The sequence below is a fragment of the Lithobates pipiens genome, unplaced genomic scaffold (genome assembly GCF_037356315.1).
Source record: "Lithobates pipiens isolate NorthernLeopardFrog02 unplaced genomic scaffold, aLitPip1_a1.2 Scaffold_22, whole genome shotgun sequence".
Classification (NCBI taxonomy): Eukaryota; Metazoa; Chordata; class Amphibia; order Anura; family Ranidae; genus Lithobates; species Lithobates pipiens.
This window is the reverse complement of record NW_027507784.1, coordinates 125,258,692-125,547,049: the sequence shown is the minus strand read 5'-3', so window position 1 is coordinate 125,547,049 and position 288,358 is coordinate 125,258,692. Positions and strand designations below refer to the sequence as shown.

The following is a 288,358-nucleotide window of genomic DNA, read 5'->3' as shown; positions in this document are numbered from 1 at the left end:
ATGCGTTTCCTCACCCCAAAAAATAGGATCCTGAGAAACAGTTTTGTGTTTGCGTTCATCTCTTCTTCCTCAAAGACCCCAAGAAGACATCTTAGAGGAGAACAAATGTTAGGCAAATCAAAATGATCTCAAATAAATTAAATCACCTGAGACCATAATGGTCTCACTTTTTCGCATTCCCAGACCATATGTAAGAAAGTGCCTTCAGCCCCCTTGCATTTATGGCAATCAGCTGATTCCTTCCGTTGCATTCGGTAAAGTCTAGCTGGCATATAATATTGTTGGTGCAGGTAGTGGAACTGTATCATTTTGTCTGTGGAGGAAACAACAGACACCAAATACGCGTTGAGTATCTCCTGCCACAATTCCTCCGTCAGCTTCGGGACAATCGCCAGCCATCGCGCCATAGATCCAGAAGTTGTAACCGTCACTCCCGGCCCACTGCCCCATAGTATCTGGAGATTCAATTAGTTGGATCCAGATCAATTAGAACCTTCCCCAGATCCGTATTCCGTACCATGGTTTCCCATGGTGTTTTGCCCATCTGGTAATTTAAGATTAATTCCCCTAGGGTTCCATTACACCACATGGGACTATTAGAGGACAACCACAGGGGATTGTCTTTCCTCCATTGAGAGCATAGGTGAAACACTTTCCCAGGAAGTGCCATAACCGATACCTGCCTTCCTCCCCAGGATCCCTTTCCTATATAACATGTTTTGTAGGGTTTCCTGTGAGGTGGCAACTGCTGCCTCCAGCAGGGTAGTGCCATTGGGTGTTTGTGGGAAAAGTCACCAATGCAAAAAAGTTAGCTGCGAGGCCATGAAATAAGACCGTAAATCAGGAAGGGCCATTCAACCCATCCTGATTGGCAGCTTCAAAGCCGCCAATACCCTGGGTGCCCTGGAACCCCACAGAAAGCTCACAATGATGGAATCAATTTGTTTGAAGATTCGTAGTGTCACAAAAACTGGTGAGTTTGAGAGAATGTACAGAAACTTGGGAAGAAAAATCATCTTAAACAGATTTATCCGTCCCAACAGGGTGATCGGTAAATTCTGCCATCTCTGCACCTTCTCTCGAAAGTTCACTGTTACTGGCGTAAAGTTTGTCTCTATGAATTTAGAAATGGAGAGCCGACCCTCTATCCCCAAGTAACTGAAAGAAGTGGACAATGGGATGGGGCATTCTGACGGGACCATCACTGCCTTATCAATAGGGAAGAGGGAGGATTTATTCATATTAATTCGGAATCCAGAGTAGTCCCCAATCTCCTGAATCAATTGGAAAGCTTCCGAGAGCGGAGGCCCCGGATCGTGCAGATATGAGAGCATATTGTGTGCATATAACGATACTTGTTCCTCAAATTCTCCAAGTCACAGTCCTGTCAGTTTTGGAGTAGCCCTCAGCTTAACAGCTAGAGGTTCTATAGCCAGGGAAAACAGGAGGGGTGAAAGTGGACACCCTTGCCTGGTGCCCCGAAATATAGAAAATGAATCTGAAATAATGCCGTTAACCCTTAGTCTTACCAGTGGATCTGTATACAGGAGCAGTACCCAGATAATAGAAACAGGGCCGAAACCATAAGACTCTAGGAGGTGGAACAAAAATGGCCACTCCACTGAGTCAAAGGCCTTTTTTGTATCTAGGGAGGCCACTATTCTAGTCCCGGAGTTGTCATGGGTAGTCTGAAGATTCACAAAAAGTCTCCTAGTGTTCATCTGAGCACATCTTCCCTGAATAAACCCAGTTTGAATAGCATCTACTAGTTTTAGAATGACTGATTGCAACCTTCTTGCCAATATTTTGGGCAGAATTTTTGTTTCGACATTCATCAGCGAGATCGGATGATAGAAGTCACATTCTCGAGGGTCCTTTCCCCCTTTAGGAATCAGGACAACCAAAGCTTCTCTCATTGAGGGCGGTAGTCGAACATCTAATCTGGCCGCATTGAATACTTTCAGCAGACGAGGGGCAAAACCAAATCTTAAAGTGTTGTACCATTCCGAGGGGAGGCCATATAATCCAGGGGATTTCCTAGGAGGAAAAGAGGCAATCGCCTCCTCCACCGTAATACCTGTTTCCAAAGCTGTACTGTCCTCCTCTGACAACTTAGGTAAGTCTATATGTGCCATGTAAGTATCCAATTCTTCCATCCCCATGGGAGTACAAGACTTATATATTTCCTCATAGAATTGAGAAAACACTTTCAGGATATCAGCTGAATCACATACTTCAATTCTGGAGTTGTGAATGAATGAATGAATGAAATACTTGTATAGCGCACAATGCGAACTGAATCGCCTCTAGGCGCTGTGGCGAGCTTTGATCATCTGCTAAAAGAGGAAGGTCTTTAGTTTTTTCCTAAAAGCCAGGTGATTTTCTTCCAGGCGGATGTTGATTGGTAGAGCATTCCATAGCCGAGGCCCTTGGACAGCGAATCTCCGATCCCCCTTGGATTTATACCGGGCTTTGGGCACGAGGAGGAGGTTTTTGTTGGCTGATCGAAGACTGGGGTTTGGTGTGTAATGATTCATTTTCTCCATTAGGTATTGCGGAGCTTCTCTATGCATGCATTTGTGGGTGAGACAAAGGGTCTTGAACGTGATCCGATTTTTTACGATTAGCCAATGTAAGCTCCTCAGCGAAGGAGAGATGGATTCCCAGGGTTTTTTTCCTGTTATCAGCCTTGCCGCCGTGTTTTGGATCAGTTGTAATCACGCAAGTTGATATTGTGGTAATCCTATGTAAAGCGAGTTTGCATAGTCCAGTCGTGAATTAATGATTGTTCCAACTACCACTGCTTTGTCATTCTTTGGGATAAAAGGGATGAGTCTGCGAAGCATGCGCAGCAGGTGGTGAGATCCACTGACTACTGCACCTATTTGCGCATCCATTGACATTTGTGCGTCTAAAATAACCCCAAGACTCTTCGCTTTGGTCTTTGGGGAGATAGTCTGCCCAAAGACGGTTGGTTGAGACCAGGAGGTTTTGGTTGTGGTCTTATGATTTGGGTGTAAGATAAGAAGCTCTGTCTTTGATTCGTTCAGCTGGAGGGAGTTAGTGGTCATCCAGTCCTCTATTGATTTGAGGCAGTTTTCAAGTTGTTGTTGGTGATCTTTTTTTCCATTGATCCGGAAATAAAGTTGCGTGTCGTCAGCGTAAGAGTGGAAGCAGAGATCTGAGCATCTGATGATTTGAAGGAGTGGGCGAATGTAAATGTTGAAGAGAACGGGTGACAAAGGAGAGCCTTGAGGGACTCCGCAGGTTACTGCCCGAGTTTCGGAAAGGAATTTTCCTAGTTTCACTGTCTGTGACCGATTTCCTAGGAAGGACGCGAACCATTGGAGATCTATGTCTTGGACTCCGGCTACTTCTGTGAGGCGGACGAGTAGAGTATTGTGATCTACTGTATCAAACGCTGCACAGTACGAGGAGATACGGCTCTCCGTCATCTGTTGCTTCGAGGGCGTCATCCCAAATCTTGAGGAGAGCTGTTTCTGTTCCATGACCTGGGCGGAAGCCTGATTGAAGCGGGTCCAGGAGTTTGTGAGTATCCAGGTGAAGTTGTAGCTGATGTACTACAGCTTTCTCCATGATCTTAGAAATGGTGTTGAGGCTTGTAACTGGCCTACGGTTGTTTGGATCCTGAGGGTCCAGGTTTGGTTTCTTGAGTAGAGGTTTGACGATGCCTTGTTTGAGGATGCTGGGAACAATCCCTTCATGGAATGATCTGTTTATGAGGTGGGTTATGGTTGGAGCCACGATGTTGGAGCATTCTTTCAGTAGTTTTGTGGGGATGATGTCAATAGGTGAGGTAATGTCACGCAGTTTATTAATGATGTTTTTTGCGGTGTCTACGGTAATTGGGGATAGTGAGAATTTCGGCGGTTGCGGTATGTTGGTGCAGACATCCTCTTGTCATATATTGATTTAATATAGACTGGTACATATTCCAGCTGCGCCAAATATGCTAAGAGCTTGCCATTCTTGTCGCCAAATTCAAATATACGCCTACGTTGCTCAAGGTCGAGTTTTGTGGTACGATCCATTAGAACTGTCTTGTACTCCCTGGTTCTGGTCTGTAGAGTCAGTAACTTTTCCCTGTTGGGTCCCTAACATATTCTGCCTCCGCCAGCATCACCTCCATCTCCTTAAGCTGTACTGTGGAAGCTAATTGTTTTTTAAAACCCTGCACTTCAGCTATAAACACTCCTCTCAACATGGCCTTGAAGGCCTCCCACTGGAGAAGAGAGGAATCAGAATTATAATTTTCAGCCCAAAAATGTTTGATAACCTCTGTACCTTAATCTTTATATACTCCTCCTATAGCCAACTGGCCTCCATCCACCAAATTCGTAGACCTGGTTTCAGACCCAGACCAAGTTCCAGCAGCATAGGGGAATGATCAGAAAGGGCTCTAGGCAAATAGGAAACCCCCTTGACCAATGCCATACCATTACCCTCGGTCAAGATAGTCTCTATTCTGGAGAGTGTCTTATGCATTTCCGAATAACAGGAGTACTCCTTTGTATCAGGATAATGAAAACACGAGGCATCTCTAAAACCATGAGCAGACAACCAGCCTGCCAGGGGGGCCGATGTGTCAGAGGCCGCTCCCAATCTATCCAAAGCTGGATCTGACACAGAGTTAAAATCACCCATTATAAAGATCCTCCCTTCCGCCACCTCGTGGATAGGCTGAAGCATGTCATGCCAGAAGAGCTAGCGAAAAAGGAGGAGGCACATACAAATTTACAGTAGTTAGAAATCTGTTCATCACCTGCACCACCAATACAACAAACCTCCCTTTAGTGTCAGTCCGAACTGCATGTATCAATATGGGCATAGTCTTGGTGACCAGAGTGGATACCCCCCCAGTGTACGATGAATAGGTGACATGATAGGCCCCAGCAATATGTGCCCGCTTTAAGAACTCTGGAGCCCTGGAGATGTGTCTCCTGAAATAATATTATATGAGGTTTATGTTTTTTGATATAATCAAAAATCAATGAGCGCTTCAATTTTGAATTGAGGCCCCTAACATTTCAGGCCAAAATCTTAAGAGAAACCTCCATGACAGAGAATTGTAAAGTGGGAAGTTCCCTTACCCCTTTGAGATATAGCTAGCACAAAAAATGGGCTCCAAAGTTCCCCCCTGAAGGGTCTGGTATGGATATTTAAGGGGACCCCCACGTCAGTTTTAAAAAAAATTGACACGGGATTCCCCTTAATATCCATACCAGACCTAAAGGGCCTGGTAATTGAATTTAGGGGAACCCCCACGCTTTTTTTTTTTTTATCAATGAATGAATTGTCGGCTAATACAGAGAACACTCATTGAGTGTTCTCTGTATTACGGGAGCCGACAATGGAAAGTGATTTTAAAAGACTTTTTTTCCTTGCGAAATGACACTTTGTGCAGGGACAGTTCTAAGCACGGGAAACATGCGCCCCTTCACAGGCATACTATAGACACTCCACAGGTACGAAATTTAACCACTTGACCACTGGGCACTTAAACACCCTTAATAACCAGACCAATTTTCAGCTTTCGGTGCTCTCGCATTTTGAATGACAATTACTCAGTCATGCAACACTGGACCTCTATGAAATTTTTGTCCTTTTTTTCACACAAATAGAGCTTTCTTTTGGTGGTATTTAATCACCGCTGGGATTTTTATTTTTTGTGCTATAAAAGAAAAAATACCGAAAATTCTGTAAAAAAAAGAATTTTTCTTTGTTTCTGTTAGAAAATTTAGCAGATTAGTAATTTTTTCTTCATAAATTTTGGCCAAAATTTATACCACTACATATCTTTGGTAAAAATAAGTACAAATTGGTGGATATTATTTGGTCTTTGTGAAAGTTATAGAGTCCACAAGCTATGGTGCCAATATCTGAAAATTGATCACACCTGAAGTACTGACGGCCTATTTCAATTCTTGAGACCCTAACATGCCAGAAAAGTACAAATACCCCCCAAATGACCCCTTTTTGGAAAGAAGACATTCCAAGGTATTTAGTAAGAGGCATGATGAGTTTTTTGAAGTTGTCATTTTTTCCCACAATTCTTTGCAAAATCAAGATTCTTTTTACTTTTTTTTTTTTTTTTCACACAATTGTCATATTATCAGGTTATTTCTCACACACAGCAAATGCATACCACAAATTACACCCCAAAACACATTCTGCTATTACTCCCGAGTATGGCGATACCACATGTGTGAGACTTTTACACAGTGTGGCCACATACAGAGGCCCAACATGCATGGAGCGCCATCAGGCGTTCTGGAGCACCCAGGAAAATTCTGACATTTCTCTCCTACATGTAAAAATCATCATTTATTTGCTAGAAAATTACATAGAACTCCAAAACATTATATATGTTTTTTTAGCAAACACCCTGGAGAATACAATGGTGGTCTTTGCAACTTTTTATCTCACACGGTATTTGCGCAGTAATTTTTCGAATGCTTTTTTTTGGAAAAAAAACAGTTTTGTGCTTAAAAAAAAAAAAAAAACACAGTAAAGTTAGCCCAATTTTTGCATAATGTGAAAGATGAAGTTACGCTGAGTAAATAGATACCTAATATGTCACTCTTCAAAATTGCACACGCTCGTGGAATGGCGCCAAACGTCGCTACTTAAAAATCCCCATAGGCGACGATTTAATTTTTTTTTACTGGTTATATGTTTTGAGTTACAGAGGAGGTCTAGGGCTAGAATTATTGCTCTCGCTCTAACGTTCGCAGCGATACCTCACATGTGTGGCTTGAACACCGTTTTCATATGTGGGCGGGACTTACGTATGCGTTCGCTTCTGCATGCGAGCACATGGGGACAGGGGCGCTTTAAAAAAAAAAAACATTTTTTTTTATTGTTCATTTTACTTTATTTATTTTAGTTTGACATTTTTTTCCCCAAAAATAATTTTTTTGATCACTTTTATTCCTATTACAAGGAATGTAAACATCCCTTGTAATAGGAATATGGCATGACAGGTCCTCTTTACAGTGAGATGTGGGGTCAATAAGACCCACATCTCACCTCTAAGCTGGGAAGCCTGAAAAAAAAAAAAAAAGATTCTGGCTTTGATCTTATTAGCGATTCGGTAGAAGCACCGGAGGGCGGAGGGCGGCGGGAGGGGGGGGGGGGATGTCTATGGCTGGGTATTGCAGGGTATCACCGACTATGGCTGGGTATCTCAGAGTATGGCTGGGTATCTCAGAGTATGGCGTTGCAGAGTACTGCGTTGCAGAGCATTGCAGGGTATTGGCGGGTGTTGCAGAGCATTGCAGAGTGTTGCAGGGTATTGGAGGGTGTTGCAGAGCATTGCAGAGTGTTGCAGGGTATTGGCGGGTGTTGCAGGGTGTTGCAGAGTGTTGCAGGGTGTTGCAGAGTGTTGCAGAGTGTTGCAGGGTGTTGCAGAGTGTTGCAGGGTGTTGCAGAGTGTTGCAGGGTGTTGCAGAGTGTTGCAAGGTGTTGCAGAGTGTTGCAAGGTGTTGCAGAGTGTTGCAAGGTGTTGCAGAGTGTTGCAAGGTGTTGCAGAGTGTTGCAGAGTGTTGCAGAGTGTTGCAGAGTGTTGCAGAGTGTTGCAGGGCGTTGCAGGGCGTTGCAGGGCGTTGCAGGGCGTTGCAGGGTGTTGCAGGGCGTTGCAGAGTGTTGCAGGGCATTGCGGAGTGTTGCAGGGCATTGCGGAGTGTTGCAGGGCATGTCAGGGTAATGCAGAGTAATGGCAGGGTATTGCAGAGTAATGCAGGGAATCGAGGGGTTAATTTTCGGTGAGCAGCGATGTGGGCACTGCAGATGCAGCCCACATCGCTGCTGACACCGATCTCTTCCCCCTCCGCTGTACCGATCGGTACAGAGAGGGGGAGGGAGGAACCCTCATGTTATTATCATGTTTCATGTTATGACGCCGGCTTGTTTACAAGTGATCACTCCGTCATTTGACGGAGCGATCACGTGGTAAACGGCCGCGATGAGCGGCCGTTTACCGTGATTCGTGATGCGCCGGGTCCACTGGACCCAGCGGTCACGGATGCTCTCATGTGCGTGCCCCAGGGGGCGCGCGAGAGCAGAATTCTGGGAGGCCGTTAATTAACGGCCTCTCAGAGTTAAACAACCGCCCTGAAGCCGTTAATCGGCAATGGGCGGTTGTTAAGTGGTTAAAGGAATATTATACTTTTATTGTTTCACTTTAATCATTATTAAAATCACTGCTCCTGAAAAAACGTCCGTTTTTAAAACTTTTTTTTGCATTGATCCATGTCCCCTGGGGCAGGACCCGGGTCCCCAAACACTTTTTAGGACAGTAACTTGCATATTAGCCTTTAAAATTAGCACTTTAGATTTCTCCCATAGACTTGTACAGCGTGTTCCGGCTTTTCGAATTTGCCGCGAACAACCCAAATTTTTCACTGTTCGCTGAACAGGCGAACAGGCAATGTTCGAGTCGAACATGAGTTTGACTCAAACTCGAAGCTCATCCCTACTGTTTATTGCATTTTGATGGACAGGCACGATCCAATCTCCCCTCTGGCAGCCCAACAGGGATCTGACTCCTAGTGGGAACTGGGTGTGGTTATCTGCGTCACCTGTGATGTGGTGGAGCAATCAGAGGCTCATATGGTTATTAATTATTTTAAGGACCAGGTAGGCATAATAATTAATATGTATAAAAACAAATGATCATGTTTATACCCAATGTGACCACAATGAAGTTTAATCGTGATGATGTATCAACCAATGTATTTTATTATACTAATGATATGTTTATTCTATGTAATATAGATGAAATCTGTGGTATATGCAAAACCTCGAAGAAGCAATTATGCGAAACATGTTGGTTCTGCTTATCAACGCATCAGATTATGATTATCAAGTATTGTCTCATGGTCCATCAAATATGCTATGAATATGTATTTTTATATGTTTTTGATACGATTAATACATTTATATATTTTTTTAAAAATTGGTGTTTTCTGTGCCTACCCTATCAATAGGCCTTGTCTCAATTAAAATCCAATTATTCTTTAAAGAGACTTTTCTCTTTTCTCCCCCCTCTCTTTTAGCATACCCAGAGATGTCAGCGCTATCCTTGCTTTCATACTCCCTCTTCATGCTTCCTTCACACAGCTTGATCAGGACAGCTGGGGAGAGGCCCTGTTTCTCTGGCAGTCTCGGGTGTCCAGCCATTCCAAAGCTTCAGCAGGGTTAGTGAAAAAGTATGCTTTCCCATTTTCCACTACACCCAGCTTTGCAGGGTAGAGCATACTGTAGACCAGGGAAAGATCTCTCAGTCTCTTTTTTATGGGATCAAAAGAAGCCCTCTGCTTCTCGGTGGTAGCAGAAAAATCAGGATAGATCAATATGCGACATCCCTCGATCGTTAATTCGCCCCTATCAGGATGTTTTCCCGGTCCTGGAAATGTAGAACTTTCGCTATCATGGACCTAAGGGGGGGCTCCTTTTGGAGGTGGCCAACCTGGAATACGGTGTGCCCTTTTAATGTCAAACAGGATTGTGACAGTGTCAGTGTGTTTAATCAGCCATTTTTCTAGGAATTCCTCTGGGTGTATGCCTTCCACCCCCTCCAGGAACCCCACTATCCTGATATTGTTCCTTCTCATATGATCTTCCATGTCAGCCATTTTTAAAGGGTGCTCAGACAGGTTCTTTTTTGTCACCTGCGCAGAAATGTCTAAAGGCCTGACAGTGTCCTCCAGAGAAGCAATGCAGCGGTCTGTAGCCTGTGCCTTCTCCCTCAGCTTCCTGGGGGGTCCCTGCACACATCCCCAGCAAGCTTAGGCGAAATGTAGTTACCGTTTGCCCAGGATTACAGCAGGATCCACTGTCTACAGACGGAGCTCCGGTCCTGTGCTCCTCACATGTCGGGCGCTGGCTCCGCCCCCCTTAGCTGTCCTCTTCAGGCCCTTAGTGCAGCAAATGCTGAGGCCCAAATGTGGTTTCTAGTCTAAGGCCGCGTACACACGGGCGGACTGTTCGCCCAACTTAGTTTGTCAAACAATCCGACAAACAGTCCGCTCAAAATTTGCATGAGCGGACTTGACCACACACGATGAACGAACAGTCCGCTGAAAGAGTGCGCGATGACGTGAACGGCACGTACGACGGGACTCGAAAAACGACGTCCTATACACTGCAATGCAACCTTCGCCGTGTAAATTCTTTCTGAGCATGCGCGAGACTTAGTTTGTTGAACAAGCCTACACACGAGCGGACTGTCCGCTCAAACCAAGTTTCAGCGGACAGTCTTACGGAAATTCCGAAAAACTTTGTTCGTCAGACTGTCCGCTGAAACTGTCCGCTGAAGCCCACACACGAGCGGACTGTCCGCTGAAACACTGTTCAGCGGACAAAGTTGGGCGAACAGTCCGCCCGTGTGTACGCGGCCTTAGTGATCCTTCTCCTATGGGTAGCAGCTCCAGGAATGCCAGAACCCTCCCTGATGAGGAAAGAAAAGTCTGCTCAGGGATTCTGCACATTTATCACCACCCCAGCCATCTTTTGGATGCCTCCTTACAGGGATTAGCTATGTCATGATAAATATTCAGCTGATCATTTAAATGCTCTAGAGGCTTCTTCAAGAGGTAGAGGGAAGGAATCAAACTCTCAGCATATGAATCCTGAGCAGACCAAAACAATTAACTACCACTCCACTGACTACAAAGTGGAGCAGCAATAAATGCATTTTTTAAAGTAGATTTGAAATGATTTGCATGCGTATTCCACTTCTTATGACTTGTTATCATATGTTTTAAGTGATGGTAAATTTCCCTAATGGGGTCACAGCCAGCAATAAAAAAACAGACAGAGGCTCGGACCCTTACCCACGCTGTCTAAAACTTTAAAAAAGTTTTGTCTGAGTTCTGCTAATTTCCAAATTGGCCTACCTTCATCTTTGAAAAGTTCTAACCCTACACCTCCCCCTATAAAAAAAAATGGGGCTGGAGTTGAGCTTGTACTAGTTTTTGTAAATTATCCAAATAGATTTTCAGTGGTGACATGCATGTGGCATCCCTGAGAGGAGCAAGCTTGCATGGTGGGCACCAAATGTCCCTTGCCTCCCATAGAATGAGGGTGCATCTGCAGTATTATTGTCGATAACGCATTAGGTTATTAAAGAGCTGGCTTTGATCTCTGGCTTGTGTTCTCCTCGGCTTTTATCTGTACCCAGTGGAAAGCTTCAGTGAGGTGTATTCCTCCGGGAGATCTTCCGCTGGTCTGAATTCAAACCGTGGAGATTCCTGTTTCCTGTGTCTGACTCAGTATTGTGGCTTTATGTCTAGAACAGAATACACAACGTACCTGCCAATCATACCAACAAGAATGCAAATTCAAGGTCATGCAAAAATAGTCCATAAAACATCCATCCTATTCTGAACAGTCAGCATGTAATCTGCAGATTTCTATAGACAGGATCTTCCACGTCTATTGTATGTCATTTTATTTTTGTATATTATTTTATTTTTGTAGTTATATATATATATATATATATATATATATATATATATATATATATATATATATATATATACATATATACATACATATATATATATATATACATACATACATATATACTGACACTGAATCTTCTTTTGGGTTATTTATTTGAAGTAGAAACAGAATCTCTCAGTTTAGGGTATTAGGGTAGAGGGTTAGGAGGAAGTTCAGGTACTTTGGACTGTCAAAAATAGAAAGTCTTTATAGAAGAAATCCAGTGAATAACCGTTTCACAGCTGGATTTTCACAACCCCCGGATAGACCTCCTCTCACTAGGCCTAGCAGCCAGTAAGGTGTTAAGTAAAGTAAAATCTCTGCCACTGACTTCAGCTTAGAATACCGTATTTATCGGGGTATAACACGCACCGGCGTATAACACGCACCCCAAGTTTAGGAGGGCATTTTAAGGAAAAAAGTTTTAGGAGGGAAGTTTAAGGGAAAAAAAAACTTACATTTAAATGCCAGTCAATGCAGCCTTATCAGTGTGCATCTGCAGCCTTGTCCATCATTGCAGAATGATCAGTGTCATTTGCAGATTGCCCCACGCTGTTTGCAACTTTGCAGTATCATTTGCAGCTTTGCAGTGTCATTTGCAGCTTGGCCATGTTTAAATTTCCCGCCGCCGAGACAGGCCGAGCGAGCGCCGCCGAAAAAGACCGAGCCGATTTGCTCGGCTCCGCTCGTAGTCTCGCCTCCCTGCTGTTTCTCTAGCGAGCGCTGCCGAAAAAGACCGAGCCGTCTGTACTGTGTATTCGGCTGGGCTCCGCTCGCAGTCCCGCCCAGTATGGACGGGACTGCAAGCCGAGCCGAGCCGAGTACACAGTACAGTCGGCTCGGTCTTTTTCGGCAGCGCTCGCTAGAGAAACAGCAGGGAGGCGGGACTACGAGCGGAGCCGAGCAATCGGGTCGGTATTTTTCGGCGGCGCTCTGTATTTTTCGGCGGCGCTTGGTATTTTTCGGCGGCGCTTGGTATTTTTCGGCGGCGCTCGCTATTTTTGACTCGCAGACAGTGGGGATCGGCGTATAACATGCACCCACGACTTTCCCCCGATTTTAAGGGGGAAAAAGTGCGTGTTATACGCCGATAAATACGGTACTTGAGAAAAAGTCTCTGCCACAGACTTGAGCGTAACTGAGGGACATAGACAAATCTATAGAGCTATCATATGGTACCAGTATCTCTCAGCCAGTCCGGCGATACCATATGAGTGTAGATCCATGAAGTGTCCTTCAACTGAGCCTCCAGGCTCCTTCAGAGAAACCAGACTTTCACATGGCCTTCTTCTGAAAAGTCCTCCACTGGATGCTTCTCCAGTTGCTGGGCCTCTCCTTAGATGAGACGACACCGGACCACTCTTGAATCACCAGGCCCCGACATCCACTCAGTCCCTGCAGTTGCTTCACCTCGGGCTATCCAGCCACGAGACTTGGAAATGCATATATCCGCATCCCAGGCCAGGAGGGCCATGGGGTTGGTCAGGAGGACCAGAACCAAACAGACAGAAAACCCTCCTGGAACAGAACCCCGTAGCACGTGATGTCAGTACCTTAAATACCACCTCCCAGAATGCACAGCAGGAGAACACTCCCACTGGGCTGGTTCAGAGAAAATATGGCACTCAATACACCCAGCTAAACGGCATTCTCACACTTGCCAGCGGTGACAGCAAGACCTGCGGCCAAGGAGAACCCTGTGCAACCCAGCTGGACTGGCACTGAAATCATAATTTAATAAAATTATCCCTAAAACCCAACTGTGGTTTCAGGAATCGTAACTTTCAAAAACATATAGCATGCTCATCAGGAGCCAGCACTAATATATATATATATATATATATATATATATATATATATATATATATATATATATATATATATATATATATATATATATATATACACACATATACATATATATACAGTGCTCAGCATAATAGAGTACACCCTAAAAGATTTGTCAGAAAACCTTTACTTTTCTTTCAGAATTTTCTATGGGACACTATACTAAAAAATATTACTGATTGCAACCAAATTGTGTACACATAAAAAAAAAAATTCCTAACAAATTCATTCAAGACAATGTTGAAAAAATAAATACACACTAATGAAAGTCTTAGGAGCAAAGCTCAATTTAAGACAAAAAGATCCTAATTACCAAGAATTCAACTAAAAGTGAGTCTGATTATTCATTAAACAGGTGTCAAGCAAACAGTTGATTATAAAAGGGAGTTACTTAACAAAGAAAACCCCTTCCCATTTCATGTTGTCAGCAATGACCCCACATGGAACAGATATATCACAAGGCCTGGGAAAGAAAATATTTTCTTTACACAAGAAAGGTGAAGGCTACAAGCAGTTCAGCACAGCTTTACTTATCAGTCAGAATACTGTAACAAAAGTGATACAAAAATTTAAAGCGGGGTTCCACCACCGTTTTTTTTTTTTTTCATCCTAATTGCAATAATTATGTTTTCTAATTATGTCACTTACTTTTTTTTTTCCAAAAGTGTCTTGCTGCCATTTTTCTGTCTTAGAAAGCATTTATAAAAACGTCTCCTGATGTTTTCCATTTTGCCTGTGGGCATGTGAAGCCCACAGGCATTGTCTTCCGGGACACTGTGCTGCTAATGTCCCAGCATGCACCGCCCGTATAATCTCGGATCTCCTGGGCGCCGCACAGACTCCTGGGAAATTGAAAAAACGATCCCAGGAGCCCGTGCGGCCGCAGGAAGAGCTGACCTGTCGCTGAAGCCCCGCCCATATCCACAGCAGCACCGCCCCTTTCCCGAATCTCCAGGAGAAGGAGATTTAAAATAAGAAAAAAAGAGAACAAGACAGCAGCAAGGTAAGGGGGATATCCAGCGATTAGGGAACCAGATCATCACATAGGCATAGGAGTAGGAATTTGGGTGGAGCTCCGCTTTAACAAAGATTGAACCGTCACGATCTTACGGAGACATCCAGGCCATCCACGGAACTTAACACCTCGACAGGCGCGTCTTCTGATGAGAAGGGTTTAAAAAATAGCAATGCAAGTTCACTGCAGTTAGCTAAAGAAGTAGAAAGCCAAACTGGGGTGATTGTTTCCCATGACACAATACTGGGTGTCGTCCACGAAGGAAGCCTCCGCTAAAGCTCATTCACAAAAAAGCCTGCCCAGAATTTGCCAGGGCCCACAATGAAAAAGAAAAAGACTACTGGGACTCTGTACTCTGGAGTGATGAGACCAAGATAAATGTTTTTGGAACTGATGGCTTCAAAACTGTATGGTGCCACAAAGGTAAGGAATACAAAGAAAAATGCATGTAAAACATGGGCGTGGCAGTGTCCTTCTGCGGGGCTGCATAAGTGCTTCTGGTGTTGGGGAGCTGCATCATTAATTCACTGCTCTATATTGAAAGACGATGTAGCACCCTGATGGTTAGGCAGGGTTGCTAATAAATTTACCTGCCAGGTATAGTTGCTTTGGCCAATTGATAGGAAATCAATTGATTCCACCCTAGTTCTGGAATTGCTGCACTTCTTTCTTCTGTCACTAGATGGTTGGGTATCTGGTGACATTAGATAAGACAAGGGCATTGCAAGGACAGATTAGGAATAGATGGGGTATCTCTGCCAATGGGCAGGAATCTTCTTGGGTCCCTTGGCCTGCTGGGAGAGCCTATTTATTTGAGTGAGGTCAGGTGATCGGGGTGCTGTCTGGGTGGACATGTGTTGTGCTGCCCCAGGCTGCTAGGCCAGAGCCTGAGGCCTATCCTGGGGACATCTGGCTGCTAGGCTGTCTGAGAGCCTATCTAGAAGCAGGAGAGCAGCATAGAATTGGTACTGCGGCTTGCAGTCCAACCATAAGTGACTAAACTCAATTTAGTCAAAATTTTGGAAATTGTTCTTGTGTTCATTGAGATATTGATTCAAATCTTATTTTTCAATTTGATGTGTATGCAGGAGGTGAGCACTATCGCTTTAATACTTCATATTCCCATCGCACACATTCCTGGATGAGCTCTAGAGTTTGGGTGCTGTAGCAACAACCAGCTGGATACTGGTTCGAGTCACAGTGAAGATATTTGTCAGCACACCATGGAATGACTTAGATAGCGTCCAAAGGAGTGATTTATTGCATGATCACAACACAAGGTTAGTGCAATGTCACATGCCTGACAAAGGGGTCCTGCGTGGCCCCGAAACGTTGCACTATCCTTGTGTTGTGATCATGCAATACATCACTCATTTGGACGCTATCTTTGTCGTTCCATGGTGTGCTGACCACTATCTCTTTAAATCCCTCTATAAGACATTGTATGCGCGGGTTGGTAGATGATTTGGCCCCTACTATGACTATATTGTCCTTGCTCACTTTATTATTTTTTCATGCTAGGAAACGCATAGTTTTGTCTTGAAAGAGCACTATGCCCCCAGTCTGTAGAGTCCTGGAAGGCTTTCATGAATAATGCCGCGTACACACCAGCGAACTTTTCATCGGACTGAACGACGAAGGACTTTGACGGATTTCCGACAGAGTTCTGCCGAAACGAACTTGCCTACACACGATCACACCAAAGTCCAACCATCTAGAACGCGATGACACATGACGGGACTAGAATAAGGAAGTTCAATAGCCAGTAGCCAATAGCTGCCCTTGCGTCAATTTTGGTGCGTCGTAATAGCATACAGACAAATGGTTTTCTCAATAGGAACTGGTTCCGGCGGAAAGATTTGAAACATGTTCTATTTTTAGGTCCGTCTGAATTTTGGGAAAAAAAAAAAGTCAGATGAAGCTCACACACGATGGGCTATATACGTGTATACGTGGTATTAGACTCTGCCCTTTTACAAAGCCAGATATATTTGAACATGGGGACACTTCTAAAATTTGGGGGATGGAGGGCTTCACCTCTCACTGTAACAGATTCATTTTCACCCTTGTTTAACCAGTTCCCGACCAGTGCACGCTGATGTAAGTCGGCAGAATGGCACGGACAGGCATATTGGCGTACAGGTACGTCCAATCTCTAATGCCGCCCGGCTGCGCGCTCGCGTGCTGGTCGGGACCCCCGTGAGTCCGGCCACGGGTCCCGCGGGCTCGATCGCCGCGGGCATACCCACGATCGTCTCACGAGGCGGCTGAACGGAGAGATGCCGTTGTAAACAGCATCTCCCCGTTATGCCTAGCAACTAGTGACGCTGATCTCTGCTCCATGTGATTGGAGCAGAGATCAGTGTTCACTAAATGAAAGCCCAGCCCCCAACAGTTAGTAACACACCCCAGGAACACTTAACCCCTACACTGCCACCCACTGGTTAACCCCTTCACTGCCAGTGTCATTTACACAGGAATCACTGCATTTATATAGCAGTGATTGCTGTATAAATGACAATGGTCCCAAAAATGTCCGATGTGTCCGCCATAATGTCGCAGTCACAAAAAAAAAAAAAAAAAAAAACGCTGATCGCTGCCATTACTAGTAAAAAATAATATTAATAAAACGATCCCCTATTTTGTAAACGCTATAACTTTTGCGCAAACCAATCAATAATCGCTTATTATGATTTTTTTAACCAAAAATATGTAGAAGAATACGTATCTGCCTAAACTGAGGGAAAAAAATGTTTTTATATATTTTTGGGGGATATTTATTATAACAAAAAGTTAAAAATAATGCGTTTTTTCAAAATTGTCGCTCTATTTTTGTTTATAGCGCAAAAAATAAAAACCGCAGGGGTGATCAAATACCACCAAAAGAAGGCTCTATTTGTGGGAAAAAAAAAGGATGCCAATTTTGTTTGGGAGCCACGTCGCTCGGCCGCGCAATTGTCAGTTAAAGTAACGCAGTGCCGAATCGCAAAAAGTGGTCTGGTCTTTGGCCAGCAAAATGGTACGGGGCTGAAGTGGTTAAAGTATTTTTTTCTACCATATGAATGAATGAAATACTTGTATAGCGCACAATGCGAACTGAATTGCCTCTAGGCTGAGCTTTAATGATCTGCACCTCATTGCCGTTGAAGGTGAAATATGTAATGGGGGGTTGAGGGAGTGGTGTGGGTTGGGTTGACAAGCTTCATAGGCAATGCTCATACTTATGTCTTAATGTAATGCCCTTTTTCTTTTTGTGTATCACTTCTTTTCTTTATTTTTTGGGACGGCTTATCGTATTGTGGTAGACCGTCCTTACTGTTGGTTTGTATGCTATATGTGTTTTTAAAAACAATAAAAATAGTTTTCCAAAAAATAAATAAAAAATATTACTTTTCAAAAGGTGTGTACTCATTTATGCTGAGCACTGTCATATATATATATATATATATATATATATATATATATATATATATATATATAGTCAAATGTATTGGGACGCCTTCCTTTACACGCATATGAACTTTAATGGCATCCCAGTCTTAGTCTGTAGGGGTTCAATTCAGTTGACCCAGTGTTTGCAGCTATAACAGCTTCAAAGATTCTGGGAAGGTTGTTCACAAGGTTTAGGAGTGTGTCTATGGGAATGTTTGATCATTCTTTCCGAAGCGCATTTGTGAGGTCAGGCACTGATGTTAGACGCAAAGGACTGGCTCGCAGTCTCCACTTTAATTCATCCTAAAGGTACTAATGATCTTTAACCACTTCAATACAGGACTATAGTAATATGACGTCCGCAGAAGGGATCTACCATCCTGGGCGGGCGTCATATAACGTCCTCGACCTCCAGCCAGCATAGGGGGCACGCACACGCTGCTGGATCCGTACGCACACCCGCAGCATCACAGAGGAGCTACGATCTCCCCACAGAGACCATGATATCCCCCGGGCACCTGCGATCACTCGTGACAGAGAAGGAACGTAGATCTGTGTGTGTAAACACACAGATGCATGTCCTGTCAGGGGAGAGAAGACAGATCGTGTGTTCCTAGTATACAGGAAAACTGATTGGTCTCCTCCCCAGTCAGGCCCCTCCCCGCATAGTTAGAAGCACTCCCTAGGTAACACATTTAACCCCTTTATCACCCTCTAGTGTTAACACCATCCCTGCCAGTGACATTTAAGCCCCGTACACATTATCAGATTGTCTGCTGAGTTTTTCCTTCAGATTTACCAAAACCATGTAGTAGAAGGGCCTGCCTGATTGCGTACACATTGAAACTCCTAAGGTTTGACCTCATATTATATGGTTTTGGTAAATCTGAAGGAAAAACTCAGCAGACAATCTGATAGTGTGTACAGGGCTTTATACAGTAATCGGCAAAGTGGTATAGTGGTTAGTACTCTCACCTAGCAGTAAAAATGGTCGCTGGTTCAAATCCCAACCAAGACACTACCTGCCTGGAGTTTGCATGTTCTCCCTGTGCCTACGTGGGTTTCCTCCGGGTACTCCGGTTTCCTCCCACACTCCAAAGACATGCAGGTAGGTTAATTGGCTTCTGTAAAAAATTGGCCCTAGTATATGAATGGGGACCTTGGATTGTGGGCTCCTTGAGGGTAGGGACCAATGTGAGTGTGCGATGTACAATGTACAGGGATAGGTACTGTAATGTTCGGGGGACCAGGTAGATCGCAGGACACAGGCTTTGCTCACAACAAAGGGTTTATTAAACTTAAATCGCTTTACAGCAGCCAAAAAACACAAAGGAAAAAGGTTTTTAGTCTCACCGACTTGCACAGTTCAGAATAGCTGTCTCTACCCAAACAGAGACAGCTGCCAGGAGCCTTCCAAACAGGACACTGCTGTCCACTTCAGTTGCTGTAACCCAGAACAAACACCATCCACCATGTGTTCTCCACTCCTCCACACCCATCTACAACTTCCTGTCTTGCTTTTTAAAGACACTGCCTTAACAGGTGGGTTAATCAATTTTATTCCCTTAAAGAGAGCACAACCCAAACAGAGGGGAAATATAGCGTCCTTCCAGGACCCAGCCACGGCGTCCATTACATATCCCCCCCCTGTGTTTCGATCCGGAGGGAGGAACACCAGCACCCATCATGATGGTTGGGACACCTCTGTGCTGGCTGTCAGCCACGTAGGCCCAACCCTTTTTTCGGGTGCGCTTCCAGGAACATTCCCCCCTGGATCTTAACAGGTTCCTATATTGTCCTATACTCAGCCTTCCTCTTCTTTTGGGGTCCCTGGGCTTATTCACTTTTCTTGGGGGAACTCTGCCTTCCTTGAGCCCTCCTTTCAACTTACAAATACCCATTTTACCCTTCACCATCGGTATTTCAGGTTCAAAACAGTTTTTCTTGGTACCCACTGCAACCAAATCATTGTTTACAGAACGAACTCTTAACAGATCACAGCTTTCCATATCATCAGTGCTTTCCAATTCAGTGTTTGTTAGAAGAAGACCTGAGGAGGGACTACGTCCGACGGAACCATAGCACAGCTCCACCTCACCCGTTGTCCAACACTCCATGGGTACCTGTTCTAACAAACTACCCTGACCTAAGCATAAACCATTTTTTCCAGGTGTACACATTACATTGTTACGGCAACCAACATTAAACACTTTCTCCCATAGTGTCTCCGGGCACCTTAACTTGTACCCCTGGGCCAGTGACAGAAAGCATCTCTGCTACTGCTGAGTCCATTCTGGGCCCTTCCTTCTCATGAGGCCTAGCGGGTAAGGCAGTATCTGCGCCCTCTACTGACCACTGCTCCGCCGCACCTCGGACCACACCAGCAGAGATTTTTCTAGTCACCGCCCCAGACGGAGAGACCTCTGATATCTCAAGCAGTTCTCTCGCGTGCCTTCCATACCAATCAATAACTAGAAGTACGCTCACAGAGAATCTGGAGATCCTGTGCCAAATGGTTAACCATTGGTCCCACCAATTCCACTGTTGGTCATGGTTTCCCAGCACTGCCTGTACCACCTGGCTCCACCCATTGGTGCTACGCAGCACCACCTGGTCCAACTGCGGTGGAGATACCCAAGTATACAGCAAGTTCATTTTTACCAACTCTAGCATTTCCAGTAAGGTTTCGGCCAGCTCTAAACATCCCATGTTTAAACACCAGAACTTTCTAGGGTCTTCTACCCTGTCCAAGACATGGAGGGGCTCAGCGACTGCAGGTTGAGAGGGTGAGACATTTGAAGAGACCTCATCCTCCTTGGAGGTACTCATCACAGACTGTTTCTCCCCTGGAGAGCTGTCAGACACCTGTCTCACACTTATCCCTTCTGCACCAGTGTTGGTGAGCCTCTGCAGGTCATTACAAGTCACACTATCACTTTGATACTCAATATCATTTAGCTGTGGAGCTGTGGACAACACATCTGCGATGCCAGTGCCCTGAACTGTTTCTTCAGAGGGGAGGACAGCAACCTTTGCAGGGACCAGGACGCCCTCAACCACCAGCAGCTCTGCGATCCCCCTGTCTGGCATAGCAGTTGTGTCCACACCCTTGTTATTTAAGCTAGCCTTACCCAGCATGGCTAGCAATTGTTTGGCCCAGCTGTCCCAGTCCATTGTGGTTCCACCATGGGTGTTCCACAACGTTGCATCACCTGCTGTAGAAAGCCGCACAGAAACCTGGGATTCATTAGCTTTAACTGCACATTCCTCACTTCTATATACATCATTTTGTAACACCACACTTTTATCAACGTTGCATTGGGGTGATGCTTCACCTAAAGCTTGGTGCAGCACACCATTTTGAACACCTTTTTCTGGTGGCACTACAGACACATTCAGCTTTGTACCCTCAACTTTTGCAGGCTGAATTAACCCCTTGCCCACTGGGCTACACGTAGGGTTGTGGGGCTGCGCCCACACTCTCTCACTATGTGGCTCAGTCGTAACATTACAGGAAACACATTTTTCAGCATTATAATCACCAATCACATCACATTGGCCAACACTATTGTCAGCATGACCATCAATATTCTCATTATGTGTTGACATAGCTACTGCTTTTGTGGGTTGTCTATGAGCCACCATAACCTCTGAGCAACTCTTCACAGCACCCGCTCTCGGTAAAGGGGCACTTTTGCCTATTTGGGCAGCTCCATAGCTGACCTGGGAAACTCTCTGCTCCAACACTGCAAGCTCCTTGGAAGTTTCCCTGGGCAACCCTGCAGCAGCTGTCACTAGGGAACATGGTACCAGCACTGTTTTGGTCACCCCTAGCTCAATTTTCCCAGCCATCTGCTGGATCATAGCAGGCATATGCAGAGTCCCCATGTCCTTTTCAGTCTTTAGCCCTGCGTCTAGTTGGGCTTTACGCTGCGCCTCCCCACTGCTCTGGGTAGCACAATGCAGAAAGTCTATGTCCATTTGTACTGCGGATCTCCCCACTGGACATACTCCCACTTCACTGGGTTCAGCATCATAAACTGAAACAGTCTTACCAGTTCCTGCAGCTGATGTCATAGCCTTCACTTGAGTGCGTTGTTCCACTGGTGTGGTGTCTCCATAGGCTGACTCCCCCATGTGGCCATGGAGCAAAACTGCAGCCTTTCTGGACCCACTGACGCCCCCTGGAGGTAACACAAGATCCTTGTTGCTAGGGGTAACTGCAGACTTGCGCTCCAAAGCTGGTTGGTAATACCTCATGCAGGATTCAAGCTGATGTACTCTCCTTTCGGGACTGACCCCTTTGCCTAAGCGGCCATGACAGAAAACGTTACGTTTCTCTGGATTTCCAAATCCTAGGTCTTCCGGCGACACTTCTCCCATCCTGGAGCATTGCTGGCGGCCCATGATACGATGGAACTCTCCTCTAAGAAGGATTTCCTCTTTAAACTTGCTGTAGTCATCCTGGTCCCCATCCATCAAATGGTAAACCGACCGGAACTCCATCCGCAATAAGGTTTGCAGCAGTTTTGGCCACCGGTTCCTAGGCCATTTTCTCTTTACAGCAACTTTTTCAAATCTTACAAGGAAGTCTCCCACCTCCTCTGTAGGCAGCATGGGTTGCACATAGTCAGAGGCCAAGATCTCAGCCCCTTGCAGTGCACCCCACTCTTTGCGATTCCGCTTGAACCATTCATTCACTGTCTCACAAATCACTGGCCCCTTTTGACTGGCCCTACAAGGTGGAGACATCTTCTTAGGCCATGCTGAGCTCACTTCCTCTTTAACTTGATTAAACATGAACTTCTTGCTTTTTGACTGCCTCATCCTTGCAATCACATGCACACAGCAGCTTGTAACAGTTCTCAGCAGAGAAAGAAAAAAAAAAATCTGATGTTTGATTCTTCCTTCACAGGTACACAACCCGCATGCAACACAGTCCATCAAATAAACGTATACGCAATGCTGTTCGCCTGGCTGCCACACACAGCTAGCAGTAGTTCCTGATGCGACTCACCATGGAGCAAGGACCCGGATTCCACCGTCTACATGCCCGCATTCGAGCACCACTTGTAATGTTCGGGGGACCAGGTAGATCGCAGGACACAGGCTTTGCTCACAACAAAGGGTTTATTAAACTTAAATCGCTTTACAGCAGCCAAAAAACACAAAGGAAAAAGGTTTTTAGTCTCACCGACTTGCACAGTTCAGAATAGCTGTCTCTATCCAAACAGAGACAGCTGCCAGGAGCCTTCCAAACAGGACACTGCTGTCCACTTCAGTTGCTGTAACCCAGAACAAACACCATCCACCATGTGTTCTCCACTCCTCCACACCCATCTACAACTTCCTGTCTTGCTTTTTAAAGACACTGCCTTAACAGGTGGGTTAATCAATTTTATTCCCTTAAAGAGAGCACAACCCAAACAGAGGGGAAATATAGCGTCCTTCCAGGACCCAGCCACGGCGTCCATTACAGTACAATTGTAGACACCTCATTGAACTGGATGGACTGGTGTCTTTTCAACCTTACTAACTATGTAACTATGTAATCAAGGACCACTGATTGCTGTATAAATGTCAATGATCTCAAAATGGTTTCAAAAGTGTCTAATCTGTCCACCACAATGTCGCACTCCTGATAAAAATTGCAGATCAGCGCCATTACTAGTAAAAAAAGAAAAAACAAAGCCATAAATCAATAACCTAATTTGTAGGCGCTATAACTTTTGCGCAAATCAATCAATATACGCTTATTGCAATTTTTTTTACCAAAAATATGTAGACAAATACATATCAGCCTAAACTGAGGAATTTTTTTTTTCTTAACCACTTCCCACCCGGCCAATGCATATATACGGCCGGGTGGGAGCCGTCTACTCCTGATAGGCCGTTCAGGAACGTCCTTCAGGAGTAGCGGGATCGCGCGCGCGCGCGCTCGCGCAGCGGCACGATCCCGATGTGCTCGTGTCACCCGGACACGGCACATCTCAGATCGGCAGGAGGGCTCTGTGATTGGCCCTCCTGATCACATGACGGCCATGTCCAATCACGGCCGTTATGTGATGTAAACAAACAGCCGGTTGCTAGGCAATCGGCTCTCCTCTCCTCACACGGAAGTCACCGCTGAGGAGAGGAGAGCAGAACGCTGCAGCCGGCTGATGATCAGTGAGTATGGGCTGCTTTTTACAGCTTTTTACTCACTGATCATCAGTGTAGTGTAAACACACAACACACCACACAGTACAAACACAGTCCCCACATATGTCCCCAAAACACACATGTCCCCAAAACATACATGTCCCCAAATAATAAAAACACATGTCCCTAATAATAAAAACATGTCCCCCACATATGTCCCACTAAAATCACATGTCCCAATGATTATCTACACACATATGTACGTGATCACCTGCACACATATGTACATGATCATTTGCGTACATATGTCCGTGATCACACAAACCAATTATTATACACTTAACGGAATTTTTTTTACCAAAAACATGTAGCAGAATACATTTTGGCTTAAATTTATGACAAAATTTGATTTTATTGGATTTCTTTTCAAATAGAAAAAAGAAAATATTGTTTTTTTCCAAATTTCCGCTATTTTTGCGCTTATATCGCAAAAAAAAAAACGGAGTCGTGAATAAATAACACCAAAATAAAGCTCTATTTGTGCGAACAAAATGATAACAATTTCATTTGGGTACAGTGTAGCATGACCGCGCAATTGTCACTGAAAGCGCTAGAGCGCTGAAAGCTGAAAATTGGGCTGGGAAGGAAGGGGGTGAAAGTGCCCTGTATTGTAGTGGTTAAAACAAATTTGGGATATTTAATATAGCAAAAAATAAAAAATATTGTGCTTTTTTTGTTGTTGTTTTTAGCGCTAAAAATAAAAACAGCAGAGGTGATCAAATACCACCAAAAGAAAGCTCTATTTGTGTGAAAAAATTATCAAAATATAATTTGGGTACAGTGTTGAATGACTGCACAGTTGTCATTCAAAGCGATGAAAGCTGAAAATTGGCCCGGGCAGAAAGGGGGTGAAAGTGCCCGGTATTGAAGTGGTTAATTTTATATATATGTTGAAACATAGTCTGAAACATAATAACTAAAACAGCTGTGTAAGAGGCTTTAAACTGGGTGAGGAACAACCAAACTCTGCTACCAAGTCGAGGTTGTGGAAGCAAGGTCACTCCCAGGCAAAGATTTCAAAGCAGACTGGGGTTACAAGATGTGCTGTTCAATCTCTTTTGAAGAAGCACAAAGAAACGAGCAACGTTGAGGACCGTAGACACAGTGGTTAGCCAAGGTAACTTAATGCAGCATAAGAAATACACATCATGATTGCTTCCCTTTGACATCAGAAGAAGTCCAGCAGTGCCATCAGCACAGAGCTAGCAGAAACCAGTGAAACCCAGGTACACTTATCTACTGCCCAGAGAAGTCTGTCCAGAAGTGGTCTTCATGGAAGAATTGTGCCCAAAAAGCCATACCTCTGACATGGAAACAAGGCTAAGCGACTCAACTATGCACAAAACATAGGAACTGGGCTGCAGAAAAATGGCAACAGGTGCTCTGGACTAATGAGTCAAAATTTGAAGTATTTGGCATTAGCAGGAGGCAGTTTGATCATCAAAGGGCTGGAGAGCAGTACAATAATGAGTGTCTGCAGGCAACAGTGAAGCATGGTGGAGGTTAATTCAAATGGAGTTGGAGATTCGGTCAGGATTAATGGTGTCCTCAATGGTGAAAAATACAGGCAGATACTTATCCATCATGCCATACCATCAGGGAGGTGTGTGATTGGCCCCAAATGTATTCTGCAGCAGGACAACAACCCCAGATATACAGTCATGGTCATTAAGACCTTTGTTCAGCATAAAGAAGAACAAGGAGTCCTGGAAGTGATTGTATGGCCCCCACAGAGAGAGATCACTGAAGTAGTGTTTTCTACTTTAGTCGTTTTCAGCTTCCAGCGGCATTCCCCACATATGTCTTATACATAGTTACATTGGTGCAAGCTGAACCAATGTAACTATGTAAAAATATATCATGCCTGTGTAGGGATGTAGTGATTTCCTAAATTCTTTTTGCTGTGTATTGTGATCTGTTAGTGTAGTGCTGGCTGTGCACTCTAATGCCGTGTACACACGGTCGGATTTTCCCATGGGAAATGTTCGATGTGAGCTTGTTGTCGGTAAGTCCGACCGTGTGTATGCTCCATTGAACATTTGCTGTTGGAATTTCCGCCAACAAATGTTTGATAGCAGGTTCTCAAATTTTCCGTCAATAAAACTTGTTGTCGGAAAAAAAGATTGTGTGTACATAAGTCTGTCACACAAAAGTTCACGCATGTTCCTGAAATGGATATTTAATTGATAGGCAACTCCTATCCTCATATTGATTAGTGGTTCCAAATTAATAACTACTGCAGTAGGGAACAGACACAAAAGATACGCTCAGCATCTTTCCAAATAACCGTTCTCCTTTATTATGACGCATGTGAAGGTTTTTATACACATGATTACGTAGGTATCACATTAATATTACAATTGTACGTTTATGGTAACAAGGGGCGTTACATAGGCAGGCTAATTCTAATCAGAACTCGAAAGAATGCAAAACGTACTGAAAACATTATTAATGCCGTGTGCACAGTGAGGGCATTGTGCAATACATATAAAATAGAATACAATTATATACAGAACCTACAAATTTCCATTACAGTCTCCTCTTTTTTGATCAATATTTTGATCACTAACCATACCTGCTATCACCTTTAACCTGGAACCTCCACACGCTTAGGTGGAAGTAGTCCTGGCCAAAGAGGCAAAAACTCCATTGTGGAGAAAATAATAGCTCAGCAGCTTTTTTCATTACAAAATGACTTTTCATTGTGAAAAACAAAGACATATTTATAGAGTACTGGCTGTACTCTCCTGTGGCCAGAATGGCCTTCTAGCTTAATTGCTGGTATGCTGACTTATCAGCATATGTAAACACAGACGATTCTACATAAAATGGAAGAGGTACAAAAGACAAATATGACTTCAACATGGCTAAACTACTTTTCAAATATATATATCCCCTAAAATTAAAGTAATTGAATCAAAAAGTACCCTAGACTGTGATCGCAAGAGGGAAACAAATCAAACACAGAGATTTCTTTCATTTAGTCATATTTGCAGTGTCTGGTGTGGATCCAAGTGACTTTTCCTTCAAGTTTTGCAAAACTGTACATGAAATAGATGCTGTATTGAGTCTCCAAACATTTCCTTATATATATATATATATATATATATATATATATATATATATATATAAATGTCTCTTAACAATCCACAAGTCACCTGGCTTTAGTTTTAGATCCTTCCAAACTTTTAGTATCTGGAATTGGGGAGAAAACACATAAATAAGTTTGTCAAAAATCTTAAAAGATCCGCAACATTCTCTGTGAGATCCAAATGGAGAACTTCAGCTGCTGAGACAAAATACAAGCAAGTGAGTAACACACTCCCAAACCAAATCCCATAGGGAGAGAGTCCAACATCCCCTTACGGGCTTGATAAAATACAATAAAACATTCAGGCAAAAGTTTTCTAGTTTCTTACTCTACTTTGTCCGCTACATTGTAGACAGTAGGGGATGTAAAAATAAAACTCAAAACTTCTAATAAGGACTCTCCTATAAAAATAATTTCCTCTGTTACTCTCTGTAGATTCTGCACTCTGTACTTACAAACTACTTCTGATAGCGCTTTTTTACTGTGGCCTTTGCAGTAGACATGTGCGATTCGTTTCGTACGAATCTCAAATTCGTACGAATTTCTCAAAATTCGTACGTTCGGGAGGACCCGAAATACGAATTGCCGTGCGTCCGAATTCTGTACGGAATACGAACTTTTGTTTACGAATTCCGGATTTCGGATCAGCGTTTTTTGCGGCGTTTTTTACCGCGATTCGCAGCGTTTTTTTACCGCGTTTTTCAGTCATTATGCTTATTATGACTTGCAGAAGACTTCTGTGATAGAAGTCAATGTAAGTTGCCTGAAGACATCAGTGAAGGACTTTCATCCTCTCTGGGCAGGCTGCCAAGAAAAGAACAAAATGATACAATGTTTCTTCTTCAATGGGCTGAACTCCGTGTGTAGAAGTTCTCAGTTTAACCAAAGACTAAATCTTTTTTGACACTTGTTGACACTTGTTGCTTACAAGTAAAAATCCAGTATTAGGCCTCTTTCACACTAACGTCCCGTTCAGGCCCGCCTGTCAGTTTTTCAGGCGGACCTGAACGGGTGCTCCATAGAGCTCTATGGAGCGTCGGATGTCAGCGGTGACATGTCCGCTGACATCCGACCCGCTCCGATCCGAAAAAGTGTAACGGAGGAAAAAGCTATTTTTCCATCCGTCTGCGGATCGGATCGGGTGACGACGGGCACTGCGGTCCGTCGTCATCCGATCTCCCATAGGGGAGAGCGGCGCTGTGACAGGTCCGTCCCTGTGCAGTGTGCAGAGACGGAGCTGTCATCTCCCTGCTCAGCGGGGATCGGCGGAGTGATCCCCGCTGAGCAAACGGACATCCACGTGGCGGATCAGAACTGATCCGCCCCGTGTGAAAGGACCCTTACTATTTTCTGCTAGAAAATCACTCAGAAGCAGAGACCCTAGGGAATAAAATAGCGGTTGCAGGTGTCATTGCTGTATGTCACGCTGCTAATGTCAGTGCTTTCTAGAGGTCGACCGAAAAAAAAAGGGCTAACTTGCGTTTGAAAGACATCTGCGCAAATACCGCGTCACATAAAATATTGCAACAACTGCTATTTTATTCCCTAGGGTCTCTGCTAAAATATATATATATATATATATATATATATATATATATATATATATTTTGGGGGTTCTGAGTGATTTTCTAGCAGAAAATACTGGATTTTTACTTGTAAGCAACAAGTGTCAAAAAAGATTTAGTCTTTAAATGGTTAAACTGAGAACTTCTACACACGGAGTTCAGCCCATTGAAGAAGAAACATTGTATCATTTTGTTCTTTTCTTGGCAGCCTGCCCAGAGAGGATGAAAGTCCTTCACTGATGTCTTCAGGCAACTTACATTGACTTCTATCACAGAAGTCTTCTGCAAGTCATAATAAGCATAATGAGCAACGTTTTTGCCTTTAAATTCATGGTAAAGAACGTTCGTACGAAAATTCGTATTTCGTACGAAACAGAACGGAATTTCGGACACGAAATACGAATTACGAATCGAAACGGAACAGAACGAAGCAAATTTTTTGACGGCGCCCATGTCTACTTTGCGGTAGCATTTGCCACTGGACATCCAGAAAACAAGTCCATACAAACAAAATACATACTCGTAAGATCCTGACTTGGGCATCTGGATATATCTTTTTGTTATCTATGGAAAGGATGTTTAGCTTTTGGTAACACCTTTGGTAACAGGTAAAACAAGAAGTGGTATGTTATAAAAACAACTGTGGTGAACCCTGGCTCTATCCCACGCTCATTTACTAAGGCAGCCATAACTACTTGTGACTGATGACACGGTCCACGTGTCAAGCTGAAGGGAAAAGAGTGTCTGGCAAACATAAATGATCACCTTTTCCAAAGTCTTGTTTCATAAGAAGTTGCCCTCTGTGGACCACTTGTGCTTCTCGTTCTGGGGTCCTTAAAGTTGAATTATTAATTCCAGCTATACTGGGCCAGAACTAGGGTGGAATCTGTGAGTTGCATAGACCCAGCAAGTGTCCGGGGCTGTAAATGCAGCATCCTTAGAGTCTCCTGGTCTGCTTCCATGTGTGAGTTTTACTGTTAGTATGGCTACCTCAGCAAGAACCTGGAAGGCTGAAAACAGCCGATCAAATTAACTTAGCATGCTTGATTGGTTTACCCGCCGAAGTAAATACAAATTTCTGGCCCTTCAAATGGAACCAAAACCTCTCTATATCTTGACTATCTATATAAATATATACTCTTTTTTTTATAGCTCACAGGCTTTTCTAAAACATGGAGCTCTGCTTCTTGAGCTGGGGAAAAAGGATCCAATGACTCTGAATACAGGGTATCCTTCTGGGTGATAAACTTCATCCTTGGCATAAAACCAGGAATAACACTACAAAAAAGTAAATACTCGGGTCTTCAGGGAGTGTGTCCTGCACTGGGCTCACAGCAGCTGATTCCCACACCATCAATTTAACACATGTGCTTTTTCTCCAGCCTCCTCCAATAGAGGCAATAAGGTGGCTGGATTCAAATGTACGCATTTTTCATTGTTAGATTTGTACATAAACACACAAAACAAATTCATATTTTGAACCTTTCATTAGACAAACACTTAGCTATATATTTGCTGTGCAGAATGTCGGACTATTAAAAATTAAATATTCAACCAAAATAATATCTGTAACTTTGTCTAATAGCAACTTTGCATAAAGCTACAGCTCTGATACATCGGAGTGAACCCTTCATTATTGGGTCCAGCTTGCATAAATATAACAATGGCTTGTTTTCTATTATGCTGTTTGTGTAAGAACACCAGTTTCATGTTTCAAAAAGACAACTTTTCCTGGCAATATTATAATAAATGATAAGAATACCCTGCAGTCATGCAGAGATGTCCATAAATCCAAAATATTCTTCTACTTATACCCACTGCACTTACAAGGAAAAGGGGCACATCATTTCCCAATCCACACATTCTGCTTTGGATTTCAAAAATAAAAATACATAAAAACAAAAGGACCAACAATATGTATGACGGACCAGAATGCACCTGGCCATCAAAAACTATAAACCAACTGGCTGCAGGCAGCAGCTATCCTAACAGGGTGTATGGACTTGATGTGATGGGACTGTTATATTTAAATGTTATTATTACTCTCACATCATGGACCGCACATTAAGTTATTATCAGACTTTAAGATTTAATTTCTGTAGAAAAACTTCCTTATGTATCCCATCCATCTTGGCTTTGTTAAACATTATTGCAGCTGTATTCAAATTAACAACCTCATCTTAATCTTTTTTTTTCTTTCCACTCAATAAATGTAAAATTACAAAATTGTTATCTTAATCTAAACTAATTCCATTTTTACCAATTTCCCCATTAACCTTGATTTCATTTCCAACCAAAGGTTGTCTAAACCAGTTTCAATATATCTATATTTATTAATAAAATTGTTAATCACATATTAGAAATTAATACCCATATGATAATTTCAAAATCACACACTAATATATATGCACAGATAAATGTCCTTAAAGGGGGACATATTACTTCATTTTACTCAATTACTCTCTTTTTTTTTAATGCACTGTTTCCACTATCAAAGGATATTCAAATTGTGTAAGGCACAGTTAATTTGTAACTTTCATTTTACCATGTTTGGAAAACAGATTAAAAAATAATTGTGATCACATTGTTTATCATTAGATTCGTTAACCCGGCACATTTTGTTATAAATGTTTTGTCTAAAAAACTGAAATTGGCATGGTGTCCTTCCAGCTTATCACCAAACTCTCATCCCAGTTACATTCTTTCAGGAGAGCACAAAGGAGGGGGTCACATCTGCATACATGACACAAGCGATAGAACTAAAGGTTCCAGCATTCACAAACATACTCAAATATATCTCTAAAATAGCTTACATTATTCCCATTTGTACACAATACATGCATATCATTCTCTCACTTTCTTTTAACGCTTTTTAATACTTCCTTGCTTAAATTTCTGCTTTCTTTGTTTTGTTCTGATATCCTTTGCATCCAATGTATTGTAATACCATACTTCACTTACTCTACCTTCTATGATCAGACGGGCAGCCATAGTGCTCATCCCATCTTCCCTCTCTGACAACATATAAAGCATTCTGTTTTAACTCTCATTACTGTTTCTTGACTTTACTAGTTGTAATGCCTGACCCCAAATTCATCCCACAACTTAACATCAAAAAGTCCCTTTCTGTCTAGTGTTAATGTCACTCTTGATCCATCCTGCTCACATAAATAGCCGTTTCTCTAGCTGTATACTCTGCATGATTCTTTGTCCCTGTGGACTTTGGTGGTAACCCAGTTACCCTTTGTGGATCCCTGTCCACTTTAACCATTAATCTAGGGGCTCAGTATAGGCAGAACCGCACCTTCGGTTCAAATATAGCGCTCCTCTTGTGCTGGGCATTTTTGAGGGTCTCTTACCCGTCATTCCCTTATTTAATTTAATGCCCATAATGACTGGCCAGTCTTCTCTACGTGTGCCTATACCCTCTTGCCTCTAAACTACTTTATCTAGCAGATGTACTACATATACCTGTGAACAGCACTATTCTTCCCTTTCTCTATAACACTTCGATGGACAGTAGACAGTGACAACATAACATATAACCACCAATCAATACAGTTCGATTAAGGGGAGTAAAATAGGTACCCTTTGTCCCAAAAATGCCTTACCGATCAAGGAAGTCTGATAACTCAAATGTAAGCAAAAGGCTTACCTCAGCCGGCTGATTATCAGAAATTCCGGATCGTCTCAAGCTCCTCGTTTCGGATATTCGGGGTCACCTGATAACCCCTTATGGGCTGGCTCGCCACCTGAAATGGATATTTAATTGATAGGCAACTCCTATCCTCATATTGATTAGTGGTTCCAAATTAATAACTACTGCAGTAGGGAACAGACACAAAAGATACGCTCAGCATCATTCCAAATAACCATTCTCCTTTATTATGATGCATGTGAAGATTTTTATACACATGATTACGTAGGTATCACATTAATATTACGATTGTACGTTTATGGTAACAAGGGGCGTTACATAGGCAGGCTAATTCTAATCAGAACTCGAAAGAATGCAAAACATGTACTGAAAACATTATTAATGCCGTGTGCACAGTGAGGGCATTGTGCAATACATATAAAATAGAATACAATTATATACAGAACCTACAAATTTCCATTACATTCCCAATCAAGCAGAAGGAGCCACACTGGCTATTGAACTTCCTTTTTCTCAGCTCGTCGTACATGTTGTTTGTCACCACACTCTCACATTCGGAATTTTTGGCCAACATTTGTGTGACCGTGTGTATGCAAGACAAGTTTGAGCCAACATCCTTCAAAGCAAAAATCCACAGTTTTGTTGTCGGAAAATCCGATTGTGTGTACGTGGCATTAGTGTCCAGTGTCCAGTAATTATTCTCAGTCACATGCTGTGTGAGTGTTGTCCAGCAGGGTGTGCTAGAGATATTACTGCACATTATAGATATTTAATACATAACCAATTAGCAGTTCTGGGGAGCTTGCTGTGCATGCTAGGAGAGCTATTAAATACTCCTTCCTGCTCTCTTTTTTTCCTTCCAGGGACTTTCTCTGAGAGGTCTGTGTGATCCACTTATCTAGGCCTCAGGCCTTAGGGTCTAGAGGTATGGGGTGTTGAGGGATATCCTGTCATGGGAGGTGTCCCTAAGCTGCTGGCTGGGATGAAGTGCTACTGGCCGTTAGGGAGGCAATGCTGCGGTTGTCCTACCACAGGGATGGTGAATGACCGACCGAGCTGGGAAGCACCACATGAACCTTCTCACTGCTGTCCTGCCTTGTACACTAAGACTGAGAATACACAGGAACCTCAGTTGACAAGGAGCCACATTTATAAGATGTATTCCATCCATGTATTCCAGTTCTGTGACAGAAGGATTGATATTAGTGAGAAGACCATGTATGGAACTAGAGATTGTGTAGTGTTTTTCTGAAAAGTAATTTTTATCACAAATGCAACCCCAACAACCAAACCCCCCCCCTCCCTCGTCCCTGTTGTGCAACGTCCCAAAAATTACAGGCAGTTAAACAGTATGCATTACCCTTCCAGCATTTTTACATCAATTAAGGCAGTGTAGACTAATGAAATCTAGAGCAGTGAGCCAGATCACTTGGTCATTTCTAGGCATGCCAGGCTACTCCACCAATGGAGATTCTCTTTATGTATTATTTAAACCCTTCCATTACAGCGTGTCATCTGATGAGAGCCAGCATTGCCATATCTTCTCAAACTTTTTGGGACAACCTCTACTCAAGTACGTGGCTTTATAGAAGGGCAGTGCCTTATTCACCAGGCCACTCCAGTAGGCTAGGGATGGGGCTTCAGGCTTTTTCCAGCATAATACTATAGATTTGCGTGTATAGAATAGAGTCAGGGAAAGCAGTTATCTGCACCCTAGGCGGCGCCATCTCCTCCACCAGACCAAGCAGGCATACTGATATTGTTACAGGGACAGGTAGTGAGATCAGTCCCTGAATGGTTCTCGTAACCCCTGTCCAAAATTCCTGTATTGATTGACAATGCCAGAATATATGGTCGAAATTCACCATGGCGGTAGTACACTGCCAGCAATTAGCATCATCCGAACCACATATGCTGGCTATTCTTGCTGGAGTATAGAATATCCTATGGAGTATTTTAAATTGGATATATCGATCACGAGCCGACACCAGAACCCGAAACGGTTGGTCCCACATATTGGCCCAGACGTCCCCTTGAAAATTGGAGACCAATGAGCTCCATTTATCCCTACACTTTCCAAGTGTCTGGGGCCTGTCTACAAACAGCTCTTTATAGGTTTCTGACAGCATTTTTCACACGGATTCGCCACAAAGTAATTGCTCCAGGGGTGAAGTGTGAAGTTCCCCCGGGCCTGCACCAAACTGTGCGGTGAATGCCTGCCGGACCTGCAGATAACGGAAAAAATATCAGTTTGGGAGGTCATATTTATCTTTTAATTGATCAAATGTAAGCAATCCTCCCCTCCCACTATGTTCTTCAATTGTTTGATGCCTACTCGGGCCCATATTATCGGGTCTGGAATGGCATTAAAATGGGATAATCTGGAAATAAACCATAAAGGAGTGTCAGGAGACCAGCACTCTGATTCAGAGTGCATGAGTACTCTTGCTCTGTCCCACGCGCGAATAGTAACGTGCATGGAACCAGTCAAAGGCGCCGACATCTGTAGTCTCCTGTGTACAAAATAGTAGAGACTCTCATAGGATCCCATAAATTCTGCCTTCAGTACTGTCGCTGCTTCACTATCATCCCTTAGCCAGCTGCGGGCAAACACCATTTGCCCTGAGATAAAATACTTAAACAGATCAGGGAGAGCTAATCCTCCCTGACCATAGGGTTCCTGTAATGTACGGAGACTTAATCTAGGATGACCCGCGCACCACTGGAAAGAGATAAACAGGCTATTTGCGTGCCTAAAGAACGAACATAGGACCCAGATTGAAGAATTGCGCAAAAAATATAAGAAAAATGGTAGTATCTTCATTTTTAAGAAGATTCACCCTACCGATTAAGGAAAGTGGTAAATGTTTCCAGGTGTCCAACTGTGTCTTAACCTTTGTGAGCAATGCCATTAGATTTAGTGATAGGTAGTCACTAAATTTGGGGGTAACACGAACACCCAAATATTTGAATTCAGAAACCCAAGCTATAGGGACCAAGGGTCATGCCTGTGCCCGAGCCCCATCATCAATGGCCATGACATTGGACTTCTCCCAATTAACTCATAAGGATTTTGAATGCTGCTTCCAAAGAAGGACCTGGATCCTCTAAAAAAGGAAGCATGTCATCCGCATACAAGGCAGTGCATTCACGAATGCCTCCTATTTCAAGGGCCTTCACCTCTGTGGATGCTCTTAGAGCAATGGCTATAGGTTCTACGGCCAGGGCAAATAAAGCCGGGAAGAGTGGGCACCCCTGTTGTGTTCCCCTACTCACTGAAAACTGTGTGGAAACTGATGTGCCTATCTTAATGGTCGCCTTGGGTTTGCTATAAAGCAAAGAAATCCAGGTATTGGAACAAGGTCTTAAGTCTTGGCCCAAGAGTCTCTAAGTGTAACCTATACCATTCTATGCAAAATCCATCTGGCCCCATTGACTTGTGCAGTGGAAATGATCTGATAGCAGTTTAAATTTCTTTTTTGGTGATCTCTACCTCTAGGCTATTTTTATCCCCCTCTGATAATTTTGGAATGCGTATGGAAGTGAGCAGGGATTCAAGATCCTGTTTGTCATATACTGGTATAGGTGTCTAGAGTATGCGATAGTAGTCTACAAATATATAATATATATAATATAATTTGGGTCTGACAACAGAGTTCCCTGAGAATTAGTAATACAGGGGAGTTTTCCATTTTTATCTCCTTGCTCGAAGAGGGACTCTTCTCCCAAGAAGTGCGTGCTAGTTTGGTGAAATGTAATGCCAGAAGACGCCAAGCCTCAACCAGTTCAGTGTAAGTGACGACTGACTGATTAGTTGCATGTATCGGCTCACACATCCTCTCTTTTTCCTGCAATACCTGTGACTCAGCATTAAATTGTTTGCATGCCTGCTTGATTGCCGAAATATATTGTCCTCTCATACATGCCTTGAAGGCATCTCAGACCACAGGCAAGGTGGTCGACTGCAGGTTGTCCTCCTAATAATAAGAAAATACTGGTGCCACCTGGGAGGCAACCGATTCTACTTCCAACCACCCTGGACTTAACCGCCACGCACCACCTCTCACCTGTAACGGCAAGCCAACATTCAACCGTAAGGGTGTGTGATCCGACAGGCCCCCCACTAGATAGTTTGCTCCCCTCACCAACTGCAGCATTTGAAGCATTTGCAAACGGCAAATCAATCCTTGAGGATGACTTATGTGTTTTGGATAAGTGTGAAAAACTTTTTGTAGTGGGATTTTTCTGTCTCCATAACTTCGAGAGCAGCCGTCTCAGCCCAGGCTGGCAATTCTACAGAAGCGGCCCTCCTGGTGTTAGATGAATCTAGAGTAGCATTTAAAATAGCATTAAAATCGCCAGCCACAATGAAAGGCAGATGTAGAAAGGGAGCCAACTTACCCAACAGGTCATACAGCACCTGAATCTGAAATGGTGGTGGAATATATACATTTACTAACACCGTCCTATGCATATAGATGTCAGCTGCAACAATTACATACCAGCCCCCTGGATCTGTGATAACTTGTTGAACAGTGCATGGAACTGTTTTACTGATCAGAATAACTACCCCCCAGCATACGTGGAGTATGTAGCATGTACAGCACGTTGGATCCAGGAGCGCCGCATAGTCAACACCCTGTTACCATCTAAATGAGTCTCCTGTAAGAAGACGATGTGCGGTTTAAGAGGTTTTAAGTATTGGTAGGGCACGACGGAATTTATTGTTAAGGTCTCTAATGTTCCAAGACAACAAATCCATTACTGTGCCATGGACATACCTTAAACAAATAATACAAATAATACAAAAAAGACATATCTTTTCTATTAATGCTAGCGACCAGTGACCCCTGAGAGTCTCATCCATTGTATAAATCTCAGCTGGCCAAGGGTGAATTATGGCACATTGCACATTCGAATACAGAAAAATCCCTAATCCCACAAAACTCCCTGCTGCTGAGTAAAACATTTAACCAATACACGCAGCGTAATCCCAAAACTAGATCAAATTACAAGAAGCGTGACCAAGAAAAAGAAAAAGACAAAGTAAAAAACCTACGAAAATAGTTCAAAAATAGGAAGAGAAAAATCTGTTCTTGTGTTGACTCCTGTTCATGCCCCTAACAAGGAGCAATGACCTACTCACAGCCCACATATTGTCAGGAGTGTTGCTATCCATATACACCCGATGTAGGACCACCACTAGCAGGGATATGAAAAGGAAAAACAGGCTTCCTCTAGGGAGTCCTAGCCCTGGCATTATTGTGGTGCCATGGAGTCAATACGAATCAGTACATCAGAATATAAGGGTGTGTACGTGGCCCCCTTGATGCAGGCCACACCCCCCGTTAAATAACTGGACAAAAAAGTCCCCAGAACTGGACAAAAAAATTGGTTTCTTATTTACTGTTTCACAGGGTGTCAATCCACTCATTGGTCTCCTTAGGCGTATCGAAGAATCGGACTGTGCCTTTGTAGGGGATCCTCAGCCGGCTGAGATAGAGCATACCGTATTTGATATTATTTTCTCGGGGATGGCGTCTCACCTCGTTGAAGGATCTGCAGCGTTTCTGGACCTCAACCGAAAAGTCTGGGAACAGTATCAACTTGGTGTTTTCATATGGTAGTTCAGGATGCTTTCTTGCCTCTGTCAGGATCATGTCCCTATCTCGGAAGTTCAATCAGAAATCACACCAGGAATGGTCTGAGTGGCGCACCCCCCGGGCGTTTCCCCGTTGGTACTCTGTGTGCCCTCTCAACAACGTACGTGGGTGGCATATCTGGTAGATTCAGCAATTGTTTGAACAGGTTTTCAGCAAACATGGCAGTTTTCTGGCCTTCAGCGCCTTCCGGAAGGCCTACCACGGGGATATTATTTCACCTCTGCCTGTTCTCGTTGTCATCCATTTTATGTACCAGGGAACTCACCAGCGACTGCAGCTCTGCAATTTGTGTGGTGTGCGAGCCTTGCTGATCTTCCACCGTGCCAATCCTGTCCTCTGCTTCAGTGATCCTTCCCCTCATTTTATCTAAATCATGGCATATCAGGGTGCACTCTGATGCCAGGTGATCAATGTGGATCATCATCATGGATTTAAAACCTTCAATAGCATCCATAATTGGTTTAGTAATTGTCTCTGGTGCTGTCTCCAGCGCTGCAGCAGGGAGAGCAGCCTCATGTGCAGCAGAGGGGTATACCGACATGCTTGGGGGAGATGCAGACATTTCTGGGCTCTGCACTGTCCCCAGCCTGCTCAGTACACCGGAAGTGTAAATGGAGGCCGTCATGGTGCCTGGGGAGCTCGCGCCCCCACCCTTCACAGCGTGCTGTGTTTTTGGGTACTTGTGTGGCTTATTTCGGCATTTAGCCGACATGATCGCCGCTGCGGGAGGGTTCTGGATGCCTGTGGGAGCTGCTGTGTGCTTTGTGGGCATGAAGGTGCCCGTAATCAGGCTGTTTGAGTCGGATCGGCACGGAGCTCTGAGTTCCCATGTCCGTCCGATCTCACATCCTGGCCATGCCCCCCAGAAATTGTGTATTGTTAATGGAACCCTCAGGTGTCCTGTGTTCCCTCCACCCCTCTTCCCACTCTTCATGCACGTGCATTATTAACCACTTAACCACTTCAGCCCCGGACCAATTAACAGCCTAAGGACCAGAGGTCTTTTTACAATTTCGCACTGCACTGCTTTAACTGGTAATTGCGCGGTCATGCAATGTTGTACCCAAACGAAATTTGCGTCCTTTTCTTCCCACAAATAGAGCTTTCTTTTGGTGGTATTTGATTGCCTCTGCGATTTTTATTTTTTGCGATATAAATGGAAAAAGACCGAAAATTTTGAGAAAAAAATATATTTTCTACTTTTTGTTATAAGAAAAATCGAATAAACTAAATTTTAGTCATACATTTAGGGCAAAATGTATTCAGCCACATGTCTTTAGTAAAAAAATGTCAATAAGCGTATATTTTTTGGTTTGCGTAAAAGTTATAGCGTCTACAAACTAGAGTACATTTTCTGGAATTTACACAGCTTTTAATTTATGACTGCCTATCTCATTTCTTGAGGTGCTAAAATGGCAGGGCAGTACAAACCCCCCCCCCCCAAATTACCCCATTTTGGAAAGTAGACACCCCAAGGAAATTTCTGAGAGGCATGTTGAGCCCATTGAATATTTTTTTTTTGTCCCAAGTGATTGAATAATGACACAAAAAAAAAAAAAAAAGTTTACAAAAAGTTGTCACTAAATGATATATTGCTCACACATGCCATAGTTATATGTGGAATTGCACCCCAAAATATATTCTGCTGCTTCTCCTGAGTACAGGGATACCACATATGTGGGACTTTTTGGGAGTCTAGCCGCATACGGCACCCCGAAAACCAATCACTGCCTTCAGGATTTCTAATGCCGCGTACACACGATCGAACTGTATGACGTACTTAGTCCGTCATACAATCCGACGGACAATCCGGCGTACTTTCCACTGAACGGACTTGACCACACACGGATACACAAACAGTCCGACGAAAGCTTGCGCGATGACGTACAGCACGTACGATGGGACTAGAAATAGGAAGTCCAAGACACAGCAAAGGCCTGTAAAACCTTTCTGGGCATGCGCCATTCTTAGTCCGTCGGACTAGCATACTGACGACCGTATTGTCCGCTGAAACCAAAGTACGACGGAAAGATTTTTGGGCAAACCGAAATTCTTAGTACTCCGGACTGCACGCTGAAAAAGTCCGCTGAAGCCCACACACGAGCGGATTGTCCGTTGAAATGTGTTTCAACGGACTAAGTACGTCATACAGTTCGACCGGGTGTACGCGGCATAAGGGTGCAAAGTTTTGATTTCACTCCTCACTACCTATCACAGTTTCGAAGGCCATAAAATGCCAAAATAACACAAAACCCCCGCAAATGACCCCATTTTGGAAAGTAGACACCCCAAGGAAATTTCTGAGAGGCATGTTGAGCCCATTGAATATTTTTTTTTTGTCCCAAGTGATTGAATAATGACACAAAAAAAAAAAAAAAGTTTACAAAAAGTTGTCACTAAATGATATATTGCTCACACATGCCATAGTTATATGTGGAATTGCACCCCAAAATATATTCTGCTGCTTCTCCTGAGTACAGGGATACCACATATGTGGGACTTTTTGGGAGTCTAGCCGCGTACGGCACCCCGAAAACCAATCACTGCCTTCAGGATTTCTAATGCCGCGTACACACGATCGAACTGTATGACGTACTTAGTCCTTCATACAATCCGACGGACAATCCGGCGTACTTTCCACTGAACGGACTTGACCACACACGGATACACAAACAGTCCGACGAAAGCTTGCGCGATGACGTACAGCACGTACGATGGGACTAGAAATAGGAAGTCCAAGACACAGCAAAGGCCTGTAAAACCTTTCTGGGCATGCGCCATTCTTAGTCCGTCGGACTAGCATACTGACGACCGTATTGTCCGCTGAAACCAAAGTACGACGGAAAGATTTTTGGGCAAACCGAAATTCTTAGTACTCCGGACTGCACGCTGAAAAAGTCCGCTGAAGCCCACACACGAGCGGATTGTCCGTTGAAATGTGTTTCAACGGACTAAGTACGTCATACAGTTCGACCGTGTGTACGCGGCATAAGGGTGCAAAGTTTTGATTTCACTCCTCACTACCTATCACAGTTTCGAAGGCCATAAAATGCCAAAATAACACAAAACCCCCGCAAATGACCCCATTTTGGAAAGTAGACACCCCAAGGAAATTTCTGAGAGGCATGTTGAGCCCATTGAATATTTTATTTGTCCCAAGTGATTGAATAATGACACAAAAAAAAAAAGTTTACAAAAAGTTGTCACTAAATGATATATTGCTCACACATGCCATAGTTATATGTGGAATTGCACCCCAAAATATATTCTTCTGCTTCTCCTGAGTACGGGGATACCACATATGTGGGACTTTTTGGGAGTCTAGCTGCGTACGGCACCCTGAAAACCAATCACTGCCTTCAGGATTTCTAAGGGTGCAAATTTTTGATTTCACTCCTCACTACCTATCACAGTTTTGAAGGCCATAAAATGCCAAAATAACACAAAACCCCCCCAAATGACCCCATTTTGGAAAGTAGACACCCCAAGGAAATTTCTGAGAGGCATGTTGAGCCCATTGAATATTTTTTTTTGTCCCAAGTGATTGAATAATGACACAAAAAAAAAAAATTTACAAAAAGTTGTCACTAAATGATATATTGCTCACACATGCCATAGTTATATGTGGAATTGCACCCCAAAATATATTCTGCTGCTTCTCCTGAGTACAGGGATACCACATATGTGGGACTTTTTGGGAGTCTAGCCGCGTACGGCACCTCGAAAACCAATCACTGCCTTCACGGTTTCTAAGGGTGCAAATTTTTGATTTCACTCCTCACTACCTATCACAGTTTCGAAGGCCATAAAATGCCAAAATAACACAAACCCCCCCCCCAAATGACCCCATTTTGGAAAGTAGACACCCCAAGCTATTTAATGAGATGCATGTTGAGTCCATGAAATATTTTATATTTTCCCACAAGTTGCAGGAATATTAAAAATTTTTATTTTTTTGCACAAAGTTGTCACTAAATGATATATTGCTCACACATGCTATGGGCATGGATTTAAAACCTTCAATAGCATCCATAATTGGTTTAGTAATTGTCTCTGGTGCTGTCTCCAGCGCTGCAGCAGGGAGAGCAGCCTCATGTGCAGCAGAGGGGTATACCGACATGCTTGGGGGAGATGCAGACATTTCTGGGCTCTGCACTGTCCCCAGCCTGCTCAGTACACCGGAAATGGAAGTGGAGGCCGTCATGGTGCCTGGGGAGCTCGCGCCCCCACCCTTCACAGCGTGCTGTGTTTTTGGGTCCTTGTGTGGCTTATTTCGGCATTTAGCCGACATGATCGCCGCTGCGGGAGGGTTCTGGATGTCTGTGGGAGCTGCTGTGTGCTTTGTGGGCATGAAGGTGCCCGTAATCAGGCTGTTTGAGTCGGATCGGCACGGAGCTCTGAGTTCCCATGTCCGTCCGGTCTCACATCCTGGCCATGCCCCCCAGAAATTGTGTATTGTTAATGGAACCCTCAGGTGTCCTGTGTTCCCTCCACCCCTCTTCCCACTCTTCATGCACGTGCATTATTAACCACTTAACCACTTCAGCCCCGGACCAATTAACAGCCTAAGGACCAGAGGTCTTTTTACAATTTCGCACTGCACTGCTTTAACTGGTAATTGCGCGGTCATGCAATGTTGTACCCAAACGAAATTTGCGTCCTTTTCTTCCCACAAATAGAGCTTTCTTTTGGTGGTATTTGATTGCCTCTGCGATTTTTTTTTTTTGCGATATAAATGGAAAAAGACCGAAAATTTTGAGAAAAAAATATATTTTCTACTTTTTGTTATAAGAAAAATCGAATAAACTAAATTTTAGTCATACATTTAGGGCAAAACGTATTCAGCCACATGTCTTTAGTAAAAAAAATGTCAATAAGCGTATATTTTTTGGTTTGCGCAAAAGTTATAGCGTCTACAAACTAGAGTACATTTTCTGGAATTTACACAGCTTTTAATTTATGACTGCCTATCTCATTTCTTGAGGTGCTAAAATGGCAGGGCAGTACAAACCCCCCCCCCCCAAATTACCCCATTTTGGAAAGTAGACACCCCAAGGAAATTTCTGAGAGGCATGTTGAGCCCATTGAATTTTTTTTTTTTTGTCCCAAGTGATTGAATAATGACACACAAAAAAAAAAAGTTTACAAAAAGTTGTCACTAAATGATATATTGCTCATACATGCCATAGTTATATGTGAAATTGCACCCCAAAATATATTCTGCTGCTTCTCCTGAGTACAGGGATACCACATATGTGGGACTTTTTGGGAGTCTAGCCACGTACGGCACCCCGAAAACCAATCACTGCCTTCAGGATTTCTAAGGGTGCAAATTTTTGATTTCACTCCTCACTACCTATCACAGTTTCGAAGGCCATAAAATGCCAAAATAACACAAAACCCCCCCCCAAATGACCCCATTTTGGAAAGTAGACACCCCAAGGAAATTTCTGAGAGGCATGTTGAGCCCATTGAATATTTTTTTTGTCCCAAGTGATTGAATAATGACACAAAAAAAAAAAAGTTTACAAAAAGTTGTCACTAAATGATATATTGCTCACACATGCCATAGTTATATGTGGAATTGCACCCCAAAATATATTCTTCTGCTTCTCCTGAGTACGGGGATACCACATATGTGGGACTTTTTGGGAGTCTAGCTGCGTACGGCACCCTGAAAACCAATCACTGCCTTCAGGATTTCTAAGGGTGCAAATTTTTGATTTCACTCCTCACTACCTATCACAGTTTTGAAGGCCATAAAATGCCAAAATAACACAAAACCCCCCCAAATGACCCCATTTTGGAAAGTAGACACCCCAAGGAAATTTCTGAGAGGCATGTTGAGCCCATTGAATATTTTTTTTTGTCCCAAGTGATTGAATAATGACACAAAAAAAAAAAAGTTTACAAAAAGTTGTCACTAAATGATATATTGCTCACACATACCATAGTTATATGTGGAATTGCACCCCAAAATATATTCTGCTGCTTCTCCTGAGTACGGGGATACCACATATGTGGGACTTTTTGGGAGTCTAGCCGCGTACGGCACCCCGAAAACCAATCACTGCCTTCAGGGTTTCTAAGGGTGCAAATTTTTGATTTCACTCCTCACTACCTATCACAGTTTCGAAGGCCATAAAATGCCAAAATAACACAAAACCCCCCCAAATGACCCCATTTTGAAAAGTAGACACCCCAAGCTATTTACTGAGAGGCATGTTGAGTCCATGAAATATTTTATATTTTGCCACAAGTTGCAGGAATATTACAATTTTTTTTTTTTTGCACAAAGTTGTCACTAAATGATATATTGCTCACACATGCTATGGGCATAAGTCAAATTACACCCTAAAATAAATTCTGCTGCTTCTCCCGAGTACGGGGATACCACATGTGGGGGACTTTTTGGGAGCCTAGCCACGTACTGGACCCCGAAAACCAAGCACTGCCTTCCCGGATTTAAATATAAAACGCTACCAAAAAAACTGTTAGCGATTGCAGGGATCAGGCCTGACTCTGCGAACACTGCAGTTATGTGTTTAGTGTTTTGTAAGTGACAGCGATCGATCGATACTGAACTGCAAAACGCAGGTGCTAGCAGGTATCTGGGCTGATCCCGCTAACAATGCGTTTTTTTGGAACCCTAAACTGCTGGGGACGCTAGTATAGATCTGATCAGATCAGATATTGATCTGTTCAGATTCTATACCACTACGGGAGGTTTATGCTTTGCACGTGGGTGTTAGCGGTACTGGCACTAACCTAGCGCTGCCTGGGGCGACGCAGACCCTGACCCTAAAACCTAATTGATATCACCCGCCGGGTGATCAGGGGGTTAAACCTTTATTGGGTAATAAATGGTGGGTGCCCTGATGCTATAAAAAGCAAACTAACTAACCAGAATCACCCGTAACACTTATACGGTGATCACTGGTGAAAGGGTTAACTAGGGGCAATCAGGGGGTTCAAATTCTTATTAGGTAGTATATGGGGGTCCCTGGCGCTATATAAAAACCTGTGGGGGACCTAAATAACTAACTGGCTAACCAGCGTCACCAGTGACACTTATACTGTGATCGCTGGTGAAAGGGTTAACTAGGGGCAATCAGGGGGTTAAAACCATAATTGGGTAGTATATCGGGGTACCTAGCGCTATAAAAACCTGGCGGTGAACCTAAAAAAATAACTAGCTACCTAGCGACACTAGTGACACTAATGCAGCGATCAGAAAAATGATCGCTTAGTGACACTGGCAAAAGGGGGTGAAAGGGTTAACTAGGGGCAATCAGGGGGTTAAAACCATTATTGGGTAGTATATCGGGGTACCTAGCGCTATAAAAACCTGGCGGTGAACCTAAAAAAATAACTAGCTACCTAGCGACACTAATGCAGCGATCAGAAAAATGATCGCTTAGTGACACTGGCAAAAGGGGATGAAAGGGTTAACTAGGGGCAATCAGGGGGTTAAAACCGTTATTGGGTAGTATATCGGGGTACCTAGCGCTGTAAAAACCTGGCGGTGAACCTAAAAAAATAACTAGCTACCTAGCGACACTAGTGACACTAATGCAGCGATCAGAAAAATGATCGCTTAGTGACACTGGCAAAAGGGGGTGAAAGGGTTAACTCTAAGGGCAATCAGGGGGTTAAATCTTTATTGGGGGTGGTAGGGGGCTACTCTGGACCTAAAACTAACTGCCCTGACAGTTTTTACTTTTACAACTGACACTGAATGCAGTGATCAGTAAATAAATGATCACAGCAATCAGTGACACTGTGACTGGGGGGAGGGGGGGTGGGGGACATTGGGGGGCGATCGTGGGGGGTGATGGGGGGGGGGGGTTTGTGTGCCTATGTGTTATTTAGTGTCAGTGTAGTGTTTGGTGCAGACTCTCCTCAATAAGACCGCCCCGAGTAGAATGACATCACTTCCTCCCTGCCTGTGTATACAATACAATACACAGTGGGAGGAAGCTTCTCATTCGCCAACGGCCATCCTCTCATCCCGGATCGCTCTTGAAGCGAACCGGACCGCTGCATCCAGTGGGAGGGGGTCCGATCGGACCCCCCACCCGCTGGAAGGCAAGCACGTACATGTACGTGCTTGTGCCTGTACATGCCATTGTAATGACGTACAATGGCATGCGGCGGTCGTTAAGTGGTTAAGGACCAAGACTCTTTCTGAGATTTGTTGTTTACAAGTTAAAAACTTTTTTTGCTAGAAAATTACTTAGAACCCCCAAACATTAAACATTTTTTTTAACACCTTAGAGAATAAAATGACAATACTTTCTGTCACACCGTATTTGCGCAGCGGTCTTACAAGTGCACTTTTTTTTGGAAAAAATACACATTTTTAAAATAAAAAATAAGACAACAGTAAAGATAGCCCAATTTTTTTTTATATTGTGAAAGATAATGTTATGCCAAGTAAATTGATATCCAACATGTCACGCTTCAAATTTGCGCCCGCTTGTGGAATGGCGCCAAAAATGTACCCTTAAAAATCGACATAAGCAACATTTAAAAAATTATACAGGTTGCATATTTAGAGTTACAGAGGAGGTCTAGGGCTAGAATTATTGCTCTCGCTTGACCAATCGCAGCGATACCTCACTTGTGTGGTTTGAATGCCGCTTTCATATGCGGGCGCTACTCACATATGCGTTCGCTTCTGCACATGAGCTCGTTGGGACTGGGCACGTTTAAAATTTTAAAAAATTTTTATTATTTATTTTACGTTTTATTTTTTATTTTTACACTGTATTTAAAAAAAAAATTGTCACTTTTATTCCTATTACAAGAAATGTAAACATCCCTTGTAATATAAAAAAGCATGACAGGACCTCTTAAGTATGAGATCTGGGGTTAAATAGACCTCAGATCTCATATTTACACTAAAATGCAATAAAAAAATAAATAAAAAAAATTGGTCTAGGTCTAGGGCTAGAATTATTGCTCTCGCTTGACCAATCACAGTGATACCTCACTTGTGTGGTTTGAACACCGCTTTCAAATGTGGGCGCTACTCACATATGCGTTCACTTCTGCACATGCATAGTAGTCCATTATGCTTTGCCTTTGCAGGGAATGAAAGAGGAAGTAAACCCATCAGGGTTTACTTCCTCTTTAAATTCCTGTTTCTTGTCATTGTATGAGTACTATCTGCAGTTTTTTTAATACAGTATTAAAGCAGAACTTAACTGTATCTGAGCACCACAAACTGAAAACGCTATTTGTTTCTTGTTTTAATATTAAAAAGCAAACACACCCACCCATCTTTGTTACCATGCTTTATTTTGTTGAGAAATAACTTAATAAGGGTGTGCTTAGCTGAGAAAGCCCTTTCTCCCCTGCTCCAGATGAGAGAAAAAAACACACAAAAAGACATATGGGATATATGACATCATTTTGGCCTAGGCCAGAAACCAGAAGTAACTAAAGAGATATAAAACAAGTAAATATAATATACCTTTTTATGTACTAATGCTAGCAGCATGAGGATTAAAAATAGTTAATGTTGATTGAAAATGTTTAGTTCCGCCTCAGATGCAGAAAATATAGCAGATTCTATGTAATGATATCATTAACATTACACGGGGTTAAATGGTAAGTATAATAAATACAGATCCTAAATGGATTCCTGCACCTGCGTAAATGAATCATTTGTAATACAATCAAGTGAATACAAATGTTGAAACCATATAAATTTATGTGACAAATACCATATAACAGACATCCCAACCTGCAAAAGCTAATTTCAGGGAGGTGGAAAACTTATTTCAGGGAAGTAACGCTTCGTGCCGGGGCAGAACCCACCCCCACCCCAATTAAATACAGCCCGATCAGTGCCAATTAAATGCCAATTAAATGCAGCTATACCAGTGCCAATTAAATGCAGCTATACCAGTGCAGACATCGTAAGTCTCCCGCATTTGACAGTGGGCTCAGGGACACCCGCGAGTGTGGCACAATCTCCCGGCTGAGCCTGCCTGCGCTGTCACCCCCTGCCACAGGAGGTGTTTGAACAGCGGCTGCGAACAAAGCTCCAGAGCTCGGCTCTCATTGGTTCATGGACGGTGTCTGCATCAGCGAAAGAAGGGAAGAGGGAGGCAGGCCCGTTCGATATTCCTGTGCGTGCACCACGATTGGTTGCTAGGCTCGGCTAATTTGCCTAGCAATTGAGGGTATTGAGATGGGGCTACGTGATTTTTCTGCGCATGCACAGTACGGAGCCGCAGAACAGCTGAGTTTACGATCAGCTGTTGTCTCGCGTTGCCGAGGCACGTTCATGTAGGTGAGGGGTGGATAGTTACATGATACATAAAGGTTCCATGCTGCCAGTGTGAATGAGGTCTTACCACACATACATAAAGTTTCCATGCTGCCAGTGTGAATGAGGCCTACGTTTTCCGTAGTAAAGATGTAGAAATGTGTGCAGTTGCCAAGAAGTACAAAGCTGTGACTGGGCAAATAAGGACAGGGTTTCCTTGTGCTTCGTTCGCAGCTGCTGCTAAAATGCCTTCTGTGGCAGTGAGTGAGAGTGCAGGCAGGCTCAGCCAGGAGATTGTGTGCACTAGCGGTTGTCCGTGAGCCCGCTGTCAAATGCGGGAGACTGGAGATGTTGGATATAAGTTAAAAATAAAATAAAGGAGCTGCTCATATTATGTGTATTATCGTACCTACAGTATATGTGATAAATAATATTGCAGCGCTTCTAAGTATAATATCATACTTGCCGACAATCCCGATTTTGGGACACTCGTCCCGATCGGAGGTCTATTTCCCCGTATCTTCTGTGGAGAGGGGAGGGGCAGCCAATTGGCTTCTCTCTTCAGTGTACAAGTAGACAATTCTCTTGTACACACTGAAGTGTATTGGCTGCACAGATTGATCGCAGTCCCCTCCCCTCTCCACTGCACACACAAGAAACCCAGGAACTGTAGCTGCTGCTGCTGGGGACAGGCACGTGAAGGAGGGCTTCGATGCACAGCTGGGGACGCTGATGTAAGACGGCCGGCTCCGCTGCTGGGGACACCAGATGTAAGGAGGGGCTCCGCTGCCTGGGACACCAGATGTAAGGAGGGGCTCCACTGCTGGAAACATGAGATGTAAGGAGGGGCTCCGCTGCTGGGGACGCTGATGTAAGGAGGGGTTCCGCTGCTGGGAACACCAGATGTAAGGAGGGGTTCCACTGCCGGGAACACAGATGTAAGGAGGGGCTCCGCTGCTGGGGACACCAGATGTAAGGAGGGGCTCCACTGCCAGGGACACTGATGTAAGGAGAGGCTCCGCTGCTGGGGACACTGATGTAAGGAGGGTCTCCGCTGAGGATACCTGATGTAAGGAGGAACTCCGCTGGGGGGGGCCTGGATCCTGTGTCAACTTCCCTTCTGCATACCACCACCATTAACGAAGAACCTTGTATTTTTTTTTTTTAAAGAATACAAGGCTTTCTCTTATTGGACAAGGCAGGGTGGTGAGATTCCAATCAGAGGAAGCTTTGTGACATAAAAATATTCCTATCCATATGTTAAAGCTTTGTGAATTGAGTCTATGATCATAAAATGTCTTAGTAGTGGGTAGGAGTGGAGGGTCTGAAATACAGGAGAATAAATACAGAGTACAACTCTGCTTATGAACTTCTATATTGTGGAAATAATAAACATGGTTGTGTGGTCCTGAAATAGCGCCATCTCTGATGCTTATGAATACTGGCTACTGGCATGTCACATTTATATCTTTTGAACACGGGACAGGGACATTGCTGCTTCTTTCACGCTAATAGCAGCTGGAAATCAGATATTTGTACATCCCAGGACAATGGAAAATGGACGAGGCAGAAAACAGTGAGAGCATCCGTAAATAATTTATCCAAATTAATGAGCAATAAACGAGACATCTCCTCAGCTAGGAGTATTTACGGGAAGTATTATCAATATTTCATGGGCTGCCTTCCTCCGCCCACTATGCCATTTTTATAGCCTACATATTGCCAGCAGTTATAGGCACGGTGCCATCCTGACTGCAGGCAGGATAGGTTTGTGCTGTCTGTTACTGAATAATACATTCTTTCTAAAGTATATATTTAGCTATGAAACCCTAATGATTAAGTAGTTTGTTTATAAGGTAAGTACATTTATAAAACGTTGCTTCATCAATATATCTACATTGTCAAAATCTTAGACTATGCTTTTTTAATAACACTTCACATCACCTGCTCACATTTAGAAAATGTGTTTTTGGCTGAATAAATTGTCCAAATGTATAGATGAGCTAAGGATTACTGTGTGTTATGGTCACATACAGCAAACCAGACCAGAGGCAGAACAGTCATCTGCCAGGCACTGTTATAAGACAGAAAGCCTAAAACAGATTTAAATGCATTTTTATATGGAAAGAGAAAGGGAGGGTAATAAGCCCTGTCAGTTTGTATAAATTTTTTGCCACATGTGTCCTATTCAGGAGAATTCCATTCATTTCCTGTCCTATAGCCTGAACAGGATGTTAGAGGAAATCCCTCCAAAGTGAGAAAATCCCTTATTGTCATTAAACCAATGGATGATTTCCCCTCTATCCCTGCTCTGGTGATAACCCAGAATTTGGGATTTTCTTTCACTCTCAGAGATAATGGTAAACAGGACAAAAAGTAAAGGTTGAATCTTCATAAGAAACCATACAGATGTTCTAATCCAGAGGTGTCCAAACTTTTTTTTAAGGGGGGTCAGATTTGATGAAGTGAACATGCGTGAGGGGCGACCATTTTTCCTGACATTCTTTGAACCATTAAAATGAAATGCAAATTAACTAATAACAATTCAAATTGTACCGGCGCTCAAACCTATCCTTTTTATTTTAATTTTTTGTAGGTGCGCTGCAATCCCAATCAGGTTCCACCTCTTACAATGTACAATGTATATTGGGGGATTGCGCCTCCTATTCACTAATCCCCCCAAACAATATAAATAATTTAAACTCAAAAAAATATAAAGTAAACACACTCAGTGATCACTATACTACCCCAAAGCAGCCCCCAGATATGCAAAACCATTAATTATTTAATCAAATATATTGTTTGGGGGGATTAGTGATTAGGAGGCGCAATCCCCCAATATACATTGTACAAATTAACTAATACACTGCCCAACAAGAATTCTCTTGCCTTTGTGGTTGTGTGTGGTGAAGTCTAAGGATAAGCTTGGGCATGTTATTTGGATGGATATATATATATATATATATATATATATATTGTACAGGACACCGTGGCTGGGTCCTGGAAGGACGCTATGTTTCCCCTCTGTTTGGATTGTGGTCCCTTTAAGGGAATAAAATTGATTAACCCACCTGTCAGAGGAAGTGGGTTTAAAAACAAGACTGGAAGTGGTAGATGGGTATGGAGGAGTGTAGAGGACATGGTGGATGGTATTTGTGTTTGGGTTGCAGCAACACAAGTGGACAGCAGTGTCCTGCCTGGAAGCCTCCTGGCAGGGGAAGCTACCTGCCATAGAAATCAAGGACTGATTGATTGAGACAGCAATTCTGGACTTTGCAAGTCGGTGAGACTGAAACCTATTGAGATTGTAGGACCCACCTCTCCCCAGACCTACCTATAATACCTTAACTAAAATAAGACCACGAGACCATTATTTAATTTTGGCAAAACTTGGCCGCGGCACCTTTATTGGTTTTCAACAGTGTATTTATCATCACCATTTATTAAATCACGTAACCATAAATTCAACCAAACCGAATTCTATCTGCTCAGTTTTTAGAACTCGAGCAGTAGCACAATTTAAATACCAATAACAGTCCCCCCCAGAATCCGGGGTGACCCAACCACATATAGGTGCTCGCGACTGGGGCAGGAGGGAGGGAGCTCCAATCTTCTTGGTGGTCCACAGTCAAAGAGGAATACCCCTTCACCTGTTAACCTTTTATAACCTCAGGAAAGCTTTCAGCACATTCCCTTAAACCTGATTGGCCCTTCCCTAAACACCTGTTTTCACCTTCTTAAAGGGGCCTCACCCAGCTAAACTAATCTTTACTGTCCAGCTAGCTGCACTCATCTGTAATAGCTGACGGGGGGGGGTTATGGGAAGTCCACAATCTCAAGAAAGTGGACGCATAATGCGTCCCCTTTTTTTCATGAGATTGTAGGACCCACCTCTCCCCAGACCTACCTATAATACCTTAACTAAAATAAGACCACAAGACCATTATTTAATTTTGGCAAAACTTGGCCGCGGCACCTTTATTGGTTTTCAACAGTGTATTTATCATCACCATTTATTAACCCTTTCATGACTAAGCCTATTTTTGGAATTTGGTGTTTACAAGTTAAAATCCATATTTTTTGCTAGAAAATTACTTGGAACCCCCAAACATTATATATATTTTTTTAGCAGAGGCTCTAGAGAATAAAACGGCGATTGTTGCAATATTTTATGTCACACGGTATTTGCGCAGTGGTGTTTTAAACGCAACTTTTTGGGAAAAGGGACACTTTCATGAATAAAAAAAAAACAAAACAGTAAAATTAGCCCAATTTTTTTGCGAAATGTGAAAGATAATGTTACGCCGAGTAAATAGATACCAAACATGTCACACTTTATAATTGCGCGCACTTGTAGATTGACGACAAAGTACGGTACCTAAAAATCTCAATAGGCGACGCTTTAAACATTTTTTACGGTTACCAGGTTAGCGTTACAGAGGAGGTCTACTGCTAGAATTATTGCTCTCGCTCTGACGATCGCGGCGATACCTCACATGTGTGACTTGAACACCGTTTACGTACGCGGGCGCGACTTCCGCATGCGTTTTCTTTGCTTCGCGAGCTCGCGGGGACGGCGGGCGCTTTGAAAATTTTTTTTTTATTTTTTTATTTATTTTATTTATTTTTAAATGACTAAATTGTTTAAAAAAAAAAAAAAAAATTTGATCACTTTTATTGCTGTCACAAGGAATGTAAACATCCCTTGTGACAGTAATAGGTGGTGACAGGTACTCTTTATGGAGGGATCGGGGGTCTAAAAGACCCCCCACCCCTCCTTTACACTTCAGTGTATTCAGATCGCCGAAAACGGCGATTCTGAATACCGGATATTTTTTTAAAACCGGCGCCATTGGCAGCCGAGTAAACGGGAAGTGACGTCATGACGTCGCTTCCGTGTTTACGATGAGGAGACTGGAACGAAGCCGATTACGGCTTCGTTCCAGTTCCTCCCCAGCAGCCAGAGCCGACGGATCTTTAATCGGTGCTCCCGATCGAGCGGGAGCACCGGTAACAGCGGCGAGAGGCGGCGGGAGGGGGGGGCGTCCCCTCCCGCTCCTCCGGCATAACAGCCGAGCGGCTTTTAGCCGCATCGGTTGTTATGCCTGGATAGCCAATTGCCTGCTGTAAAAATCGGTACCGGGATGATGCCTGCAGGTGCGGGCATCATCCCGGTATAACCCCCGGAAGCCGAGTACGCAGATGTGCGTACGCTCGGCGGGAAAGGGTTAAATCACGTAACCATAAATTCAACCAAACCGAATTCTATCTGCTCAGTTTTTAGAACTCGAGCAGTAGCACAATTTAAATATAAATAACAGTCCCCACAAGCCGGCCTTGACCTCAAGGACGGCCCACCCCACCTGCCGCGGCCACGGCCTTCTCTATGCTATATTGCAGGCCTAAATTGAATATATCTAAACCCACCTCTGATAAGTGCACCCCATCAAGTCTATACAGTCCCGGATAGCCACCTTCTAAGTCTACATGCCGATAAGATAGACCCCCAAGCTGGGGCATGAATTTCTCCATTGCCCTATTAACTCTTTTCCTCATCTTTTCCATAACCCTCCTCAGGTCAGAGGAGAGCCAGGAAAGACGAGGGACTATCTCTGAGAAGACTAAAATTGTGCCCGGGAAAATAGTGCTAAAACGAAGGAGGTCCCTCTTGATCATAAAAATCAAATCTAAAGTTCTAAGGTTCCCCAAATCATTACCGCCTAAATGTATTACCAATATAGAGGGCGAGTGCCATATTTGACATAACCTGTTTAACTGAAAATAGAGTTGATACCACTGAAGTCCTCTAATGCCCTTCCAAAATAAGTGAAAAGATTCTGGTTGTAATGACAGATTCGTTGAATAACTGCGTTGAGCCACTCTTTTTTGCGCCCAGTATATAAACGAGTGTCCCAATTCGTGTGTTGTGCACCTGGAAATTAAACAAAGAGATTAGGACGTACATATAACCGAAAACATTGGGACTTCCACCTCCCCATTTCTTTAATGTCCGCATCCGGGAACCCTGACCGGGCTGTTTCAGAAGCTGCACTCAAACCCAGCCGTTCTAAACATTTTTTGAGTACTGCATCAAATTGATATTTTGTCAGAGGCCTCAAATCTGCGTGAATCAGGAAATGCCCCATTCCCGGTGGTCTAATAGCCAAGAATTGTTTAACAGCTGCTACTGGGCACACTAATATATCCCTGAATTCCTGCAAATGGACCCACTTGCCCTTGCCACATTGATCCGTCTTGGAATATTGCAACCAAATGTGTACCCCATAGCTATCCACCACCACCCGTTCATTCCTAATACCTGAAACACCCAGTCTATTTGCAGGCACCAATTCCGAAATGCAGAATGCTCCGAAAAAGGCCAGTGTAAATACTGTCTTGAACAGTAAAACCTCATAAGCCGAGAAACATATGACTTCAGTCATCCTACAAAGGCCACCAAGGATGTCAAGGGAGATCGGTCTTCTATCATCCGCCAAGACTGTTGACCTCCTGTAACCCTTTAGTGCCTGTTTCAAAGAAAAATAAGAAGAACAAGGTTGCAGACCCCTCAGCTTAAAGAAAAAGGAGATACCAGCCAAAGCTTTCGTTATATAACTATATGAGTAGCTTTGCTGCATTAAACTATCCATGAAGGCTAAAAGCCTGTCTTCGGATGGTTTGTAAAAACAAAAACCTCCCACACTGGCAAAGGACAGCCAACTTCTCCAGGCTGCTCAGTAATCGGCCCACGTCTTGGGCGCTAAAGACCTCTGAATGGCTTTAGATACTTCCTTCATACCACTTCCCACAGATAGTCTGGGCATGGAATGCCATCTCTGTCCGCTTCTGGGAGCAACAACCAAAAACGGTCCATCTGAAAACGAGATAAAGAATCGGCTATGTTATTCAAAATCCCCGGAGTATACTTAGCCTTCAGCCAAATGTTGAATTTAAATCACCTGAAAACCACCTGCCGAAGAACTTTAATCACTAATTCAGAACTAGATGATAAACAGTTCACTGCATACAGTACTCCTTTATTATCTGTCTCCACTAGTAAACGCTTATTCGAAAAATTTGAACCCCACAGTTCCAGAGCCACCAAGATTGGAAACAATTCCAACAAAACCACATTCTTAGTACCACCCTGCTGCACCCATGACTCAGGCCAGCTCTCACAGCACCAATGATTCTGCCAGATAGCACCGAATCCTTTCGCGCCCACTGCATCCGTGAACAGTCGGAAATCTGGGGCAAAAATAAAATTAGACTGAAAGAAAGACCGGCCATTATAACCCTCTAGAAACCTAAACCACACCAATAAATCCTCCTTAATCGAGACAGTCATGCGAATGTGAGCCATAGGGGATTTTATACCTGAAATAGCCAGGTAAAGGCGTCGTGAAAAAATTCTGCCCACTGGCATAATTCTGCAGGCAAAAGCCAGAATACCAAGGAGAGACTGCATGTCCCTAAACTTGATTTTCTTCTTTTGCAGAGCTTTGGTAATCAGACCTTTCAATTTGTTAAGTTTCGCCTCGGGTAAACGAAACTCCATCATACCTGTATCCATTTCAATGCCTAAAAACTCTAATACCGTACCAGGCAAGCATGTCTTTTCCTCAGCCAGTGGAACACCGAATTCCCATGCAATAGCTTTAAATAACTCCAACAATTCAGCACAATGCAAAGAGTCTGATGGTCCTACAAACAAAAAATCATCCAAATAGTGTATAACACTATCCGAACCACCCATCTCACACCCAAAACCCAATGTAGAAATGTGGAAAAAAAACTCAAAATAGGCGCAAGACAGTGAAACCCCATAGGGAGACACTTGTCAAAAAAAATATTGCTTCACAAAGAAAAAACCTAGGGAATTGAAAGCCTCCGGGGAAATAGGCAGGAGACGAAAAGCTGATTTTATATCGGCCTTTGCCAACAAAGCCCCAGTGCCGCACCTCTTAATTATATTGATTGCATCCTCAAATGTCGCATAGGAAACGGAGCATACGTTTTCATCAATATCATCATTCAATGAATCTCCTTTCGGGAACGACAGATGATGGATAATGCGAAAAGCATTAGGCTCACGCTTAGGAACTACTCCCAATGGGGATATCCGAAAATTAGGGAATGGCGGATGCTCAAAGGGCCCTTCTATACGCCCCTTCCACCAATTCCTTACACAACTTATCCCTAACTATCTGAGGGTACAAGTCTACTGACTTTAAATTCCCCACTAATATACAGCCAACCCCTGAAAAAGAAGGTAAAGGAAAGCCTTTAGAAAAACCTTCAATGAGGAAACGTACCCTCTCCTTGTCTGGGTAGCTGTCCAGCCATGGGCGCATTTTTCCCAGCCTCACAGGAGTGCAGGCTTTTTGGAAAAATATCCCTCTGCACCGGACCAAGACTGACATTCACATTCTTTTTAAAACATTTCGCTGCTGGGTGTGTACCTGCGCAAATTGAACATTCATGTCTGTATTTACAAGCCAAATTCCAACGACACTGACTTTCATTGAAAGCAAAACAACAGCCTTTTCTAAAAGCTGGATTTGCAGCGGTAAATGCAGCTGGCCTGGGTGACACCGACTTCTGAGGGAGTATCAAATTGAGCCACAAACCAACATCCTTCATTCCCCATTTTAATGCTGGGTGTATGGACACTTTCTGGCGAAAAGACTCATCATAGTAAAACCATCCCAGGCCGCCAAAGCTCCTATAAGCCTCTAATATATGGTCCAAATGTTGGAAAAGACCCCCACACAGCTCTGGGTGCTTCTCCGCTAGTATGCCCGCATAGATACAGAAGGTCTGTAGCCAATTGTTAAAAGACCTGGGGACCGGCCTACGCCTATCTTCCTCACCTCTCTCTTCCCCTTTCTTATCTGATTTAATCATAAATTCCTTGTAGGAAGGGAGGAGCGAAAGTATGTCTATATATTCCCCTTTCCATATTTTATCTTTTACTGATACATTTAAATGACATCCTAATGGTGACATCTCACATGGCATAACCCCTTTCATGCATGTTTCAGGTACATTCAGTGCATTAGAAGGTGCAGCTGTGTGTAATGATTCAGGACCTGTAATGTCATCCTGCAATCCCCTATTGATATTCCCATTGTGAACTGTGAAATTAGTAGGAGCAGGAGATAGCACAGCAACAGAGGGGTTAACAGGCAGCGATGCCACAGCAGAAGAGGGAGGCACAGACACCTGAAAAAGAGATTGAACCAGAGAAGACAAAGATCCTACTAACCCATTCAGAATATGCAGTTGATTTAACTCACCAGCTGCTGAAGGCTGTCCCCCATCATGCTGACTTTCCACCTCCAGAAGTGCTGCTGGGTCTGGAGGTTGCAAGGGATACCCACCCTGGGACTGCTGAGGCACCTCAGCTCGCCTAGTGCCTTGCTGTGTTATTTCAGCTGCAAGCTGCCTTGCGAGGTGCTGCACTGGCTTTCTCCCCTCTGGTTCTGCTGCTGGCTGCTGTACTTGACTCCGCCGACCGCCTTTGTCTGCTGGTGACTGGGAGTAAGTTTGCCATTTCTTCGAGCCGCGACGGCCCCTTGACACACCGACCGAATCTTCCGACCGTTCGCGAGGTCCGCTCTCCTCTTCGTCTGCCTCCACAGCCTGCCGAAAACGTTCGGGAGGAGCACTTCTCCTCGTTCTTCCGCGAAGGGGTGGCTCTTTCTCTCTCCTCCCTTTGCCATTAAGACCAGCCTGCTCGCCGCCCACCGCTGAGTCTCCGCCTCCATCTTCTTCCAGCTGTACGGCTGAGTCTGACTCTAAACAGCGGCGAAGCCATTCCTCTCCTCCTGCACTGCCTGCCTTCTCCAGGAGCTGCCGCAATAAGGATTCCATTATGAGGAGAGCTCCAATCTTCTTGGCGGTCCACAGTCAAAGAGGAATACCCCTTCACCTGTTAACCTTTTATAACCTCAGGAAAGCTTCCAGCACATTCCCTTAAACCTGATTGGCCCTTCCCTAAACACCTGTTTTCACCTTCTTAAAGGGGCCTCACCCAGCTAAACTAATCTTTACTGTCCAGCTAGCTGCACTCATCTGTAATAGCTGACAGGGGGGGGGGGGGATTATGGGGAGTCCACAATCTCAAGAAAGTGGACGCATAATGCGTCCCCTTTTTTCATTCTTTTGTTTTTGGCTGCTGTTTAAAGTGGGAGTCCGCCGTTCTTTTTTTTTTAAAAGCCAGCAGCTACAAATACAGCAGCTGCTGACTTTTAAAATGATGACACTTACCTGCCCAGCGCGCCCGCGATGTCGGCACCCGAAGCCGATCTCTCGATCGTCTCCCGGGTGCTGCCGCCGCCATCTTGGGTATGGGAATCAGGAAGTGGAGCCTTTCGGCTTCATTTCCGGGTTCCCTACTGCGCATGCGCGAATCGCGCTGCACAATAAGGATGGACCCGCTGCCTCTGGGATCTGTGTGTTTCCCAGCAGGCAGCGGGGGACTTTCGGAAAGGGGCGTAGATCTACGCCTCTTTCCGCAGAGAGCTATCCCGGAAGTGGATAATCCAGGTAACTGCACCCCCCTCCCCCCTGAAAGGTGCCAATTGTGGCGCCGGAGGGGGGGAGGGTTCCAATGAGCGGAAGGTCCACTTTAGGGTGGACCTCCTCTTTAAGTTTAATAAACCCCTTGTTGTGTGAAAAGCCTGTGTCCTGCGATCTAGCTAGTCCCCCGAACATCACAAGTGGTGCTCGAATGCGGGCAGGACAAAGTAACAGGTGTTTTTCTTGCCATTTTTGTTTTGCATTGGATTTAAACTGACATTTAAAGGGACAGTATAGTGAATTTATGTCCTGGGTTAAAGCTGCACAACTGTTGAAAGCTGAAACAATGGAGGAGCTAATTAAACAGCTGTCCTTAGCTAATATGCAAGCGCATACTCGCCATGAGGAAGCTAATCAGCGCTTAGCAACCCAGCTGGAGGTACAAAAAACGCACCACAACGAGGCGCTGGCTCTGCAGCAAGAAAATACTCGCCTGTTGGTGGCCCAGTTAGCAGCCCAGCAAGCAACCCAACAAGGGGTTATGCAGGCTCAGATGGCTGCCTTAAAAGAAGCAGTGCAACAGCTTTCTCAGGGCCGTGAACAAGTGGCTGTTGCCCCTGGCAACCAGGTGACCGTAAGGGCAAGCCATTTTCTGCAGAAATTGTCCCTGAGTGATGATGTAGAGGCATTTCTGGCTACATTTGAGAGGACGGCAGAGAGAGAAGGGTGGCCCCAGGACCAGTTGGCCGGCTTAATTGCTCCTTTCCTCACCGGAGATTCTCAAAAAGCCTATTTCGACCTACCACTAGAAGACGCTATCAAAAATTCAATTATAAAAAATTAAAGGCAGAAATACTGGCTCGGTTGGGGGTGACTACGGCTGTCCGGGCCCAACGAGTGCACCAATGGAAGTATCATCCAGATCGGCCACCGCGGTCTCAAATGCATGACCTGGTGCAACTAGTAAAAAAATGGCTGCAGCCCGAAGTGTTGTCTGGTCCCCAAATTGTGGAGCGGGTCGTGTTGGACCGATACTTAAGGTCACTGCCAGATGACCTTCAACGGTGGGTCAGCCATGGAGACCCCAAAACTGTGAACCTCCTTGTCGAGATGGTGGAACGATATACAGTGGTGGAGGATCTGCTTGGCCCTACCAAACGTCAAGGGCCCAGTCTGTCACGGCCTTTTCGATCAACTGCCGCCCTTCGAAAGGATGTCCCCAGGAACCCTGGAACCAACACCCTGGAAGGCCAAGAGTCACACCCGTTACCCCCTCAGTGATCTGTTCCTGTTCAGAGAGGAGGGGATGTACAATGTTGGAGATGTCATGCATGGGGCCATATACTGCCCATTGCAGGAAGAACCCATGGGTTCTTCGGAGGGGGTCTTTTTATGCCCATAAAGCGTGTACAACACATCTTGACCTTGGAGAGGAGAAATTTGAGTGTGAAGTCCAAGTGAACCACCACCCTGCCCGGGCTTTGCTGGACTCTGGAAGCATGGTAACCCTGGTTTACCCTAGAGTAATTGGGAAGATAGGTCCGGTAAGCAAAATTTTACGGGTTGTGTGCATTCATAGGGACACTAGAGAGTACCCTCTCATCTCGGTGTCCATCTCCACAGCATGTGGCACTGGTACTCAAGAGGTGGGGGTGGTAAAGAACCTGGTACATGACGTTATCATAGGACGAGACTGTCTGTTATTTGCAAAACTGTGGGGACAAGGAGAACTATCTGAAAGGTCCAGAGACTGGGAAGAAACTAGTCCCTCTGTTCCTGTTGTTGAGGGTAATAATCCTGAGATGCCACATGTTCGTATATGGACCCAGTTGATAAAAATGCCAAGGATTTGGTTAATGGTGATGAAAGTAGTGCTGATGCTGTTAAGGATGTCAAAATGTGTGGTTCACAGACCTACCTGAACACTGAGAGCGGGGAATCTTCCCCGCTTCAGGTAATGCTGGGGGAAGAGGATGAGGAAGTGGCCTCTACCCCTGCCTTGCCAGATTTGGGTGTTCCCCAGGGGTCATTTGGTACTGCCCAGATGCAGGACCCCACTTTGGCCAGGGCACGGGAACAAGTTGTAGTAATAAATGGGGAGCCCCAAGAGCCAGGTGCGAATGAGCGGTGGTCACATTTTGCAATATGTAATGAATTGCTTTATCGGGTTACCAAAGTGAGAGAAAATGTGGTAGAACAATTATTGGTACCCCTACAGTATAGACGCAAGGTCCTGAAACTGGCCCATGATGATGTTTTAGGGGGACACCTGGGAGTTGAAAAAACGGAGGCACGGATCGCCGACTGGTTTTACTGGCCAGGCTTGAAAGCAGAGGTAAGGAGATACTGTACCTCTTGTTCCACCTGTCAGTTGACCGCTCTGGCGACCCACTTCCGGAGCCTGTTGGTCCCGCTGCCCATAATTGAGGACCCATTCGAGAGGATAGCCATGGATATAGTGGGTCCCCTGGTAAAGTCAGCTCGAGGTCATTCTTACATACTGGTGATTCTCGACTATGCCACTCAATATCCTGAGGCGCTACCCCTGCGGAATACCTCCTCTAAGGCTATTGCCTGGGAACTATTCCAGTTGTTTACACGGACAGGTTTTCCCAAGGAAATACTCACAGACCAGGGCACCCCGTTTATGTTGAAGGTTATGGCTGATGTATGCAAACTGTTCTGGATTAAACAGCTGCGCACATCGGTCTACCATCCCCAAACAGATGGATTGGTAGAACGTTTTAATAAGACCCTTAAGTCTATGCTCAAGAGAGTGGTACAAAGGGATGGGAAAGACTGGGACTGCCTGTTACCAGCTCTCCTGTTTGCTATCCGATAAGTGCCCCAGGCCTCCACTGGGTTTTCGCCCTTTGAATTGGTATATGGGCAGAGACCTCGCGGACTACTGGACTTTGTTAAAGAAGAATGGCAAAGTGAACCAATTCAGCATAAGAGTGTTCTTGAATTTGTCTCTCAAATGCAGGAGAGAATCCGAACTGTGATGCCACTAGTTAAGGAACATTTACAAAAAGCCCAGGAGGCTCAACAACGGGTCTATAATAGGGCAGCCAAAATTAGGAACTTCCAAGTGGGGGATCGAGTAGCAGTGTTGATTCCCACTGTGGAAAGTAAATTCTTGGCCAGATGGCAAGGCCCTTTCGAGGTTGTAGAAAAAGTGGGAGAGGTAAATTATAGAGTCCACCAGCCAGGCAAGAGGAAACCCTATCAGATATATCATGTAAACTTGTTAAAGCCCTGGACAGACATGGAACCAGTGACCTCCCTGGCTAGTACAAAACTTGAGCCTCGGGTTGGGGTGGAGAGTGTCCAAGTAGCAAATACCCTGTCTAAAACCCAAAGTGAGCAGGCAAAGGAGTTCTTGCAGAGAAATAAAGAAAAATTTTCAGACTTGCCAGGGCTCACTAGTGTCATAGAGCATGATATTATCACAGAACCAGGAGTCAAAGTTTTTGTCCGGCCCTACCGCATCCCAGAGGCTCAAAGGAAGGCCATTTCAGAGGAAGTAAAGAAGATGTTAGACCTAGGGATTATTGAAGAATCTCAGAGTGAGTGGTCGAGCCCGATTGTGTTGGTACCGAAGCCCAACGGGACTCTGCGATTCTGCAATGATTTCCGGAAACTTAATGAAGTTTCCCGGTTTGATGCCTACCCCATGCCCTGGGTAGTAGAACTTATTGAGAGACTAGGCCCAGCCAGGTATATCACTACATTAGACCTTACCAAGGGGTATTGGCAAATCCCGTTGACTAAGGCTGCTAGAGAGAAAACTGCTTTTTCTACCCCAGAGGGGAGTTTTCAGTACAAAAGGATGCCTTTTGGATTGCAAACTGCTCCAGCCACGTTCCAGAGAGCAATGGATAGGATTTTATGACCTCACCGGAAGTATGCCTCAGTGTACTTGGATGATATAGTCATTTTTAGCAAAGACTGGGAATCACATTTGCCCAAAGTTCAGGCAGTGCTGGACTCTCTTTGGAAAGAGGGGTTTACAATAAACCCTGAAAAATGTGCTTTGGGAATGGAGGAGGTGAAATACCTGGGTTATATCGTGGGTAGAGGGGTAGTGAAACCTCAGGTCAACAAGATAGAGGCTATACAGAATTGGCCCCGCCCCCTCACAAAAAAGCAGGTACGTGCATTCCTGGGCATGGTGGGATACTACAGGAGGTTTGTACCCAACTTTGCCACGTTGGCGGCTCCGTTGACCGATCTGACTAAGGGTCGGAAATCGGTTATGGTGGAGTGGAATGCAGACGCTGAGAAGGCTTTTTTGGAGCTCAAGTCGGCACCGTGCCAACACCCTGTCCTGGTAGCACCTAATTTTTCAAAAGAGTTTGTTGTCCAGACTGATGCTTCCGATGTAGGATTGTGAGCGGTGTTGTCACAGGTTATTCATGGCGAGGAACACCCGATAGTCTTCCTCAGCAGGAAGTTAACACCAGCGGAGAAAAACTACGCCATAATTGAACGAGAGTGTCTGGCCATTAAGTGGGCCTTGGAATCCCTCAGATATTACCTTTTGGGGAGGAAGTTTAGGTTGATTTCTGATCATGCCCCTTTAACATGGCTGAGACAAGGAAAAGGGACTAATGCCAGGGTTACTCGGTGGTTCCTGGCACTCCAGGAATTTAAGTTTGTAGTGGAGCATAGGCTCGGGAGACTGCATCAAAATGCAGATGTCCTCTCCCGAGTCCATTGCTTGAACTCCACTGTTGCCTGGCTCCACCTCCTTGTCGTTGGGGCACAGGGGGGGAATATGTACAGGATGCCGTGGCTGGGTCCTGGAAGGACGCTATGCTTCCCCTCTGTTTGGATTGTGGTCCCTTTAAGGGAATAAAATTGATTAATCACCTGTTAGAGGAAGTAGGTTTAAAAACAAGACAGGAAGTGGTAGATGGGTGTGGAGGAGTGTAGAGGACATGGTGGATGGTGTTTGTGTTTGGGTTGCAGCAACACAAGTGGACAGCAGTGTCCTGCCTGGAAGCCTCCTGGCAGGGGACACTACCTGCCATAGAAATCAAGGACTGTTTGATTGAGACAGCAATTCTGGACTTTGCAAGTCGGTGAGACTGAAACCTTTTTCTTTTGTTTTTGGCTGCTGTAAAGCTGTTTAAGTTTAATAAACCCCTTGTTGTGTGAAAAGCCTGTGTCCTGCGATCTAGCTGGTCCCCCGAGCATCACAATATATATATATATATATATATATATATATATATTTATATATTTATTTTGCGACCCCCAATGAATCCCTGAGTGCCGCTCAGGACTAAGAATGAGCTTGGGTGTGTTATTTGGATATACCTTATTTATCAACATATAATACGCACAGGCGTATAACACACACCTTCACTTTAGCCACTTCCGGACCAGCCGTCGCAGTATTACTGCGGCAGGCTGGCTCCCCTGTGCAAAATCACATTACTCTACGTGATCTTACAAGGTCCGGATAGCAGGTGTGTGTGCGCCCACTGTACAGCGGGGGTGCCAATGCTCGTGGCCGATGGTCGTGATGACTGCCGGCCACGAGCGATCGTGACTAGGAGGCACAGAACAAGGATGAGTGTGTGAACCACGATCTGTTACTTGCTTTAGTTAGTCCCCCCCCTTCAGTTAGAATCACCTCTTCACCTAGAATCACATAGTTAACCCCTTCACTGCCAGTGAAATTTTTATAGTAATCAATGCATTTAAGCATTTTTTCATTGTTCTATGTGCTAGCACTGCAAGGATGGTCCAACCTAGATCCAGTTAGGTCTGCAGCAGATGCCCTTTGCAGGCAGGGATCCCAGGCCCCTTTGGTAGTGTAGCAGAAAAGAAATAGCAGTGCTTAGCTGTCCTATTCCTGTGGCTAATGATCCCAGTACCACCTTTTCAGCCACTTCCAGCCCACCTGGCTACAGCTGCCCATTTCACTAGCCCTCCTGGCTAAAACTCCACAGTTCTTCCAGACTGACTCTGAATCCATCCCTGACCGCTTGCACCCAGTCCCTTCAGACATGCCTCTCAGTCCTCTGATGGTAACACTCACCAACCCTCCTGGCTGTCTTCCTCCCTGGAGATTTGCCCGGCAGTGTTCTCCTGCTGTCCTCTTCTTGCTCTAGTGCCTCCTGCTCAGGACCGCCCTGTGTGTCTTAAAGACTTGAAGAGGGGTCCCTTCGGCATCCGAGCCCAGGCCTGTGTTCACCCCCCCCCCCCCCAGACTAGGGGGTTACTCTCAAAGGTCTCCAACAGCCAAACACTCTATCTCCAGCTTGCATCCAAACTCCACTACCTCAACTGGGCTGACCCTGAGTGTTTGAGGGGGCTTTCCTCCTGCCAACCCATCTGTTGGGCATTGGTCCGGGCCCTCAGAATACTTCAGGCAGCTCCTCCTCCCCTCCACTCCCACACTTCTGGAATCTTCTGCTAGTTTCCAGAAGTAGGAGGAGGTATCAGAGATGCTGCCTGTGAGTCATACCAGCCTCCCTGAGTCACTCAACCCTGACCCAGAAAAACACACAGGCTTGGATGCTAGCCAAGCCTGAACTATTTACCTACACTGTGCAAAAACTAACTTTAGCACTCTAGCAAATTATTGGATCCCAGAACAGATGATAAATCCAACAGAGTATGTGCAAAATAATATAATAATCAGGAATCTCCAAAGTCTGGTTGTCCTGTCATACCTTAGCAGTCATATCGACACTCCACTCATCCAGATTTTATGTCTAATCTGTTTAGGCACCCAGGTAGCTTTCAATAGGAGTCTAAGCATACTCCTTCAATACCAGGGCCCTCCATCACCTATGCCAAGTCTCACCACTTCCTGACCAGCTGGTGCTTCTGCAATGGACGCTAGTAATGTGGTCATTGATTGACAAAGGCAATATAGCTTCCTCTGAATAGCTTCACTACATATTAGACATCTGTACTGTATCTTCTCTATCTCATCTTGTCCCTGGGTATTAACCCTGTTCTGTGATACGCCAAACATGCATGCACCCCTTTAGGATTGTCCTACAGTGATTTCAAACCAGGCTAAGTTAAGTAACATGTAGCACTTACCCCCGAAGGAGCGGCTGAAATTTTCCTGGGCTTACCGATTACCTCCTCCAGCTCGTACTCGTTGTCCTTGTCTAGGGGTTCCCAGGGTTGATAACCCAGTAATTGTAGAGACCGACACTTGAATTCCTTGTTAGGATTTTTATTTTTGCATAAAACGGTCAAACAAACTCAGTCTCTAAGTTGGGAATAGAGGGTATCAGGGTAGAGTTTAGCTCAGGTGCTTGGAACCGCTGACTTCAATAAAAGTCTCTCTCTTTGTACACAGTCCAGGGAACAGCCGCTCGCAACTGGACTCTTTAACTGTTGAATAAATCCTTAGGTTCTGGGTTTAGCAGCCAACAGATAATTCTAGCATTCAAAGTCTCTCACGCAGACTTGGTTGAAAACTTGGAAACTTAGTTACAACTGGAAGGGTAGAAGTAGGAACTTTTCTTACTGTATCAGAATCTTTCAGCCGGTCCAGCGATACCGTAAGAATTGTGGATTCAATCAATGTCCATAGCAGCTCAGCTTCCAGGGTCTTACTGAGCAGCCAGCCTTGTGCATGGCTCTCTCTCAGAAGAGTCCTCCCCTGGTCGCATGTAGCATGTAGAGTTGCTGGGCCTCTCCAAAACCCGAGACAGCACCGGAACACCTTAGAATCCTCCTTTCAGTTACTGTGCCTCGAACTAGCCAGTTTCGAGGCTCGGAAATGGATGGATCCACACCCCAGGCCATGAGGGCCCCCGGGGGCTGGTCAGAAGGACCAGGACCATGGAGTCAGCAATAACTTCTGGACCGGAGCCCCGAACCACGTGACTTCGGCCCCTTAAGTACCCCTTCCTGGATTACTCAGGGAGACAAACTCCCACTGATTGGTTCCGAGACAGAGATTGGTACCCAATGCGTCCAACCAGACTGCGTTCTAAAACCTCCCACAGGTGTACAAACCCACCTATGACCAGGCAGAACTTCTATAAAGCCCAGCCAAACTGATGCCAAAGTACAATTTAAAACCTCCCACAGGTGTACAAACCCACCTATGACCAGGCAGAACTTCTATAAAGCCCAGCCAAACTGATGCCAAAGTACAATTTGTAGTCAGAGTCTTCATACGGAAATACGATAACCCCAACTACCAAGGCCTGAGGTGTGCCTTGGCCTGGCTGGACAGTATGCCTAAAAGAGGGCATACCCTGAATGAATGTATGAAATGTAAATGAAATGATGAAAATATGGGGGAACGGGTGGGTGGGAACCCAGAAATGAGCCGACGAAGGCTCTGATGGAGGAGGAGGAGGGATTTAAAGCCCTCAGACTCCTCCTACAAATTCAGGCTAGCCTGCGGCCAGCCTTCCAACTTGTAGTCAGAGTCTTCATACGGAAATACGATAACCCCAACTACCAAGGCCTGAGGTGTGCCTTGGCCTGGCTGGACAGTATGCCTAAAAGAGGGCAAAAAGACACAAAGTAGGTGTGATGTGAAAGCTACAAAGAAGGCACGCAACAATCGTTTAGTCCGGAAAATGCGAATGCCCGGCTGACTACAGGAAAGGGGGTTACGTATGTAGCTGCTAACATGGAGGATCTCCAGCGCCCCATGAACCTGTGGTAAAGAAAGGACCCCCTGCGAGACCTACCAAAATTGCCCAGGAACCAGATGAATAACCAGAAAAGGGGGTTTAGGATTCCAGCCAGGTTTGGCAAGTAACCTGGGCGTGAGAACAACTGTTGGTAGTGAGAGGATGGAGAAAGCGCACACCCACGGAATGATGCAGAGAAGGTCAACTTACTTGCCCGACACCAAGGCTAAGGTACCGAAATATGACCACAAACCCCTAGCTTACAACATCCCCTTCATTGGTATAGATGGGTAAGTGGTAAGAGAGAAACTGCCTAGAGCACTAACTGGGAACTGCCAAGGGAAGGAGACAGGAAGTCTGAAACACCACGAAAACCTGTCCGGTAACTGGTAGCCGTGCCAAAGAGAAACATCCCTGACTCTCCTCCCTTGATGGTTAGAGAGGGTGAGCCGCAAAAATGGACAGCTTGACAGGAGTTTGTAGGTCCTGAAAACTGGTCCCTGCAAGAAACTTCATGGAATTGGCAGATGAGGCCAAATTGCTGATGCAATACCCAGCGAAAGCCATAAACATGAACCTATGAGACCATCCCGCCTTGTGAGAAGCCCACTGCAAACTCTGGATAAGAACCAATGGCCAGATTGATTATGCGAGACCACACTGCCCCCAGTTCTACAAGCCACTGTGAGAAATTCCAACAATACCTGAAGGCGCACTGAGAAGAACAGGAGCCGCAGATGAGACCTCAGTGCAAGCCTAACGGGCTATGAACCCCACCATCCTGACTAACAAATAAGAGCGCATAGAGAAACTTCATGAACTGGGTTGAAGAATCCTGCACGAAACATGCGCTGCACTGGTGGATGTAAGAGGTTTGAACAGAGTGGGAAATAACCCACTGAATACTGCCCCCCCAGCTGAGGCCGGGAAAGGGGTACCCCGGCGATAACTGAACTAAGAGAGTTTGGTCCCACCCCTAAAAATGGGGTGCTACCAAGCACTGAACCCCCATGCGACGGTGGAGGGATGAATGTGCACCGGCCTCCTCCGCAACCCACCCCAAACCCTCAACCAAGAAACACACAACAAGCGAAAAGAGAACAGACAACCAACACACGAAACAATACCCCTACGTACCTAACAAGTATGAGGATGTAAGTGCAGAAATGACAAGACCAACAGCGCGTGAATATGAACCTAATGCTGACACAACCCTAGTGTATGTAGTGAGTGAGCCCGAGCAACCTGCAGCTCCAAGACAGGTAATTAAAAACGAACACTCAGGGCTGAGGTACCCACAGACCGTGGTGGGTAGTAGTAAAGGTATGGTGAACGTGCACGTATGACGTATGGTATACGGGCGAGAAGATTGTGGGACGACAATCAATTAAAAACGAAACCTTAGCCCGTATGGGTCCGTAGACGTGACGGACCCTGGATGTGAGCCCTAGCTAACAGACATACTACGAACATCAAGCTATGACATGAAAGTTTACAAACGAAATGCTATGACAGAACAACAGAGACAGATAGCAAACAAACCCTCCGGGCTGGTGTACCCACAGACCGTGGTGGGTGGACGTACAAAAGTGAAGAAATAAGCGTGCAACGTATGACGTACAGTATACGGGCGAGAAGATTGTGGGACGACAATCAATTAATAACGAAACCTCAGCCCGTATGAGTCCATAGACGTGACAGACCCTGGATGTGAGCCCCAGCTAACATACACTACGAACGACCATAATGCTATGAATGGAAAAGCTATGGCAGAACAACAGAGACAGATAGCAAACAACCCTCAGGGCTAGTGTACCCACAGACCGTGGTGGGTAGATGTACAAGTGAGATGAAAAAGCATGCAGCGTATAACGTATGGTATGCAGGCGAGAAGATTGCGGAACGGCAATCAATTGAAACGAAACCTCAGCCCGTATGGTCCGTAGACGTGACAGACCAGGAAACAGAAAAGCTACGTACAAAACGCCATGACAGAAAGCAGACAGGTATCAACAACCCTCCGGCCTAGTATACCCACAAACCGTGGTGGGTAGACGTGCAAAGAAATGAGCGTGCACCGTATGATGTGTGTTATATGGGGGGAGAAAATAAAGGGACGACAAACAAAATGAAACAAACCTCAGCCCGTACGGATCTGACAGAAACGCTGGACAGAAACGCTATGACGGAAATGCTACGATGGAAAGAAAACGCTACAACGGAAATGCAGGGTGGAAACGCTATGACGGAAATGCAGGACGGAAATGCAGGACAGGAACGCTACGACGGAAAGAAAACGCTATGACGGAAATGCAGGACAGAAACCTTATGACGGAAATGCAGGACGGAAAACGCTATGACGGAAATGCAGGACGGAAAACGCTATGACGGAAATGCAGGACGGAAAAACGCTATGACGGAAAGAAAACGTTATGACGGAAATGCAGGACAGAAACGCTATGACGGAAATGCAGGAAGGAAAACGCTATGACGGAAATGCAGGACGGAAAACGCTATGATGGAAATGCAGGAAGGAAAACGCTATGACGGAAATGCAGGAAGGAAAACGCTATGACGGAAATGCAGGACGGAAAACGCTATGACGGAAATGTAGGATGGAAAAACGCTACGACGGAAAGAAAACGCTATGATGGAAATGCAGGACAGAAACCTTATGACGGAAATGCAGGACGGAAAACGCTATGACGGAAATGCAGGACGGAAAACGCTATGACGGAAATGCAGGACGGAAAAACGCTATAACGGAAAGAAAACGTTATGACGGAAATGCAGGACAGAAACGCTATGACGGAAATGCAGGAAGGAAAACGCTATGACGGAAATGCAGGACGGAAAACGCTATGATGGAAATGCAGGAAGGAAAACGCTATGACGGAAATGCAGGAAGGAAAACGCTATGACGGAAATGCAGGACTGAAAACGCTATGACGGAAATGTAGGACGGAAAAACGCTATGACGGAAAGAAAACGTTATGACGGAAATGCAGGACAGAAACGCTATGACGGAAATGCAGGAAGGAAAACGCTATGACGGAAATGCAGGACGGAAACGCTATGACGGAAATGCAGGACGGAAACGCTATGACGGAAATGCAGGACAGAAACGCTATGACGGAAATGCAGGACAGAAACGCTATGACGGAAATGCAGGATGGAACGCTATGACGGAAATGCAGGACAGAACACTATGCCGGAAAAAAGCTGGACCGAATGATATGACAGAAAAGCTGGACCAAACAAAAAGCTGGACCGAACGATATGATAGGAACACTGGACCGAACGAACTGACAGAAAGCTGGACCGAACGATATGACGAAAACCCCTGGACAGAACGTGACGACAGAAGAACGCAAAGACAGAAACCTGGGGCTGAGAGCCGTGATAAACCCTCGTGACTGAAATGGGTGCCTGGACGTGCAGGGGGGGTGCGAGAGTGCCGGGAGGTGAACAGGTGGGTGAGTGCCCCCCCATGAAAACCGGAAAGCGTGTGGGCATCCCTTCCATAGCGCATGGTGAGAGTTCCTGGGAGGTGAACTGGCTGGCAAGCGACAAGTGGACAGAAAACGCTGAGACAGAAGACCAGAAGAGAAGTCACAGAAATGCTGGACCGAACACTATGGCCGCGTACACACGGGCGGACTGTTCGTCCAACTTTGTCCGCTGAACAGTGTTTGGGCGGACAGTCCGCTCGTGTGTGGGCTTTCAGCGGACAGTTTCAGCGGACAGTTGGACGGACAAGGTTTTTCGGAAATTCCGTAAAACTGTCCGCTGAAACCTTGTTTCAGCGAACAGTCCGCTCGTGTGTAGGCTTGTTCGTCAAACAAAGTTGCGCGCATGCTCAGAAAGGATTTTCATGCCGAAAGCTATAATGCAGTGTATAGGACGTCGTATTTTTCGTCCCGTCGTACGTGCCGTTCACGTCATCGCGCACGGTTTCAGCAAACTGTTCGTCCGTCGTGTGTGGCCATGTCCGTCCATGCTAAGTTTGAGCGGACTGTTTGCCGAAACTGTTGGACGGACAAAGTTGGGCGAACAGTCCGCGCGTGTGTACGCGGCCTAAGAAAGACATGCTGGGCAGAACGCTGAGACAGAAATGCTTGACCGAACACTATGACAGAAATGCTGGACCGAACGCTGAGACAGAAATGCTGGACCGAACGCTGAGACAGAAATGCTGGACCGAACGCTGAGATAGAAACAGAAAAACGCTAATGACAGAAAAACGCTTAAGACAGAAAACGCTGGCTGTGATCAAAACACTGCACTGACCAAAGAAAGCAAAATTACCAGTTACTGTAACTGCAGCAACCCTGGCAGACCTGTCACCTCATGACTGGCCATTGTCAGGATTGCTGCAGAGATGTCAGAACAATGGGGAGGAAAGGAACGACGGACGGGTGACCATTCATCCCCCCTCAGAGCACTGGCGGCCAGCCCTCCTGGTGGAGCCAGAGGAGATAAGCAGGAGGGGGCAGATCACTGACCCCCCCACCAGGTGTACGGCATAGATGTGGGGATGGATGTGCCGAACCCCCACCCCCTCCCCAAGAATCCGCGGGAGGCTACCAGATGCAGAAGGAGAGCATGGGGAGAGAGGAGCTGGCGGACAGGCTGCCAACCCCCCCCCCCCCCCACCACACACAGCGGGAGAATCGGCGGACAGAGCAATGCCCATGAGTTAAGATAAGGGGAGCCGGCGGCGGCCAATCCCCTCCCCCTCCACCCACAGCGGAGCGACATGCACATGGGGAGAGAGAGAGGAGCCGGCAGGCGGCCGATCGCCTCCCCCTCCCTCCACAATCGGGAGAACGGCTACTGTATAGGTAGTTATGTATTTACATTTAACATGCGGTAACTATATGTGGACTGTTGTCTCCATTTATACATTTAAACTCTGTGTCCATACATCATCCAGAAACATAGCTCTGGTACATGGCCAGTCAGTGTGGTGGTGATGATGTGACCAGAGAGTGAATGGGGGAACGCTCCCCCCCCATTCTCTCCCCACTCTCTGCTCTGCTCTCTCCGGCCGCAGCGCCGTGTCCCCGCGGTGGGCGCGCTCCCTGCTGGCAGCCAGGCGGCGGGCTGGACGGTTGTGTGAGGAGGACGGAGAGCCGCCATAGAGCCGAATCACTCCCCCTGCAGACAACAGGCAGCCATCTCCCTCATGGCCTGGATGTGTGGAGAGAGGAAACAGCGGGAGCGGGGGCGGCCGACCCCCCCCAGCACCAGGCAGACAATGCACCTATGAAACTGAACGTGTGTGGGGAGTGGAACCGGCAGCTGGCCGAACACCCCCCGGCGGGCACCAGCCGGCGGCTCCCACATGGAGCTGGACGAGCATAGGGACGCCCCCGCCCCTGCAGCCGGATCTGCCCCGGGAGAGAGGAGCTGGTGGGCAGCCGACCTCCACCACAGTACCCAGGGGAAGCAAGGTGGGTGGGCAACCACAGAGAGATACACCGCCATTGCTGCTGCCGATAGCTCGGCAAAGACCCGGAAGTGACGTATGTCAGCACCACCCCCTTCTGAACCCAGAAATGAGCCGACGAAGGCTCTGATGGAGGAGGAGGAGGGATTTAAAGCCCTCAGACTCCTCCTACAAATTCAGGCTAGCCTGCGGCCAGCCTTCCAACTTAGCACAATTAGTCCGAAAACTCATTACAGTTTTGGGCAAAAAACTAAATTTAACAAATAGCGCGTACTCGTTAGGAGTACCGGCGCGACAAACATATACTGTATGTTTCTTTACTAAAGTGGTAGAAATTCAAATGAACAGTTCAATTTGGATATTGCCAACACACATTTCTGTAGAAGTTCTTCTCCGTGCCCCTTGGTGCCCATTAGGTGTTTTCTTGTCCCTGCCCCATAAGGTAGTCATACCTCACATAGGTGAGAAAAGTCCTTTAGAGTCCTTAGATAAGAAGCACAAGTCCACATCCCTGCAACTCTGGCTGGGCTCCAGCAAGGGGTGGTTAAATGGGAAGTAATAAATCACATCCTTAGCAGCATAATTGTTCCTTGGATGGGGTAACCTGGAACCAAACCTCTGCCCCTTGTGTCATGTGTTTAATCGCTTTCGCTCTTTCAATGACAGCATGCTGCCTACTTAACATATGGAGCCTACTTTTTAATGCATGTACAAGAACCAAAAGCAGAAAGCAGTCAGGATGATACCATAAAAATGTTATCAAAAGGTCTAAACTTTCCTTGCTCTCTACTAATTGTGTATTTTTTTCATTTGTGTAGATTCTCATTAAAGAAATTTACCTTCTACATTGGAATGCATAACCCTTCTCTACTCAATCTAAAACTAAATAAAAGGTTGGGCTTAGGATCACCTAAGGTAGGATGGTTTCATGTTTCCTCATCAGTAAAGATCCTTTAATGATGGCTATACCTGAAATTACACAATTATGCCCTAAGGACATATTCCTCTACATTTTAATGAAAGGCCCAGTTTAATAAAAGTAACCCACAGACTGGACAAGTAAAGTAAATGTAACAGTAAAACCACTAATCATGCATAAAGTTGTTTATGGGTTGTGGCTTTCCAGACAAAGGGAAAATGTAGCAAGGGCAGCAGTGGATGAAGCACAACCTCAGTATCATCCATGTATCAATTAGTACACTGTAAAACAATTTGATCTGTGACCACAATTTAACTGGCTGCATAATATAATTTTTGGCTTTGAGCATCTTATTAAAGTAAGCAATGGTTTGCATGAACTAAATTTTTATGTTTGGTGTCAGATTTGTGGGGCAATGGTACCTTAGACTAAAGGAGTAGCTGTGGCTGACATCTTAACTGAGGTCCTTGATAATGGTAGCATGTTAAGTTTTTTTTGTACGGGGCTGAACGGGGATAAGGTTGTGCTAATAAATATTGTGTAAAAATTACCGAGGTCCGAAACTCTTCCCATAATTGCTATATTTTTTGAGTTTGTTTACTTGAGTTCTCCTCAAACATAATTATTTCCTCCATGGACTGCATCTCGTTCATCTCACATACCCATTCTACTATTGTAGGGCTCTTCGCTTTTCGCCAGTTTCGAGCTATTATTGTTATTATTATTATTATGTTTATTATTATTATTTGCAGCCAGAGGTCAAGTCCTGGGGAAAAAAGTGTGGGAACTCCCACCCAAGATCCACTCCCCCAACAAAAAAAAAAAATGATACACTCATATGCACGAACACTTTAAAAGTGGTATTTTTCATCCAATTTTTTGTATTGTGTGTATGAAGCTTAACTGTTAGTACATAAAAAAAAAAATCCTCAATAAACATAAATACGGTAATTCTCTGAATAATCAGCATTCATTCAATTGTGCTTCCATGCAAATGTGAACATCATGTTCTGATCTTTATTGGGGAATGTTATTTTGTATATAGAATGTTTATGTAGTGAGTTTACACTTTTCATTGAACAGAGTTTGGATAACACAGGGTTAAACGGAAAGGTCATAAATTAACTGCTTATTATCTGGACAGAATGCTTAGGGAGATAGTGATGTGTTCCCGATTAGGAGATGTATGTTAGCTTGGGGGGCTGCAAACTCTGCAGGGCTCCAACACACACTCGCTGCTATTCCAACCCTTCACATATTTCCACATAAACTTTCATCCTGACATTAAACTTTGCCAGGTATTGTGCTCAGCTTACCACCCCAAACTGATGTTCCTCCCACAGCTCACCTCTCTCCCTGCATGTCCTGTGAGCAGAATAGCTGTGCTCCTCCTCTGGGTTCTCTCATCATATGGCATTGAAGATAGAGGAGAGGGGATTCAGCGGGACACACAGAGCAAGAATGCAAGAGACTGGGGAGGGGGGGGGGGAGATGAGGAGACAGAAAGTCAGGAGGGCCCGGCAGGGAGGAGCGCATCACTAGAGGTCTGACTAAATACAGTCTCTTAGCAGCAGGGACCTGATCTACCTGTCAGCTAGCTGTGATTGACAGGTAGATCAAAGAGGAAGCTGTCATGGGGCCCCTTACTGGCAATGCCTGAATGGTCAGTCCACCCCTGGTGTGCGGCACTTACTATTGCGAGCTGTGTCGGCGGCTGCTGGTGTAGCACCTGCCACACAGCTCGCATACTTCAAAGTCTTGCAGGACACGGCTGCTAATGGGAACTGAGTTCCTGTTGTGGAAAAAGTACAGGAACTCCATTCCCATGCGTTCCCGCAGGACTTGAGTCCTGCTTGCAGCTGTTATTATATGGTGAAAGATATCTCCCTTAATAGCTTTCATTGATCCTGGAACAATTGATAATATTTAAGTACAGATATTTAATTGTATATTATATTTTGCCATTTTCTCAGATATATGAAATATCTTAAACCAGAAATCCAACACCATTGGACAATAATACCAGATATGTGCCGTTGTGCCTCTTTCATTGAGACATCTCCAACATGTTTCCGAATTACCTCCATTTATATTATGTAAATCCACTGGACTCCAGTACCATCTTGTCATAATTTTATAATTTCTTTTCTGATTCTTAGTGGCTAATGAGGATTTATGTGTCAAAAGAAACACTTTCTCCCATTCTGATGGTAATATTGGCCTCTCTATTTCGGCTTCCCATTTTCCTGTGTATGATAATTCAGTAAGTGATACAGAAGGAAGTAAAAGCTTATATATCATTGATAAATTATGTGTCGGTCTTTGCTCCTGTATTAGTAATTGCTAAAAATTTGTTAAAGATCTATCTATTGAAGAAAGTTGTAATATAGATCTAATATATGTAGATAACTGTTTATGTTGCATTAATTTATGTTTCTGTTCAGACCCCAACTTGGACAGTTTAGGAAGATTGCCATCCACCAGGGTCTGAGCTATTCTTATATTCTCAACACTATTCCATTTAATAAAGGTTCTGACTTCTAATGCTGGTGGAAATTCGGGATTAGAAAACAAAGGGGCCATTGGCCCGATCTGTGGAGAAAGGCATTTTCTTTTTAACATTAAATCCTATATCTTCAAAGTTGATGACACAAGGAGCGTTAACTCCTTCTTCCCAGGAAACTGGGGGTTTACCCATGGCAGATTTAAATTTCAATATTAAAGGGGTAATATCTTTCTCTCAAGTTACTTATTGTTTGTACTTTGCATTATGAAACCAATCTGTAATCCTAATTATGGATGCTGCACGCAGATATATTGTCAAGTCTGGGAGGGCAAGACCTCCATTACTTTTTGTCCTAATTAAGATTTCTCTTTTTATTTGTTGTGATCTCTGAGCCCAAATAAAACGTCCTATAGTTTTACATATAGTAGTTTTGGTAGTATATCCATTTTCACTATATTAATCCTCCCAATCCATGAGTAAACCGATCTATTGTACCTTTGAAGTGATTTTATATGTTCTGCTTAATATGTTATGCCATTTGACCATACACCATAATTTCATTATTATTTAAGACAATGCCACCATTTTGTAAGCTATACTAGTGCTAAAGGCCATCTCCAATAGTGGATACAAAAGGAAAGTGTTAGAACCTGTGTCAGCTTGTCATTGCTATCTGTTTTCCTGTTTGGAGACTTTCTCTTACTTTTCTTTTTCTCAAATTTGTTAGTAACCACATAGGATGTAAAGGAAATTTGCTCAACAGGGACAGGCAGCAAAAACAAAGAGAAACAAAAATAAGTGGGTCTATCCCTTTCCCACTCTACTAAAAAAATGTACTATTGTTAATGACAGGGATTGAGGGATTCCCTTCGTTTCCTGGTTAGCACACAGAAAGTGAGATCTCCCCATTAGGGACACAAGCGCTCAAAATTTGAATATTTCAGCCTACTTCTTCTTTCATTGGACTTCCCAAATGCACACCAAGTCAGAATGACCGTTTTCCAACCATGTATACGGCGCCACAGGTTCCAAGAAAACTGTTTTTTCTCTAAAACGGGATGCTGGATACCTGGACCACCATACCCAGACCCAGGGATTCATGGGCATTCATCTGGGCATGTGAAGACGTATACAACTTCCACATTTTTTAGGTTACCTACCAGATCCCAAGATTTTTTGTAGACCCTTGTCTTTTTATGAGTACATTTGCATCAAACATGAACTGTATCACTTTCAGCTGTTATATATATTTCATAACATGTTGATCTCCTGTTCATATAAAGGACCTGATATACATTAAATTCTAACCTATCCTTAATCTAATAAAAAACAAAACAAAAACACTTTTCCCTGGAGTTAATTAAAAAAATGTTTACACTCCAAATAATCTAGAAATACTAGGATTTTAAACTACAATATATACAGTATCTCACAAAAGTGAGTACACCCCTCACATTTTTGTAAATATTTTATTATATGTTTTCTTGTGCCAACTCTAAAGAAATTAAACTTTGCTACAATGTAAAGCAGTGAGTGTACAGCTTGTATAGCAGTGTAAATTTGCTGTCCCCTCAAAATAACTCAACACACAGCCATTAATGTCTAAACCACTGGCAACAAAAGTGAGTACACCCCTAAGTGAAAATGTCCAAATTGGGCCTAAAGTGTCAATATTTTGTGTGGCAACCATTATTTCCCACTCTCCCTTAACCCTCTTGGGCTTGGAGTTCACCACTTCACAGGTTGCCACTGAAGTCCTCTTCCACTCCTCCGTGACAACATAGTGGAGCTGGTGGATGTTAGAGACCTTGCGCTCCTCCAGATGCTCAATAGGGTTTAGGTCTGGAGACATGCTGGCCAGTCCATCACCTTTACCCTCAGCTTCTTTAGCAAGCCAGTGGTCATCTTGGAGGTGTGTTTGGGGTTGTTATCATGTTGGAATATTGCCCTGTAGCCCAATCTTCAATGGGAGAGGATCATGCTCTGCTTCAGTATGTTACAGTACATGTTGGCGTTCATGGTTCCCTCAATGAACTGTAGCTCCCCTGTGCCAGCAGCACTCATTCAGCCCCAGACCATGACACTCCCACCACCATGCTTGACTGTAGGCAAGACACACTTGTCTTTGTACTCCTCACCTGGGGTCTGGGGACTCCTGCCCCAGGGGACATGTATCAATGCAAAAAAAGGTTTTAAAAACGGCAGTTTTTCGGGAGCACTGATTTTAATGCCACTTAAAGTGAAAAAAAATTGAAATATTCCTTTAAATATCGTGCCTTCACAGGCTATAATATGCCTGTGAAGTGGCACGTGTTTCCCGTGTTTAGAACAGTCCCTGCACAAAATGACATTTCTAAACGAAAAAAGTCATTTAAAACTGCTTGCGGTTTTAATGTAATGTCTGGTCCCGGCAATATGGATGAAAATCATTGAGAAAAATGGCATGGGTACCCCTCGCCCATTACCAGCCCCTTTGGGTCTTGTACGGATATTAAGGGGAACCCCGTACCCAAGAACAGCAGTATACAGGCGGTGCAAACAAGACAGGGACTGTGGAGGTTTGTTGTTGTAATTTTGAACTGGTACATTTTTTAAAGTGTAGCTCCAGTCAAAAAATCTATTTTTAAGCTTTTTGGAAAACATAGGGAAGGGTTATCACCCCTGTAACATTTTTTCATCTGTGCACCTCTTCAGAAGATTTCACCTCACATTCTGTCCCAATGACCAATGTTTTTGGAAAATTTGGGGTTTTTAGTAAAACATGGATTGGGATAAAGCATCAGTGGAGAGGAGACATGTTTTTTCCCATATCAATCTTACAGGAGAGTATTTGCCTTCCTAGGTGTAGATTTTATCTTACTTTCTGTTGTCTCCTTCCGTTTGCAAGTAGGAGACATTTGTAAGTTGGATGTTTGAAAATTGGGGCCTGCCCTATATGCTCTGAAGAAATTTGGGCCTAAGGTGTTGGTGTTGCCACAACACTGTAAGTCCTCATAGTTACTCTTGGTGGGCACAGGAACGGGCCCTGCTGTGAAATATTATATCAAGAATTGTAATTACATGCACCTGTTGAACAGGGGCAGAAAAATTGCGCCTTAGGCACTGTTGCTGGTGCCACGGCACTACAACCCCTCACAGATACTCTAGTTGGAGCGCAGGAATAAGCCCTGCTGCAAAGCATTGCATCAAAAATTGTAGTTACACGCCCCTGTTAAACAGGGGCTGAAAAATTGGGCCTTAGCCACTGGTGGTGGTACCCAGAACCAAAAATTTTCTTCCAAGCTATCAGCAGGATCATTGAGGAGGAAGAGGATAGTCACTCAGCATAACAGGATAGTCATTCAGCATCAGCATAGGCAGTCTTGGATGCAGGACAGGACAGTAGCTCAATTGCATGCTGTGCAAGCTCTGGCCAGTGATCCATCCTCAAGACCCAGTAACCCAGAGGATTTTCGGTAGGAAAGGTGTCCAAGTCTGATCTTGCCACTAGGTATTCCTGCACCATATAAATAAGATGCTGACGATGGTTGCTGGAACCAATCATACCTTGGGGCTGCGGACTACAAAATTGTCTGAATGCATCGGTCAGACGGACAACCTCTCCACCGCTCCTTCTGTGACTGACTGAAGCCTCAGCAATACATTGTCCAGGACCAGTCTCTGGGAACGCGTGGCACAGACCTTTCTGCAAGGCCTCCCGAAGATGTCTCATCCTCTGCTCCCTCTGTGATGGCAAGATAAGGTCCGCAACCTTACCCTTGTAACTTGGATCAAGGAGAGTTGCCAGCCAGTAATGATCCCTCTCCTTGATCCGATAAATACGGAGATCCTTCTCCAGCCTTGTCAGGATCAGGGAGGTCATGCAGCGTTGGTTAGCTGAGAAATTCGGTCCGGAGTCCTCTAGGTCACTAAGGATGACATGATCCACAGCCACCTCCTCCCAGCCACGTACAAGTCCACAGGTTTTTTGGGACTGTAAATCATCCCTAAAAGACTGCTGCTGATGCTGAGTGCCAGGCTCCACCTCCACACTGACACAATCCTCCTCCTCCTCCTACTCCTCATCTTCTGCCTGTGGGATCGGCGGGCCAGCAGGAACACTGTCTAGATAAAGGGAGGCTTGAGAGGCAAGGAAATCCTCCTCTCCCTGCCTCTGTTCTGCCTCAAGTGCCCTGTCCATTATTCCACACAGTGTGTGCTCCAGGTGGACAAGAGGAACAGTGTCACTGATTCATGCACTGTCACTGCTCACCTTCCTCATGGCCTCCTCAAATGGTGACAGGACAATGCATGCATCCCTGTTCATGGCCCACTGGCGTGGGGAAAAAAAACAAGCTCCCCTGACCCTGTCCTGATGCCGTAGTTGCACAGGTACTCATTGATGGCCCTCTGCTGCGTGTGCAGCCGCTGCAGCATGGCCAACGTTGAGTTCCACCTGGTGGGCATGTCACAGATTAGGTGGTTCTTGGGCAGGTTCAATTCCTTTTGGAGGTCAGCCAGCCGAGCACTGGCATTATACGACCGGCGGAAATACACACAGACTTTCCTGGCCTGCCTCAGGACATCCTGTAAGCCCGGATACCTGCCCAGGAATCAATGCACCACTAAGTTAAGAATGTGAGCCAAAAAAAATAGTATATACCTTTCAGGAATATTACAAGGAACTATATACCGCTAGGGCAAAAAGTTAGAGGGAACAAATGGAAGCGTTCTTAGAGAACTTGGAGATACCCAAAATAACACAAGAAGAGAGGGAGGATTTGGAAACACCAATCTCACTTATGGAATTGCAGCAGGCGGTAACCGATATGGCCAATCAAAAAGCCCCCGGCCCAGATGGCTTGCCAGTTGAAACATATAAATACTATGGGGAAGTATTGATCCCCGAACTTTTAAAAACATTGAGAGGCGCACTGGAGGTGGGCCATTAACCCGCTTCAATGTTGGAAGCAATTATTATTGTGCTTCATAAAGAGGGGAAGGATACACTGGATGTTGCTGCATATAGGCCAATATCTCTTCTATGTGCAGATGCAAAAATTCTGGCCAAAGTCCTCGCAGCAGGCTAAATAAATATATATCTAAACTGGTTCATCCTGATCAAGCTGGTTTCATGTCCAATAGGTCTACCAGTACAAATATTAGGAGAGCATTTCTAAATTTACAACTGCTAGATTAAAAGTTAATAATGCAATGTCGGAAAGGATAGAATTGGAAAGAGGTACAAGACAAGGGTGCCCTTGCTCTTTGCCCTGGCGATGGAGCCCCTGGCTATCTCCATAAGAAAAAGCCCAGAAATAATCGGTTTTCAGAGAAATACGGGTGAGGAGAAAATAGCGTTATATGCAGACGATATATTATTGTTCTTGGGAGATACAGGGGACTCATTATTGAGGGCAATGGGCACGGTGGTAAAGTTTGGTGGGTTCTCTCGGTTGGAAATAAACTGGACGAAGTCTGAACTACTTCCGATAGATATAACTAAAGAAGCAAGAATACCTGTGTTGCCCCAGCGGGCAGTTGTAGACACATTGAAATATTTGGGGATTATAATAACAAGAGATCCCAATCAATATTTAAATAAAAACCTTGTCCCACTTCTATGTAGATGGAAAAAAAAATCGATATTTGGAAACAGTTGCCATTATCAACAGCAGGCAGATGTAGAAAAAAAAATGGTGTGGCAGCCCCAACTGTTGTACCTATTACATAATGCCCCAGTGTGGATACCTAAAAAATGGTTTAATAAAATAGAAAGTTTATTTAGGGAATTAATCTGGAAAGGGGGGGAAGCTAGAATTAGGCTGCAAACTTTGCAACTCCCAACAGGGGAAGGGGGGGTTTCATTGCCCAATCCTGAGCATTATTATTTTGCCTCACAACTGCAACATTTGATGGGTTGTGAGGATTTGAAGGGAGGGACCCCTAATGGGAAAATCTTACTAATAGGAGCACTGCATGATACAATAGCCGAGACATTAGAGGCTAACTCTTTCAGTTATAAGAATCTAACAACTAGAATGATTATTAAAATATGGAAAACAATTAAAAAGGTGATGAAATACAGTGGCTTTAATATATTTACCCCTATTTGGAATAATAGCAATCTGCAGGAACTATTACCAATAGTAAAAAATAAGGTTTGGGAAAAACGGATTAAAAAGATTTCAACAACTATATATGGGAAATACACTGAAAAAATTTGAAGTACTGAAAAGTGAATTTAATATACCGCAAAATACATACTTTACTTATCTCCAGGTGAGTCAGGCTTTGAAAGTTCAATTTAGAAACCAATCCCTGTATTGGAAAGAAGTCCCTCTCTTGCAGCGTATAGCCTGGGTTAGTGTCCTTAAAGCACTAATTTCAGAAATATATGGACAAATAAGTAAATAGGTTAATGGTATGGGTAAATTTGATTCAGTAAAATTAAAATGGGAACACGATATAGGAATAATAACACAAGAACAGTGGAGGAGGATACTGGAGGCATCCTCCTTGGTATCCGTTGCTCCGTCACAAAAAATATCACAGCTAATGCTGTTAAACAGAGCATACTATACTCCTAAACGGCTATTTAAGTTTGGTAAGAGAGAGGATGATTGCTGCCCGAGATGTAGGGGTTCGGGGGACCTACTACATATGATGTGGAAATGCCCCAAACTATTTCGCTATTGGGATGGAGTGATTAACATTCTGCAGGAAACGTTTGATATTAGGTTAAAAAAAGAAGCAAAGGTCTGTCTATTGGGATACAGGCAGGAGTTAGGGGAAAATAGGAGTAAAACGGTAGCCATCTGAAAAAGCTTATTCGAAGCTAGGAAATTGATAGCAATAAGATGGCAATCGAAGGTGGCTCCTATAGTTAAAAACTGGATTGATGTTATGAATGAAACCCTCCCCAAGGAGAGAGCAGCTTATGTAAGGGGATGTAACCTCAAAGAGTTTATTAGAATGTGGGAGCCTTGGTTAAGGGGAAAGCATGGTGGTACATTGAGTAATTAAATATCTAGGGCTAGCCAGTGGGAGGGGGGAGGGGGGGTTTAAGAAGTAAGTGGGGCTAATAAACCTATTGTCGCTAGTTAAAAGAGAGTGGAGGGGATGACCCTCCTGCTTGCGCTCTTTTCGCTTAGTCAAAGATGGGACGGGGTATACGGCCCTGGGAAGACTATCAGTGGCTGGTCTGAAGGCTCCATTAAGCCTCTCCCCCATTGGTTTTAAAAGAGAAAGGAAGGGAGGGAAAGTAGACGTTGGATTCCCTCTCGTTCTTTTCCTCTGTTCCCGGGTGTGTTATATAGGATACTATTTTGTAATAAGATTCTGTTAACTAACGGGTTTGTATGTTACTATGGCAAATTTATTAAAATAATTTAAAAAAATTATTAAAAAAAAGAATGTGAGCCAGACAGGGCACATGAGTCAGTTGTCCCTGTCGGAGGGCAGAGAGGAGGTTGGTGCCATTGTTGCAAATCACCATTCCTGGCTTAAGCTGGTGTGGCGTCAACCACCTCTCAGCCTGCCCCTGCAGAGCTGACAAAATATCTGCCCCAGTGTGACTCCTGTCCCCCAAGCACACCAGCGCAAGCACAACATGGCATCTTTTTGCCTGCGTACTTGCATAGCCCCTTGAACGCCTATGGAGCACCGCTGGTTTCCGAGGACAAAGCACAGGCCATGGAGGAAGAAGAAGAGGAGGGGGTGGAGGAGAGAGGTGTGTCCCAACCAGTAGTAGCATTTTGGAGGCGTGGTGGCGGAACAACCTCCAACACTACTGCACCTTGTCCTGCATCTTTCCCGGCTGCCAGAAGAGTCACCCAATGCGTCGTTAAAGATAGGTAACGTCCCTGTCCATGCATGCTGGACCATGAGTGAGGCATGGACATTGCCTTCCACATGCCGGTAGAGAGCCGGAATCGCAGGGGCAAAGTCTACCAACTGAAAGGCAGCATGTGGGCATGTGGATGGCTGGGAGTGAACTTCTTTCGACGGTGCAGCAGCTGGGGCAGGGAAATTTTCCTGGTACAATCGGACGTCGGTGTACCGATAGCAAATTGCCCGCAAGTACTTGGCTGTGACACACCTAATTCTGCACCTTCATTCCTCTTAGTGCAGGTTTCAGAGAGGACTGAAGATATAATGGGGTTGGAGATTCCAGCTGATGAGGAGCAAGGAGAGGTCCGCTTTGTTCTTTGGTGTTGGTTTTTTAGGTACGCTTGCCAACGAACTGCATGGCAGGTCGACATATGTCTGGTCAAGCATGTGGTGCCTAAGCGGCTGATGTTTTGGCCACGCGAGATATGCTTGAGACATATGTTGCAAATAGCAGTGGTGCGATCTGATGCACTCGTCTCAAAAAAGGCCCACACCAAAGAACTTTTGGAATAATGCACAGAGGCAGCGCCCTGCACATGCGGAGCTCTGTGGTGTGATGCAGTCGGTGTGCTGCCCTTAAGCTGGCCCCTGGAGGGCATCCTGCCTCATTGGAGATGTGCCTCCTCCTTTCTCCTATCAGGCACCCACGTGGAGTCAGTGACCTCATCATCCCCTTCCCCCTCATCACTGGAGCAAACCTGGCAGTATGCTGCAGCTGGGGGAACATGACTGCCAGATTGCTGTCCTTTTTGGGCATCCCCTCTCTCTGGGCTCACGTTACTGCTTTCGTCAACCTGGGTATCATCATCAGAGCCTTCAAAATGCTGGGCATCCTCATGGAGCATGTACCGAACACTGTGCTCAAACAGTTAGGGGGGCTCGTCAGGAGGACATGGTGGGTCTAGGGAATGAGTGACTGATGACATTGAGACAAGGGAAGAGGACGCGTTGGCAGCTGCTTTGCCAGTACCCTGAGCCTGGGTGAGAGAGGATGAGGAGAATGAGGACGGCTTGGTCATCCACTCTACCAAGTCTTCGGAATGTTACGGCTCAACACGTCCAGCTGCCAAAAATAAGGACAAGCGTGTCCCATGGCCACGTGCTGATGAGGATGCACCGTGTCCATGACCAGCATTGTTGCCTCTAGACACAGAGCCTGCTTGCCCTCTTTTATTGGCTCGTGACTGTCTGCCTCTCCTTGTTGGCCTTCCAGACATACTAATGGCCTGCAGGGAGATGTAGCTGCACAAAGCTGGGACGTATATACTGATTATACTGCAGCTAGCAGAATCAACTGCCTGCCTGTAGTATTATTACTATGAGATCACCAGCAATTAGGGTAGCTTTAAGTGCACACTGTGCAGATGACACAGTATACTGACTGTAATTACTGCAGCTGCCTGAGGTATAGGATCAGCATCAGCATCCGTGGTGGATTCCCGCATCGCATACCTCCCGGCGGCAGTTCACACTGCCCTATGCGAACTGCTGGGAGTGTCAGTGAAACGTTAATGACACCCCCAGATCAGTTCGCATATCGCAGTGCGATCTGCAAACTCGGACAGGAATCGGATCGCATGGTGTGAACACCCATGCGATCCGATTCTGCTGCGGAAAAAAAAAGGGTCCTGTGCGAGTTTGGGGCGGGTGCGATGCGAATTCAGCCATACTATCTGTATGGCTGAACTCGCATCGCACAGAGATCGGATGTGATTTGCACTGCAGTGCGGTGCGAATCACATCCGGTTCTCGTAGCCGCAGCAGTGTGAACCCAGCCTTAAGTGTACACTGTGCAGATGACACAGTACACCGACTGTAATTGCTACAGCTGCCTGCAGATCAGATCAGCAGAACACCAGCAATTGGGGTAGCTTTAGGTGTACACTGTGCAAGTGGCACAATACACCGACTGCAATTGCTGCAGCAGCTGCCTGTGGTATAGGATCAGAAGAACACCAGCAATTGGGGTAGCTTTAGGTGTACACTGTGCAGATGCCACAATACACCGACTGTAATTTCTACAGCTGCCTGTGGTATAGGACCAGCAGGACACCAGCAATTGGGGTAGCTTTAGGTGTACACTGTGCAGGTGGCACAATACACAGACTATAATTCATAGAATACATAGAATATAAGCTCGCCACAGCGCCTAGAGGCGATTCAGTTTGCATTGTGCGCTATACAAGTATTTCATTCATTCATTCATTCATAATTGCAACAGCTTCAAATGAAATTCAAAGACACTGTCTCTCCGTCTCTCTCTCTCCACCGATGCAACACACCACGCAAGGCCACCGCAAGGCGTGTACTAAGCCCCCTAAGCCATAATTGGCCAAAGCCACACTGGCTTTGGTCAATTACAGCTAGCTGTACAGACGGCGCTGTGATTGACCAAGCATGCGGGTCATAGTGCATGCTTGGCCAATCATCAGCCAGCAATGCTCTACGATGCCGCAGTGAATTATGGGGCATGACGCGCCACTCGAATTTGGTGCGAACGGCCCATAATGTTTGGAATTCGCTGAACGGGCAAACAGCCGATGTTCGAGTTGAACATGGGTTTGACTCGAACACGAAGCTCATCCCTAGTCTTTAGTCTGCTTGTCTTCAGCAAAGTGTTTGCGGGTTTCTTGTGCATCATCTTTAGAAGAGGCTTCCTTCTGGGACAACAGCCATGCAGACTGAATTGCTGCAGTGTGCAGTGTATGGTCTGAGCACTGATAGACTGACCCCCCACCCTTCAACCTCTGCATCAATACTGGCAGCACTCATTCGACTATTTCCCAAAGTCAACCTCTGGATATGACGCTGAGCACATGCACTCAATTTCTTTGGTCAACCATGGCAAGGCCTGTTCTGAGTGAAACCTGTCCTATTGAACAGCTGTATGGCTTGGCCAGTGTGCTGCAGCTCAGTCTCAGGGTCTTTGGCAATAATACAAAATTTAACACACCTGTTTCCCATTCACACCTGAGACGCTGTGACACTAACGAGTCACATGACACTGGGGATAGAAAATTAACCAATTTGGACATTTTCACTCAGGGGTGTTCATCAGTGTTGTCACATGAAAAGATATAATAAAATATTTTCAAAAATGTAAGGGGTGTATTCACTTTTGGGAGATACTGTATATATATATCAAACAATCATAGCTCTAGATATAGATAGATGTATCACCAGTGTAAATGAGGTATCGTGACACACTGTTAACCACTTCCGGCTCACGCCGATATACGTCGGCACTCTTCTTCAGTGAGCGGTCTGGTTTGCGATAAAAATGGTCTCTGTGGCGGAATTGCCGCAAGATCACTTTTATCAGCAGCAGGAGAGCCCCCCCCCTTTCTGCTGCTCTCCGGTACCCTCCGCCGCTTACCGCTTACTATTTCTGGCTTGGTATGGAGACGAGGGAGGGGAAGATGGGCCCCCCCCCCCCGTCTCCATACCATTGCAGGGCAGAAACGGCATCAAAACTTCACTTCCGCCCATAGCTCTTAAAGCAACTTTTTTTTTTAAATGACATTTAATTATTTATTTTTTTATTGCATTTTAGTGTTAATATGAGATCTGAGGTCTTTTTGACCCCCAGATATATTTAAGAGGTCCTGTAATGTTTTTTTTCTATTACAAGGGATTTTTATATTCCTTGTAATAGGAATAAAAGTGACACAACTATTTTTTTTTTAAAAAACAGTGTAAAAATAAAAGGTAAAATAAAGAAGATTTTTTTTTTAAATGCTCCCTGTCCTGCCAAGCTCACATGCAGAAGCGGACGCATACTGTGGCAGCACCCACATATGAAAACGGTGTTCAAACGACACGTGAGGTATCACCGCAATCAGTAGAGCGAGAGCAATAATTCTATCCCTAGACCTCCTCTGTAACTCAAAACATGCAACCTGTAGAATTTTTTAAATGTCACCTATGGAGATTTTTAAGGGTAAAGTTTGTCGCCATTCCAAGAAACGGACGCAATTTTGAAGCGTGACATGTTGGGTATCAATTTACTTGGTGTAACACTATCTTTCACAATATTGAAAAAATTGGGCTAAAAAAAGTGTACTTAAAAAAAAAAAAATGTGCGCTTGTAAGACCGCTGCACAAATATGGTGTAACAGAAAGTATTGAATAAACGACATTCCTGGCGTGAGAAAAAAAATTCATATTCACTGTCAAAAATGTTTCAGGTGTAGGAAGTGCAACTAAGCCTAGGCTGGCAAATTTGGATGGAGATAAAAGAGCAAGTTTTTAACAATGAGGGCTGGCTCTAGAAGGGTGGGTGGCCCTTTTTCATTCCTGAATCTAGTCAATGAAGCAGTGAATGATCAAGACACATAATACCTAGATAGCAGGGCTTTTCTATCACTCACGCCTGTAGGCACATAAGCTTTGCTCACAAAGTCACACCACTCTATTATGATCACTTCTGTTATAAAGAGCATTTTACTGGTCTTAAATTGGTTCATAATATAGTGACAGATATATGAGCTGGGAAAAAAATGTGTTAGCCAGGAAAAAGCCTCCTCCATGCCTTTGCAATGTACACACAAACCTACTGTGCCCAATAGTAATCACTGTTCAGGAAATAGTAACATCTATAAGTACCCAATATGATAAAGATACTGACTCATCAAGGTTCGCTATTTCTGTATTCTCTCCCATAATTCTCTCCCATTATGGCATATGATGATTATGTAGCTGGTGTGGCAAAAATATGGACCACTCAGAACTAAACTGGCGACGGACCACAAAGATCCATAATTGATACTGAGTTTATAAAGTTTTATAAACATACATCTGAAAGAGAAATGCATTTGTAATTGACATGTTTGTTATTAAATGTGTTTATTTGCAGTGTTTTTTACGTTGCTTCCAGAATCTGCATTGTGTGTGTATCATAGGGTATTGTGCCTGAGGCAGTGCCAACACTGTCTCTGCCAGCGGGAGAGATGGGGCCATAGGGAGTATAAGGAGCCAGGAAGGAAGGAAGGAAGGAAGAAATGCAGAGTGATATAGGGAAGCTGGTCGGATCACATCAGAAAAGCTTTGATGAAACAGGTTCATCAGTTTACAGAAAGGCTGGATTGATCATCATTGAAGGAAAGATCATCATGATTCAGTGACAGTTGCTGCTATGGAGTTGCATTGCTGGTGAATAAAGGGTGAGTGTTCTTTTTTTTTATTACTGTAAATATCACAGTAACATATTATATGATTATATGATTTTCAATCTATAGCTTTCATGGTAGGCATCTGCAATTTTTACCTGAAAGCAGAATATTCCCTGCAAAAAATGTAACATTTCATTTCCAGGAATAGGGTTTGATTATATTGCTGGAAGAGTGATGAATATACATGGTATATCCTCAGTAGAAAGAGTTATTAGTTACATGCTATGGCTGAAGGTTTTACATGTCACATGACAGGGCATATATGGATATAAGAATATATATTGCTGAAACATACCGGTGTTGTTGCCCTCACTGACACTTTATATAAGGGTTAATTATTTGTGAGTGTTTGCGATGTAAGAAGCAATATCAAGTGCTGTGTCGGCTTTTTACGTTCACCAATAAGATGCTAAAAATATTCAAATGCTTTTTTGGCACTTTTTTTCCCGGAACCCTCATATAATTTCCATCTTTCATTGGTGTTTCTTAGGCTACACTATTTTATTTGCCTCCAGCTTTGTAATGACCGTCAGGCCAAGCACCAGAAGATGGAGTCGGGAGTTTGTGCCACCCACAGAGGTTCGGTCTGCTTCCGGCTCCCGGGAGAGGTCGCACTCCAGGGAAAGATCCAGGCAAAGGCAAGTATTTCCTGTTCTTATGTGTTCTAGAGGAAGCATATAATGTACTAGACAACTGCATGTGATACTACTTCAATGATTTGGTTTACAGCTTTTCAGGTGCAATTGCTGGTTTATCTGGTAAGCAAATGTTGCACTAGACGTTATTTCCAAAAATTGCTTACAGTAGTAGTACTGGCATAAACCTGCTAGTTCTTAATGTTAATTCCTAATATGGTAAATAGTGATGGACGAACTTCCGACGGGACGTTTCGCGAACGCGAAACGCGAACGGGCACAAACGTTCGCGAAAACGACCGTTCGCCGCGGGCTCCATTGACTTCAATGGGAGGCGAATTTCGCAAACCTTTAGGTCGAATTTGCGGCCACGGGGTAATTATTAGGGGGTAGCACGTAGTCCCACCACCTGGACAATAGCATAATACATGTATGAGGTGAATTTGGGATCGATAACTACAAGCATTTTTTTTTTATTTGGGAAATTGTTCTGACAATTCAGGACTATGGAGCTAATGAAGGCAATGGAGGAGAGGGAAGGTCAGGGACCAGGGTAGGCAAACAAGAGGGTGCAGGAGATACAGAGCACTGACAGCAGCACCGTAATACAGAGCACTGACATCAGCACCGTGACATACAGCGCTGACAGCAGCTCCGTGACATACAGCGCTGACAGCAGCTCCGTGACATACAGCGCTGACAGCAGCTCCGTGACATACAGCGCTGACAGCAGCTCCGTGACATACAGCGCTGACAGCAGCTCCGTGACATACAGCGCTGACAGCAGCACCGTGACATACAGCGCTGACAGCAGCTCCGTGACATACAGCGCTGACAGCAGCTCCGTGACATACAGCGCTGACAGCAGCTCCGTGACATACAGCACTGACAGCAGCTCCGTGACATACAGCGCTGACAGCAGCTCCGTGACATACAGCGCTGACAGCAGCACCGTGACATACAGCGCTGACAGCAGCTCCGTGACATACAGCGCTGACAGCAGCTCCGTGACATACAGCGCTGACAGCAGCTCCGTGACATACAGCACTGACAGCAGCTCCGTGACATACAGCGCTGACAGCAGCTCCGTGACATACAGCGCTGACAGCAGCACCGTGACATACAGCGCTGACAGCAGCTCCGTGACATACAGCGCTGACAGCAGCTCCGTGACATACAGCGCTGACAGCAGCTCCGTGACATACAGCGCTGACAGCAGCACCGTAAGCAGCCCCAGGAGGAAGTCAGCACAGCACAGGGATGGTGTGATCCCCTCATAATAAGAACCCCCAGGAGGAAGTCAGCACAGCACAGGGATGGTGGGAGCCCCTCATAATAAGAACCCCCAGGAGGAAGTCAGCACAGCACAGGGATGGTGGGAGCCCCTCATAATAAGAACACCCAGGAGGAAGTCAGCACAGCACAGGGATGGTGGGAACCCCTCATAATAAGCAGCCCCAGTAGAAATATGACACCGCTCAACCTCTTCAAAGAGGAGGGTAGGGGCATATAGTACGGTGTGCTTTTTTGGGTCAGGGAAGTGAGCCAAATGAATTAAGAAGGTCTGTGTGCTTGATTCCAAAAATTGTTTATAGACATATACATGGTCTACTGATCACATGTGTTGAATTCCTCCGAGATCCATGCCTCATTCATTTTTAGAAATGTGAGGTAGTTAACACTGTCGTGAGCTAGGCGAGTACGCTTATCGGTCACAATCCCCCCTGCTGCGCTGAACGTCCTTTCGGACAGGACACTGGATGAGGGGCAAGCCAACAGTTCGATTGCAAATTGGGCAAGCTCTGGCCAGAGGTCAAGCCTGCCCACCCAGTAGTCTAGGGGTTCATCACTCCTCAGAGCGTCCACATCGGCCGTTAACCCAATGTAGTCGGACACCTGACGGTCTAGGCGTTCCCTGATGCTGGATCCGGATGACACCTGTCGATGGGTCGGCTGAAAGAATGACCTCATATCCGAAGTCACCAACACATCTTCAAACCGGCCTCTTCTTGCAGGCGCTGTTGGATTGGTACCCGCAAATCCTTCTCTGGGAGTGGGAATTGCTCCTCTGCCAGCGCACGCAAAAGCAGAATGCAGCATTTCTCGAAGCAAGGCCTGGAAGTGCTGCATTCTGACAGCCCTCTGCGACGGCGGTAACATTTCCGCCATTTTGTGTTTGTACCGGGGATCTAAGTACGTTGCCACCCAGTACTGGTCCTTGACCCTCATGCTTTTTATACGGGGGTCCCTATTAAAACACTGGAGCATGAAGGCCCCCATTTGCACTCAAGCGGAAGGTATGTGGTGGTGGTGGTGTTGTTGGTGGTAGTGTCTTTGGGGGTGCACATAGCAGAGAGTGAAGAAGAGGGTGCAGATCGAGAGGATGAGGAGGGTGCAGAAGAATAAGGCTGAGTGAGCCACTCAACCAAGTCTGGTGCGTCCTTTAAAGTAATTGAACGCACCTTCTGCAACTTCCCACTTTGGCTCAAGGCTGTTGCTCCTGCCCTACCCCTACCACCCCTGCGGAAGGGCCTGCCTCTTCCTCTGCCTGTCATTTTTTAAATCACCCTGTGACAAAACTCTTAGTCCCTATACCGCTGAAGGACTGCTGCAGTATAGGGCAGCGGTCAGCAGTAGTGCACGTCAACCCTATGTATTGTGGACCGATAGCGGTCCTTACAGAACAGCAGACTGTACTGCACTCAGGCCTATGTACCGTAGCACCCTATACCAAGTTACCAGTCCTTATAAAAACTTTTGTGGACCAAGCAGGTTGTGTGTTAGTGATTAGCAGACTGTACGTCAGTCCCTATACCAATGAAGGACTGCTGCAGTATAGGGCAGCGGTCAGCAGTAGTGCACGGCAACCCTATGTATTGTGGACCGATAGCGGTCCTTACAGAACAGCAGACTGTACTGCACTCAGGCCTATGTACCGTAGCACCCTATACCAAGTTACCAGTCCTTATAAAAACTTTTGTGGACCAAGCAGGTTGTGTGTTAGTGATTAGCAGACTGTACGTCAGTCCCTATACCAATGAAGGACTGCTGCAGTATAGGGCAGCGGTCAGCAGTAGTGCACGGCAACCCTATGTATTGTGGACCGATAGCGGTCCTTACAGAACAGCAGACTGTAACGCACTCAGGCCTATGTACCGTAGCACCCTATACCAAGTTACCAGTCCTTATAAAAACTTTTGTGGACCAAGCAGGTTGTGTGTTAGTGATTAGCAGACTGTACGTCAGTCCCTATACCAATGAAGGACTGCTGCAGTATAGGGCAGCGGTCAGCAGTAGTGCACGGCAACCCTATGTATTGTGGACCGATAGCGGTCCTTACAGAACAGCAGACTGTAACGCACTCAGGCCTATGTACCGTAGCACCCTATACCAAGTTACCAGTCCTTATAAGAACTTTTGTGGACCAAGCAGGTTGTGTGTTAGTGATTAGCAGACTGTACGTCAGTCCCTATACCAATGAAGGACTGCTGCAGTATAGGGCAGCGGTCAGCAGTAGTGCACGGCAACCCTATGTATTGTGGACCGATAGCGGTCCTTACAGAACAGCAGACTGTAACGCACTCAGGCCTATGTACCGTAGCACCCTATACCAAGTTACCAGTCCTTATAAAAACTTTTGTGGACCAAGCAGGTTGTGTGTTAGTGATTAGCAGACTGTACGTCAGTCCCTATACCAATGAAGGACTGCTGCAGTATAGGGCAGCGGTCAGCAGTAGTGCACGGCAACCCTATGTATTGTGGACCGATAGCGGTCCTTACAGAACAGCAGACTGTAACGCACTCAGGCCTATGTACCGTAGCACCCTATACCAAGTTACCAGTCCTTATAAGAACTTTTGTGGACCAAGCAGGTTGTGTGTTAGTGATTAGCAGACTGTACGTCAGTCCCTATACCAATGAAGGACTGCTGCAGTATAGGGCAGCGGTCAGCAGTAGTGCACGGCAACCCTATGTATTGTGGACCGATAGCGGTCCTTACAGAACAGCAGACTGTACTGCACTCAGGCCTATGTACCGTAGCACCCTATACCAAGTTACCAGTCCTTATAAGAACTTTTGTGGACCAAGCAGGTTGTGTGTTAGTGTTTAGCAGACTGTGCGTCAGTCCCTATACCGCTGAAGGACTGCTGCAGTATAGGGCAGCGGTCAGCAGTAGTGCACGGCAACCCTATGTATTGTGGACCGATAGCGGTCCTTACAGAACAGCAGACTGTAACGCACTCAGGCCTATGTACCGTAGCACCCTATACCAAGTTACCAGTCCTTATAAGAACTTTTGTGGACCAAGCAGGTTGTGTGTTAGTGATTAGCAGACTGTACGTCAGTCCCTATACCAATGAAGGACTGCTGCAGTATAGGGCAGCGGTCAGCAGTAGTGCACGGCAACCCTATGTATTGTGGACCGATAGCGGTCCTTACAGAACAGCAGACTGTAACGCACTCAGGCCTATGTACCGTAGCACCCTATACCAAGTTACCAGTCCTTATAAGAACTTTTGTGGACCAAGCAGGTTGTGTGTTAGTGATTAGCAGACTGTACGTCAGTCCCTATACCAATGAAGGACTGCTGCAGTATAGGGCAGCGGTCAGCAGTAGTGCACGGCAACCCTATGTATTGTGGACCGATAGCGGTCCTTACAGAACAGCAGACTGTACTGCACTCAGGCCTATGTACCGTAGCACCCTATACCAAGTTACCAGTCCTTATAAGAACTTTTGTGGACCAAGCAGGTTGTGTGTTAGTGTTTAGCAGACTGTGCGTCAGTCCCTATACCGCTGAAGGACTGCTGCAGTATAGGGCAGCGGTCAGCAGTAGTGCACGGCAACCCTATGTATTGTGGACCGATAGCGGTCCTTACAGAACAGCAGACTGTAACGCACTCAGGCCTATGTACCGTAGCACCCTATACCAAGTTACCAGTCCTTATAAGAACTTTTGTGGACCAAGCAGGTTGTGTGTTAGTGATTAGCAGACTGTACGTCAGTCCCTATACCAATGAAGGACTGCTGCAGTATAGGGCAGCGGTCAGCAGTAGTGCACGGCAACCCTATGTATTGTGGACCGATAGCGGTCCTTACAGAACAGCAGACTGTAACGCACTCAGGCCTATGTACCGTAGCACCCTATACCAAGTTACCAGTCCTTATAAGAACTTTTGTGGACCAAGCAGGTTGTGTGTTAGTGATTAGCAGACTGTACGTCAGTCCCTATACCAATGAAGGACTGCTGCAGTATAGGGCAGCGGTCAGCAGTAGTGCACGGCAACCCTATGTATTGTGGACCGATAGCGGTCCTTACAGAACAGCAGACTGTAACGCACTCAGGCCTATGTACCGTAGCACCCTATACCAAGTTACCAGTCCTTATAAGAACTTTTGTGGACCAAGCAGGTTGTGTGTTAGTGATTAGCAGACTGTACGTCAGTCCCTATACCAATGAAGGACTGCTGCAGTATAGGGCAGCGGTCAGCAGTAGTGCACGGCAACCCTATGTATTGTGGACCGATAGCGGTCCTTACAGAACAGCAGACTGTACTGCACTCAGGCCTATGTACCGTAGCACCCTATACCAAGTTACCAGTCCTTATAAGAACTTTTGTGGACCAAGCAGGTTGTGTGTTAGTGTTTAGCAGACTGTGCGTCAGTCCCTATACCGCTGAAGGACTGCTGCAGTATAGGGCAGCGGTCAGCAGTAGTGCACGGCAACCCTATGTATTGTGGACCGATAGCGGTCCTTACAGAACAGCAGACTGTAACGCACTCAGGCCTATGTACCGTAGCACCCTATACCAAGTTACCAGTCCTTATAAGAACTTTTGTGGACCAAGCAGGTTGTGTGTTAGTGATTAGCAGACTGTACGTCAGTCCCTATACCAATGAAGGACTGCTGCAGTATAGGGCAGCGGTCAGCAGTAGTGCACGGCAACCCTATGTATTGTGGACCGATAGCGGTCCTTACAGAACAGCAGACTGTAACGCACTCAGGCCTATGTACCGTAGCACCCTATACCAAGTTACCAGTCCTTATAAGAACTTTTGTGGACCAAGCAGGTTGTGTGTTAGTGATTAGCAGACTGTACGTCAGTCCCTATACCAATGAAGGACTGCTGCAGTATAGGGCAGCGGTCAGCAGTAGTGCACGGCAACCCTATGTATTGTGGACCGATAGCGGTCCTTACAGAACAGCAGACTGTAACGCACTCAGGCCTATGTACCGTAGCACCCTATACCAAGTTACCAGTCCTTATAAGAACTTTTGTGGACCAAGCAGGTTGTGTGTTAGTGATTAGCAGACTGTACGTCAGTCCCTATACCAATGAAGGACTGCTGCAGTATAGGGCAGCGGTCAGCAGTAGTGCACGGCAACCCTATGTATTGTGGACCGATAGCGGTCCTTACAGAACAGCAGACTGTACTGCACTCAGGCCTATGTACCGTAGCACCCTATACCAAGTTACCAGTCCTTATAAGAACTTTTGTGGACCAAGCAGGTTGTGTGTTAGTGATTAGCAGACTGTACGTCAGTCCCTATACCAATGAAGGACTGCTGCAGTATAGGGCAGCGGTCAGCAGTAGTGCACGGCAACCCTATGTATTGTGGACCGATAGCGGTCCTTACAGAACAGCAGACTGTAACGCACTCAGGCCTATGTACCGTAGCACCCTATACCAAGTTACCAGTCCTTATAAGAACTTTTGTGGACCAAGCAGGTTGTGTGTTAGTGTTTAGCAGACTGTGCGTCAGTCCCTATACCGCTGAAGGACTGCTGCAGTATAGGGCAGCGGTCAGCAGTAGTGCACGGCAACCCTATGTATTGTGGACCGATAGCGGTCCTTACAGAACAGCAGACTGTAACGCACTCAGGCCTATGTACCGTAGCACCCTATACCAAGTTACCAGTCCTTATAAGAACTTTTGTGGACCAAGCAGGTTGTGTGTTAGTGATTAGCAGACTGTACGTCAGTCCCTATACCAATGAAGGACTGCTGCAGTATAGGGCAGCGGTCAGCAGTAGTGCACGGCAACCCTATGTATTGTGGACCGATAGCGGTCCTTACAGAACAGCAGACTGTAACGCACTCAGGCCTATGTACCGTAGCACCCTATACCAAGTTACCAGTCCTTATAAGAACTTTTGTGGACCAAGCAGGTTGTGTGTTAGTGATTAGCAGACTGTACGTCAGTCCCTATACCAATGAAGGACTGCTGCAGTATAGGGCAGCGGTCAGCAGTAGTGCACGGCAACCCTATGTATTGTGGACCGATAGCGGTCCTTACAGAACAGCAGACTGTAACGCACTCAGGCCTATGTACCGTAGCACCCTATACCAAGTTACCAGTCCTTATAAGAACTTTTGTGGACCAAGCAGGTTGTGTGTTAGTGATTAGCAGACTGTACGTCAGTCCCTATACCAATGAAGGACTGCTGCAGTATAGGGCAGCGGTCAGCAGTAGTGCACGGCAACCCTATGTATTGTGGACCGATAGCGGTCCTTACAGAACAGCAGACTGTAACGCACTCAGGCCTATGTACCGTAGCACCCTATACCAAGTTACCAGTCCTTATAAGAACTTTTGTGGACCAAGCAGGTTGTGTGTTAGTGATTAGCAGACTGTACGTCAGTCCCTATACCAATGAAGGACTGCTGCAGTATAGGGCAGCGGTCAGCAGTAGTGCACGGCAACCCTATGTATTGTGGACCGATAGCGGTCCTTACAGAACAGCAGACTGTAACGCACTCAGGCCTATGTACCGTAGCACCCTATACCAAGTTACCAGTCCTTATAAGAACTTTTGTGGACCAAGCAGGTTGTGTATTAGTGTTTAGCAGACTGTGCGTCAGTCCCTATACCGCTGAAGGACTGCTGCAGTATAGGGCAGCGGTCAGCAGTAGTGCACGGCAACCCTATGTATTGTGGACCGATAGCAGTCCTTACAGAACAGCAGACTGTACTGCACTCAGGCCTATGTACCGTAGCACCCTATACCAAGTTACCAGTCCTTATAAGAACTTTTGTGGACCAAGCAGGTTGTGTGTTAGTGTTTAGCAGACTGTGCGTCAGTCCCTATACCGCTGAAGGACTGCTGCAGTATAGGGCAGCGGTCAGCAGTAGTGCACGTCAACCCTATGTATTGTGGACCGATAGCGGTCCTTACAGAACAGCAGACTGTAACGCACTCAGGCCTATGTACCGTAGCACCCTATACCAAGTTACCAGTCCTTATAAGAACTTTTGTGGACCAAGCAGGTTGTGTATTAGTGTTTAGCAGACTGTGCGTCAGTCCCTATACCGCTGAAGGACTGCTGCAGTATAGGGCAGCGGTCAGCAGTAGTGCACGGCAACCCTATCTATTGTGGACCGATAGCGGTCCTTACAGAACAGCAGACTGTACCGCACCCAAGCCTATGTACCGTAGCACCCTAGACAGACCAAGTTACCAGTCCTTATAAGAACTTTTGTGGAACAAGTGAGTTGTGAATGATTAGCAGACTGCAGCAGAAGGGCAGCAGTCAAGTATAATATTCTTTCTATATTTGGAAGAAAGAATATTATACGTGTACAAGCCTATTACCGTACCACTGATACCAGTCCTGAAAAGAACCTTTGTGGAACTAATAGTAACAGCAAGTCTTTAAAATTATCCTCACTGCCTGACACACTGCTTCCTGCCTGTCCCTATACAAATTGGCAAAAAAGAGTAGGCTGGAACGATTAGCTGGAACAGCTCTTTTGTGGACCTGATAGTAACAGCTAATGATGATGATGATGATGATGATGAAGAAAGACTAATCTGGCTGAGCTGTCCCTAAAATAGCAGCATACAGCGCTCTGTCCCTTTATCTAAACTGACAAAAGAAACTCAGGCTGCTGACCTAACACCTATACCAGTCCTGAAAAGAACTTTTGTGTACCAAATAGCTAGCGTTTTCTCTGTCCCTACTCCACACAGGATCCTTTCCCTACAGTGACAGAAGAAAGAATGTAAAATGGCCACCGGATCGGGTGTATTTATAGGTTAGGGGGAATGTCCAAGTGTCCATGAGCTGTCATGTCTCAATTGGTTGTCCTGTAACACATGATAAACGTGTCACGAAAGGTTAAAGTTCTTGTATACATTAAACACGTAAGTCCGCCGGGGCGAACGACGGAAAAAGGCGTTCGAACCCGCGGACGGCGAAAGTCGGAAATTCGCCGCGAAACGACCGCCGGGCGAACCGTTCGGCCATCACTAATGGTAAATAGGATATGATTGATGATAAGATGCCATTAAACAAACATAAAGACATGCAGTGTGATACAATACATGTTTAGGAGTACATAGACATAACAGGAGAAATAATAGCTTTTTACAGTCTTAACTTTGTTATTTTTTCTATATTTTATTTACATTATTTACACAATGCATATATCCCAATGTGAACTTTATTGGCTTAGCAGTATGTTCAAATGCATTGCCTCTGGATGGTCGCACATGTAAAGATGCACCCTTTATAATTAGAAAGTGTATGTATACTGTGTATATATGTTTATATAAACACTATATTACCAAAAATATTGAGACACCTGCCTGACCATTCTTCCAGAAGCGTATTTGTGAGGTCAGGCGCTGACGTGGACGAAAAGGCCTGGCTTGCAGTCTCTGCTCGAATTCATCCCAAAGGTGTATTATCAGGTTGAGATTAGGACTCTGTGCAGGCCGGTCAAGTTCCTCCACCCCAAACTCGCTCATCAATGTCTTTAAGGACCTTGCTTTGTGTACTGGTGCACAATCATGTTGGAACAGTAAGGGGCCATCCCCAAACTGTTTCCACAAAGTTGGGAGCATGAAATTGTCCAAAATGTCTTGGTATGCTGACACCTTAACAGTTCCCTTCACTGGAACTAAGGAGCCAGGCCAACCCCTAAAAAAGAAACCCCACACCATAATCTTCCCTCCACCAAATGATTTGGTCCAGAATTCCCAGAGACGCACTCCTAAACCTTGTGGACAGCCTTCCTAGAAAAATTGAAGCTGTTATAGCTGCAAAGGGTGGGTCAACTCAATATTAACTTCAACCCCGGAAGGATTTACCCACTTTCTGACCAGGCCGTTTTTTGCGTTATGGCACTGCGATGCTTTTAATGCCAATTGCAGGGTCCTGCTACGCTGTACCGAAACAAAATTGACAACATTTATGTCCTTTTTTCCTACAAATAGAGCTTTCTTTTGGTGGCGTGGCATTTGATCACCTCTGCGGTTTTTATTTTTTGCACTATAAACAAAAGAAGAGCAACAATTTTGAAAAAAAAAATAGAATTTTTACTTTTTGCTATAATAAATATCCCCCCCAAAAAAGTCTTCCTCAATTTAGGCCAATATGTATTCTTCTACATATTTTTGGTAAAAAAAAAAAAAAAAAACACAATAAGTGTATATTGATTGGTTTGCGCAAAAGTTATAGCATCTACAAAATATTTATGGCAACTTTATTTACTAGTAATGGCGATGATCAGTGATTTTTAGCAGGACTGCGACATTGTGGCGGACAGATCCGACACGTTTTTGGGACCAGTGATATTTATACAGCGATCAGAGCTCAAAAGAGCCACTGATTACTGTAAAATTCTCACTGGCAGGGGAGGCGATCAATGGGTTAAGTGTTCCATAGGGAGGTGTTTCTAACTGTGGGGGGGAGTGGACTGCCTGGGAGTAGAGAGAGATTGATGTTCTTGATCAATAGAAACAGCAGATCTATCTCTACTCCCCTGACAGAATGGGAATCTGTCTCTTTACATTGACAGATCCCCGTTCTGGCTCTCTGGGGAGTGATCGCAGGTCGCTGGCCATGCACCCCGTATAGTGGCTGCCGTACAGCTATGGCAATTCGCGCAAGGGAGCCAACGCTGTATAATGGCAGCAGATGGTCAGCAAGTAAATAAACCCTTAAAGTTCTTGTGCATGTAAAGGCAGGCATCTCAATAGTTTCATAGTTAGTAAGGTTGAATAAAGACACCAGTCCATCCAGTTCAACCTGAGTGAGTGTCTGCAATTGTCCCTATCCCTGTACATTGCACACTCACATCGGTCCCTACCCTCAAGCAGCCCACAATCCAAGGTCCCCATTCATATACTAGGGCCAATTTTTGGACAGAAGCCAATTAACCTACCTGCATGTCTTTGGAGTGTGGGAGGAAACCAGAGTACCCGGAGGAACCCCACACAGGCACAGGGAGAACATGCAAACTCCAGGCAGGTAGTGTCATGGTTGGGATTCAAACCAGCGACGTTTGTTGCTGCTAGGTGAGAGTGCTAACCACTAAACCACTGTGCCGTCTGTACTTTTGGTAATATAGTGTACTTTTGGTAATATAGTGTACTATTGTAAATTGGTAGTGACAGTGGTAAATCATGCACGAGCAGGGGCGTTGCTAAGTGGGAAAAAGACCAGGGGCTTCAGCCCGAAGTACACAATTATGCCAGACAGTGCCTCACTATATATATATATATATATATATATATATATATATATATATATATATATATATATAAAGTACAGGTGCAGCTCATAAAAATAGAATATCATCAAAAAGTTTATTTATTTCAGTAATTCAATTCAAAAAGTGAATCATATATTATATAGATTCATTGCACACAGTGATATATTTCAAGCACTTCGTTCTTTTAATTTTGATAATTATGGCTTACAGCTAGTGAAAACCCAAAATTCATGGGGGCGATCAGCCTGTGGCACTGCTCAGGTGTTATGGAAGCCTAGGTTGCTTTAATTGCAGCCTTCAGCTCATCTGCATTGTTGGGTCTGGTGTCTCTCATCTTCCTCTTGATAATACCCCACAGATTCTCTATGAGGTTAAGGTGAGGCGAGTTTGCTGACCAATCAAGCACAGCGATACCATGATCATTAAACCAGTTATTGGTACTTTTGCTAGTGTGGGCAGGTGCCAAGTCCTGCTGAAAAATAAAATCAGCATCTCCATAAAGCAGGTCCGCAGAGGAAAGCATGAAGTTCTCTAAAATTTCCTGGTAAAGGGCTGCACTGACTCTGGACTTGATAAAATACAGTGGACCAACACCAGCAAATTACATGGCTCCCGAAATTATCACTGACTGTGGAAACCTCACACTGGACCTTATGCAACCTGGATTGTGTGCCTCTCCACTCCTCCTCCAGACTCTGGGATCTTGATTTCCAAATTAAATGCAAAATTTTTTCAGTCATTGCAGCCCTCTACCAGGAAGTTCCAGAGCACTTCATGCTCCCCTGTGCTGACCAGCTTTATGGAGATGCTGATTTCATTTTCCAGCAGGACTTGGCACCTGCCCACACTGCCAAAAGTACCAATACCTGGTACTTTTGATGTTCTTAGGGTCATAGTCTGCATTTTTCTTCCTCCAAACACGGCTAGTAGAGTTAATGCCAAAGAGCTCAATTTTGGTGTCATCTGACCACAACACTTTCTCCCAATCCTTCTCTGAATCATTTAAATGTTCATTGGCATGACTGTACATGTGCCTTTTTGAGAAGAGAGACTCTCCATGTTTGAAGAAATAAAAATGCTGACTATGACCCTAAGAACACCATCCATACAGTCAAACACTGAGGTGGAAACATTATGCATTGGGGCTGTTTCTCTGCTAAAGGGTACAAACCGACTTTGCCACATTGAGGGGCCAGTGCATGGGGCTGTGTATTGTAAAATCTCGGATGAGAACCTTCTTCCCGCAGCCAGAACACTGAAGATGGGTCATGGATGGGTCTTCCAGCAGGACAATGACCCAAAACATACCGCCAAGGTAACAAAGAGTTGCTCAACAAGAAGCACATTAAGGTCATGGAGTGGCCTAGCTAGTCTCCAAAACTTAATCCTATAGAAAATTTATGGAGGGAGCTGAAACTTCGAGTTGCCAAGTGACAGCTAAGAAACTTGAAGGTTTTGGAGATGATCTGTAAAGAAGAGTGGACCAAAATTAATCCTGAGATGTATACAAACCTGGTTACCAGGTTACATCTTATCTCTGTGCTTGCCGATAAGGGTTTCTCTTCCAAGTCATGTTTTTTGCTTGGGATTCAAATACTTGTTTTACTCACTGAACTACACTTCAATTTATGACATTTGTGTCTTTTTTTTTGGGGGGGGGGGGATTTTTGGTTGATATTGTGTCTCTATCATTTAAAATACACCTATGATAAAAAAAATATACCTTTCATTTCTGTGTGCAAAGTGGGCAAACATACAAAATCTGCAGGGGATCAAATAATTATTTTGCCCCACTGTATATATATATATATATATATATATATATATATATATATATATATATATATATACATATATATATATATATATATATATATATATATATATATATATATATATATATATATATATAATTATACACAGTATAGTGTCAGTGCAAAGCATTGCATCAAAAATTGTAATTACATGCCCCTGTTAAACAGGGGCTGAAAAATTGGATCTTAGGCACTGGTGCTGGTGCCACGACACTGCAACCTCTCCCAGATACTCTAGTTGGAGTGCAGGGATGAGCCCTGCTGCAAAGCATTGCATCAAAAATTGTAATTACACTCCCCTGTTAAACAGGGGCTGAAAAATCGGGCCTTAGCCACTGGTGGCATCACCCAGAACCAAAAATGTTCTTCTAAGTTATCAGCAGGATCATTGAGGAGGAAGAGGATAGTCAGTCAACATAACAGGACAGTCACTCAGCATCAGCATAGTCTTGAAGGGATGTGACATTTCAAAAAAAATGATTTGGTTACATCAGCTTCAGGTGCTTGGTAGCTGGTGGTGATCCAAGACTGATTCATCTTTATGAAGGTCAGTCGATCAACCGAGTCGGTGGACAGGCGCACCCTGTGATCGGTTACAAAGCCTCCAGCAGCACTGAAGGTGCGTTTTCGAAAGAATGCTGGATGCAGGACAGGCCAGTAGCTCAATTGCATACTGTGCAAGCTCTGGCCAGTGATCCATCCTCAAGACCCAGTAACCCAGAGGATTTTTGGTGGGAAAGGTATCCAAGTCTGACCTTGCCCCTAGGTATTCCTGCACCATGTAAATCGCTGGCGATGGTTGCTGGAACCAATCATACCTTGGGGCTGCGGACTAAAAAATTGTGTGAACACGTCGGTCAGACGGCCACCTTCTCCACCGCTCCTTCTGTGGCTGACTGAAGCCTCAGCAACACGTTGTCCAGGACCAGGAGTTTGTAACCTCCCAGTCTCTGGGAACACGTTGCACAGAGCTTTCTGCAAGGACTCCCGAAGATGTCTCATCCTCTGCTTCCTGTGCGACGGCAAGATAAGGTCCGCAACCTTACCCTTGTACCATGGATTAAGGAGAGTGGCCAGCCAGTAATGGTCCCTCTCCTTGATCCGAAGAATACAAGGATCCTTCCGCAGGCTTTGCAGGATCAGGGAGGCCATGCAGCGTAGGTTAGCTGAGGCATTCGGTCTGGAGTCCTCTGGGTCACTAAGGACAACATGATCTGCAGCCACTTCCTCCCAGCCATGTACAAGTCCACGGGCTTCTTGGGACTGTAAATCATCCCTAAAAGACTGCTGCTGCTGATGCTAAGTGCCAGGCTCCACCTCCATGCTGACACAATCCTCCTGCTCCTCGTCCTCTTCCTGTGTGATGAATGGGACAGCAGGAACACTGTCTGGCTAAAGGGGGCCTTGAGAGGCAAGGAAATCCTCCTCTTCCTGCCTCTGTTCTGCCTCAAGTCCCCTTTCCATTATTCCATGCAGCGTATGCTCCAACAGGTGGACAAGAGGTACAGTGTCACTGATGCATGCACTGTCACTGCTCACCATCCTCGTGGCCTCCTCAAATGATGACAGTGCATGCATCCCCGAGCATGCAAAACCGAGCTCCCCTGACCCTGTCCTGGTGCCGTAGTCGCACAGGTACTCATTGATGGGCCTCTGCTGCGTGTGCATCCACTGCAGCATGGCCAATGTTGAGCTCCACCTGGTGGGCATGTCACATATAAGACAGTTCTTGGGCAGGTTCAACTCCTTTTGGAGCTCAGCCAGCCGAGCACTGGCATTATATGAGGGAATATATGGCGGAAATGCACACAGACTTTACTGGCCTGCCTCAGGACATCCTGTAAGCCCAGGTACCTGCCCAAGAACCGCTGCACCACCAGGTTAAGGACATGAGCCACACAGGGCACATGGGTCAGTTGTCCCTGTTGGAGGGCGGAGAGGAGGTTGGTGCCATTGGCGCAAACCACCATTCCTGGCATAAGCTGGTGTGCCGTCAACCACCTCTTGGCCTGCCTCTGCAGAGCTGACAAAATATCTGCTCCAGTGTGGCTCCTGTCCCCCAAACAAACCAGCGCAAGAACGGCATGGCATCTTTTTGCCTGCGTACTTGCGTAGCCCCTTGAACGCCTATGGAGCACCACTGGTTCCGAGGACAAAGCACTGAAATGCCACGTACACACGTAGCGGACTATCCGGCGGACTTAGTCCGGTGGACTTCCCGCCGGACTGTCCGCCGGACTTTCCGAACGGGCTACTTGCCCACACACGGCACTTTTTCAGCGGACTAATACGGCGTACTAAGTCCGCCGGACTATCCGCCGCACTTTTGAAATGAACGGACTCGCCCACACACGCGGAGGAAAGTCCGCTCATTTTGAGCGCGTCTCCAGGTAGGCGGGGCCCTCGAAGGATGCGTCGCTGGCCCCGCCACCTGGTATGGACTTAAAGGGGAACCCCAACGCCGAAAAAAATCAGACCCTTGTCCGAGCATGCTACCCGGCCGGCCAGGAAAGGGGGGACGAGCGAGCGCCCCCCCTCCTGAGCCGTACCAGGCCTCATGCCCTCAACATGGGGGGGCGCCTTGGGGAAGGGGGGCCGCGCGGCCCCCCACCCCAAAGCACCTTGTTCCCATGTTGATGAGGACAATGGCCTCTTCCCAACAACCCTGGCCGTTGGTTGTCGGGGTCTGCGGGCGGGGGGCTTATGGGAATCCGGGAGCCCCCACCCTATGTGAATGAGTATGGGGTACAATGTACCCCTACCCATTCACCTGTAAAATAAAGTACAAAAAACACAACACACAAGGGTTAAAATAGTTTATTGCACAGCTCCGGGGGTCTTCCGTCTTCGGGGGTCTTCTCGCCGGACTCCTCCGCTATCTTCTTCTAGCTCTTTTGCTAGCGGAGGAGCCCAGTTTTCTTTCTCGCCGCCGCCCTCTTCTTCCGACTTTGGAAGACGTGCTCAAAATGAGCGGACTTTTCTTTCGGGCAGGAAAAGTCAGTTCATTTGAAAAGTATGGCGGACTGGCATACGCACGGCCGGATTGTCTGCCGAAATGCCAGTCCGGCGGGAAGATTGGAGTGCAAAACTACTTTCTAAGCCGGAGGCTACACACGGGGGAATTGTCCGGCGGACTTGAGTTTGCTGGACTTTTCCACCCGATTGTTTGATCGTGTGTACGCGGCAAAAGAGGCCATGGAGGAAGAAGAAGAGGAGGGGTGGAGTAGAGAGGAGTGTCATAACCAGTAGTAGCATTTTGGAGGCGTGGTGGTGGAACAACCTTCAACACTACCGCACCTTGCCCTGCATCTTTCTCAGCTGCTAGAAGAGTGACCCAATGGGCCGTGAAAGATAGGTAACGTCCCTGTCCATGCCTGCTGGACCATGAGTCAGCGGTAATATGCACCTTACCTCTGACCGCCCAGTCCAGTGAGGCATAGACATTGCCTTCCACATGCTGGTAGAGAGCCGGAATCTCCTTCCATGAGAAAAAGCGGCGCTTGGGAACCTGCCACTTAGGAACCACACATTGCACAAACTCACAGAAGGGGGCCGAGTCTACCAACTGAAAAGGCAGCAGTTGAAGTGCTAGAAATTTAGCCAAGCTAGCATTCAACCACTGGGCATGTGGATGGCTGGGAGTTAAATTCTTTTGATGGTCCAGCAGCTGGGGCAGGGAAATTTGCCTGCTACAATCGGACGTCGGTGTACTGCTAGCAGATTGCCCGCAACTACTTGGCTGTGACACACCTAATTCTACACCTTCATTCCTCTCAGTGCAGATTTCAGAGAGGACTGAAGGTATAGTGGGGTTGGAGATCCCAGCTGATGAGGAGAAAGGAGAGGTGCGCTTTGTCCTTTGGTGTGTGTCATTAAGGTACGCTTGCCAAGGAGCTGCATGGCAGGTCAACATATGTCTGGTCAAGCATGTGGTGCCCAAGCGGTTGATGTTTTGGCCACGTGAGATACGCTTGAGACATATGTTGCAAATAGCAGTGGTGCGATCTGATGCACTCGTCTCAAAAAAGGCCCACACCAAAGAACTTTTGGAATAATGTGCAGAGGCAGCGCCCTGCACAGGCGGAGCTCTGCGGTATGATTCAGTCTGTGTGCTGCCCTTAAGCTGGCCCCCGGAGGGCATCCTGCCTCGTTGGAGATGTGCCGCCTCCTCCTCCTCTCTCCTATCAGGCACCCATGTGGAGTCAGTCATCATCCTTTCCCTCTTCATCACTGGAGCAAACTTGGCAGTATGCTGCAGCTGGTGGAACATGACTGCCAGATTGCTGTCCTTCTTGAGCATCCCCTCTCTCTGCGCTCATGCTACTGCCTTCCTCTAGCTGGGTATCATCATCAGAGCCTTCAAAACTCTGGGCATCCTTCTGGAGCATGTACCCAACCCTGTGCTCAAACAGTTTGGGGGACTCGTCAGGAGGACATGGTGGGTCTAGGGAATGAGTGACTGATGACATTGAGACAAGGGAAGAGGATGCGTTGGCAGCTGCTTTGCTAGTATCCTGAGCCTGGGTGAGAGAGGATGAGGAGGATGAGGAGGGCTTGGTCATCCACTCTACCAAGTCTTCAGCATGATGGGGCTCAACACGTCCAGCTGCCAAAATAAGGACAAGTGTGTCCCATGGCCACGTGCTGATGACGATGCACAGCGTCAATGACCAGCACTGTTGTCTCTAGACACAGAGCCTGCTTGCCCTCTTTTATTGGCTCGTGACTGTCTGCCTCTCCTTTGTCTGCCTCTCCTTGTTGGCCTTCCAGACATAGTAATGGCCTGCAGAGAGATGGGAAAACCAGCAATTGGGGTAGCTTTAGGTGCACACTGAGCAAAACACAGTACACCAACTTTAATTACTGCAGCTTCCTGCCTGTGTTACAGAAACAGAACAACACCAGCAATAAGGGGTAGCTTCAGGTGTATACTGTGCAGGAGGCACACAACACCCAATTTAACTGCTGCAGATGCCTGTATTACAGAAACAGAACAACACCAGCAGTAAGGGGTATCTTCAGGTATATACTGTGCAGGAGGCACACAACACCCACTGTAACTGCTGCAGATGCATGTATTACAGAAACAGAACAACATCAGCAATAAGGGGTAGCTTCAGGTGTATACTGTGCAGGAGGCACACAACACCCCCTCTAACTGCTGCAGATGCCTGTATTACAGAAACAGAACAACACCAGCAATAAGGGGTATCTTCAGGTGTATACTGTGCAGGAGGCACACAACACCCACTTTAACTGCTGCAGATGCATGTATTACAGAAACAGAACAACATCAGCAATAAGGGGTAGCTTCAGGTGTATACTGTGCAGGAGGCACACAACACCCGCTCTAACTGTTGCAAATGCCTGTATTACAGAAACAGAACAACACCAGCAATAAGGGGTATCTTCAGGTGTATACTGTGCAGGAGGCACACAACACCCACTTTAACTGCTGCAGATGCCTGTATTGCAAAAACAGAACAACACCAGCAATAAGGGGTATCTTCAGGTGTATACTATGCAAGAGGCACACAAAACCCACTTTAGCCACTGCAGATGCCTTTATTACAGAAACAGAACAACACCAGCAATAAGGGGCATCTTCAGGTGTATGCTGTGCAGGAGGCACAAAAGACCCACTCTAACCGCTGCAGATGCCTGTATTATAGAAACAGAACAACACCAGCAATGAGGGGTATCTTCAGGTGTATACTGTGCAGGAGGCACACAACACCCACTCTAACTTCTGCAGATGCCTGTGTAACAGAAACAGAACACCAGCAATAAGGAGTAGCTTCAGGTGTATACTGTGCAGGAGGCACACAACACCCACTCTAACTTCTGCAGATGCCTGTGTAACAGAAACAGAACACCAGTAATAAGGGGTAGCTTCAGGTACAGGCTTCCTGCCTGTGACCAATTATGGCTCTCCTCGCTGCCGGCGCTGTGATTGGCCAAGAATGCAGGGTCCCAGTGCATGCTTGGCAAATCATGAGCCAGCAATGCACTGCGATGGCGCAGTGCATTGTGGGCCATGAGCGTCACGCGAATATGGCGCGAGCGGCCAACAAAGTTCTGGATTCGCCGAACAGGCGAACAACCGGTGTTCGAGTCGAACATGCGTTCAACTCGAACCCCGAGCTCATCCCTACTCAGGAGGAACATAGCTGTCTAAAGGAGGAGGCATTGCAGCTGCGCCTGTCACCATCTGGCTCCTGAGACAGCTCAGCATCATCCAAAAACCGGTAAAATAACAGGCACATACTTGCCCTGGGCCCCAGCCAGACTGAGTTGCAGATACAGCTCCTCTCCTCTCCTGATGACCAATCAAATTGGCAACAAGGAAGGAATGGGGAAAGAAAAGACTGTCAGATAATTGGTGAAAGAGGTTGTCAGGGAGCAGAGTCTGGCATGCCCATCATCCATAGTCTCATGTGATGTGCCCTGCTCTCACGTAATGTGCCCTGGTTTCATGTAATGTGCTACTCTCTTACATAATGCGCCCCCATGTAATGTGCCCTGGTTTCACGTGATATGCTCTGCACCCATATAATGTGCCCTGCTCACATGTAATGTGCCCTGCTCCCATGTAATGTGCCCTGCACCCATGTAATGAATGTGGCCTGCTCCCATGTAATGTGCTCTGCTCCGATGTAATGTGCCCCGCTCTCACGTAATACGCCCTGCTCTTACATAACGTGCCCAGCTCTCACGTACTGTGACCCGCTCCCATATAATGTGCCCTGCTCCCGCATAATGTGCCCCAATCTCATGTAATTTGCCCACTCTCACTTAATGTGTCCCACTCCCACGCAGGGTGGATCTGATTTAAATCGAGTTGATTTAAATCATGATTTAAACCATGATTTAAATCCCTAGTAAAAAGGCTTATAAATAAAAGGCTTATAAATCATAGTTTTTAATCGCTTGCCGACCAGCCACCGTAATTTTACTGCTGGATAGTAGGTGCGCGCCCACCTGCATGAGCGATCGCGAGCACGAGAGACAGAAACACACAAATCCCTGTTCTGTTCTGAGAGCAGTGACAAATCGTGTGTTCCTATTAGCTACGAACCAAGAGCCGTCACTTTCTCTAGTCAGTCCCCTCCCCCTTCAGTTAGAATCACCTCCCAGGGAACACAGTTAACCCCTTGACCCCCCCTCGTGTTAACCCCTTTAATGCCAGTGACATTTTTACAGTAATCAATGCATTTTTAAAGCACTGATCGCTGTATAAATGCCAATGGTCCCAAAAATGTGTCAAAATGTGTGTCTGCCATAATGTTGCAGTCATGATAAAAATCACAGATTGCCGCTATTACTAGTAAAAAAAAAAAATTATAATAAAAATGCTATAAATCTATCCTCTATTTTGTAGATGCTAGAACTTTTGCGCAAACCAATCAATATACGCAATCTTTTTTTTACCAAAAATATGTAGAAGTATACATACAGTGGTGTGAAAAAGTGTTTGCCCCCTTCCTCATTTCCTGTTCCTTTGCATGTTTGTCACACTTAAGTGTTTCGGAACATCAAACCAATTTAAACAATAGTCAAGGACAACACAAGTAAACACAAAATGCAATTTGTAAATGAAGGTGTTTATTATTAAAGGTGAAAAAAAATCCAAACCATCATGGCCCTGTGTGAAAAAGTGATTTCCCCCCTTGTTAAAACATACTATAACTGTGGTTGTCCACACCTGAGTTCAATTTCTCTAGCCACACCCAGGCCTGATTATTGCCACACCGGTTCACAATCAAGGCATCACTTAAATAGGAGCTGCTTGACACAGTAAGGTCCACCAGAAGATCCTTAAAAGCTACACATCATGCCGAGACCCAAAGAAATTCAGGAACAATTGAGAAAGAAAGTAATTGAGATCTATCAGTCTGGAAAGGGTTATAAAGCCATTTCCAAAGCTTTGGGAATCCAGCGAACCACAGTGAGAGCCATTATCCACAAATGGCGAAGACATGGAACAGTGGTGAACCTTCCCAGGAGTGGCCGGCCGCCCAAAATTACCCCAAGAGCGCAGCGACGACTCATCCAAGAGGTCACAAAAGACCCCACAACAACGTCCAAGGAACTGCAGGCCTCACTTGCCTCAGTTAAGGTCAGTGTTCATGCCTCCACCATCAGGAAAAGACTGGGCAAAAATGGCCTGCATGGCAGAGTTCCAGGGAGAAAACCACTGCTGAGCAAAAAGAACATCAAAGCTCGTCTCAATTTCTCCACAACACATCTTGATGATCCCCAAGACTTTTGGGACAACATTCTGTGGACCGATGAGACAAAAGTGGAACTCTTTGGAAGGTGTGTGTCCAAGTATATCTGGCGTAGAAGGAACACTGCATTTCATAAAAAGAACATTATACCAACAGTAAAATATGGTGGTGGTAGTGTGATGGTCTGGGGCTGTTTTGCTGCTTCAGGACCTGGAAGACTTGCCGTCATAAAAGGAACTATGAATTCTGCTGTCTACCAAGAGATCCTGAAGGAGAATGTCCGACCATCTGTTCGTGTACTCAAGCTGAAACGAACTTGGGTTCTGCAGCAGGACAATGATCCTAAACACACCAGCAAGTCCACCACCGAATGGCTGAAGAAAAACAAAATGAAGACTTTGGAGTGGCCTAGCCAAAGTCCTGACCTGAATCCTATTGAGATGTTGTGGTATGACCTTAAAAAGGCCGTTCATGCTCGAAAACCCTCTAATGTAACTGAATTAGGACAATTCTGCAAAGATGAGTGGGCCAAAATTCCTCCAGGACGCTGTAAAAGCCTCATTGCACGTTATCGCAAACGCTTGGTTGCAGTTGTTGCTGCTAAGGGTGGCCCAACCAGTTATTAGGTTTAGGGGGCAATCACTTTTTCACACAGGGCCATGATGGTTTGGATTTTTTTTCACCTTTAATAATAAACACCTTCATTTACAAATTGCATTTTGTGTTTACTTGTGTTGTCCTTGACTATTGTTTAAATTGGTTTGATGTTCCGAAACACTTAAGTGTGACAAACATGCAAAGGAACAGGAAATGAGGAAGGGGGCAAACACTTTTTCACACCACTGTATCGGCCTAAACTGAAAAAAATAGATTTAAAAAAAAAAAAAATGGGATATACTGTATATTATAGCAAAAGGTACAAAATATTGTGTTTCTTTCAAAATTGTCACTCTTTTTTTGTTTATAGTGCAAAAAATGAAAAACGTAGAGGCGATCAAATACCACCAAAATAAAGCTCTATGTGTGGGAAAAAAAGGACGTCAATTTTGTTTGGATACAGCGTCGCACGCCCGAGCAATTGTCAGTTAAAACGACGCAAAAAATTGCCTGTTCATTCAGCAGCCAAATCTTCCGGGGCTGAAGTGGTTAAAGAGCAACTGTCATCTCTGTCCCACAACGGCTCTTCCTCTGACCTGCTGTTGACTCACCAACAGTCCCATTCACTTTAATGGGATGACTGGTGATGCGGCAGTGACAAAAACAAGATGAGGGACGTGGCAGCATCAGGTGAGTGGATTCCCACTAACACACTAAAAGGTGCTGCCAAGGTGGATCTGAAATGAAAGGTGCTCTTTAAATGTCTTTAACTAATCTTCAATATTTGCGGGGGGGGGGGGGGGGGGGATCTGTGATCCGAGGGGGAAAGAGCCAGGTGAACAGGTTTAGAGCTTACCTTGTAGTGCAGAGTGTGGATCCAGGGAGTGCGAGTGGGAGAGTCACAGCCCAAGAGGGAAGGAGGCTCGGCTCCCCTGAAAGGAGGACAGGGGAGGACCAGACGTGACCACCCCTGCACAGGGCTGACGAGTGACAGGCTTGGGAAGGGGAATTGGTGGTGGCCGTGTGTCCCTGGAAACAGAGCGGATTTGCATGGACCTGGAGAGGGACCCCTCGGGAAAAGGGAGAGACCTTGAGGCTCACATGGGTGAAATTGTGGACTCGGAGGGAGAATTTGCTTTAGTGGATCTGAACCCTCAGAAGGTGAAGGCAATTCCTAGAGGGTTGGCTGAACCCTTGGAAGGTGAAAGCTTTGGTACTACAAAGCCCAGCAGTGAATCTGCAAAAATCAGCAATGGAATTGTGATGAATCCAGAGACAGCCTCTACAGGGCAGGTGCAGTATGTTAACCTTTTGTATTGGGACCTTAATAATGAATAGTTAACAGTGGACTTGGATTTAAGAGAACATTTGAGAGCACTTCCCACAAAGAAAGATATCAAACTACTTTTAACTTCTGTTGAATTATCCTGCAAGCAGGCTGTGGAGGGGTTAAGGGAGGATATAGGGGCACTGTGACATAGAGTGGAGGAAATGGAGATGGGCCAAGATGACTTTAGACATTATTTGCTCACCCCCCCCCCCTTCAGAAAAGCCTATCACGTTTCCAACTAATCTTTTACCACTTCCATCAGCTCATTCCCCACAGTTACAGCCTTTTATACCACCTGCCCCACCCTATTAGATTGTAAACTCTTCTGAGCAGGCCCCTCTTAATCCTCTTGTTTTTTATTGTATTATATCTGTATTGTCTCCCTTTTATATTGTAAAGTGTTGCATGAACTGTTGGCGCTATATAATTCCTGTATAATAATAATAATAATAACCAGACGTACTTCCCGTAGCTCTGCTGGGAACTTCTCCTACTTTTCCCAATACCTGAGCAATCAGACGACCAGAGCTGCAGCATTTGTTGACAGATGCCTTCCAAACCATCAGGCCATGGCAAGGGTGGTAAAAAACTCTGCTTTCCCCTGGATATTCCTGCTATTGCTGGCCCCAAGCTCCGGCCATGGCCTACCTCACTGACACGCACCAATATGTCCCAGATGTAATATCCTGTGGAAGCCTCCGCCACCCCTCTGGGGATCCAGGAGGTAATGGCGGCTATTGTATCCTGCCACACTGCCATAGCCACCTGTCAGATGACCTTTACTAGCAAAATTGAGGCAGTGCAGCTTGATATGGGACTTATCCGCCAGGATATGGACAAGGTCCTGTCTTGGCTAACTAATACAAAGGGGCGAGTGGGACACGTGAAGGACATGGTGGCGGAGCACGATGGGGCTCTCTGCACGCTGCAGTCCAAACTTTAAATCTTGGAATACAGGGCTGAAGACAAGGAAAATTGCTGCCGCCGTAATAATATTCGTATTATTGGGCTGGCAGAGGGGGCAGAGGGGAAGAACCCTACAGTCTTCACTGAAGAGCTCCTGCGCTCCCTCATATCTGCAGCCCAACCCCTTACTTCACTGTGCAGAGGGCCCACCATATGCCGCTACAACCAGGCCTGCAAGGAGCCCCCCATGCACGTTCATCCTAAGGCTGCTTAACTTTAGGGACCGGGATGAACTGCTATGGGCAGTGAGAATGGTACTACAAGAATAATCGGCTAATGATGTTTCCAGATTATTCTGTGGAGACACAAAAGCTCCGCAGGTCATTTGATACAGTTAAAGCTGCCCTCCGCCACAGAAAAATGAAATACAGTGTGCTCTTCTCAGCAAAGTTGCGAGTTGTGGATGGGTAAACAGTGCGGTTCTTCACTTCTCCAAGAGATGCAGCAAACTGGCTGACATTCCTACCTCTGCAGGGATGATGACTCCTGATATGACCACAATCTGGACCAGGCTCTACTGCTGTGCCTCCCTCTAATGACTATGCAGACCCTTATTCTTCTTTCCCCCCTCTTATTACACATGGCATCAACCCTGCGGATGGGGGCTGTAAAGCTTTTCCCCCTGTTGTTTTTGTTGTTTTTTGGGTCCTGACCGTCACCCATGTGCCTTTTAGGGGAATCATCTCCCAACTCCTGGACATACTACTAGCCACTGAAGCCATTGTTGCTGAAAGGCCACCCTAATATTTGTGCCCCTGGCACATGCCAGGTGAATATGCTGACTCGGGTATTATTTTCTCCTAATCCAGCACCTCCTGTTGGGAACTGTATGCATCAATACTTGTTACTTGACTCCAGGAAAAAGGTGCAAAAACCTACTACTATGATTTGACTGTTGCGCCACGTTTGATACACGTCTCCCGTGCTTCCAGTTGCCTGCTGACAGGTTATAGCAGGCTAAAGCAGACTTGCACTATGTGGTATCTGCAGGGTGGGGGGATGGGAAGGTCAGCCTTTGCTGACCACGGATGGACATTTAAAGGTCATAGGTTTGGTTATGTTTTTGTGTGCTTTCATTTTGAACACTGTTCCTTTATGGCAGGGGTGTCCAAACTTTTTTCAAAGAGGGCCAGATTTGATGAAGTGAACATGCTCGAGGGCCGACCATTTTGTCTGACATTCTTTAAACCATTAAAATTCGATCTAAGTGTGTTCATCCGAGCACTAATACATGGCCCAACAAGAATTATCTTGCCTTTGTGCTGTGTGTGGTGAACAGATGAGCTCGGGTGTGTTATTTGGATATACTGTATTTAATCGGCTTATACCACACACCTTAACTTTAAAAAGGAAGTCTCAGGAAAAAAATAAAAATAAAAAAATCTTACATTTTAAATAAAGACATGTGAAGCAAAATAAGGGTCAGTGCCCATCTGCAGCCCCCAGCGTATTGCCATGAATGCAGCCCCCAGCGTATTGCCATGAATGCAGCCCCCAGCGTATTGCCATGAATGCAGCCCCCAGTGTATTGCCATGAATGCAGCCCCCAGCGTATTGCCATGAATGCAGCCTCCACCGTATTGCCATGAATGCAGCCTCCACCGTATTGCCATGAATGCAGCCCCCAGTGTATTGCCATGAATGCAGCCCCCACAGTATTGCCATGAATGCAGCCCCCACAGTATTGCCATGAATGCAGCCCCCACAGTATTGCCATGAATGCAGCCCCCAGCGTATTGCCATGAATGCAGCCCCCAGCGTATTGCCATGAATGCAGCCCCCAGCGTATTGCCATGAATGCAGCCCCCAGTGTATTGCCATGAATGCAGCCCCCAGCGTATTGCCATGAATGCAGCCTCCACCGTATTGCCATGAATGCAGCCCCCACCGTATTGCCATGAATGCAGCCCCCAGCGTATTGCCATGAATGCAGCCTCCACCGTATTGCCATGAATGCAGCCCCCACCGTATTGCCATGAATGCAGCCCCCAGCGTATTGCCATGAATGCAGCCCCCACAGTATTGCCATGAATGCAGCCTCCACCGTATGGCCATGAATGCAGCCTCCACCGTATTGCCATGAATGCAGCCCCCAGCGTATTGCCATGAATGCAGCCCCCACAGTATTGCCATGAATGCAGCCCCCAGCGTATTGCCATGAATGCAGCCCCCAGCGTATTGCCATGAATGCAGCCCCCAATGAATGCAGCCCCCACATTGCCAGGAATGCAGCCCCCACATTGCCAGGAATGCAGCCCCCACATTGCCAGGAATGCAGCCCCCACATTGCCAGGAATGCAGCCCCCATATTGCTATGAATGCAGCCCCCATATTGCCATGAATGCAGCCCCCATATTGCCATGAATGCAGTCCCCACATTGCCATGAATGCAGCCCCCACATTGCCATGAATGCAGCCCCCATATTGCCATGAATGCAGCCCCCATATTGCCATGAATGCAGCCCCCATATTGCCATGAATGCAGCCCCCATATTGCCATGAATGCAGCCCCCATATTGCCATGAATGCAGCCCCCATATTGCCATGAATGCAGCCCACACATTTTCATGAATGCAGACTCGCCATTACCATCAGTGCAGCCTGATTCATGTCCTCTGCAGCCTTGGAGGAGACAGGGAGGGGGGCGGGATGAGCGCCGACAGACATACAGGAGAAACTCCTGTTTCTATCGACGGCCTCTTTAATTGAAAGTCCCGCCTCCTGTGATGGACAAAACGGTTGTCCAATGGCAGCGCAGGACGGGACTTCCTTTTACACAGGACGCTGTCCTGTATCCAAGGCACTCGTCCCGCCCCCTCCATGGCAGCCAGCACATCTATCTTTTGTGGCCCCCGGTGATCGGGGATTCGTTGGGGGCCACAAAAGATATATATGGGAACATGACCAGACGGGCCGTCCGAAACCGGAATGCGGGCCGCGATTGGCCCGCGGGCCGGACTTTGGACATGCCTGCTTTATGGCATGGAATACCTTTTTCTACTAGGTAATATGGTGGGATGTCAGGACGGAAGGGTATAGACGGGGACAGCGCTTCCCTGGGTGAGGCTGTGGCTCTGCATGTTGCCCCTAGGAGTGCTGGTTTACCTGTTTGCCATTACATTCACTTACTACTATCACTATGTCTACACCTGCTATAATCTACAACTCTGCAATAAAAAGATCTCTGGTACTTAATTACCAAAAAACTCTCTCCAGATAGTTGTACTTCAAGAGACCCATCTCACTGGATCCCATGTTTTGGGTCTTAATAGGACATGGGTTGTCACGCACTCCAGCTACTCCAGGGGGGTCAGTATACTAGTGCATAGATCACTCCCCTTCCAGCTGCCTGATCTGAATATAGACCTGGAGGGTCGATTTATAATAGCTCTTGTATCTAACTCCCCTCTGGTGTTGGTAGGCCTTTATTCCCCCCCCCCCCCCGACTGACATCTCTGTGCTTACCACTGTTATGCAGAAAGTGTTGACGTATGGTATTGATGATGTATTAATCATGGGGACTTCAACATGACTCCCTCTCCCGATTTGAACAGACTCTCATCTACCCTGGACTGGCCCAGTGGATGGGCACATTTGATCTTTTCCGGATATTCTCACGCATTGACTTCTCCCTTGCTTCCCACTCCATGATGCGCAGGATATCTGAGGCCAGTATGCTCCCAAAGGGGGTCTCGGATCATGCTCCAGTGCGGGTTAAGTTAGTGTCGGGGACACTTGGGGAATGAGGCCTGGTAGTTTGCATTACAATGGCTCTCCCTGTTAAGGGTAGATATGACCCATAAATCCTGGTTACACCTTGCTCAGAGAATATTCAAATATGGAAATGGAAATGGTAGATTGTTGGCTTGGCTAGCGAAGGGACAGTTTGCAGTGACCTCCATTAGTGGAGTTAGAGATGACACTGGAGCTATGCTGAGAACACCCACTGAGATTTACGACCATTTTCTTCTTTACTACCGACAGCTATACTCTACTCAGGTATCCTATACCACGTCTGACCTGCATTAATACCTTGACAAAGTTAGATTCCCTAGAATTGATGACAAGACTTGTGCCAATCTGGAACAGGAGATAACACTAGAGGAGGTGCAGTTGGCCATGACCCAACTTAAGCCATGGAAAATCCCCAGTGTCAAGGGACTACCAGTGGAGTTTTACACACAGCATTTAGAGCTACTTGCCCCCAGATTTACTTCTTTGTTCAAACTATTTTTGCTCTTAGGAGAGTTGTCGGACTCTATGTCAGAGGCAGTGGTGGTGTTGGTGCCTAAGCCGGGTAGGAACCCTGAGGATTGTTCCTCATATAGACCAATATCCCTCCTCAACGTAGATGCAAAAATATTGGCGAAGGTGTTGGCTAATCCAGAGTCCTGGAGGATATAATTCATGTTGATCAAACCGGCTTCATGTCAGGCAAGGATACCGACATCAACCTCCACCGCTTCTTTCTGAACCTCTATGTCCCTCATACCAACAGTGGGAAAAGAGTCATAACTTCCCTCAATGTCGAGAAGACTTTTTACTCGGTAGAGTGGGGATTCCTATGGGAGGTGTTGGACAGTTTCGGCTTCGGCCCTCATTTGCTCCACTGGCTTAAGATGTTGTGTGATTCTTATTCGGGAGTCTGGCTCAGTCAAGGGATTGAGGGTGGGGTCACTGGAGGAGAAGATCTCCTTATATGTTGATGATGCGCTTCTCTATCTGCAAGATGCAGACGGTTCTTGGAAAGCGGCCCTGAACCTGTTTAACAAATTTAGTCACTACCCGGGGGTGTGTATAAATAGACAAGTCCATTCTTTTTCCCCTTGACCCTCAAGCAAGAACTAATGCCCCAGATACTCAGTTGGTATGGGCTGAACAATTCAAATACTTGGGTATCCAGGTCGGGAGAGAACCGGCTAGATACTCCGAACTTAATACTTGCTCAACTTCGGGAGAAGTGTGCAGCTCGGTCCTCGCTATCCCTCAATGTAATAGGACAAATTAACCTCCTGAAGATGATCTTCCACCCCAAGTTTTTTTTTTCTTTATTTCTTTCCGGAATTGCCCAACCTGGATGCCCAACCTATTCTTTAGGGAGGTGGATAGGTGTATGGGAACCTTGACTCTCTTGGTGCTTTGCGGAGGCCTGGCACATGACCTAGGAGTGTACTTCTCGGCCGCTGTTCTAGTTACTGTCCGTTGGTGGTTTTTACACTCATGGGCAAATGCTGTGGTATGTCTCGAGGCTTCTAGTCAAGATCTCTTCGCGAACTAGGGAATCTGATTTACCTGGGACCTCAAGCCTATCCTGCTCTACCTTATCCCACTAGGACTATGCTTAGGGTTTGGGCTGTTGCTAGGAAAAGATTTACCTGCCCCAAACAGAAAGTTTCCCTTCACCCCGTTATGGGGAAATCCCAATCTCCCACATCTTCGCTCCATCCCCCTGACCCCAGTTCTGGGCCAGATATGGGATTAAGATTCTGAGAGATATTCTGGCAGCCGACAGACTGCTCTCACTGACAGAACTTAGAACCAAATTCCATCTACCCTGCTGGATGACCTTCAGGAACTTCAAGCTGCCCCATGCTATGCGAGCCCAGTTCCCTACTATCCCAAGACTAGCTATGGACCCTATAGAAGAACTTTTGGCCCAAGACCGTTTATCCAAACCTTTAACTACCCTATACATTGACTTACTGGGGGTTGACTCTCCCAAGATGGACCGTCTTTGGGAGAGAGGGAAGGCTGACATACCGGGCCTGGACAGGGAGGACTGGGATAATTGCCTTGGGGAAAGTGCCCAGGTGTTGATTTTCTCTAGGGATAGACTAATTCAAGTAAAATTTCTACACAGGGTATATTTCACACCCCAGAGGCTGCATAGTATCTACACTGAGAGATCTGAAGATTGCACTCACTGTGGGGGACATATTCGCACATATATACACATGTTCTGGAGTTGCCCCACAGTGGCCCGGTTCAGGATGGAGGTGGTTGAGCTCATAAACCTCCGCCTCCAGTTGGCTGCTGCTCCTAGGTATTCATGACGATGACCAAAGACCTAGATACATAAAACTGCTTATCTCCTTTCTGTTATACTATGCTAGAAGAGAGATCATACTAAGATGGAAGTCCCAATCCCCTCCCTCCATAGTCTATTGGGAAAAATCAATTAACTCTGCTCTTGCTATGTACAAACTGACATACTGTATCTGACAAAAGTGAGTATACACCTCACATTTTTGTAAATATTTTATTCTATCTTGAACACTGAAGAAATTACACTTTACTATAAAGTAGTGAGTGTACAGCTTGTATAACAGTGTCAGTTTGCTGTCCCTTCAAAATAACTCAACATACAGCCATTAATGTCTAAACAACAAAAACGTGAGTACACTCCTAAGGGAAAATGTCCAAATTAGGGCTAAAGTGTCAATATTTTGTATGGCCACCATTATTCTCCAGAACTACCTTAACCCAAGCTTCACAGGTTGCCACTGGATTCCTCTTCCACTTCTCCATGATGACATCACGGAGCTGGAGGATGTTAGAGACCTTGCCCTCCTCCACCTTCCATTTGAGGATGCCCCACAGATGTTCAATAGGGATTAGGTCTGGAGACATGCTTGGCTATTCCATCACCTTTACCCTCAGCTTCTTTAGCAAGCCAGTGGTCGTCTTGGAGGTGTGTTTGGGGTCGTTATCATGTTGGAAAACTGCCCTACGGCCCAATCTCCGAAGGGAGGGGATCCTGCTCTGCTTCAGTATGTCACAGTAAATGTTGGCATTCATAGTTCCCTCAATGAACTGTAGCCCCTCAGTGCTGGCAGCACTCATGCAGCCCCAAACCATGACACTCCCATCACCATGCTTGACTGTAGGCAAGACACACTTGTCTTTGTACTCCTCACCTGGTTGCTGCCACACATGTTTGACACCATCTGAACCAAATATGTTTATCTTGGTCTTATCAGACCACAGGACATGGTTCCAGGTCCTTAGTCTACTTGTCTTTAGCAAACAGTTTAAGCTCTTTCTTGTGCATCATCTTTAGAAGAGGCTTCCTTCTGGGATGACAGCCATGCAGTGTCCAACTTCTTTGATCGACCATGGCGAGGCCTGTTCTGAGTGGAACTCGTCCTGTTAAACCACTGTATGGTCTTGGCTACCATGCTGCAGCTCAGTTTCAGGGTCTTGGAAATCTTCTCATAGCCTAGGCCATCTTTATGTAGAGCAACAATTCTTTTTTTTCAGATCCTCAGAGAGTTCTTTGCCATGAGGTGCCATGTTGAACTTCCAGTGACCAGTATGAAAGCGTGAGAGCGATAACACTAAATTTAACACACCTGCTCCCCAGTCATACCTGAGACCTTGAAACACTAACAAGTCTCATGACATCAGGGAGAGAAAATGCCCAGTTGGGTACAATTTGGACATTTTCACTTAGGGGTATACTCACTTTTGTTGCCAGCGGTTTAGACATTAATGGTGTTGAATTATTTTGAGGGGAGAGCAAATTTACACTGTTATACAAGCTGTACACTCACTAATATACATTGTAGCGAAGTGTAATTTTTTTCAGTGTTGTCACATTAAAAGATATAATAAAATATTTACAAAAACGTGGGGGGTGTACTCACTTTTGTGAGATACTGTATGTGAATAGAAAATGCCCTGAGAAATACGAGAGAGTTTGGCAACCCTGGACTAAATAGATGGGGGAGTTTCCCCCGAACATCTCTTCTGGACAGGATGGGAGCCACGATCTCACATGTTAATCTCAACATATGTCTCCTATGGAATGTCTGGTTTTGTGTGTTATAGATGCACTCTACTGATATGTTGACTATGTCTCTCACCTGATGTAAGATGACTTCCGTGTACCTTTGTCTATTTCCATGCTGTCCTTAAACTGTTCCATGCCTATATTTCAATAAAGGAAAATTCTGTTCATGCTAAAATGTTAAAAATTCTATCTAAAACTTTGGACATTTTGGGGAGATTTCGGGACGGTTTACTGGTGGTGGGAAGGGATTTTAACATTACCTTGGACCCCAGTTTAGACACCTCTTTGAGGAAAACCTTTGTGTCTAATAAGGCAATAAGGCATTAAGGCATGTTAAACAGTACCTTTGGTGTGACCCTGACGTGCGGAGGGAGACCTCCCGTACAACCCTGGCAAGGAGACCACTGGAGTGGGGACAGTAGTGGTAAGAGCATGGTGAGGTAAGGGTGCCTGTTCGGTCCTCGCTGCTTGGAGTGGTGTAGCCAAGTGGAAGCTGGAACAGCTGGTAATGGAAGCAGTGGATGCAGGGCGGCAGGTGTAGCAGATGCAGATCAGCAGGTGCAGGTTTTCAGAACAGTGGATGTAGGTCAGCAAGTGCAGAGCAGCAGATGCAGGTCAGCAAGTGCAGGTTTGCAGACAGTAGCGGAGTCAGACAAGCCGGGTCATACACATCAAGACAAACAGCAAAACGGCAGGCAGAGAGTAGTCAGAATCCAGGCTGGGTCTTGGCAACAGGCAATCAGGTAGGTAGCTTAAGCAGGGTCAAACAAGCCGAGGTCAGGACTGGAGACAGAAGCAAGATCAGGAAGCCGGGTCAAACACAGGAACACGATGCAGGTACAGAATCAGGAACACAGGGAACAGAAGCAGATCAAACCGCAAGAGCAACATTCCAGGACTGTCTTTTATAGGCTGCTGGGCACCAAAGCGCATGCACACATTCGTGCGCAAAGTCTGTGATTTGCGTGTGCGCATAGATGTATGCCTTCTGAAGTGGGCAGTACGTCCCTGACACAGCACCATCGCACTCTGCATTTAGTAGACAGTTGGAGAGTTCGGCACAAACGGGACAGGGATTTCAGCTATTATTCTAAAACACATAATGTATATTCAAGGATCGATATGTTGTTGGTCGACTAATACTATATGAATTATGTAAATTCATCAACTATTGGGTCAATCACCATGTCAGACCATGCTCCAATAAGCTCAACAATATGTCCGGCATTGATTGGGGACATGGAAAGAACATGGCGATTAAACGGATCTGTTAGGACCGGGACTTGAACCCGGGACCTCAGCTGTGTCTGGCAATGAATCTTCTCTCTGAGCTATCTGAGATGCTGGACAGTGCCTTGTCAGATCCTTTAGACAACCCTGCCTTGTACCTTGATTTCAGCTGAACCTTGAACTCTTTACCCCTCCCATGAACTTCCTGATATAAGCCCTGTCTCTGCACTTCCTTCTTGCCAGAATATTGTGCTATCTCCAGCCTGTATCTCGCTCCTGTCTTCCCTGCTGCCGTTTATATTTGCTACTGATCGTTATCGACCCTTGGCTTGGTCCACGACTATGCTTCTGCCTGATCCCAACCTGCAACAACTCGTTACCGAACTTTTGGCTTGCTTACTGACCACGCTTCTGTTTGATCCTTACTGGCTCATCCGCTACTGAACCCGGCTTGCTCACCTCCTGGTGGGGTGATCCTGAAGACCGCGACCTGGTACTAACACACAGCTAAATCCATCTCCACCATCTGGAGCTCTGGTGAAAACCGGTTAGTACTTAGATTCTGCACCTCAGGTGATCCTATGTCATCTGCCAGGGTGACTGCCTGTGTTCCTATCTTGCTGGTTAGTGGTAGTCCTGCAACTGCTATAGCAATTGGTCTTCGAGCCTGACCCCTGATCGTGACAGAATATTCTGGCCCATAACATGGAGGCCGCTATAGCAAATTCTGTGGCTTCGTTCAGGTAGCAAATTGCAGAGCTGCAGGAGTTCAGTGTCACTTACCAAGAAAAATTCTCCGTACTGGAAGGTGTGGTGAAGGAGCAGCATGAAGAGATCCGTGCTCTGACAAAACAATTGCTGTATCTACGTTTCTGAGATGATACTAACGCACATATGCCTCACCCACCCAAGTTTAATGGCGACCGCCACCATTACAGAGGTTTTCTTAACCAGTGTCGCATCTCTTTCCAAATGCGACCCACTGCATTCATTTCTGAAAGACAGAAGGTAATGTTTGTTATCAACCTCCTGACTGGGGAAGCTCTAGCCTGGGCCTCCCCCTATATCGAACAAGATGGTACCATGCTGAATAATTTCCAGACTTTCGAGGATGCAATGAATCAAGTTTTTGATGATCCCAACCGCTGCGCTACGGCTGAAGCAAAGTTGCATTGTTTACGACAGCAGGGTAAAAGCTCTGTTGCTGAATTCAGACGATGGATGGCAGATACCACTTGGAACCCAGCAGCGCAAAAAAAGTCAGGTCCGCCAAGGGCTTTCTGAACAGGTAAAAGATGAGCTTGCCAGAGTAGAGACTCCTAATGATCTTGAAGCCTTCATCCAACTATGTATCCGAGTTGATCAGAGGCTTACAGAAGGGAGGAAGGAGAAGCTGGGAATGTTTGGAAGTAATGGTGGCATGCGTTTCCCTGCTAGTCAATTTGTTCAGAAGGATCCAAGAGTTTCTCCAGATTCTGACACAGCTGAACCTATGCAGGTTGATGCAATTAAGAGATCCATTTCTTTTCAGGAGAAAGAAAGAAGACGTTCGGGGAACCTCTGTCTATATTGTGGAGACTCTGGGCATTACGCAGTTAACTGTCCTAACAAGGTTAGAAGAACAATTGTGGCGACTGATGCGATCCTGCCTGAACAAATCAACTCAATTACCCAGTCTATCTCACCATTGATTCTCAAAGAAAATAAAGTAAATTCTCCACGGTCTCATTTTGTTATCCCTATTAAGCTTATTTCTGAGGGCCGTGAAATCCCCTGCTCTGCTATGCTGGACTCTGGGGCTGGAGGAAACTTTATGGACATTCAAGCCAGAAATACATCTGCTCCTATTGAGATGGAGACGGTTGATGGTTCACCCTTATCCTAAGGACCTGTTAACCATAAAACAGTTCCTCTGGTAACCCAGTTTGATGCTGACCATTGTGAGACCATCATCTTTCAGTTGATCACTAGGGATGGCTGAAGTGTTCGCCCGGCGGTCGTTTCATGGTGAATTTTGCGTGTTCACGATTCGCCCGATCTGCGAACTATTGCCGCTGTTCGCCCGGCAGATATATGTGATTACAGTGTGAAAGAACTTTGACCCATGATGACACATCCATCATGGGGTACAGGACAGCCAATTGAGACATTTCAGCACATGGACAAGTGGACATTCCCCCTACCTTTATAAATAGACCTGATCCGGCGGCCATTTTACATTCTGTCTTATTTCAGTGTAGGGACAGGACGCTGTGTGGAGTAGGGAGAGACTGTAGTGACACAAATCGCTAGCTATTAGGTCCACAAAAGTCCTTTTTAAGGACTAGTATGGTATAGGTGTAGTACAGTATATAGGGTTGAGTGCACTGCTGTGCTGATGATTGCAGCAGCCTGTCTTTTGTCAGTGCAGGGAGGGACAGGACGCTGTGTGCAGCAGGGACAGTCAGTTTAATCCCTAGCTATTACTATTAGGTCCACAAAGGTCATTTTAAGGACTGGTATAGGTGTACAGTATATAGGGTTGTACACGTATAATATACTTTCTTCCAAATATAGAAAGAATATTATACTTGACTGCTGCCCTATTCTGCAGCAGTCCTTTATCAGTGTAGGGACTGAGGTACAGTCTGCAAATCACTAGCTACTTGGTCCACAAAGGTCCTTATAAAGACTGGTATAGGTGTACAATATATAGGGTTGTGGTGCACTGCTGCAGATTTTTGCCCTATTCTGCAGCAGTCCTTTATCAGTGTAGGGACTGAGGTACAGTCTGCAAATCACTAGCTACTTGGTCCACAAAGGTCCTTGTAAGGACTGGTATAGGTGTACTATTTGGAGGGTTGTGGTGCACTGCTGCAGATTTCTGCCCTATTCTGCAGCAGTCCTTTATCAGTGTAGGGACTGAGGTACAGTCTGCAAATCACTAGCTACTTGGTCCACAAAAGTCCTTTTAAGGACTGGTATAGGTGTACTATTTGGTGTGCAGTATGTAGGTGTGTAATACATGTATAAAATACTTGCACATATAGAAAGCATAGTATAGTGCATTTCCACTGTGCAGCATTGTGACTGCTGAGCGGTTCTGCAGCGATACTAGAGAGCGACAAATGCAATAAAAAAAAAAGTATTATAACTGGTGTGATAGACCAGTGGCCCCCAAAAACAACAGATTGAAGCGGGGTGTTATATACCTTCTTCCACATACATACTGCACTTCTCTAGAGACTTTTGTCACAGGGTCATTTAAAAAATGACAGGCAGAGGAAAAGGCAGGCCCTTCCGCAGGGGTGGTAGGGGTAGGGCAGGAGCAACAGACTTGAGCCAAAGTGGCAAATTGCAGAAGGTGCATGCGATTACGTCAAAGGACACACCAGACTTGGTTGAGTGGCTCACTCAGCCTTACTCTTCTGCACCCTGTTCATCTTCTCGATCTGCACCCTCTTCTTCACTCTCTGCTATGTGCACCCCCAAAGACCCTACCACGAACACCACCACCACCATATACCTTCCACTTGAGTCACAGGAATTATTTTCTGATCTATCTCAAGACATTTCCGATGCGCAGCCACTCTTGGCATTGGATCAGGAAGAGGAGGTAGCAACAACCGCCGCTCAGCAGTCTGACGACAGTACCCAGATCAGCCTAAGGAGGAGGTTTGTCCCCGTTGTTGCTGCCTACTCCGAGATCTCTAATTATAGCGGTGGGGAAGGTGACGCCAATGATGACGTGTCTAGTGATGCCACGTGGGTGCCCACAAAAGAGGAAGAGGAGGGGAGTTCAGAGGGAGATATGGACCAGCAGATAGGGAGGAGAAGCAGGAAGAACTTAGATTGCACAGGAGGGACAAAGCAGAATGCGAATGTATCAGGAGCAAGCTCACATTTTTCTGCAAAAAAGGCAGGCTTCCGTGGGCCAAATGTTCGAGCGTAAAAAAAAATGACGCTGGATAACCCTCTTGCCCAACGGTTGACGGCTGGCTTGTCAGAACTCATAGCCTGCCAACTACTGACATATAAACTGGTGGACTCGGAGGCCTTTCGAAAATTTGTGGCCATTGGAACACCACAATGGAAGGTCCCAGGAAGTCTTTCTCACAGAAGGGCATCCCAGAGCTATATGGCCATATTCAGCGACAAGTGAATGTATCTCTGGCACACAGTGTCGGTGCCAAGATACATCTGACCACAGACACGTGGTCTAGCAAACACGGGCAGGGAAGGTATATCACTTATACTGCCCACTGGGTGAACCTTCTGATGGCTGTCAAGCATGTACCCGTGTAGATTTGGTTTTACCGCCACGGATTGCATGCAGGCCTAGCTCTTCTTCTCCTCCTCCTCCTCGGCTGACTCCTCCTTTTCCGCTGCTAGCGTCTCTTCCGCTGGGCTGCCCAAGCTCCCCAGAACCTATTGGACATGCCAGGTGAGAGGTTGCCATGCCGTGCTGCGTCTGTTGTGCCTGGAAGCCAAGAGCCACACTGGCCCTGCACTCCTTTCAGCTTTGCGTTCACAGGCAGATCAGTGGCTAACACCGCTCAATTTGACAGTTGGTAAAGTGGTGTGTGACAACGGTGCCAATCTGCTTAGCGCATTGAAACAGGGCAAAATTACGCACGTGCCATGCATGGCACATGTCTTAAACTTGGTCGTGCAGTGATTCGTTGTCAAATACCCTGGGGTCCAGGACATCTTGCGGCAGGCAAGGAAAATCTCTGCCCATTTCAGAAGATCTTACACGGCCATGGCTCGCCTTGCTGACATTCAGCGGCGACACAATCTGCCGGTCAGACGTCTTATTTGCGATTGCCCGACGCGATGGAACTCAACCTTCTATATGCTTGATAGGCTGCTCCAGCAGAAACGTGCAGTTAACGTCTACCTGTATGAACTCTGTGGCAGAACAGGTTCCGGGGAGCTGGTTTTTTTTTCACCGCGCCAATGGCTGCTCATGCGCGACGCATGCAGACTTCTGTGGCCATTTGATGAGATCACCAAACTGGTCAGTCGCAGCCATGGCGCCATCAGTGACATGGTACCTTATGCCTTCTTTATGGAGCGTGCATTGCGTCGTGTCATTGATCAAGCCACGGTGGAGCAGGAGCGGGAAGATGAGGAAGTCGCAATGCTGTATGAATTCCCAGGGGGGGCTACTCTATCTGAGACAAGTCAAAAACAGGAGTGTGAAGAGGAGTCAGAGGAGGATGGTGCTGGGGGGATGAGGAGGAGCAAGAAGAGCATGCTTTAAACCTTTCTGGGATCCCTGTTGTTGTGCGTGGATGGGGAGAGGAGAATGAGGAGGACGACATTATCCTGGATGATGAGCAGGAGCCTGGCCACCATACCGCTTCCAGTTTAGAGCAAATGGGGGCCTTCATGCTCCAGTGTTTTAACAGGGACCCCCGTATAAAAAGCATAAGGGTCAAGGACCAGTACTGGATGGCAACGTACTTAGACCCCCGATACAAACACAAAATAGCGAAAATGTTACCACCATCACACAGGGCTGTCAGAATGGAGCACTTCCAGGCCCTGCTTTGAGAAATGCTGCATTCTGCTTTTGCGTGCGCTGGCAGAGGAGCAATTCCCACTCCCAGAGAAAGAGTTACGGGTACCAATCCAACAGCACCTGCAAGAAGAGGGCGGTTTGAAGATGTGTTGGTGACTTCTGATATGAGGTCATTCTTTCAGCCGACCCATCGACGGGTGTCATCCAGATCCAGCATCGGGGAACGCCTAGATCGACAGGTGTCCGACTACATCGGGTTAACAGCCGATGTGGACGCTCTGAGGAGTGATTAACCCCTGGACTACTGGATGGGCAGGCTTTACCTCTGGCCAGAGCTTGCCCAATTTGCAATGGAACTGTTGGCTTGCCCCTCGTCCAGTGTCCTGTCCGAAAGGACGTTCAGCACAGCAGGGGGATCGTGACCGATAAGCGCACTCGCTTAGCTCACGACAGTGTTGACTACCTCACATTTCTGAAAATGAATGAGGCATGGATCTCGGAGGAATTCAACACATGTGACCAGTAGACCATGTATAGCTCTATAAACAATTTATTTAATCGAGCACACAGACCTTTTTTTCTGCATTTTGCTCACTTCCTTGTACAAAAAAAGCACACCGTACTATATGCTCGTACCCTCCTGTTTGAAGAGGTTGAGCGGTGTTACATTTTTGGAGCCCAGCAGCGAGTTGTTGGTATCAGTGCTGCTGTCAGTGCTCTCTATCTCGGTGCTGGTGTCAGTGCTCTATATCACGGTGCTGGTGTCAGTGCTCTATATCACGGTGCTGGTGTCAGTGCACTCTATCACGGTGCTGGTGTCAGTGCACTCTATCACGGTGCTGGTGTCAGTGCACTCTATCACGGTGCTGCTGTCAGTGCACTCTATCACGGTGCTGGTGTCAGTGCTCCATATCACGGTGCTGGTGTCAGTGCTCCATATCACGGTGCTGGTGTCAGTGCTGTATATATCACGGTGCTGGTGTCAGTGCTCTATATCACGGTGCTGGTGTCAGTGCACTCTATCACGGTGCTGGTGTCAGTGCTCTCTATCACGGTGCTGGTGTGGTGTCAGTGCTCTCTATCACGGTGCTGGTGTGGTGTCAGTGCTCTATATCACGGTGCTGGTGTGGTGTCAGTCCTCTATATCACGGTGCTGGTGTCAGTTCTCTATATCACGTTGCTGGTGTCAGTGCACTCTATCACGGTGCTGGTGTCAGTGCACTCTATCACGGTGCTGGTGTCAGTGCACTCTATCACGGTGCTGGTGTCAGTGCTCTATATCACGGTGCTGGTGTCAGTGCACGCTATCACGATGCTGGTGTCAGTGCTCTATATCACGGTGCTGGTGTCAGTGCTCTATATATCACGGTGCTGGTATCAGTGCTGTATACAGTGGTGTGAAAAAGTGTTTGCCCCCTTCCGCATTTCCTGTTCCTTTGCATGTTTGTCACACTTAAGTGTTTCGGAACATCAAACCAATTTAAACAATAGTCAAGGACAACACAAGTAAACACAAAATGCAATTTGTAAATGAAGGTGTTTATTATTAAAGGTGAAAAAAAATCCAAACCATCATGGCCCTGTGTGAAAAAGTGATTGCCCCCTAAACCTAATAACTGGTTGGGCCACCCTTAGCAGCAACAACTGTAACCAAGCATTTGCGATAACGTGCAATGAGGATTTTACAGCGTCCTGGAGGAATTTTGGCCCACTCATCTTTGCAGAATTGTCCTAATTCAGTTACATTAGAGGGTTTTGGAGCATGAACGGCCTTTTTAAGGTCATACCACAACATCTCAATAGGATTCAGGTCAGGACTTTGGCTAGGCCACTCCAAAGTCTTCATTTTGTTTTTCTTCAGCCATTCGGTGGTGGACTTGCTGGTGTGTTTAGGATCATTGTCCTGCTGCAGAACCCAAGTTCGTTTCAGCTTGAGTACACAAACAGATGGTCGGACATTCTCCTTCAGGATCTCTTGGTAGACAGCAGAATTCATAGTTCCTTTTATCACGGAAAGTCTTCCAGGTCCTGAAGCAGCAAAACAGCCCCAGACAATCACACTACCACCACCATATTTTACTGTTGGTATAATGTTCTTTTTCTGAAATGCAGTGTTCCTTCTACGCCAGATATACTTGGACACACACCTTACAAAGAGTTCCACTTTTGTCTCATCGGTCCACAGAATGTTGTCCCAAAAGTCTTGGGGATCATCAAGATGTGTTGTGGAGAAATTGAGACGAGCTTTGATGTTCTTTTTGCTCAGCAGTGGTTTTCTCCTTGGAACTCTGCCATGCAGGCCATTTTTGCCCAGTCTTTTCCTGATGGTGGAGGCATGAACGCTGACCTTAACTGAGGCAAGTGAGGCCTGCAGTTCCTTGGACGTTGTTGTGGGGTCTTTTGTGACCTCTTGGATGAGTCGTCGCTGCGCTCTTGGGGTAATTTTGGGCGGCTGGCCACACCTGGGAAGGTTCACCACTGTTCCATGTCTTCGCCATTTGTGGATAATGGCTCTCACTGTGGTTCGCTGGATTCCCAAAGCTTTGGAAATGGCTTTATAACCCTTTCTAGACTGATAGATCTCAATTACTTTCTTTCTCAATTGTTCCTGAATTTCTTTGGGTCTCGGCATGATGTGTAGCTTTTAAGGATCTTCTGGTGGACCTTACTGTGTCAAGCAGCTCCCTTTTAAGTGATGCCTTGATTGTGAACAGGTGTGGCAATAATCAGGCCTGGGTGTGGCTAGAGAAATTGAACTCAGGTGTGGACAACCACAGTTATAGTATGTTTTAACAAGGGGGGCAATCACTTTTTCACACAGGGCCATGATGGTTTGGATTTTTTTTCACCTTTAATAATAAACACCTTCATTTACAAATTGCATTTTGTGTTTACTTGTGTTGTGCTTGACTATTGTTTAAATTGGTTTGATGTTCCGAAACACTTAAGTGTGACAAACATGCAAAGGAACAGGAAATGAGGAAGGGGGCAAACACTTTTTCACACCACTGTATATCATGGTGCTGGTGTCAGTGCTCTATATCACAAGGCTGGTGTAAGTGCACTCTATCACGGTGCTGGTGTCAGTGCTCTCTATCACGGTGCTGGTGGGGTTTCAGTGCTCTATATCACGGTGCTGGTGTCAGTTCTCTATATCACGTTGCTGGTGTCAGTTCTCTATATCACGTTGCTGGTGTCAGTGCACTCTATCATGGTGCTGGTGTCAGTGCACTCTATCATGGTGCTGGTGTCAGTGCACTCTATCATGGTGCTGGTGTCAGTGCACTCTATCACGGTGCTGGTGTCAGTGCACTCTATCACGGTGCTGGTGTCAGTGCTCTATATCACGGTGCTGCTGTCAGGGCTCTATATATCATGGTGCTGGTGTCGGTGCACTCTATCACGGTGCTGGTGTCGGTGCACTCTATCACGGTGCTGGTGTCAGTTCACTCTATCATGGTGCTGGTGTCAGTTCACTCTATCATGGTGCTGGTGTCAGTGCTCTATATCACGGTGCTGGCGTCAGTGCTCTATATATTACGGTGCTGGCGTCAGTGCTCTATATATGACGGTGCTGGCGTCAGTGCTCTATATATGACGGTGCTGGCGTCAGTGCTCTATATATGACGGTGCTGGCGTCAGTGCTCTATATATCACGGTGCTGGTGTCAGTGCTGTATATCACGGTGCTGGTGTCAATGCACTCTATCACGGTGCTGGTGTCAGTGCTCTATATTACGGTGCTGGTGATCATCTCCTGCAACCTCGTCATAGCCTACCCTGACCTTTCCTCTCCTCCATTGCCTTCATGCGCTCCTGAGTCCTGAATTGTCAAAATTTCACATATAAAAAAAAAGAATGCTTGTAGTTGTCGATCCCAGATTCACTTCATACATGTGTTATGTCAGTGGCCATGTGGTGGGACTATGTGTGCACAGCTAGTAATTATTTTGTGGCTGGAAATATGACCTGTAGGTTTTTAAAGTTCGCCTGCCATAGAAGTCAATGGGGCCCGCCGCAAACTTTTGCGGTTCAAACTTTCGGCCACGTTCGCGAAACGTCCCGTCTGAAGTTCGTCCATCTCTATTGATCACATCACCCAAATTTCCCATCGTTTTGGGCATTCCTTGGTTCTCCACTCACAATCCCTCTATCAACTGGGGAACATGGACCATAGATTTCACATCTTCCCACTGCAAGGAACACTGTAGGGAATCTTACCAAACAAGTTCTCCGCTGGTCAAGGCATTGCAAGTTGGTGTGGTAACTACCCAGTCATATCACAACTTGCCTCCACAATACCATGCGTTCCGGGATGTCTGTGATAAGAAAAATGCAGATAAAGGACCTCCTCATCGCCCATACGATTGCCCCATTGAGCTGCTCCCAGGGGCTGAAATACCTTTCGGCCGCCTTTTTAATCTGTCAGAACCTCAATTAAAAGTGCTCAGGGACTGGCTTGATGAAAATTTAGAGAAGGGTTTTATTAGACACCCAACATCTCCTGCAGGAGCAGCCCTATTCTTTGTTGAAAAAGACTCCACCTTGCGTCCATGCATTGATTACAGGCACATAAATAAGGTCACTATTAAAAACTGTTATCCACTCCCCTTGATCTCAGAAATGTTGGAAAGACTTTGTTCTGCCAAAGTGTTTACAAAACTTGACCTACGGGGGGCATATAACCTGGTCCATATTCGTCCAGGAGACGAATGGAAAACCGCCTTTAGAACCAGATATGGACATTTTGAGTCCTTGGTCATGCCTTTTGGTCTCTGCAATGCCCCTGCGACCTTTCAACACTTCATAAATGATGTTTTTCGAGATCTGTTGGACTAATTTGTCATTGCTTATCTGGATGACATTCTTATCTTTTCCGATAACCTAGAAGAGCACTGCAGGCATGTTTGCACTGTCTTTGAAAGATTAAGGCAGAATCGACTTAACATTAAACTGGAGAAGTGTGAGTTTGAACAAGCCCAGATCTAGTTCTTAGGGTATATTATTTCTCCAGATGGAGTGAGCATGGATCCCAAGTCGATTAAAGCAGTGGTAGATTGGCCTGCCCCTGGAAACATTAATTAAATCCAACGATTTGTTGGGTTTGCCAACTTTTACAGAAAATTCATAAGGAACTTCTCTAAGGTGATAGCGCCAATTACCCAACTACAAAGAAAGGGGTGTCCTTTGTGTCGTCATCTGAGGCACAGGCTGCTTTTGGAAAGTTAAAAACTCTTTTTTCTTCTTCACCAGTATTGGTACATCCCAATCCTGAATTACCTTTTTATAGTGGAAGTGGATGCTTCAGACTCTGCCGTGGGAGCTATCCTCTCTCAACGACGTGGTGAAAAGATGCAGCTTCATCCTTGCGCTTACTTCTCTCGTTTAATGTCTTCAGCCGAAAGAAATTCTGATATTGGGAATAAGGAGTTACTGGCAATTTAAGGAAGCATTTTCTGAATGGAGGCATTTGCTGGAAGGCGCTAAGCATCCTGTGACCGTTCTCACAGATCATAAGAATCTGGAATTCATTTGTTCTGCCAAGAGATTGTCTTCTAGACAAGCACGTTGGTCATTGTTTTTTTCCAGGTTCAATTTTATTATCTCATATCGACCTGGGTCAAGGAATGGTAAGGCTGATGCCTTATCACGAATGTTGTCTGGACCTCTCCAGGAAAACAACTCTGAATACACAGTCCTGCCTCAAAATAACTTTCTAGGTGCCACAAGTTCTAAAGCACTCTTGAGTCTCCTCAGGGCTCGAGTCCCGCGGGAACGCATGGGAACGGCGTTTCCGTACTATTTGCACAACAGGAACGCCATTCCCATTAGTCGCCTGGGGCTATTCAGCACGTAGTCCGCCGCTCCGTGGCCGCCCGAGTGACTGGTTGCTAGGCTAGGGCTGCTCCGCATCTAGCAACCTGTCACATGACGTCGGCCGTACATGTTGGCACGCACTGGCAGGAGTCAGTGGGCAATGTGCATACGGCCTCCAGCGCAGCCAGCGACAGACACACGCCACTTGGATCCAGACTGTCCCCTCCCTCCCCTCTACCCAGTGCCAGACAGTCCTGGCCTCCTGGGGCCACAGCCGCTGCACTGCTACCAGTTTACTTCTCTCCCGAGAAGGGAAGAGGATACCAGGTTAGCCACTAGTGTGTTATTAAGTTGCACTCTGCAATACTCTGCAATACTTACTCTGCTAATACTCTGCAATACTTACCCTGACAATACTCTGCAATACTTACCCTGCCAATACTCTGCAATACTTACCCTGCCAATACTCTGCAATACTCTGCAATACTTACCCTGCCAATACTCTGCAATACATACCCTGCCAATACTCTGCAATACATACCCTGCCAATACTCTGCAATACATACCCTGCCAATACTCTGTAATACATACCCTGCCAATACTCTGCAGTACTCACCCTACCAATACTCTGCAGTACTCACCCTGCCAATACTCTGCAGTACTCACCCTGCCAATACTCTGCAGTACTCACCTTGCCAATACTCTGCAGTACTCACCCTGCCAATACTCTGCAGTACTCACCCTGCCAATACTCTGCAGTACTTACCCTGCCAATACTCTGCAATACTTACCCTGCCAATACTCTGCAATACTTACCCTGCCAATACTCTGCAATACTTACCCTGCCAATACTCTGCAATACATACCCTGCCAATACTCTGCAATACATACTCTGCAATACATACCCTGCCAATACACTGCAATACATACCCTGCCAATACACTGCAGTACTCACCCTGCCAATACTCTGCAATACATACTCTGCCAATACTCTGCAATACTTACTCTGCCAATACTCTGCAATACTTACTCTGCCAATACTCTGCCAATACTCTGCCAATACTCTGCAATACATACTCTGCAATACATACCCTGCCAATACACTGCAATACATACCCTGCCAATACACTGCAGTACTCACCCTGCCAATACTCTGCAATACATACTCTGCCAATACTCTGCAATACTTACTCTGCCAATACTCTGCAATACTTACTCTGCCAATACTCTGCAATACTTACTCTGCCAATACTCTGCAATACTTACTCTGCCAATACTCTGCAATATTTACTCTGCCAATACTCTGCAATACATACCCTGCTAAAACTCTGCAGTACCCACCCTGTCAATACTCTGCAGTACCCACCCTGCCAATATTCTGCAATACATACCCTGCCAATATTCTGCAATACATACCCTGCCAATACTCTGCAATACATACCCTGCCAATACTCTGCAATACTTACTCTGCCAATACTCTGCAATACATACCCTGCCAATACTCTGCAATACATACCCTGCCAATACTCTGCAATACATACCCTGCCAATACTCTGTAATACATACCCTGCCAATACTCTGCAGTACTCACCCTACCAATACTCTGCAGTACTCACCCTGCCAATACTCTGCAGTACTCACCCTGCCAATACTCTGCAGTACTCACCTTGCCAATACTCTGCAGTACTCACCCTGCCAATACTCTGCAGTACTCACCCTGCCAATACTCTGCAGTACTTACCCTGCCAATACTCTGCAATACTTACCCTGCCAATACTCTGCAATACTTACCCTGCCAATACTCTGCAATACTTACCCTGCCAATACTCTGCAATACATACCCTGCCAATACTCTGCAATACATACTCTGCAATACATACCCTGCCAATACACTGCAATACATACCCTGCCAATACACTGCAGTACTCACCCTGCCAATACTCTGCAATACATACTCTGCCAATACTCTGCAATACTTACTCTGCCAATACTCTGCAATACTTACTCTGCCAATACTCTGCAATACATACTCTGCAATACATACCCTGCCAATACACTGCAATACATACCCTGCCAATACACTGCAGTACTCACCCTGCCAATACTCTGCAATACATACTCTGCCAATACTCTGCAATACTTACTCTGCCAATACTCTGCAATACTTACTCTGCCAATACTCTGCAATACTTACTCTGCCAATACTCTGCAATACTTACTCTGCCAATACTCTGCAATACTTACTCTGCCAATACTCTGCAATATTTACTCTGCCAATACTCTGCAATACATACCCTGCTAAAACTCTGCAGTACCCACCCTGTCAATACTCTGCAGTACCCACCCTGCCAATATTCTGCAATACATACCCTGCCAATATTCTGCAATACATACCCTGCCAATACTCTGCAATACATACCCTGCCAATACTCTGCAATACTTACTCTGCCAATACTCTGCAATACTTACTCTGCCAATACTCTGCAATACTTACTCTGCCAATACTCTGCAATACTTACCCTGCAATACCCAGCAATGCCCTGCCAATAATCTGCAATACCCAGCAATAATCTGCAATACCTTGCCAATACTCTGCAATACCCTGCCAATACTTATCCTGCCAATATTCTGCAATACCCTGCCAATACTTACCCTGCCAATACTTACTCTGCCAATACCCAGCCATACCCATTCATGCTCAGCCAATTTTACATTGGGGGAGATGCAGGGCTCAAGTTCTGCAGGAACTCACGGGAACAGAGTTCCTGTACTTTTTCCACAACAGGAACTCAGTTCCCATTAGCAGCCATGTCCTGCAAGACTTTGAAGTATGCAAGCTGTATGGCAGATGCTACACCAGCAGCCGCCGACACAGCTCGCAATAGTAAGTGCCGCACACCTGACCATTAAGGCATTGCCAGTAGGGGGCCCAATGACAGCTTCCGCTTCGATCTACCTGTCAATCCCAGCTAGCTGACGGGTAGATCAGGTCCCTGCTGCTAAGAGATTGTATTTAGTCAGACCTCTCGTGATGTGCCCTTCCCCACCGGCCCCTCCTCATTTTCTGTCTCCTCATCCCCCCCCCCCCTTGTCCTGCATACTTGCTCTGTGTGTCCCGCTGAATCTCCCCCTCCTCTATCTTCAGTGCCATACGATGAGAGAACCCAGAGAGGAGCACAGCTATTCTGCTATCAGGACATGCAGGGAGAGAGGTGTGCTGAGGAAGGAACATCAGTTTGGGGTGGTAAGCTGAGTTTAATGCCAGGAGGGAAGTTTATGTGGAAATAGCTTGGAATAGCAGCAAGTGTGTGTTGGAGCCCTGCAGAGTTTGCAGCCCCCCAAGTTAACATACATCTCCTAAGCAGGAACACATCACTATCTCCCCAAGCATTCTGTCCAGATAATGTGCAGTTAATTTATGACTTTTCCGTTTTACCCTGTGTTATCCAAACTCTGTTCAATGAAAAGTGTAAGCTCACCACATAAACACTCTATATACAAAATAAAATTCCCCAATAAAGATCAGAACACAATGTTCACATTTGCATGGAAGCACAATTGAATGAATGCTGATTATTCAGAGAATTACTGTATTTATGTTTATTGGGAATTGTTTTTTTTTATGTACTAACAGTTAAGCTTCATACACAATACGAAAATTGGATGAAAAATACCACTTTTGAAGCGTTTGTGCATATGAGCGTATCATTTTTTTTTTTGGTGGGGGGAGTGGATCTTGGGTGGGAGTTCCCACACTTTTTTCCCCAGGACCTGACCCCTGAGTCTCCTCAAAGAAGGGTATGAGAATGACCCACTCCTCAAAAATCCTCCTATGGACATCATCCTTGAGTACCAAAATGGCTTCTGGACTCAAGCACATCGCCTCTATGTACCTGAAGTTGCTTGGGTTGAAGTCCTCAAGTTGGTTCATGACTCCAAACTTGCTGGACATTTTGGAGTTTCTAATGCTGCGTACACACGATCAAACAATCGGGTGGAAAAGTCCGGCAAACTCAATCCCCCTGTGTGTAGCCTCCAGCATACTTTTTTGAGCTGAAAGTACGGCGGACTTAGAAAGTAGTTTTGCTCTCCAATCTTCCCGCCGGACTCGCATTTCGGCGGACAATCCGGCCGTGTGTATGCCAGTCCGCCGTACTTTTAAAATGAACTGACTTTTCCCGCCCGGAGAAAAGTCCGCTCATTCGAGCGGGTCTCCAGGTAGGCGGGGCCTGCGAAGGAGACGTCGCTGGCCCCGCCACCTGGTATGGACTTAAAGGGGAACCCCAACGCCAAAAAAATCGGCGTGGGGGTCCCCCCCAGGTCCACATCAGACCCTTGTCCGAGCACGCTTCCCGGCCGGCCAGAAAAAAAAGGGGGGGACGAGCGAACGGCCCCCCCTTCTGAGCCGTACCAGGCCGCGTGCCCTCAACATGGGGGTGCCTTGGGGAAGGGGGGGCCGCGTGGCCCCCCACCCCAAAGCACCTTGTCCTCATGTTGATGAGGACAAGGGCCTCTTCCCGACAACCCTGGCCATTGGTTGTCGGGGTCTGCGGGCGGGGGGCTTATTGGAATCTGGGAGCCCCCTTTAATAAGGGGGCCCCCGGATACCGGCCCCCCACCCTATGTGAATGAGTATGGGGTACAATGTACCCCTACCCATTCACCTGTAAAATAAAGTACAAAAAAAACCACAACACACAAGATAAAATAGTTTATTGCACAGCTCCGGGGGTCTTCCGTCTTCGGGGGTCTTCTTGCCGGACTCCTCCGCTATCTTCTTCTAGCTCTTTTGCTAGTGGAGGAGCCCGGCTTTCTTCCTCGCCGCCGCCTCTTCTTCCGACTTCGGGGGTCTTGCCCACCCTCTTCGGTTCTTCTGCCGGGCCACCGCGCCTTATTATAGCTCTTTTCTTCTGTCGCCGCCGCCGCCGCCGCCTTCCGTTCTTCTTCTTCTTCTCCTTCTTCTCCTGGAGATGTTGACTCGACGCTCTCTCCGGCCGCAATGCCAGGGACGCGCTGCGCAGCGACTTATATAGGGACAAGGGGCGGGGTCATCGGTTGATGTCACATGGGTTGATGGCAGAAGAACCGAAGAGGGGGGACAAGACCCCCAAAGTCGGAAGAAGAGGCGGCGGCGGGGAAGAAAGCCGGGCTCCTCCGCTAGCAAAAGAGCTAGAAGAAGATAGCGGAGGAGTCCGGCGAGAAGACCCCCGAAGGTGGAAGACCCCCGGAGCTGTGCAATAAACTATTTTATCTTGTGTGTTGTGTTTTTTTTGTACTTTATTTTACAGGTGAATGGGTAGGGGTACATTGTACCCCATACTCATTCACATAGGGTGGGGGCCGGTATCCGGGGGCCCCCTTATTAAAGGGGGCTCCCGGATTCCGATAAGCCCCCCGCCCGCAGACCCCGACAACCAACGGCCAGGGTTGTCAGAAAGAGGCCCTTGTCCTCATCAACATGGGGACAAGGTTCTTTGGGGTGGGGGGGCCGCGTGGCCCCCCCTTCCCCAAGGCACCCCCCATGTTGAGGGCACGCGGCCTGGTGCGGCTCAGGAGGGGGGCCGCTCGCTCGTCCCCCCTTTCATGGCCGGCCGGGTAGCGTGCTCGGGCAAGGGTCTGATGTGGACCTGGGGGGACCCTACGCCGATTTTTTTCAGCGTTGGGGTTCCCCTTTAAGTCCATACCAGGTGGCGGGGCCTGCGACGTCTCCTTTGCGGGCCCCGCCTACCTGGAGACGCACTCGAAATGAATGGACTTTCCTCCGCGTGTGTGGGCGAGTCCGTTCATTTCAAAAGTACGGCGGATAGTACGGCGGACTTAGTACGCCGTATTAGTCCACTGAAAAAGTGCCGTGTGTGGGCAAGTAGCCCGTTCGGAAAGTCCGATGGATAGTCTGGCGGGAAGTCCGCCAGACTAAGTACGTCGGATAGTCGGCTACGTGTGTACGCGGCATAAGACAGAGGAACTTTTATCCCGTTCCTTTTGGTGGCCTGGGTACGAACGAGATGTCAAAGGTTATGTAGCCTCGTGCCTGGTCTGTGCTCGCAATAAGAAACCCCAAGCTTCTCCTTTGGGGTTGCTCCAGCCACTCCCTGTCCCATTAAGACCATGGGGATCATTTCTATGGACTTTGTAGTCGATTTACCCCCCCTAAAGAAATTACCACCATCTTGGTTGTTATTGGCCGCTTCCCGAAGATGGCTCACTTTATACCAGTCAAGGGGGTACCCTCTGCAGAAGAAAAAAAGTGCAGAGTTGATGGTTCGAGAAATCTTTAGACTACATGGGTGACCCCGCCCCCCTCTGATGTAATGCAGGTTTCAGTTACATCAGAGGGGGAGGGGTCACCGATACGTCTTTTGGGAATCCCTGGCTCCCCTCACCAGCGTCAGAGGGGCGGGGTCAGGTGACGGGTGGCCCCGCCCTCCTAATATAAGAAACGTCAGCGCTGGGATCCCTGCAGTGTCTCCGCAGTGGAGACAGAAGACGGATGTATGGACAGCGCTGGACTGAGAGATCCCCCGTCGCTGGATATGATCATCCATCGCTGGACCCCGGAGATTCGTCGCTGGATAGCAAGAGTGGATTAGCCCCGCTGGAATCTTTTTTTTAATTTTTTTTTTATTTTTAATAAAGGAATTTTTCAAAAGTGTGTTTGTCTTATTTAACCATTTTTACACTTTCTTTGTGAAATGGTAGGAGTACCCCCTTACCATTTCAAACAGGGGGGGCGGGATCTGGGGGTCCCCTTGTTAAAGGGGGCTTCCAGATTCTGATAAGCCCCCCGCCCGCAGACCCCCACAACCACTGCTCAGGGTTGTGGGGATGAGGCCCTTCTCCACATCAACATGGGGACAAGGTGCTTTGAGGGGTCACAGACCCCCAAAGCATCCTCCCAATGTTGAGGGCATGTGGCCTGGTACGGTCCAGGAGGGGGGGCGCTCTCTCGCCCCCCCCCTCTTTTCCTGCAGCCTGCCAGGTTGCGTGTTCGGATAAAGGGTCTTGTATGGATTTTTAGGGGGACCCCCACGTCAAATTTTTTTTTTTCATTTGATGCGGGGTTCACCTTAATATCCATACCAGACCTGAAGGGTCTGGTATGGATATTTAGGGGGACCCCTACGTAGCAAAAATTTTTTACATTTGACACGGGGTTCCCCTTAATATCCATACCAGACCTGAAGGGCCTGGTAATTGAATTTAGGGGAACCCCCACACTTTTTTTTTTTTTAATCAATGAATGAATGAATGAATTGTCGGCTAATACAGAGAACACTCATTGAGTGTTCTCTGTATTACGGGAGCCGACAATATAGCCGCAATATTGAGCCGCACACTTCTGTGAACATCTTCCTCGCAACTACAGTATTGTTTACATGCATTATATGGCCCCCTTGTGGCCTGGTGTGGAGAACATCGCTTTTTAGCCTACTACAGTGGAGGACCCCCCTGGTGGATGGAGACGAGGAGTGGAGTTGGCCAGTTTCTTTCTGACGTGCCTGTTTTCCTATATTTGGAGGTGAGAGTTCTGAGAGCCTTTAATCCTGGGATTTATATTACTGCTTTCATCCACAAATTTTCACCATTGGTGCTTGTGAATTACACTGTATGGACTTTTAATTTTTAATTTTTGCTCTATATTTTTTCATATATATATATCCGTTTTTCATACATTTATATTTTATCAGCACTTAGCACTTTTAAAGGACTTCTTTGGCAGATTTGCGCAGGACTATTTATTCACTTTTATTTTTGTTGGGTAGTTTGTGTATACTATCAGGTTCAGCTGCATTTTTTGCACCTTATATTTGCACGTGCACTTTTTTTGATTATTCATATATATTTTTTCTATATTGTTTTTACACTGATTTGTTGAAGAGGTATTTTTACCCTGTTTATTGTTTTTTGAATAGTAGCGCGAAGGCCTATTTTCACTATATAGCCGCAATATAGCCGCAAGTGATTTAAAAAAAAAAAACTAAAGTGTCATTTGTGCAGGGACAGTTCTAAGCAAGGGGAAACATGCGCCCCTTCACAGGCATACTATAGACACCCCCCAGGTATGACGTTTAAAGGAATATTACACTTTTATTGTTTCACTTTAAAAATGTTTGCATTGATCCATGTCCCCTGGGGCAGGACCCAGGTCCCCAAATACTTTTTAGGACAGTAACTTGCATATTAGCCTTTAAAATTACCACTTTAGATTTCTCCCATAGACTTGTACAGGGTGTTCCGGCTTTTCGAATTTGCTGCGAACAGCCCAAATTGTTCACTGTTCGCTGAACAGGCGAACAGGCAATGTTCAAGTCAAACATGAGTTTGACTCGAACTCGAAGCTCATCCCTACAATTAATCTATCTTCTGCTTTTCATCCTCAGTCTAATGGTCAGACCGAGCGGACCAATCAAACGTTACAGCAGTACCTGCGATGTTTTGTGTATTATCTTCAGGATGACTGGGTGGACTATCTTCCTACAGCGGAGTTTGCTTATAACAATTCTAAACATAGCTCCACCTCTCAGACCCCTTTTTTCCTAAATACCGTGCATCATCCATCTTTTATCCCTGATCTCCCTATCTCAACTCCGATTCCTGCTGTTACCAACAGATTAACCACTTCAGCCCCGGACCAGAGGTCTTTTTCCAATTTCGCACTGCGCTGCTTTAACTGGTAATTGCGCGGTCATGCAATATTGCACCCAAACTAAATTTGCGTCCTTTTCTTCCCACAAATAGAGCTTTCTTTTGATGGTATTTGATTGCCTCTGCGATTTTTATTTTTTGCGATATAAATGGAAAAAGAGCGAAAATTTTGAAAAAAAAAGATATTTTCTTATTTTTGTTATAAGAAAAATCGAATAAACTAAATTTTAGTCATACATTGAGGGCAAAATTTATTCAGCCACATGTCTTTAGTAAAAAAAATGTCAATAAGCGTATATTTTTTGGTTTGCGCAAATGTTATAGCGTCTACAAACTAGAGTACATTTTCTGGAATTTACACAGCTTTTAATTTATGACTGCCTATCTCATTTCTTGAGGTGCTAAAATGGCAGGGCAGTACAAACCCCCCCCCAAATTACCCCATTTTGGAAAGTAGACACCCCAAGGAAATTGCTGATGGGTATGTTGAGCCCATTGAATATTTTTTTTTTTTTGTCCTAAGGGATTGAATAATGACAAAAAATTTTTTTTTACAAAAAGTTGTCACTAAATGATATATTGCTCACACATGCCATGGGCATATGTGAAATGACACCCCAAAATACATTCTGCTGCTTATCCTGAGTACAGGGATACCACATGTGTGGGACTTTTTGGGAGCCTAGCCACGTATGGGACCCTGAAATCCAAGCACCGCCTTCAGGATTTCTAAGGGCATACATTTTTTTATTTTACTCCTCACTACCTATCACAGTTTTGAAGGCCATAAAATGCCAAGATGGCACAACCCCCCCCCAAATGACCCCATTTTGGAAAGTAGACACCCCAAGCTATTTTCTGAGGGCCATGTTGAGACCATTGAATATTTATTTTTTTTGTCCCAAGGGATTGAATAATGACAAAAAATAATTTTTTTTTTTTTTTTACAAAAAGTTGTCACTAAATGATATATTGCTCACACATGCCATGGTTATATGTGGAATTGCACCCCAAAATATATTCCGCTACTTCTCCCGAGTATGGGGATACCACATGTGTGGGACTTTTTGGGAGTCTAGTCGCGCACGGCACCCCGAAAACCAATCACCACCTTCAGGATTTCTAAAGGTGTAAATTTTTGATTTTACTCCTCACTACCTATCACAGTTTCGAAGGCCATAAAATGCCAAAATAGCACAAAACCCCCCAAAATGACCCCATTTTGGAAAGTAGACACCCCAAGCTATTTACTGAGAGGCATGTTGAGTCCATGGAATATTTTATATTTTGCCACAAGTTGCGGGAATATTACAAACTTTTTTTTTTTTGCACAAAGTTGTCACTAAATGATATATTGCTCACACATGCTATGGGCATAAGTCAAATTACACCCCAAAATAAATTCTGCTGCTTCTCCCGAGTACGGGGATACCACATGTGGGGGACTTTTTGGGAGCCTAGCCACGTACGGGCCCCCGAAAACCAAGCACTGCCTTCCGGATTTAAATATAAAATGCTACCAAAAAAACTGTTAGCGATCGCAGGGATCAGGCCTGACTCTGCGATCGCTGCAGTTATGTGTTTAGTGTTTTGTAAGTGACAGTGATCGCTCGATACTGCACTTGGGTGGGCTGGGCAGAGGGGCAAAACGCAGGTGCTAGCAGGTATCTGGGATGATCCCGCTAACAATGCGTTTTTTTGGAACCCTAAACTGCTGGGGACGCTAGTATAGATCTGATCAGATCAGATATTGATCTGTTCAGATTCTATACCACTACGGGAGGTTTATGCTTTGCGCGTGGGTGTTAGCGGTACTGGCACTAACCTAGCGCTGCCTGGGGCGACGCAGACCCTGACCCTAAAACCTAATTGATATCACCCGCCGGGTGATCAGGGGGTTAAACCTTTATTGGGTAATAAATGGTGGGTGCCCTGATGCTATAAAAAACAAACTAACCAGAGTCACCCGTAACACTTATACGGTGATCAGTGGTGAAAGGGTTAACTAGGGGCAATCAGGGGGTTCAAATTTTTATTAGGTAGTATATGGGGGTCCCTGGCGCTATATAAAAACCTGACGGGGAACCTAAATAACTTACTGGCTAACCAGCGTCACCAGTGACACTTATACTGTGATCGCTGGTGAAAGGGTTAACTAGGGGCAATTGGGTAGTATATGGGGGTACCTAGCGCTATAAAAACCTGGCGGTGAACCTAACAAAATAACTAGCTACCTAGCGACAGTAGCGACACTAATGCAGCGATCAGAAAAATGATCGCTTAGTGACACTGGCAAAAGGGGGTGAAAGGGTTAACTAGCGGCAATCAGGGGGTTAAAACCATAATTGGGTAGTATATCGGGGTACCTAGCGCTATAAAAACCTGGCGGTGAACCTAAAAAAAGAACTAGCTACCTAGCGACACTAGCGACACTAATGCAGCGATCAGAAAAATGATCGCTTAGTGACACTGGCAAAAGGGGGTGAAAGGGTTAACTAGCAGCAATCAGGGGGTTAAAACCATTATTGGGTAGTATATCGGGGTACCTAGCACTATAAAAACCTGGCGGTGAACCTAAAAAAATAACTAGCTACCTAGCGACACTGATGCAGCGATCAGAAAAATGATCGCTTAGTGACACTGGCAAAAGGGGGTGAAAGGGTTAACTAGCGGCAATCAGGGGGTTAAAACCATAATTGGGTAGTATATCGTGGTACCTAGCGCTATAAAAACCTGGCGGTGAACCTAAAAAAATAACTAGCTACCTAGCGACACTAGCGACACTAATGCAGCGATCAGAAAAATGATCGCTTAGTGACACTGGCAAAAGGGGGTAAAAGGGTTAACTAGCAGCAATCAGGGGGTTAAAACCATTATTGGGTAGTATATCGGGGTACCTAGCGCTATAAAAACCTGGCGGTGAACCTAAAAAAATAACTAGCTACCTAGCGACACTAGCGACACTGATGCAGCGATCAGAAAAATGATCGCTTAGTGACACTGGCAAAAGGGGGTGAAAGGGTTAACTAGCTGCAATCAGGGGGTTAAAACCATTATTGGGTAGTATATCGGGGTACCTAGCGATATAAAAACCTGGCGGTGAACCTAAAAAAATAACTAGCTACCTAGCGACACATGCAGCGATCAGAAAAATGATCGCTTAGTGACACTGGCAAAAGGGGGTGAAAGGGTTAACTCTAGGGGCAATCGGGGGTTAAATCTTTATTGGGGGGTGATAGGGGGCTACCCTGGACCTAACACTAACTGTCCTGGCAGTTTTTACTGTCACAACTGACACTGAATGCAGTGATCAGTAAAGAAATGATCACTGCAATCAGTGACACTGTGACTGGGGGGGGAGGGGGGGCGGGGGGGGATCGGGGGGGGTTTGTGTGCCTGTGTGTACCTACATGTCAGTGTAGTGTTGGTGCACACTTACTTTGTGTCTTCTCCTCGTAGTCCGGTCAAAAAGACCGCCCCGAGGAGAATGACATCACTTCCTCCTTCCTGTGTAAACAATACACAGTGGGAGGAAGCTTCTCATTGGCCAGGAGCGATCCAGAGGGGGTGGCCGAAAACCAACGGCCATCCCCTCATCACGGAACGCTCCCGGAGGGAAACGGACCGCCGTATCCAGTGGGAGGGGGTCCGATCGGACCCCCCACCCGCTGGAAGGCAGGCACGTACATGTACGTGCTTGTGCCTGCCTGTGCCATTGTGTTGACGTACATTGGCAATACGGCGGTCCTTAACCACTTCCCGACCGCCGCACGACGATGTACGTCGACAGAATGGCACGGGCAGGCATAAGGGCTTACATGTACGTCCTTGCCTGCCCGCGGGTCGGGGGCCCGATCGGGCCCCCGCCCGGTGCCTGCGGCGGTCGGTATTCGTTCGGGAGCGATCCCGGAAGAGGGGACGGCCATTCATTCATGGCCACCCCCTCGCGATCGCTCCCGACGAATGAAAATCCTCCGTGACATCACTTCCTCTCCTGTAATGTAAACACAGGAGAGGAAGTGATGTAATCTCTCCTCCGTGTCGGTATTTTTCGTTCCGACACCGAGGAGAGAGGATCGGTGAGTTGCACCAACACGACACTACACAGTAGAACATGCCAGGCACACTCACACCCCCCCGATCACCCCACCAATTACCCCTGCCCCCCAGTCACAGTGACACCAATGTCATTTTTTTTTTTTTGCATTGGTGTCATTTGTGACTGTAATAACTGTTAGGGCAGTTAGGGTTAGCCCCCTTTAGTTCTAATGTACCCCCCTAACCCCCCCAATAAAGGTTTAACCCCGTGATCACCCCCCGGCGCCAGTGTCACTAAGGCTGGGTTCACATTGCAGCGGTTTATGAGAACGAATGTGATTCGCACCGCACTGCAGTGCAAATCACATCCGATCTCTGTGCGATTGGAGTTCAGCCATACAGATAGTATGGCTGAATTCGCATCGCACCCGCGGCAAATTCGCACGGGACCCTTTTTTTGGCCCGCAGCAGAATCGGATCGCATGGGTGTTCACACCATGCGATCCGAGTTTGCAGATCGCACTGCGATATGCGAACTGATCTGGGGGTGTCATTAACATTTCACTGACACTCCCAGCAGTTCGCATAGGGCAGTGTGAACTGCCGCCGGGAGGCATGTGATGCGGGAACCCGCCGCGGATTCGTGGCGTTCCCGCATCGCTCCAGTGTGAACCCAGCCTAATAAGCAATCGTTTTTCTGATCGCTGTATTAGTGTCACAGGTGACGCTAGTTAGGCAGGTAGGTATTTAGGTTCGCCGCAGCTTTTTATAGCGCCAGGGACCCCCATATACTACCGCATAAAGCCCCCTGATTGCCCCCTAGTTAACCCTTTCACCAGTGATCACCATATAACTGTTACAGGTGACGCTGGTTGGTTAGTTATTTTTTTATAGTTTCAGGGCACCCGCCATTTATTACCTAATAAAGGTTTAACCCCCTGATCACCCGGCGGGTGTCATTTGTGACTGTAATAACTGTTAGGGCAGTTAGGGTTAGCCCCCTTTAGTTCTAAGGTACCCCCCTAACCCCCCCAATAAAGGTTTAACCCCGTGATCACCCCCCGTCGCCAGTGTCACTAAGGCTGGGTTCACATTGCAGCGGTTTATGAGAACGGATGTGATTCGCACCGCACTGCAGTGCAAATCACATCCGATCTCTGTGCGATTCGAGTTCAGCCATACAGATAGTATGGCTGAATTCGTGTCGCACCCGCCGCAAACTCGCACGGGACCCTTTTTTTGGTCCGCAGCAGAATCGGATCGCATGGGTGTTCACACCATGCGATCCGAGTTTGCAGATCGCACTGCGATATGCGAACTGATCTGGGGGTGTCATTAACATTTCACTGACACTCCCAGCAGTTCGCATAGGGCAGTGTGAACTGCCGCCGGGAGGCATGTGATGCGGGAACCCGCCGCGGATTTGTGGCGTTCCCGCATCGCTCCAGTGTGAACCCAGCCTAATAAGCGATCGTTTTTCTGATCGCTGTATTAGTGTCACAGGTGACGCTAGTTAGGCAGGTAGGTATTTAGGTTCGCCGCAGCTTTTTATAGCGCCAGGGACCCCCATATACTACCGCATAAAGCCCCCTGATTGCCCCCTAGTTAACCCTTTCACCAGTGATCACCATATAACTGTTACAGGTGACGCTGGTTGGTTAGTTATTTTTTTATAGTTTCAGGGCACCCGCCATTTATTACCTAGTCTCACTAGTGTACCCCTAAATTTAGGGGTGTCTACTTTCCAAAATGGGGTCATTTGGGGGGGGGTTGTGCCATCTTGGCATTTTATGGCCTTCAAAACTGTAACGCCCTTAGAAAGCCTGAAGGCGGTGCTTGGTTTTCGGGGCCCCGTACGCGGCTAGGCTCCCAAAAAGTCCCACATATGTGGTATCCCCGTACTCAGGAGAAGCAGCAGAATTTATTTTGGGGTGTCATTTCACATATGCCCATAGCATGTGTGAGCAATATATCATTTAGTGACAACTTTGTGTAAAAAAAAAAAAAAATGTTTTTTGTCATTATTCAATCGCTTGAGGCAAAAAAATAAAATATTCAATGGGCTCAACATGCCACTTATCAATTTCCTTAGGGGGTCTACTTTCCAAAATGGGGTCATTTGGGGGGGTTTTGTACTGCCCTGCCATTTTAGCACCTCAAGAAATGAGATAGGGAGTCGTAAACTAAAAGCTGCGTAATTTCCAGAAAACGTACCTTAGTTTGTAGATGTGACAACTTTTGCGCAAACCAATAAATATACAATTATTGACTTTTTTTTTACCAAAGACATGTGGCTGAATACATTTTGGCCTAAATGTATGACTAAAATTGAGTTTATTGGATTTTTCTAATAACAAAAAGTAGAAAATATCATTTTTTTTCAAAATTTGCGGTCTTTTTACGTTTATATCGCAAAAAATAAAAATTGCAGAGGCAATCAAATACCATCAAAAGAAAGCTCTATTTGTGGGAAGAAAAGGACGCAAATTTTGTTTGGGTACAACACCGCGCAATTACCAGTTAAAGCAGCGCAGTGCCAAATTGTAAAAAGACCTCTGGTCATTTACCAGCAAAATGGTCCGGTCTGAAAGTGGTTAAGTGGTTAACTGCTTTACAGGAGATCCAGGATAAATTGATCGAGACTTTGAGGGAAGCTCAGGAAAGTTACAAGAAGGCTGCAGATAGACATGGCAGAGCACTTCCTACCTTTCATGTGGGTGATCAAGTTTGGTTATCTACTAAAAATCTGAAGGTTCATGTTCCATCTGCAAAGTTGGGACAAAAGTTTGTGGGACCTTTCCAGATCTCGGCCCAGATCAACCCAGTCGCCTTTCGCCTAAAACTTCTAGCCAGTATGAAGATTCACCCTGTGTTTCACATATCGCTACTCAAACCTTTTCACGAAAATACTTTTTAAGGAAGAATTCTTCCACCCCCTCCACCTGTTAAGGTACAGGGTGAAGAAGAATTTGTGGTGAAGAAAATTCTTGATTCCAGGATCTATAGGAACAAATTGCAATATCTGGTTCAATGGGAAGGATATGGGCCAGAAGAAAATTCTTGGGAGCCTGAGCAGAATGTTCATGCTGCTAGATTAACAAGAGAATTCCACCAGAGGTTCCTCACAAACTGGGCCCTAAGACGTCTAGTGGACGTCCTGGGAGGAGGGGTGACTCGACGGAGACTCTTTACCACTTGATCAGCCGCGTCCAATCACAGCTGATCACAGTGTAAACAGGAAAATCCGGTGATCGGCATTTCCTCACTCGCGTCTGTCAGACACGAGTAGAGGAGAGCCGATCGGCTGCTCCTCTGACAGGGGGGGTCTGTGCTGATCGATTATCAGCACAGCCAGGGGCGTACCTAGAGCATTTGGCACCCAGGGCCCATCCTATATCTGGCACCCCCCCAACTGTAAAAACACCCACAAAAAAACACCCTCCTCTGCCAAGATCAGCGGTTTTTAATTCTGCTTTCTTTTTTAAATGGCGCTGTTGGCTACCGAGTAAACCGGAAGTGACACTGTACTGTTGCTTCCAGTTTTCTACATCGGAGACCTGATCAAAGGCAAAATCGGCTTTGTTCGGATTTCTGGCCAGCTGGCTGGTGGCTCAGGTCTGCGGGTGGGATGGGAGACCTGGGCGGAGCTGTGGGGGGATGGGGACGTCCCCTCCCGCTCCTTGTAATAACAGCGCATGCTGTTCATCCATGGTAGCCAGTGACAATAAACGGGAAAGGACAGAGGTGTCAGTTACTCAAGTGTGAGCAGATGCCACATTTTTGGACAGATTGTGCCGCGGTCAGGAAAGTGGAGAGCTGGACTGGAGCTGCTATGAGGGAGACATCAGAGTGAGAAGGGGAGACAGCTGACAATACAAAGTATGGCCCATACTTTGCATTATCTACTGTCCTCAGGGACAGATCTGATCCAGAGATCCCACTGTATGGCGATCTCTGGATCGGATCTGTCCCTAAGGACAGCATTGGCATTGATGATTTGATTCAGATTTGGGAACTGACCTACTGACAAGGCGTGTTGCTTGCTGGACCGTGGATGGGATCTGATGGCCGCAGGGAAGATGGCAAGATGCTGCTGTGACCTGCTGCTTGCTGGACGGATCTGATGGCTGCAAGATGTGGGTGTAAGTCCCCCCTTTATCAGATACTCTATACCTGGTTTGTGAACACAGCAACACCACCCCCCCCTTACCAGGTAAGCTCACAGCTCAGCTACTATAGGTGGGTGGTAGTCACACAGCAATATACAGCACACGCCTGGATTCTGCAACCTGTACATAGCACACGCCTGCATTCTGCAACTTGTACATAGCACACGCCTGCATTCTGCAACCTGTACATAGCACACGCCTGGATTCTGCAACCTGTACATAGTACACGCCTGGATTCTGCAACCTGTACATAGCACACGCCTGCATTCTGCAACCTGTACATAGCACACGCCTGCATTCTGCAACCTGTATACAGCACACGCCTGGATTCTGCAACCTGTACATAGCACACGCCTGGATTCTGCAACCTGTACATAGCACACGCCTGCATTCTGCAACCTGTACATAGCACACGCCTGCGTTCTGCAACCTGTACATAGCACACGCCTGCATTCTGCAACCTGTACATAGCACACGCCTGCATTCTGCAACCTGTACATAGCACACGCCTGGATTCTGCAACCTGTACATAGCACATGCCTGGATTCTGCAACCTGTACATAGCACACCCCTGCATTCTGCAACCTGTACATAGCACACGCCTGCATTCTGCAACCTGTATACAGCACACACCTGGATTCTGCAACCTGTACATAGCACACGCCTGCATTCTGCAACCTGTATACAGCACACGCCTGGATTCTGCAACCTGTACATAGCACACGCCTGGATTCTGCAACCTGTACATAGCACACGCCTGGATTCTGCAACCTGTACATAGCACACGCCTGCATTCTGCAACCTGTACATAGCACACGCCTGCATTCTGCAACCTGTACACAGCACACGCCTGCATTCTGCAACCTGTACACAGCACACGCCTGCATTCTGCAACCTGTACACAGGACACGCCTGCATTCTGTACACAGCACACGCCTGCATTCTGCAACCTGTACACAGCACACGCCTGCATTCTGCAACCTGTACACAGCACATGCCTGCATTCTGCAACCTGTACACAGCACACGCCTGCATTCTGTACACAGCACACGCCTGCATTCTGCAACCTGTACACAGCACACGCCTGCATTCTGCAACCTGTACACAGCACACGCCTGCATTCTGCAACCTGTACACAGCACACGCCTGCATTCTGCAACCTGTACACAGCACACGCCTGCATTCTGCAACCTGTACATAGCACACGCCTGCATTCTGCAACCTGTACACAGCACACGCCTGCATTCTGCAACCTGTACACAGCACACGCCTGCATTCTGCAACCTGTACACAGCACACGCCTGCATTCTGCAACCTGTATACAGCACACGCCTGGATTCTGCAACCTGTACATAGCACACGCCTGGATTCTGCAACCTGTACATAGCACACGCCTGGATTCTGCAACCTGTACATAGCACACGCCTGCATTCTGCAACCTGTACATAGCACACGCCTGCATTCTGCAACCTGTACACAGCACACGCCTGCATTCTGCAACCTGTACACAGCACACGCCTGCATTCTGCAACCTGTACACAGCACACGCCTGCATTCTGTACACAGCACACGCCTGCATTCTGCAACCTGTACACAGCACACGCCTGCATTCTGCAACCTGTACACAGCACATGCCTGCATTCTGCAACCTGTACACAGCACACGCCTGCATTCTGTACACAGCACACGCCTGCATTCTGCAACCTGTACACAGCACACGCCTGCATTCTGCAACCTGTACACAGCACACGCCTGCATTCTGCAACCTGTACACAGCACACGCCTGCATTCTGCAACCTGTACACAGCACACGCCTGCATTCTGCAACCTGTACATAGCACACACCTGGATTCTGCAACCTGTACATAGCACACGCCTGCATTCCGCAACCTGTACATAGCAAACGCCTGCATTCTGCAGATAGCACACGCCTGTATTCTGCTACCCTGTATATAGCACAAATCTGGAGTCTACAACCTGTACATAGCACACGCCTGTATTCTGCAACCCCCCCCATCAGGTCAGCTACACTACCTACTACACAGCAACAACCCCCCCCCCTTCCCCTTCTATGACAGAGCAGCACAGTAAGGATGGCAGGACAGACACACTTCTCCAACGTCTTCTCTTCTCACAGCTCACACACCCCCTATCACCAGCTCACCTTGGCTCTCAGCTTCAGCTAGGGAGGTTTAGACTCTGGAAGATGGTGTGGACACAGAGTGTAACAACACACAGCTCGGCTGCTCAGCAGTGGTGGGTGGAGCTAGCAGGTGAAAACAGAAACTAGACCGTACTATTTCGGCCACAGTGCTGGGGGTGTTCAAGCTCACAAAAAACTCACAAAAAAACAGAGCAGCCAGAGCCAGGGATTCCCTTCAGGATACTGTCAGACAGTATCTGAGTGCAGAGTGAACCCCATAGCAATGCCACCCAGCCACTTACACCCCCCTCAATGTGTGGCACCTGGGGCGGAACGCCCCCCCGCCCCCTGCTTGGTACGCCCCTGAGCACAGCCCCCCCGAGGATGCCCACACTGGACCACCAGGGATACCCAGCACAAGGTATGCCACCCTAGACCACCAGGGATTCCAGTCAGTGCCCACAATGGGCAATCACTGATTGACATGCATTATTGTTTGGCACTGATTGGCATCCATTAGTACAGTATAAAACAATACAATGCCGCCTATCAGTGCCCATCCGTGCCGCCTATCAGTGCCCATCCGTGCCACCTATCAGTGCCCATCCATGCCAATCTGTGCCGCCTATCCATGCCAATCTGTGCCGCCTATCCATGCCCATCTGTGCTGCCTATCCATGCCCATCTATGCTGCCTATCCATGCCCATCTATGCTGCCTATCCATGCCAATCCGTGCCAGCTATCAGTGCCAATTTGTGCTACCTATCAGTGCCCATCCGTGTCGGCCATCAGTGCCGCCTATCACTGCCCATCAGTGCCGCCTATAAGTGCCACATATCAGTGTCCATCAATGCCACCTCATCAGTGCCACTTCATTGGTGCCACCTCATCGGTGCCCATCAGTGCCCATCAGTGTAGCCCCATCAGTGAAGGAGAAAACGTACTTATTTACAACGTTTTGAAACTGAAACAAAAAAAAATTTTTTTATTTGTTTAGCAAAAAATAAAAACCATAGAGGTGATCAAATACCACCAAAAGAAATCTCTATTTGTGGAAAAAAAATGATAAAAATTTCATTTGGGTACAGTGTAGCATGACCGCGTAATTGTCATTCAAAGTGCGACAGCTCTGAAAGCTCAAAATTGGTCTGGGCAGGAAAGTGTTTAAGTGCCTGGTATTGAAGTGGTTAAACATCAATGTTTAGTAACTGAAGTGCATAAACAAAATATCTGTGAAAAAACTTAAACACAATATATTGGCTTGATCCACATAAACAAAATTCAAACACGGTCCTTTCATCACAGCACGTCTTCTCATGATGTTGTTTCATTTGGGCCACCAGGCCTTGCATCTCTTTGTTGCATTGCTTGCATTTTACACGCATACCTGCTTTACCCATAGGTAGAGGAACTTCATAAAATGATTCCCAAACTACCGGTAGGTCTCTTTTATGGCTTGCTGCCATTTTGTTCCTCAAGAGAGGAAGAAAGCACTTCAAGCTATGTGCAGTAAGATTACAAGGTTTATAAGCTGCTTAGAAGGTTTCACTTTCATTTTTACTGCTTGCCCCTCTTCTTCACACTTAGAGCCTGGTATAGGTGCATTTCTCTTCAAGTAGTGTATATAAAGTTGCAAAAAAAAAGATATTCCTGAACTTTGTTTTATCTCATGGTTACTGTGAAATTGTGTGAATGCATCAATGGAGTGCATGTTATTGCAGCTTGCAGAGCTTGGATTCATTGGAAGAGTTTATCAAAAATGTAAATATTGCAGAATATACAGTCTCATGCTACATAACTTAGCTCAATTTCATGCTGAATAAACTAGATTATTAATTTATCTTAAATAGAAAACTATCTTTAGATAGCTTTTTACTCCAAAAGCATTTTATTAAATAAAATTTGCTAAAAAATAAAAAAAATCTGATTTAAATCAAAAAATGTAGTTAAATCAAAAAAATTTGATTTTATTTTTATTTTTAACCACCTCCCATGCAATGTGTACTCATGCTTCCATGTAACGTGCCCTGCTCCCACGTGCCCTGCAAACCATGCTCATGTCAGGTCCTTAGGCTGTTATCCACCCCTTCCTCTGCCCCCTCTCAATAAAGACTTTTACACAGGAAATGGAGCCTGTCGCTGGGAAGTGCTTTTGGATCTGAGAAAAAGGAGGAGTTCCCCCCCATATGGGACTTTTAAGGCCCTGGTGATTGTATGTACAGTCACCACAAATACTACATAATCATAGTTAAAAAGTAGAAGAGTAGAAAAAAGTATGAAAAAATATTATTTTATTATAGAGAGATTAAAAATGTTGTAAAAATACATGTAAACCTAATACGTGGCTTTACATATGCACTTCAAAATCACACAACAAGGCTGTATACTACTGAAGGGCTCCGGACCACCATGGTGGAGAAACTGAGTCCTTGAACTGCATCCAAAGCATTTCAGAATTTCTTCTTTCTTCAGGGGTGTTTTTTTATATAAAATTAGAGATGGACAACCAACACACTAAAATGCAAACAAACAGATTTTAGAGGATAATATAGTATACATCATACATAATATAAAGAGCAGATACATTGTTCACTATAATTGTTGCGTCCAAATAAACTCAAATGTTGACGAATGAAAAGCCATATAACAGCCACAAAAAAAACCCCCAAAAAAACCCAGCAAACTCCATCCAAGGATGGCTGGAGATCCAAAAACCAACTCACCACACCGAGAGGTCCAACTACATAGACCCAGCAAGACTGGGTACATGGAACGCCACCAACAGGGTGGGTGTGCCGTGGGGAGATTATATTATGTGCGGTTTGAAATCTATAAAGTAAAAAAAAAAAGAGGGGTGGAGTATATACTGTATAATATAATAAAAAGGATAGAGTGTATTGTCCAGCCATGCTACAAATATTCACTCTGTCAGGTGACATAAAAAACGAAAAATATCTGTACATGGCTCATAAGGAATAAGTACATGATATTTTATATATACAGCCAGATACTAGGGGCAAAAATATATGTGTATTGTAGCCTACGTTGGTCATTTCTTAAACATATATATGTATTGGTATATATGTACAAAATGCTGTGACCATAGGTGTGTGCAGCCTATTGCATTAGGGTGTGCACCCCAAACAGAAGCTCAAACACACGTAGTGTGCACGTATAGTGCATATATTTCACACAAACAAACAGAACTCTGTGTACATAGGAATAGTGATCTGGTCCTTTCTTCTCCCTGAAAAGCAGGGAGAAAAAATAGCCAGATTAGTAAGTAAAAGCAGCACAATTTTTCACATCGTTAGACACACAGTTACCCCCTTAATGTTTACCCTTTCCCAGCCAGTGTCATTAGTACAGTGTCTGTAATAGTGTCACTAGTGACATTAGTATCAGTTTGTGACCCTGCCAGCCAGTGTCAGTACCAGATTGCCCACAGAGGGGGCACAGTGCCCCCATACATCAGAGCATGGCACAGTCAGTGCCCCTGACATCAGAGCATGGCACATTCCCCCAACAGAGAATGGCACAGTGCCCCCTGACATAAGAGCATGGAACAGTGCCCCTTATATCAGAGCATGGCACAGTAGTGCCCCAACATCAAAGCATGGCATTGTGCCCTTTACATCAGAGAATGGCACAGTAGTGCCCCCTGACATCAAATCATGGCACAGTAGTGCCCTGACAGAGAATGGCACAGTAGTGCCCCCTAACATCAGAGCATGGCACAGTGCCCCCTAACATCAGAGCAGTGCACAGTGCGCCTGACATCAGAATATGGCACAGTGCCCCCTGACATCAGAGCATGGCACAGTAGTGTCCCGACATCAGAGCATGGCACAGTGCCCCTTGACAGAGCATGGCACAGTGCCCCTGACATCAGAGCATGGCACAGTGTCCCTTACATGAGAGAATGGTACAGTAGTGCCCCCTGACATCAGAGCATGGCACAGTGCCCCCTGATGTCAGAGCATGGCACAGTGCCCCTTGCATCAGAGAATGGTACAGTAGTGCCCCTGACATCAGAACACGGCACAGTGCCCCCTGGAATCAGAGCATGGCACGGTGCCCCTCACATCAGAGCATGGCACAGTAGTGCCTCTTTACATCAGAGAATGGCACAGTAGTGCCCCCTGACATCAGAGCATGGCACAGTAGTGCCCCAGCATCAGAGTATGGCACAGTGTCCCTTACATCACAGCTCACTCATAGCAGGATCATACAGGAGAATCAGTGTAGCAGCCCCCACGGATCTGCCAGCTGCTGTACATAAACTCTCCCGCCCACATATCTTATTTCTTAGGACAAGGATGCACACGAGAGGATTGAGTCCTCTTTCCTCTCCTGCTCGTGCAGTGTGGAGGGGGAGGAAGGGGGATTTCTGCAGGCAAGAGCATTGTAAATGATGTGAAATCTGCCCTCTAGATTCGACCATGCTCCCCACTAGATGCTGCTTACCTCCTATCCTATGACAGCAGAAGAGGCACTGGAGGGCAGGCGGAGTGCAGTTGTATCACTCCGCCACCTATAGTAAGAGATCACTTGCCGGTGTCTTGTAAAATAGTGTCCCCCATCAGATGCTGTCCCCTGCGTACTGCGCATGCGCAGTACACAGGAACACAGATTCCGAAAATTGCCGAGGACGAACGGCGCCTGCGCCGTGAGTCCAGGTTCTATCCCCAGTATCCAAGTGGACATAGAGTTAGAATAAAAAAGAGCCGAGCGGAGCGAGGCCGAGCCCGAAGCGTGGCGAGCGAAGCTCGCCAGCGAGGGGCCCTCTAAAATTCTTAACCCTATGTCTGCTTGGATAGTGGGGCTACCTCCTCCACTCACGGCGCAGGCGCCGTTCAACTTCGGAGTTTTTCCGAAGCTTCGGCTGCTCCGTACTGCGCATGCGCAGTACGGAGCGGACAGCATTTGATGGGCGGACTGTATTAGGCAGAACACCGGAACTATAGTGGGAGCATCGGCCAGCTGTCAGCTTACTCCATGGCTGCAGTTGTTATAGGGTGAGCCTAGGAGTATACATACCAATCAAATTTGTCTCACTGGCAGCACTGTCACTGTCACTGAGTGTCCATTAGCAAACCCAGCAGTTTCTCCAGGAAAAAGCCCAGGCTGGCACAGGGAGGATTAGGATGTGCCCAGGCATGAGCTTCTCATCTTTGAGCTTTCTGAAACTTAGACCAAGTGGAACTGGTCGTGTGCGACATCATCCTCCGTTGCCATCCTTCCCAGGGCCGTCTTTAGTATAGATTGGACCCTGGGCAAAATTTTTCTTGGGGCCCCCCCATGCAAATTCCCTCTCCACCTACTCTGAGACATACAATAAATAGCAGCTAGACTTAAAATCAGTTTTCTGTATCAGATCAGGCAGCAATTGAGGTTGCCAGCAGTTACAGCATATCATTACTGCTTACTGACTAGTTGATAGAGGTTACAGCACACATTACGGCTCTCTGATTTGTTGCTAGAGATTACTGCACATCACCTCCTCACAGCAGGGGAGCATGATATACATAGGAATGCTGCCTTTATTTGCATACCAATGCCGCCGGCCGCAGCTATTTACTTAGTATTGTCGCCGCTTTTTACATACGAATGCCGGTTATTTACATGTAAACATAGGATCTGCAGGTAAGTCATCTGTACACAACAATAGGGCAGAGCTGGGCAGCATTAGTACCAGCACTTCACACTGAGATATTGGGACACAGCACAGGAATAAAACTTCAAGGGACAAGGGAATTTAAACCTGGATAGTTGGCAAGTATGAGGCAGCTGTTTTTGGCCCCACAACAATGACAGGACCCAGGGCAGCTGCACCTTTTTCCCTGCCTTAAAGACGGCCCTGATCCTTCCTCTCACTCCTCATGCCCCGCTTTGAGTCTCCCCCTTGCTTTTCTACATCAGTGGTGGTTTCCAATGCAGACATCGCTCGTTCGTGTAGGACCAAAGAAGCAGTATCGTCACCACCTGGACTTATCCTTGCAGGACCCATGTGCTTTTATTTACCACTTAAATGTGAGTTGCCTATCTAATGTACTATTAAAGTTTTTAAGAAACGTATACACTTAGAGGCGCCTCTTTCCATTTCTTTTGCAGTGTTTTTGAAACCTGTTTTCTGTTCCTATGTGATGGCAGCCCTGAGTGCTCTGGACTTTTTATTCCCCACATGTCACTAATTATTTGCATGGACTAATACAGACTGTGTATCCCATAACAGATTCAGTCTGGGATATTGATGGTTCTAAGCTTTTGTGCCTTTACTTGTATTTTTGTATGTTAGAAGGAGGACCACAGCCTGGTGTCTACGTCCAAGGTGGTACAACTGCCGCCCTATGTAAGAAGCATGGATGCCGGCTGGGCATCCGTGGAGGACCGCGGTGTGGGCAGGGAATGGAAGAGACGTCACCCCCAGACAAAAGAAGCTGCATACAATAAAACATACATTTGAACAATGGATCATAAAGATACAGACAAAAAAAGACAAATGTTGCATATATACGATTGCTGCTATGAATGCAACTGCTATGAATATAGCAGTTGCCCAATACTATCCAAGACAGAGAGATGCTATTGATGGAATAATAAAAAGGTAGAAAAAGGAAAGAGAAGGGAGAAAAGTCCTTTCATCTTCACAAACAAGTTATAGCTTAAACTAACTCCAATAAATAAATATAAATTCCTATCAGAGGGGAAACACCCATGGTTGTAGTGATTATTTAACCTAGAAATTGTAGCAGATGTTTGATGTTAATTTTATTATAATTTTTAGGAACTTGGTCCCTCTAGCTTCTCTATGTGTTGTATGTGTACTGCTACTTCTTCCAACCCCCTGAGGTGAAACCCTCTAAGAAGGGTTTAAAATGTGTGGCCTCATTCATCCTGGGGGTGATGTAGCATTCAAATGGTAAATCCACCACAATTTGCATTGGAGTAGCTTTTTGTTCCAGTCCCCCCCCGAGATGGGATGTGTATCCTGTCAAGGATAAGGAAGCGAGTGCGGTGGAATTTTCCATTATGAATGGTCGTGACATGCCCCATGGTAGGTCTGGGTTACATGACTTCATACTTAAAATATGTCAGTACGCTTCCAAAACTCTTGAATAATTTTGCCTACGTAAATGTAACCGCACTCACAGGTTAAGAGGTATACAACACCTGTCGTTTTGCAGTTGGCGTTATGGCGGTGCTTGAAGATGGTCCCGTTGTGCAAGCGTACTTGTCTATTTTTTTGCATAAATTAGCAATAATTGCATCCGCCTCAATGAAAAGTGCCAGGATATTTGGATGGGTCTTTTCTACCGTCCGCAATACTGAATGATGATACAAGTAGTGGTCTTGGGTTTTTTAGTGGCGTAAACAGGGTCTGTCTGGTGGGAGTAGTAGTGCGCTTAAAAGTTTTTTTCAGGGAAGTTTTAGAATATCCCCTAGCCAGGAGTCTATTTCGCAGGGCATCCGCCTCAATCTTGAAGGAACTGTCACTAGAACAGTTCCTTCAAATGCGTAAATATTGGCTATATAGTTACATAGTTAGTAAGGTTAAATAAAGACACTAGTCCATCCAGTTAAACCTGAGTGAGTGTGGGAGCGTGTCTACATTTGTCCCTATCCCTGTACATTGTGTCTCATTAAGATGCTCACCTATTATATTATTATTTTTTTTTATTTAAGGTACCCATATAGTGCCGTCAATTTACGCAGTGCTCCACAAATACATTGCAGGCTCACATTGGTCCCTATTCTCAAGGATCCCATAATCCAAGGTCCCCAACTCACATTCATATACTAGGGCCAATTTTGGACAGAAGCCAATTAACCTACCAGCATGTGTTTGGAGCATGTATATGGGATGAAGTTGACCAAAGGTCTTGGATGAAAACTTTAAAAATGTAAGATGGTATTGCCTACTGTTGATTTAAGAAAAAGACTACTGGAGAGTGCTCCCTTTGGGCCCTAAGAGATGGTAATATCAAGAAAAGGTATGGAAGTGGCATTATAGTTCATAGTGAATGACAAATTAAATTGGTTTGAATTCAGGGCCTGAAGGCAATGATTGAGGGTCTCCACTGGGCCATCCCATGTGACAAGGATGTCATCAATATATGTGTACCCTAAATTCCAGAAGTTCCTCAGAGGATAGGAAGCTCCGCACGGTCACCATAAACTCATTTAGCTTCCACTCTGTCTGGCTGTCTGCTGGAGTAGATGTTTAATCACAGATATACCCTTGCCGTGTGGGATGGAGCAGTAGAGAGCCTCAACATCATCCGACACCAATAGAGTATGCTCAGAAATGTGCAGGCCATCCAAGATCTGAAGCAAATGCAGAGTATCCCCAATGTAGCTGGGCAACCTAAGGGCGTGGGGTCTAAGATAATCATTCACATAACGACTATGGCTCACAATGAGGGAGCCGTTGCCTGACTTGATGGGTCTCCCTGGTGGATTATTGCTTGGATCTGTGTCTGTTGAGCAGTGGAAGGCTTGTGAACAGTCTGAGGATTTGAGCGGTTGGCCAGCTGATTGCTGCATCCTGCTGCTGGTCACACTCTCAACAGGAAATCTTGTTTTGATGTGCCTGTGTACTTGCAGTCTATGTGAGTATTTTTTTAGTGTCTTATAAAATGATCCTGAAGTTATAACACCATTGGGGTTCTCCTGTGCTCTTTTTATGTAACCATTTGAGAGATTTTTGAAGGGGCAAGCAGAGGAAGTGGTGGATAATAGCCTAAGTACCTGACATGAGCCTGGCTTGCCTAATCTCATCCCAGATAGTGCAACCCTTGATTGTGGTGTAGGGAGCGTTTTTTTGATGTAACTAACTCAAGCACCCTGGGAAGAAATACTTAGTGGAGGAAAGTTTTACACAACACTCCATTGGACTTTGTATTGCTTTGGACATTTGTTGAATTTGTTTATTTAATTTTTTCATACTGGATACTTTTTTCACTTTGATGTGCACATTAATGTTTTTCATTTTATAGAATGGATTATGTCAGCATTCACTTATTTATTAACTATTTGTTGTTAGCGCTGTATTTTGTATATTTGATATTAGCTCTGACATGTCATGTGATCATTTGCAGATGATTACACCTACCTTTTCCATTACACCAGTCAGCGTGGCACTCTGGAAACAAAATATATAAAAGCTAACTTCTGTAACTTCTTCCAGCCTCACAGCTCATCTGCATAGGCCACATTTTACAGTCTTGTTAGATCCAAATAGCGATGGGCTCAGGGGTGTTCAAAATCCCACATGCCCATGCCCGTCAGGAAGCTGACACTGCACACCGCTAATCACAGGCAGTGAGACATTTCCTGGTGAGCAGCTGCACAGATCGGGAAATGCCTCACTGCCTGTGATTAGCTGTGGGCAGTGTCAGCTTCCTGGCGGGATCAGGCACGTGGGATTTAGAACACGCCCAAGCCCATCTCTAGTTCTGAGCACATCTACCAGCAAGCTGCTGAAAATTCTCAAGGAATTTCTCTGTTGCAAATTCAGCAAAAGTTGAAGATCCACCACTAGGAGTGGCACTTGGTTATGTGACGCCTTGTGCAAAATATTATTAAGACCCCCCTTTTTAAAAAGTAACGTTCGCCAAATGGTATCTAACCATTGCCAATAAAGTTGATTTAGTGAATTATAAGTAAAAATTGCTATTTTTAGTTTACAGTAAAAGGGTAAGGTTTTAGTTTAAGTGATTCTAAAGGCAAACATTTTTTTAAAGAACAAATATGTTTACTTCCTCCTCTTCTGGGGTTCCCCCGCTGGCTCCTCCCCCCTGCCAAGTGCCCCCATAGCAAGATGCATGCCGATTGATACACAGCTTGGCCTCGTCCCCTGCTCTTTTCTTACTGTCAATGGCCCCCACTGCTTCTTCTCTGCCCAACAAGGAGAGAGAGACAAGAGAACTGCTGCTCTTGTGCACTTCGCTGGCTCAAGATCAGGCTTGGGTGAGTATTTTTTTGGGGGGGGGGGGGGGGGTTGCATGAAGGTAAATAACCTTGTACCTTTAGAACCACTTTAAATGAACCATAGAAAGGGTTCCAATTTCTGTCTCTGTTGGAGCAGAGTTAGTGGCTCTAGCAGGTTCTTAGAGATGTCTGTGACTCTATTTAAGAAATGTCTTACTTTGTGAGTGACCACTAGCCCAGAATGAAAGGGAATATCGGAATAACTCAGCAGAACTAAAAAACTGAGAGGCCTCTTATCTAGCTATTTGTTATTTTTGCAACATGAAAGTTCAGACCCTGAAGGATTGCAAGAATGATTATTTTCTCCCAAACTTATGGTACATTGGTATCTAAGCTAGGCACCATTTTTTTTAGTTTGTACATTGGTCGACACAAGGCCAGACTTATACCTCCTGCTGCAAAAGCCAACTGCTTGTAGGCCTCATTATTATAATAACAAGATCGGACATTATACTCTGAAGCTGGGGTGGGAGTGGAGATGTTGAACGTGTCCACAAGCTGTTACCTCACTGTACTAGTATTCTGCCTCAACAGTAATTACACGCTTAACGTGTTACCAAATCGACAACAGTAAAATCAGTCTGTATATGCAGTAAAGCATGCTTGTTATACTCACTGTGAAACCTAAGGGGTTAATCCTCCGCATTATGTAATAAGGCTGTTTGATCCTGTCTTCTCTGATTCTCCCTTTTTTTACTGTCTCCAATCTATCTGCTAATAGAACATAGCATTGGAGGCACTCTGCACATGCTCAGTTTGGTGTGTATTGCTAGAGAGGTTTTTTTTTTGGGAGGGCGCATGTTATTAGCACAGGGCCAATCAGCACTGTCCAGGCAGAAAGTCAGGGGTCATGCAGCCTTATAGGTCAGTCAGAGCAAGATAAAAACTCCTCCTACAAGCTTTAACCAGTGCTCAGTCAGACACTGATAGAAACCACAAGGCTGCTATATACTGCTGATGAGAAAAAGTATTTAGCAGTTTATATTTACTAAAATAATTGCATTTCCATGTTTTGCATACTGTGGGAGACCAGATATAGTGAAGGCAGGGTCCTGAATTTAGTAACACTTTAAAAATGCAAAAACTGTGCAGGGGTAGAAATTTGATTGTCCTGACAAGCAGAGAAGAATTATAGAACTTCACATTATACAAGAGAAAGTGTTACTGACTTATGGTAAGGTCTGTACCATACCTGACAGCCCTGACACCCTAGGCCAGGAACTGAGTTGTCTATGCAGAAATCGAGCCCTGTTTCCACAGTTATCCTGCCTGTGTGCCTACAATATAATTTCTGTTTGAAAATATTTTTCTTCGTTGAATCAGCTTTCAAAATGTAGCCTGTGCCTTTGTGGTCATTTTGATCCTGCAAATTGATGCCACTTTGTCTAATGTGAGATCAAAATCAAAATAATAGCTTTTTTAAATTGTGTCTGGTAAGGCTGAGCACAATTTTATGTCTGAGCATGTTCACTTTCTAATAGTCTTTAGCATTAAAGCAGAGTTATAGGCAAAACTTTTTCCTGGTGCCTTCCATGGCAGCATACCTGTGACAAGCTCCGCCTTGGCTCCTCCCTCAGGACCAGTGAATATTATAAAAGTGTAGCGGCCATAACCCTTTGTAGGGCGGCCTTGACTTATTGGGCTTATTGGGCTTACCGGTTACCTCCTCTTGGCTTGTTCTTCCACGTCTAGGGGTTTCCAGGGTTGATGCCCAACAGCTTGGACGCTGACACTAATAAAGTCTTTTTGAAAGATTTTTTTTTTTTTCAGGGGTAAGATCCAACAACACAGTCTCGTATAGAAGGCAAGGGTGAAGAACTCAGGCACCTTGAATTGCAGACATAACAAAGTCTCTAGTATCACCGAGAGAGTAGCACGTTGATTCAGAACTTAAAATCAAGTAAAATTCTCTGAACATGGACAAGTTGTAACTGAAAGTGAACAGGAACCTTTTTCCTCAGCAGTACCTGGAATGTTCTCTGTTTCCTTGGTAGTACTGGAAAAACATGGATTCGTCAATGTCCTTCCCAACTCAGTAACCAGTCCCTTCTCTGGATGTCAAATGTTGGCCCTCCTCCGAAGAGTCCTCCCCCGATCACTTTCACAAGCTGTGGTGCCCCTCCAAGCCGAGAGCACACCTGGACAGCTTGAATCCTCCCTCAGTTACTGCGCCTCGGACCACCCGGTTCCGAGACCCGGGAACAGACGGATCCCTACCTCAGACCCCAGGCGGGTCTATTGGGGGTAACCCATAGAAGCATGTTGCAGGATGTTGAACACCCCGTGTCCGGGACCCCTCGTGGGGCTACCCCGGTCCTGGAACAAGAACAGACCACACGGGCCTCACAAACTCCTCTCCTGAACACGTGACCTCAACATCTTAAGTACCCCTTCCCAGACTCCTCAGTGGGGCCCAGCACACCCACTGATTGGTTCCGAGAAGGCTGATACCCAAAGCATCCAACCAGGCCTGGTTCTGGCCTGTCATGTGCACCTCACTGTCCACATGACCAAGCAGAACTTCAAACACAGCCCAGCCAAACTGATGTCAAAGTTAACCTACATAATTAACCCTCAGAACCCCTACTGTTCTGAGGCAAAAACTAAATTTACACATGAATGACATTTTGTCCAAAATGTTATCCGCTACAAAAGAAAAGGATTAGTGCACTCCCAGCACTCTCCTTTTCTTCCTCATACCTCATGGTCAGTGAATAGTGGTCAAACGTCCCTTACCTCTGCAGTTGGCAGCTTCCAGCTGGGTTCAAGCCTCTCCCAGGTGCAGTCCCTATTCTTGGGTAGCTAAATGAGCTGATAAGATAGAGAGTCCCTTCTGTGGGCCTTTTTGGAAAGCAGTTGTCTCTTAACTAAGAGCTCTTATCTGCATTTATATACTGCCATTTGCTCAAACAAGCAGCAGAGAAAGCAGCTATATCTATTTTTCACTTAGCCTTATCCTTCCATTTCTCCCTCCTGTCATCTATTTTCTCTCACTTTCCTTTCCTTGCGTTGCTCTTTCTCTTTTTCACTTTCTTCCTCACCCACCATCTTCCCCTCCTTCTGATATTGTACCTTCAATCCTGGTTGCTATAGTGGACGGGTCACACCTTGCGCTGGCTTTTCTGAGTCCCTTAGCATCTTCCTGCCCGGATTGTGCATGAGCAGATGTCAGGAGCCAGCTCGGTGAGTCAGGCTGAGTTGGACGGGCCGCACAGGACCTAGTGCCGCGGACCACGCTTGCATGGTCTGGCCTGAGGTTGTGGCGGCCATCTTGAATAGGGGCAAATTAAAAAAATGTTGCCCTTGTTTGTCAAAATCATTTTTTAGAGGGTTGTATCTTCCACAGATGTCCCTTCCCTCTCCATTGTTTATTACTGGGGGCTTTCAGCATGGCATTCTGTTGTCATCTGAAGAAGTTGCCTATGCTGTGAGTTCCTGGAGGGGACCCTGTTTTTTCCCAACAGTAAATGTAATTTCTTTCTTTTTTTTTTTACCCAGGAATACCGCTCCCTTGCTCCAGCTGAAATACCAATCGCTAACTCCTTTATCTTTCACTAGCTGCTTTTTCTGTCTGCTGCCTAAAATAAGCAGTACGACACCGAAATAAAACCCTCTACAACATTTAAGGTAGGGACCATCGTCCAGGTGAGTAAAAAAAAAAAAAAGAGAGCACTTATGGTGGTATATCTATGTATTTCAGCCTTGTACGCCAGAAGAAGTCCAAGCGGACATCAAGGCAACATAAACAAACCTATGAAGTCCCCAACCAGGGCACACCATCCAGATCAGGATACCATGCTAGTAGTGAGGGTTCATCTGTAAAAAGACATAGTTCTTCACATTCACCAACTCTCTAAATGCAGAGCATGCGCGGTCATCCCATTACCAGCCAATTGGTCTGCAAAAGCTGTTTTAGGAGTCTATGTAGCAGACAGAGAGTCAGAGGGTTAACAGGTAAGCTGTCCTACTCAAAAGATGGGTAGGGGTTACATAGCGGAAGGAGCAACAGCAGTTCCATTGCAGCAATTAGCTTAACCTCCTCCAAAGAAGTTAACTCTTCCTGGCCAATCCTCGAGGGAATTCTCCATCTGGATAATAGTTGGCTATCTAAGGTTACCTCAGAAGAGTTTGGCTCTCGGACTTCAACCTTTTCCTAATTCAGCCCTATGTCCAGGCTGTAAAGCCAGCTATTGGATGGGAGGAAGCCGATACTACATCTGAGAAGTCAAAGATGTACTTCCCATTCCTAGAGGAGCAGGTTTCCTACTTTTGGCATAGTTTCCACTGTACGACTTGTCATGCAACTTGGGACTGATTTCCAATGAGTACCATTCATATCTGTGCAACTTCAAAAGTTGTCCCTGCACTACTTTGGTCCCACTTTGATGCGACTTGAGCAGGCATTGTTTCAAGTCACATCAAAATCGCAGCCAAACTGCATGACTTTCAGGTCGCAATAGTGGAAACCTAGACTTACTCTGATGGATGATGTCAGAGACATTGTTAAAAAAAAATAATAATAATAATTTTTTCCTCTCAATTGCCTAGAAAATTTTTATCCGCTGTCGGAACAATATTCTGCAATGTAAGACCATCCACAGGAGGTAGACGTGGCAGTGGTTGGTATACGAAAGAATTTCATCACACCAATCGATGATTCAGCCTCAATTGATGATCCTTTAGGCAGATGAATAGGCCCCAACATAAAAAAGCTTACCAAATGGCAGGTAAAGTCAGGTAAGGCCTTATCATCTGTATCCAAAGCCATGCGGACATGGACCGAAAACATGGAAACAGTGATTCATCGAAATGTCCCTAGGGAAAATCTAGTCAAAGCTTTGGACGAATGGCTCTCAGCAGACTTCACAGGAGAGACGGTGATGGATACAATTCCATACATGTCACTACTTGTGATATCCATATGGCTATTGTGGTCAGAACTACGGGCAGCTGACACTGTGTCAAAACAAAATGAGTATAAATACAGTTTTTGTTGATGGTAAATCACTCTTTGAAGAAAGGTTACAGAAAGACATTTCCCATGTCACAGGAGGAAAGTCAGACTTGATTCCCCAGAACAGCAGAATTACATGTACCCTGGGGATTCAGGGATGCTTACTTGCACACACCCATACTACAACTGTCACAGAAGTATCTGAGATTTCCAGTCAATCAGGTCCATCTACAATTCCAGAGTCTCCCCTTTGGACCCTGCACTTCCCTCAGAGCCCTCACGAGGGCTCGAATCACTATCCAAGCTTCTTTACGAGAACTGGGTCTCAGTTCTTATCACTAACGAGGCAATGTCCTCCTTTTATGAAAAGATCCAGCCTAGCTCGTAGAACACAGGTGGATGCTGTGGCCTACACTATCAAAATACGGTTGGATGACAAATCATCAAAAGACCCGCAAAAGGGACGGTGTCCCTGTCATCTCAGAAAGTGTGGGCAATCATAGAGAAAGTAAGGAGAGTGAGGACATGGTCCTACATAACAGCCTTGAGCTAACTCAACTTAATAGGGATTTTCGTCTATTTGTATCTGGATGGTCCCATGGCACATGTATACCTCAGGCACTGACGCTAGGGCATCTATTGGCTACTGGCTATGAACTTCCTTATTCTAGTCCGGTCATACATCATCACATTCAAATCCGTTGGACTTTGGTGTGATTGTGTGTGTCCAAGTCCATTCATTCGGAAAATCTGCCAGAGCTCCGCGGAAAATTCTGTTAAGGAAGACTGTTAGACCTAGTCCGTCGAAAAGTCCGGTTGTGTGTATGCGGCATTAGAGTAGTCTATCTTCCAGCCCACTTAAACACAAACGCCAATCACCTATCCCAAGGATTCATGGATCCCAACAAATGGTCCCTACAACCAAAGTTATTCAGTTGGATTGTGGTCCAGTGGATCTTTCCTGAACTGTATCCTTTTGCTACAGCAAGCAATACCAAGCTGCGGAGGTTTGTTTTACATCTACCTCACCCTTGGGCAGATGCAAAAGATGCCCTGTCAAGTCCTTGGGCATGCAACCTAATTTAGGACTGCTCCCGCCTCTGACCTCAAATTCTCTCTCGACTTGAAATATCAACAATAACGGTGATAACAGTCCTGCCATATTTGCAGAGAGACCCATGATTCCCTAGGGCAATGTATCTTAGTGTCCAACCTCCGGTAAATATTCCTCTGATATCCTTTCTTCTGGCTTGAGGCATCACACCCATCAAAATCCTCACAGAGTGAACCTTCACATTAGAATGTTAAAACAGAGAGGCTTGTTCCTCCAGAGTTGTTTCAACTCTGCTCAAAGCACAGGAGCCTTCAACGAACAATACATATGACAAGGTTTGAAATAAGTTTATATCTTTTTCTAGCGGCAAAACTTCAGTCCTGATGTACCCGCTTCCTCCCAACTCCTTGACTTCCCTCAAACAGACCTGATTTAGGATTAAACAATGTAAAGGTACAGCTGGTGGCAAGCTCTGCCCTGACCAGAAGGATCTTTTAATAATCAAATTCTTCAAGACAGTCAAGAAGATAAGCCCCCCCATGAAAACAAATCTTTCCCACTTGGGATCGCTCTATCGCTCTTTTTTTTGTTGGCTGTTTTCTTCAATAGTTCCAACGTAATTTCTTTGATACATGAGGTGACAATCTCTCCTTCAGCTATTATTTATGTTGTGGTTCTGCTACACACACACACGCCTTCTTTTTGTTATTAATGTATGTAATGCATTAATGATAATAATATTCATCATTTTCAGCACCCTGAATTTATTTTTTGGAGTGATGATAATGGCCTGATTCATGCAAATTATAAAGCACTGTGGGTGTTATTTACTAAAGGAAAATCCACTTTGCACTACAAGTGCACTGCAAAAGTGCACTTGAAAGGGCATTGAAACTGCACTGAAAGTGCACTTGTAGTGCAAAAAAAAACTGCTATTGAGCATTGATAGAAGAAGCCACACATTGTTGAGTAGAATTTTTTTGTTTACTCTGTGCACATTCACATGTGCGTTTAGAAAAGGGTTTTTGAACAAACCAACATTTTTTTTTTTTATATTTTTTTTTTTGGGACAGTAGAAATATCCTTTTTTTGTGGTAAACAGGCATGTTTTTAAACATACCGTATATACTCGAGTATAAGCCGAGATTTTCAGCCTCTTTTTTGAGGCTGAAAGTGCCCCCCTCGGCTTATACTCGAGTCACCACCGTCTGTCTACCCGATCAGCGTGTCGAGCAGACAGACGGCGGCCATTCCACTATTCAAAAGCCGCGCCTCCCTGTCTGTGATAGGCGGAACACTCAATTTCCCAGCAGTCAGTGGTCCGCCTATCACGGACATCCGCTCATCCTCATACTACGGACGAGGATGAGAGGATGTCCGTGATAGGTGGAACACAGACTGCTGGGAAATTGAGTGTTCCACCTATCACAAACGGAGGCGCGGCTTTTGAACAGTGGAATGGCCGCCGTCTGTCACAGACGAGAAGAGGTGCGGCGATCCTGGCATGGCCGCCGTATGTGCAGAAGGACGCAGGCTCGGGACACAGGCTCGGGACGCAGGCTCGGGACGCAGGCTCGGGACGCAGGCTCGGGACGCAGGCTCGGGACACAGGTAGGCTGGACACACAGGGCTGGACACACAGGGCTGGACACACAGGGCTGGACACACAGGGATGGACACACAGGGCTGGACACACAGGGATGGACACACAGGGCTGGACACACAGGGATGGACACACAGGAATGGACACACAGGGATGGACACACAGGGATGGACACACAGGGATGGACAGGCATGTCTCACCCTCGGCTTATACACGAGTCAATACGTTTTCCCATTTTTTTGTGGTAAATTAGGGGCCTCGGCTTATATTCGGGTCGGCCTATACTCGAGTATATACGGTAAAACAATACACAACTCAGGAACTTACAAATTTCAACTTTGATAAATGGAAGGCTATCTCAAATATTAGTATGTCCAAACTGTGTTGATATTGCCTTCATCAGATTGGGTGATGTCACCCCTGTAAAAGCCAAATTTTGATGATGCACACAAATTGAGAGTTAAAATGGGGATTTCCCTCCTTATCCCATGCCTAAGGTCAACACATGCTAGCTCCCATCATGGGGGATCAATGGACGTGTTTCGGGGGTACAACCCCTTCCTCTCAGCTACTTTAGTTGCGAGGAATGTTTTGCACCCACAAAATGTGTACCTTGATATCCCGTGATGGCATATAGCACATGTTGACTCATTGGGGGTTATATACTAAAGGGAAATCCACTTTGCACTGAAAGTGCACTTGGAAGTAAAGTCGTTGTAGATCCGAGGGGGACATGCAAGGAAAATAAAAAACAGCATTTTAGCTTGCACATGATTTGATGATAAAATCAGCAGAGCTTCCACTCATTTCAGATCTACCACTTAGCTTTAGAATGACTGCACTTCCAAGTGCACTTTCAAGTGCACTTGCAGTGCAAAGTGGATTTGCCTTTTTCGTAAATAACCCTCACTGTGTGCATCTTCAAAATTTAGCGTTCACATTTGTTTAGAAAAGTTATAATAAAAATCAAAAAATTATAAAATTATTCTCTCTGGAGAAGAGACGCTTTAGAGGGGATATGATTTCAATATACAAATACCATACTGGTGACCCCACAATGGGGATAAAACTTTTTTGCAAAAGGGAGTTTAACAAGACTCGTGGCCACTCATTAAAATTAGAAGAAAAGAGGTTTAATGTTAAACTACATAGAGGGTTCTTTACTGTAAGAGTGGCAAGGATGTGGAATTCCCTTCCACAGGCGTTGGTTTCAGCAGGGGGCATTGATAGTTTCAAGAAACTATTAGATAAACACCCGAACGACCACAACATTACAGGGATTTACAATGTAATACCGACACATAATCACACACATAGGTTGAACTTGATGGACTTGTGTCTTTTTTGAACTTCACCTACTATGTAACTACTATGTAACTATAACATTTTGATGTGTTTTATATTCTGCCTAAAACATCAATGATTGATGTCTTCCTTGATATTCTGTAAATCCCAATTGCACACCATGATCTCCTTGATGAGGATGTGTGCACTTGCACTTGTGAAATTAGATTCTTCTTCCGCAACATTCACATCACCTAAAAGAAAAAAACACACCATGTATTATAAATATGCAGGCATACATCGATTACCTGAAGCTGTGTTCTCAGAAACTCACCTGTTGTGGTCACTATTTCGCCCACTTCATAAACCTCTCCTTCCTCTACAACCTCAGGTTGTGGTTTTAAGATTTATCCTTATTTAGGAGGTTGAGGGTCCCTGGTGTCCTCTGCCAGCCCTATTCTTTTCTCCCCATGTGAATAAAATAAAAGTATACTTAGCACACAGATATTTGAGGGAAGAAATAGAAATTTGAAACATTACTTGAAGTGTCATATAATTGTCGGTTTTGGCAGAGTTCCAAGCAGAAGACATTATTTTTTCCCTTTATTAAAGATGAATACTTACCCTTTTGGGTAAAGTTTCACACATAGAGACACTCCTAGTATCCACTGGAGCACCTGTGTGGGACACGCTAAAAAGTTTGTTCTGGTGTCCTACACTAGTGCTCCTGCATCCAGATGTGTAAACAACTGCTGAGTGTCCTCTCACACTGAATCAAGTTTGCATTTAATTCTAGTTACAAACCCATCTAGACAATAATGTATTAAACTTCTTTCAATAGAAATAGGCCTAAACAAATGTAGTTAACTTGCACCTGGCAAAAACATTGTATTAGTGGGCGAACTAATAATGTTTGCTATGAACGATTACTGTGCCCACGAACCTGAAACTTGCCATTTTAAACTGTACAACAGTAAACAAAAGCACATGGAGCAGCACGAACATAATAAGAAGAATAGGAACACACAACAAAATACTTACTTTTTTTCAGCACTCTCTTGATTCTTCTGTACTGATCTGGCTCTCTCAATTTGAGGTCTGACCATCGTTTCCTCAGTTGATCCTTCGATCGTCGTACCCCAACATTTTTCTGCAGACTTTTCACAACTTTAGTCATGATCTTGGCCTTTCTGACATTTGTGTTTGAGTAAGGTCCATGCTTCCCGACATAGTTGGCCCTCTTCAAGATATCCACAATCTCCACCATCTCACCCAAGAACATGTTAGAGGCCTTAAATCTCCTCTGGGATCGGGGCGTTCGTGGCTCCGGGCTTTCGTCATTGCTGCTCTCTGCTGCCTGCACCTGTTGTCTCTCCACCATGTGCTCTCCCACTGGGCCTGAAAACAAGGGGTGGGCGGAGTTTCACGCATGCACAGTGTATATAAAGAGTAACACGTGTGCGTCATATGTACGATCTGTGAGCGAAGGACAGAGTAGCGGAAGCGCCGATTGTTCTAACGAACGTACAATTTTAACTTGGAGCATCAGTGGCCTATACTGCTTAGAAATTGAGGCCTATATTGGGGCAAGATTATGTGAGTTTAGCCTGACATTAGAGTTTGTCTTGTGTTGTGTCTTGCAGAGAAAATGAATCGATTCAACGTTCATGTTTTCCTCCCCCAATTCATTGATTTGTACAGAGAGCTGCCTTGTCTGTGGCAGACAAAACACCCTGTTTATACAAGTCGACTAAAGAGGAAGGCAGCGCTGGATAAATTGCTGGAATTCTTGAAGCCGCAGAACCCCACGGCAGACATCAACTATTTGAAGTGCAAAATTGGTGGCATGAGGAGCACATATAATTGGGAGCACAAGAAGGTCTAGGATTCCCAGAGATCAGGAGCAGCAGCAGATGACATTTATTTATCCAGACTGTGGTACTACAACAGACTGCGATTTCTGTCAGACCAGACTGAAATCAGGCATCACTCTCAACCCTTCCTTCCACTCTTCCTTCCACCCCAGCTAAGGCTTCTGACATCCAACCTGGGCCTTCCACCCAGGAAGAAGATGTGGAGGAGCCCAGCTTGAGTCAGGTATAGCATTGTTCAACATATTTATCAAAATTGTGTGTGATTGATGAACAATAAACGAAAACTATGTCCCTTTCTCATACACAGGAAATCCTCAGCCAGGAGGAGGCTGTAGAAAGTGGCAGCCAGGAGGTGGCAGGCGAAAGTGGCAGCTAGGAGGTGGTGGGGATAAGTGGCAGCCAGGAGATGGCAGGGGTAAGTGGCAGCCAGGAGGTGGTCGGGCCCAGTAGCCTGACCAAATCCCAGGTCTCTCCACCTTCAACAAAAAAGGCCCAGGAAGGGGAGGAGCGTGGAAGAGTCAGCACTTGAGTTTATTCGCCAGGCTTCTGCGGCCCTCAGAACCTCCACCATAGCCTGGGCACATATATGTCATCTGCTACTGTTCCTGATCTCTTGGAGTCCTGACTGGATTGTGCTCCCTAGTAAATGGACTCCCCAGGCTCCCAATTTTGCCTGTCAAATAGTTGACGTGTGCCCTGGGGTACAAAGGCTTCACTAATTTCACCATTTTATCCAACGCTGCCTTCCTCTTTATTTTGTTAGAACCCCTAATAAATGTATTTTTTTTCTTAAATCATTGGCTATGTGTTATAATTAAAAAAAGGTCAGTTTGTTTGTGAGTAGGCGGGTACATTTCAAAAATACAATGTCAAATTAACAAGGGACACCAACACCAACCAATCTCTTTGAGGTTAAAAAATACAAGATAATAATGATGCTGTGGTAACTTGAGACACAAAATGAAAAAAATGGTTATGAAGATCACTAGAAAAAAAAAAACACAGGAGATCTTGATTTCCAAAAAAAAAAAAGAAGGAGATTACTATAAACAAAAATTAAAAACATTATTCTGGAGATCTGGCAAAAAAACGAAAAATGATATTCATGAGATCACAAGAAATGATAAAGAAATCAGTTTGTCAGAACTCTGTGTGAATATCAGCTGCAAAACAATGTCATTATTCTAGCATTATATAGAAGAAGAGAACGCGCTGCATTGAAAGATTACAAAATGTGCAGCGTGACGAATGTGCTATCTCCATTACAAATGCTAGTTTTACCAGACCAAACGCTTCCGTCTCGTACTTGATTCAGAGCATGCGTGGAATTTTGTGTGTCAGAATTGTGTACACAGGCTCGGAATTTCCGACAACGGACTTTGTTGTTGGAAAATTTGAGATCCAGCTCTCAAACTTTTGTTGTCGGAAATGGCGACAACTAAATGCCTGATAGAGCCTACACACGATCTGAATTTCCGAGAACAAGCTCACATCGAACATTTGTTGTCGAAAAATCCGATATTGTGTACACAGCACAGGGTAAGTTTTTGGATACATTCACCGCCATGCTAACACTTATATATGTGTCTGCCTTATGCATGTCTATTTTGTATGTTATTTACTGTTGCAGCAAAGCTCAGTACTCTATCCTCCTACAAAGATTGGTTTACATGTATTTCTGCAAAGTGGTCAATTTATAAATATTATGCCGAAAATTATTTTTGTAACTTCTGTCCATACTACACTGCAAATTCAGGGTTTGATACTCTATATTTTCTTTCTTTCTGTATCTATTACTACTATCTATTATTTGTGAATCTTACTTTTAAAACAATTAAAATAACAGTTTAAAAAAATGCTTATAATAAGCCTTTCTTTGAGGGCATACCTATAAAATTCAGGCAAATCTAGGCACATTTGGTCTGTCTAGGTTCTCTTCCATTTACTGAACATTTTCTCCATGTACAGTATACATAGTATGTATAATGCTAACAACTCTATGCATGTTCACAAATAGGTTAATTTAGGCCTGATGTTTTTTTTACCTCTTTTCTTTTTTATACATGCACCCTGCGGTATGGTGCCTAACGTGTTGTGCGGAGTCGAAATACCCCGAAACATCACATCATGCATGACACCGCTTCCCCCAAAAGCATATACTAGAAACACGTTACTAAGGCCGCGTACACACGCGGGGACTGTTCGCTCAACTTTGTCCGTCAAACAGTTTCAGTGGACAGTCCGCTCAAAATTAGCATGGACGGACTTGCCCACACACGACGAACGAACAGTCCGCTGAAACCGTGCGTGATGACGTGAATGGCACGTACGACGGGACTAGAAAACGACGTCCTATACACTGCAATGCAAACTTCGGCATGTAAATCCTTTCTGAGCATGCGCGGAACTTAGTTTGACGAACAAGCCTACACACGAGGGGACTGTTCGCTGAAACAAAGTTTCAGCGGACAGTTTTTCGGAATTTCCCAAAAACTTTGTTCAGCAGACTGTCCGCTGAAACTGTCCGCTGAAAGCCCACACACGAACGGACTGTCCGCCGAAACACTGTTCAGCGGACAAAGTTGGGCGAACAGTCCGCCCGTGTGTACGCGGCCTAAGTCTTTCGGAATTTCCGTAATTTTCGCTTCTCGGCCTTTTGGCTAAGATCAAGTGTAGTATCTGTTCTTATCAGTTGCCAATAGGTGGCGCTAGTTTACCGTCCCTGCTCTACGGCGAGGTGGAGTAGGGGTGGCGGTTGCTATGCAAAGCCTGTTGGTGTAAAGGTGACCCAGACTGGTTTGTAGCCGGTTCGGGAAGCCTTCTGATGGGGGCGGAGAACCACTGGTCGGCGCCAGGGGAGGGGACCCTGGCAGACCGGCTTGGATTGTGGCAGCTTTAGCCCCAGTCAGTTTTTTGGGAGGGAACGCTTAGCTCTTCTGTTCCAGCAGAGGAGCGGCCGGTACCTTTCGAATATAATTAGGTAGGAGTGACGGGAGTGAGGGTTTGACCTGATGGCAAAGGGTCTCACTAAGCTCGCTGATCTCCATGCCTTTCTGGCTGTGGTGGGGGCTGTCGTGGTCTGGGCTGGGCTGTCGGGGATGCTTTTGTTGGAAAGCCCATGGTGATGTGCCCCTGGAGTGGCAGTCCAGGGGTGCCTTCTTTCACTGTGCGTCAGCACTTTGATTTAGGCACCTAGGTCACGTCACCATTACACGTTTTTTTTACACCTGCCTCCAGGGCCCGGCCTTTTGGCTAGGACCAGAGGAATTTTTGATTCCTGGCCGGAGGGCCGGCCATTGTATTGCACAATGGCCACTTTTCACTCTCCTCTCCACTATCCCTTCCTCACTTTTTATTTATTTTATTTGTGTGTGTTTGTCACTGTTTGTCACTTCACGTTTGATGAGTAGGGTGTCGGTCCTCGGACCAATCCTGAAAGTCTCTGGGAGAGCGGACATAGGCCTTATGGCTTGGTCCAATCTCCATGAGGGGGGGCCTACCTTCGGGGAAGCCCCCACAGTACCAAGTACCTAGGAGGTTCTGTTTCGGCAGTCCTCCCGGGGAAAGGAGGGCTTCCGGTTTCGTCCGGGGCCCACTTGTTGAGTCTGGTACCTCAGTCCCTGTCTGGAGCCTAACGCCCCGGGGGATCAGGGTATGGTCCTTCTTTTGGAGGACATCAGGCACCCGTCTGCACTTTTTAGTGTTTCACTCTTTATGTGTGTGCACTTTTTTTATGCACCGGGTGGAAGTTTTTTGGGTGTGTTTGCACGCCATGGGCTTTTTCAATAAAAAAAAAATTGGTTGTTAGGGCCACCAGTGTCCTAACAACCGATGACATCATTTGCAGGCCTCTCAGCTCTGCCCCCATCTTCAGCTCCCAATCCCGCCTCTCAGTGGCGCCTATGCCGGCTCTCAGCAGCCCGATCCTGTGTGCCAGCGGCCCCAATTCTGTCTGCCAGCAGCCATAATGCCAGCTGTCAGCGGCTTGTGGAAGGTAAGTGGAACTCTTTCTCACACAGAAGCACTCCACCTGCCTCTGTGTGTTTGTGCCAGGCACCCAGGGAGGGACATGGCCAAAATTTGCTGGTGGGTGCCATGGGTCCCAGGGCCACAACTGCCCACATTGAGGATACTGGAGGTGTCTAATTTCCCCGCCTATCAGGACTGTATCATGGAGCCGGTGAAGTGCTGTGAAACTCCTCAGCTCCATGCTGCAGTCCTGACACTTTGAGCTGTGCACCTGTGCCATTGTCTATGGTGTACATGCACCGTAGACATCGGTGCCCGTTTTTTGGAAAACATCTCCTTAACCGTGTAGGTTAAGGAGATATTTCTTGCACCCACAGGTAAACCTTAATCTTGGCTTACCTGTAGGTTAAAGTGGCCTGTAAGGGTTTACAAGCACTTTAAACAGGACCACAGGAGATGTTTCTTGTGATGTTCCTCTGGACTGGATGGCTTAAGTAGGCAGGACTGATGAGCAGGATATCAACAACAGCTGAGTAACTGTGGAGAGAAATGAGAGCTGGCAATTAGCCAACAGCTGAGCTGAGCTGAGCTCAGAGAAGGAAGGACTGAGCCTAGCCCTGACAGAATTGAACCTTTAATTACCATTTTAACCTGTGTGTGCCACCTTCTGTGTCTGTACCAAGGACAAACATTCCAGGGTATGTAAACTTTTTATCAGGGCCATTTGAGTGATTTCTGTTATCATTATGATTTAAAAAGGATCCAAAAAACTGTGTGATAATAAATGGCTTCATGTGATTGCTATCCTTAACCACTTCATCCCCAGAAGATTTGGCTGCTGAATGACTGGACCATTTTTTGCGATTCGGCACTGCGTTGCTTTATCTGAAAATTGAGCGGTCGTGCACCCAAACAAAATTGACGTCCTTTTTTTCCCACAAATAGAGCTTTCTTTTGGTGGTATTTGATCGCCTTTGCAGTTTCTATTTTTTGCACTATAAACAAAATATTAGCAACAATTTTGAAAAAAACACAATATTTTGTACTTTTTGCTATAATAAATATCCCCATTTTTTTTTAAAAAAAGCAATTTTTTTTCTCAGTTTAGGCCGATATGTATTCTTCTATATATTTTTGGTAAAAAAATTGCAATAAGCGCATATTGATTGGTTTGCGCAAAAGTTATAGCATCTACAAAATAGGGGATAGATTTATAGCATATTTATTATTATCATTTTTCTTACTAGTAATGGCGGCGATCTGCGATTTTTATCAGGACTGCGACATTATGTCAGACACATCAGTCACTTTTGACACATTTTTGGGACCATTGCCATTTATAAAGCGATCAGTGCTATAAAAATGCACTGATTACTGTAGAAATGTCACACGCAGGGAAGGGGTTAACACTAGAGGGCGCTGAAGGGGTTAACTGTGTTCTCTGTGTTTCTAACTGTAGGAGGAGGGGACTGACCTAGAAGAAATGACAGATCCTGGTTCTTAGCTATTAGGAACAAATGATCTGTCTCTCCTCACAGAACAGAATTGGGATTTTTGTGTTTACACACACACCTCCGTGTTCTGCCTCTTGTGCCCGCGATCGCTCGTGGCCAGTGGTCATCTCGACCATCGGTCACGAGCATCGGCACCGCTGCACGAGCCTGCTATCCCGATCCCACGAGCCGACGTATAGCTATGACGGCTCCTGGGATCGTGCCAACCTGCCGCCGTAAAATGACGGCGGCTGGTCGGCAAGCGGTTAAATAAAAGACAGTTTTTTGGCGGGATCAGTCATATTTTCAATATTAATGCCAAAATTTCTGCCAGGGTATGCAAACTTTTGAGCACAACTGCGTATGTAAAGCGAAGCGTAAATTGCCAGTGCTATACAAAATAAATAAACAGGGTTTCTTTAAAACTAACATTCTTCTAATGTGCTCACTAAGTAGATCTGCTGCTGAGGGTAGCAAAAAGCGTGGTACTTCCAAGTATTGGGGGAAAAACATAACACTCCCCCATTCTTGCTTCCCATAGTGCAATCTTATAAAAGTCAGGCCGTAGTGCTGTGTCAATGGAGATGGGCGTATTAGAAAGAACAGTGAGTGGTTCATGTACCGGTAAGTGGAAACTTGCACATTAAGCTTTGTGGGCAGCAGCAACAGATCTACCTTAAAAGGCAATGGTGCTTAATAAAGGTAAGTACAAACTGTCTTTGGAGCTTGATAAGAAAGGAACCTATCAAATTGCCTAATAGAGGCAAAGTGCATGCTCACTTTAAGCTAAATATGACTCTAACTGAGCAGCAAGTATGGACAACCATTTTTCCTGTGCCTTTTGTACTAAGTAATCCCATTGCAGTAATTCATAGTGATGCAACCAGAGAATAATTAGAGGATACTGGAGCTAATATATTTCTGTGGGTTTTATATGGTGATGTACACCAGATCTCTCTCCATCATACCACCCCATCTAATGAGTGGAGGCTGGTCTGGAGGTGGAGACTGTACTCCAATTTATAACATCCTACCTGAGCCCACAGCACAGAACATGTACACTTACAGAAAAGAGACCACTTGCATTTCTCAGGTAACTACTGTGACAGTGTTTTGTATCTGTTGGTTTTTGCATGCTTTATGCAATGTTCATTTACAAAGTTATGTCTTAGCTTTGATAAGTGTTGGCATGTTTGCGATAACATTTATAGTTTATGGTATTGTAGGTATATTCCCAGATATGTGCTTACTCTGATAATATAAAAAAAAATAGACATAAAAATTCACAATATTATTCCTGACAGGAAACTAGGATTTTGTTGTATTTTTAGTTATATTTTTTATTAATTTTATATATTTTTAAATTGTTTAATGCAAAATCTATTTACTCTTTATTATTCTAATGGTTAATCTTTCACTTGCCTTTGTTGTTTACAAAAAAAAAAAAAAGGTTATTAACATGTCTTTGGAACAATAGTAAAAATATATGCGGTCTGGAACCGTATATAAGGTACTTTCTTAACTAAAGTGACATATTATAATTTTAGAAGCAGGTATATTTATAAATATTATATATATTATTTATATATTTATAACAAAAATAGAGAACAGTGTCTATTATGATTATTATTTTCGTGTATATAAAATCCTGTATAATAGTATTATAATCATGCTACTGAATATTTTGTAAGCTGTATTACCTGTTTGTTATACAGATAAACATTATACCATTTGTTAATAAGACATAAAAATCTAATTCTTTTACATGAAATTGACAATCCCAAATTGTTCTGTTATAAGAAAGGGGTGTGTATCACTTTTTGCTATTTTTTTCTTGTTTAGTGTAGAAACTTAATTAGCACTACATCTATCCCCGAGCAGTAATCAGTGCAGTGACTGATCTTATCTTAGATCTACATTTAAGACATTGCACAAACATAATTTAATGTAGAACTATAGGGACAAGTTTTTTTTTTCATTTTGAATACAGCAAGGGAGGGTTATAACCCCTGTCATATTTTCTTTTGTTTCAACATCTGTGTCCCAATGCGGAGATTTCTCTTCAGTACCTGTCCCATAGCCAAACAGGAAGTGAGAGGAAATCCCTGCACAATAAAGAGGTTGTAAACCTGAATAAAATACAAAACAAAACAAAACAAAAAAGTAGAAACTTGCAAGACAAAGGCATAATGAGCTAGTATGCAAGGTAATATGAAATACTTACCTTGGGACTAGGCCCTGCAGCGGCGTCCACACACCGCTGACGTGCCTGACATCTTCCCCAGTGTTTCTCCCGGATTCGCGGGCTCCGGCGCTGTGAGTGGCTGGGGCTGCGATAACGTCATGGTCATGGCACAGAGCTCTGAAGAAACAGCACATATGGTCGTTCCTTCAGAGCGCATGCGCCGATGAAGTAATCAGCATATATAGTAAATATTTCATAAACGGTGCAAGTGTAGGAGATATTTACAGTACCTACAGGTAAGCCTTATTATAGGCTTACCTGTAGGTACAATTAAAAAGGAAAAAACGTTACTTCCGCTTTAAGGGAATTCCTTGGAGACCTCCAGGTCACCAGAACTAGTGTCCCCGTTGGAAGATTTCTCTATTACATTTCTGGGGACAATCCAAAATTTGTGGTTTTCTTTTACTTTCACGTTCAATGATAATGGTAAACAGGACAAACCGAGTGTGTGAATCTCCTTAATGGGGACACAGACAACAATAAAAATTGACAAGCTTTCTAATCCCTCTTCACCTTATTTAAAACAAAACAAAAAAGTTTTGCCTTTAGTTATACTTTAACAAAGAAACTCCTAAACTGTCATAAATGTTACCATTACCAAGTCTGAGTGAATAAAAACTGAATTCCAGGCAAAACTTATTTTGCTGCTTAAGCCTAGTACACACTTCAATTTTTTTTTTACATTTAACTTAGTGGGCTGAATGAAAAATAAAACCTGACAACTCAGGTCAGAGCCACTGCACTAAAAATCCAGTGTTAGTAAAGCCATCTCCCCTGATGTTCTATTGCAGGGGTCCCAAACTGGCGGCGGCCCTCCAGCTGTTGTGAAACTACAAGTCCCATCATGCCTCTGCCTGTGGGAGTCATGCTTGTAACTGCCAGCCTTGCAATTCCTCATGGGACTTGTAGTTTCGCAACAGCTGGAGGGCCGCAAGTTTGAGACCCCTGTAAATCTATTGTGTTCTGACAGGGAGACCATGGGTTGAAGGAAAGTAAATTGCCAGATTCCCCCATCAACACAGTCAGTGTTGATGGGGGAATCCCTCCCGCAGCGCTATTGTGTTCCGCTATCATGTTTCACTGGGAGCCTACCCCACCATCAAAATACAATGATCACTGCTGGCTGCTATAGCTGCCGGAAGTGACCAGGTGTAAAAGAAATAAAAGTACAACCAGCCTGCCCATAGACAGATCAAAATTCAGCTGGTCCTTGCTAAACGGGCCAAATTTCGATTCCTCTATGGCTGGCTTTAGATCCTCTGTCACTATTGTTCGTGTCCCCCTTGGAGAGTTTTTTCCTATACTTCCTGTTCTTTTGACATGATGTCAGAAAGTAATGGGAAATCGTTTTAAATTGAGACAGAGGTTTTTTTTTTTTAGTAAAGTGGAGAAGGGTTAGAATCTCTGTCAGGTTTTTATTGCTCCCTGGGCCTTCCTATTCTGATTACCCATGTTCCCCTTTCTACTTGTCCTATTGTTCAAAGAATAAAAGAAAAAGAAGATTTACCCAGTGGGATCATGCAATGCAAAGAAACCTGATATTTTTTATTCAATATTGAAAAAAGCCTTTGGATGCAATTGTGCTTTGGCACTTTTTCAATTTTTTACTTTGTTCAAGCTTTTTTCTTCTGCATTTTGGGTTATTTCAGGCTGCTGAGAGTATGAGAAGAATCTGATAATAGTAGCTTTCGTAATTTATAGGGCAGGAAGTCAGCAATGTATAAAATAAAAGAAGTTAATATTAATATCTTAATTTCTAATTAGTTGCTGATTGTTCAGCTTCCTATTAATAATATCAGCCAAGTTCTGAATCTGCCTGCTTGATCTGACTGTTGTAAAACTTGGACTTCAAAGAGAGTCATATATATTGTTATATATTAAAGTGGTATTAAATCCAAAACCAAAAATGTAATATATTGTAAGTTACCAATAATTAGATGTGGTGGCTGCATTAGTTTTCTTTTTTGTAGGCTTTTTTTCCCCTCTGTTTTCACCTGATGATCTGGCCAATAACACACCTCCTGTATTAGAGTGCCCCCACTCTGACTGAAAGAGCTTAGGGGCACCTTTGGACAGCAACATTGTTAGGTTGGGAGGAGGCGGGTGTTAGATGTACTAGCAGATTTAAATACATTAACAAATTTAAGCTGAACTCCAGCTCACACTTTCTAATCAGTTACAGCAACAATTTTGTTTCCTTTTGTGATAAAGGTTTTAAATAATAAATACATAAAAGCTGACCATTGTATGCACCCCTGCAAGTGTTTGATGGTCTGTCTCATCCCTATAATGGATAATACATCTGCAAGGGAGCATGTTCTTTTGAAAAACAACAGACTTACTGGCTGGATCACCAGATAAAAATAAAAGAAAGGAAGCCTTAAAAAGAAAACAAATTCACTTATCATGTCTAATAACTGGTAAGCTGCAATATAATAAATGTTTTCTATACTAGCCATAGACTCTATACAAACTTTTGTTAGTAGAAAAAAAAAAGACTCACTGCAGATGAAAAATATAGCCTTGTCTAGGACACACTTGAGGCTCTTACCTGAAAAGGATGGAGCAGCAGCACGCTGCTGAAGTCATTAATCTGTTCTCTCTCATCCTTTCAGTGGCTTTGATTTACTATAGGCAAAAGGCACTTTGCCAGAAAATATATAAAATTTGCATATTGAATGAGGTGAAGCTCTGCTGAAGTCCATCATCCAATATGTGCAAGCAAAAATGCTTTTCTTTTTACTTACCGTGCATGTGATTGGATATTTGTACTAAGTGAATTTTTTTCACATTCACTAAATTTGGGAAAAAAAAGATTTAGTAAAATGAAAATTCCCTGGAAAAGTAAACAGCCAATTTGCTTTTAGTAAACAAACCCCAGTAAGTTCCATGTCAGAATTATGCTGTGTAGCAGAGCCCAATTGACTCAAGACGGCCTTCACACCAAGCCGCCCATAGCGTATGCGGTAAAACGCCGCTATTTTTAGCGGTGTTGTACCATCGGATTTGCAGAGCATTTCGGCCGCTAGCGGGGTGCTTTTACCCCCCGCTAACGGCCGAGAAAGGGTTAAAACCGCCCGCAATACACCGCAATAGCGCCATTTTGCACGTGGTATTGCAGCGCTGCCCCATTGATTTCAATGGGGAGCAGCGGTGGAGGAGCAGTAAACACACAGCGCCTTCACCGCTCCAAAGAAGCTGCTGGTAGAACTTTTCCTGACGTCCTCGGCTGAAATGCGTCTACTTCTGCTGTACTTTTATCTTTATGGAGAGATAACAAATTTGGACTGATTTAAAGAGCATGTATGGAGTTGCGGATTGTCCTTTATCCATTCAATACTTTTGCAGTTGAGCAACTGCACATCCTGCACCCGACAGCTCAGGAGGTGTTTCATTAATTTGAGGTAGTTGTTGATTAAAGGGTAGAAATAATTGGAACAAAATGTGGAAAATTAATATATGACTTTACATTCTGATTCACAGATATTCTTTAGAGATCTTTTTTTTTTTCTTTTTTTATTGGCACTTTGCATACAGTTATCATTGCTACTTGTGCTGGTTATATGAAAAAGCCTGCATACACTAAAATAGAAACAACCTGTTCTAAATTTCTGGTTTCCTAGATTACTGGAGAATTCCACAGATCTGGCCAGGATGAGGAGTCGGAGGAGCGGTCTGCTGGAGAGTTCCCGCACATTGTACTCTAGCATGTCGCGCAGTATAGAGTTGTCACTGGATGAATTAGTAAGTTCACACCTGAACACCTACCAGTTAGCCTAAGAAACGGTTCCTTTCTTTGATGCTACATGTGATTCTCGCATTACAGGATGCTGTCAAATTTATTGAGGAGAACTTCAAGAAGAGGGAGTGCATAACATACACCAAGGATTCAAGATCACAGTAAGTATACATTTTAATCCTTAATATCCCCCAGGGGGTACTTCATATCCTCCCAACTCCTGAGTCCCACTAAATCCAACTCCAAAATTCGGAAATCTTGCAATCTCCTGTGGGCATAGTACAAGTAATGTGGTCCAGATTATGCGCTACTGTACACCATTACACGGTTTCCCAAGAGTCTACAGGAGATGGAGGCAGTTTGGGGAAAGAAGTGAGTATTCGTGACTCTAACTCCGCCTCTTTAGAGAAGATCAGTGCAACATGACATGAAACACCTTGGATAGTAATAAATACATAATGACAATCTCTCTGAGATATAAAGTATCACCTCAGAGTGCCATTATGTATTTACTATTATCCAACCCTTTCTTAGGTTACTTTTTAATGCTATATATTTGGCATGCTTTTTGCAGCTTATTTGTTGCTACTTTAGAGCATATAGTCTGTCACGGTCTGGAGTCAGGCTCAGAGGCCAGCAGTAGCTATAGCAGCAGAGCAGGTATTCACACAGGTCACCCTGGCTGATGACACGGGTTCACCTGAGGTGCGGGGTGTAAGCACTAACCGGTATTCACCAGAGCTCCTGAAGGTGGAGATGGGCTTTGCTGCATGTTAGTGCCAGGTCGCTGTCCTCAGGATAGCCCCACCAGGAGGTGAGCAAGCTGGGGTCTGGTAGCAGGTATAGCAGGTAGGGATCAAGCAGAAGCGTAGTTGAGAAACAAGCCAAAAGTCGGTAACAAATAGTTGCAGGTTGGGATTCAGCAGAAGCGTAGTCCAGGAACAAGCCAAATGTCGGTAAAGAATGGTAGCGAGGATACGGTCGGCAGCAGGAGAGACAGGAGCAAGATATTGGCTGGTGAAGGCACAATATTCTGGCAACCAGGAAGTGCAGAGACATGGCTTAAATCAGGAAGTTCATGGGAGGAGCAAAGGGTTCAAGGTTCAAGGTAAACAAGATTCAAGACAAGATCATTCAAGGAATTGTCCAAGAAGCTGTCCAAGAAGCTGTCCAAGAAGCTGTCCAGCATTCTAGGTGGCTCAGCAAGCAGAGTCATTGCCAGACACACTAGAGGTCCCAGGTTCAAGCCCAGGTCCTAACAGTGTCATTAACCTCCCTGGCGGTATGATTCAGTCTGGATTTAGGTGCTGAAAGCGGTACAATTATTTTGCATGGAAATTTGGCATCTTATATTGTAGTCCTGTAATTCTTAGGAATAACTCTCTTAACCACTACAATACAGGGCACTTTCGCCCCCTTCCTTCCCAGCCCAATTTTCAGCTTTCATCGCTCTAGTGCTTTCAATGACAATTGCGCGGTCATGCTACACTGTACCCAAATTAAATTGTTATCATTTTGTTCGCACAAATAGAGCTTTATTTTGGTGTTATTTATTCACGACTCCGTTTTTTTTTTTTTTTGCGATATAAGCACAAAAAAAGCGGAAATTTGGAAAAAAAACAATATTTTCTTTTTTCTATTTGAAAAGAAATCCAATAAAATCAAATTTTGTCATAAATTTAAGCCAAAATGTATTCTGCTACATGTTTTTGGTAAAAAAAATTCCATTAAGTGTATAATAATTGGTTTGTGTGATCAGGGACATATGTACGCAAATGATCATGTACATATGTGTGCAGGTGATCACGTACATATGTGTGCAGATAATCATTGGGACATGTGATTTTAGTGGGACATATGTGGGGGACATGTTTTTATTATTTGGGGACATGTATGTTTTGGGGACATGTGTGTTTTGGGGACATATGTGGGGACTGTGTTTGTACTGTGTGGTGTGGTGTGTTGTGTGTTGACACTAGACTGATGATCAGTGAGTAAAAAGCTGTAAAAAACAGCTCATACTATCTGATCATCAGCCGGCTGCAGCGTTCTGCTCTCCTCTCCTCAGTGATGACTTCCGTGTGAGGAGAGGAGAGCCAATTGCCTAGCAACCGGCTGTTTGTTTACATCACATGACGTCATGTGATCAGGAGGGCCAATCACAGAGCCCTCCTGCCGATCTGAGATGTGCCGTGTCCGGGTGACACGAGCACATCGGGATCGCGCAGCTGCGCGGGCATGCGCGCGCGCGATCCCGCTACTTCTGAAGGACGTTCCTGAACGTCCTATCAGGAGTAGACGGCTCCCACCCGGCCGTATATATGCATTGGCCGGGTGGGAAGTGGTTAAATATGTTCAAACCAGAGTCTAGCAGACATCCCGGGTATGATAAAGTTTATAATATAATAAAGAATAATAAAAAATATTCAATAATGTAATCAAATCCTAAAACACTGAAAAAGGAACAGTTTTTGGTTGCTATGGACAATCTCCAAATTCCTGGCAGAAAAAAAACAGTAATTATAATATAAAAGTGCATGCAGGGCACTGCACAAACCACTATGGACAAAGGGGGTGTGTAATTTTGTAATACAGCACTGTAATCTGTAAGATTACAGTGCTGTGTGTGTTTTGTGTACTTTTACGAATTTGCCGCCGTTCTCCGCTCCCTTGCGCCGTAACGCCACAGGGAACGGAGCTCGGCGGCATTCGGCACTGTGAATCGAGCGGAGGACAGCTAGATCACACAGCGCGGAGGACATCGCTGGATCCAGGGGACAAGGTAAGTAATGCTCCCTGTGTCCTCCCCTGCATCCAGCAAAGCGATCCCGAGTCTGGCTCGGGGTTACCGCTTCTATCAGTAAATTCCTAACCAGAGCCAGACTCTGGATTACCACTAGGGGGGTTAACTGCATTTGTTTTTGGGTACTTGCAAAATACTTGTGCAGATACTTGTGGGTATTGTCTTGATTCCGGCTTATTCTGGAAATCTTTGAGCACAGTTAGATTTGTGTATGGAGTTGTTTTTTGGTTGATTACAATGATTGCCTGATTTTTTCAACCATCACAAGTCTGTGAAAAACTGCAGTAGATGGCAAATTTGGAGCACGCTAGTTTTAGTGGCACTTTACCGCTTATTAAGCAGCGCTTTGCCGCCGCTAGCAGTATGCTTTTACCCCCCCCAAAGGGGTTAAAAAGGGGTTAAAAGCACCCGCAAAGCACCACTGCTGAAGCGCTTTGCAGGTTCCATCGGCACGCTGGCCATTCATTTCAATGGGCAGGGCGTTTTAGGAGCAGTGTATACACCGCTCCTAGATCGCCCCAAAGATGCTGCTTACAGGACTTTTTTTTACGTCCCACAAGCGCACCGCTCCGGTGTGAAAGCACTCGAGCTTTCACACTGGAGTGACAGGAGAGGCGCTTTACAGGCACTATTTTTAGCGCTAAATTCCTGTAAAGCGCCTTACTGTGAAAGTGGCCTTATACTTTAAAATTGTATTCCATGAATAAGTATACCAAAATGTGTTTCCTTGTTGTAGAGATGGCATTTGTAAATGTGGATACTCCAAGATTCAACATATTGAAGGGACTCAGACCAACCAGAATGATAAGTGGAACTATAAGAAGCACACAAAAGAGCTGCCTACAGATGCATATGGAGATATTCAGTTTGAAGCATTTGGAAGAAGAGGCAAGGTATGTTATTAATATCCACCTCAGGTGCACAGACACAATTTTAAAGGCAACCTCATTTACTGCTTCTACAGTACGCAGGAATTAAAAATAAAGCACATGGCTAAATGGCTCAAAACACACACATAGAAAGTTTGACGTGCACTGTGTTTTACCCTTACTGTAATGTCACTTTCATAATTCAATACGTTTTTTTAAAAACTTATTTGGGCTATGGAGTTGGCTTGTGCTAATGCCTGAGCCATCATCTTAAGGCTTTCCTGGGTTGGCTACTTTGTTTAGAAGAATGACAGTGTGGGAAGTTGCTGCCTGTAGGTATGTATTTAAGATAGCATGTAAAATGATTTGTACTGCCTTCATTTTGTTTTTTGGGGTTTTTTTTTTTTTGGTTGAACAGCTAGCCAAATATATTTTTGTTGTTGGAATATATATTGAAAAATTTGAAAGAAAGATAAGTACAAGGCAATTTTAGTTTAGATCATGATTTCCTAAAAGTGCAGTATGGGTCGCTACTGAATAAAATTTGTGTAAACCATAGAATTTTTACAGTTGACTAAATGTAGTCTAGGTTTCTATTGTAATTATGTGCAACCAATGCCCAAATTTATAACAAAACTGAATTTATTGTCTGCTTGCTAAGTAGGAATACTGTGTTTTCCAAGTGTGATTTAGCAAATATTACTGCACAAAGCAGTCTGTCTGGTAACATAATTTTAAAAAATAAACCCAATTTTCTGAACAAATGTGTAAATGAAAGGAGACATAAACCCAATATGTAGATAATCATCCATTTATTCTGCGCATCTCCAAGATGGACCAGTTCATATTTTTTCCAATTTCTATTTTACAATGCATCATAAAATAATGTTATTTTTTTGGAATTACATTTTTATATCTATAACTATAAGGTACCTCTATTACGTTGTATTACTGTGTAGTGCTAACCCCGAAAGGGCCGCAAATTTTAACTGGTTCTTTCCCAGATAGTGTAGAGGCCATCAGTCACCAAAGCAACAGTCCATTCACTCCAGCTCCAACAAACAGTCTAGGGGTTGTTGTTTTTTTAGTTTATTGCCTGTTGAACTTGGGATGGGAGAGTAGTTAGGGTGGTATGGCATAAGTCATGCTGAATAGTCACACCAGGACACTCTCGACTCATCTAGGCTTCTCTGAACAGTCTTTATGCCAAGGGTTACTAGGAATTACCAGAACTGAGACCATGTAAGCACTGTCTAAGAAAAGAGCTGCTCCTGGCACTTTTCTTTCAAAACAGGACATGTCACTTGTACCTTGTGCTCTGGTCTCCAGGACAGCTGAACTCCCCAGTTTCCTTCCTTTCCTTATGCATCAGGACAACTATTCAGTTCCTAGCTTCCACCAGACACTCTTCAGGTAGGGAGGGGTTAATACTCACAATGCCACAGGATGGCTACACACCTTCCAGCTTCCACCTTGCACTCTTCTGTGACTTCTCCAGACCAGTTCCATAGATGGAACTACTTGGTTAGCCCCAAAATTGATTAGGAGTAGCCCCCCCCCTCCCCCAGCTCTGCCACAGCTGGGATCTTAATGAAAATCAGCAAAGACTGCCTCAGAGGAGCAGAGTCCCCAAGGCTGTGGGACTGCTCCAGAAGGACAAGAACAAGGCGGTTCCAGACCTCAGACTATTTATGTAATCCTCCAGCCACCTACTGGACACATCTCCCAAGGGACTGGCTGCGGAACCATAAATATTCAAGCTGCCCATTTGACTCTCCCAGCCCTCTATGTCCTGAAAGCCTCCGGATTGCAAGGGGAAGCAATCAAACCTGCAGCCTGTGAAATCTAAAACAGCCCAAAGAAATCAATTGCAGCTCAAATTATTACAGAGGAGCCAAAAAGTACTACATTTGCCTATCATCCTAGCAACCTATCCCGGAGGGTGCTACAGCTGTAACAAATTATGTAATTATTCTTATTGATTATTACAGATATCAGATATTTGTAGGTACTGTCCTTTAGGCATAGTTATTCACTGTGAATCTTCTAATTTTAGTATATTCGCTTGTCCCGGGAGACAACACCAGAGACATTATATGAACTTATGACAAAATACTGGCAGCTTAAAACACCAAACCTCATAATCTCTGTGACGGGTGGTGCCAAGAACTTCTCTCTGAAACCAAGAATGCGGAAGATCTTTAGCCGTCTAATCTACATTGCACAGACCAAAGGTAATTTGAGAGACCCCAATAGCATTTGTGTAGGATTAGGAATGACCAAGAGCAAAATATTATTGTAGCCTTTTTGCAGAATAAAATGAAAATGAAAATAAAATAAAAAGTGTGAAATTGCATTAAGACATGAGACCACCGGAAAACAAGACATTTAACAGAATAGATCAGAATGATCAGACAGGGAGCAATTAACTTGCAGTTTATAGCAGGTACAAAGTTAGAAGCAATAATGTTAAATAGGTTCATGATGGCTAAAGAGATGCATACTGTCCTGTAAGGACGTTATTCCACTGCATAGCTTGGTGTCATCCGCAATCACTGAAATGGTACTTTTAATGCCAGACCCTATATCATTTATAAATATGTTAAAAAGTAAGGGTCCCAACACTGAACCTTGGCGTACACTACTAATAACCTTAGACCATTCAGAGTAGGAATCATTAATCACTACTCTCTGAATATGGTCTTTAGAAAAACAGTTCAGAGCACAGCTACTTGTGATAATCCTCATCAACAGTATTCCCTTCAGTGAAGTCCAAGTAAAACTGGTGAGCAGATGGAGAAATCCAAGGCCCAAGTTCAATGGGCTACCCCATTGGAACTGCAGTACTCTGGTATCAATCGGGAAGGGGTTACTTACAGTTGCTGAGTCTTCTGGGGAAACTGTGTGCAATTAGGCTCAGCTGCCTGCACACTGGTTCTGATAGTGGAGGCCTTTCATCTGGCTGCAGATCACTTGCCTGACTACTTCTGTCTCGTCAGCTTTGCCTTCCCTTTGCTGCTGAGGGAGGAAAGCTAAATAATTTATTCTCCCTGAGTGTGTCCAGGAACTGTTGGAACCAGAGTTGTGGTAAAATATGTTAAAAGGGCCTGCATCTGTATCTAAACATCAGGATTAAATGGGCACTCCATCACAAACATAACCCAACCAAATTGCCTCAACTGGCTTAAATTTTCATATATCTAGTACTTACATGTGTGATGGGGAAAACTGCCTGCGTTGTTTGTAGCGACCAGTCAGATTCCACTTTCACCAAGTGGAGTATAAAAAGTAAAAAGAGAAGTATAATTAGTTGGAAGACAATTTCTTCAGGCTCTTTATATTGTGTTTAACTATTGTGTTACTGCATTAGTAGAGGAGGTTTACATTAAGATGCAAGTCTTTGTTAAATTATTTTCCTTTTCCCAAACTTAGGAGCCTGGATATTTACAGGTGGAACTCACTACGGTCTTATGAAGTACATAGGAGAAGTGGTTAGAGATAACACCATAAGCCGGAGCTCAGAAGAAAAAGTAGTGGCTATTGGAATAGCAGCCTGGGGCATGATCTCTAACCGGGACACACTGACCCGGACGTCCCCAACGGAGGTGCATGAATTTAAATTTACTATATTGTAAATGATTTTGGAGCTAGGGGTGTTAACATATTGAACATATTATATTCCTGTACCGAACTCAACTGCTGTGCATGAAGTCAACAACATTTTTCTGCTTTAAATGTATAAGTAAATGAGCAGTAATTTGCAATTTTGACCTGAATTATGTTGAAAACTCTTTGTATCTCCATCAAAAAAGCGTGTTGATATTATGCTTAACTGCACTTATAATAACTGCTTTGGGTAACCTGTATCCTCTGTGACAGGGAAATTATGTGGCTCACTACACCCTAGAGGAGCAGAAGCGAGATCCCCTCTACTGCCTAGACAACAATCACACACATCTGATTCTGGTGGATAATGGCACCAATGGACATCCAAGTGTTGAGGCTGATCTTAGAGCTTCGTTGGAGAAATATATCTCTGAGTTAAATGTGCCTGGTAAAGGATTTATCTGCCTAAGGGTCATTTCACTAAAGTATAATGCATGTAGCGTTTTTTATTTGACAGCCTTACATGGCTAGATTTTCTCTTGTTCAGCCCGTGGGCTTAACATGAGAAGATTGTGTTTTCCACATTGTCGCTAATAGTGTGGATAGAATAATCTCCACTGCCAGATATTGTATTTAGGCTGGCAGCACCACCTGCAACTGCCGGAATACAGTGGCGCTGCCAAACAGTGACTGTATCTGATAGGAAATGATTAAAGTGTTACTAAACCCACAACAGTAAAATCGGTCTGTATATGCAGTAAAGCATGGTTGTTGTACTCACTCTGGAACCCAAGGGGTTAATACTCTGTATTGTGTAAAAAAGGCTGTTTGATCCTGTCTTCTCTGATCCTCCCCTTCTTTTACTGTCCACAATCCATTTGCTGATAGGACAGAGCCTGGGGCATATGGTAAGTTTGGTGTGTATTGCTAGAGAGTTTTTTTTTTTGGGGGGGTGATCAGCACAGGGCCAATCAGCACTGTCTAGACAGAAAGTCAGGGGTCATACAGCTTCATAAGCTTTGCTGGACATTGTTAGAAGCCATAAGACTGCTATATATTTCTGATGAGAAAAGGTATTTAGCAGTTTATATTTACTAAAATAATTGCATTTCCATGTTCTGTGTACTGTGGGAGAACAAATGTAGTGAATGCAGGGTCCTGGGTTTAGCAACACTTTAATATTAGCAAATACAATTTATGGCATAAGTCATTTAACTTTTTGAAGAATGCTAAACTTAATCTGTGTCCACTTTTGGGTATTGATGTGGTTGATCATCTTGCCGTTTGATAATGACCTGCCAAATCACTTCAATTCATATGAAATTTGATTAGTTATAAACATACCTGAAAGTGTTGAACTGGTTTACATTGAACCATGTAGTACTACAGACTCCAGAAGATTTTTGATAGGCAAGTAAAATCAACCTTTTTAACATGGAGGGACCCTTAAATAATTTTCAGGTTTAAGGGAACTCCTGCCAATAATAACTATTTAAAAAGCTCAGAACATTAGTGTAGTGGTCTGTGGAAAGAAAGAGTCTTACATTGGTGGTCACTGGGAAGACTATCCTTATTACAGATAGCTGAAAAGATAATTGGTGTAGGTCATATCTGAGAGGCAGAAATAGCTAATTGCTCAAGGAGCCTCCAGCAGCCTTTGGAGGAACCCTGGTGGAGAAAGGCTGAGTAAATTATCTAGCAAGACAGAATTCAATTGTTAATACATGCATACAACTGTAGTGTTTTAAATTTGCTCAGACCCCTTTCACACTGTGCCCCCTATATATCGTCGGTGGTAAAACGCTGCAGATTTGCGCCACATTTCCGCCTGCTAGCGGGGTGTTTTAACCCCCGCTAGCGGCCGAGAAAGGGTGAAAGCCACCCGCAATGTGCCGCAATAGTGGCGTTTTTCCGGCGGTATAGCCGTGCTACCCCATTGATTTCAATGGGCAGGAGCGGTAGAGGAGCGGTAAACACACCGCTCCTTCACAGCTCCAAAGAAGCTGCTGATAGGACTTTTCCTGACGCCCTGCCAGCACACCCCTCAGGCTTTCACACTGGAGACGATGGAGCAGCTGTTTGAGGGCTGATTGCAGGAGTTATTTTTAACGCTACAGCGCCTTCAAAACACCCTTAGTGTGAAAGGGGGCTAAATGCAAAATATATCCTTTAAATATGTTATATAAAATATTGTTGTCCTTTTTCCTCTGCAGAATCCAATTATGGTGGGAAAATTCCTATTGTATGTTTTGCACAGGGAGGTGGGAAGGACACACTGAGGGTGAGTTGACATTTTTCAAACATTGCAATAAATTCTTCTTTGCACTATTAGAAAGTCTAGCTATTTATCACAGATCACAATTTACCTGTGGTTGGTTATAATTTAATTTGGCTAAAAATTATTTCCTTCATATACAGTATTTAAAACACTCTTGTCCCAACTGTCTATATTTGGAAGGGACAGTCTCAGGGTTGGAGCATTGTTTGGATGGGTTGGGTTTAGAGGCTTATTTGTGTGGAATTGTGCTCTAAAGATGTTGTAAAATATGCATATACTGTGCAAATATGGTTGGTGTTACTAAACCCACAACAGTAAAATCAGTCTGTATATGCAGTAATGCATGCTTGATATACTCACTATGGGGTTAATCCTCCACATTGTGTAAAAAGGCTGTTGATCCTGTCTTTTCTGATCCTCTCCTTCTTCCACTGTCCCCAATCCATCTCTGGTAAGAAAGAGCCATTGGAGTCACTCTGCACATGCTCAGTTTGGTGTGTACTGTGACTGCTATATACTGCTGATGAGAAAATGTATTAAGCATTTTATATTTACTAAAATTAACCACATTTTCATGTTCTGTGTACTGTGGGAGACCAGATATAGTGAATGCAGGGTCCTGGGTTTAGTAACACTTTAACAATATATAGCTATAGCAAACCATGCAACTTCTATGGGGCCCAGCAGAGAGGTCTAACACTGTATAGGGGCATAATGATTGCAACGTCTTCAATGAGAGATATTATGTTTAAAGAAAATCTGTTATGAAAGGAACATGGATACTGTCTTTATTGACTTCTTCTGAAAGTGCTAGTTTCCTGACTGTTGTATTGAACCTTTTGCTTCTCTATCTTGAGTACAAATAGTCTGCACTATGTGTAAAGAAGAACTCAACAGACTGTTAACATCAGTCCTAGTTAATCTATGTAAGAATAAAGCATTATGTTAATACTCAATTGAATTTTCATAAAACTTTATAGAAGGGCTCTTGGTCTTTGTGGGGAAGCAGTGGTCTCTGCACTAATGTCTAACATACCCTCCTGCTGCGTTAAAGCCAGAGTTTTCCAATCGACATAAACATTTCTGAATGCAGAGCTTTAGGTCTTACTCAGTGGGGGGCACATCCTCAGAGTGACCACTGCTTCCACAAAGACAGCAAGAGTTCTTCTGGCAAGAAACAGGCAATTCAATTTAGATTGAGGCAGCTTTCTAAAGAAATCAAACTGTATGCTTTTACACACCTATTGTTTTGCTACACATGCAATATATTCAGTGTATTTAAACTGAAATTGCAGTTGGGCTTTAACATAACATGCAAGCTAGATAAAATTAAACAAAATACAACTGAGGCTGGGTTCACACTGATGCGAATTGGATGCGTTTTTTTCTCCGCATCCAATTCGCATGACAGGAGACTGTGACCGTCTCTCAATGTAGCCGGTTCACACATCCCTTGGGTGGCCGTGGAGCCGATTGCACGGGGGTCCTGTGCGTCTTTGGCTCTGTTTTTTTGGTCCAAATTCAGGCAAAAACTTAGGCCCAATTTGTCCCTGAGACGAAGACAGTGTGAACTCAGCCTTAAGAAAAATAGAAGACTGCCATTATTAATCTTTCATTTTTAAGGACCCGTTCACATCTGGTGATTTGGAATTGCAGACGCAATCTCCACTATTCTTCCTGTGATTCCAAATCGCACTGTAAATGTGGCAAAACGTGCTACACATACAGATTATGGTTGCCATTCATTTTTAAAGGCACCTCAAATGCGATGCGGTTTTGCTGCAGTTGTCATGTGCCAGAATTGCACGGCAGTCGCAGCAAACCGCATCTCATGATGCTTGTTGCCGAAAAGGGAGCAGGAGCTTCTTTTGGGCAACAAACTTCACGCAATGCAGTTTGCTATGATTATCACTTGTCAATCGCAGCAAAACTACCCTGCACTTGAGGTGCCATTAAGAATGAGTGTCACCCAAACATGCGTGGCACATTTTCTCACGATTGCAGTGGAATTTGCATGCAACCCCAAATTGCCAGATGCGAATGAGACTTTTCATTTCAAGAAAAAACAAGGAGGAAAAAACGTACAGAGCCCATCAAAAGTGCACATGCAGCAATGCATCCAGAACATGTACGAACTGCATTTTTGTGGTGTGAAGATGTCTGGTTGTCATTATAGCACCCTCTGTGTTTCTTAGTGTAGGTACATTTAGTTTGGCTCCTCTGTAGGCAGAAGAGCAGGGGTTCAATTTGTTTTTGCCTGTGCAGTGGCTCTGTTACTTCCCCCTGGCTTCTATAACTCAATGGAAAGTTCTAGAACTTAGAGGGCAGAGGAACAGAGGCTGCAGCCTAAATATTGATGGAGTTCCCACCTATCCCTGAGGAGGCAAGGCTCTGGCAGAGTCCAGGGTCCAGTTGCCATGAGGGGACCTGTAGGCAGAAGGAAGACGAGGAGGGAAAGAGGGAGTAAGGAAGAGAGAAGGAGCAGCTGGAAGCCTCCTACCCTTTGCCAGCCTCAGCTAGGCTAGCTGAAACCCTCCTGAGAGCAAGGCCCAGCTTGTATAGCAGAGCAGCTGTGAACCTATACCCCAATTGTCACAGGTTTAGACCTCATGTACACTGCTGCTGGTAAACAAATGTTTAAGAGCAGTTGGGCATTTTTTTCAGCTGACCCTGAACTCTCCACTGTTATCTTATCAGTACATGTACACAGGGTGGTTTATAGTCATTTCTAGGCAGTTGAGTTTAGTTTTGGAAAAGCAAAAAAATGAGTTCAGGACGGATGTTCAGAGGCATTTGAAATGCCAAATGCCTGTAACAGCTTGCAAACATGTGTATACATGGTAACTTGCAATTAGCCGTGTTTCATTTATAGGCTTTTTTTAATGAAGATACATTTTTGACTATTTTCAAAAATAAAATAAAAAACGTTTCTAAGCGCAAACGCGGTTAAACGCGGCATGCAAAAGCAACAAAGCGGAAGTTTTTAAATGTTGGTTACTATCTGTCAAGTTAAACCATTCAGGAGAGGTTTTAAAACGTCCCGTGTAAATTAGGCCTTACTTTAATTCCCTATCTGAAGGCTATGTACTGTGTTGCTTTTTATTGCTGCACCACAGGCACTGTCTTGTGATGCATATATATTTTTCAATCTCAAAGGATTTTAACATATTTGATAATAGAACTCCATTGAGAGCTGGCTTGTCTCTGCCTAATTTCTTCTTGCTTTCAAGTAGGCAATAAACACAGCAATCAAGAGTAAAATCCCATGTGTAGTGGTGGAGGGATCCGGGCAGACTGCTGATGTCATTGCCAGCTTAGTGGAAACCGAGGGCACTACGTTAGCATCATCTGTCATTAAAGAGAGGCTAGTCCGATTCTTGCCTCGCACTATATCTCGATTGGCAGAAGAGGAGATGGAGACGTGGATACGATGGGTACAGTATCTTACAATTTATTTCTACTAAAGATAAAAATCGGATTGTGAGTTGTATTTGTTCAGGTGCTTTGTGATCCAGCAATGCGCTGTGCTCCAATGAGCATCATTTTATGCTTAAAGGACTGGTATGCATTTTATTGGTATATACTTTGGAATATTTTTTAAGTAAACCTGGCTTAGTCTAAGATGTAAAAATAATGTTCTTTAAATCGATCCCTATGAAGCCCCTTGAATGCTAGGCTCAGGCTATATCTGGGCCTCTTGAGGCCTCATTTACCCCATGTTATATTTCTAAAGCAGATAAGTCCGTTTTTTGCTCTGGGCAATATTTTGTGAGGTCAGAGCATGATTCCACTTCCAAATTAATTAGAGATAAAATGCAAATCTTTACATTATTGAATTATCTATAGTTCAATTTACTTACTCTTTTGTTTGGTATAGAACGGTGATGGCGAACCTTGGCACCCCAGATGTTTTGGAACTACATTTCCCATGATGCTCATGCACTCTGCAGTGTAGTTGAGCATCATGGGAAATGTTGTTTCAAAACATCTGGGGTGCCAAGGTTCGCCATCACTGGTATAGAACATAAGTTAAGCAATATACAGTATGTAGATCTTGACCATTGGGTACCTCCTCAGGTTTGTCATAGGCCGCGTACACACGGGCGGACTGTCCGCCCAACTAGGTTCGTCAAACAGTTTGACAAACAGTCCGTTCAAAATTAGCATGAACGGACTTGACCACACACAACGAACGAACAGTCCGCTGAAAACTTGCGCGATGACGTGAACGGCACGTACGACGGAACGAGAAATTCGAAGTCCAATACACTGCAATGCAACCTTCGCCGTGTAAATTCTTTCTGAGCATGCGCGAGACTTAGTTTATCGAACAAGCCTACACACGAGCGGACTGTCCGCTCAAACCAAGTTTCAGCGGACAGTCTTACGGAAATTCCGAAAAACTTTGTTCGTCAGACTGTCCGCTGAAACTGTCCGCTGAAGCCCACACACGAGCGGACTGTCCGCTGAAACACTGTTCAGCGGACAAAGTTGGGCGAACAGTCCACCATATTTATAAAGCAGTGAATGTAACATTCAGCAAACATTCTCAGGCCCTATAATTTAAAACTCATACACCAGCTAGGTTCACCTTAATTAAATATTTGGTGAATGCCACATTCTCTGCCTTTTAAATATACCCCTACATTTTATTCACAAAAATGCAAATATTTTGTTAATGACGATGAGGGTTATGCAGTCAGTTCCAGGCTTTCCAAGAAGACCCACTCCATAAGATACCCATTAAAAACCCTCGGCTTCTGAACATTTCTCAATGGACTTACAAAAGGTCTGCTCAGGTGATATTATATGAGAAAGGTAATACTGTACCTTATAGAATACATTGTGTACCTCATCCAACTGCACTTTTGTCTCTGACTCATGAAACTTTTTTCAATGCATTCATAAAGATAGGAGTATATATTTCTTCAAGAAAAAAGGAAACAATATGATGTTGTCTCAGGCATTGAACAGCATGCTCAAAGGTCCTTTTACATGTGTTTGATGTGTTATTGCATGTTATGTTGCATGTCTGAATGTTTGTTGGCATGTGTTGCAGTAATGCAAGTTTCCACAGTGCAACAGTGTGAATCTGGCCTAAAGCTGGCCAAAAACTGATAGATTATTATTGTTCAGCCTGCGGGCTGAACGAAGAAAACAAACCAATTCCTACATACACTATACAGCGTGGATGGATAAATCTCCCACTTCAGTTGTCTCTCGGGCGGCTGTCAAGATACCTGTACAGCGGCTGCATCTGATTTGATGCACCTGCTGTTTTGGCCAACAATTTTCCATCTCGCACATTTGATTTGCCAATCAGGGGATGTTGGGCAGGAGGTGATCTTATTTATTGTTTCAAGTATAAATCAATGGAGAATCTGAAGGTCTAAACTAGAAAGTCCAATTTACATTGATGTCTGACCAAAGTTTAACCTGGTAATTATATCGGCCCTTTATTGCTTCTGGAAAATATAATGGGAATGGTAATTTTATAGAAATATGTGATAGGTCAGATGTACCTCCCATATATTATCTCCCAATATCCTCATGTCTTTTTTCTCCTGAACTGGCTAAAAGCTGTACTACAGCTTCCAGAAAAAAAAACTGTGCACATGGAGTTCTTTTAATAATCGCTGTCATATAAATGGATGAATATGTAATTAAGGTTTTAGTGGTCAGACAGAAGCTGCTTGTTCTTGTTATAGTAAGCATACTTCCTCTATTAAGGTGGCACATGAAGCTTTTAAAAGACAGACACACCACTCTATGTGTCTAATAAGTGTCTAAAATTCCACTTTACTATATATAGTACTCCAAAACAGTACCCCATTTCTGCAATGGTCATATGTTTTTATCATCCCCATGCTATTAGTGTAGAACTAAATAGCCATTACTAATTATATTTTTTTTAGCATGCATTTAGCTTTTGTCCACTTTTACCATTAAGTGTATCATCTGTGCTTATTGAACTGGAGTTTGGAACAATTAAAGAATAACAAATGTAGGTATCTTGCTATCTAGTAGGCTTCATTATGGATCATTAGTGAATACGCATAGTACTACCGACTGAATTGTATCATAAAAGGATTGCTTTTTAACAACAATTACATTTAAAAGGGAAAAATTATATATACTGCTTCAGAGACTGCCACAGACCAACAACCAATACCAAACCAAACCAAACCAAAAAAAAAAACAAAGTTACCTATAAAAAACAGTAGAACTACATCCCTCTAAAGTTTATTACAAACCAAAAAAATGACCTGGGTATAGAGAAATTACCCCTCATAAAAACATACTCCACCACTGTACTACATCCGTGGACAAAATATTTGACAGATGAAAGTATTACCTGACCAATACTCTTTCGCCTGGCAACAGTTGTTGTTAACTTAATTAATCTACCCACTCACATGTTGATGCTTTACAAGGCTAATTACCCAGCTATTTTTACTCAACTGCTTGAGGATGTACAGGCATGAACTGATACATCTCTTTCCTGGATGGGAAGAATTGTGTCGGTAAAAATTACCGTTCTACCCAAATTGCTGCATTATTTTCGAACTCTTCTGATTTCTGTGCCGCTAGAAGCAATCTAGGAATTTCAAGCAAAAATCTTTAAATTCATTTGGATAACTAATGCCGTGTACACACATAGCGGACTATCCGACGGACTTAGTCTGGTGGACTTCCCGCCAGACTGTCCGTCCGACTTTCCGAACGGGCTACTTGCCCACACACGGCACTTTTTCAGCGGACTAACACGGCGTACTAAGTCCGCCGTACTACCTGCCCTACTTTTGAAATGAACAGACTCGCCCACACACGCGGAGGAAAGTCCGCTCATTTCGAGCGCGTCTCCAGGTAGGCAGGGCCCGCGAAGGAGACGTCGCTGGTCCTGCCACCTGGTATTGACTTAAAGGGGAACCCCAACCCCGAAAAAAATTGGTGTGGGGGTTCCCCCCAGGTCCACATCAGGCCCTTGTTCACGCACGCTACCCGGCCGGCCAGGAAAGGGGGGGACGAGCGATCGCCCCCCCCCTCCGAGCCGTACCAGTCCGCGTGCCCTCAACATGGGGGGTGCCTTGGGGAAGGGGGGGCCACGCGGCCCCCCCACCCCAAAGCACCTTGTCCCCATGTTGATGAGGACAAGGGCCTCTTCCCGACAACCCTGGCCGTTGGTTGTCGGGGTCTGCGGGCGGGGGGCTTATCGGAATCCGGGAGCCCCTTTAATAAGGGGGCCCCCGGTTACCGGCCCCCCACCCTATGTGAATGAGTATGGGGTACAATGTACCCCTACCCATTCACCTGTGAAAAAAGCACAAAAAAAACACAACACAGGGTAAAAATAGTTTATTGCACAGCTCCGGGGATCTTCCGTCTTCGGGGGGTCTTCTCGCCGGACTCCTCCGCTATCTTCTTCTAGCTCTTTTGCTAGCGGAGGAGCCCGGCTTTCTTCCTCGCCGCGGCCTCTTCTTCCGACTTCGGGGGTCTTGTCCCCCTCTTCGGTTCTTCTGCCGGGCCACGCGCCTTCTTATAGCTCTTTTACAGGCGGTGGCCCGGTCTTCTGTCGCCGCTATCGTCGCTGCTGCCACCTTCTGTTCTTCTGTTCTCTTCTTCTCTTCAGATGTTGCCTCGTCCCCCCCTTTCCTGGCCGGCCGGGTAGCGTGCTCGGACAAGGGTCTGATGTGGACCTGGGGGGAACCCCCACGCAGATTTTTTTCGGCGTTGGGGTTCCCCTTTAATTCCATACCAGGTGGTGGGGCCAGCGACGTCTCCTTCGCAGGCCCCGCCTACCTGGAGACCCGCTCGAAATGAGCGGACTTTTCTCCGGGCGGGAAAAGTCCGTTCATTTCAAAAGTACGGTGGACTGGCATACACACGGCCGGATTGTCGGCCGAAATGCAAGTCCGGTGGAGTGCAAAACTACTTTCTAAGTCCACCGTACTTTCGGGTCAAAAAAGTATGCTGGAGGCTACACACGGGGGGATTGTCCGGCGGACTTGATTTTGCGGGACTTTTCCACCCGATTGTTTGATCGTGTGTACGTGGCATAAGGGTAGCAGATTGGTGCAAACTATATTATATGCTTCCAAGGATTTAGTAGGTCTGAGAGGTGCAGATTTCCATAAATAAAGCTGACCCAAATGTGTCAATTACACTCTTCCTATTATAAACTGGACTGAATGTCTTTAGAGGTCCAAGCCTGCTCACTTCTACCTATAGAATTAGTGCTTTGGCTTTGGCTCCCTTCCAGACATTGCAAAGCACTTTTGAGCCCAACCCTTTCTCATTTCATAGGCTTATGAGACTCTTCTTGTAGGCGGTCACCCCTTCGCTCCCCTCATATCCTGCCATCTCTTCAACAAACCCTTGTTTCCACCAGGTATACAATCTTATCAGTTTCGATGGTTGATGGACAAGAGATTATACCAGATAGGCCAATTTTTCGATCAAAAGGGCATACGCTCCTCCTCATATTTTGTGCAGAATTTAGAGATGCCACCTTCTAAAAGTTTTTGTTTAAAACAAATTCTACATTACTTATGCTCTCTTCAAAAAATGAGCGCTGATATTGCCATGCAAATGTTTTTTTAGAATAGATGTTTGCAAAGCACATTGCATTGGGGGGTGCATTTCAATGCTGTTGCCCCATTATCCAAATTGTCCTACCAACTGGCATGGGAAAAAAGATCTTTACTTAGACCCCGATGATGTGGATTGGCAAACCTGGAACGCTCATCTGGTAGGGGCAAGCTTTAGCCTGGGTTCACACTATAACCCGCTGCGGAACGCACAGGAGTGCTGTGTGTCCCTGTTCCCTGTTTCAGGGATGAATCAAGGCCGATTCTATGCCTGAATTCGGCCCTGAAACGGAGCCAAAGATGCACGTGTTTTTTCTGCAGTGCGCTCCGCAGCCGCCCCAGAGATATGTGAACCGGCTCCATAGGGATCCAGTCACATTCTCCTACTATGCGAATTAGATGCGGGGAAACGCACATCTAATCTGCATAGGTCTCAATGGGGGCTTAAAGTTTAATTCATTCTAGATGGTATTTAGTAACAGAACGCTTCTCAAAAATGTTTCCAGGTTCTTTATCCTCATGCTTTTGGGATGAGGATGAAGGTGGACAGTTAGGGACACCCCTTCATGTTTGGTGAACATGCCCTAAGGGTAGGTGGTTGTGGGGACATGTTCACTCTTTGATATAGTTCGTTACAATGGTAAATATTGTGAGGGATGCTCGGATTGCATAACATAACATCCCGAGACATCCGCAGATCCTAATTTACTTTTATATTTCTGGCGGCTAAAATATCCATTGCAACAGCTTGGAAGAGCCCTGTAGTGGACTTGGCCCTGTTGTAGCCCAAGTTGAATTGGATTATGCTTAATGAAAAAAATTGTGAGTGTCTTACAGGATAAACAAACACTTTTTGATAAGGTATGGAAGCCCTGGCTTTCTTACTTACAAGTACTGGATTTTTAATGGTAGCAGGTTATGTAATCGGTGGGGAGCTTCCGGATGGACGTGATTATTTCCTTTTCTTTTTTTTCTTGTCTTCCTTTCCTCTTTTATTCTCTTTTTTGCCTGTCTTTTTACTTATCAACAATGCTGCATATTGAGTAGTTTTATGGTTACACCTCTTTTGATGAATCAATATCCACATTTATGGTATATCTGTACCAGTTTTCCTAACAATTTTCTTAGAATGTGTTTGATATAAACCAATGATATCATAGTTGTTTGTCTATTTTGTAACTCTTTATGATATTTTTCTGCTGAAAAACCCATAAAAAAACTATTAAAACAGAAAGTATTACCTGCCACATGTTCACACATAATAGAAGATAAAAAAAAACTGTCAATTAGGTTTATATTTTACATCACATTTTAAGAGAGGGTAATTTCTATTAATTAACAAGTACAGTGCAATTAAAAAAATGCACAATAGTTAATAATAATTGTCCCACAATGTACTTTTATTCATTTTTATTAGATTACTACACTGAATTGCTGAATTAATATTGGCATATAATTATACTTTTCATCATGCCATTCAAACAAAGTAATCATTGAAAGTGGAAATCTGAACATTTATTTTTCTGAATGCAACAGGGGGAAACAATTAAGCAACTTACCCACTACTGTATGTTTCAAAAATAAAGACGTGGTATGGATTAATGCTGTACCTTTGCAGATTAAAGAAATAATGGAACACCTTCATCTTCTGACTGTAATTAAGATTGATCAGGCTGGTGATGAAATAGTAAGCAACGCTATTTGTTATGCTCTATACAAAGGTAAGTGGGCAATATCATGACTTACAGTATATTACTGGCACTTGATGGTCTACTACTCTACTTAAAACAGGAGACTAAATTCACTTTTCATTATCAGTAGTGCTAAAGTAGAATTATGGCTTCCCATTAAAAAATGTGCTGCCAACTTTAATTATAAGTGCATCTGCACTTATAGTTTTCTCTTAGTTCCCCTGCAAAGTTCCACAAATACATGTTAATCCTGCCAGTGTAGTGCACCTAATGCAACTTCCTGTGATGGTGTGGCAACAATGCTGCATTGCCACAGTCTACGTGAGGGTTCTGAATGATACGTATTCTGTGCCTGCTTGCACTACATTGGGTTAAAAAAATGTTGCAAGGGTTGTGGTTATTAGCATTGTCACTGTTGATTCACGAACCTGTAGCCTGTAGTCCTGCCCACTGCTTCCTGGATTGATGGCACTGCCTCTGCTGCTGAATACATCCCATTGTGGGCTGCAGTGTCTGGGAGAGGGAGTGTGTGAGATGCAAATGAAGGAGGATTTAGCTCAATCAGGGAAGAGAAAAAAAGTTTTTTAATTTACTTTGAGTCTTTAGTTGTACTTTAAGATGACTGGTAAATATGTCACATTCCTATTTGAAAATTAGGCCAGACTGTAGAGTACCTAATATACTAATGATGTTGGAATATTTATGACTTTCTTTTAGGTTCCAAAAGCTCTTTGCTATGGTTTTACATTAGTGTGAAGCAGGGAAAAAATATTTGAGTCACTAATACCAGCCATCATTTTATGCCTTTGGGTCCTTTATAGGTCATTTATATTGCTTCCAGATGTGCTTCAAATAGCTGCTATTTTCTATAGGAAAATACATGGAATTCTTTAAGGCCTCATTCACACAAGCGTACTTAAGCGTACATAGGTATGAGGGCCTTGTTTTGCCTGCACAGGTTGCACAGGTGTTCAATGCATCCGTGTGTAGGCAATACCACTCATGCCAACTGTGAGGCCATGATTAAGGCCTGATGGCTGAAACGCGTTGGCTTTTTTGACTGTTGTTCACCTGCATTATTAAAACAATGTTTTAGCTGACTTCCATGGCACCAGCCTTTCTACCTTTTTTCAACAGTGAGGCAGCAGCTGCACAGACGCAGTCCATGAATTCACACTGCATGCACCCGCACCCACACAGGTGTCAAATTGTGAGTAGTAGCTGTAGAACACCTGTGCATCTTGTCCAGGCAAAACACGGCCCTCATATAGGTATGCGCACAAGTACACCCATGTGAATGAGGCCTAACTGTTTCAGTGAAGTCACTGATCTTTATAGATACACAGATTTCAACAGACTTTTTCATAAATATAGTAATCCACCCATAAGATTAACATTCCATAGCTGTAAAAACATGTGCTTATGATTGATACATAATGCTGCCGTTTGTAAAGATGTTTTCCTATGAACCATTAATTAGGAATTGTAATACATGCAGTATAAAGCCAAAACAGTGCGCAAAACCATATTGACTGAATATACCTGTATATACCTGTACACAACAAAATATATTTCTGCTGTGTTTACATCAATAAAAATAATATACAAATTTGGTGATTACACAAATATAAAGTACAATCAAAAGCTAAAGTGATTATAAAGGAAAAAAAAATAACATACATCTCTATACTTACCTGCTCTGTGCAATGGAATTGCACAGAGCAGCCCAGATCCTCCTCTGCTCGGATACCCCAAAAGAGCCATGGCCCCTCCTCTCTGTCCAGTGCCCCATAGGAAGCAGCTCGCTCCAAAGCCCTGCTGCTGCTTCCATGGACACAGACAGTGGTAGTCGGCCCCACTCTCTCGTCACTGGCTTTGATTGACAGCAACAAAAGCCAATGGCTCCCAGTGCCCCCAGCAAGGCCAGTGAGACATGGAAGTGAGGGGACATAAAAGCTGTAGATGTGCACAGCGCTGGATTGAATGAAGGCTCGAGTAAGCAAAAGGAGTGAAGGGCCAAAACTGATGCCTAAACATCTGTTACCTTAATGCAAGGAATGCATTAAGGTAAAACATGTTTAGGCTTTAGAACCAGTTTAACTCACAATTGTTCATAAAACTTATGTGAAAAATAAGGTCCACACTCAGTGTCCATAAACAGCCCAAAAGGGCTACTAACGCATAGTATAAAACATGAGCATTGTAATCAAGCATCCGATGCTCCCAACTTTCCAAACCACCAAAAGTGCCAACTTAGTACCTGATGTCTCTGGGTTTTAGAGATCAAATGCGCTTGTGAAAAGGGTTAAAACCAACACATTTTATGTTCCTACATTTTTCTACTTCTGGAATACAGCCAATATCCCAGAATGCACAGCTCCCCTCAGGTGTAATATTAGGAGAAAAAGAAGATCAACTTAGGGAAATAATTCTAAAACATAATATAGCACTTGTGCTTTGAAGTCAAACATTCGGTGCTCCCACCTTTTCAAACCACCAAAAACGGCAGCTTCTTAGGAGAAATGTATGATCTTTTTATGGGGTTAATCCCCAACAGATCCACTGCATGCTTCCAAGTGTTTTTCTTTTTGGAACACAACCAAAACCCAAGGACGCACAGCTCACTTCAGGAAACAAAGAAAGAAAAGCAACCCAATATAGGATAATAACGATAAAACACTTCTTTATTAATTAAGAAAAGGTATTCACAAATATCACAGGTTAAAAACGCAAACACCATACCCTTGTACACTGGCAGGCAAACTATAAAGTCACTGGCCGCAAGCCTTGCTTCCTTATACTTTATACAATACATGTAGTAATTTACAATTTTATGGTGGCTGCATTAGCCAAGAGACTAAAGGCCATCTATATCATCTATATTTAAAAGAATGTTGATATAACATTGTTTCAAACAGTTTACCCTTTGTCATTGCTTTTGATTACAGCTTTCAGCACTAATGAACAGGATAAGGACAATTGGAATGCACAGCTGAAATTGTTGCTAGAGTGGAACCAATTGGATCTTGCTAGTGAAGAAATCTTCACAAATGATCGGCGATGGGAGGTATGGCACATGCTGTCATTGTGAGCAATATGTTTGTGCCATTTTATGGATAAAATATTCTTTAATTAAATCATACATACACCATTTAATTATGGATATCTGTTTGTCAGTAGTTATGGGCAACAGCAGGCCTAGACCGCTTGCAGGCTGGCAAGTCATAAAAGCAAAAGTGGGTCAATTCAGTTTCTATATCAGACTCATTATTTTAGATTATTTTCTCTTTTGTCACTGCTGATAATAGATAAACACAATAGCCATCACACCTTAACTAGTGAATGAAGACTACTGACATGATGGGTCATATACTAAGGTAAATGTGGTCACAGGCTGATGATTTTTAATGGAAGTTGGAAATTATTTTTTAGTTCCGTGTCAGGTTAATACTGGGGTTAGACAAGTACACTTACCCTCACAAAATACGTCCCCCTTTTTAAGTTGCCCAACTCACTTGCTTAAAGCCTAATGCCTCGTACACATGATCGGATCGTCGGCCAACAAATCTTGTCCAAAGGGCGTTGGCTCAAACTTGTCTTGCATACACACGGTCACACAAATGTTGGCCAACAATTACGAGCGCAGTGAAGTACTAGACATACTACGTGTTTTTTCAGCTCTTTAGCGCCACCCTTTGGGCTCCTGCTAATTTCCTGTTAGTAGAAGTTTGAGTGTTGATTTTGTGATTTTCTTTTCGCGTTTTTCAGTTCGTTTCTGAACAGCCGTTCGTCAACCAGACATGTTGCGGAATCGGAGGAGATAACTTGTTATTTATTATTGGCCTTGGAGTTATTGCTTTGGCATTATTTTTTTGGTTGAATAATGATTTGATTTGGTATATTTTCTATATTTTTGGATGGATAGAATGCACTTTTTGGTTAGGCTCTATTGGCAGATAGCATGTCTAATTGTTTTTTTTTTTTTTTTTTAATGCACAATAAAACAATTGTGTAGAATAATACTTGGCTATGTGTTTTTCTTCAAATGACAGTTTGGGAGTAGGCAGTTACATTTAAAAAAAATAATAATATTAATATTATTCTTGATATCGCTAGAAAAAAAAAGCCTTTAAAATTTTGTTTGCAATAACGCCATCAGTATCACCAGCAAAGCAGCTTCGTTATTATCCCATTAAAGAAGAAGAGAATTGTGTGCTGCATTTGGAGATTTCATAATTTGCCACATCACAAATGTTAATTCTCCATTACAAACGCTAGTTTACAAGACCGACCGCTTCTGCTTCTGAGCATGCGTGTTTGTACTTTGGACTTTTGTCTGACGGACTTGTGTACACACACTCGGACAATCCGACAAAACACATTTGTCCGTGGAAAATTTGAGAACCTGCTAGCCAACATTTGTTGTCAGAAAGTCCAATAACAATTGTCCGATGGGGCATACACACGGTCGAACTTACCGCCAACAGCCTAACATCAAACATTTCTCATCGGAAATTCCAATCCTGTGTACGGGACATTAAGCATTACCACAGGCCACAAAACATTTGCCTTTATTATAGAAACTTCTGCTTTGGACCTCACATGATCAGATACCTACTGATTTAGTCACATGACTGTATAATTATACTCAGCTGTACTGTTGTCTGTGTCTTTTGTTTTTATTAGTCAGCTGATCTGGAAGATGCCATGTTTGCTGCACTAGTGAAGGACCGCCCAAAGTTTGTGCGTCTTTTGCTGGAGAATGGTCTAAATCTACACAAGTTTCTGAGCAGTGAAATCCTTAGTGAACTTTTTTCTCAGCACTTTAGTACCCTAGTATTTCGTAATTTGCAGATTGCCAAAAACTCTTACAATGACTCCTTACTCACCTTTGTCTGGAAAATGGTATTGAGCTATCAAAGAAACCGCAAAGAAGAGAGGAACAGCTGTGATGACTCAGACATTCAGGTAAGAGCACTTATAAGTGATAAATACATGCATGCATCACCCCTTTAAATAATCTGCGAAAAAAAAATGGTTGGACAATTCCAAAGTAAGCAATCAGAAATTGACTTTTACAGGTTTAGTGCTAAAGGTCGAAGGCTAACTCCTTTTTATGTAAGTTACCTTTCCCGGTGCATTGTGGCAGCATACAATGGATTGTGGCTCTGCCCTCACAACCTGATAAGTTAACTATAAATCAAACACAAAACTGGCTTGCAGCATTCTCTTTCCTGTCCTTGCCTGATCAGGACTGGAGTTGCAAGGTATCCCTTATTGCTTGTTGCCCCCGCCAAGTTCAGCTTCTCCTGGGAGGAAGTCCTTCCTGTACTACCTCTAAATCGGTATGGTTGGAGCCCCATTATGGTGGTTTTGGAGGCATGGCCTGTCAAAAAAGCTTTAAACAAGCTTTGGAGCGAGTGGCAGCACTTTCCCTTTGTTTTTCCCTTATTTTCTCTGTCAGTGTTTTACCTGAAACCATTTGTGTTGTGGGCATTTACCATTTCCAAGATGGCAGCAGCAGTGGAAGTACACTTTGAGCATGAATGACAGGATGTGATGCAGCCACTGTAGGCACTTTTTCCTGGCTTGCCTATTTCCAAGAGTGCTAGTAAACAAGGCCGCAATCTGAAAATGCTCGGATGGGGGATATCATCACTGATGGCCAGGGGTGCCATTTAAGGCATTTTTTTGGCAACACATGACGGTGTTCTCTTCTCTTGCATGCTGAATGCTTATGTGGTCATTGTCTGCAGGTATAATTTCCATCTTCCTGTTTCAGGCTCCTTCTGTATGCTTGCTCTAGGATCTCAGTGTCATGCTATTTTTAATTTCAGTCTGCCGCTTTACCTTTTCGCTATGGGGAACGCTGCCTAGTCAGACCACCTATTGCCGCTAAGGAAGGGATTAGGTAAGTAGTGAAGATTTTGAGAAAAAGAGAGCATCTGGTCCCAATGCTGTTGTAATATCTACAGCCCTGGAAGGACATCAAGACGAAGGGGGCCCTCTAAAGGCCAAAATAAGTTGTCATCTAGGCACAGACATTCCAGGCAATGTTTATCATGGTCATCATCTCGCCTCATAATTGTTCCCCATGTACAAAACATCACAGGTTACCAGCCCTAATAGTTGCTGGGTTTGTAGTGGAAGGTTGTTGCCTGACAAGCTAGTACGTCAAGTCTGCTTGGTGGAAGTGACCTACAGCCCTGCAAGGACCTCAAGATGGAGGGAGCCTTCTAAAGGCCAAAACAGGTCACTATCTAGGCACCGACATTCCAGGCAATGTTGATTAAGGACATAATCTTGCCTCTCATTATCATTGCTCTACAAAACATTGCATGCTGCCAGCCCTAACAGTTGCTGGGTTGTGGAGGAAAGTTATTGCCTGGTAAGCTAGTATATCAAGTCCACTTGGAGGAAGCAGCAATACACAAAAAAGCGGCTGTCAGTGAAGTTGCAGATTAATGAATTGGCCAAAGAGTCAATACATGAAGCCTCTACTCCTCAGGTGGCAGCTGAATTGCCTAGCATTTCTAGCCAGAGCCCGCAGGTGGTGTCCAAATTGGAAAGATCATTGGAGGACAAAGACATTAAAGGGGCTAAAGTCTTTGACTTTTGCCTAAAAGAGCCTTTGGCAAGGGTAGTTAAAGTGGTTGTAAACGCTTACAACACACGTTGACCTACAGGTAAGCCTAGATTAAAGTCGTAGACAGCGGTGCGCAGGCGCACTAAGTGCGGTATCTTCAACGACGGAGATGCCGCGCGTGTCGGCTCCCATGCGTTGGAGTGACGTCATCGCGGCTTCGCCGAATGACAGCGGCGGAGCTGTGAGACCCCACCGAGAAGATGGATGCGCCGGACTACAGGGGACAGCGGTGACTTCGCTGGCTCCTGTGTCAGGTAAGTGACACATAATGGACTACTATGCTATGCATAGTAGTCCATTATGCTTTGCCTTTGCAGGGAATGAAAGAGGAAGTAAACCCATCAGGCAAGACGTGTCACCTTGCGGTTACGTTCAAGGACACTCTAGACTGAAATTTAGGTCTAGAACTGAAGTGCTCTTATGCAGCATCCATACAGTAAGGGCACCAAAAGGGCAAAATAAAACAAAAACATAAAATAAATCCTAGCCATGTTGGGCGGCTAACTACAAACACTGAAACCTAATTACCTATCCTGGAGCAACCTACTGCTGCCCAGGCACCTGACTTTCACACAAAAAAAATCAGTCATTAGTCTCACAGACTTAATCTCACCATACAAGCAGATGGCTGCTCTCCAGTTTGTCCTGCACAAAGATCTAGTTCCAGGATGGAGCATCCTCCCTAAGCAGCCTGGGAGTTTTGTAGAGCCCAGAGTACTAGGACGGCTTCAGCTGAGCTTGTTAAGCCCTCTCAGTGAGCCAAGCAAGCTCACTACACAGCACAAAAAGAAAAACAATCTGTATATTGCTTGAATCTTGGACAAATATACCTCCCATCCTGGACACAACTTGCATTTTTCCCTGGCTTCCAGTCACAGCAGTCACAGCAAGGACGGCATTATGGCTGAGGCCTTGGTCGATGGATCCAGCTTTAAAATCAAACTGGTGCAAGTTACCCAACGACTCTTCACAAGACCTTCTTTTTTCGGGAGACTTAAGAGCACGTTTAACCAGGCCAGTGGCAACTCGGTGGACAGCACAGTGACGAGTGTCTTCTAAGGCTATTTGCAACTCAGCGACATAGCCCTCCCGGAACACCTTCATCACACTTTATTAGGTGAACCCAGCTCAGTTCACGACACTAGAACTTGGAAAATTTGTTATGCAGACGCATACTTATGCTGCTGATCATTTACAGACAAATGATTGCGCCCTCCTGTCTGGTGAGTTAGTTCCCACTGCTGCTATGATGCGCCAGGAAAACAGAAAATTGTATAGTCACCTTTCCATAGTTTTCCTTTCCTGGTGCATCTTTATGACAGCATACAAATTCTCACCCAAATTGTGAGAGTTACGGAGAATACTGCATGCTGGGTCTGTCTTTGATTTGAGCCACAACCCATTGTATGCTGCCGTGAAGATGCACTAGGAAAGGAAAACATTAAAAAGGTGAGTATTAAATTTTCAGTTTTTGCAAGAGCATGTTAAACAGTACACTAATGACTGAGTCTTCTCTAATCACAGTTACATAGTTACATGGTTAGTAAGGTTGAATAAAGACAACAGTCTATCCAGTTCAACCTGAGTGAGTGTCTACAATTGTCCCTATGAATGAATGAAATACTTGTATAGCGCACAATGCGAACTGAATCGCCTCTAGGCCTCTATCCCTGTACATTGCACACTCACATCGGTTCCTACCCTCAAGGAGCCCACGATCCAAGGTCCCCATTCATATACTAGGGTCAATTTTGGACAGAAGCCAATTAACCTACCTGCATGTCTTTGGAGTGTGGGAGGAAACCGGAGTACCCAGAGGAAACCCACGCAAGCACAGGGAGAACATGCAAACTCCAGGCAGGTAGTGTCATGTTTGGGATATGAACCAGCGACCCTTCTTACTGCTAGGTAAGAATGCTAACCACTAGACCACTGTGTCGTTAAACAGTGTTTAACTGTTAGGCCATAAAACCCAACCTTGTATTTTTTTCATTGTATGGTCAGTTTCTAAAACACAGATTTTCTTTAATAACAGAAATGGAATTCCATTGTCATTTTGGGTCACTATGGATTACTTAAGTGTTATTTGTTATTTTATACATAAAAATATAACTGTAACATAGATTTTCATTTGTAGCATTCTGGTTATGGAAGTATAAAAAATACAATTATAAATATGTAACAGATAAGATAGAAAGCTAAAAATGTTGCTTACCTTAATTTTAGTCGATACTTTATATCAGGGGTAGGCAACCTTATAAGAGGTGGAGATCTACCTAAACGACAAAGAAGAAGTCAAAGCTCACAGGGAACAGTGTCGCTTCCTCACACCTGATTTAAACTTTGAATTGAGTACTACAGCGTTGCGATTGCTTGCATTTGATTTAAATCAGGTGGTGATGAGGCAACATATGGCCTCTCACCACCTGTCAAGCACACTTTTTCAGAGGAGCAGCACTGCGAGTGTAGTGCATCTGTGACCCTCCTGGGTTAGTTGCGCTTTGCCATAGACTTCTATTATATTCTGCAGGTCTGATACACTTTCTGAAAGCGCACCAAAACTGCATTCAAAAAGTGCACCAAACCCGTAGGATATAATTTAAGTTTATGGCTAAGCGCAGTAAACCCGCAGGAAAGCTGCAGGTACTCTGGACTGCACCTGCGGTGTGGGTAAACCGCAGCACATTAGTGTGAAAGAAGCCCTATATAATTATGGCCAGTGTATTGCTTTACACTGACCTGAAGATCTCTTCTTTCTGGTTGCTGGCTCCCCTCTGTAGACCGCTAGCCAGGATAAGAAGTGGAGTGCAGTTGGTATCACTCCGCATGGGACAGGAGCCAGCACTACAGAGGAGGCATCGGCTTAGGCGGCTCTTACTTCCTATTACAGCTCAAACTTTACAAGTAGTCCCTCTGCATTGCACTGTTTGATTCTCTAGGGTGGCGGGACAGCAAGCTACCAGTCACCTGGCCATGATCTACTGACCCCGCTTTACATTGAGCTACATATCAAAATCTGATCAGAGGAAATTGGCTCTATGTCCTTTTTTTTTTATTACTGTCATAATTTGGGTGCCTACTTTTCACATCTGCTGACTGTTTACAAACCTCCACCCTGGTTATTGTGAGCAGCTACTACTGGTCAGTAATGTTTTTTTCTTTAGCTTTTTTCCCATATTAATATTTTATGTTCATAGACTCATAACAGGTAGAACGTGTTTATTAAATAGAACAAAAAATCATAGCTGAATAGCTAACTCTCATTTTGAATTATTGCCATAAAATGATGTATGACAGTGTTGTGATAGATGAATAACTTTACATCTTTTTTTCTTTTATTCAGGATCTCACACCAATAATCAAACATCCCATCCAGGTTTTGTTCATATGGGCTATACTGCAGAACAAGAGAGAGCTGTCTAAAGTAATATGGGAGCAGGTAACATAGCATTGATTTACATTTTCAGTTTATAGCTACAATAGCACAGATTTCCTTGTGTAAACTACATTAAGCCTAACTTAAATTGGTAATTCAGTTGTTGGCACACTCAGGAAGGCCTAATTTTCCATAAAGCTTGTGTCCTCCATTGGTGAGCATTCCTTGCTGGAGTTCCCAGCTCTTTTCTTGTCAGGTCTTAATAATAAGACTTTGCTCTATGATCACATTTGAGGAAAAATAATGCTGCAGGTATGAAATGCAGGCATGTAATAGTATATATCTAAAAAGACACAAAATATTGTGAGAAAGTCCAAAAAAATATTTTTTTGATATGAAAAAAGTCTATTATGTGCTTCGAATTAAATCCAATCCACACGTGAGAGGGAAAGAGCCATCCACCTTCATCCTATGAAGACCACATGCAGGCACCCTGTGGCATATCCATCACCAAATAAGATGTAGGCTTACCAGATAGAATGGATCCAAACGAATATACATTCGAAGGATCAATCAGACTTCAGAATACTCTTATATAGAGTTATCCAACATAAAAGGCTCTCCAGGGAATTTTCAATCAAGTACTCAAACGATGGGAAAATCTTCCACTTTTAAACTTGGAGTTTAAAAGTGGAAGATTTTCCCATCGTTTGAGTACTTGATTGAAAATTCCCTGGAGAGCCTTTTATGTTGGATAACTCTATATAAGAGTATTCTGAAGTCTGATTGATCCTTCGAATGTATATTCGTTTGGATCCATTCTATCTGGTAAGCCTACATCTTATTTGGTGATGGATATGCCACAGGGTGCCTGCATGTGGTCTTCATAGGATGAAGGTGGATGGCTCTTTCCCTCTCACGTGTGGATTGGATTTAATTCGAAGCACATAATAGACTTTTTTCATATCAAAAAAATATTTTTTTTTGGACTTTCTCACAATATTTTGTGTCTTTTTAGTTATTATCATTATTTTTTGGGTTTATTATATTTTTTTCACTATCTCATGAAAGTGTGGGGCAGTGTGGGAAGCACTCTTTAATGTTATGTAATCTTGACACTTATACATTATTGTCACATCACTAAGTGGTTTAAATATATTTTTTATATAGCGCTACACTATAATTTAACATTTGGAATTTTATTCACTGTTGTATATCCTCGTGATCGTGTTAGCAGCTTTTTTTGTATGTAGCTTTTGGGGATAGCGCAGTGTTGATTGTCATTGACAGTTCTTTTGGATGTAATAGTATATATATCTGCAGCTGGCCCCAAACTCTCATGTGGCAGCAGACTTTTTGGCCATTCAGACAGGCAAGGCTTCAGCACATTATGACAAAGCATGCCTACCACTTTCCTGCAGATTACTTTTAGTCGCTGAGGCTGCCTGTTATAATCATGGGTCAATAGAAATGCGTGGTTGGGGTTCTTATCAATATACTTTGACGCAAGAGTTTGATAAGCTGCAGTTGGTACAGTATGTAGGTGCCTGCACTTCATGCCTGTGTTTCATCAGATTAAGCGACCCATCAGAATTTGTAACGGAAGTGACATTCCGTTGCCGCCATCTTGCTATATGCTGCACTTGTCCACAGTAAGGATATGATGAGAAGGTGGCAAGCGGACATGTTGTTACACCCACTCGCCTAATATGACTAAACACCTGCAACAATCTCCATCCTTTGTAGAATTTCTTTAACAACACCTGTAAGGAAAATGCCTAAAACATTCAAGAGTTCCTAATATCACTGCCTGGTCTAGATATATCATAATACCGGGAGACTGGGTAAATATTTTGGAGAATGACTGACAGTTATATGGCACTTATATTATACACTCTCATTTTGTATGAAGAAACTAAATTTGGATTAGCGAAGGAACAATCATAGTAGATTCTAGTATCTGTTACATTTTCATGAGTTTTATTTTAATTGCATCTCTATTTAATACAGTATATGTCTAATGCCACGTACACACCACCGGACTTTTCGACGGACTAGGTCCGACAGTCATCCCGGCAGAGTTCCAACGGACTTTCAGAATGAACGGACATGGCCACACACAAGCACACCAAAGTCCGACGTATGACCGGACTAGAATAAGGAAGTGCATAGCCAGTAGCCAATAGCTGCCCTAGCATCAGTTTTCGTCCGTCGGACTAGCATACAGACAAATGGATTTTTTGACTGGACTCGAGTTTGTCGGAAAGATTTGAAACATTTTTTATTTCTAGGTCCGTCTGTCTTTTGGGGAAAAAAGTCCGCTGGAGCCCATACATGATCGCAATATCCGACGGATTCATTCCGTTGGACCTAGTCCGCCAAAAAGTCCGGTCGTGTGTACGCGGCATTCAATTCTGACAAATATCAGAGAGAGCTCTGCATATGGGGTACCATAATCTTACTTCATTCAGCACCTTTAGCTTTGAGCATTTCTTTGGGAATCCTACACACAGTCCATCACTACCACAAACAGGCTTTGCTAATGTTACATTAACCACTTCCCGACTGGCGCACGACGATGTACGTCGGCAGAATGGCACGGACAGGCATATGGGCATACAGGTACGTCCCTTTAATAATGCCGCCATGCCATCACGTGCTCGCCGGTCGGGACCCCGCGATCGTCACATGGGGAGGCTGAACGGGAAGATGCGGAAGTAAAGAGCATCTCCCCGTTCTGCCTAGCAACAAGTGACACTGATCTCTGCTCCCTGTGATTGGAGCAGAGATCAGTGTTCACTAACACACAGCCCAGCCCCCCACAGTTAGTAACACGCCCCTAGGATACACTTAACCCCTACACTGCCACCCCCCCAGTTAACACCTTCACTGCCAGTGTCATTTACAATCAGTGCATTTGTATAGCACTGATTGCTGTATAAATGACAGTGGTCCCAAAAATGTGTCAAAAATGTCCGATGTGTCCGCCATAATGTCGCAGTCACAAGAAAAATAGCTGATTGCCGCCATTACTAGTAAAAAAATTAATTATTAATAAAAATGCCATAAAACTATCCCCTATTTTGTAAACGCTATAAATTTTGCGTAAACCAATCAATAATCGCTTATTGTGATTTTTTTTACCAAAAATATGTAGAAGAATACGTATCGACCTAAACTGAGGAAAAAAAAAGTTTTTTTATATATTTTTGGGGGATATATATCAAAATTGTCCCTCTTTTTTTGTTTATAGCGCAAAAAATAAAAGCCGCAGGGGTGATCAAATACCACCAAAAGAAAGCTCTATTTGTGGGAAAAAAAGGACGTCAATTTTGTTTGGGAGCCACGTCGCACGACCGCGCAATTGTCAGTTAAAGCGACGCAGTGCCGAATCGCGAAAAGTGATCTGGTCTTAAGCAAGCAAAATGGTCCAGTCTGAAAGTGGTTAACATAACTTATTAATAGAATCGGATGAAGGCTCTATCAGTAGAGCTTGTAGGCACCCAAAGCAACTCTTTGCTTGCATCATCTCTTTTACTCAGAACAATTTCTTGTTTTACATGTTTTACTGATCTTAGTCTGGTTAGACAAACTTTGTAAAACTGTGTAAATATACAGTACTTATAGAAGAAACTGCAATATTATTGGTGTTGGGAAAGTCCACCTCTTTGAATTGTCTTCCTTTGGCATTTAAACAGTTAACATATACGTATTTAACTATCTATTTAGCTGTTTCCTACATTTAAACTCTCTTAGATTTTATATCATGATTACCATACATCCTTATACGGTACATGTTCCTAACTGGTATATAACCTTCACAACTCTAGAAAAAAAAAAATTCTGACAGACTTCCATGGCAGCATGCGTTTGGGTACCCCTGCCCTCGCTCCCACCCCATAGGACTCCACTCCCATAAATTTTCAGGCTGAGCCAGAGGCAGCGTTCCTTTTTTCTCCTCCTCACTCATATGACCATTTCGTTTCCTACCTTCTGGAAGTCGTGGCAACCGGGGTCTCACGCATGGACAGACGTGCGGATTTCAGGAGCGTCCTGTGGTGTCCAGAAATTTCCAGGATGGCTCCAGTAGTCACTTAGTCCCCAGCTAACAGCAGGGTGGTGAATGGCACACATGCGCAGAAGATTGACACCTGCAATAATGGGAGCTCTGCCAATGGCGAGCAGTTGTGCCAGGTCGGATGCCCTGCTAACAGCAGGTAACCTCTAAAGTGCGCCCAGCATGATGGTGTGCTCTGCTCTGGGATCCAGGTCACTCAGGCCGGAGTTGACAACTCGTCGATTGCGGGCTACTTGTCAACCTCTGACAGGTGACAGGTAGACCGCGAAGATGTCCCGCTGTCGTGCCCCTCGCCAAAGGCCCTTCTCACCGATCCAAGAGAAGGTGAGAGAGGGGGCAGTGATAAGGGTCACTGTAGCTTCCCTGTGCCACTGCATATAAAACTTCTTTGAGCTCCAGCCCTCCTGTCACTCCATTCTTACTGACACTCCAGCCCTCCTGCAACTGCAGTCCTAATGACACCCCGATACTATACCCTCCTGAAACCCCAGCCCTCCCAATCCAAACCCAATACCATACCCTTCTGACACCCTAGCCCTCCAGATCCCCCTTTACCATACCCTCCTGACACTCCAGCCCTCCTGATCCACCCCAATACCATACCTTCCTGACACCCCAACCCTCCTGACCCCACCAATACCATACCCTCCTGACACCCCAGCCCTCCTGACCCCACCAATCCCATACCCTCCTGACACCGCAGCCCCCCTGACCCCACCGATACCATACTCTTATGTCCCTTCAGTGCCATGCCCTCTTAAGATCCCAGCCCCCCTGCTCCCCTTTACTTTCCCCCGACCCTTCTATACCTTGCCCTCCTGACCTCCCTTACCATGCCTTTTTGACCCCTGCCATACATGTTACTGACCTCTATACGCGGCCCTACATGCTACCAACCTCTGTATGCCGTCCTACATCCTATCGACTTCTGTAAATGGCCCTACATGCCACTGATCTCTGTACACGGCCCTACATGCTACTGACCTCTGTACACTGCCCTACATCCTACTGACCTCTGTACGCCGCTCTACATCCTAACCGATCTCTGTATGCCGACCTCTGTACACTCCCCAATACCATACCCTCCTGACATCCCAGCTCTCCTGACACTCCAGCCCTGCTGACACCCCAGCCCTCCTGACCCCCCATACCATACCCTCCTGACACCCCAGCCCTCCCAATACCATACCCTACTGACACCCCAGCCCTTCCGACCCCAACAATATCATACCCTCCTTACACCCCAACCCTCTTGACCCCACCAATACCATACTCTCCTGTCCCTCCAGTGCCATGCCCTCTTGAGATCCCAGCCCCCCTGACCCCCCTATACCTTGCCCTCCTGACCTCCCTGTACCATGCCCTTTTGACTCCTATCATACATGCTACCGACCTCTGTATGTGGCCCTACATGCTACTGACCTCTGTACACTGTCCTATATCCTACTGACCTCTGTACGCCACCCTACATGCTACTGACCTCTGTACGCCGCCCTACATGCTACTGACCTCTGTACGTGGCCCTACATCCTAACCAACCTCAGTATGCCGCCCTACATCCTAACCAACCTCTTCACTGCCCTACATGCTACTGACTTCTGTACACCGCCCTACATGCTACTGACTTTTGTACGCTGCCCTACATCCTAACCGACCTGTGTACGCCGCCCCTACATCCTAACTGACCTCTTTACACTGCACTACATCCTAACCGACCTTTGTACACTGCCCTACATTCCACTGACCTCTGTATGCCTCCCTACATCCTAATGGACCTCTGCATGCCGCCCTACTTCCTAACTGACCTCTGTACACTGCCCTACACCCTACCAACCTCTGTATGCCTTCCTACATCTTAACCAACCTCTGCCCACCACCATACATCCTACCAACTTCTGTCTGCCACCCTACATCCTACCTACCTCTGTCTGCCGCCCTACCTACTACCAACCTTTGTGTTTTTAATGCTGTCTTTACGTTTTATTTGGGGCTTGCTATGTTATTTAAAAAGATGGGGAGCTGCACCCCAGTGATCTTATCTTTGATCTCTTCAATATTGTCCAGGTAGATCTCCATCTCTCAGAGGTTGCCTACCCCTGCTCTAGGGCTACATCCTCAGCAGGAAGCTTGGCCATAGTCAGGGTCTTTAAGGTCCCTTGACAGCTTGCTGCTCCAGATGGAATCTTTTAATCCAGTTTTGAGTAAAGTCTCAGTCATGAAGGCAGCCTTTCTGTTGGTTAATTTTCCTCAGTCAGGAGGTTTGCTGGGATCTGGGCCTTGTGCCGAGAGGGATCCTTGTGGCTTTCTGCCCTGTATGGGTATTGTCTATATCCATACTGGGCGGCAATCTGAGGTAGCTTCATCATTCTTTGAGAACAAAAGATTTGTTCCTCCCATTGCAGGTCCACCAAGGATAACTGGTTTCATGCCAGGGATATTGGGATACTTTGAGCATGCTCTCAAGCTACAGCTTTGCTCAGAGTTTTAGGACATATTTGTCACTTTCCCTAGCAGAACCAGCAGGACATTCCAGCTAGATATTAGGCTTATAAAGCTTAGGGCTTAGTTCCTATGGAAGCAGTTACCACACACTCATCCATGAGTGTGTAGGCTTCATGGGCTCCCTGTGAAAGGGCACCAGGAATAGTTGTAGGAGAATGACATGTCTTCCATTGAAGCTGTTCTGGCTCATTGTGGGGTGTAACTAACATCCTTATGCACAGGCTTTCTGTTGGCTATGATTGAAACCCTATTTTTCCGAAATTCACCCTTGTTTTTTGGCCCTTTAGTTCCTAAACGTATGCTGCCATGGAAGTCTGTCAGCAAAACTGAAAATTGACTACCAAATACTTACCGTAATTTTCCTTTCCTCCATGGCAGCAGGAGTTCCCTCCAGAGTCATGAGTAGGCTAGTTATGGAACGCAGCATCTGGCTCAGTCTGAAAATTTATGCGAGTGGGGTCCTATGGGGTAGGAGCAAGGATGGGGCTACCGAAACATATGCTGCCATGGAATCCTTCAGGAAAGGAAAATTTTTGGTAAGTATTTGATAGTAAATTTTTGTTTTTTCTGGCTTTGCGCCCTCAGGGACATTTCATGTTTCCTGATCTGTCTGGCATCTGCCAAATAGACATTATGTCTGTTAATATTCCTTCAATTCCTGTCCTGTTTGACACCTGTCAAACAGTTATAAAGTAAGGAGCTATCTCCTAAAGCAGACCAGGGTGAAAAATGTAGCAGAGGTTCTAACCCCTACTTACTTTTTTTTTTTTAGGTATTGGAAAGAGTATTGGGATATAGTCTAAGCTGTAATTACAGTCTGATTTAGGATTGAAAATCCATAGTGCTGCATTTTTTACAGTCTTCTATTACAGAAGAAACAATCTTGGGACACATAAAATTTGCTAATAAGAAAATAGTAAGCTAAAATGTAAGACCCTGTGGGATTTTTGAATTTATATCAAAAAGATCTTGGGGAACATCTGACCCATGAATGGTCCTGAAATATGTGGTCTACTGGATGCTTTACAGTAGCCCCATAATGGTTTTCCCCACCTATTTGCACCAATTGCAATTGAGTAAGCACACTTCTAGGGAATGTATCAGCGCAAATGGTCTAATTCTTGTAAACATTCATAAACCAGCTCTTCGGGCTAATCAAATATTACCTTTCAATTGTATAGTTATATAGTCCTAGAGTTGTGTTCTCTAAATCACATGAAAAGCTTTATATCACTATTCATCTACTAACACTGTTTAGTTTGAATCACCTTTAAAAATCTAAAATTTGTTATCTAAATCTAAATCTAAAATGTGTTACCGATTATTTTTCCCAAGACAAGGGGATGCACCTTGGCTGCTCTGGGTGCTAGCAAACTGCTTAAGAGTCTGGCTAAAGTAAAGAATGACATCAGTGCTGCAGGGGAATCAGAGGAAATTGCAAATGAATATGAAGCCAAAGCAGTAGGTAAGAGGTAATTTAAACTGTCATCTCTGATAAGTTAAAGTGGGCATTTGTGACCTGCCAGTTGCCGGTAGTGCTAGGGATAATTGGACTGTACCAAAGTTAACAAGAATGCATTTACCAAGAGTGCAAGAAGCATGGTAGAAGCATGGTGAGTTATTGTGTATTGTTTGATCATATTGATAGCTGTAAAAATTTAACATTTATCGCAACCTCATCAAAATCTATAAAGACCTCAACAATACCAAACTCATAGTAAATCAGGAGTAGATGATAGGTTGTATAAATGATAGCTTATTGTGTGGTTGGTATCCCCTAAACCATTGACTGCAAGTTCTGCTATTTGGGATCGATCCATACAAGCCTGTGGGGAGTTCTCCAACACAAGATAGGCATAGAAGCTGGAAGTGGATTTGACCCAGAACTGAAACCACTTGCAAAGTAAATTAGGACACAATCTACTTCTCTTCTCTGTTTTTCTTTGTTTAATAAAATTAAGGTTTTATTTAAAATCCAAATGAGATGTACATATTTTGATTTTACAATAAAGTGGATTACTGACCAACAAGATAGGTAAGAAGCTGGGCAGAACAATGACAGTGAATAGCCTATTCCAAAGCACTAAGGCCCTTTAAAATGGCCTGTGCCAGAGTCCAATGTTCTCAGCAGCCCATTTCAGTAACATTACCAATACACGCGGCATGTTCAGGTAGTTCCTTTTTACAAAGCGACACTATTAATGCACAAAATTAAAAAAATAATTGCCTCCATTTCATAGATAATAAGGGTGGAGGTAAATAAGACCTACTCTAAGCTGGTAAACTCAGAAAGGCAGAGTTCCTGTCCCTGTATGTAGTGTAGCAGAGTGACATATTTACCATCGTTACCCTCTCCCTGGTTGTTAAGGATGCTGTCAGCTTCACAGTTGACCACACCTGACAACTAGTGACACTGCAGTGGGTGGAGCCTGATGAGAAAGCTGAGACGCTAGTTCCCCATCAGGTACGCTCTCACCTTGTCATTGACAGCAGGCAGTAGGCAGATTCTATAGCTAATAGCAGGCTATCTATTGGCTAAGGATCCGCCTACTGCCTGCTGTCAATCACAAGGAAAGTGATCTGATGGGCAACTAGTACCTGTGATTCCCCATTAGGTGAATCCCCATTGGTATAAATTGCTGCTGTGCTGCTTGTGAGGTGCAGCAGCAGGGATGAAGCACAGTTGCACTAAAAGCAGAGAGCCCATTTGGACGTACTGGTCTCAGTGTGCCTCAACGCTCAGTGCATGCCCCGGATTAATGTACCTGTTTTCCCAAACTCACATTTGTTGTGTGTGGGTACATTGGAATTCTTAGACACTCATTATGAATTCCCCTGAATGTCTGTGTATAGTGTATTTTTTTAAATATTTGCCTGGGTTTTATCTGGATTCAGTCTCAAAAAATACTGGTAAAAGGACTTTTTGTTTTACACCTAAGGGCCTCAATTTGTATGACGGCATTGGTTTGGCTCTGGCCTTACTATTGATCTGGGCTGCAAATAATAATTTACAAATGTATTCTCTAAGTAAATAAAAGTTGGCTTGTTTGTATAACCACATAGAAGCTTGCATTTAATCATGGCTAATATACCTGAGGCCCCAAGGATCACTTTAGATCTGTGTATACAGTGTTCATAAGATTGCTCCCTCGCCAGATAAGTATTTATGTGTAATGGATTCAGATTAATATTTTATGCCAGTTGTTATGAATAAAATTACTTTATAGACTGAACACGTCAGAATAATCAGCTGCTTATATTTTAGTAATAACATTTATTATACCTAGCTCGGTTTCTATTTTTTAATATAGTGAATATATGAATTTGTAAAACTATAATGAAAATCAATTCAGGAGTTTGTTGAAGTGGACCTGTCAATAACATTTATAGTTTATATAAATACGATGTTAGTATATAGAACAAGAGAGAGCGCACGCCTACCCTAGTGTATTATTGTTTATTAAAAAGTTCAATGTGTAACATACGAAGATTGCACTAACTGACATCCAGTATTTAACAGCATGTACAGCTCCACAACAGCCTCCTCTCCTGCTCCGTGCTGAATGGTTGGCTCACTGGGACTTGCAGCATGAGATGGAATTCAGCATGCATAAGCCACCTATTAGCTCACACCACTCTCCGTTCTACACACTCGCACGGACCGGCCGGCGCTTGTGTGACATCACTCGAGATTAAGGGAAGGAGAGCGTAGTGATGTGACTGACACCTCTCGTATGTTTCATTCACAATGCCACGGACAACATGTTTCGGAGGCATGGCCTCCTTCTTCAGGTCCTGAAGACCTGAAGAAGGAGGCCACGCCTCTGAAACATGTTGTCTGCGGCATTGTGAATGAAACATACGAGAGCTGTCAGGCATATCACTGCTTTCTCCCTCCCTTAATCTCGAGTGACGTCGCACAAGCAATATTTTAATATTAATACAAAGATTATGCTCTGGACAAATTGGCATGGTCTTACATAGAGTTGATAAGCACAACAGTTGGGGAAGCTTTTGTAATTTCTGGACATGTATGAAATATTGCGAATGTCTTTAGCGCAACCCTTTAATTAAAAAAAATACAAATCAGACATATCTGCAATAAGAGAAACTGAAAACATACTTTTCTCACTGTCCACACAACCGAAACGCAGGTCCTTCAAGAGAAATCATGCACTGACGTCCTCTGGGAAACCGGCACTTTCTGGAGGAGTCATTCTCCATGGTCCCTCACAGCATCACCTTCAATTTCTTTCCACTGACCTCCACATCACTATTGTGATCTATAATGGCATGGAGGTTGGTGAGAGGAACCACTAGGTGCTGCCAGGTACAAACCAACACTCCTGGAAGCGTTGGTTTCCCAGGGGAAAACCTCTTACTTTATTTCTCTTGAATAGAGTGACGTTTTGGTGGCCAATGCAGTGGGAAAAATTCAGTCTCTTTTTATTTTCTTTGCAGATAAGCCTGTTTATTAAATCATAAAAAAAAAATTCTCAGAAAAAAGTTTTTTATTGAAAATCTCAGTTTACAAAACATGTCAAATTCCAGTTCCAACATCACAGTCTGTGTACAATAATTATTCACACATCAACATTACTTTCTAGAACAGCATGAATTCAGCTATCAGTTTGTTATTTATGTAGCCTTTGCTCCCCTGGGCCCACTGCTTTCATCCCGGACCATCCTCATGTGCTTGTATGTTGCTTTCTGTGCTCTAGCAGCCCAGTAATCTATATAAAATAAGATCCACTGGGGCTAGGCCCGGTGAGCTCAGCCAAGGTGACCACTGAGCCTCAAATTTGCCCGATCGTCCCCTATGTTGGAATATAAACATTTCCAGCCATAGGGTGTCACCCATCTGTCTTACCCATTCCCTAACCGGGGGGGGGGGGGGGGGGGGTTCCGATGCCTTCCACCTTTGGAGAATGAGCAGGCATGCCTGGAACAGTGCTCTTGCAAAGGGTGGTTTGAGGTTAGCCTCCAGGGGGAGGTCATCTAGGATGCCCAGGAGACATGGTTTGGGGTCGGTCGAGATAGAAACTGAAAAAGCATTAGTAATAGTGTTCAGGACCCCCGTCCAGTATAGATGTAGCCTGGGGCAGTGCCATAATATGTGGATCAGGTCCCCGTGATCTTTTGCGCATTTTGAGCACTCCGAGTCTGATCTTACCCCCATTCTGGCCAGCTTGGCAGGTGTGTAGTGGACCCTTAGTATAATGTATAATTGGGATAGTCGCTGTGCTACATTTAGGGAGGCCATTTGTACTGCCCGAAACGCCTCTTCCCACTACTCCCCCTCAAGGGCGCCCAAATCATTCTCCCACTTAGCTGTCATCTTCAGGGGGAACTCTGTCAGGAATATCCCGAATAGCATCAAATAGAAGTTAGAGATAAAGCCTTTAAGGCTGGTTACCTCCTCCATATAGTGAAATATGGGGGTCGGGGATAGAGTCCACAGAGCCACATTGGATTGAGCCCTGATTGCGTGTTGTAATTGAAGATAATAAAAATGCATCAACTGGGGGAGCCGAAATTTCTCCCTCAGATCGGAGAAGGTGCTCAGTTTTCCTACTATAAAAATATGGCGCAAGTGTGTGACTCCGTGCTTCCTCCACTTAGCAAATGATTTAATTTTTAATAACAGGGTCACTTTAATTCCCATTTGTTCCCATTTTTGGCTTAGATCAATTGAACTGACCACAGAAATACAAAGAAGAAAGAAGTGCATCAGAAGACTGGGCTTCAGGCATCACGTTTAACAGACTAAGGCCGCGTACACACGCGCGGACTGTTTGCCCAACCTTGTTCGTCAAACAGTTTGGGCAAACAGTCCGCTCAAAATTAGCATGAGCGGACTTGCCCACACACGAGCGGACTGTTTGACGAACAAGGTTGGGCAAACAGTTCGCTCAACTTTTGAAATGAACGGACTCGCCCACGTAAGGCGGAGACAAGTCCGCCCATTTCGAGCGCGTGTACAGGTAGGCGGGGCCCGCGAAGGAGACGTCGCGGGCTCCGCCGCCTGGAATGGGCTTAAAGGGGAACCCCAACGCCGAAAAAAATCGGCGTGGGGGTTCCCCCCAAGTCCACACCAGACCCTTGTCCGAGCACGCTACCCGGCCGGCCAGGAAAGGGGGGCGAGCGAGCGCGCCCCCCCTCCTGAGCCGTACCAGGCCGCGTGCCCTCAACATGGGGGGTGCCTTGGGGAAGGGGGGGCCGCGCGGCCCCCCCACCCCAAAGCACCTTGTCCCCATGTTGATGAGGACAAGGGCCTCTTCCCGACAACCCTGGCCGTTGGTTGTCGGGGTCTGCGGGCGGGGGGCTTATCGGAATCCGGGAGCCCCCTTTAAGAAGGGGGCCCCCGGATACCGGCCCCCCACCCTATGTGAATGAGTATGGGGTACAATGTACCCCTACCCATTCACCTGTGAAATAAAGTAAATAAAAACACAACACAGGGGAAAAAAATATTTTATTGCACAGCCGGGGGTCTTCCGTCTTCGGGGGTCTTCTCGCCGGACTCCTCCGCTATGTGTGTGTAGCTCTTTTGCCAGCGGAGGAGTCCGGCTTTCTTCCTCCCCGCCGCCGGCCTCTTCTCCCGACTTCGGGGGTCTTGTCCCCCTCTTCGGTTCTTCTGCCGGGCCACCGCGCCTGGTCCGGTGGCCCGGTCTTCTGTCGCCGTCTTCCGTTCTTCGGTCGCCGCCTTCGGTTCTTCTGCCGGGCCACCGCGCCTTCTTGTAGCTCTTTTACAGGCGGTGGCCCGGTCTTCTGTCGCCGCTGTCGCCGCTGGTGGCCCGGTCTTCCGTTCGTGTTCTTCTTCTTGTTCTTCTCCAGGAGATGTTGACACGTCGCTCCCTCCGGCCGGAATGCCAGAGCCGCCCAGCGCTGTCACTTTTATAGTGACAATGGGGCGGGGTCACATGGTATATGTCACATGGGTTGGTCACATGGTGACCCCGCCCCCTTACGATGTCATAGTCCCCATGTGACATCAACCCATGTGACCAACCCATGTGACATATACCATGTGACCCCGCCCCATTGTCACTATAAAAGTGACAGCGCAGGGCGGCTCTGGCATTCCGGCCGGAGGGAGCGACGTGTCAACATCTCCTGGAGAAGAACAACAAGAAGAAGAACACGAACGGAAGACCGGGCCACCAGCGGCGACAGCGGCGACAGAAGACCGGGCCACCGCCTGTAAAAGAGCTACAAGAAGGCGCGGTGGCCCGGCAGAAGAACCGAAGGCGGCGACCGAAGAACGGAAGACGGCGACAGAAGACCGGGCCACCGGACCAGGCGCGGTGGCCCGGCAGAAGAACCGAAGAGGGGGACAAGACCCCCGAAGTCGGGAGAAGAGGCCGGCGGCGGGGAGGAAGAAAGCCGGACTCCTCCGCTGGCAAAAGAGCTACACACACATAGCGGAGGAGTCCGGCGAGAAGACCCCCGAAGACGGAAGACCCCCGGCTGTGCAATAAAATATTTTTTTCCCCTGTGTTGTGTTTTTATTTACTTTATTTCACAGGTGAATGGGTAGGGGTACATTGTACCCCATACTCATTCACATAGGGTGGGGGGCCGGTATCCGGGGGCCCCCTTCTTAAAGGGGGCTCCCGGATTCCGATAAGCCCCCCGCCCGCAGACCCCGACAACCAACGGCCAGGGTTGTCGGGAAGAGGCCCTTGTCCTCATCAACATGGGGACAAGGTGCTTTGGGGTGGGGGGGCCGCGCGGCCCCCCCTTCCCCAAGGCACCCCCATGTTGAGGGCACGCGGCCTGGTACGGCTCAGGAGGGGGGGCGCGCTCGCTCGCCCCCCTTTCCTGGCCGGCCGGGTAGCGTGCTCGGACAAGGGTCTGGTGTGGACTTGGGGGGAACCCCCACGCCGATTTTTTTCGGCGTTGGGGTTCCCCTTTAAGCCCATTCCAGGCGGTGGAGCCCGCGACGTCTCCTTCGCGGGCCCCGCCTACCTGTACACGCGCTCGAAATGGGCGGACTTTCCGAGCGGGAACAGTCTGCTCATTTCGAAAGTACAGCGGACAGGCCCACACACGGGCGGACTGTTCGCTCAAACACAGTTTCAGCGGACAGTTTTTCGGAATTTCCGAAAGACTTTGTCCGTCCAACTGTCCGCTGAAACTGTCCGCTGAAAGCCCACACACGAGCGGACTGTCCGCCCAAACACTGTTCAGCGGACAAGGTTGGGCGAACAGTCCGCCCGTGTGTACGCGGCCTGATTCTAAAAGCCAGTTTGATAGTTAACATATTCAATTATTTAGCAAATGCAGCTCTACCATATTTTTGTCATTCACAAACACCATGCACCACAGCCATTTACTTGTGGCCTGTACTTTCCACCTCTCTAACATGGTCTGTCTATGTCCACTCATTTTTCATATGCTGATGTCAGCAAGTATGAAAAATACAATGAAGTGAAAGGTACATGTGGCAAGTCTTTGTTAAATAATAATAAGGTTAAACACCTTATTTATTAACATGTTGTCAACACATGTCCTATCCGATTGTGTTCAGATATAACTAAAAGCAAAACTTTTTTTTTATTTTGGATAGAGTGGAGAGGGATTACAACACCTGACAGTTTTTATTGCTGTCTGTCTCTCCCCTGTTCGGGAGATTCACCTTCTCTATTTGTCCTGCTTACCAGTATCATTGAAAGTGAAAGTAAAAGATCCCAAATTTTGGGTTGTCCCCAGAAAAAGAATAGAGGGAAAATCTTCCAATGGGGACTCTAGTACTAGGTCCCCAAAGATTTCCCTAAATTTGCACGGATTTCTTCCCACTTCCTGTTTTGCTATGGGACAGGACGTGAAGGTAAATCTCTGAAACGAGACACAGATGGTGACAAAAAAACTGAAAGGGGGTTATAACCCTCCCTTGCTCCAAGATGAAAAAAAAACGTTTGTCTATAGTTCTACTATAGTTCTACCGATTCAGTTTAAAATAGTAATGAAAGACAAAACATTTGTGTATAGATATTTAAAGATATTATCAATACTTTTTTCCCCCTTTTTTAGAAGTGATCACATTCCCTCTGTTCTCAGCTGCATAAGAGATGGGGGGAGGAAAAGCAGCAGTACACTGAGCCTCCCAGTGAAAGGCTGTGCAAGGGGGGCATGTCAGGACAAGTCTGATCATTGAAGGAGAGCAGGCTGAGCTCCCAGCACAGCTGGAGTACTGACCACGCTGTGTTCCACTGCTTAGTGTCAGTTTTTAATAGGAAAGCAGAGGGACTGGCAGAAATACCAGAGATTTCACGCAAAGGAAGCGATACAAAGAGAACAGGATACTTCCTCATACAAGTACATGATACAGCAGGCACATATCAGGAATATGAAATGTTGGGGTAACAAACACTGAAATAAACACAGATTTAGTAAGGCTTTTCAAAGCATATCTGTAATATGCAATGTTCCGTAACCTGGAGCAGCACCTCAGTTGTTGTGTTTAATTGGTTTAGAATAGTTAGAGCAATGAAAAATGCTCACACTGTGACCATGGGTCATTGTACTGTGAACATTGTTCTTTGTCTTTTTAAATAAAACCTAATACATGGAACAATATGCATGTTTGCAACAGAATTTCCTTGTAGCAGAAAATTGTATTGTGCTGTCATGGCCTAGCATGTTATTGCTAGTAAATATTCAGTGGGACAAGGTAATCTAGTGCCCAGGGAGAAGATGATGAACCCCCCCCCCCCCTCCAAAAAAAAAAATTCAAGCACTAATCTTTGCACTTAGCCCCTAAGCAAAAATCCCCTTTGCAAACCCAAATTCCCCCCCCCCCCCCAAAATAATGCCTCCTCTTGCAGTACAAAGCCCCCCTCCCAGCTCAACTCCTCTCTCCCTCCCTAAGTCCCCCCTCCTGGCACAGATCCCCTCTCCTAGCATGTATCCTCCCCACCCCCTCCCCAAATTTCCCACATAGCACAAATATCCCCCCCAGTTCTCCTCCCAGCACAAATCCACCCAATCATCCCTACTAGCTCAACCCCCCCCCCAACCCAAATCCCCCTCCTTAACAGAGGTACAAATCTCCTCTTCTGGATACATCTCCACTTATCACCCCCCCATTTCCCCTCCTAGCACAAATCCCCCCTCCCCCAAATCATCCTTACTAACTCATATCCACCTTTCAAACCACAAATCCCCCTCCGCTAGCACTTATTCTCCCCACAAATTTTTCCTGCTAGTATAAATCCCTGCAATCATGCCTGCCTGCCTACTAGCCCCAATCCCCCCCCCCCCATCCCTCTTACTACCTGAAATCCCCTCCCCTAATAAAAATACCCCCTCCAAATCACCCATTTTAGCACAACCTCCTTGCCCTTGTCCCGGCTCTGATACTTAATATGCATTTGCTCACCATACTGCTTTTCCTGTGATGAACAAGGTTGTGATTTGTGGATTTTGTATGCAGGGAGTAGACTGAATAGAGCATGAGTACCTGGCAACTTGGCCAAGAACCACTGGGAGAGAGCATGTTATTTTACTAATAAAAATACATATGTACTTCATTTTATAGCAGCCAAGAAGAGAGTGGCCTTTTAGCTTAGCTGGACTCATTTTTTATTATTTTCTTTGTGTTGACTTGCTACATATCTTATTACTGTGCTTGGTTATTAAATAAAGCCATTTGTGTGAAACATTTTTATACATATCCATAATCTTGTTAATGATCTAGAGCTATTCACAGAGTGCTACAGCAATGATGAGGATTTGGCAGAGATGCTGCTTGTGTATTCCTGTGAGGCCTGGGGAGAATGTAGTTGTCTTGAGATGGCTGTAGAAGCAAAAGACCAGCAGTTTATAGCACAGCCAGGAGTGCAGGTAAGAAGCAAGCATACTAATATATATATATATATATATATATATATATATATATATATATATATATATATATATATAGATATCTCTATATCAAAGTAAATGAAACAGCTTTTCATCCTGTCTGTCATTGATCATGTGCAGAAAACTGCCTAGCTTACTAAATTCCTATGGTTGCCAGAATCATAATTCTCTGAAAAGTCCTAAACAGAAATGAGCTCCTGATTTTACCATTGGCAACATTTTGTAATTTTTGTTTACTGAGCTGCTTTAAAATGTTCTTGAAATAACATAGTTACATAGTTAGTAAGGTTGAATAAAGACACCAGTCCAACCTAAGTGAGTGTCTACGATTGTCCTGTATCCCTGTACATTGCATTACATTGGACTATGCCTCCTGGGATACGTGGTAATCAGGAGGCACAGTGGGCAAAGTGCACGTCTTTCGCCTAGGCCAGGGGGGGGGGGGGGGGGTTTATTTAAAAAAAAAAACATATATAAAAGAAGTCTTTTAGCACAGCGGAGGGAAAGAGGGTGGAGAGGAGATAACACCAAATTGAGGGTGAAGATCAGTTTAAGAATTTTACTATTTTTCTCACAGCATTACCTTTGTCATGATTTACAGCCTATGTAAAAGCATATTTAGCACTACCCCCGTAGGGGTTGCAGGTGACAGGGTTCCCCACTGCTGCACAGCCAGGCAAATAACATTTTCAGCTTACATCAAGTCAGTGAACAGTCCTTGAGCTTTGGTTTTATGTTTTATTAGTGAATAATAACTTGGATAGGTAGGGGAATTATGGGATGCCCAACTTGAAAGTGGTCCCAGCTTTACCTCTGCAGAAAATGCTAGCCCACCTGGCTGCCTCTTCCACCAGCCCACCTGGCTGCTTCTTCACCAGTCTACTTGACTGACACTATGGAGCTCTCCCAGGGCAAGGCTTATAGAAGACTTAAGCATACTGCTGTCTTTAAAGGAGACCTGCTACATGTGGCAGTCTCTCCCCTTGTCCCTGCACCATGTTGATGTACTCACACTGTCCTTCCTGCTCCAGCTGCCTCTCAGGAAAGCCTCCTTCCAACTTCACCTGTGGAAGGATCCTTCCATGCCAGCCACCTGCCAAGGTAGAGCCCCTCCCCGGCAGGGGTCCCTCGGGGGCCACCAACACTCTCCTTCAGCACTGCATCTCCATCTAACATTCGACTCCTCTCCCAGCATGCTTCATTCCTATTTAAGGGCTCACTTAATCCCCTGCCAGGCCCACCTCCTGAGGATTGGCTATGGGCTCCTAAATAGGCTGAACAGCCCCTTCTAGCCTCTGCCCTCTAGTGTCTAGAATGTTCTCCAACTTTCTTGAACCAGGGGGAGGCACCAGAGAGCTGTCTGTATGAGTCATGCTGCCCTGAACTCTAATATGGCTGACCCAGTTACAGACCCAATGGTTAAATATGCGTCAGGATATGGTTTAACTACTCTAACAACAGTAGCACACTAGAGGGTGCTTCATTTTCTTAACAGTTTCCTTCCTCAACTTTCCTTTTTCCCAAACTACATCAGGCTTTCCCTTCCAGATAATTTTCTATTTTTAATTCTACCACAGAACTTTCTTTCCAAGCAATGGTATGGGGATATTTCCAGAGATACCAAGAACTGGAAGATTCTTTTGTCTCTGTTGCTGTTTCCTCTTATCAGCTGTGGCTTTATATCATTCAGGTAATTATCTTTAAAATCATCACCAGTCAATAGATTTGAATCAAGTTGGGGAGGAATTAGAACAACTGTCGGGCTTTAAATCTTTTCCTACATTCATATTGAGTAAATTTCCCTTCACATCCTGTTCACTTTGTGACCCATCAGCTGGGGAGGGAGTGAAGTGAAATCTTTCTAATGGGGTCACAGAAAGCAGTGTGATTGTTTGTCATTGCTATTTGTGTCCCTGTTTTGGAGATTTCCCCATCCCTTTCAATTCTGTCTGACTCCCATCAAATAGGATGTGAGGGAAATCCCTCCAAGGGGGACACTGATGTCAATAAAAACCTAAATCTTCCACACTCAAGCTGCTTCAGAATTACTTTACACTAGAACATAGAATTAAGGGTAACTAAGGGCTAGTGTACACAGACATTTGAAATGTGTTTGTTTTGTGTTCATCATACAGTGCAATTGTCATGCATCTACAATACCTGCATTTACCATGCATTTGGCATACATTCACATTGAGTTTTATTGTAAACTATACTCAACTCTATTCTATCGGTACAGTGTCCACAAGCTCACTCACCAAGGTAAATATCTTCACCTGGACTTGTTCCAGGTACACGATTTTTGGTCATCTAGATTGGCCATTTTGGGATGGTATAAGTCCCATGCATGTACACGGGAGTTCATTATTGCTGAAGCCAGGATTGTACACTAAGCTGCACATGTGCAGGTTAGTGTACATTTTTAAAAAGATTGTGAACAGACCAGTAGGAACCTTTTATTGCAGAAGAGACATAGGGGTTTATTTGCTATAGGCAAATAGGCTGTTCACTTAGCAAGGGAATTTTATTCTAGTTAATGAATGAGATGAAGCTCTGCTAACTTCTAGCATCCAATCATGTGCAACCAAAAATACTCTTTTTCTTTTATTTTCCTTGCACATGATTGGGTATGCTTTGCAAAGTGAATTTTCATCTCATTATCTAAGCCAGCCCTTTTCAGCCAGGGTGCCATCAGGCTTCTTCAGGGGTTCCTTGGCAAAATAGAGAAAAATTGCTTAAATTTTATATATAAGCCAGTGGGTGGCCTTTTAGTTATACAAAGCCATGGGATATCATTGTGCACTATTACAACCTTCTAGCCGCTGGCATCCGAACAACCATTTTTGGATGTCTGGCGCCAGCACAGCATCCTTGTTTGCTCCTCTCCATTAGCCCCAGAAACACATTGGCTGAATACGGGAAAAGAGAAACACTAGAATACTAGTCAGTACCAGTTTACAAAGATGCATTTGCTTAGAAAGAATAAATCACCTCTAACACTGGGTGACCTATGTGTGTGGATGCTGCTGTGATATGTAAAACTATTAGTATAGCTTTTTAAATTTTATAATAGTGTGCCTCGAGATTGTGCAGAATTTTGAAGTGTTCCGTGACTGGAAAAAGGTTGAGAAACACTGCACTAATGCCGCGTACACACGACCGGACTGGGTCCAACGATCTTCCCAACGGACTTTCGGTGGAGTTCCGACTGACTTTCCAAATAAACGGACTTGGCCACACACAATCACACAAAAGTCTGACAGATTCGACCGTGATGATGTACAACCAGACTAGAATAAGGATGTTCATAGCCAGTAGCCAATAGCTGACCTAGCATCGATTTTCACCCGTCGGACTAGCATATAGACAAGCTGATTTCTCCATAGGAACTGGGCCCAGTGGAGTTCCGGCGGAAAAATTTGAAACATGTTCTATTTCTAAATTCCGTCAGATTTTTGGACAGCAAAAGTCCGATGGAGCCCACACAAGATCGAGTTGTCCTACGGATTCGTTCCGTCAAACCTTTGCTGTCGAAAAGTCCGGTCGTGTGTACGCGGCATTAGCTAAGGAAAAAATCCCTTGCAAAGTAAGGAGCTTATTTGAATTTTAGTAAATCAACCCATAGTATGTCTGTTCAGCAATAAATTGTCTGCTTGATAACTCGCATTAAAGGGTAACTTCACTTTTCACTGGGGAAAAAAATAGCAAAAAAATAAAAAATAAATAGTAATATAGAATATACAATTGTGATATTGTAATTTAAAATTATTAAAAAGGACCTTTCTTTTTCAATCTGTGGCTCTGTCATTTTCTGTAAAGTGCAATGCAATATGGCTTCCTGGAGGTGTTCTGTACACAGAATGTGTACAGAATGCCCCCCAGAAACATAATTTCCTGCTTGTGTGATTGGCTCACTGATTTTCTCAAAAGCCTGCATGAAGATACAAATCAGATTTTTGGCATACCCTGCAACACAGGCAAACACAGTGATTTCTTCAGAATAACAAAAGGTAGGAATCTGCACATAAAGTTTGTTAAAATCCTTGTAATGTACATAAATCACCCAGAGGGGAATTTTTTTTTTTCTCAACAAAAGTGGAGTTACTCTTTAAATACATTCTATAGAGGAACAACAGTATGGTGTATTTATCTTATGTTTGGGTTCTTGCAGGAAAAAAGCAACTGATCCAAAAAGGCCCATCTTATTGAATTACTTGGCTTTCTTCACCTCACCTTTTGTGGTCTTCTCCTGGACAGTCATTTTCTACATTGGGTTTCTACTTCTTTTTGCTTATGTCCTTCTTATGGATTTTCAGATATACCCTACAGGACTTGAGATTTCTGTCTATGTACTGGTTTTCATCTTACTATGTGATGAGATCAGGCAGGTATGATGGCAACTGGTATGAAACAAAAACTGATCATGCATAATGTGGCCCAACACTTGCTCTTCTTGGTTGTGGTTGGCTGATGTGCAACAGATTTAGTTACAAGCATAGCATTAAACTATCACGTGGTCCTCATATGACCACATTTTTAAATCTATTCTATTTCATATCTGAGCGGGAGCTGTTGACTGTTAGTCCGTTCATGTGTGGCCAAGTCCGTTCGTTCGGAAGTCCATCGGAACTCCGCTGAAAAGTCAGTCGGGAAGACCGGCGGACCTAGTCTCCTGGAAAGTCCGGTTGTGTGTACGCGGCATTAGGTTGTCCACAATAAAAGGCCACTCTAAAATGTGCAGTTTTACCACACAGCACAATGCCACAGATCTCACAAGTTTTGAACAAGCGTGCAGTTGGCATGCTGACTGCAGAAATGTCCACCAGAGCTGTTGCCCTTGAATTGAATGTTCATTTCTCTACCACAAGCCATCTCCAAAGGCGTTTCAGAGAATTTGGCAGTACATCCAACTGGCCTCACAATGGCAGACAAAGTGTAACCACACCAGCCCAGGACCTCCACATCCAGCATCTTCACATCCAAGATCGTCTGAGACCAGCCACCTGGACAGCTGCTGCAACAATCAGTTTGCATAATCAAAGAATTTCTGCACAAACTATCAGAAACCATCTCAGGGAAGCTCATCTGCATGCTCGTTGTCTTCATTGGGGTCTCGACCTGACTGCAGTTCATCGTCATAACCAACTTGACATGCTCACATTCAAGGGCGCCTGGCACTTTGGAGAGGTGTTCTCTTCATGGATGAATCCCAGTTTTCACTGTACAGGGCAGATGGCAGACAGAGTGTATGACGTTGTGTGGGTGAGCGGTTTGTAGGCCACAATCAACAAACTTATCAACTCTATGCGAAGGTGATGTGCTGCATACAGTAATACTGCACATTTTAGAGTGGCTTTTTATTGTGGCCAGCCTAAGGCACACCTGTGCAATAATCATGCTGTCTAATCAGCATCTTGATATGCCACACCTGTGGGGTGGATGGATTATCTCTGCAATGGAGAAGTGCTCACTAACACAGATTCATGCCGCATACACACGACTGTTTTTTCCCCTCAGAATAAACTCTGGCGGTTTTTCCCACGGCGTTCCGCTGAAACGGACTTGCCTACACACGATCAGACCAAAGTTTGATAGTTTAGAACGCGGTGACGTACAACACGTACGATGGTACTAGAAAAAGGAAGTTCAATAGCCAGCAGCCAATAGCTGCCCTTGAGTCGTTTTTGGTCCGTCGGAACGGCATACAGACAAATGGTTTTCCTTATAGAAATTGATTCCGCTCTATTGCTAGGTCCCTCAGAATTTTCGAAAAAAAAAAAGTCAGCCGAAGCCCACACACGATCAGAATATCCGGTTAAATGATTCCATCTGGCTTTTTCTGCCGGAAAGTCTGGCCATGTGTACATGGCATTAGACAGATTTGTGAACAATATTTGAGAGAAATAAGCCTTTTGTGTACATAGAAAGTGTTGTAGATCTTTGAGTTCAGCTCATGATAAATAGGGGCAAACGCAAAAGTGTTGCATTTATAATTTTGCTCAGTGTATACCGTATATACTCGAGTATAAGCCGAGATTTTCAGCCTCTTTTTTGAGGCTGAAAGTGCCCCCCTCGGCTTATACTCGAGTCATCGCTGTCTGCCCGCTCGATCAGCGTGTCGAGCAGACAGACAGCGGCCATTCTGATTCAAAAGCCGCGCCTCCGGCTCCCCCTTCGCCTGTGATAGGCGGAACACTGAATTTCCCAGCAGCCTGTGTTCCGCCTATCACGGACTTCGTATCATCCTCGTACTACGGACGAGGATGATACGATGTACGTGATAGGCGGAACACAGGCTGCTGGGAAATTCAGTGTTCCGCCTATCACAGGCGAAGGCGGCGGCGCAGCTTTTGAATTTTACAATGGCCGCCGAGGCGCCGACGAACGAAGAGGGCACGGGACGGAGGCAAGGCACAGGACGGCACGGCACGGGACGGGACCGGAGGCAAGGCATGGCATGGCGGCGAGGCACGGCGGCGAGGCACGGAGGCAAGGAGGCTTGGCACGGGACGGAGGCTCGGGACAAAGGCTCAGGACACAGGTAGGCTGGACACACACACACACACACACACACACACACACACACACACACACACACACACACACACACACACACACACAGGGATGGATGGACGGACACACAGGGATGGACGGACACACAGGGATGGACGGACACACAGGGATGGACGGACACACACACAGGGATGGACAGGCATGTCTTACCCTCGGCTTATACACGAGTCAATAAGTTTGCCAGTTTTTTTGGGGGTAAATTGGGGGCCTCGGCTTATATTCGGGTCGGCCTATACTCGAGTATATACGGTAACATGAAATGTTCTGGACAGTATTTGTAGCCAGAAGTTTGTCCTTGCTTTGAGAAGTACCCAAAGGCCTAACAATAGATACATTAGTTCTTCTTAGTTTGATGTACAGTAGCATCACAAAAACCTCAGCATAAATATATCTTAAATGTTTGTTCTGTCCGACTTTATCATGACTTTCGTAGGTGGCAAAAATATATTGCAACTAAAAAGCATGGGATAATTATATAAAGGGTTCAGTTAAAGCATCTGTTCCATATTATTTTGCCACTTGAGTAAAAGCCCTTGTAGACACGGTTGGACATTCTGACAACCAAATCCGTTGGATTTTGTCCAACGGATTTTGTCCGAAACTGTTGCATACACACGGTCGGACAAAGTTGTCAGAAAATCCGATCGTTCAGAAAATGATGATGTAATTTTGTTACGATGGGACTATGTTCAGGCTAGTAGCCAATAGCTTTGGTCTAGGAATTTGATCTGAGCATGAGTGGCACTTTGTCCGATCGGAATTCTCTACACACAATCGGACAAAGTCCAATCGGATCATGTTGTCTGAAAATTTTATAGCCCAGCTGGAAAACTTGATCCGTCGGATACTCCGACAGAAACAGTCCGATGGAGCCCACACATGGTTGGATTATCCAACAGCACGGTCCTATCGGACATTGTCCATCGGAATATCCGACCGTGTGTAGAAGGGCAAAGAGTTGCCTGGGAAATATCTCAACCCACAGCCCTTGTTGGGTGGACTTTGGACCCCAGCAGTTTGTAGTGGAAGTGGGGGCATTGATGTGTAAAGGGGTAACAGCAGTGATCTCTACTAGTCTCATGTAACATGTTCCTAGTTTCTCACTGTATTCTGCAGCACGTCTCCAGTTTCCAACCACACCTGTAGCATGTCCATAGTCCCTAACCATCATTTTCTGTAGTATGTCTACATTCTCTGCCTGTTCTCTTCAGCATTAAATATGCTGAACATTTTGTGCAGATCTTTGGGGATGTCAGGGGCACAGTTGAGGTCCCCTATACCCTGTTAGTTAACCACCACTGAGTTAGAATATCTTTACCTATTTTTTAAGTGTTGTATGGAATGATTAGAACCCTATTGTTTTTATTCATTGCCCGTGTCCAATTTCTCCTCACTTGCTGCCCTGGAGAGACACAAGAAGAAATGAGAAGAAATCTCCCCAAATTCAGAAGAATTCCCTCTTAGGCAGTTGCCACCCAACAGGTGTCCATATTTGAAACATTTTCCCCGCTCCCTGTTTTCATGATGACTATAACATTTCCACCAGGACAAATTTAATGAATCTTCCTAGCAGGGACATAGACAGCGTTAAAAACCTTACATAGATAACAACCCTCCTCCACTGTGTTCAAAATTAAAATGAGAAATGTTTTGATCAGAGATAAATGTAAAATGCTTTATACATTTAAAGGAGACTGTTGCATGATTTACAGCCTTTAAATCCATAAGATCTATGAAAGAGATGAGTGCTGTTTGAAGTATTGACTAGCCCTGATATCATCAATACCTAGGTGGACTGAAGGTTGGAAATGCTGCTGCCATATCTAAATCTAGTGAGTGAGGCAGCACCCCTGTTCAAAGTTCTTTTAGCATCTGTGGTGGTTTAAGTCCAGTCAAATAGACTGTTGTTTACTGGGTTTTTGACTCTACACTGGAAATGAATAGGCTGTACATTATAAACAAAGCTTTCCTTCAGTTAGCTTAACTCATTTCCACCACATGTGTTGGCACACATTACCTTGTGTTTTTAATTTGAATTGACTGGAGCGTTAGGCTTTATATCAGTGCACTCAAAATGCTGATTGCAGGATTTTTTTAATGCACTTCAGTACAATGCATTGGTGGAAACAGACTGTATAAAAATCAGTGGATATCCTACCTCAGAAAATGCAGCAACATGAAGGACAAAATCATTAGTAGAAATTAACACTTAAGAGTTGAGATCTTTCTGGTATAAAATTCCCAAATTAATATTACTGTAATATTTACTATTTCATAAAGATATGAATACTGATATTCAGTGATTTAAATCAAAAATGTTATCACAAAAAACTTCAGCTAAATGATTTGTGGGATTTACATGGGTAAAATGTCTGTTTCTACATGATATGTGATTGGTTGCTAATGGGTATATATATATATATATATGTTTATTAAGTCTTAAATTTATTTTTCACTTATGTATGCTAATATCTGTCTATCCGCATAGATGTACATGAGTGGAATCAAGTATTTTATTGATCTGTGGAACATTATGGATATCTTGGCCATCTTATATTTCATAGCAGGAATTCTATTCAGGTCAGTCTCCTTCCTAAATGTATGAAATAATAAATACCTGGATTTATATTATAATACCGAACAGGTCCCTAAACATGTATGGATGAGCCTTTCTCCAGCATGGCTTTGTTGAGGGTGTCTTCCAGAGTCTTAAATTACCCACTGACCAGAGGTTGTCATTGTCCATTCTAGTCAAATTCCAGATCAGGTTATCATCAATATATACGATATTTTACGTATCGATACATACGTAAAATAGCAGTTTGGATGGACTGACTCTGTAATACAAAAATAAGCATTTGGCTATTAATGTGAAATGTTCATTGCAGAACATGTCTAAGCTTCTTCTATTCTGATTAGGTTGCAGAGGAACAACGCCAGCTCACTGTACACCGGACGGGTAATTTTCTGCCTGGATTATATCATTTTTACGGTCCGCCTCATCCACATCTTCACTGTTAGCCGAAACCTAGGACCAAAGATCATTATGTTGCAGAGGATGGTGAGAAAAATATTTTTGGTGTAATTTGTCCAAAGGCGTGATATTTTAAAGGCTTGGTTTGTTACATTGTATAGTGTTGGCTAAGATTTGCAGCAATGTTCCTCCCTTTACCCATTTTACACTACAGTACATCTGGAAGCCTAATTTATATTGTCCATTGGTGGGCCATATGGGACGCAGTGGCGCTGCCCCTCTAATCCACACGTCCGGCCCCTAATCAACATGCAGGGCGTCGGATGCATGGATTCCAATGGGGGTTTAATCGGCTTCAAAAAAGGGTGGGCTCAGGGTGGGCTCAGGCAGAGCACTGTTGATGGAGACAAGGGCTCTCTGCATTTTTTTCAAATTTGGAACAGGGTTGCCTTTAATTTCCATATCAGACCTAAAGGGCCTAGTATGGATTTTAGCAGGACCCCCATGCAATTTTGGTAATGGACTGGGGGGGGGGAACCCATGCTCTTTTTTTCAATGTGTTTTAACTTTATTGCCGAGACCCGACAATTCATTACAGCTGCGATCAGTTTTAAATTACAATTTTTCCTTTTATTAATGTCATTTTTCTGTGGAACTGTTCTAAACACGGGAAAAAAATTGTCACTTTGCAGGCATACTATAGACACCCCCCAGGCACGATGTTTAAAGGAATATTTCATTTTTATTGTTTCACTTTGAGCATTAAAAAAAAAAATCACTACTCCCGAAACAATGGCCGATTAAAAAAAAAAAATTGCATTGATACATGTCCCCTGGGGCAGGACACGGGTCCCCAAACACTTTTTATGCCAATAACTTCCATATAAGCCTTTAAAATGAGCAATGATTTTTTGCCTGTTCGCATGTTCTGGTGCAAACCGACGTTCGGCTCATCCCTAGTGCCCATTAGTGCTGCTAATCAGTGCCTCATCATCAATGTCAGAGCCTCTCAGAGCCTTTCAGTGCCACCTATTAGTGACCGTCAGTGCCACCTATCAATGAAGCCTCATCAGACATTGGCGATTCTGCATTGATGCTGAGAGTCGGCCGAATCGATCTTTAATGACAGTCAGCCTGGTGGATAAAGCCTCCTCCCCTTCCCCGCCCACAGAGATGGACACTGAAGCAGAAAGCCATTTGATGAGCTGACAGCCAGTAGAGTGCAGGGGGAGTAGCTAGAGGAGACCCCCACATCAGGAGGGGCTTCACTGAAGGCACCGACAGGGAGAAGAGAGCCAGAGACACACTGAGCATGAAAGGGGGGGGGGGGGTGAAATCGACCGACACTGAAAGCTGGTGAGTGCCAGTGTCACTGATCCCATCCCTCCACCCCTATCCCTATCGCTTACACCATCCCTCTACCACTGATCCCACCATCCCACCATCCCTCTGCCCCTGATCCCTTCCATTCAACCATCCCTCTGCCTGATCCTATCCCTCTTACCAACCCTCTGTAACAGATACCATCCATCCTTCTGCCCCTGATCCCATCCCTCCCACCATCTATCTGCCCCTGATCCTATATATCCCACTATCCCTCTGCCCCTGATCACTTTCATCCTGCTATCCCTCTGCCCCTGATCCCTTTCATTCCACTATCCCTCTGCCACTGATCCCTTTCATCCCACCATCCCTCTGCCACTGATCCCTTCCATCCCTCTTCCACTGATTCCATCCATCTCAACATCCCTCTGCCCCTGATCCTATCCATTCCTCCATCCCTCTGCCCCTTATGCCATCCATCCCACCATCCCTCTGCTCCTGAACCCATCGATCCCACCGCCCCTGATCCCATCTATCCCACCATCCCTCTGCTCCTGATCCCATCCATCCCACCATCCCTCTGGCCCTAATCCTATATATCTCACCATCCCTCTAGCCCTGATCTCATCCCACCATCCCTCTGCCACTGCTACCAACCATCCCACCATTCCTCTGCCCCTGATCACATACATCCCTCTGCCACTGATCCCCTCCATACCACCATCCCTCTGCCCCTGATCCCATTCATTACACCATCCCTTTGCCACTAATCCCATCTATCCCGCCATCCCTCTGTCACTGATCCCATCCATCCCACCATCCCTCTGCCCCTGATCCCATCCATCCCACCATCCCTCTGCCCCTGATCCCATCCATTCCACCATTCCTCTGTCCCGATCCCATTCATCTCACCATCCCTCTACCCCTGATCCCATCCATCTCACCATACCTCTGCGCCGATCCCATCCATCTCACCATACCTCTGCGCCGATCCCATCCATCTCACCATACCTCTGCCCCGATCCCATCCATCTCACCATACCTCTGCCCGATCCCATCCATCTCACCATCCCTCTGCCACTGACCCCATCCACCCCACTATCCCTCTGCCACTGATCCCATCCATCCCACCATCCCTCTTCCCCCGATCCCATCCCTCCCACCATCCCTCTGCCCCCGATCCCAACCCTCCCTCTGCCCCTGATCCCATCCATCCTACCATCCCTCTGCCACTGATCCCATCCCACCATTCCTCTGCCCCTGAACCCATCCATTTAACCATCCCTCTGTCCCTGATCCCATCCATCCCACCATCCCTCTGCCCCTGATCCCATCTATCCCACCATCTCTCTGCCTCTTATCCCATCTATCCCACCATCCCTCTGCCACTGATCCCATCCATACCACCATCTCTTTGCCACTGATCCTATCCATTCCACCAGCCCTCTTCCCCTGATCCCATCCCTCTCACCATCCCTCTGCCACTGATACCATCCATACTTCTGCCCCTGATCCCATCCATCCCACTATCCCTCTGTCACTGATCTCTTCCATCGCACCACCCCTCTGCCCCTGATCCCATTCATTACACCATCCCTCTGGCCCTAATCCCATCTATCCCACCATCCCTCTGCTCCTGATCCCATCCATCCCACCATCCCTCTGCCACTGATCCCATCCATCCCACCATCCCTCTGCCGCTGATCCCATCCATCCCACTATCCCTCTGCCCCTGACTCATCCATTCCACCATTCCTCTGCCCCGATCCCATCCATCTCACCATCCCTCTACCCCTGATCCCATCCATCTCACCATACCTCTGCCCCGATTCCATCCATCTCACCATCCCTCTGCCACTAATCCCATCCATCCCACCATCCCTCTGCCCCTGATCCCATCCCTCCCACCATCCCTCTGCCCCCGATCCCAACCCTCCATCTGCCCCTGATCCCATCCATCCCACCATCCCTCTGCCACTGATCCCATCCCACCCCCACCACCATTCCTCTGCCCCTGAACCCATCCATTTAACCATCCCTCTGCCTGATCCCATCCATCCCACCATCCCTCTGCCCCTGATCCCATCTATCCCACCATCCTTCTGCCTTTTATCCCATCTATCCCACCATCCCTCTGCCACTGATCCCATCCATCCCACTATCCCTCTGTCACTGATCTCTTCCATCCCACCATCCCTCTACCACTGATCCCTTCCATCCCAAAATTTCTCTGCCACTGATCCCTTCCATCCCTCTGCCACTGATCCCCCAACCACCATCCTTCTGTCCCTGATCCCATCCATGCCCACCATCCCTCTGCCCCTTATCCCATCCATCCCACAATTCCTCTGCCGCTGATCCCAACAATCCCACTGCCCCTGATCTCATCCATGCCACCATCCTTCTGCTCCTGATCGCATCTATCCCACTATTCCCCTGCCCCTGATCTCATTCCACCATCCCTCTGCTACAGATCCCCTCCATCCCACCATCCCTCTGCCCCTAATCCCATCCATTCCACCATCCTTCTGCCCCTGATCCTATCCATCCCACCATCCCTCTGCCCCAATGCTATCTCTCCCACCATCCCTCTGCTCCTGATCCCATCTATCCCACCATCTCTCTGCCCCTGATTCTATCCATCCCTCTGCCCCTGATCCCATCCCTCCCACCTTCCCTCTGCTCCTGATCCCATCCATCCCACCATCCCTCTGCCACTGCTCCCATCCCATCCCACCCCCACCACCATCCCTCTCCCACTGATCCCATCCCACCCTCACCACCATACCTCTGCCACTGACCTCATCTATCCCACCATCCCTCTGCCACGATCCAGTCTACCCCTTTGCCACTGATCCCATCCATCCCTCTCCTCCTGATCCCATCCATTGCACCATCCCTCTGCCCCTGATCCTATCCATACCACTATCCCCCTGCCCATGATCCCATCCATCCCACTAACCACCTACCCCTGATCCCATCCATCCTACCATCCCTCTACCCTTGATCCCATCCATCCCACCATCCCTCCCTCTGCCTGATCCTATCCCCCCCACCACCATCCTTCTGCCTGATCCATCCTCCACCACCATCCATCTGACACTATCACTTGCATTTAGGACAGGAATGCATTTCAGGTCCCTGTTAAAACAATATACTGAGCAGCCCAGAACTAGTTTGTGAGAGGGTCAGTCTATTCCACATTTTCACGGCTCTTATGGCAAAGAAGCCTTTCTTTTTTTCCACTAGATGTAAAGAATGTCCCTTTGTTCTCTGTAATGAACTGAAAGCGAATAACTTGTAACCCTCTTTTGGGATGGTTATGAGAATTACCCTCCCCAATAGGATATTGCACTAAGAGCAAATGAAAATAAAAAAAATGCAGTTCTTTTGACTGCTTGAGTTTTTAGATAAAAACCATGCGCAGTAATCGTGATGCATCATGGAAACAAATCAAATCAAATCGTGGACAGGATAACCTTAATCAAATCAAATCGTGAGACCAGTGAAGATGCGCACCTAGGGTGACCACATTTCCAAATTACTATTCAGGGACGCACCCGCGCCCACCCAAAAAAATATGTTTTTTGATACTTTTTTTGCCAATTTTTTTTAAAATGTGTCAAAATTGTCTGACGTGTCCGCCATAATGTCGCAGTCCTGATAAAAATTGCAGATCACCGCCATTACTAGTAAAAAAAAAAAAGATAATAAAAAAGCCATAAAACAATCCTGTACTTTGTAAACGCTATAACTTTTGTGCAAACCAATCAATAAACGCTTATTGCGATTCTTTTTTACCAAAAATATGTAGAAGAATACGTATCGGCCTAAACTGAGGAAAAAATTTTTTTTTATATATTTTTGGGGGATATTTATTATAGCAAAAAGTAAACAGTAATGCGTTTTTTTTCCAAATTGTCGCTCTATTTTTGTTTATAGCGCAACAAATAAAAAATGCAGAGGTGATCAAATACCACCAAAAGAAAGCTCTATTTGTGGAAAAACAAAGATGTAAATTTTGTCTGGGAGCCACGTCGCACAACTGCGCAATTGTCAGTTAAAGCAATGGTGAATCGCAAAATGTGCTCTGGTCTTTGTCCAGCAAAATGGTTCGGGGCTTAAGTGGTTAAAAATTGAATAGTGACTAAACAAGAATTTCCCAGCAAGTTGCTGTATCACTGTCATGAATGATATTTGCTGCCACATGAACAAACACTAACCTAGTCCTGGAAGTTTGTCTGGCGCAGTGACAGCTCAAAATTCGCAGCCCTCGTGGGCGGGAGGAGGCTCAGGAGGAGAACTGGACTGGAGAAATTGGCCAGGCAATGTGCTCCGCTCCCTTGTAGCGGCTGTGGGCAGCGGGACTAGTCGGGGGCGGTGGTGGTGGGTGCCCCTGGGAGTCGGGACTCACTGGCACTGACTGGGCAGCAGTGGACACAGGCTGGATCCTGGTGATTCGGCGCTCTGGTGTGCCTGGCTGGTCTCTCTCTCTGCTGCTGCTAGCTGGAGGAGGAGAAGGAAAGAGGAGGTGGGTGGATCCCAGTGTCAGCCGAGCCAACGTCACTGGTTGCTAGACGTTGTGCGGCCCTAGCCTAGCAATAGCAACCAGTTCTGCAGATGAGTGTGACAGTGACTGTGTAACTATATCAGAGTGGCAGAGGCGGACCGTTTTTTTTTTTTTTTCATTGCGGGACACGGTATTGTCCCGGAATGAAGGTGCCCGGGACACGGGACAAAGATCATAATTAAGGGACAATCCCGGGCAATCCGGGACACGTGGTCACACTATGCGCACCATAATGACCACGCAAGTGTCATTCAAACGGAGACTGCGCTGTAAACTGAAAATCAGCCTGGGCAGGAAGGGGTATAAATGCCCAGTAAGCAAGTGGTTAAACACTTACTGGTACTACAGCGTGAGGATTCTAATTTAAGTGGTTAAGTGTACAGGGTCTATGACCACTTTAATAATAAAACGTTGTCCTGCAAAAACTGTCTAAGCTCCTACATTTCTGCTTAGACTACACAGGGACAATTCCAGCTCACTGTACAATAGTTGGGTTAATACTGGCTGGATTATATCATTTTCACTGCCCCCCTCATCTGTAGTTTATATAAATACAAACAGCCTAATATGAAAAAAAGATTTTTAATTCTGTTTGTCTCATTTTGTGATATCTGTCAAAAATGGATAAAAAAAGGGACAAATGGATAGAAAAATGACTGAAGCGCTGGTCATAATCATTTTATTCTCTTTCTACAGCTCATAGATGTCTTCTTTTTCCTCTTCCTGTTTGCTGTTTGGGTTATAGCGTTTGGAGTGGCTCGTCAGGGAATCCTAAGATGGAATGAGCATCGCTGGGAATGGATTTTCCGCTCTGTTATATATGAGCCATATCTGGCTGTGTTTGGGCAATACATTGCTGATGTGGATGGTAACCCTCTTCTATCACTATAAGTCCAAATGATATAAGTACAGCTGAGTGCCTGAACTAGAAGGTCTGCTGCAGTTAATACATTATTGTGGTCTTCATATTTTGGTAGGCAGAATGCACCATAGTAACAGTGTGTGACTACTCAGGCACTACCTCTGGTATCTCAGCCTATGTGCATCTCCTTTTCCATAGGGAGTTCTTTAACTTACAATTCAGTGTTCATGCTTGTCATCAGTCCTCAAAGTTGGTGAATGGGCAGATTGAATCAAACACAAGACAATTACAGTTTTAAACATTTACTGTACTTCTTGAGGGTTCAATATTTGGAACAGATATTAAAGTGCACTCTTGGTCTCCATCAATTCACCTCCTAATCCTTCTCTTTACCTATTGCTGGATTAAAACTTCATAGGACTTGGGCCCCAGGGCCATTACCATGGGGTCCACACAGCCAGAGGCCTCTACTTCTTCATCTGCACAAGTTCCTCTCCCCATCCCTCACTATATATATATATATATACACACACAGTGGGGAAAATAATTATTTGATCACCTGCAGATTTTTTAAGTTTGCCCACTTACAAGGACATGAAGGGTCTATAATTTTTATCATAGGTGTATTTTAAATGATAGGTAAAGTAAGACTTTTTTTGTAGTTGGTGACCGGGTTTGCACATCTCAGGAGGGATTTCGGTCCACATGTCTTTTCAGATCTTCTCTAAGGCTCCATTTCCACTTGTGCAACCTGTCCTGCGACTTAGGACTGCAAAGTCGCATAACAAGTCATACCCCATGATTTCCAATGAGTACCATACATATCTGTGCAACTTCAAGTCGTCTGACTTTAATGCGACTTGAGGTCCATAGACCTCAAGAATACACAGGCATTGCTTCAAGTCACATCAAAATCATGCAACTTTTTGGTCGCAATAGTGGAAACCTAGGGTAAATCCTTAAGGTTTCTTGGCTGTCTCTTGGCAACTCGAAATTTCAGCTCCCTCCATAAATTTTCTATAGGATCAAGCTCTGGAGACAGACTAGGCCACTCCATGACCTTAATGTGCTTCTTCTTGAGCCACTCATTTGTTGCCTTGGTGATATGCTTTAGATCATTGTCATGCTGGAAGACCCATCCACGACCCATCTTCATGTTCTGGCTGAGGGAACAAGGTTCTCATTAAAATTTTACAATACATGGCCCCGTCCATTGACCCGTCAATGTGGCAAAATTGGCCTGTACCTTTAGCAGAGAAACAGCCCCAAAGCATCATATTTCCACCTCCGTGCTCTACTGTAGGGATGGTGTTCTCAGGGTCATAGTCAGCATTTTTCTTCCTTAAAGCACGGCAAGTCCCCCTCCTCAAGAAGGCACATGAACAGTATGGTCATGCGAATAAACATCTAAATGATTCAGAGAATGATTGAGAGAAAAAGTCCAAAATTTAGCTCTTTGGCATTAACTCAAATCCCCGTGTTTTGAGGAAGAAAAGCAGCACAGTTGTACTAATAAAAAAACCTGTCCGGTCAGAATCTCACTGGTGCCCTTCTGAAAAGCCTAGTACTTTCAGGTATAAACACACATACACACTCTCCTGCCTCTCCGCAATGCAATTGGCTGTGTGCTCGTAGCCAAATGCTCTGCTTGAGTGCTGTCATAGGGGGGGTAGGGTTTAGTGGGATGTTAGGTCTGACTTTGGGGAAGTCTATTTTTGATTAGACCTTTGAAGAGAAATCTGCAACAACTGAAAATATGGATGGGAGTAGAGCTGGCAGACATAGGTACAAGAGGGCAAGTTGTACAGCAGTGATGATGCAGGGGTTATTTTAGAACAGGTTCTTTTTTCTGCTTATTTAAATCCAGTTTGTGCTTTAAGATAGTTCTACTGCTCATAATTGACACATTATCATTTATTAATGTATTTTTTTTCCAAGGGACAACTATTGATTTTAGTCATTGCACTGTAACTGGGAACGAGTCAAAACAGCTGTGTGTGGAAATGGACAATGATAACAATCCTAGATTCCCAGAGTGGATCACAATCCCACTTGTCTGCATCTACATGCTCTCCACCAACATCCTCCTTGTAAACTTACTCATTGCCATGTTTGGGTGAGTTAAAAAAAAGAACAGTCTTCTATAAATGTGTTGCCCATAAGAACCGATATGTTAAAATATTATATTGCCACACTTTCCTGATCTCCATCTATCCCATTTCAGGTTTTGTTAATTAAGCATATGGTGAGTGGGTTAAGATTTCGTTTAGAATTTTTGTTTTTTAAAGCCAGTAAAAATATACACAAACTCTAGGAGGCAGTCAGTGGTGGGATCATGTGTAGATGACTTGTGGGGAGGTACGGCAGCAGTAAACACTCAGTATCCAGAGGCAGTGACAGAACTGTATTGTAGTCAAAGTTCAAACACAACAACCCCACCAGGTGCACTCACAGAATGTTGCAGTGAACAGTAGGTCTCGGAGGCACCACAAGCATCTGTCTCGCGGGATTAAATGTGGCCTGCCAGTCTGTGCCCAAATGAGGAGGATTCCAGGAAGGGTAGTGTGTCCCTGCTCTTTTTCCTACTAATTTGGAACCTCTCCCTTACCACTAATATTGTCCCAGAGAGACAGGTGACCTGTCGTAACATTACCCACTCACTAAATGCGTGCCAAGCCAGGGAGCCAGGGTATTTATAGACTGACCCAAGATGGCCACCAGAGTCTCATGGGATTGCAGCATCCAATCAGATAGTGTCCCTGGTGACCCAGGAAACCATAGAGAAAAAATATTTCTCTTGACTTCCTCTCCCTCTGCAATGCCACTGCAGTTGAGCACCACCTGCAGTGGAGAAAGTAAACTGCACCTACTAACAGGCTGAATCCCATCACGAATTGTCAGATCACTGTGGGAGATGCAATTTTAGCAACATCAACAAATAGCAGCAACTCAGGATATAATTTAAATCCACAATGTTGATTTTCTGACTGAGTCCTCAGGATGTTTATCAATTTTTTTTCTGTACAGCTTTAGGCTTGCCATGCAGTAATCATTTATTTTGTTCAACCAGAAGGTTGAACGAAAAGCAAAAAAAAGATTCAATTCCTTCATTGACATGTGGGAGAGTTCCCCACCATCAGAATGCAATGATCAGCACTTATTGTTCAGGAAAAACCCAACAGCCTGGTTGTATAGATCAATTTCTGTCAGGACCTGGACCTCAGCTGTGTCTGGCAATGAATCTTCTCTCTGAGCTATCTGAGATGCTGGACAGTGCCTTGTCAGATCCTTTAGACAACCCTGCCTTGTACCTTGATTTCAGCTGAACCTTGAACTCTTTGCTCCTCCCATGAACTTCCTGATATAAGCCATGTCTCTGCACTTCCTCCTTGCCAGAATATTGTGCTATCTCCAGCTTGTATCTCGCTCCTGTCTTTCCTTCTGCCGTTTATATTTGCTACTGCTCGTTATCGACCCTTGGCTTGCTTACTGACCAAGCTTCTGTTTGATCCTTACCTGCTTATCCGCTACTGAACCCCGACTTGCTCACCTCCTGGTGGGGCGATCCTGAGGACCGCAACCTGGTACTAACATGCAGCTAAATCCATCTCCACCATCTGGAGCTCTGGTGAAAACCGGTTAGTACTTAGACTCTGCAACTCAGGTGAGCCTGTGTCATCTGCCAGGGTGACTGCCTGTGTTCCTATCCTACTGGTTAGTGGTAGTCTTGTAACTGCTATAGCAATAGGTCTTCGAACCTGACCCCTGATTGTGGCAACTTCTGTACAACCTGCCTGTGGAACTATCTGAATTTCAATCCATGTATGGCCGCCTTTGGTGACATTAATTGAATGGAGGAGCCTGACCCTAAATGGCATAAACCCGGGCAACAGTCTGTCTGATTCATTGTGAAATAGAGGCAGAGGATGCCTCCAAGCCTTTAAGTAGACCATCTGCTATCACAAAAAGAGAATCTGACCACTGTAAAGAGGCCATAGCAGACAGATACACACAAACCACCCGAACCACATCCAACGAGTGTAGTGCAAACGCCTTAGGATGAGAAGGGAGCAGACACAAGGGCCATAGCCAGAACTGGGCCAAGGTCAAAACCAGTGACTAAACATAGAGGTTATAAGTCTGGCCACAGCACCTTTTCTCATGCAGCTAGGGTGGCAGAGGAATTGTCCAAGCTGTCAGAGGAATCAGGGATGTGTTCTCTGGGGCCGCAAGAAAAGCGGGGAAGAAATGCAGCCAAGCCGGAGTCTGGCTCAGAATCATCAGAGAGGGAAGGGGGTCGTGGGGGGGGGGGGGGGCTTCTTACTCGCCTTGTGCTGAATGACACTTCCACGCAGGACACAAATGACTTGAGGACCACCAAAAGTGCTTACAAAGGAACAGAGGATGCTGAGAACTCTGATGCCTCCATGAAGGGGTCTGGTGATGATACATCCTCTAGAACCTGCAGATATAGGGAAACCCTAGCAGAACTCGCCACCAAGGCAGAAACAAGGCTGCCACCTTGGAGGGGGCTGTAGACCAGAGAAACACTGTAACGCAGATATCAGGTGCCCTATCATATTTGTCCCTGCAAGTCATTTAACTCGCTGCCCGTTCGAGTTCAGGATGGAGCTATCGCAGCCAAACCTACATGTAGCTAGGGGTCTGCATGCGCTTACTGATCAGGCTGAGATACTAAATTATGATTGAAGATCTTTACAGGAAAAACCCTGGGAAAAAAATAAAAAAAGGGAAGACAACTATGGAACCGTAGGTCCCATCAGGGAACTAGGTCCTTGCTCCTTACACTAGGCAGAAAAAATTGAGTTGCCTAGAATAAAGGGGGTTGACTACCAGTTAGGACTGCCCATAGGCAGTTCTGTGTTCTTTCTTTCTGCATATTGTCCTACTCCTGAAGGTGGTACTATACTCCCTGCGATGAAGAATAGGGAGGAGCTGTGTCTTTCAATGAGCGTAAGAGAAAAACATTTAGCTAAACTTCAGCTTTAAGTGTAAATTCATATGGGCATTGGATGTAAACGAGCTTCCAATGCCTGTGTTGTCACAGTAGTGTGCCATTGACTTTTAAATTGCTCAGTAAGCAATGTAACATATAGGCAGCTGTGGTCAGAACGTGCACAAAATGCTCAGTTAGTTGTGTCACAATACTATGTCTTCCCACCCATTTCAGTGCATTACTTCTGACCTATTTAGGAGTGGCTTAGCAAGCCTCAGAACCATACACTAAGCATCTCCTTTTGCTGCCTAAATAAATCCAGTCTAAATTAAGTCACGTTTGTTAGCACCCATGACAGCTATCCCTAATTTGTATATTATTGCCTGTGGACAGTGAAAAACATGAACAGTTGAATTGGGTAGATTGTTTTGGTTTCCACTTTTACTGTTTTACCGAGTACCCAGTCTTGGAGTTCTCCTTTTAATGTTTTATTATTTATATTAGATATACAGTGGGCACGGTGCAGGAAAACAATGATCAAGTATGGAAGTTTCAGCGCTACTTTCTGGTCCAGGAATATTGCAGTAGATTGACCATTCCATTCCCATTTGTCATCTTTGCTTACTTTTATATGGTACTGCGGAAGATCTTTAGTTGCTGCTGCAAAAAAAAGGCGCCTCCGCCTTCACCTTGCTGTAAGTGACTGTCAAACTACTTTTTTTACCTGCAACAATATCTGTATAGTAACATTTTTACTTATAGTCATAAAATATTTATCATTAGATATACTAGTGTAGCGGCCATAACCCGTTGCAGGGCAGCCTTGACTTAATGGGCTTACCGGTTACCGTCTCTTGGCCTGCTCTTCCACTTCCAGGGGTTGATACCCAATGACTTGTACACTGACACAGATGAAATCCTTTTAAAAAGGTTTTATTTTGCAGTAGAACTTTCAATTAACACAGTCTCTTAGGGAATAGAGGGCATGGGTGAAGAACTCAGGCACCTTGAACTGCAGGTCTAGCAAAGTCTCTGTTTCCACCCAGAGAGTAGCCACTCGCAGCTGGGTATTTCAAGGCTGAACAGATCTCTAGCCAGAGATCATGGCAGTCAGCACATTGACTCAAACTTGAACAATCAACTAAGGGTGAATAGGAACCTTTTTCCTCCGTACCTGGAACGTTTCCTGTCTCCTCAATGGTACTGGAAAAGTGTGAACTTGTCTATGTCCTTCTCAACCCAGTAACCAGGCACTTCTCAGGATGCCACTTGCCGGCCCTCCTCCGAAGAGTCCTACCCCGGTCACTTCCATGAGATGTGGTGTCCCTCCAAGCCAAGAGCACACCCGGACACTTTAAATCCTCCCTCAGTTACTGTGCCTCGGACCAGCAGGTTCAGAGACTCGGGAACGGACGGATCCCTACCCCAGACCAAGCAGGTCTATCAGGAGCCACTGACAGGAACATGTTGCGGGGTGTCGAACACCCCGTGACCGGGACCCCTCGTGGGGCTACCCCGGTCCTGGAACCAGACCAGACCACACGGGTCTCTCGAAAAACTCCGGAACCCCGAACACGTGACCCACACCCCTTTAAGTACCCCTTCCCAGACTCCCCAGTGGGCCCTGGCACTCCCACTAATTGGCTCTGAGAAGGCCGATACCTAAACATCCAACCAGACCTGGTTCTAGCCTATCATGTGCACCTCACCGTTCACATGACCAGGCAGAACTTCCAAAGATGGCCTGGCCAGACTGGTGTTAAGGTCTACCTATACAATTAACCCTCAGATCCTTTACTGTTCTGAGGCCAAAAACGAAATTTACATGCGTGTGACATTTGATCCCAAATGTCATCCACTACACTAGTGTAGCACTGACCCCCGAAGGAGCTGCTGTTTTTTTTATTAGGCTTACTTTTACCTCACCTGCTCGCTTCTCCATCTCAGGGGTCCCGTTGGAAAGTGAATCAAAGCATTTTAGCTCCGACACTTAGTCCTTCTTCCAAGATTTATTTGCGATAAACAAAACATTTGCAATAGAGGGATAGAGGGTTAAGGGGAGTTCAGGTACCTGGTAATTGCCGGTTAGAGGTATTTTCTTGATCCAGAGGACAAACGGCTTCCACAGACTGGATCTAGCAATCACCTGATAGGCCTCTCTCACTGACCTAGCAGCTGGTGGGATGCTCAAACAAAGTCTCTGCCACAGACTTGTTAATTTAAATTAACTTCTTGAGAAATATTAAAGAGTTGTCACACAGTACCAGTTTCCTTCAGCTGACCCGGCGATACTGTATGGTTAGATCCTCCAACTGGGTCTCCTGGCTCTTCCAAAGATACCAGCCTTATGCTCGGTCCTCTCCTGCAAAAGTCCTCCCTTGGATCCTCCAGTTGCTTGGCTTCTCCCAACAGGCAAGACAGCACAGGGCCACCCCTGGATCAGTAGGCCCCAATACTTTTGGGCCTACCCTCTCAGTTGCAAAGCCTTGGACTAGCCGGCCCCAAGGCACAGGAACAGGCAGCACACACCCCAGGCCAGGAGGGCCATGAGGTTGGGATAGCGAAACCCAGAAAAGAGACCCCTCAAAATGGCGTCAGTACCTTAAATACCCCCACCCAGAAAGCACAGTGGGTGAACCACTCCCACTGGGCTATTTCCGAGTAAAAGTGGTATTCAATGCATCCAGCCTGTTGCATTTCCAACACTTACCGGTGGTGACAGCGACACCCATGGCCAAGTGGAAACTAGTACAACCCAGCTGAACTGGTACAGAAGCCATAACTTTGAAATAATTAGCCTGAGCAAAACTGCAGCTTCAGACAACTTAAATTTGAAAAAAACAATAGCATCTGCTCATTAGGAGCAGGGCGCTACACTAAGAATGCAGAAAAAATATAACATATAGCGCTCGTCCCCGAAGGAGCCTCTACGTTGTTCAGGCTTTAGTGATGACTGGCCAGGAATGACCCAAGACTCACTGACATACCTTGTGAGTTTCAGTGAGCTTTAATAAATTGTGAAAGGAAGGAGGGAATTAATTAAAACAATCACAGCAATAACACAATCCTATAACATAGAGACCCTAAATGCACATCAATACATTATGGACAAAACAAAGCTTCAACAAGGCCTAAATAAGGGGTACCAAAGTCCCTGACTAGCCTACAGTCCTGCCAACACTGGGGCCCTTAATGTTTGGGATGGAGAGCTCTTCAACAGAGTCTTTTGTATTCCTAAATATAACTTGGGTTGTTCCCAAAGAAACTTCACTTCCTAAGAGGCCTCTGACCATTGTAGTTGATCTCTTGTTCTCCGGCAGTCCCATGACTACCTGAGACTTTTATGGGTTTTTTCAGTTCTCCTTCTTTATACCATGGCACTCCAGGAGAGGTAGTTTCACACTCATTTGGCATGCCTGCCCTGGGCCATTCTGGGGACTACACTTACCAGTGCCCTTGCAAGTCTTTCTAGTTGGCAGGGCTTCCAGTCACAGCTGTGGTCACTGACAACCCTAATCTCTCTCTATCCACTCTTCTCCTTAGTCCCTCAGGGCAGGGAAGTGCAGAAACAGTGCAATGTGGGTGGCCTCCTCTCTGAAGTCTGGGCTGTGCTCCATCTGCTCCTTAAAGTGGCAGTGGCTTTATATGTGTAATGCGCATTAACTATAAAAATTGTACTAACTAGAACATTCCTTCTGGCCTTCAGAATTCAGTTGGAGTCCTTGTTTCAATTACAACTTTTCGCTGCAGACATAACAGCTGAAAGATAATTGGCTGTTATGAAATTGCTGAAAAAATGATATTCTGCAATAATTGCAACATGCCAAAAGTGAATCCTTTTCACGCCACATGTTTTTTTGTTGCGCAATTATAAATTACATTTTTGCTATTCTCTTGTATTGTCAACACATTCAAGGATATATATATATATATATATATATATATATATATATATATATATATAGCAAAACTTTAGTATTGAGTAGAGAATGTTTAAAACCCCAGTCACTATATTTTTTGCTGCCTGTGTCCCATTTGAGATGTTCGCTTCCTGTCATAAAGACACAACAGGAAGTGAAAGGAAATCTCTACAAGGTGAGAGGAAACCCATTCTTATTAAGGCTCCTTGATCGCATGGCTGCTGGTGTAAACTGGGAGACATTCTTGGCAGTGATGCTGTGATGTGGTTGGTTCATATTGCAACCTGCTACGCTGAATAAAAGAACTACATGCTGTACATTTTTCAACACAGACCACGGCAATGCTGCATCAAGGCTGTGCTGGAAATAACGGCCACAGTGTAGACCTAACACAACTGGTGTGAACAAGCCCTTTGACAGTCATCACCGTAACAGTTGTCCCTATTGAAAGGTAGACATGTGCGGTTTGTTTCATTATGAATTAATATTCAGACACATTTTTCGTTATTCGGAGCTTTGGATACATCCGAATACCTGAAATACAATATAAATAAATTAAGTAGTAATGTAACGAAATTCGTCTGAAATTCGGACTGAAATTTGAATCAAATTTTACATTGAACTCCAGTCAAATTCTAACTACACATTGCTGAAATCAAAGACTGTGTGTGTTATTTCAAATTACCATTTCGAAATAATAATGTTTTTGTTAAGCCAAAGGTGATTTAAAGAATCATTGTAATCATTTGATGAAGATTTTTCTTTTGTTTGTTCACTTTGCTGCATTCAGATCGAAAACAATATAACATTTTAGTTTCGACCAATTCGAAAATGTATCAATTTGAATGTTTCGAAACGAAAAGATCCATAAATTCAAAGAAAATTCTGAATATGAATTCCGAATATGAATTGAATGAATCAATAGAATTGAACTAAACTAAATAACTAGATTATCAAATCAAAACGAAACAAAAATTTTTTTTCGTCATGCACATGTCTTGAAAGTTTTACCCTCACACCTTGTTCCAGGAATAACAGTAAACTTTTTGATTTCCCATCTTCTAACATAGTGGTAATGGTTACTATTACAAATAGAGGGTGAATCTACTCAGCAAGAAGAGCAATAAAAACCAGACAACGGTTCTAATCCTTCCCCATTCTTCCCTATTCTATTCAAAACTAAAACATTTTTAGAGCGTAGCTTTAGGGGAATATTTTGGAGATACAGTAATACCTTGGATTATGAGCATAATTTGTTCCAGAAGAATGCTTGTAATCCAAAGGACACGTAAATCAAAGCGAGTTTCCCCATAGTAAATAATGGAAACTGTTCCACAGCCACTGCTTGTCTATGCAGTACCGCATGTGGCCAGAGGCAGGGGCACCGGAGACACTCGGAAACAGTTAGAGACCACTCAGAGATGCTCTAGAACGGAGTATTTCCGAGTGTCACCGGTATCCCCACACCTCTGGCCAAATTCTGTACTGCACACCCCAGCAGCTTGAATCCTGCTCGTCTTGTGGAGCAACGCTCACAAAGCGAGTCAGAGTTTTTTTTCAAAAATAGCTTGTATTGCGTTACTCGCAATCCGAGGTTCATAGCTTTTAAATGTCTGTGTGTGTGTGTGTGTATGTATTGTAATGTTCGGGGGACCAGGTAGATCGCAGGACACAGGCTTTTCACACAACAAAGGGGTTTATTAAACTTAAACAGCTTTACAGCAGCCAAAAACAAAAAGGAAAAGGTTTGTAGTCTCACCGACTTGCAAAGTCCAGAATAGCTGTCTCTATCAAAACAGTGCTTGATCTTGATCTTGATGGCAGGTAGCTTCCCCTGTCAGGAGCCTTCCAAGCAGGACGCTGCTGTCCACGTCTGTTGCTGCAACAACCCAAAACAAACACCATCCACCATGTCTTCTCCACTCCTCCACACCCATCTATCACTTCCTGTCTTGTTTTTAAAGACACTTCCTCTAACAGGTGGGTTATCAATTTTATTCCCTTAAAGAGACCACAAACCAAATAGAGGGGAAATATAGCGTCCTTCCAGGACCCAGCCACGGCGTCCTGTACATTTCCCCCCCCCTGTGCCCCAACGCCAAGGAGGTGGAGGCAACAGTGGAGCTCAAACAATTGACTCGGGAGAGGGCATCTGCATTTTGATGCAGTCTCCCGGGCCTATGCTCCACTACAAATTTTAATTCCTGGAGTGCCAGGAACCACCGGGTAACCCTGGCATTAGTCCCTTTTCCCTGTCTCAGCCATGTTAAAGGGGCATGGTCAGAAATCAACCTAAACTTCCTCCCCAAAAGGTAATATCTGAGGGATTCCAGAGCCCACTTAATGGCCAGACACTCTCGTTCAATTATGGCGTAGTTTTTCTCCGCTGGTGTTAACTTCCTGCTGAGGAAGACTATCGGGTGTTCCTCGCCATGAATAACCTGTGACAACACCGCTCCCAATCCTACATCGGAAGCATCAGTCTGGACAACAAACTCTTTTGAAAAATTAGGTGCTACCAGGACAGGGTGTTGGCACAGCGCCGACTTGAGCTCAAAAAAAGCCTTCTCAGCGTCTGCATTCCACTCCACCATGACCGATTTCCGACCCTTAGTCAGATCGGTCAACGGAGCCGCCAACGTGGCAAAGTTGGGTACAAACCTCCTGTAGTATCCCACCATGCCCAGGAATGCACGTACCTGCTTTTTTTGTGAGGGGGTGGGGCCAATTCTGTATAGCCTCTATCTTGTTGACCTGAGGTTTCACTACCCCTCTACCCACGATATAACCCAGGTATTTCACCTCCTCCATTCCCAAAGCACATTTTTCAGGGTTTATTGTAAACCCCTCCTTCCAAAGAGAGTCCAGCACTGCCTGAACTTTGGGCAAATGTGATTCCCAGTCTGCTAAAAATGACTATATCGTCCAAGTACACTAAGGCATACTTCCGGTGAGGTCGTAAAATCCTATCCATTGCTCTCTGGAACGTGGCTGGAGCGGTTTGCAATCCAAAAGGCATCCTTTTGTACTGAAAACTCCCCTCTGGGGTAGAAAAGCAGTTTTTTCTCTAGCGGCCTTAGTCAACGGTATTTGCCAATACCCCTTGGTAAGGTCTAACGTAGTGATATACCTGGCTGGACCTAGTCTCTCGATAAGCTCATCTACCCGGGGCATGGGGTAGGCTTCAAACCGGGAAACTTCATTAAGTTTCCGGAAATCATTGCAGAATCACAGAGTCCCGTTGGGCTTCGGTACCAACACAATCGGGCTCGACCACTCACTCTGCGATTCCTCAATAATCCCTAGGTCTAACATCTTTTTTACTTCCTCTGAAACGGCCTTCCTTTGAGCCTCTGGGATGTGGTAGGGCCGGACAAAAACTTTGACTCCTGGTTCTGTGATAATATCATGCTCTATGACACTAGTGAGCCCGGGCAAGTCTGAAAATTTTTCTTTATTTCTCTGCAAGAACTCCTTTGCCTGCTGACTTTGTGTTTTAGACAGGGTATTTGCTACTTGGACACTCTCCACCCCAACCTGAGGCTCAAGTTTTGTACTAGCCAGGGAGGTTGCTGGTTCCCTGTCTGTCCAGGGCTTTAACAAGTTTACATGATATATCTGGTAGGGTTTCCTCTTGCCTGGCTGGTGGACTCTATAATTTACCTCTCCCACTTTTTCTACAACCTCGAAAGGGCCTTGCCATCTGGCCAAGAATTAACTTTCCACAGTGGGAATCAACACTGCTACTCGATCCCCCACTTGGAAGTTCCTAATTTTGGCTGCCCTATTATAGACCCGTCGTTGAGCCTCCTGGGCTTTTTGTAAATGTTCCTTAACTAGCGGCATCACAGTTCGGATCCTCTCCTGCATTTGAGAGACATATTCAAGAACACTTTTATGCTGAATTGGTTCACTTTCCCATTCTTCTTTAACAAAGTCCAGTAATCCGCGAGGTCTCCGCCCATATACCAATTCAAAGGGCGAAAACCCAGTGGAGGCCTGGGGCACTTCTCGGATAGCAAACAGGAGAGCTGGTAACAGGCAGTCCCAGTCTTTCCCATCCCTTTGTACAACTCTCTTGAGCATAGACTTAAGGGTCTTATTAAAACGTTCTACCAATCCATCTGTTTGGGGATGGTAGAACGATGTGTGCAGCTGTTTAATCCGGAACAGTTTGCATACATCAGCCATAACCTTCGACATAAATGGGGTGCCCTGGTCTGTGAGTATTTCCTTGGGAAAACCTGTCCGTGTAAACAACTGGAATAGTTCCCGTGCAATAGCCTTAGAGGAGGTATTCCGCAGGGGTAGCGCCTCAGGATATCGAGTGGCATAGTCGAGGATCACCAGTATGTAAGAATGACCTCGAGCCGATTTTACCAAGGGACCCACTATATCCATGGCTATCCTCTCAAATGGGACCTCAATTATGGGCAGAGGGACCAACGGGCTCCGGAAATGGGTCCCCGGAGCGGTCAACTGACAGGTGGGACAAGAGGTACAGTATCTCCTTACCTCTGCTTTCAAGCCTGGCCAGTAAAACCAGTCGGCGATCCGTGCCTCCGTCTTTTCAACTCCCAGGTGTCCCCCTAAAACATCATCATGGGCCAGGTCCAGGACCTTGCGTCTATACTGTTGGGGTACCAATAATTGTTCTACCACATTTTCTCTCACTTTAGTAACCCGATAAAGCAATTCATTACATATTGAAAAATGTGGCCACCGCTCATTAGCACCTGGCTCTTGGGGCTCCCCATTTATTACTACAACCTGTTCCCGTGCCCTGGCCAAAGTGGGGTCCTGCATCTGGGCAGTACCAAATGCCCCCTGGGGAACACCCAAATCTGGCAAGGCAGGGGTAGAGGCCACTTCCTCATCCTCTTCCCCCAGCATTACCCAAAGCGGGGAAGGCCCCCCCCCCTCAGTATTCAGGTAGGTCTGTGAACCCCACAATTTGACATCCTTAACAGTATCAACACTACTTTCATCACCATTAACCAAATCCTTGGCATTTTTATCAACTGGGTCCATATTACGATCATGCGGCATCTCAGGGTTATTACCCTCAACAACAGGAACAGAGGGACTAGTTTCTTCCCAGTCTCTGGACCTTTCAGATAGTTCTCCTTGCCCCCACAGTTTTGCAAATAACGGACAGTCTCGTCCTATGATAACGTCATGTACCAAGTTCTTTACCACCCCCACCTCTTGAGTACCAGTGCCACATACTGTGGAGATGGACACCGAGATGAGAGGGTACTCTCTAGTGTCCCCATGAATGCAGACAACCCGTAAAATTTTTCTTACCGGACCGATCTTCCCAATTACTCTAGGGTGAACCATGCTTCCAGAGTCCAGCAAAGCCCGTGCAGGGTGGTGGTTCACTTGAACTTCACACTCAAATTTCCCCTCTCCAAGGTCAAGATGTGTTGTACAGGCTTTATGGGCATAGAAAGACCTCCTTCGAAGAACCCCGCATTCCATGGGCTCTTCCTGCAATGGGCAGTGGGCCTGGGTATGGCCCCAGGCATGACATCGCCAACATTGATCATCCCCTCCTCTCCGAACAGGAACAGGTCGCTGAGGGGGTAACGGGTGTGACTCTTGGCCTTCTGGGGTGTTGGTTCCAGGGCTCCTGGGGACATCCTTTCGAAGGGCGGCAGTTGGTCGGAAAGGCCGTGGCAGATTGGGCCCTTGACGCTTGGTAGGGCCAAGCAGATCCTCCACCACTGTATATCGTTCCACCATCTCGACAAGGAGGTTCACCGTTTTGGGGTCTCCATGGCTGACCCACCGTTGAAGGTCGTCTGGCAGTGACCTTAAGTATCGGTCCAGCACGACCCGCTCCACAATTTGGGGACCAGACAACACTTCGGGCTGCAGCCATTTTTTTACTAGTTGCACCAGGTCATGCATTTGAGACCGCGGTGGCCGATCTGGACGATACTTCCATTGGTGCACTGATTGGGCCCGGACAGCCGTAGTCCCCCCCAACCGAGCCAGTATTTCTGCCTTTAATTTTTGATAATCTTTAGCGTCTTCTGGTGGTAGGTCGAAATAGGCTTTTTGAGGATCTCCGGTGAGGATAGGAGCAATTAAGCCGGCCCACTGGTCCTGGGGCCACCCTTCTCTCTCTGCCGTCCTCTCAAATGTAGCCAGAAACGCCTCTACATCATCACTCAGGGACAATTTCTGCAGAAAATGGCTTGCCCTTACGGTCACCTGGTTGCCAGGGGCAACGGCCACTTGTTCACGGCCCTGAGAAAGCTGTTGCACTGCTTCTTTTAAGGCAGCCATCTGAGCCTGCATAACCCCTTGTTGGGTCGCTTGCTGGGCTGCTAGCTGGGCCACCAACAGGCGAGTATTTTCTTGCAGCAAAGCCAGCGCTTCGTTGTGCTGCGTTTTTTGTACCTCCAGCTGGGTTGCTAAGCGCTGATTAGCTTCCTCATGGCGAGTCTGCGCTTGTATATTAGCCAAGGACAGCTGTTTAATTAGCTCCTCCATTGTTTCAGCTTTCAACAGTTGTGCAGCTTTAACCCAGGACATAAATTCACTGTACTGTCCCTTTAAGTGTCAGTTCAAATCCAATGCAAAAAAAATAAAATAAAATAGCAAGAAAACGCCTGTTACTTTGTCCTGCCCGCATTCGAGCACCACTATAGTAAGTAATATTCGGGGGACCAGGTAGATCGCAGGACACAGGCTTTTCACACAACAAAGGGGTTTATTAAACTTAAACAGCTTTACAGCACCCAAAAAGGAAAAGGTTTGTAGTCTCACCGACTTGCAAAGTCCAGAATAGCTGTCTCTATCAAATCATGGCAGGTAGCTTCCCCTGCCAGGAGCCTTCCAAGCAGGACGCTGCTGTCCATGTCTGTTGCTGCAACAACCCAAAACAAACACCATCCACCATCCACCATGTCTTCTCCACTCCTCCACACCCATCTATCACTTCCTGTCTTGTTTTTAAAGGCACTTCCTCTAACAGGTGGGTTATCAATTTTATTCCCTTAAAGAGACCACAAACCAAATAGAGAGGAAATATAGCGTCCTTCCAGGACCCAGCCACGGCGTCCTGTACAGTATATATGTATGTGTGTGTATATATATATACTTCAGAAAACTAGTCCTAGCCATTTTAATGTGTTTGGATGTTTTTGTTAAGCATCAAAAGGCATAATGATTTAGAATTTTAGCCTTTGCTGTTAGGTTACAGCATTTGGAGCAAGTATTCACTCTTGCTGTGTAAGTCACAGAAGGACAAGCATATTATATAACTGAATACAATATTTCTGATTACTGCTGGAATAACCCCATTAGATATTTCAAATGCATAGGCAAAATTTCAACTTATGGACCTACAAAAGTTTATGCCCCTCTACCATATCTCCCAAAATTCTGAGATAAGAAAGTGGGAACCCTTTTAACCAAAGTATGCTGGCAAAGGGCATACTCCTGTTGTGCCTGTAGTTATATAGACCATAAGGAATTTATATGCAAATATGCTGTATTTAGTTTGCAATTATTTAGGAACTAGATAAAAAGGTTAGTGTGGTGAAACACTTTTGGTTGTAAAATTGTCAATTTTTTAATATGAAAAGGTGCAGGTTACATATTAGGATTCCTTAATAACGGGGCGTGGCCAAGATGGCAACCAGCTAGGACGTGTTTGCAGAGAGCTCCGCACCTGGCAGGCTATTTATCCGGCATTTAGGGACATATATCTCTCCCCGTGGGCCGGTGAAGCGATGGTGAGGCTCGGGGATGCGCAGGGGTAGCTCCGGTTCCCATAGGAAGAAGCATACGGTCCCGGGAACCCCGCCGGGAACTCCACTACAGACCCGCGCGGCACGCGGGCAGGCCTACACCAACATGGCGTCTCAAACGGACCACGCTGACACGCCACCGATGGGTGATGATCAATTTCAAGCACTTATGCAAGCGATCACTGGTTGCCAGACTACCCTAACCACTAAGATAGAGCAGATACAGCTCGACATGGGGCTTATCCGGCGAGATATGGATAAACACCGGGAGCGGCTTGCCGAGGTGGAGCGGAGGGTTGGAGACGTGGAAGATGTTACCCGCGACCATGATGCCTCCCTCCGTACCCTGCAGGTGCGGGTGAAGGCGCTGGAATCCAGGGCCGAGGACCACGAGAACAGGAATAGGAGGAACAACCTGAGGTTGGTGGGCCTCCCGGAGGGGTCGGAGGGCCGTGACACCGAAGCCTTTACCGAACGTTTGCTACGTACACTTCTCCCGCTCGCTGAGTTCTCCCCCCATTTTGTCGTGGAACGAGCGCACAGAATGCCGTCGGTTCGTGGCCCACCGGGCGCCCCGCCACGCACGTTTATTTTCCGCCTTTTGAACTTTAGAGACAAGAGACCTGGTTCTTCGGGAGGCGAGGAAGGTGGGGGACCTGCGCTTTGAAAATGCTAAATTAATGCTTTTTCCTGATTATTCTGTGGAGACGCAGAGGCAACGCAGGACATTCGACCAAGTCAAGGCCCAGCTGCGCACCAAAGGTCTCAAGTACAACATGTTGTTCCCCGCGAAACTCAGAGTGATTGACGGAGAATCCGTTCGTTTCTTTACCGCCCCGAGTGAGGCCTCCAGATGGATTGATTCCCTTCCCCAGCAGAGATAATTTTTTGATGGTGATTACCGGACTGGGGTCCACAAGCATCACAAGCTTTGCCCAGTGTCACGCGGATCGGATTTCCCCCCCCCCCCTAGCTCTGTCCCTCCATTTTGGAACTTGGAGGGCTGGTCGGAGTGCTCCTCTCCTTTTCAATACTGGTTTTGGGCAGGGAGCGAGGAGCCGACCTGATATTCTGATGCTCCTTAGGGGGGGTCTACAGGTTCATGTCTTCATATTTCTGTCTAACGGGCCTTAGGGCCCTACCCCCTCCCTAGTTTATACCCGGGGGGGTCTGCAAGATTACTTCTGGATGTGTATACTCTGTACTGATGATGCTGGACCCCGCTACTCCGATGTTGTCGTCCTGTTGGATGAGTTGCTACTAAGAATGGGCCCTTGGAACATTCCAAGAGAATTTTGCACTTCAATCTGAGGCGCCACATACACTACGATTTGTCCCTTTTGTCTTGTTTTTTTCTTTTCCTTTGCCTCCAGGAAGCGGCTGCGCTGGAGTTTGTCTACTCTGCGCAGGAGACTCTGTCCTAGGTGTGCTGGTTGATACGCACCGCCCCCACGGGAGATTTCTCCTTTAAATGGGTTTGATTATGTTTGGTTTGGGTTCTCAAACACCCTGGGGCTGTTTTTCTGGGGTGTGGGGTGGGAAGGGAGGGGAGTTCTGTTTTTTTTTCTGTTTTTTTTGTTGTTTTTTTGTTACATGCTTTCATGTTTTCTGGTATAGACAGCGCTACTATAATGAATGTATAAGGTATATCATTGCATTACTTAAGATGAGATATTTATGCCCCGACCCTGGCCGGGTGGTCGTGTCCGTTGGTCCCCCCTGCCCTTCCAGATTATGGCTCCGTTGAAGATCCTCTCCTGGAATGTTAGGGGGCTTAACCAGAAGATTAAACGCTCTCTTGTTTTTGACTACATGAAAAAATATGCTCCGCATATCTGTATTCTTCAGGAGACGCACCTAGTGGGGGGAAGGATTATGGGATTGAAGAGGCCCTGGGTGGGACACCACTATCATGCCACGTACTCCGGCTATGCCCGGGGGGTTAGCGTCCTTATCCATAGGTCCCTTAATTTTGAGCCTCTTGATATAGTCACAGATAAGGACGGGAGATACGTACTGGTCCATGCCACAATTGACATGATCGAAATGGTGCTGGTGGGTCTTTATATGCCTCCTCCTGCGGATCTGTCTCTACTACATAAACTGACTGCCCTGATAGCCCAATTCCAGACTGACAATGTGGTTATAGCAGGGGACTTTAATATTCCTCCTAATCCTTCCCTGGATAGGTTGACGCCTGACCGGGCCACAGACTCTCCAGTTTCTCGCTGGGCACAGGTGTTTGGGCTGGAGGATGTCTGGAGGTGGAAACACCCATCAGATCGCCAGTTTACGTGCCACTCCTCCTCCCACAACACACTCTCCCGTATTGACCTAGTCTATGCTGGTGCCCCCATGCTTCCCAGGGTCCTTGGAATAGAGTTACTTCCTCGGGGCATCTCTGACCACTCCCCACTGCTGTGTACATTGCAAACCTCTACCCCTCAGAGGGATAGACTGTGGCGCTTGTCTAGGTACTGGATTGAGCATCCCACCATTGCCTTTGAGATGGGCGGTGAAATCCGGGGATTTTGGGCCTCAAATGTTGGCACGGCTTCTGGGGGGATGGTCTGGGATGCCTTCAAGGCCTATATGAGGGGGTGCTACCTCTCCTCCATTGGTCGGGAGCGCAGGAATGATAAGATCACGGTAGAGGAGGCAGAGGCCAGGGCCCAGGAACTGGAGACCCGGTTCACCCTCACGGGTAACCCGCTCACGGCTCAGGATATGGAAGTAGCGTATAGAGAGGTGGTGCTCCTTAGGGTGGCTAAAACAAGCAAACGTCAACTGGCTCAGACGCAGAGGATTTTTGAACAGGGCGAAAAGACGGGGAGATTGTTGGCCTGGATCTCGAGGGAGCAGGCCCCAATCTCCACTATCCCTCGAATACAGAATAGTGCTGGGACAATGGTGACGGATCCCCTTGCCATCAACGCTTGCTTTGCAGAGTTCTACTCCGCCCTCTATTCATCTAGGGTGCAGTACTCAGAGCAGGAGTTAAGTGCTTTTTTAGAGGGGGTGACCCTCCCTGCCCTTACTTCTGAGGCCAGGGACGGTCTGGACTCCCCGATTACTCTGGCGGAAGTCCGGGTGGCGCTGGGGTCCATGCAGCCGGGGAAGACCCCTGGGGAGGATGGGATACCCCCGGAATTTTACAAGTATTACCTAGAGGAGATGTCAGTTAGAATGCATGATATGCTCACCGCGTCCCTTCGGGAGGGGGAACTTCCTCCATCTATGGCACAAGCCATCATAGTGGTGATCCCTAAACCTGGGAAAGACCCCCAGTTGTGCTCGTCATACCGTCCCATTTCCCTACTCAACTCGGACGCGAAAGTGCTGACCAAAATCCTTGCCAGGCGACTGAACGAGGTTATACTTACCTTGATCCATGAGGATCAGTCTGGCTTTATGCCAGGGAAGGGGACAGATATTAATATTCGCAGGCTCTTTACTGTTTTGGCCTCGGGGGATGCAGAAGGTGGGGAGGAGGTTGTGGTCTCTCTAGACGCGGAGAAGGCCTTTGATTCAGTGGAGTGGGACTATTTGTGGGTAGTCCTCCGTAAATTTGGATTCGGTCCAGCCTTTATCTCGTGGGTCAGGGCGGTGTACAGAGCTCCCACGGCCAGAGTGCGTATGGGTGCGGTCCTCTCCCCGCTCTTTCCCCTCCATAGGGGAACCAGGCAGGGGTGCCCACTGTCCCCGGGGCTTTTTGCACTGGCAATTGAACCTATGGCGGCTATTCTCCGCTCCTCCCCTGAGGTTCGGGGTATTGTCCGGGGTCCTTTGCAGGAAAAAGTTTCGTTATACGCTGATGATACCTTGTTGTATCTCAAGGACGACGGAGCCTCCCTACAGGCGGCACTGTCGCATATAGACCGGTTCGGACAGTTCTCGGGTATACGTATAAATTGGGCGAAATCAATTCTATTCCCACTACATGATGGTGAGGGTGGTCCCCGAGTAGATGGGCAACTGCAGAGGGTTTCTCAATTTAAATATCTAGGGGTGGAAATACACAGAGACTTGAAACAATTTATTACCCTTAACCTGAGTCCGGTGGTTACCCAGTTGACCCAGAGGTGTACTGGGTGGAGGTCCTTGCCGCTTTCGCCAGTGGGACGGGTCAATTTAATTAAAATGTCGGTCCTTCCTCGGTTTACCTATCTCTTCCGTCAGACCCCAGTCCACATCCCGCTTAGATTTTTTAAGAAATTAGATGGCATTGTTTCGTCCTTCGTCTGGAATGGTAGGCCCCCTAGAATAGCTAAAACAACCCTCCAACGGCCCCTTGTGAGGGGCGGTCTGGCACTGCCCTGTTTTCTGAAATACTACTGGGCGGCAGTCCTAGTGACTGTCAGGTGGTGGCTCTCCGAGGGCCCGGTCAACCCTGCGTCCTCGTTGGAGGCGGCGTTGTTGGGCTCTCATGCGGAACTCTGAACCTGATCTATAGGGGACCACGATCTAACCCTGGGATAACCCTCCCGATGCGTACGACGCTTAAAATATGGGATCTGGTGAACAAAAGGTTGGTGGGCGCAGGGGTGTGGGCCCCGGGGACTCCCCTTTGGGGGAACCCCCGCTTGCCCCACTTTCAATCCATCCCGGATCCGATTGTTTGGGCCAGGCATGGAGTTATAACACTGGGGGACATAGTGTCCCAGGGGCAGCTACTCTCCTTCGATGCTATTAAACAGGCCAGGGACCTCCCGAACCATATGTTTTTCAGATTCCTGCAGTTGCGACACGCCTTCCGATCTCAATTCCCATCGAGAGCGACTCTTGGGGTGTCGGCGGTGGAGGAGGCGCTTGGTCCTGAGGGGGGAGGGACGCGCACACTGTCCATGGTGTATGCCGCGTTGACCGTATCGGAGGAGACTAGGATCTCCCATTTGTTTGAGCTCTGGCAAGGCGACATTCCGGAACTTACTGAAGAGGACTGGGAGGAGGGTTTACAGCAATACCTGACCCTTGCGATTTCTGCAAGGGACAGGTTTATACAATTGAAGTTCCTCCACCGGGTATATTTTTCACCGGCACGCCTGGCAAGGATTTACCCTGACCGATTGACTGCCTGCCCCAGATGCAAAGAAGATGATGCTGACTTTTTCCACATGGTCTGGTCCTGCCCTGAGGTAGGGGGATTTTGGAGAGGGGTCCTGGCCGATATTAATGCAGTGGGGGAGCTTACGATTCCACTTAGCCCGATACCTCTCCTGCTGGGTATCTGTGATTTTCTGGATATCTCCTGGGGGAAGAAACTGTTTATTTTTTACACTACACTCTATGCGAGGAAAGCCATACTACTGCAATGGAATCAACCTCTCCCTCCTACTAAACAACTGTGGCAGTCCCTGGTGAACGCGGCTTTGCCGCTTTATAAACTTACATATCTGGGCAGGAACTGCCCTGGGAAATTTGGGAAGATTTGGGCGGCTTGGGTTGAGGCGAAGCATTTGACTATTGTTTAGGCTAGGGGGAATGGAGGGTGGGGGGCGGGAGGGGGGTTTCCCCTTTATTTGTAATTTATGTGGTTTTTTGTGTGGTGGGGGGAGGTCTCGGGGAGGTTTTATATTTTATGTTGCAATGATTAGTGACTCTATATATTGCTAAGAACTATCTGTGCTTATATGTGATACATTTGATTATCTGTCTACTCAAAATAGGTATGTACCTTGCTGACGCATGTCTGTTTTCTGTTTTTTTTTCGTTTGAAACATAAATAAAAATTCTTTGTTAAAAAAAAAAAAAGGATTCCTTAATAACGGTAGGTTGGATAATTTTTATCGATACCCTCCCTTTGAATTATTTTGTTTGTGGAATTAATATACTTTAACTAATAAAAAATGATTTGCCTTTGCAGGTAACAAGAAAGAGGACATTGAGACCTTGGCCTGGGAAGCTGTGATGAAAGAGAATTATCTTGTGAAACTTATTAGCCAGGCACAAAGTAACTCAGAGTAAGTGCCTTCTTGTGGTCAGTGATGGAACAGGCCTGTGGAAAGAAACTGAAGGAACATTTTTATATACACGTAACATTGCTAACCCATGTAAAACTGGCCTTTAAAAATGTTCCAAAATATTAATCTGCAAATGGAACTGAATGAACATATCTATTAATTTGCAGAAAATCACAGTAGTTTTTCTCAGTATATGCATGGAAAGTTCTCTTTTCTGTGGAAAATGAAACCAATAATAATCCGCACAATGAGAATTCCTGAGTTGCATGATTATTAATGGACAAGGGGAATTAACATGCACATTTGTGGGAGGAGCAGAGAGCCATGATTTGTCCAGTTTGACTGATTCTTTATATTGGTGATGCGTGTAAAGGTTGGGTGACATTGCTTGACTGAAACCTGAAAGTATGTTGTTCATTTCAATTTGATAATATATGAAAATGTACAACTTCTTCAGCACCACTGTCCAGTGGATCATGTTGTTGGGAAAGCAAAATTAATAAAATATCTCATATATGTGCAAATTATGGTTAAGGTTTAGATTGTGTATTCAAAGCCATCTAAACTCCAGAAGGTGATCAATGGTTGGATCCAGGGGCAGTAAGTTAAGTATAAAATCTAGGAGGAAAAAAACGTCTAAACCCAATTATGAATTGTCATAATTACTGTGGGAGCTGCATTTTTAACACTATCAACTTAAGATATAGTTTAATCTCATCCTGCTGGTTGGCTGACTGTGTCCTCAGGAGCCATCATGTCAGCAAGTGTTCATATATTTTTACCATACTTTCCATCCTATTCACTTCATAGAAACTGATCAAGGAAGTCATTTCATTTAAATACTTATTTTATTATGTGTAGCATGATTTAACGCCATGGATAATAAGTTGCTCTTAGGTGCCTTTATAGTAAAGAATTTAAAGAAATAAAATAAAATTGATTTTTTTTTCAATAAATAGTATATTTTGTAAATTCATACTTTTTAAACAGATTTGACCAGCACTCTCTAAAAATAGTGTATACAGTTTTTGAAAAAAAAAAAAATTATAATAACCAATGACCCTCCAATTGAAATCCTAATTCCAATCTACAATTAATTTCCATTTCTACATCTTGCAATTATTTGGGGCAAGGCCCCCCCCTTCCCTCATGTACTGGCAGATATAAACCCCACATAATATTTAATGTTCAATGTTTAACGTTCAGTACTGGACTCTCTATCACCAGTTTGATGTCACACTATAGTGTTAAAGTGAATTGTACTGTTCCACTAGCTATATATTAGCCATATATTGCAAATGCATTCTTGATTCTCGTACATGCTGAGTTAAAATATTTTATGATTTTTGTATCTGCTGGGACATTGTTGGTGTGACCTCCACCCTTGAGCTCTCAGACCTGCACAAGAGCCCAAACATTTTGATAGGGTCTTCTGCTTCCTTATCTATTTACTGTATAATATTTAGATTAAACACTGGGAGTAAAGGTGGTAGATTTCCCAAGGTGGGCATGAACATCCAAATCCTCAAGGCTGGGAACTACGACAGGGAAACCACACAACTGAAGTTTTCAAGGAACACAAGAAGCCAGTAGCTTTGGGGTGAAGTCATCTGCACCCAAAATCTAACAATTAACCGAAATAATTGGGGAAAAAGTTTAACAAAATGTGTTTTCTGAAGGAAAAAGTTAGTGAGCTGTTCATAGACCTAAATGTATTGAATCAATTAATTTAAAGGAAATGTCTACTTGCATGGGTGTGTAGTAAACATCATGCTGTTTAAAAATAATGTCACATGGTTTAGACTAGAAGTAGGCTATTGTGCCACCCTCATGTTGTGTTATCCTCAGATCTTCTAGGGCCCAATGTTAAATGGTTGACATTACATAAAAATCACAATGATATCACATCTGCCAATGGCTCTTTCCTAGTAACAGGGTCATGCTAGCATGAAAGAAAAACTCTCAACACCCACTGATCTGACAATCCTTGTTGGGTAAAAACAGTACTTTCTGAATGTGTTGCTGAGAACTGTATGAACAGAACATCATAGCACCTCATGCTGCAAAGAACTCCTAATACATGTATTCTTAATATAAGAGTAAGCAAATACACTTAAAGAAAGAGGTACATGAAAGCATTACAGCCAGATGTGTTAGGACTTTGACAAAACTTATTTTGTTTCCTTTTAGGACAGAACACAGATTTAAGCAAATGGAGGCAAAGGTAATCTTGGCATCTTTTCTCTTGCGGAATGAACATATAAGGCTTCATATTTGTACCAGTTTTTCCTTTCATCTATATATATCACATCTCTTTGCAGCTTAATGACTTGAAAGCATTAATCAAAGATCTTAGTAGCAAGATAAAGTGATGTCCTATACACAAGGGCGTAATATGGTAATGTATTATACAACTTCAGTTAATGCTGGCTTATTTATAGTATTTTTCCAGTTTTATTTCTTTAAAGTGTACAGTATGTAAAGGCAACCTTTTATTTTTTTTGTTTGGATAGAGTTGGATAAAATTAGATCTGCCAAGTTTCTACTGTTGTTTTTGCCCCCACTGTGGAAATCCATCCCTCTCTCTCTTTGTCCTGGTGACCGTAATCACTGAGACAGAGCACAAGTGGAACTTCAAAATTTAGAGGTGTCATGAGAGCAAGCAGTGAAGAGAAATCCTTCACTGGGGACAACTGTTCTGTTTACAGCTATCTAAGAAGAGAGTTCCCCTCACTTTGGAGAGATTTTTCTCTCACTTGCTGTTGTGTCCTGAACAACACTAACCAAAAATGTAATTGAACATAGGTTCACACTGCTGCAAGATTGAAATTGTGCGAGTTCAGCTGAGCTCACACAATTTCATACCCGCATGTCAGTCTGACTTTGAGGGGCGATTTCAGAGACATCTGTATGGGTTCCTGCACAGATGTCTATTGAAATTGCACCCGAAGTCGCCAAAAGTAGTACAGAAACTACTTGTGGGAATCGATTTAAATGGTGGCATTGCCTGCAAAAGCCGCCAATTTTGGAATGTGATTTGATGTCAAATTGCATGCCAAATCTCATCAATGTGAACCTAGGTTAAGGGCTGGTTCATACCAGAATCAACAATTAAAACTGTAACACCATTCCAGGTGGTCTGATCACTTGACTGAGGATCAGGTGCTGGTCCAGTCCACAAACTGGGTACTTGAAGATATATGCAAAGAAGATGACTGCACTGCAATCTTCAGAAAAAAAAATCTGTGCTTTATTTCATAAAATCCACACCAGACATCAAATGTACATGATACATGAGTATATGAGCATTTCACAAACAAATTTAATCATAAACTTCAGAGCACATGTGAAGTTAACTCTTATATATCCAAATAACAGCTGAATTGGATAAGTGCTTGAACAAGCTGCCTCAGACCAACGTAAGAAAAAAGACACACATAATGTGAAAAACACTATAAAAGTTAACTACATATAAGATGTATAAAAAAACAAAATTCTGGGGTTTTTATACATCTTATATGTAGTTAACTTTCAGTGTTTTTTTCTGTGTCTGTTTTTCTTACATTTGTCAGAGGCAGCTCTTTCAAGCACTTATTCGATTCATCTGTTATTTGGATATATAAGAGTTAAAGTGGATGTAAACCTTCACATATACCCAGTGAAGTCAACAGCCTCAGATGATACACAGAGATGAAACAAGTCTCCCTACATGAGCATATCTGTTGTCTAGGGATGAGCTTCGTGTTCGAGTCGAACATACGTTCGACCCGAACATCGGCTGTTCGCCCGTTCGGCGAATTCCGAACGTTATGGGCCTTTCGCGCCAAATTCGTGTGGCGCTCACGGCCCACATTGCACTGCGTCATCGCAGTGCATTGCTGGCTCATGATTGGCCAAGCATGCACTGTGACCCCGCATGCTTGGCCCATCACAGCGCCAGCAGCGAGGAGAGCCATGATTGGCCACAGGCATGATGCCTGTGGCCAATCATAGCTCAGGCTGTGTAGTACACGCCCCACACTATATAAGGCCGCCAGCGCGGCGGCTTAGTGTAGTGTGTTGGCGTCTGAAGCAGTTAGTGGGTGTTCTGTGTACCTTCAACACAGTACACACCGATCGTTTTCGGCCGATTTTCAATCTTGCTGTTGTGTAGTGGTTGTTGTCTGTGTGCCCTGACCGCAGTATACACCGCTATATTCACCTCACCTATATAGCTAGTGATCTATCTTTTATAATAGAGCTTGCAGTCAGTAGTGTTAGGAGCTTGTGCGTGCTGTCTGCGTGCTCTGTACCCAGTACACACCGCTATATCCACCTACATAGCTCTTCTCTATTTGAGCCCACTTGCCATCTGCAGGAGTTATTGGAAGTTGTGTGTGCCTCCAGCACAGCACAGTATACATCTGTATATACCCCTTTATCTCTGGTGTTCTATAAAAAAGGCATCTGCAGGAGTTAGTGGGTTTTTTGTGCCTCCAGCACAATATACACCTGTATCTACCCTTTATTGCTGTTCTCTAATAGAGCCATCTGCAGGGCTTAGTGGGTGTTGTGTGACTCAATTACAGTATACCCCTTTATCTCTGGTGTTCTATAATAAAGGCATCTGCAGGAGTTAGTGGGTGTTGTGTGACTCCAGCACAATATACACCTGTATCTACCGTTTATTGCTGTTCTCTAATAGAGCCATCTGCAGGGCTTAGTGGGTGTTGTGTGACTCCATTACACTGCTGTTTTACCCAACTCCCTTCAGGCCATTACCATGTCTGGAAGGCCAGCAAGGAGAGGCAGACAGGCAAGAGCCGATAAAAGAGGGCAAGCAGGCTCTGTGTCTAGAGACAACAGTGCTGGTCGTGGACGCGGTGCATTGTCATCAGCACGTGGCCATGGGACACGCTTGTCCTTCTTTTCGGCAGCTGGACATGTTGAACCGCAACATGCCAACGACTTGGTAGAGTGGATGACCAAGCCCTCTTCATCCTCCTCATCCTCTCTCACCCAGTCTCAGGGTACTAGCAAAGCAGCTGCCAACGCATCGTCTTCCCTCCTCTCAATGTCATCATCAGTGACTCCTTCCCTAGACCCACCGCGTCCTCCTGAGGAGTCTCCTGAACTCTTTGAGCACAGTGTTGGGTACATGCTCCAGGAGGATGCCCAGTGTTTTGTGGGCTCTGATGATGACACTCAGCTAGAGGAAGGCAGTAGCGTGAGCGCAGAGAGAGGGGATGCTCAAGAAGGACAGCAATCTGGCAGTCATGTTCCACAAGCTGCAGCATACTGCCAGGTTTGCTACAGCGATGAAGAGGGAGGGGATGATGAGGGCACTGACTCCACGTGGGTGCCTGATAGGAGAGAGGAGGAGGAGGAGGAGGAGGAGGCACATGTCCGGGGGCCAGCTTAGGGGCAGCACACCGACTGAATCACACCGCAGAGCTCCGCCTGTGCAGGGCGCTGCCTCTGCGCGTTATTCTAAAAGTTCTTTGGTGTGGGCCTTCTTTGAGACGAGTGCATCAGATTGCACCGCTGCTATTTGCAACATATGTCTCAAGCGTATCTCGCGTGGCCAAAACATCAGCCGCTTGGGCACCACACATATCTTGACCAGACATATGTTGACCTGCCATGCAGCTCGTTGGCAAGCGTACCTCAAAGACCCACACCAAAGAACAAAGCGGACCTCTCCTTGCTCCTCATCAGCTGGCATCTCCAACCCCACTAGACCTTCAGTCCTCTCTGAAACCTGCTCTGAGAGGAATGAAGGTGTAGAATTAGGTGTGTCACAGCCAAGTGCTTCTGGGAACTTTGCTAGCGGTACACCCACGTCCGATTATAGCAGGCAAATGTCCCTGCCCCAGCTGCTGGACCGGCGAAAGAAGTTCACTCCCAGCCATCCACATGCCCTGCGGTTGAATGCTAGCTTGGCTAAATTGCTAGCACTTCAACTGCTGCCTTTTCAGTTGGTAGACTCGGCCCCCTTCCGTGAGTTTGTACAATGTGCGGTTCCTCAGTGGCAGGTCCCCAAACGCCACTTTTTCTCACGGAAGGCAATTCCGGCTCTCTACCGGCATGTGGAAGGCAATGTCCTTGCCTCGCTGGACAGGGCGGTCAGCGGTAAGGTGCATATTACCGCTGACTCATGGTCCAGCAGGCATGGACAGGGACGTTACCTGTCTTTCACGGCTCATTGGGTCACTCTTCTGGCAGCTGGGAAGGATGCAGGACAAGGTGCAGTAGTGTTGGAGGTTGTTCCGCCACCACGCCTCCAAAATGCTACTATTGGTTGTGACACACCTCTCTCCTCCACCCCCTCCTCTTCTTCTTCCTCCATGGCCTCTTCCAGTGCTCTGTCCTCAGAACCAGCGGTGCTCCGTAGGCATTCCAGGGGCTACGCAAGTACGCAGGCAAAACGATGCCATGCCGTGCTTGCGCTGGTTTGTTTGGGAGACAGGAGCCACACTGGGGCGGATGTTTTGTCAGCTCTGCAGGGGCAGGCCGAGAGGTGGTTGACGCCACACCAGCTTAAGCCAGGAATGGTGGTTTGTGACAATGGCACCAACCTCCTCTGCGCCCTCCGACAGGGACAACTGACCCATGTGCCCTGTGTAGCTCACGTCCTTAACCTGGTGGTGCAGCGGTTCTTGGGCAGGTACCCCGGCTTACAGGATGTACTGAAGCAGGCCAGGAAAGTCTGTGTGCATTTCCGCCGATCATTTAATGCCTGTGCTCGGCTGGCTGAGCTCCAAAAGGAGTTGAACCTGCCCAAGAACCGCCTTATATGTGACATGCCCACCAGGTGGAACTCAAAGTTGGCCATGCTGCAGCGGCTGCACATGCAGCAGAGGGCCATCAATGAGTACCTGTGCGACTACGGCACCAGGACAGGGTCAGGGGAGCTCGGTTTTTTCTCACCACGCCAGTGGGGCATGATCAGGGATGCATGCACTGTCCTGTCACCGTTTGAGGAGACCACAAGGATGGTGAGCAGTGACAGTGCATGCCTCAGTGACACTGTACCTCTTGTCCACCTCTTGGAGCATACGCTGCGTGGAATAATGGACAGGGCACTTGAGGCAGAACAGAGGCAGGAAGAGGAGGACTTCCTTGCTTCTCAAGGCCCCCTTTATCCAGACAGTGTTCCTGCTGTGCCACCCATCACACAGGAAGAGGATGAGGAGGAGGAAGAGGAGGAGGAGGATGATTGTGTCAGCATGGAGGTGGAGGCTGGCACTCAGCATCAGCAGCAGCAGCAGCAGCAGTCTTGTAGGGATGATTTACAGTCCCAAGAAACACGTGGACTTGTACGTGGCTGGGAGGAGGTAGCTGCGGATCATGTTGCCCTTAGTGACCCAGAGGACTCCGGACTGAATGCCTCAGCTAACCTACGCTGCAGGCCTCCCTGATCCTGCAAAGCCTGCGGAAGGATCCTCGTATTCTTCGGATCAAGGAGAGGGACCATTGCTGGCTGGCCACTCTCCTTGATCCACGGTACAAGGGTAAGGTTGCCGACCTTATTTTGCCATCGCAGAGGGAGCAGAGGATGAGACATCTCCGGAAGGCCTTGCAGAAAGGTCTGTGCAACGCGTTCCCAGAGACTGGGAGGTTACAAACTCCTGGTCCTGGACAACCTGTTGCTGAGGCATCGGTCAGAAGGAGCGGTGGAGAAGGTGGTCGTCTGACTGATGCTTTCAGACAATTTTTTAGTCCGCAGCCCCAAGGTGGATCCTCGTATTCTTCGGATCAAGGAGAGGGACCATTACTGGCTGGCCACTCTCCTTGATCCACGGTACAAGGGTAAGGTTGCCGACCTTATTTTGCCATCGCAGAGGGAGCAGAGGATGAGACATCTCCGGAAGGCCTTGCAGAAAGGTCTGTGCAACGCGTTCCCAGAGACTGGGAGGTTACAAACTCCTGGTCCTGGACAACCTGTTGCTGAGGCATCGGTCAGAAGGAGCGGTGGAGAAGGTGGTCGTCTGACTGATGCTTTCAGACAATTTTTTAGTCCGCAGCCCCAAGGTATGATCGGTTCCAGCAACCATCGCCAGCGTCTGATTTACATGGTGCAGGAATACCTAGGGGCAAGGTCAGACTTGGACACCTTTCCCACCGAAAATCCTCTGGCTTACTGGGTCTTGAGGATGGATCACTGGCCAGAGCTTGCACAGTATGCAATTGAGCTACTGGCCTGTCCTGCATCCAGCGTTCTTTCGGAACGCACCTTCAGTGCTGCTGGTGGCTTTGTTACCGATCACAGGGTGCGCCTGTCCACCGAATCAGTTGATCGATGAATCAGTCTTGGATCACCCACAGCTACCAAGCACCTGAAGCTGATGTAACCAAATAATTTTTTTTGAAATATCACATCCCTTCAAGACTGCCTATGCTGATGCTGAGTGACTGTCCTGTTATGTTGATTGTCTATCCTCTTCCTCCTCCGCTGATATGTTGGAAGAACATTTCTGGTTCTGGGTGATGCCAATTAGCCCAATTTTTCTGCCCCTGTTTAACAGGGGCGTTTAAGTACAATTTTTGATGCAATGCTTTGCAGCAGGGCTAATTCCTGCAATAAAACTAGAGTATATGGGAGAGGTTGCAGTGTCGTGGCACCAGCACCAGTGCCTAAGGCCCAATTTTTCTGCCCCTGTTTAACAGGGGCGTTTAAGTACAATTTTTGATGCAATGCTTTGCAGCAGGGCTAATTCCTGCAATAAAACTAGAGTATATGGGAGAGGTTGCAGTGTCGTGGCACCAGCACCAGTGCCTAAGGCCCAATTTTTCTGCCCCTGTTTAACAGTGACATGTAATTACAATTCTTGATATAATATTTCACAGGAGGGCCCGTTCCTGTGCCCACCCAGAGTAACTGTGAGGACTTATAGTGTTGTGGCACCAGCACCACAACCACCAAAGGTCAATTTTTCTACCACTGTTCAACAATGGCATGTAATTACAATTCTTGATATAATCGTTCACAGCAGGGCGCTCCAGCGCCCAGCAAGAGTCACTTTGAGGGCTTACAATGTTGTGGCAAAACCAACACCTTGTTCCGCCATTTCTGCAGAGCATATAGGGCAGGCCCCTACTTTCAAACATCCAACTTACAAACATCTCCTACTTGCAAACGGAAGGAGACAACAGCAAGTGAGATGAAAAAAGATGGACGACAAAACACATTATACAGGGGTGATAACCCTTCCCTATGTTTTCCAAAAAGCTTAAAAATAGTTTTTTTGACTGGAGCTACACTTTAAAAATGTACCAGTTGAAAATTACAAACAGATTCAACTTAACACAACAAACCTACACAGTCCCTGTCTTGTTTGCACCGCCTGTATACTGCTGTTCTGAGTATATAGGGCCTGGGGGCCACACGCATTTCCTTTTTTTAATATGGGTACAGGGTTCCCCTTCATATGCGTACAAGACCCAAAGGGGCTGGTAATGGGCAGGGAGGGCTACCCATGCCATTTTTCTCAATGGTTTTCAACCATATTGCAGGAACCAGATATAACATTAAAACCGCAAGCAGTTTTCAATGATGTTATTTCTGTTTAATGTCATTTTGTGCAGGGACTGTTCTAAACACGGGTAACACATGGCACTTCACAGGCATACTACAGACACCCCCCAGGCACCATATTTAAAGGAATATTTCACTTTTTTTCACTTTAATCATCATTAAAATCAGTGCTCCCGCCAAAACTGACATTTTTAAAAACAGTCATCTTCTTTGCATATGTCTTCACACCAGAATCACACAGGAATGCAGGGCGCTTCTTGGGCAATTCCCGTGCATTCCCCTGCAGTGCGATTTTCAGCCAATTCATTTGAATGGGCTGAAATCATATCGTATGGCACAAAAAATGGTGCATGCACTACTGCGTAAAAACATGCCTTGCCTGATCGGATGGTTCTGCAGTACCTGCAAACACACAGCAATTGCGTTCTGCATTTGGGGTGCCGTTAACAATGAATTGGCACCTGCAGTGAATTGCAAAGGCAGACAGCTGCTACTCTAATTGTTGTAAATAAACAAAAAATAAGACTGTGTATAATATTAAGAGTGGCGCTAATCTGCACAATTAATTCATAAACCCCTTATTCAATAATTGTGAATATTACTTTATATGTATTTTAACCTGGGGGACAGATAGCAGGTACAAAGCTCTCTGGGATGAGAAGTCTTTCGGGCACAGATACCAAATCCAATGAGGTAGAGACAAACAGTTCAGTGTTTATTTGTGATATATACAAGTCTATATACAGGTGCTATACAGGGTTCCAAAAAAACAGAGGAACAAATATAGCCAAACAAAAATCTAGCCGTGTCTCGCCGCTAACTATACAATATTTACAGGTCCTAACTACCAGGCCGAGCAAGCCTACAGCTTGTCAGCTTCCACATACACAGCTTAATAGCTTTTGCCAACATTTTGCTCTCCTAGACAGAAGTTGTCTGAGGTTCCCAGGCCAAGAGCATTGACTGCCTGTCTCAGGTGAGTTTAAATTGGCCTGGGGAAGAGGACCAAGATCTGAACTGGACCATGGATCAGAGATCCCTGAATGTGTATGAGAGGAGCCTGGGAGACATATAAACCGTGAACAGTACCTTTGCCAGCTCTCTCTGGGATGCTCTGCTACATATCCCCCCCCCTTGTTTCAACCCCAGGGTTGGAACACCTGTGGCCCAACAGGAGTGTACACGGACAGGGCATCTATATTCTCCATCTCAACACCTGGCCTGTGTTTTACAGTGAAGTAATAATTCTGTAGAGCCAGAAACCACCGGTTCACCCATCAATTAGTCTCCTTCTTTTGGGCTATCCATTTCAGGGGAGCATGGTCAGTTATTAAATCAAACTGGCGCCCTAACAAATAGTACCTTAGCACATCTATGGCCCACTTTATGGCTAAACATTCCTTTTCAATGACTGCATACTTTTTCTCATGGTCATTGAGCTTTCTGCTTTGGTACACCACAGGGTGTTCTTCCCCATTGTGTACTTGTGACAATACTGCCCCAATACCTACATCAGACTCATCCATCTGAAAAAAAAAAGTCTTTGGAGAAATTCGGGGAGTACAGTACTGGCTGTGCACAAAGAGCCTTCTTCAGGATTTGGAAAGATTCCTCTGCTACTGGAGACCATTTCACCATTACAGAGTCTTTCCCTTTCGTAAAGGTCTGTAAGTGGGTCATCTACAGTTGCAAAATTTGGGATAAACCTGCTATAATACCCCACAATCCCAAAAAAAGGCCCTGACCTGCTTCTTGTTTGCAGGACGTGGCCACTCCTGGATGGCTTCTATTTTATTCACTTGAGGTTTTATGACACCACGGCCAATAGTGTAGCCCAAATACTTGGCTTCCTCTAAACCAATGGTACATTTTTTGGATTTGTCGTAAAACCTTCCTTGAAGAGGGAATCAAGGACAGCCTGGACATGGGGCAAGTGAGTGACCTGTAACCTGTAATGATAAATGATAGCCTTTGCATGTACTATTATAACCTCATTTATTTAGTATGTGAAATGTAATGCATACAATTGTTGATATTTTGGGTTCTAGAAAATAGCATAATTGTTTTTTTAACAGTATTTAATCAGGAATCCTGGATGTATATTCAAGTATTGTCTTGTTGACTAATTATGTCCTATTACTGCAGTTCATATTTACTTACAATGCATTCAGCAGTTTTAAAATGGAATAACCCATTGTTTTAACCATTAACATGTCACCCCTCTCTACCTCTTACTTCCACACCTTTTTCCTTGATTTCTTTATCCAGATACACCAAATGTTCAACTTTTCCCAGGTTTCATCCTCTACAAAAGAGATTAGAAGAGAGTTTTCAGAAAGTCACACCATCAGTGGATGCTCTTACAGTTTTTTCCTCTGCCAAAATTTCTAATGGAATTCCATGTTATACCTCTCTTTTATTAAATAGATTAACTGTTCTAATAATGCCATGGAGTAGGTAACTAAAAATAGGTAGCAGCATCCTAAATGCACATATAACCTATTACATGTTGAATCATGAAGAATGTCCAGCTGCAGAACAGCAAGGCTGTTAAAGCAGATTTACGTCCAAAGATTTGTGGAATAATATGACAAGTGTACTCAAGTAAATACTGTGGATGATTGCAATGACTGTAAAAGAGATTTAAATATAGAATGTAGGTCTATAGGTAGCAAAACGTTAAGTCCTACTACTATATTTCTGAATAGTAGTTAGAGTAGAATAGTGCAGTTTGAACGTTTACAAAGCATGGAATGCAATTCCTGTATATTGTATTTATATGCTTATTATCATTCAACACAGTCTCCCCAACAATAAAGACATTCTCATCCAATGTGGTCTACAGAATTTTCAGATTATGAACAATGAAATCTTCTCCTAGTCATCAGTTTTACAGCTCTGGTCGTATCTTCATACCAGAATCTGTTCCTGACCAGCCAACTGCTGTGACTTCAGTAGATGCTTCGTTTTGTATCTCCAGTTCATAGTCACATCAAACAACGGTTTACCTTTGCTCATTTTGAGATAAGCCAGTATATGTTTGTGATGTTGTGTTTCGTACTTGTATATGTATTAAAAAAAATAAACTTCTTAAAGACATGCTTCTTTCTTTCTTGTCCCTACGTATTTAGTTTTAGTGGAAATGGTGGTTGTTAAAGAAGAAATTGTTAAAGCATTTAAAGCTTCATATTATCCCTCTTATTCAACTGTCATATACAGTATGTCCATTTACTGTAGCCCATGACTTTTGAATGACCCATTGAGTGTCCTGTAAGTGGACAGTCAATAAATGTTTGCTTAACTGCTGGGTCAGTGAACTACATTATGAAACAAGTGTATTTTCCACATGTTTTCCTGAGCTGTGAAAATATAGCAAGCCTGTGTATGAAATTAAATTGTCCTTTTTTTTACACATATAGAGCTTTCTTTTGGTGGTATATAATCACCACTGGGTTTTACGTTTTTGTGTTATAAGTAAAAAAGACCATACCTTTTGTAAAAAAATATGTTATCTTTGTAAAATTTAGCAAATTTGTGATTTTTTTTCTTCATAAATTTTGACCAAAATTTATACTGCTACATTTCTTTGGTAAAAATAACCCAAATCAGAGTATATTATTTGGACTTTGTGAAGGTTAGAGTCTACAAGCTAGGGTGCCAATCATTGAAAATTAATCACACCTGATCACACCTGATGTACTGACGGCCTATGGACCCTTTCACATGGGCTTTCCAATCAGGTCAGTTTTCCAGGCAGACCTGATCGGATGCTCCATTCACTCCTATGGGTGAAAGCGGGGGATGTCAGCGATGACAAGTCTGCTGAAATCCGCCGCTATTCTATCCGATTCTGTCCGTCAAATCAGGACGGATGGTGACCCAATTTTCCATCTGTCTGGCAGATTAGATCAGATGGGGTCAACAGATTGATCCCCGCTGAGCAAGCAGAGTCTGTCAAATGGACAAGCCCATGTGAAAGGACCTCATTTCTTGAGACACTAACAAGACAGGATGGTACAAATACCCCTTTTTGGAAAATAGACATTCCAATGCATTTAGTAAGAGGTATAGTAAGTTTTTTGAAGCTGTAATTTTTTCCCACTATTCTTTGCAAAATGAAGATTTTTTTCCCCAAAATTGTCAAATTAAGAGGTTATTTCTCTCACACAGCATAGGCATACTTGCAACTACACCCCAAAACTCATTCTGCTATGCCTCCTGAGTATGGCAGTACCACACGTGTAAGACATTTATGCAGCTTGTGTAAACAAATTACAGTGAACTTATGCGCTGCTCAGTGTATAAATTACAACTATGATCAAATAATAAAGTGAGGTGCAACAAAATGATGATAAAGCTGCCAAACTCCTTTAGTGTCACTAACACCAATAATGTTGATAAAACCTATATGTTGGAACAGTGCTAAATCAAAATAAACCAATATAAGTGTAAAAACTCAAGAAACATATGTATAGACAAATAAAGTGAAAAAAAAAATGCACAATATTGAATGGAAAATGAATCAAATTAAAAGTCCAGGGCACACATTTTGAAAAAATCAAATAACCATAAAGTGCAGTCCTTCTTCCAAAGTAAACAGTGAGTTAAAAAAATATTTTTAAAAAACAAATAGCAAAAAAGTGCAGTCCTTCTTCCAAATAAATTGTGAGTGATTGACAGACAGATCCCAGTGTCAACGATCATATATTATTGCTGAATCCCAAACGGGCACAAATTCGCCACCATGTGCAATGGCCGCTCACCTCAAATCCAAAGATTATGCGCATCAAACTACCAAAGCAATCTCCATATGATGTAATTCGTCATTGGTCATCGCGACATGCAATACAGACAACATCTCCTCATGGTATAGTATGCAGCAATAGTTTATTTAAAACAAAGTTAGACTTACATTTAAAATTGAAGATATGTGAGTAGCCACAGCAGAGTGGGGTCACACATCAGCAAGATACATTCTGCTACTCCTCCTGAGTATGGCGACGCATTGCATCACTGTCACGTGACCCTTGATAGAATCACATGATAGTGACGCAATGTGTCGGACAGAGCTGGATGATGTCACTTCCAGTGACATCACTGAACCAGAAGTCTTCCCTTTTTTTGCTGATGTGTGACCCCACTCTGCTATGGCTACTCGCCAGTGGCGGAATTACCAGGGTCACAACGGCTGCACTTGCAACTGGGCCCTGGCATTCTGCCAGCGCGGGGGGCCCCAAGACCCCGCACCTCCCCCTGTACCTCCAGCTGGCATCTAACTATACAGGGGAGGGGGTGATGGGTAGCTATGTGATGTCTGCGGGATGTCCCTCCAGCCAGCACAGTTCACTTCCTGAGTGTCATTGTATACAATGGAGAGGGGAGGGGCCTCTGACCGAGCAGGCACCAGATTCAGTGCACAAGTTTGTCCCTCTGCTTGTACACTCTAAGTCTTGCCGAAACATGCTTGGGTCAGAGGCCCCTCCCCTCATTGTATACACTGACACTCGGGAAGTGAACTGTGCTGGCTGGAGGGACATCCCATTGACATCACAAGGAAGCATGCTGCTTGGGGGCGTGGCTAGGACAGGCATGTGAGAAGACATGTATCTCACAGCTCCTACACAGCACAGTCAATTGATCCTCTCCCAGCAGTAATCTAACGGCGAGAAATGGCTATCCAGCTGGCTACCAAACAGGGTAACCCTCCGGACCACCCGCCGGCACTCTGCACCTGTGTAAAAAGCAAAAAATCTGAGGTTTACATGAGCTCCGAAATTCAAGATGGCGCCGCCACGGCCCCGGCGCAGCGAACACCGCGAGGAGCAGAGGGATCCCAGCAAACAGGCACTAAAGACTGCGGGTAAGGAGTACCCAAGGGATATTACATATTATGCACAAAAACTGGGGGATCCCTGGAACAGATGGTGGAGGGGGGATCTATACAACCTCATGTGGCTCTACAGGGCTCAGCAGCACAGAGCTTAATGAGGCAGCCTGCGGGAAAGGCAGAGGGACAGGGTGAGCAGGACTGTATTACTGAGCAGCACCATCCTTCTCACACAGACATGGCTGTAAATGATAATGAGCAACCAACTCTGGCAGAGATACTTAGGGCAGTGCATGTTTGCACTGCCTCAGTGAATACCCTTAAAGAGCAGTTTGAGGGTTTAAGAGGGGATGTTTCCCTGCTGAGACAAGATATGCAAAAAATTTGAGAACGCACAACTGCGGTGGAAAGCAGGGTGAGCGAAGTCGAAGACAGACTCCCCCCAGTTGCTCGGGAGGCTCATGTTGCAAATCAGCTAGCTAAGGAAACTAATAACAGAGCAGATGACACTGAAAATCGTCTAAGACGGAACAATGTACGTATTGACGGACTTCCTGAGAAGACTGAGGGGAAGGACCCTACCACATTCATAGAGGGTTGGCTACAGCAGGTATTTGGCAAAGAAGCGTTCTCTCCGTTATTTACCGTGGAGAGGGCACATCTCACACCGGGCCGTCCACCACAACTGGGTGCCCCTCCCAGGCCCATCCTTGCCAGACTTTTGCATTACAGAGACAGGGAGGTGGTACTGAGACAAGCCAGGGAGAAGGCTAATGTACAGGTGAACAGGGTCCGGGTATCCTTCTATCCGGACTTTTCTGCGGAG

The 288,358-nt window shown here is 45.1% G+C and overlaps 1 protein-coding gene and 1 pseudogene across 2 annotated transcripts; both read left to right on the top strand.

Moving 5' to 3' along the window:
- Positions 1 to 73,695: 73,695 nt before the first annotated feature.
- TRPM8 (transient receptor potential cation channel subfamily M member 8) lies at positions 73,696 to 284,804 on the top strand. Of its 2 annotated transcripts, XM_077448223.1 has the most exons (26): positions 89,863 to 89,990; positions 185,862 to 185,982; positions 186,065 to 186,138; positions 189,517 to 189,673; positions 191,706 to 191,883; positions 193,082 to 193,254; positions 193,529 to 193,703; positions 195,469 to 195,536; positions 198,767 to 198,967; positions 205,740 to 205,842; positions 208,761 to 208,879; positions 210,499 to 210,780; positions 215,802 to 215,897; positions 223,750 to 223,879; positions 233,117 to 233,262; positions 234,861 to 234,973; positions 237,455 to 237,671; positions 242,345 to 242,436; positions 242,776 to 242,917; positions 249,420 to 249,591; positions 251,524 to 251,701; positions 255,047 to 255,237; positions 272,092 to 272,188; positions 274,379 to 274,412; positions 274,510 to 274,586; positions 283,974 to 284,804. In XM_077448223.1, exons 1-25 carry the CDS (start codon positions 89,875 to 89,877, stop codon positions 274,558 to 274,560), a joined length of 3,426 nt encoding a protein of 1,141 aa, XP_077304349.1. In that variant the 5' UTR covers positions 89,863 to 89,874; the 3' UTR covers positions 274,561 to 274,586; positions 283,974 to 284,804. The 2 variants fall into 2 exon arrangements, 1 of the variants encoding a protein (XP_077304349.1); XR_013261830.1 differs by lacking the exons at positions 89,863 to 89,990; positions 255,047 to 255,237; positions 274,510 to 274,586; positions 283,974 to 284,804 and adding an exon at positions 73,696 to 73,799.
- Positions 177,172 to 177,253, top strand: LOC143925798 (U2 spliceosomal RNA; annotated as a pseudogene).
- Positions 284,805 to 288,358: the final 3,554 nt, after the last annotated feature.

Excerpts from the sequence above, each read along its gene's own strand:
- TRPM8 (XM_077448223.1), top strand. The coding sequence starts at position 89,875 with ATGACCGTCAGGCCAAGCACCAGAAGATGGAGTCGGGAGTTTGTGCCA. Across the intron at positions 205,843-208,760 it reads TTGTTATGCTCTATACAAAG|CTTTCAGCACTAATGAACAG; the intron begins GTAAGTGGGCAA and ends TTTTGATTACAG. Across the intron at positions 215,898-223,749 it reads CTAAAGTAATATGGGAGCAG|ACAAGGGGATGCACCTTGGC; the intron begins GTAACATAGCAT and ends ATTTTTCCCAAG.